Source organism: Rattus norvegicus, chromosome 4, assembly GCF_036323735.1.
Source record: "Rattus norvegicus strain BN/NHsdMcwi chromosome 4, GRCr8, whole genome shotgun sequence".
Lineage (NCBI taxonomy): Eukaryota > Metazoa > Chordata > Mammalia > Rodentia > Muridae > Rattus > Rattus norvegicus.
Window position 1 is genome coordinate 80,665,781 of NC_086022.1, and position 288,358 is coordinate 80,954,138.

At 45.3% G+C, this 288,358-nt stretch overlaps 1 protein-coding gene and 2 long non-coding RNA genes across 17 annotated transcripts; 1 reads left to right on the forward strand and 2 right to left on the reverse strand.

The window, feature by feature from the left end:
* Window positions 1–11,602: 11,602 nt before the first annotated feature.
* On the reverse strand, window positions 11,603–188,389 carry Osbpl3 (oxysterol binding protein-like 3). Of its 14 annotated transcripts, none has more exons than XM_017592994.3 (25): window positions 188,031–188,346; window positions 157,181–157,272; window positions 93,668–93,902; window positions 76,281–76,397; window positions 76,076–76,129; window positions 75,156–75,269; window positions 71,345–71,512; window positions 70,786–70,909; window positions 67,791–67,894; window positions 67,503–67,595; window positions 66,367–66,523; window positions 57,922–58,052; window positions 54,746–54,853; window positions 47,768–47,902; window positions 46,578–46,671; window positions 41,864–42,114; window positions 38,522–38,659; window positions 31,225–31,288; window positions 27,881–27,959; window positions 26,955–27,099; window positions 21,785–21,929; window positions 19,871–19,997; window positions 17,871–17,993; window positions 15,617–15,716; window positions 11,605–14,648 (listed from the first exon to the last, which is right to left on the reverse strand). In XM_017592994.3, the coding sequence occupies exons 3-24, from the start codon at window positions 93,758–93,760 to the stop codon at window positions 15,620–15,622; spliced, it is 2,661 nt and encodes an 886-aa protein (XP_017448483.1). In that variant the 5' UTR covers window positions 93,761–93,902; window positions 157,181–157,272; window positions 188,031–188,346; the 3' UTR covers window positions 11,605–14,648; window positions 15,617–15,619.
* Window positions 188,390–188,433: 44 nt separating this feature from the next.
* LOC120102268 (uncharacterized) lies at window positions 188,434–200,764 on the forward strand. 2 transcript variants are annotated; one of them, XR_005503558.2, is made up of 4 exons: window positions 188,434–188,549; window positions 191,792–191,894; window positions 193,267–193,386; window positions 193,987–200,764. It is a non-coding gene; the product is annotated as an uncharacterized LOC120102268 (long non-coding RNA). The 2 variants fall into 2 exon arrangements; XR_005503557.2 differs by lacking the exon at window positions 188,434–188,549 and adding an exon at window positions 188,868–189,438.
* Window positions 200,765–283,460: 82,696 nt separating this feature from the next.
* LOC134486672 (uncharacterized) lies at window positions 283,461–285,624 on the reverse strand. The gene is made up of 3 exons (XR_010066016.1): window positions 285,507–285,624; window positions 284,581–284,766; window positions 283,461–283,567 (listed from the first exon to the last, which is right to left on the reverse strand). It is a non-coding gene; the product is annotated as an uncharacterized LOC134486672 (long non-coding RNA).
* Window positions 285,625–288,358: the final 2,734 nt, after the last annotated feature.

Sequence of the window (288,358 nt, forward strand, 5' to 3'; positions counted from 1 at the left end):
ACCCATGGCTCCAGCTGCATATGTAGCAGAGGATGGCCTTGTTCAGCATCAATGGGAGGAGAAGCCCTTGGTCCTGCCAAGGCTCAATGCTCCAGTGTAGGGGAATGTCAGGCAGGGAGGTGGGTGGGCGTGGGAGCACCCTCATAGAAGCAGGGGGAGGGGGATGGGATAGGCGGTTTATGGATGGGAAATCAGGAAAGGGAATAACATTTGAAATGTAAATTTAAAAAATCCAATATAAAAAAGAACGTCAAAAAGTATGCATACTTTCCTGAGAGATCTAACATGAGGCTCCATGTCTTGTTGATGTCTAGATAGAGTTAAAACTGCACAGAAGCCGAAAGCTACTTAAAAGGTGCACAAGAGACTCCTATAACCACGTCAGGAGGTTCACATGGGGTTTGAAGCTCTCCTTTTGCCCCCACGGGCACCTGCACATACACAGACACACAAATGCACGCGCACACATGCACACACACACACACACACACACACACACACACACACACACACACAAGTCCGTGCACACACTCACAGATAGGAGATCTGTTCTCTAGAAGGAGGAGGTCTAGAGGTAAGAGCAATTGTTGCTCTTGCAGAAGACATGAGTTCAGTTCTGGGCATCCAGGGGGCACCGCTCATAACCACCTATAACTCAAGCTTCAAGGGGTCCGATGTTCTCTCTGGCTTATTGTAGGCAGAAACATAAGCATACGCATAAAAGAAAAAATAAAATATTAAATGAAAAGGAGGCCAGGAAACGACTTCATGCTGACTGGTGAAAGATCTAACTTGAGAGACGTGGATTATTCCCAAGAACAATCACCCCGCATGGAGGTGTGGTGGGGTGGTGCTGGTGACAGAGGCAGGGGCTTTGTGCTTTCGGACTCTGGCTCACTGGTGTGGCTTAGAGGGACCAGCCTCAAGGGCGCGCTCAAGGCAGAGCTCAGCGGTTTGTGTAAATCGCTCTTCTCCTCTTCATTTCTGTGAAATCTGTCTTTAGAGTCCTGCAAATGCATCTGCGGCAACACAATTTTTATATCTTTCTTAAAGAAAAGCAATCTGTTCCATTCGGGCCTTTGGGGTGGCCGTGACTTCGTGTTTAATTTTACATCGTGGGCTCGGCTGGGCTCCGCTTCCGCTTGGGATTTAGACGTCTTCGGCTCTAACTGGTGACACACCAAGTTGGATTTGATGATGGCTTACCACAAAGTGCCGTTACTGGTGTGCATTTCAGTCAAAATCATAAATCCAAATGCCCCATGACCTTCGTTTTACTGTGGCTCATGACTAATTCATTGTGATTGCATTCGTTTCTGACGCTGATGACAGCTCACGTTGTTCTTCCATTTACTACATTGTAATTTATCCCCTTTTGTGTAGGCTTCTCATAGACTCTCAGCTTCAGATATATTATGCAGTATGTAAAGAGTTTTCATGGCTAATTAACAGTCTTAATCCTGTCGAACGCCTTAGTACAGAGCCCTCTTTATCCTTTCCTTTAAATGATTTTTCTAGTCTTTTGAGACAGAGTCTCAGTGTAGCCCAGGCTAACCCCAACCTGGCTGTATAGCCAAGGCCAAGCTCAATTTCAGCTCTTGCCCCAACATTTGAGTACTAGATTAGATTCCTGGTTTGCGCTCCTGTGACCAGTTTGTTTCTTTTCTCTCTTCTTTCTGTTTTTTATATTTTGATAGGGCCGAGGACTGAACCAGAGCTTGGAGGTTGCTAGACAAGCACTGCTGTGCCATATCCCCAAGCTCCGCCCTCCCTTCTAAAATCACTGGGTGATTGGGGGAGGGGTGAGCAGACAAGAGGCTTTATGCTTAGAATTGGGCCTGGGATGCACAGGCCCCAAATCTGTGGACTTAGCCAGACAAGAACAAAGAATCCTTGGAGAAAATAGAAAGACTTTCTCCTCTCCCTGGAGCACACACTTCTTGTCATTGTCCTAAATAATACAGCATAACAACTGCCCATTCCAAATAGTAATTGTATTCTGTTAGCCATTCTTATCCATAGCTTAGGAGAGGATCTGGGCAGGCTCTAAGCAAATACTGAGCCATTTTGTATGAGAAACTCGAGCATCTGTGGATTTGGGGATCTGTGTATGCTCTGAAGTCAAGTCCCTGTGGATAGCAAGGAACAACTATGCACAACAGGGGACACATCCCTGAAAGATTTCCTCCTGGATCCATCACCCTGTCCAAGCACCCTACAGACTGAGCCATACCCCCACTTTCTGTCCTGCAGTCTTTAGGAAGAAAGGGAAAATATGTCTTTCTGAGAACCTCTTTGTGGATTAGGATGATGTCCAGTGTCTTGCCAGTCCCTCATCTTTCTTTGACAGCTGTGGAAATCTCTGGTCTTTCCAAGGTCACCAAAAGACTCAGATGCCATGACTGCATCTTTCCTGTGTCCAGCACAATGCCTGTTTGATGTTCATTTAGTGTTAAGTATCCTTTCGTCTTTAATTTCCCTGTCTTTAATGTCAGAGATGTGTGTCTGGGATGCTCAAATGTATTCAAAGTATATGAGGTCGAGGTTGAGAACGAATCGTTCTGAAGTTTTTTTTTTAATTAAAAAAAGTGTGTGTGTGTGTGTATACATGTATATGTGTACATGGAAGCTAATACCCACAGAGGCCAGAAGTTGGTGTGGAATATTCTGGAGCTCCTGTTATAGGCAACTGTGAACATCCCATGTGGGTGCTGGAAACATAACTCAGGTCCCCTTCGAGAGCAGTGCATGCCTTCAGTGACTGAGCGTCTCTCCAGCTCCTGTTCATGACTTTGAGATAGGGTCTGATATACCCAGGTTACCTTCAAACTTATTCAATAGCCAAGGATGGCCCTGAACTCCTGATTCTGCAGGCTCTGCCTCCCAAGTGCTGAAAAATGCAGTGCGGGGTGGGGGGGGATGGGGATGGGGATAAAACTCAAGGTTGTGTGTGTGCCAGGCAAGCATTCTACCCACTGAGCTACACCAGGTTCACCCTGCAGGCTTTAAGAAGAAGGGGACAATCTGTCTTTCTGGGAGACTCAAGAATTAGAAGGGACTCCCAGGTCTTTCTCATCCTTCGTCTCCCCTATAACCTCATCCTAGTTGCTCCAAAGACGTGGTTCCTCTCATAGCCATCTCTATTGCTTGCATTCATTTGCTGCTCAACACAGACTGCCATAATCAGTTGTCGCCCCTCCCCTACTTTCATCCCCCAACCCTCACAATCACTTCCTGCTTTAAAGCTGTGCATCCACCAACTCACTCGATGTTAAATGTAGGTTAGATGTAAAGTATCCCCCATAGGCTCGTGTGTTTGGACACTTGGTCACCAGCTGGGAGCGCTATTTTGTAAGACTGTAGAGCTTCTCGGAGATGGGACCTCAGTGGAGGAAGTCAGCCACTAGGTGCTGGCTCCATTCTCTGCATCCTGACTGCAAGTACAATGTCACCAGATGTCCCACAGTTCTGTCACTATGCCTTCCTTGGCGTGACGGACTATATCCTCACACTGTAAACCCAAAAGCAGCTCTTCTCCCATTCAGTTGCCAAGTATTGGGTCACTGCCATGAAAGAGTAATTGGTACATTTGCCCAGTTTCTTTGGGACAGATTCAGGGATGGAACACAGCCCCTGGTTGTCATGTGTATAAATAAAACCACAGTGTGTGTGGAAGGTGCCATTGGATAAACAAGAAACTAAAGCCAACAGCTAAGTCTTGCACATCAGGTGATCCTGGGAGTCCCATCTCTCAGGTTTTCTTTTGAGTCACATACTTAAGATGTCACAGTTCATCAATGAAGGCAGCCCACTTCTCTCTCTTGTTACAAAGTACTATGTGGTCACCATATCTAGTTCTAAGAAGGCAGATAGCTTACTTTAGATTCTCAACTTAGGAACAAGGGGAAGAGCTAAGTTTAGATAGTCCACTGTATGTTCAGTATATAGTTAGATTACTTTTTGTTGTTGTTTTGACACAAGGTCTTACCATGTAGACCAGGCTGGCCTTCAACTCACCAAGATCTGCCTGTCTCTGCATTCTGAGAGCTAGAATTAAAGGTTTGTGCCACCATGGCTTGTTAGATAGCTTCTGATATAAGCTGTTTGATTGATTTCTATATTATAAAATGAAGATGGTCATATAATAAGATTATGGTTCACTTAATTTGAAAATTGAGATACAGGGAAACAATAATTTTTATAATAATCATATTGTTTAGAATGCAAAATTGGTACATATGTATAAAATGAGTAGAATTCTATGGTACCTCAGAGATGCTATGCTAGGCACATGTTTGACATCCCAGAATGTGGGAAATGAGAAAAGAGGATAGTAAGTTCAAGGCCAGCCTGGCTAAGAGGTAAGTCATAAAACAGCCTGGGCTACATGGAACCTTTCAAAAAATTGTTTTAAGGATTGAAATGAGATATTGGGAATTCCTGACACAATATTGGCCCCTCCAACTCACTAGTCCTAGCTAGTTCTTGGAATTTGTGCTAAGAATGAATTATGCTAAGGATGAGTTTCTAGGGGCCGGCCATGGTGGATATGGTTAGGGTATTTCCGAGTCTCAGAAACAGGAAGGGTGGGGAAGGCCACAGAGACACAATCCTGTGTCATCCACCCTGTGGTGGCAGTCCTGTGTCATCCACGCCCAGACATCCAGTTCCTGCAAATGCCAACATCGTAATCCTAAATCGTACCCATTCTTATGACCAGGTCTTTAAGACTTCACCAAGATTCACCATCTCATTGCTGAACGACTGCAGTTAATGCCTTAGTGAAAACCCATGTAGTGATCATAGTTCTGAGAAGCAACTGAGCCTGGTGGTCAGGAGCCATGGGGTATCTTTCTCCCTGTACCAGTCTGATGCAAACTGTGCCCTTATCCCTCTGTGCCCTTATACACTCATTCACATGTACATGTGTGCATGTTACAGTTTGGGTGTGAATTGTTTGTCCACAGGCTCACATATTCGAATACTTGATCAAAGCTGGTGGTACTGTTTTGGAAGGTCATGGGACCTCTTGGTCCTCGGAACCAAAGCTCAGCCTTTCTCCATGTCCCCTCCATCCTAAGACTCCATAACTGAGGCTGCACCTTTACGAATGGTGTCAGGAACTCCAACCCCGTCACACGGTGCCAAGCTTGAGCTGCTCCCCACAATTCCTTTGTGCGTTTGAAATCAATACCATGTGAGAGCCTTACATACAGTGCCAAGTTTGGTCATCATCTTGTGAGGCAGCATTGGTCAGTCTGGAGTACTGTGTGTGTGTGTGTGTGTGTGTGTGTGTGTGTGTGTGTGTGTGTGTGTGTGTGTGTGTTTACGCATGCACATGCGCTCACCCTGAAGAAGTATTTCCCAGAAGACTTTACCTCAATGCTGCTGCCTCTTGTTAACCACAACTGACTTCACAGCAAACCAGCCTCACGTGTCCCAGCGAAGCAACAGATTCACTTCAGTGGCCCGGAGTCTTGTAAATGGCAGCTAATTCATCCACTCTAGCAAAACAGAAACCCCATGTTCTTAATTCAGAATATCATCTGAACAGCCCTGAGTTTTTGCTCCCCTCTGAAGCATCACAAGCCAGGCCTCTGCTGACTGTAGTTCTCTCAATTCGCTAATCCTCGAAGCTCCCACAGAATAGCCCATTAAGTCTTGAACACTCAATGGCTTTTGCAGATCAAAGTTCCAAATACTTCTGTAATCCTCCCCCAAAACCTCATGGTCAGAGCTGTCCCAGGAATAGTCCATGATCTTGGTACCCATTTCTATCCATGACCTAAAGCAATTTGGGGAAGAAAGGGTTTTGGTGTTATTTTTTTCCACTTACACTTCATCACCCATCACTGAGGGAACCCAGGTCAGGAACTGAAGCAGAGACCATGGAAGAACGCTGGCTACTCGCGGCTTGCTCTCCACAGGTTTCTCAGCTTGCTTTCTTATACAATCCAAGAACACTTGCCTGGAATGGCACCATCCACACCCCAGGCTGGGCCCTTTCATGCCAATTATCAATCAAGGAAATGGCTGGCCCACAGGCCAATCTGATGGGGGAATTCCTCGCTTGGTGTTCAGTCTTCCCAGTCGTGCAAAATAATAGTCATCCCCAGGTTGGATTTGAACTTTCAGTGCCATTCTGCCTAGCACTGGGGTAATGGGCATGTAAATTTTCTACTTATCATTTCATGTTTTGACTTTTTGAGTCAGTAGCTATGTACCAGAGGCTGGCCTGGCATTCATTACATATGTAGCTAAGGCTGGCCTCAACACAGACAGGCCTTGGGGGGACATCTAGGAGGCAAACAATAACAGAAACCATGCATCTTTATGACTCAGTAAATGAATTAGAACAACTGCCATGAACAGTGTGTAGGTTCTGGAGTTTTCCTGGTCCTTACCGAGCTGGTGTCTCTACCCAGGTTAAACTCTTAGATAAATGTGAAGCATGCTAAGTATTTTAACCAATCAACCAAAACAGCAAAAGCATGGATGCTCTGAAATTGCCACAAAGGTGGTCCTTCTTCTTGAGTGCCTGTGATTCCCCAAAGCCTAGTCTTAGAAATTATCTGGACCCCAAAACACACTGATTACGTGACAGGCTTTTAGGGACACTTCAGAGAGCAGAGACAGAAAATGTTACTTAGGAAATGATTCTTTGGAACTGTTTGAGCTCTGTCTTAGGGTTTCACTGCTGTGAAGAGACACCATGACCAAGGCAACTCTTATGAAGGACAACATTTAATTGGGGCTGGCTTACAGGTTCAGAGGCTTAGTCCATTATCATCAAGGTAGGAAACATGGCAGAGTACGGGCAGACATGGTGCTGGTTAAGGAACTGATAATTCTATGTCTTGGTCCACAGGCAACAGAAAGTGACCGGATTCTACACTGGGTAGAGCTTGAGCATAGGAGACCTCAACCCTCCCCCCACCCTACAATGACACACTTCTTCCAACAAGGTCACACCTACTCCAACAATGCCTCACCTCCCAATAATGCTACTCCCTGGGTCAAGCATTCAGACACATGAGACTATGGGGGCCATACCTAGTCAAACCACCTCAGTCCACTCCCTGGCCCCCATAGGCTTGTAGCCATAACATAATGCAAAATGCATCTAGTCCAACTTCAAAAGTCCCCAGAGTTTATCACAGTCTCAACAATGTTTAAAGATCCAAAGTTCAAAGTCTCTTCTGAGATTGATGCAATCTCTTAACTGTAATCTCCTATAAAATCAAAATAAAAAAAAAAACCAGATCACATATTTCCACCACACAATGGCACAGGATGTAAATTAACATTCCAAAATGTAGGGAAGGGAGCACAGTGAGGAAATACTGTGCCAAAGCAACGAAAAACCAGCTGGGCAAACTCCCTGCCATATATCTGGCCCCTGTGGCTTTCCTTAGATGTGGAAGGAGACCCAGTGCCTCCTTTAACACAGCGGCCTCTCTGGGCCTCCATGCAGAGACACCCCTGACACATTCCTGGCCTCAGAAACTTTCCTTATAATCAGAGGGGAATTCCATCCTTCATTCTAAAGACAGAATCGTGTGGCTGAAGCCGCCAACTCTGCATTTCTGTCTGATGTCGAAGCGCTCTCAGATCTCCAGCTCCTTTCAGCTTCGTTGGTTGCAACACACTTCTTTCTCACAGCCTAGTGCCAGCCCGGTTAGCAGCCTTCCTTGGCAGGTATCCCACGACTCTGGCATCTCCAACATCTTGGGGTCTCCCAGGTAATCTAGGCTTCAACTTCACAGCTTCACACGATGGCCTCTCTGGGCCTCCATGCAGGGACACCCCTGCTATCTATCTGGCCCCTGTGGCTTTCCTTAGATGTGGAAGGAGACCCAGTGCCTCCTTTAACACAGCGGCCTCTCTGGGCCTCCATGCAGAGACACCCCTGGCACATTCCTGGCCTCAGAAACGTTTCTTAGTATCTGAGGGAAATTCCATCCTTGATTTTAAAGACAGAATTGTGGCTGAAGCTGTTAAGTTCTGCTGCTTGCTGGGCCAGAACATGTCCCCTTGTTCAATTCTATCTTCACCGGCTTTCTGTTTTCAATGTTTTCCTCAACTGCCAAAGCTTGACTGTTCTGAAACTTGTTCTGTAGACCAGGCTGGCCTTGAACTTAGAGATCTTCATGCCTCTGTCCCCCAAGTGCTTGGATTAGGCTATAATAGTTTCCCATTGAGTTTAATCACAGGACACTCTGTAGCACTAAGAGACACCCTACAGGATCTCTTACACTCCAGACATAATCCTTCTTACCTCTTGAGCCAGGCCGCCACAGTTCAAATAACCCTCAGCTCCACTGTCTTCCATGTTCCTAGTGGTATGGCCCATTAAGCCACACTGCAAGCATTCCACTGCTTTCCTAATCCAAAGTCCCAAAATACACAATTCCTTCAAACAAAAACATGGTCAGGCCTATTACAGCAACATGCCGGTCCCTGGAACCAACTTCTGTCTTAGGGTTTTATTGCTATGAAGAGGCATCATGACCAAGGCAACTCTCATAAAGACAACATTTAATGGAGGCTGGCTTACAGTCTCAGAAGCTTAGTCCGTCATTGTCACGGTGGGAAGCATGGCAGCATACAGGCAGACATGGTGCTGGAGAAGGAGCTGAGGAGCTACATCCTGATCTGCAGAAGGGGACTGGATCCACACTGGATGGAGCTTGAACATAAGAGACCTTAAAGTCCGTCCCCACAGTGACACACTTCCTCCAACAAGACCACACTTGTTGGAGTGTCACTCCCCATGGGCCAAGCATTCAAATACATGTGTCTAGTGTTTTGCCTGAATGTATGTATGTATGTCCACTACGTGCACACCAACTCTGGTTTGTTGTTGTTTTGGGTTTTTTTTTTTTTTTTTTTTTTAGACAGCCAGTGATTTCATATAAGTGCTCTCCTGGGACAGTCAGGCTTCTGGGGAATCACTGGCTCCTCTGAGGCTAGCCTTGTTGTTCATTCACTAACCAGCAGAATCCCTCCTAGCCAGTATCTGAGTGTGGCTTCTCAGAGCCACCCTTGACACACAGCCCAGCAAACAGCTGAGCCTACGTGTATTTCAGGACTCCGATATAAGTCTCAGGAAGCTGATGGTGCTCACTTATTTTGGTTCAAATAATTTTTTGGTGGAGTGAAGCCAAAATCCATTTCTCTTAAGAACATATGAGATTTTAAGAAAGAAAAATTGCCATATCTTGGATCTTTTCCAGCTTTTCCCCTTCCGTTCTCCTCAAAAGCTTTTCGAAAAGGCTGTGTGGGGGCTAGGGAGATGGATCATGGTTTAGAGTGCTTGCTGCTCTCCCAGGGTCACAAGATCAGTTCCCAGTATCCTTGTCAGGCAGCTCACAACTGCCAAAACTCCAGCTCCAGGGGATCAGAACACGTGTGTGAGTTTGCGTGTGTATATATGCATGCATATGTCTCTGTCTCTGTCTCTGTCTCTGTCTCTGTCTCTGTCTCTCTGTGTGTGTGTGTGTGTGTGTGTGTGTGTGTGTGTGTGTGTGTGTGTGTGTGTAAATCTTTTTTTTAAAAGGCTATGGAAAGAATTAGAGATTGGTTGTATTTCAGACATGATAGGCTACAACAAGAAAAATGTGGTCAACAGACCAATGTGGACCAAAGGCAGATCATGATAATGTATAAACAAAGGAATCCCAGTGGTTTAGTGAGGATGGAAGGCTTGTTTTGTTCCATACCCCTGGCCCCAGCCTCTCTCTAGAGTTCTAGTAAAACATCTAGAGCTTATATGACAGCTCAATAGTGCAGGTTGACCAGTTATCTCAGTTTATCTAAGACTGCAGCAGCTCCTGATTAGCAGGACTCAATGTTAGAACAGAGAATGACCTAGGCCAAGCAGGATGAGTTGGTTTGATTTTAGTGTCAGGCCCCTCCTGTCTCTTCCCTGTCACTGAGATCCAGACTTCCTCTAGATGTGTCACCACTTTAGAGGAACTTCCATCACCTCTCCCTGGACAATGTGGGCAACAGAACCGTCTGACCACACTGTGATGACTGACTAACCTACCAGCTTGCCTCCAGATGGGTGGCTTCTAAGGCAGGGATATGTCTGGGTTTAGAACTGTTTTTGCTCCATAAATGTGTCCCCCAAGACTCCATCACAGCAGCAGCTGTGTCCACCTTCTGTGCAGTCCTTTTGAAAAGTTTCTGAGCAAGAGCTGGGCACAGAAGCACACACCTGTAATGTCCATCCTGGGCAACAAGCGACACACCATTGCAACCAAGTCAAAACATGTCATCTTGTCCCCACTTTCAACTTCAAAGATACTATAAAACAATATATATATATACATATATATGTGTGTGTATGTATACACACACACACACACACACACACACACACACACACACACACACATATATATATATATATATATATATATATATATATATATATAAAACCTATGAAAAGAAACTTGTTCTTATAGCAGTGTACAATTGTGTCCCACACCCATGGTGGTGCTAAAATGCTGATCAATACTGTGCCCTGGGTTGTCTAGGTTTGAAATACCTGAGGAAAATTTTGTCTGTGTGTAAATTGCTCCAAATTTAAGAGTCTTAATTAACATATCTTTCCCAGTCTGTGACTTTAAATGACAGCTAAGAAGAGTCTCCTCTCAGCTCATTAAAATCATTACATGAATGGTTGATTTGAGACCTCGGAGGGGAGAACTCTTCCAGCCATTTCAGGGTTGTCTAGCAAAGAGGCATGTACCTTCAAAGCCACACTCCTGATGGTGTTTCTTTTCTGGGAGTTCCAACTGCCACTGAGGCCGTAAGGGCTTCTTGCTGTGTTAATCTCCCATGTTTCATACTTGCTCTGGGCCCTTCATTTAATTCTCTTGAACCTGTTGGGCTGGCCCACGTTATGAAGTGTGGAGAATGTCAGCTAAGGAGATAGTCCTGGCTTGCTCATTACTGATGTCCATGACTACAACAACACTGGTATTTTATGAGTATAGTAAGAACATGATTAAAAGTGTAAACTAATGGCTTGACATATATTCTCCAAACTGTCTCTCAGTTGTCTGGACCATGATGCTTTAATTCCTATATGAACGAATAGCGGCTAATAACTGTAAATGTTCCTAGGCTGCTTTTCAAATATCTTTTAACACCACTCTATGGTAAACAATGCTGGGACACACCAACTTCAACCAAATGAAGTTCACTGAATGCTCAAGGACGCACCGTGGACAGGGAGATGGGTCAGTCACGATTGGTTTGACTACACAGGCATAATCAATTATCACTCTTCCATTTCACATTCTGACACAGAGAAAATGGTATTGCCACAGCATAGTAAGGTAGGTGGAGTAGGTGATCCTTCAACTAGAGGTGACCTCCCTCAAGTTCCTAGTGCTTATTCCAAGAGCTGAGAATGCTGGGAAATGCTGGGAAGAAGACTCCAGTCACCCAGTTCTTCCCATGTTCACTGTCTCAGTGTCCATCTCTTTAGGTGAGCAGCTGTGTTCTTCCAGACAGACTCTAGGCAACGTCTCGCTGCCCGTTCCATCAACCACAGCTACACACAACCAGGAAAAATAAAGACAAAGGCAGTTTTTGCTGTATTCTTTATTCTCAGTCAGTGAGCTACACAGGGGCAGAGAGACAGCAAATGAAAAGGAGCCTCTGGGGGAAGCAAAAGGGGTACAGGTAGTGTGGTAGGATTTAGATTTTACAAATGGCTAAATAGAAGATTTACAAGTATCATTTCCCCCAAAAGCATATCCTGTGGGGTAACAGAGGAAGATAAAAAAATTCATCACAAATGAAGCAATTGAGTCACTTCTGACAACTGCAGCCCCTGAACCCAGTTTCAAAAACAAACAAACAGAAAACCAGCTTGCACTTTAGACCATCTTGATTTGCAGAGACATTTGATATGTAGGTTTTCAACAAAGATAACCAGATTCACAGATCGATACAAGACAGAAAACAAAGCATGAGAAAATAGCTTTGATCTACTAGCAAAAATAGATTTATGCTGATGTTGGTATTAAAAATAAAGACATTCGAATAAATTCTGACCGAACACTGTAGCCTGTATTCCTAAGATGAGGAGAAAAACGTATAGCTCTGATTGGTAGCTAGAGGGTGTGAGGAGTCTCTGATGGCTACAGTCCCTCAGAGAGCTTGGGGTGTGCACAGTAGGCCTACAGTAAAAAGTAAAGTAACCCTCACCTCTACGTTTGGCTTGACTTCTGGCTTGACTTCTTTAAGGGTAGACTAAAACAATGCATCATAAATCTGGCAAATACAGAGGAATGGCAGTGCTAGAAGGCTGAGCAAATGATTTATTGGAAGTAATTAAAAAATAGGATGAGGAAAACAGAAGCCTAAATGGAGCTAACATTAAAAAACTCAGGAAGCCCCCAGAGGCACTGGAAGGCTTGGGGACTGCTGAGGCATTCTTGCTACTTAGTAGGTAATTGTATTTATGACCTAAAGTGAACCCCCACCCCCCAATCTGGTTAGTACAAGAACCCTCCTAAGGCTGCTTAGTTAGTACCGGGCTCCCCCTAGTGTCTCAAAAATCGCACTGCATCCATCTGTTTAGTTAGTACCTGACTCCCCCTGGTGTCTGGGAGATGAACTGCCTATGTTTAGTTAGTACCAGATTCTCCCTGCTGTCTGGGAAGTGAACTGCATCTCTTTTGTTAGTACCTCACTCTCCCTGGTGTCTGGGACGTGAACTGCATCTCTTTGTTAGTACCTCACTCCCCCTGGTGTCTGGGAAGTGAACTGTATCTCTTTGTTAGTACCTCGCTCCCCCTGGTGTCTGGGAGGTGAATTGCATCTCTTTTGTTAGTACCTCACTCCCCCTGGTGTCTGGGAGGTGAATTGCATCTCTTTTGTTAGTACCTCAATCCCCCTGGTGTCTGGGAGGTGAACTGCCTATGTTTAGTAAATACCAGGAGCATCCTAGCAACAAGATGTGAACTGCACGAAGAAGCTGCACTGAGGCTTTCATCAGAAGGCCTGTGGGGGAGAGTGCGCCCCTCATTTGCTACAGCGAAGATACTCATTCTTTAATGATGCCTTGCAGATCAGGGTTCTGAGTGCTGAGAAGGAAAATATATGAGGTGCAGCGTGTGGTTAGCACAAGGTCCCACTACTAGGAGAACATCTGTAACTCACCATAAACTTGAAACAGGATAATTGGAATGAGAGGGGCTAAAACATGCACATCAAAGAGGGCAGCGGTTGGCATTGTGTATTGGAGAAAGTCAGTTCAGAAAGATTAAAACTATCTTAATTCTTCCCAAAATAATACCCACAATTCTATTTTCCTTATGAAAATACCCAAGTCCTAGACATACAAACTTGGAGGAAGGGTGTGTTAGACAGGACAGGAGGAATGTAGCAGCCTCCTCCCTCCAGCAGGGAGTTTTAAGATTCAAGTAACAGCGTGCACCTCCTGACCATCTGCATCTCCGGAAGCTTGTAATCCAGACACTGGTGGTGACTTAGAGAGCTTTCACATGGTTCTGGAACATACTCTGTTCATTCCTGTCCCTGATTCAAATAAGGTGACTACAGCAGAGACATTTGGATCAGCTGTTTGTGTGGTTCCAAATTACAGCTCAAGGCCAACAGAAATTATATCAGGAGATACTTTAAGAATTTTCAAGTAACTGGCTGTACTGACTCTGGGGGTACATTCTTAATTTTGTGGTTTTTGTCATTTTTCCTTCTCCTTTGGGGCAGCCTCTCAAGCAGGCCTATTTCACAGCCAGTATTACTAAAATCCCACATTTGTCCTCGAGGTTTCGTTTCCCTGCTGAGATCCTTCCTTACATCTCCAGCCTGTGGTCAAAATGTGGATAACGGAAAAAAAAAAACACTTGAAAAGGAGAAAAAAACAAAACAGGGACAAAAGAACCGGTGGCACCATCCAGCTACTTAGAAATGGAAATGAGATTCCCGCTGGTTCATCTCAGTGTATCCATAACAAGGAATAAATGAACCAATATTTAATGAGGTGCTTAAAATGACAGTCACTTGTAGACGACAAAGACTGCTGATTCACCTTCAACGCCCCACTGTGAAAACTTCGCGCTGTCCCGTCGGTTATCTGGTGTGAAACGGGTCAACTCTGCGCAGCTGGCTCTCTCCTTCTACCTTTGAAGTGGGTCCTGGAGACTTTCCTCAGTGCTGGGTAAGTGCTGTACTGCTGAGCCCATCTCGCTGGCCCTCAAATGCATCTCTTTACCCTGTCATTACACGCAGTGTTTCATAGAACTGCTATAGACATTCGCATCAAAGGCTTAGCAATCAGTCTTTGGTTTAATGTGCTCTGGGCAGAAGTCAAAGTTGTTCTGGTAACACAATTCAGCTACTGGGTACATTCATTCTAATATCATGATTTGAAGTAAGACACTTACAAGAACAACAGTTTCCCTTTGGTAGCTCCTATCTGAGACAGATGTAGAACTCAGAGTATCACAAATAAGAAGAGAGTCAAGGAGAGAGGTAAACCCTTGCAGCTTTCTCAGAGGACGACACAGAAGAACAGCAGTGTTTGTCTATAAGGCAGATGGTCAAACTCTCTATACAAGGTCAAAAGTACGGTGCTCGGTAAGAGGTAGAGAATACCAAAGCTGTGTGGAGAAACAACATGCCAGGTTATTTAAAGCCACCGGTGACTTCGCTGAAGTTTTAGAAGGTCACACTGCCGTGGGCTGTTACAGTTTGTCTATACTAAATGAGAGACATTTCGTCCTCAACTGGGGCCAAAAGGAGGGCTTGCAAGCTGTGGGTGGGGCAGGAAGCCAAAAGTAGTTTCTTAAGTTTTTAAAGGATTCAGCTCTTACTGGGGAAAAACAAAATGCCTGCTGCCTCCCTAGGACGCCATCGGGACACTGAATTAATGGAGTCTTCTCTGATGAAGGCAACTTCTCTAAGCAAGCTGGGTGCAGTTTTATACATAAGGCAACAGAACTCGAGGGAGAGAAGACTTCTTCCGGTTGGGTGATACCCGCCTTACATAAAAAATAGGCATCCCACTAACTTTGTACAGATTCCTGAACCACGAAGACGAGATGACAGTATTCTTGGCACTTCAGCACCAGCAGAATTGTTCTGTATGAGCAATCGAAGAGCTGCCTGAGGCAGAAAGATATCCCAGCTCCCAATTAAACCCAGATAGCTATGCATGGGCGAGTGGCCCTGGGTGTTATTATTTCTTAGCACACCTGGGAAATTTTGTTTTTCCAGTGTGATTTTATAAGGCATAAATCTGAATTTTCCCCCTTACCTTTGGAAAATTAGTGTTAAATGGTTTTTTTTTTTTTTTGTAACCCACACATTAACATTCAACCTTTCATTTTTATTAAATAGTTTATATATAAAAAGAAATACCGAGGCGTTCTACATTCATATAAACGATCGTGATAACACTTGAAACTGTAAAGAGACTTACTGAAGAAAAGTATATACTTCAGTGCTTACGATGCTACGCTAAGCACAAGGGATCGTTCTGGCTGCTATCGTTTAAACGTACAGACAGGTGTGTGTTGCTTCCGGAAGCAACTGTGGGCAAAGTGCAGGGATTCTCTCTCTCCCTTACATTTCACCACAAGACGGGATGGTCCAGCTTGGAAAAGCCAAGGTCTTTCCTCAGTTCCAGATAGGTCCCGTTGCTCACCCAAGCATCGTCACTGGATTTCCTGTGAGAGACGAGACAGATAGCTTCTTGTAGAGTCGGCTGTTACCTCCTCTCCATCCCTCCTTCTGTGCTTGCCCACCTCACTCCAGAAAATTCACTGTTCTTGTGTTGGTATTCGAGTGTTGTCTGAAGGTTGGCAGCCATTTTTTACTTCTCATATATATATTTCTTAAGCCTGGAAGCTGGGAAGGTAGTGCTTCTAAAAGACATCTGTGTGTGTGCGTGCGCGCGCGCATGTGCCCATGTCCATCCATCCTCTCTCTGTGTGCTGAACATCAAACAGGGGTGGGCGAATAGCCACCACACTGGGAACGACTAAATACTCCCCAATCAACAGGACTGATTACAGCCAGTCTAAGTTAGCACAAAGCAGAATAGAGCGGACAGAGAGGAACTGGGCCCTAACGGTCTGGAGAGAGAACTTTGGTTTGCAGCTCTAGGGAAGAAGTGGTTGGAAATTCAAAGGGCACACGAGGACCCAGAGCTAGCGTTTTCTAGTCAGCCCCACCTCCCACCTCACGTCTGCTCCCGGGTGGGAGTGTCAGCTTCACTCAGCACCCACGGGTGCTGCACACAGTGCCCTGCTCCCTTCCACAGTACTGGGCAGTGCTCTAGCCCTTGGGCGGTTGACACCACAGTCTACACTGGGGCTCATCCACACAGTAACGTGGGTGATATCTGTCTTCGTTGTTCCTCAGGGGCCCAATTCAGCCTCCAGCTTGTGTGTGTTTTGTGACCAAGTCCAGGGCCTCATGAATGCTATCCAAGAATTCTACCAATGAGCCACATGCCAAGCCCTTATAATCTTTGAAATATTGTTTTATTAGAGCCCAGCCCTACCCTCTTCTTTAAATATCATCCATGGTTGCTTTCATGTTGAACAACTGGAGTAATGGCTGAGGCCTTATGGCCTGCCAAGCCAGCAGCAGCTACCATCTGCTGCCTGTGGGAAAGCTTGCTGGCCTCAGAGGTGGGGGCTCCCATTCCTTTCTAAACAGCTGGGGGTTTTCTATATCAGTTGTGGATATAGATGATAGGTCAACTTAAGCAGTTGTCCTACTGATGGGCAGTTAGGCTGCCATTAACTCCACGAGGAATAACGCCTACGTTCTCAGTGCTACTTTAATTCTTCTTCAGAGGCAGGGTTTTGATTTCATTGTCATTACTAACTTGCCTAGGCTGGACTCGAACTTGCAATCCTGTTCTCTCTGTCTCCTGAGTGTTAGGATTACAGGTCTGACACTGGGACTGGCTCTCTCAGTATTTTGGAATATAGACTTTTGTCCTGGTGCTGAGATGAGTCTGCACAGCCTTCCAAAAGCTACTGCCCTTGTCTATACCAATAACCCAACCCAGGGGCCACACCGAACAATAAGGCACTGGAGGTTGGACAGGAGTGAACCCTACAGGCTGCATCTGCTACTCAGGCTGCGACAAAACCTCTAAATCACACAGACGCCTGCCAAGATTATTAGGAGAGGCAAAGGCCTCATCTGGAAGTTTCCCCTGGTCACTCTTCAACCTCCCTCTATTCTCTGGGCCTCTGTTTCTTCTCAGTTACAATAGGGAAGAGAGAGGATAAGCAGCTACCATTGCTCACAGCCCTTTTACAATTCTACGTATATTTTAAACAAGACCTTCTCAACTATTTATTGATTGGTTGATTGATTTTATTGATTGACACAGTTTCACAGTATAGCCCAGGTTAGACTCAAACTCTTTCTAATCTTCTTGCCCCAGCATCCCTCTTGCTGGGATTATTAGTATGACTGCAAGTCACTCATTCCTAGCTCCAGGAAGTTATGTTAAGAGTGAAGACCAATGTGGCCTTCCAAACTCAAAACACAAGTGTGTTGGAACTGCTGATGTGAGGCCCAGGTACTTCAAATCCTACAGCAGGGCTGTCATCAACTAGCCGGCCATTCTGTGATCTACCCATGCCAGCAAGCAGCCTCGGCTGCGAATGTTAACAAGGTGGCCCAGCCCTGGGGCCCCGCTCTGAAAGTGCCCCTCTCTGCTGCTCCAGGGAGGCACTGCTGAGTCACTGGGGAGGAGCCGGGGAGACACCCTTTCAAGACAGCCATGGTCGTGAGAAGCTGGCATTTGTCCCAAAAGACTAGCCACATTCCTCTTCCCACCTCCTCTAGGCACGAACCTGAAAAACCGGGGCTGGTGCTCCACACCGTTTTCCTCCAGGACCCTCCGCCTCTCCCTCTGCAGCTTCTCAATCCTCTGCTTCTGCACCTCAGCCTCCTCTATGTTTCCTTCTTCTAGAAGCCTTGGGAAAGAGGAAAGGAATATCACTGAAAAAATAATAACCAGCCACTTCTGTGAACAAACAAGACTGGATGTTCAAAACCCCCTACGCCCAGTCTTCTTCCCACCATGATGTCACGTTCTGAATCAGGAAGAGGATGACACCCTGTGAGCAGGTGATAGTTACAGGGTTCAAACTCTGTATCCAGAGAAACCCGCGAAATCCGTGTGTGCGTGCCTGTGCGTGTGTGCGTGCGTGTGCGTGCGTGTGTGCGTGCGTGTGTGCGTGTGTGCGTGCGTGTGTACGCGAGTGCGCGCGCGCGCGCGCGTGTGTGTGTGTGTGTATTCTTCTTCCCCTACTCTCCCACCACAGGAGCTCCACACTGTTCATTTCTTAAGTACATATTTTTCAAATATAAATACACATTCTTATTCATTCCTCCATTCTAAGTGCGCAAGTAGTGGCAAAACAGCATTGTTTTACTTTGCTTTTTACTCAACGACGCATCTTAGAGATCTGTGCACAGTAAGGCTGGACATCTTTTTTTAAAAGCTGTATTCAGTTTTGTGGACATACCTTAACTATATGCTCTAAATATAGACATTAGGTTGGTCCTACTATTTTTAGTGTAATTCTTAGTGTTGCTGTGAAACACTTTGGACAACCACCATTCACACACTGGGAAGTGTATCTGTACAAGAAACTTCCAGACTTAGGATGGTTGGACAAAAGAGCGAGTCTTTAATCGATATATTATAAAACTATACTTTATAGGGAGTTGAAGCAATTTATATACCCCCTTTTACATTATAATATAGTTCACATTATATATTAATTTATACTGTAGCATGCTGTTACCAGCCATATTTTTCCCCCAATCTAAGAAATGGTATTTTCGCCTGGTTTTTGCCCCATGTTTAAGAAATATTTGAGTTTCTTGTCTGTGAACTGTTGATTCTCCCACATCCACTCTCTCCCTATCGAGTGATATCTTCCTGATTTCTAGACCAAATCCGCACTGTAAGGTTATACAGACTTGTGTGCATCAGTATCTTGGAACTTGGCTATGCACTTGGTTTTGTTTTGTTTTGTTTTTTTTTTTAAGATTCATTTTTTTAAAAATTCATTTATTTATTTATTATATATAAGTGCACTGTAGCTGTCTTCAGGCATATCAGAAAAGGGCATCAATCTCATTACAGATGGTTGTGAGCCACCATGTGGTTGCTGGGATTTGAACTCAGGACCTCTGGAAGAGCAGTCAGTGCTCTTAACCACTGAGCCATCTGTCCAGCCCAGCTATGCACCTGTTTCAATCACGTCATCAAGGCTTTTGTAAAAAGACTAGATTGTACACAGTCATCTTTCCTTTCATGTGGCCTTTAGATTTTTGAGTTTCGATTACAGAAGGTTCAGGGGGAGATTAATCTGTTTTACAGAGTGGGAAACTGAGGCTGGGGAAGATGGGAAGCCTTGTCATAGACCACACGACTCATGAATAGCAAGCCCAGAATCAGAAGTGAGATCCCAATGCACTGAAAAGAATTGGAATGGATGGGTCAGGAGAGCTGGGTGCCTTCATTATTACGAATAAACAGTAAATTCCTTATTACTACACACAGTGAAAGTCTTTAAAATAGCCCCCACCCCTTGCTTCCTCTTTCCCGGTATTTCAATAGAAATGGGTCCCTACAGATGTGTGAAGGCCGAACCACACAGAGGTGGAAGCACAGACTCCAGCCCCTCCGAGAGAGTGCTTCAAGCCCTCATTTTATCCTTGTGTTTCTGATGGACAGTAAGAGCCTCAGACTCCAGGGGGCCAGGCAGTTGTGAATGCCACTGTTTGTAGATTGTTTTAAATGTCTCTGGAGAGAAAGAGCTTTGAAAAACATCCTTACCTTTGATCTGGTCTAAAACGAGTGTCGGTGGGTGGTAATAAAGACCTTGACAAAGGATCCATTTCATTTAACTCTAATGCAAACTGTGTGAAGCCATAATACTGCTCATAGCCTTTCGGCATGGGATCTGAAAGAGAAATAAACCACCCAGGTCTCATTTGCAATTCGTTTATGTTAGCTTAATTCCTTCATCTTTTTCATCTCAGGACAGCTAGGTTTTCTCTCTAACTCTAAGCTGTTCCGTTTCGATTAAAATATTCTGACTAACAAGCAGCTACTGAGTATTTCTCTGTAGGCTTTCCTGTCTGAGTTTTCTATCTCGGGCTCTCAGTCTCTTTGCCTTGGTCCTGTAGTGAATTTATTCAGTGCTGTGAAGCATCTGTACTGTATGAACTATCAGAGAATTTGTTATTCAAATATACACACCAGGGGCCCACTGAGATGCCACTCAAGACTGATGTATGGAGCTCAGAATCTACACGGTAGAAAGAACTGACTTCTGCACAAAGTTGTCCTGACTTCTACATTTCACTCATATCTCACACGTACACGCACAGGCACAGGCACACACAAACAGGTACACACGCATGCATGCGTACTTATGTACACACATACACACATGCAACGGCGTCTTAAAGATCAAATAAATAAACCCAGTAGACCTTTTCTTAACCAGCTAGACTCCCATTGCATCAGACCCAAGTTCATAGAGCCAAACTCCTAGAACTTCCTAGCAGTTGCGACCATGCTGAGCAAAGGGCGGTCAATACGAGTATTCTTTTCTTTCCTCCTTGCCTTTTTCTTCACCACATCTCAGCCCCGGAAATCTCACATCCCAGGGTTAGAACTTTAGGTTCTAGTTTGCCCTAACTTTGATCTTAGCTAAGAATCAGGGTCAGGTATATACAAGGGAGATCCAATACAGAAATTCCCTTATAGTCTTAACACTTGCTGGTTACACATCCACATATAAATGTCTTCCATAAACTCTGCCACAGACACACCTTTGGAAGCTTTTTCAAGGCCCTCTGGCAGCTAATCCCAGTGTGTGTTCCTCATCCTAAGCCTGGGCATGGGAACACAGCTCCATGGGGTTTCCAGCTGAGACCCTCACCCACCAGAGTAAAGACGGTTTCCTTCAACACAGGCCAGAGGAGCTGGAGGTCCACATGGAGACAAAGTCAAGGAAGAATGGTAAAGATCTGACAGTGATCCGTGAGAGCTTTCAGCAAATGAGAGACTGTCCATGCAGATTTGTGGGTGCCACACACACACACACACACACACACACACACACACACACACACACACACACAACTGGGACACGATTCCAGCTCCACGGTAACCTTTAAGATAGAGGAAGATGTGGCTGCAGCCCACTGAAAGGGACACCACTGGCCCTACAGCCACATCTTCTGTACACATCTAACAGAACACCAGACCAAGTTCAGGTGAACCGAGCCTTCCCTCATGCCCACAACTAGCATGGGGATGGTTTGGGACCCATTTCAGGCTGATGTGCTGCAAAGGCACACTCGCTGGAAATCCTGCGAAGTTTTTATTTTTGAGAAAAGGGAGATGAAGGGTCAGAAGCTCTTTTGTCCTCCTCTTCCTCCCTGCTCGACATGTGGGACAATAGTTTAAGAAAACAACCTCAACTTGGAAATAGGCTCTTTTCAGATACAAAGACAAAAGGGTTGCTGGTATAGCCTGGGCTTCCACAGCTTTATTGACACAGCTGCTCCAGGGGGAGTGTCCTGGGATTACAAGGGAGACAGGGAGGTTTTTGGGGTTAGAGCAGTCAGGGGACCCTGCATGCTTTGGGAAGCCTAGGCCGCTCCTTTCCTAGTGATGCCCCCCTGCCCTGAGGAAGCCACTCGTCTGTTCTATGCTTGGGATCTGGTGGACACTCACTTGCTCTCCAGACACACGTGGAGGAGGAGGCACCGCCACAGTAGATGCTCTCATGCCATTTTCCAAACAGCCGGTGCACAGCCTTCCCACTGCGGTCGAATACCGTGCCTTCGATCTCATGGGCATTAGTGCTCCAGTATTTTGCCTAGGATGCAGATGAGAACAGTCTGGGTAGGACTCCAGTATTCACTAATTACAGACTAAATGACACAATGTCTCAAGGGAAAGAAAAAAAGCTGTAAGAGTGTTTCTATATGGCCAGTTACGGGTTATTTATTTTGTAAACAAACACAAATTTTATGTTTTTATCTATGTACTCACTATGGAATGGCTAACTCAAGCTAATTAACACGTTTTACCTCACATTTATTTAGGTGAGAACACTTAAAAAAGTGGCTGGCATTTTTCAAGTCTATAGGTACACTGTTAATGGTTCTCTTGACTTTGCAGAAGATTGCATCTTTTGATCAGTAATTTCCTTAGGCCTCACCCCTGCCTCTGGTAACTAATACCCTACTTCCTGTTTCTAGGAGTCAGTATTTTTAGTTCCACTTACAGATGAGATCATGTGGTATTTTATGGGCTCGGCTTATTTCACTTTGCACAGTGTCTACTGCATTCACCTATGTACGGATTGCAAATGATGGGGCTGCACCCCTTCCATGGCCCCGCAGCACGCATCTGAGTCTGCACCTCATCCATGTGCTGAGAGCCCTTAGGCTGAAGATCCCTTTGCCCTGGTGATCAGCCTTTCGATGAACACGGGAGTGCGATAGCTCTGAGTCTTCGTGTCCTTTGGCCGTCTACTCAGGAGTGGGACTGCAGGGCCCAGAGAAGCTCAGTGTTTTGAGGACCTCCATTCTCCTCAGAGGCCACACTAACTCACATCCCATCAGCAGTGTGCGAGGTCTCCCGACTCTTCAGTTGTGTCATCTTTTTGGTGATAGCTATTCCAAGCAGCAATGAGGTGACGTCTCCCAGTGGTTTTAATTTGTATTTCCTGAACGATTAGTGTGATTAGTGATACTGAACATCCACTCATCTAGCTGTTGGCTGTCTGCACGGCTGGCTTTTAGGGATGTCTTTTTAGGTACTTTTGGTTCCCCCTTTTCTGGGAGGCAGGCCCACTGCCACTGAGCTGTGCTTGTAACTCCATTGGTCTTTGTTGAAAACACACACACACACACTCTCTCTCTCTCTCTCTCTCTCTCTCTCTCTCTCTCTGTGTGTGTGTGTGTGTGTGTGTGTGTGTGTGTGTGTGTGTGTGTTACAGCACACCCATGGAGGTCATAAGGTAACTTTCAGGAGTCAGTTCTCTCCTACCACATGGGTTCTGGATGCCAAATTCTGTCCCTCAGACTTGCAACAGAAGCCTCTAACCTCAAGCCCATCTCACTGCACTTTTTCTAGCATCTACTTTGAGATGGGATCTGCCCATAAAGCTCTTGCAGTGTCTTCCTGCTTTACTTTACTCTCCTGAGTCCCAAAGGTTGGTCTGACTGGGGTGCACCCCCACACACAGCTCTCCATTTTTCCACTGTTTCTTGCAACTGAGTTTCACTCTGTGATTTATACTGTATCACTGTATCATCAACACTGTATCAGATTACAAATACTTCCCTTTTGCATGTGGAAATCCCGTAGTCCCAACAGCATTCTTGAAGAAACTGCCCTTTCTCACCATGTGTTACTGGGATCCTTTTTGAAATTAATTAAGTATGAGCGTGTAGATTTATTTCTGGACTTCTTAGCCTGTGCCACAGACTATCTAGGTTTTGGATTTAAACGAAACAAAATCAATCAACCAAACCAAACCAGAACAAAACTCCTGCTATCTAATGAAAATTGCAGGTAACTTCCCGTCTGTATTCTGTAACCGGATGACGAATGTTTGGGCAGGCTCTGTACCTTTCTACGTTCATGCGACAGGGACACAAAACTCGGTTCTTAGACGCTGCCACGCAGCGAGTGCATTTGCTAGTGCTAACTGGCCAGTGCATTAGCAGCTGCCCCAGGCACGTCACTGTGACTGAGGCCTGGGAACTTTCACTCCTGCAATTTAAAATTAACTCATAATTCTTTTTACTTGAAGAAAATAGTCATTTCATGCAGTTGGTACTATTTCCCCCATTCTCGGCCTGTCCCAGCGGCAGGGCCCTTGTACAAGCCTCAGCACGTATCCATGGTGGTCTGTGAGGCAGCCTTGCCTGCTGTGGCTTACTTTGCTTTAGTCCTGGCTCATTCCTTCTCCCAGGACCATAGCACGACCCAGCCTTGCTTACGCAGTACCACAGACAGCCAGCAGAGGGAGCGCCAACTCCCTAGAGTCGATGCTCTGGAAATCTCCAACTACCTGGCCACCCTTAAAAACCTTCCTGAACAGAAGGCATTCTTCCATAATCAAAAACCCCAGCGCTATTTCCAGTGGAAACAGAAGCCATCTTTGTGAAGCGAGAAGGCTGAGTGACATTTCCAGGTCTTTTTCTGCCGGCTCAGTTTCTCCCCTTCCAAGCTTTGGTAAAATGCAGAGAAGTGGGCACATCCGTGGCAGAGCCAAGGAAGGGAAATTAGAGTGAGTGCTCCAGCCTTGTAAAAGTGGTGGGGAAGAAAGGAGCCCAGACCGTTATTGGGTAGTAGGGGCCGGATATTTCCATTTACAACATTTATCAACAAATCCAATGTTGATGACTGGATGGAAAGTCACAGAGGAGACGGCCACGCCCCCAAAGGTGCCTGGCATCTGCAGCCGAATTCTTTCAACATCCAATGCTTGTCTCCAAAACCTACAAGCATATTTCCTGTAAAGTGGGGCATAGCAGTGTATACCAGGGCTCTCAGTACTCTGAGGGCTGATGCGGGAGGACTGCTTTGAGTTTGAGGCAAGCCTGGACGCAAACACATTAACTCCTTCTTCCTCTGGTCCCAGATAAGGAAGTGAGCACCCTCCTTTGAGGAGATGTGGACGGCCATTCTTCCTGGATTAGAGGAACACATTGCTGCCTTTGGCTTCTTTCTGAAAAACACTTAGGCAAAGCTTTCCAGTATTTTTGTACTTTGAAACTTTCTACAAAGTAATTTTGTCCCCAAAATAGTCATTGCCAGTTTTATGCTTGTCTGCAACCTCATTTGACTTCTAACTTATCATAAAAACCCCAATCAGCCTCACAAATGCCTTGTGAATTATACGTGGTGCAGAGGATTGGATGAAGTCACCCTCAGGATTTTGATCTCAGTTAGGTACAAACATCTTTGACAAGGGTTTTGCTCTCAAGCAACTTTATGTACAAGAGAGAGTTTTAAAAGCAAGAAGAGTCTAGGGGGAAAAGGGGTGGGGAAAAAAATCAAGGAGGTTGGAGAGAGACCCTACATCTATTCTTGAATTTGTGGCCCTTTCATTTCTCTGTAAAGGTTCTAAGCCTCTGTGCTTCGAATCAAGTTGTAGCCAGGGCTGGAGGATGACTAGGACCAACCAGACTTTTACTGCTGTGAAACTGGGGGTGGCAAGGAGGGTATGGAGAACAACAGACAGACAGGTAAAGAAATAATGAGTAAACTAACTCCTGTGCTAACAAAAACCTTGAAGAAAATTTGATCATGAAAGTTGGAGAGAGAGCGAGGTGGTGACATCAGCACCTGGGGAGAGGAGGCGGGGTGGGGGAGGAGTGAAACAAGAGTGGAGTGTGGTCAGTGGCTGAGGAGGCAGACAGTGGTGAGAGGGCAGCAGGGGCGGGGGCTGGGAAGGAATGAGGGTGTGCATACCTAAGGGTGTGCATGAGCATGTACCTGTGTCATACATGTGAATGCACTGTGTATGCGCGTGCATTCCAGGGTTGAGAGTGGGCAGTGCTGACGGTGCAGAGCCTTGTGGGTCATTGAAAGGAGGCAGACTTCTACTTGAGAAGAGGGAAGTAAGAGATGGTGGGGATTGGTTTTAATGTTTTGAATTAGTCGGGAATCTGCCTGTTCAAACACAAAAGGTCTTTGTTCCCAAATGGTTTTTGATCCATCAATAAAGAGCTAACGGCCAATGGTTGGGTGGAGAGGAGGGAAACTGGAAGAGGGGGGAGGAGAATCACCAGGTTTGGTAAGGAGACAGATCAGATTCAGAGCTACAAAGAGAAAATCATCAGAAATGTAGGTGAGAAGGAAAGAATGTGCCCCTGGGAGGGCTGCCTAGAAGCGTCTTGGGCAGCAAAGACTAGGGGGTCGCCCAGAAGGAATAGGGCAGCAAAGAGAGATCACAGGTTTAGAGGGTGCCGAGTCAGGATCACTGGAGGGAAATCTATGACAGCCAGGCAGAGGATTACAACTGCCCAGCCTTTGAGCTAGCCAAGGCATTTCAAAAATAAGCTTGTGTGTGTGTGTGTGTGTGTGTGTGTGTGTGTGTGCGTGTGTGTGTGTGTGTGTGTGTGTTTCATTCACAGATCCAAAGGGTTCCTGGGCGGGTGGCTGGAAGTGCTGCCGCCACTGGGAGCACCAAGCGCCATTTTCCCTTCACAGAGGGAAACGCTCCATTAAAGCACCAGCTGGCCACGCCTCTTCTCGCGCCAAAGCAGACAAGCACAACTGTCCCCTACCTCACTCTTTTTTCCATAACACAGTCTCATACAGCGCAGACTGTTCTCTGACTCACAAGTCTCCAGCCTCAGCCTCTTAAATGCTGGGATTATATGTACACCCCACCCAGTCCGCTTCATTTTAACTTCTTAGAGTTACTGCTCAACGACAGGGAGGAAGTACTCTACAGTGTTGTACAACTGTCACTGCTATCTATTTCTAGAGCATTTCCACCTTCCCAAACAGAAACTCCAAACCGAAGCCAGACACACAGACTCCCTATCCTCCCCTCCACTCGGACCCTGATTACCCCCACCCCGTTCTCTTTCTCTATGAACTTGGCTCTTCTGGGTTTCACGTCATCTGATTCATAGAGAATATACCCTTTCACGTCTAGGTTATCCACTTAGCACAACATCTTCATGTCTCTGTGTCATGGTCAGAGGACAACTCATGAAAGAGTGTCCCAGGCTCTGCCCTGCCCTGAGGGCAGATGGTAGGAGAGGCAGGCAGGGTCAACGTCTCAGTCAGGTGAGAGTGGAAGGCAGCCCGTGCCCTGGGTACCTGGCACTGCCTCAGCCCTCCAGCATCAGTGCGTGCTCACTCAAGGTACCTTTATGAAGTTCACTTTGCAGTGGCAGGAGTCGTCTCTCAGGTTCTTGATGACAATTTCACCATAGTGCTCGATCCAGCGCTGTCCGCTTAAGATGTTGTGGATGCAGGAGGTCACTTTGTTCCACTCGAAGTGATCTCCAAACCTGAAAGAGAACAATGAGTCAAAGATGGGTCCCAGTAGGGCTAGCCACGGCTGTTGCAGCCACCTTACTTTATACAATGAGGCAGGAAATGCATCCCTCAGCTGAGGACCCCACGTCAGATACGTCTCGGAGTGACATGTGAGCTGAGGTTCCTGAACCAGAAACCCCCACAGCTGTCACCCTTCTGGACCACCAGCCGCTCCCTTCCACAGAGGAAGCATGGAGAGTTCCCTATGAAGGGGAAGCCACTAGAAGGAAGCCTTACTAATTACACATTATATCTTTTTCATAAAAAAGAACTCAGGCACTGCTTACAGAGTTAAGTAGCAACTGTGAGGAAATAGTAGGCGATATTCTAAGTGCTTTATACATGACATCTAATTTTCCCACGCGTCCTATGAGGCAGGTGAGGGCCATTAGTGACAAGAAAGGTGTGGCAGCCTGACCAACAGTCTCAGGTAAAAGGTCATGGCAGCACGTGATTCCCAACAGCCTGGCCTACGGGCCTGGGGACTCTGATGGAATTCTGATAGGGAGACAGGACCACAATTATAAAGAAAATGATCACCTCAGTTTAGAGAGCGGCTGTCAGAAGTGGGTATTTCCATCCTGTTAAAGAAATCACTAGACTTTGAGCCTGCCAGGGGAAGCTACCTGAACTCACTGCCAGGTGAAGAAAAGAGAAAAAGCTTAGTCTCCAAGCCAGGGGAATGGTGGGCATCCTGCCCCGAACGTAGATTTCTGGTCTGAGAGCTAGCATTCCAAACACAGAGAAACTTACGCAGGCAGAGTCACATGGGTAGTACCAATCGGGACAATTTCCATGGATTTACCCCAGAATTTGTTTTTCCATCTCACGTCTGAAATGAAATATCAAATATCACATATTGAACAAGACAGCTAGACAGAGTCTGGTCACTCTGTAACGGTCACAGTCAAATTAGTTCTAGTGGAGGTAATCGCTCATGTGCTAGCAATGCCAACTGGGCACCCAAAACCAGAGCCAGGGAAGCAAGGCTGTAAGACAAAGTCCTCTTGAAAGAGTCAACAGCATGAACATGGAGCAGAAACAAGTCGGGCTCACATCTGCAGCCACAGGCTATCCCACTGGGCTGTAGCATGAGATGGAGCAGGGGGCAGAAGGGAAGGCTGTTATGTCTATGGAAGGCCTTGAACGAGGCTTGTCAGAAGGAGCCACATAAATAGGGTTTTGTAGAATCCAAATGAGTTTGTGGATATAGAGAAATCAGTGTTGGGAAAATAGTATTTAAAGGGTCAGAGGTATAAGAGTCCACTGTGGCTGTGTCCTATAGGTCTGAGATTATCTAAGGGTTTGGGTAGAGAGAGTCAGATTGAAGAAATGGTTCTGCAAGCCTGGCTAATAAGTCTTTTTTTAAGTTGAAAACATTCAGGGAACAAGACAAACACTTGCAGAAAAGTCAGAGCCATACAGAGAACGGACATGAGCAGGAGGGGTTAAAAGTAAGGTGGAAAGAGAAGCTGCGGTTGTGGCTGCTCAGGGAGCAGCACGAGTGAGTCAAGCCCACAGCTGTGGGGCAGCGCGTTCATACGGGGAGAAGCGAAAATGGAGCGGCAAACAGTCACAGGCTGAGAAAAGAAGGGAATGTTTATAAGTGATGTCAGCTGTCCTAATTTGTGGATGCTGACACTGAGAGAGAAGGGAGAATAAGAATGGGAAGCAGGACCTGATCATTCACTGCACTGAGACAAGAACTATAGGGAGAGGCAGAGGCAGGGCGGCTAGGAGAAGTGTGGCTGAAGTCCAGGAGAGACATGTGGGAGGACTCCTCCAATGGAATACTGCAAATGGTGAAGTTAAAGGAAACTGGGAGAGCATATTTGCCAAAGAAGCTGGTTTTGGACTGATTAAACTATTTTAAAATTAATTGTGCTAATTTTAAAACACCACAAAGTTAGACACTTTAAGTGGGTAAACAATATAGTGTATGAATATATTTTTCAATAAAATTGGTATGAAAACTGGAAACTGGAGAATTGGATTTGAGAAGAGATAATAACAACACATTGCTACACTTGTAACACGCACAATCTTCCAAACGTCAGGTTTGCTTTGCTGTTTCGCCAGTTGATGGCAGATTGCAGTACCTTAAAGATACATAATATGAATCTTGAAGTAACAACTAAGGCATAAAACAGAGAGCTACAGATATAATCCAGTAAAATGGACAGACAGACAGTGTTCAACTAATAGAAAAGAAGGCATAAAAAGAGGAGAGGGGGATATAAGGGACAGATTTGACAAATAAAAAACAAGGCACACTTAAATCACTACATCTATAAACACAACAAATGTAAGTGATCTAAACAACTTAGTTAAAGGGCAGAGAAATTTGAGATGAGATGAGGAAGATAAGGATCCTACACCTAGGAAACAGGTGGGATCACCCAGGGAAGGATTTTGAGAAGGCTCTCTTGTTAAAAATAAAAATGCAGGCTTTATGAAATCAAAGAAGCAGCACTTACAGGGCCAATGAGATTTATCAGGCAGAAGTTTAGGAGCCTTATGACAAACATTTCCAGAGGGTTTTCTCAAAAAGCAAACAAATCTCAGGTGAAGCATCGATAGAAAAGATTAAAGAAAAGAAACACTTGGGCTAGAGAGATGGCTCAGTGGTTAAGCACACTGACTGCTCTTCCAGAGGTCCCGAGTTCAATTCCCCAGCAACCACATGGTGGCTCACAACCATCTGGAACAAGATCCAATGCCCTCTTCTGGTGTGTCTGAAGACAGCTGCAGTGTACTCAGATAAATAAAAGTAAATAAGTCTTTTAAAAAGAGAGAGAAACACTTAACTTTTACTTTTCAACTAATAATATTAACAACCTCCAGACAGAGTAAGTGGGTAACAGAGCAGGATGGGTGGGAAGTATTAAACAGTATGCTCTTGCAGTTTTAAATATCATATATGTGCACACAGAAGTGTGTATAAAGACGGCATGGGAACCAAATGGCAATGTTAATAAAGAAAAATGTTTTAAAACTTGATTAGGAACTGAGGATGTACGTCAGTTTGGTAACTGCATAGTGCACGAGACCCAAGTGTAGTCCTTAGTACTGCATAAACCAGGTATGGGAGTGGTAAAGCCAGAGGATAAGAAGTCCCAAGCCATCCTAGTCTATAAAGAGAATTCGAGGCTAGCCTGGACTACGGGAGCTCTCTCTCCAACAAACAAAACCCGAGATGCTCAGCTTCTCCTGTACCCCAACCCTGTGAACAAATGAAAATTTAACAGAACTAACTCATTTTGGAAAAATCCGAAGCATTGTTTTTAGAGCAACTTTCCATCTCACCCATCTCCAAATATAAGTTTTAGAAACTTCAATACCAAAAATCACCCCCCAACCTCCCACCCCCAAATATAAAGATGGGCCAAGACTATACCTCAGTGGTATAAGTGCTTGCCTTTCCTAAACGTTTGGCTATGCTCTTGAGAGCACGAAAAACAAAGCCAGACAAAAGCAAAACAAAGCAAGAGAACAACAACCATGAAACACAGAAGAAAACCTCCAAACAACACTTGAAACAACAAAACCAACCAACCGACCAACCAACCAAACAAAAGACCAAGAGGACAGTGAGATGGTTCAGCAGGAAGTCACCAATCCTTACAACATGAGTTCCGTCCTTCAACACCACATGACAGCAGATGAAAGCCCAGTCCTGGGTTATCATTTGACCTATGCACGCACGCACGCACGCACGCACGCACGCACGCACGCACGCACGCACGCACGCACGCACGCACGCACGCGCATGCGCAGACACACAGACACCAAATGAATTGGGAGGGGGGAGTTAAGTAGGTAAAAGATACTCATAAAAACAAAGATGAATATAAGTCAGGTGTCAACTGTAGTTTTGGAAACAAGATTTAAATTTTAAAAAAGCAAGGAATCTATTTGCTGCCTACCCTCTGCCAAAAAGCTGGGAACACTATAAATCCTGTAATAAGTGAGATAAGTTACAGGGGAAAAGTGAGGAGAAGCTCTGAGATCAAACAATGGGGACAGAGTGATCCCCAGAGAAAACAAAACCTTTAGTGCTATGAAGGTGGAGGAGGTCAAACGGATCAGCACATTACCTTGCCAGAAAACAAAGTTCCGGGACTCGGCGTGGCAGGCGGAGATAGGCGGGTGGTGGCTGACCTGATGGAAACAAGGGACAAACACAGTTTGAGTTCATACCGCTCTGCTTGTAAAGTCAAATCCTTTCCCCTGAGCTGAGCTGTGGGCAAAGGGGTAGTGCTGCAGCCTGAACAAGTGTATCCTCAAGAGGGCGCTCTTGACACGGCCAGCTCTTCTGCTCTGGTGGGAAGAAAGCTGTGAATGGAGGCCTCCTTGAAGCCAAGCCCTCATCAAGGGATGAGGACACAGGTGAGATCTTAACAGTATAAAATAAAAGCAGGGACGCTGGAGGACTGCACCCTCCCCGGCCAGCACTGTGTTTGACATGCTTTGAAAAGACCTGCCAGTATTCCGACTAAGCGGTCAGAGTCGCTGTTCAGAGGCGTTACTATACAAGTAACAGCACCATATCTCCCTCCGGCTCAGGAAACTGAGTCATGGAAGTCCAGACTCTTAAATCACTGATGAAGTCAACCCAAGACAGTTCTTTAAAACTATTTCTTTACTCATTAACTCACTGTGCATGGGCGAGTGTGCACACACATACACACGCTTACACACCGTGGCTCATATGTGGAAGTGTGAAAGCCATTTGTGGGAGCCAGTTCTCACCTTCCACTTTGTGGGTTCCAGGGAATGAACTCAAGGTCCTAAGGCTTGTCAGCCAGCGCCCTTATCCTCTGAGCCATCTGACTCCCTGACCCCTTAGACAATTCTTAAGAATAATGTCTCTGGGGGTTGGGGATTTAGCTCAGTGGTAGAGCGCTTGCCTAGGAAGCGCAAGGCCCTGGGTTCGGTCCCCAGCTCCAAAAAAAAAAAAAAAAAAAAAAAAAAACCAAAAAAAAAAAAAAAAAAGAATAATGTCTCTGTCAAGCAGGTCTAATCACGGCCATTGAAGAAAGTTCACCAATCATGAAGGGGGAAATGTGTTGGGACTGTGGTGATGGTTCCGTAAGTAGATGCTGTGTAAGCATGGGGATCTGAACGCAGACCCAGAACCCACATAAGCAAGCTGGGTTGGCATTTGCCTTCCCAGCACTAGGCAGAGACACATGCTCTGGGCTCCACTGGTCAGCCAGCCCAGATTACTTGATGGGTACCAGACCACTGTCTCACCCTATCGCAGAACAACAGCCCAACCATGGTAGATGGCACCTGAGGAACAACTCAAGGTTTTCTTCTGGCTTCCACCCATGTACCCGCCAACACACAAACACACACACGTGAACACATACACATGTGCAAACATGCATGAACACACAACATGCTCACAAAGAAAAAATGTGTTTTTCAATACGTAAAGAAATACTGATTAAGTACATCCTAGAAGGGATGATCCTCAAAACAGAGGCTGTCACTGGGGGCCCACCAATTATCCATCCATCAATTAAGAAGCAAAAAACAAAACGGGGGCAGCTGTGTGCCCTCTCTCGTTTCTCTCAGTAGCACTCAGGGCTCTGCTGGTGACCAGATCAGTACTCCAGAACAAAACAGAAGCAGTCATACTGGCAGCACCCTGCCAGAAATTTCTCTGGTTTCAATAGCTGTTAACGGAGATATTTTCTCTTTGGAGTATCTATCTACCCAAGGTCTTTCTTAGGAGCAACACGGAGGCTGAAACCAGATGAGTCAAGCTGAAACCAGATGGGTCAAGTTTCCCAAACCGCAGTTTTTGAAGAGTCAGTAGTGTCAGCGTGTCAGTGTGTCTGTGCCTCAGTGTTAAGCTGCTGAACTGTTCTCAAAATTGTTATCAAAAAAAAAAAAAAAAAAGTGGCTTTAACGGCTCAGTCCTGAGCCCTACCTGGCACGAGCAGGTGTGTGAGGAAACAGGATGGTCGCACGCCTTGCTCTGGGCCCACCTGTGCTGAGGAACCTGCTTTGCAAACCACCCGGTACCCGGGTATATGGGGAGCTGCAGGGCTGAAGGATCCCCAGCGGCCAGCCACAGCCTTAACTGACAGACTGGGAAGCAGACAAAGACAAAAATAGCACCCACACCTTTGGATTACTCAACGAAATCCCAGCTATGGGAAGTAGGAGACGGAACCCTGCTGTCCCTGATGTGTCCTCTTAGCTGTCTGACGCCACGAGGCCCCTACTTTTCTCTGCAGGTTTGGAGAGGAATTCTCACTAGCTCAGGGACCCAACTCCTATAATTAAGGCAGCCCTCTGCTGCTCTCTGTCCTTAGTTTTAGAAGTCCAACCCCTTGGGGGATAGCTCATATCACAAAGAGCTCTATCACCCGCCTTTCTCCCATGGGACAGCTCTCAAAATAGTCTAGTCAGGTTTTAAACCCCAGGATTGCACGCAGTTAAATTAGAATAATCTAACTCCTCCAACCTCAGGTCTCTACTCAGCTGACACGTCCCACTGTGGAGTGGGGCAGGAGCCACGGAGTGTAGGAGAGAGTAAGAAAGCTGTCACGAGAAACCTGGTGCGCTTATGACGATCACCAAATACAAACTTCAAAGCAAACTGTGGTATTCAAACACCATGTCCCTGCTCTGTGATAGTTCTGCATCTTATAAAATAGGGAGAAGTATGTGGGTCCTGTGGAAGGCCTTGGATACCTCGCCATATAGGGAGAAGCAACAGCCCATAGGGACTAAAGAAGATCCTGTGATATACACATCTGATAAGAATACACACATGATCTTTTAAAACCATGATAGCAGATCAATAAAATGGGGTTTGGTCAATTGCCTTTAGATGAACTCAAAAGGGGTGTGTGTGTGTGTATGTGTGTGTGTGTTTAAATTTTTTAAACTTCTTTTGCATTTGTTTGGGTATTAAGTGTTAGCGTGTGGAGGTCAGCAGACAATTCGTAGGTCAGTGTGGCCATGTGGGTCTAAGGACTGGAACTCAGATCGTCAGGCTTGGAGGCAGGCACCTTTACACTGAGTGATTTCTTCCTGGCTCAGGAGAGACGGAGTTGTAATTGTTTCATGAAGACAGAGTAGTCTCCTGTCTTCATTAACCTTATGTTATAAACTAGGAAGCAGGGGCTTTTGGCATAGAACCTGCTGCCCACTACCTTCCCAGTTGATGTGCTATGCCTGGTCCCAGAACCCACGGTGTGCTCTCTCTGTGCACAGCAGGGACTGCATCCAAAGATGTCACTCCTGTGCCTCCTAAACCCTTCAGGTGCCTTTTCAAGACCACTTAAAGAAAAAAAAAATCTTTCTCTGCTTGCATCCACGCCTCCAGAAACCATCGACTAGTAGGAGCCCCTCAGTGGCTGGTGAGAGGCGGGGCCATCTCTCCTGAAAGGGGTGGGGCCACTAGGAATTCCACCATGCTCCAGTGAGTATGTGAACAACACGGAATAGTTGTTTTTCTCCCATCCACCCCCCTCTTTTTTTGGAGAGCAGAGGTCAAGGGGCGCAGGAGGGGGGCAGACAGGAAGAGTAGGAGGTGAATGCAATCAGGGTACATGATGTGAGAGCCCCAAATAATCTTTTTTTTTTTTTCTTTTCTTTTTTTCGGAGCTGGGGACCGAACCCAGGGCCTTGCGCTTGTTAGGCAAGCGCTCTACCACTGAGCTAAATCCCCAACCCCTGAGAGCCCCAAATAATCAATCAAAAAAGTCACAGTCTACCTGCTGAAACCTCACAATAGATACAGAATCTGACTACTTTTCCTCACCCTGACTGCTCCTACCTGACTGGATTCTTATAGAATCCTCCTAACAGATCTCCCATGACTGTCTGTCCATTCCACAGGCTTCATTTTCAAGGCAACAAATATCCTGTCACTATTTTAAAACGTTTTTTTTTTCTAATCTGACCTTTCTAACTTTCCTGTGCTGCATTTCTCTGTAGAGTGAAGTCAGAGACTGTTTTGACTTCGACACACTGATGCTAACACCTATTCTCAGTGTCTTCAGATGTGAACACTACAAGACACCAGTTTGAAAGTCTAGGGCTTGTCCATTTGAATGAACACCTTTAGAATGAGCCCATTCACAGCTGATGCTTGATCTTTGGGGCTGGAAGCCTCTCTGCACAGGAAGAGATAGCCCAAATGGCTGTGTCTTTGCTAATTTTTTAGTCTCGATTCTTTGTTTTTGAAACTTGGGATCCTCCTGCCTTAGCATCCTGAGTAGGGTAACCTCATCCATCTCTGTTTTTACTACATCTTAAGCCAGGAAAAAGAAAGAAGGGTTATAAAGGGGGTGGGGGGTGGATTGAGGGTTAAGCAGCTAAGAGTTCCTGCTGTTCTTGCAGTGGACAGGAGTTTGGTTCCTAATACCGCACTAAGTGGGCATAACTTCTCATAGTTTCAGTTCCAAGGGATCCAATTGGAATCCCCCCAAATTTCAAAAGCTTGTCACCTGCTCATACTGGACAAGTGCAGCCCCACGCTGCTTCCATTGGGCAAATGGTCTCCTGGGCCAGAAGCAGAAAAGCCACACAAGCAGGTAGGGACATAAAATGACAAGGATGCTATGTCTTAGATACATCACAGTAGAGGGCTTCGTATACAGTGTCATTGAGTGAAGACTTGCATAAGGACAGGAGGAAGGTGTGTGTGTGTGTGTGTGTGTGTATGTGTGTGTGTGTGTGAGTGTGTGTGTGTGCACACGAAGAGCTGAGGTGTGCCCAGCACCCCAGAAATAGGAGACTCTAACCTAAGCCATGATCACTTCTATGGCAGAAGACATATTTTCACATTGTATACTCTCCTGTGATTATATTCCTATTTCCCACATAACCTGCTAATGGGGAAAATCCGCCTGTCCCAGCAAATACATACAGTGGTAGCATCCCAGTCCCAGGAGGCTCAGCTTTTCCTGGGTACACTAAAAGCAGCAGCCATTTAAGCCATAAGGCTAAAATCCAGACAAAGGATATGGCTCTGTCTCTACCAGGACCAGTGGTCATTATGACAGCAAAGCCAGCATAAGGCTGCCTGAGAGCTTGTTCTTTGTCTGACCAGCAGCACTCAGACTCTTGTGCTAGCAGGGGGGTACAGCAGATCTTACCCTACCTCCTAGGCTTCCGTCACTCCCCTTAAACTATTCTTAACACTCTATTTAAAGGTGTTTAAAAGTTCTCTCTAAATATAAGAGCAATAACCATGCATTCTTTCATGTCAGTGTATTATTGTCCCAGCCTCCTTCTATGGGCCATGAATTGTTACTCCCATTGGAAGAGGGCACAGTCAAGGTTCCAAGGTCTGAGGTTGCATATGCAAGGCTGCACACTGAGCAAACGGGCCCGGCCTGTGCTGCAAACAACAGCCAGCCTCTTTTGCTTTTTGCCTCAGGACCCAGTTCATACAGACCAAGGTATCTGGCGCTCTCTGGTGATCTCTCTGAGTACATGGGCACCTGTCCTTGGACCCAGGCCGCGCCACAGCAGATGTGCTGGCAGATCCGGTGACTGGTGCCACCGCTCCTGAGCTCGAGGACTGCCACTCACCTTTCCACAGCACATGCCCCTCTCCCCTCACAGCTCTTCCTCCTGCCCTGATTGTCAGCTGTAGTTTGGGGCTATTTTGGGCCTTCATTTTTTTTTTTCCTTCACAAGAGTGCATATAACACCATGGTAACCGAATCATGTTTTCATTTATTCTTGTTCCATTTTGAGTTTGGTATTTAAATAACCCAACTGAATTTGAATCAGACCGATTACTGGATCCCTTACCTACTGATTTAGCCCCCACCTGCCCATATTAAGCAATATTTATCTTATTTTCACCTGGGAAGACACTGGTGATACACTTCTGGGCTTTTGTATATTCATTGTCCTCTGAGTTCCAGGGGACACAATGGTTTTAGGATTTGGTTTTCATGATTTTCTTTTTTTTCTGAGATAGGGCAGCCTAAGTTGCTCTAGAACCCTCTATGGAGCCGAGATTGGATTTGAACTGTCAACCCTCCTACCTGAGGCATGACTGCTCCCAGCCTATACTATATTAAGAAAAGCAGCATATTCTTCAGTTTCTTGGAGGTTGGGTGTGGTGGTTTGGACCCATAATCCCTTTACTCAAAAGGTTGAGGCAAGAAGAGAGTTGTTTGAGGCCAGACTGCATCTGCAGTGAGATCATCTCAAAGAAAAAGAGAGGCAAAGAGTGGGCGGCAGAAAAGCCAAGCTCACCACGCGTCTCTCCCAGTCCTATAATGCAAATCCATTGACAAAAATAATCAGAGCAAAGTGTTTTAGCAACCCCCACTTCCTCTTTCTCCTCAGTTTTCTAGGAGTTGGGAGAGAAATATTTCAAAGCAACGATGACTAGTCTCCTGAAAGGGGAGAGAGGTGGTTTTCATCTTTCTAAAGGTACGATGTCTATTTTAGCTGAAGGAGTGTTCCACATGGGCAAACACACGGGGTATTCATTCCCCGGGACACGACAGCCCTCGCACAGCAATGAGGACAGGCATCTCACAGAGCAGCCACACTTCATAGACCAGACCCTCCTCTATCCCCACAGATCACTGACTGTAGCTGTCACCCCCACTTCAAAGAGGAGACTGAAGCAGAAAGAGGTTCAGTAACTTGCCCTGAGTCCCGCAGCCTATAGAAACAGAACTGCACTCCTAATGTGAGCTGTGAGGCTCCTGGGCCTTCCCTGCTAACGTCCATGGAAGGATCTAGTGGACCCCAGGCCACATAAGGACAACATGCTCATCCATTACGTGAGGACAGGGTCTCTTGTCTGTCTCTATGGCCTCCCACTCCACTGTGGGGTCTGGGCATCTGCAATAGTACCAGGCACACAGTAAACATTTAAAAAAAAGACATAGCTTATTACTCTAAGGAATAAATACACACGTGAGTGATTCTTCTTGAATAAAACTCTAGGCCATTGAAATGATATGGCCATGCCCACTCTGAGAGGCAGGCAGCCGGGCTTCATTAATGGTGGAGCTAACTGTTCAAACACACTTTCAACCTCTAGGTCACACTCTGGTCAGAGGTTGTGCACCTCGGCACATCCTTTTGCTAATGATCTGAAGGAGAACAAATGTTGCTGCTGCTGCTGCTGCTGCTGCTGCTGCTGCTGCTGCTGCTGCTGCTGCTGCTGCTGCTGCATGTAACCCAGCAGGTGCTCAGAGCTACTGAGGCCTGTGTACCGTGGATGGTAGCTGGGCTTCCATGGGGAGAAAATGGATCCTTGGTTTTATGTGGCTAAGTCTGTAATTATCTCAGTCCTTTTGAAACCAGCAAAAGGGGGAAATAAATATTTCAGAAGCACATTAAATAGCAGGCAAAGCAATGCTCTCCACAAACACAAAGGGCACACATCACCTGCTCGGCAAAAAACTGGAAACCCTTGTCCTGTCGGATGCATTCGTACGTTTCTCCAAGGACCGGGTTAAATGGCTTGCTGCCTGCCCGGAAGTAGCTGGATGCATATGCAGAGATGGCGAAGGCTGCCACGTATACCTGTGAGCAGAAGGAGGGAAGGGGCCGGCTTACTTCTGTGTCACCAAGAAATAAAACCTTCTATTTCAGAAAGACAAGGATTGGCCTTTGGTTTTAAAGACAACTCAAGCAACTTAGGCTTAAACAATGCTCATTTGGACCCAGAGGCAAGTCAACCAGTTTAAATTGCCTGCTTATTTTGGTGACTGAAATCTGGAAGCCAAGATCTGATTGAGGGGACGAAATTCACCCAACAGCAGGTCAACGCTAAATGCCCTACATGGAGCCAGGCAGTTTGGGCAGACCCAATGTCAGGGTATCAGGGCAGGTGGTAAGAGTACAGGGACGTCAAAGGATCCCCTAAATTCATAAATATAATACACTCAACTAGTCATCAATTGATACAGTAGAAACCCAGAAACTTAAAAATCACACTGATCAAAGGAACTGTGAGAGGCATTGATGCGCCCTGAGAGGCAACAGACTAGGGACAATGTGAATTCTGCCTTTCTGTGAGGAAAACTGACAGGTGGAGGAGGAGGAGGAGGAGGAGGAGGAGGAGGAGGAGGAGGAGGAGGAGGAGGAGGAGGAGGAGGGAGGGAAGAGGGGTATGAGAGGAGGAGGGGGAGGAGGAGGAGGGGGGAGGAGGGGAAGAGGGGAGTGTAAACTACATGTGCACATGGGATTAGCAGAATCCTTTCCTGGCCGTCACCACGAGAATTCCAGCATGCTCTTTCGAAGCTTTTTCCTCAGAGCATCAAAGAAAACAGATTCTTCTCTTCTCTGTATCTTGTTTTCCCTTCAAAGTTATGTGACAGTAGTAAAAGAGATTTATTTTTAATGTCGAAGAGTAGCAGGCCTCAAGATTCTTCTCTGACCACCCTATGAGGTGTGCCATACCCAGTTCAGCTCACCTATAACTGGCTGTGTTTATATGTGTGTGCACATGTGCGCACGAGTGCCATGTCATGGAGGCGAAAGGTCAGAATCAGGTGTCTTCCTCAGTTGCTCCTCACCATAGTTCTTTGAGACAGGGTCTGTTACTGAACATGGAGATCACTAATTTGGCCAGCAAGCTCCAAGAAGCCACCTGTCCTGCCACTTTCCAGGGCTAAGGGTTACCACTCTGACAGTCTTTTCAGAGGTTCTAGGGATCAAAGTCAGGTCCTCCTGCTTATACCACAAACACATTACTGGCTACGCTGTCTCCATTTCCATTTCCCCTCCATCTCTTTAGCTTTTGACACACCAAACAGTAAGCTCACTGTCTATATGGAATGCCAAACACCTTGAGTCTCCTTTAAAATGTAAACCACAGGGCTGGAGAGGTGGCTTGTTGTTTAAAAGCACTGCTGCCCCTGCAGAAGCCCAGAGCATGGTTCCCAGTACCCACAACCTCATCCTCTTCTGCCCTCTGAGGGCTCCCGCACACATGTGGTGCATATAAACTCACTCGAGCACACACATGCACAAACACATGACAGCAGACTAAACAACAGTGTTAATCTTGATACCCGCAGTAAGGAGAGGTGGGCAGAACAAACTCTTCCCTTTGGTGACACAAGGAGCCTACACAGGAGAACGTGGTGACTGCACAGCAGGAAAGGAAACATCTGGGCTGTGGCTTCAGCCCCTTGGCCATGCTCAGGACATTTGGTCTTGCCTGAAACTTTTTTATTCTTTCTTTCTTTCTTCCTTCCTTCCTTCCTTTCTTTCTTTCTTTCTTTCTTTCTTTCTTTCTTTCTTTCTTTTTTGTGGCAAGATCTCATATTATAGGCCATGCTGGCTTGGAATTGCACCAATCCTCCTGCCTCAGTTTCCCCAGTGCTGAGACTACAGGTGTGATTATACTATGCTCAGCTCAAACTTTTGTCCAGGTCAAGAATAGGAATCAGTCAGCCCCAAACTTGCACCAATCCTCCTGCCTCAGCTTCAGTGTGGGATTCCAGGCTGGAAGCACTGTGCTTCCCACAAATAACTGTTCAAGGTCAAGTGCAGGGCTCAACTGTTGAACATCTTAAGGGCTCTAAACTGCCACAGGAGAGAGACACACTTTAGAATATTTTCATGTTCAAAGCGAATCATTTTCTTTGAACCAGCTGCCATAAATGCCGACTTTTACCATTTGCTTTAGAAGCTTCCTGTCTCCTGTCTTCAGCGGACATTCTCTTTGGGAAATTTAAAAAAAAGGGCAAAATCACAACTTGTGGTTTTTGAAACTTTTGATCATTAGTATGAAGAGAGAAAAATCTCTTTGATGAGAAGACCCCAGAGATCAGACCAAATGACCACAGGATGTCTCTTTTAGCAAGATCTGAGGGTCCCCTTTCATTTCCAAATCATGGCAGCTAAGAAGCTCTATGAGGGTCAGAACTGTGGGCTGTGTGGAGACTGAAGGGTCTGCATCCTCTGTCACAGGGAGTGTGGGATTGTTGTTGCCTAGTTCTGTGAAGCCACACCCCCTGGGGGAGGTTTGGTCAGTAAGCAAATAGCAAGTGAGAACTGCATGTGTGGAGGTGGTGCGGGTGCAGGTGGACACTGAAGTCCCAGCTCACTACACAGGCAAGGACCCAGCTACACCAGCTCACATATGAGGAGGCTGGAAGAACGGTTTCCTAAACTAAAATTCTCAGGAGTTTCACAATCAAAGTTGCTTATTTAAATAACTCTATGGGGAAGGAGAGAGAGAGAGAGAGAGAGAGAGAGAGAGAGAGAGAGAGAGAGAAAGGGAGGGAGAAAGGGAGGGAGAGAAGGGGGAGGAACTTTTCTGGTATAATGTCCTTCTGTGAATGATATTTTCCAAAAGTGTAGGAACAAATGGGACAATTCCAGAAATAAACAAAAACATTCTCAAGGGAAATTTACTCTGGATGAGAGAAACAACTCGAGAGATTAAATTCTGAGGGTAGTAAAAATAAACACAGCTTAAAGCCATGTTTTTTTTCCAGCCAGACCTATCAGAACCATCAGACAGAAGCTTCCAGAGAAAGAGCAAGCACAAGAAAAGCAGAAACACCCGCCCCCAGGCACCAGCTGCAGGAGCCCCTTGCTTCCCCCTAAAGCAATTTCTGATGCGGTGGCTGCTCACAGCCGGGGTAGGGGAGGACTGCCTATTTCTGAGAAATAGCCATGATCTCCTAGGAGCAATCAGAAAATGAGGACTGGCCCCTAGGCCTCTGGGCTCAGAATGGCTCAGGAGACTCAGGTGGGAGGTGGGGGCCTCACCATCCTCTCCAGGGGACTGGGCATGTGCGCAGCCTTGTCCAGAAGCTCGCTGTATTCTAGCTCCTCGCAGAGCCGCTGCAGTGTGTTCAGGGGCTCGTTCAGCTCTACCGGCATGGCCACCTTGGACAGGTCCTTCCCAATGTTGTTGCGCAGGATGCTCCACACACTCACGCTACTGGTGTTGGGTCCCGGCGCTGGCAGGCTGGTCCGCCTTTTGGACCTGGCTTCCCCACTACTTTCGAGAACAGGACCTGAAAGGAGTGAAATCGGATTGACTCCGGGAAGCTTTTGCTTTTATTTCACCACTTAAAGTCATCCAAGACTATAACCTCCCCTAGCAAGCACTATCAGAACTCAGTCACCCAGTGTATGCTGGAAAGTTAGAGACTGGCAAAAGAATTTCTGAAGAATTAAATAGCAAAGCTCAGGACTGGGGGTGCAGCTCCGTAGTGGAGCATGTGCTCTCGCACCAACCCCCAGCACTGCTAAATAAACCAAGCTATTCCTGGGGAGACCTTTAAGTTCCCACTAAAAGCTAGCTCCTCACAGCTTTCAGATTCAGAATGGGAATGGAAATAGAGTTTCTATCCCAGTAGGAGGTTGGATTGATAAAAATTCAAAAGCTTAAACACATCAAATTCTAAAAATCAACTCTGTGTGTTTACTGTTCTGTTTGAGATGTGGTCTTATTCTGTAGCCCAGGCTAGCCTTAGACTCACAATCATCTGCTTTCACCTTTCCAGTGAAATGTTTCCAGAATAGTTGTGTCCTATCTACTGGCTAAACTGTATTTATTCTAAAAAAAAATATGAGAAAAAATAGTTTCCATCTATATTCTACCAACCCAGATAGTATCCATTTACATTTGGGACTACCAGTAAGTTAGTGGATTCTCCACCTGTGTTATTCATACTGTACGGACCCTTTTAAGTTCTGCTTAGTCAGCTGTCTGAAATACATTTTAGTCATTTAAATTCTTCAATAGTATCATTTTTAGTAATTGTAAAAATATTCCATGTTATAGACATATCATAAAATGTATCAGATTACTCGTTACTGTCAGTGTCCAGCTATGATGCGAAAATAATAAATAAATAAATAAATAAATAAATAAATAAATAAATAAATAAATAAATGCGACGAAAACCCAGCAACATCCAGGAGTAGTTAGTGAACATCACAAACTGTCTGGTTTTCCAATCATTTTATCAGCACACGGCAGATGAGAAATGTCATGAAGGTTCTACATGCGTTTAGACTTTTGGTTCACGTGAGGCAACCATTATTTTAAAGGCAACTGAGTAGATGTGGAATAATCTCCCGCCCCTCTACTCATGGGTTGAAGACTCGATACCCCAGCTGATGGATGCAGTTATGGAGAGCTGGCTGGGTCGGTCAGGAAATTGACGGGTTGATGGGCTCTGCTTCGTACAGAGTGGACAAGAGGTGGGGTTGGAGAGAGCAGTCCCTTGAGGCTGCTCCTTCCTCCTGCCTCTGCTTGTGCGCTCCATGAGGTGAGCACCCCTGCTCCATTACACTGTCTCCATCATATACTCTGCCTCTCCACAGACCACAACAATGGGGCAAATGACCAAAGACCAAAACCTCTGAACTCATGAGTCAAGAGAAGCCTTCCCTCCTCCAAGCTTTCACCTCAGGAGATTATCAAAGTAACAAGCTTCCCCTGCCCCCCCAACCCCCACCACTTCCCAAGACGAGAGCAGCTGTGAACACTCATCTCCTGGACCCTCCCCAAGCTGGTCATTATTTGTATATTGCCCTCAACCATGGCACTTTCTGAAAGGGCACTTTTACATACCCCGGGCCAGACTTGAATTTGTGATTCTCCTGCCTCAGCCTGCCAAGTACTGGGATTCCAAGTGTGTGTCTCTATATACTGCATCACTGTTTTAAATGGTGTCAAACTGCTAGACACTATTATCTCCCAATTAAAGGACACCAGAGAACTTTCTGGTGAGTTCTAGAATACTTCACTCCACACTTCTTCCCTTCCTTCTAAACAAATTGTCTGTTTTTACAATTTCATCCTGACTTGGCATTTACTTCAAAACCTGGTCCATGGAGGCTCTGGTGAATGGAGTGCTTGTGTTTACGTGCATAAAACTGCCCACCCACCTCTTTGCCTCAAGGTCTGACTTGTGTCTCTTCAAATGGCATCTTCTCACTGTACTGGTGAGTGGATAGCACTTTCTGGTGTGCACTTCCTTATTGAGCATAAACACTCATTCACTCACTGCAGAGCCAGCCTTGATGAACAGAAAAGCCTGAAACTGGGGCCGTGCTGTGTAGTCACTCGGTAAGATAAGCACCAAGTTAAGTGCCACATTTACTTTAGTTGGTTAAATGGGCGAAAATCTGACACAGGTGCATGGCTGAAAACGACAGCATGTTCAGAAACAGCCTTGCAGGCAAGTCTCGGACTGTCTTTGACTTGTGCTCCTCTTCTGAGCTTCTAGGATACTTCTGGAAGTGAACAATGTTGTTATGCCCACTTTATAGGTGAGAAAAAAGGCGCAGAGGAGGGATGAGCACACACAACCCAGAGATAGGGCTGGCGCTCAGAAACACCCTTCAGTCCACATTCTCAGCGACTTTTGGGGCAATCGGCACCGGAACAGGTCCTGCCACATGACCTGCGCTATTTTGGGAAAGAAACTGATAGGAAGCATCCTGACCATGAAGTGTCCCCAGTGCACTCTGGGAAATTCTAGTGTAATAACTGAAGAGTGCCTGGTTCGGTTTTTTCATTTTCACTTTCTCCCCTGATACAGAGTCTCATTTATCAAACAGGCTGGACTTGAACTCTATATGTAATCAAGAATGCCCTGGAATTTCTGACCTTCCTGGCTCTACCTTCCTAATCCTGGGGTTCCAGGAAAACACCATCATGCCTAACTTTATGTAGTGCTGGGGCTAGAACCCAGAACCTCATACCTCCTGAGTGAGCGCTCTATCAACTGAGCTACATCCACAGGTAGAATTCTTCCCTCAGTAGGCACAGTGAGTGGTAGGACATAAGTCGAGGTTATTTCTGCAGGCATCTTTTCAAGATGTCTAGAAACCCTGTCACCACCAGAGGCTGTGTGCAGAGGACTGAGGACATCTGATTCCAGTGTTCAAGTTCAGGGTGAAGGAAGGTCTGCCCAGTACGTGCTGTGTTCGAGTCAAACAGCTATGGACTAAGCTAGAGAAGCAGCCTGACCACCTGGCTATGCTCACCTTGGCTGCTGCTAATGCACCATAGCTGCTGTCTATGTTCCTCCTTCCTTCCCAGCTTTACCTCTGGGTCCCCTTTACTCTGCCTCTGAGAGACGGGGGGGGGGGGGGGGGCTCAGCATCTGTCATCCCCCTGCACCACTTCAGTGCTCACAGCCCTCTGTGCTCACAGAGGGAGGGAGCGAGCAAGCGAAGAGGGAGGGAGCGAGCTACAGCTCTTCATTTCCTTTCTCATTCTCTGTTTTCATATCCTTGACCTTCTACTTCAAACTCACGGGGCTTCAGGTTTCCCATCACGGACGAATCTCTACAAAGCAGTCTCTCCCTTTCAACAAGTAATGCTGAAAGGAGGATTTGTAGACGGTGGGAAGCTACCCACCAGCCGCTTAGAGGCAGTGCGCTCCGGACTGTTTAAATAATCCATCCGCGTAGTTCAGAAACACTGGCTGAGCTGAGACACTAAAAGGACCTGGTGCAGTCCCTGTCCTCTGCGTAGTTATGAAAGTGGGTGGTGGATGGTGATTTCAGGACTGAACGTGGCCAACCAGAAACCGACACTGAGTGTCTGTTATTAAGGGTCCTGGGCAGAGGACTGTGTGCCCATTGCACGGAACCTACCAGCATCTCCCCAACCTGACTCTGTGCTGCTTAGGACTAGCCAGACACCCCAGGCACCCTATAGCTTGGACTGACATTATGATATACCTTTCTTTAAAAACTACATTCATTTATTTATGTAGCATTCATGTGCCACAATGTGGTATGCGCGAGCACGTGTGTACATGCACGTGTGCTCCGAGAACAACATATGGGTGTCAGTCCTCTCCTACTGTGAGGATTCCAGGGATCAAACTCAGACTGTTGGGCTTAGCGGCAAGCACCTTTGCCCACTGAACCATCTTGAGAGTCTCTGGAATGTTATTTCTTGATCATCACTTTCCTTCTTTGGATTAAGCAGTAACCGGAGAAGGGGTAGGAGTGTATTATTTTGAATAACCCAGAGCTAAATATTACTTAGACTTTTTAGTTACGTATGCCCTACTGAATTCTTAAATTACAACACCACTTCTGTATCTGAAGACAGAACAGCATATTCTATAGTGAACTGGCAGAGAAAAGGCTCAACTGTGCAAGGGAGATGTTGCTTTATGGGCATAGGCATGCATACACATATATGTCAGGCAGGGCACTTATCTCAGCTCTGGGAAGGACAGGCAGGTGGATCCCAGGGGCTCTTGGGCCAGCAAGCCTAGTCTAAGTGACAAGCCCAGTGTCAGCATGGGACCCTCTATCAAAAACTAATATACATGAATGACGCCCAAGGTTGACCTCTGGCTTACACACACAAACACACACACACACACACACACACACACACACACACACACACACGAAACCATGTACACACATGCACACGTACATGCATGCACACATACAAAGTTGCAGGCTCCGAGAGAACCTGTAATGCAACACTTACCCAAGGTCTGTCTTTCATTGTCTAAATCGTTACTGAGGTTGTCTAAGGACAGATTATCACTTATGTCACTGACGTATGAATCATCATCAGAGATCTGTGGGAAAGACGAGATAGCACACATGAAAGACAGGGCAGACAAAAGAGCAGCCTTCCTGAAAGCCCTGCTCCAAACGACCTAGCACACCCTGCCTCACATTACAAATCCATAGAAATAATTTGGGGCTCTATTTTTATAGAATCCCCCCCCAAATCTGCCTAGGTAATGCTCACAGAAAGAAAGAAAGAAAGAAAGAAAGAAAGAAAGAAAGAAAGAGAAAGAAAGAAAGAAAGAAAGAAAGAAAGAAAGAAAGAAAGAAAGAAAGAAAGCTGCTAAGGATTCAGCTGGGTGCTTGCCTAGGAGGGTAGGAGGAAGGGGACGGAAGGGACCCAAGTTCGATCCCCAACACAGTAAAAAAGGAAGAGACAGGAGTAAGGAGGGAGAAAAAGAGGGAGGGAGGAAATCCTTCGATATTCTTGGTTCTCACAAGAAAAACAAACAGACAAAAAACTCCCAAGGCTACTGCTGTTGTCATAAAAATTCTTATTTTGAGCATCTGCAGAACATGCTAATACTTGAGTAAATGGATGGACAACTAGCTTTTGAATCATTGTGAAAACAAACTCTTCCACGGGAATTAATACATAAATAAAATAATTTTATTATAAATCATATATTATATAAATATTTTATATTTCTCTATATCTAATGGGTAAACATTACCAACTGTGGGGCTTGTCTATTCCAGAAAGTGAAGTGTTTTATGCATCCATTTAAAACAATGATTATAAGTATAAAGTAATATAATAAACACATCAGACAGTAACAGAATGGAAATGTATTACATAAATTAGAAAAAACCCACACAGAATACAAACAGGCATAAGCACAGGCAGAATTCACAATGAGTAATGGGAAACTGCAAAAAGTCTAAGTGACAGAAACCAGAGGGAAGGCATATTTTCCACATTTTTCTTCTGGCGTATCGCTTTGTGTTTGGTGGTGCATTATAAGCAGACCCTCAAAGTAATGGTGCGGAGGTGCCATGGAGTCAAGCATTTTTGCTGACAAATCTTTACTAAGCAGTTTGGTGAGCAAATTCATAAAGGAGATTCGGGAGCGGGGGATACATGACTGAAAACAGTCTTCAAACCTCGTTTTCTGAAGAGCTAGGAGATAGCAGAACTTCCTGGGCATCGAAAAACTCAGAAAGGGAGTCGGTGATGGACAGCCTGCTCTCGTTGGAGAGCTGGTGTACCAGGGCTCGGCTTTCATCCCTGGAGATTTCCTAGGAAAGAGCAGAAAGAAAATGGAGTGGATTTAGAGGAGCCTCAAGAGACACGAACTACACAAATGATCTAACAGCACGAACACTGGGTCACAGGCCCATGCAAGCAGGAGACTCAGAGCTTCCGAAAAGAAGTGAGCCTTGCAGAAACAAAAGGAGAAACAAAGGTCTCTCCCAGAAGAAGACTCCACTCGAAGGGAAGAACTTTGCTCAGGTGCGTGCTGCAAATCTCAAGCACAAACCAGCTGTGTTCCACCGAGGAGTACGAGGGTTCATCCTTTTTTTCTCTACCGTCCAGCAGTCTTCCTTCCATCCTTAACTTTGCTCCCTGCACACTAACTTCAAGCAGGGCATCTACTGCACATTCAGAGGCCAATGCGCTGCTTCCAAGGGATCGTCAACAAATAAACTCTGTTTTGGTCCAGAGGTGGCCATGGTGGTCGACCATCCCTTATTCCTGGAGGAGTGGGAATAATTTCCTTTTCTCTCTTCACCCACAATGACTCTTAAAGGGAAGGAAGCCTTAGGCCCTGGTATGACTAACAGTGTAGCACGGACCCCATTCTCCACTCCACTGAGTCCAGAATCGGGCTCAGGGAAGAATCTGGATATTCAGTCAGTGTACTTTCTATTCTATTTGCAAGTAAAATTTCAATCCCCTTCAATGAATTAAGCAAATATTTGCATGCAGTCAATCACAGAGGAACATGGAAAACAGACAAGGCCTCTGACCATGGGTGTGTACACAGTAGACAAGAACCACCAACCGACATTGGGCTCCACAAGTGGAGGGAAAGGTGACCTTAACTCTGACTCGTGGGAGCTAGACCCTGATTAGGACTAATTTAGGACCAGGTAATGTCCTGGAATTGAGTCGCTAGTCAGCCTAGGTACTTTGCTGGCTGCTAGGGTGGCTCTGTTGTCATGCATCTGGCAAGGGAGTCACCGAGCGGGCTGGGAAAGCGGCCCATGCAGATGCTGTCAAACCCAAAGGTCTCATGAGTTCAGGATGCCACGCTCAACTCATCCACACACCCTGTGCCACGAGAGCCACCCAGACAGGCAGCCTCAGCGGAGCTTCCTAATCATAAACAACATCGAGCCCTTTGTGTTGAACTGACTTTGGGAACAGAGAAAATTGTGCACCTCTCGTCCTGGAGTCTCTCTACGTCAGCCCAAGGTATGGGCTTAAATACCTTAGACAGCCTCTAAAAAGTCAACTTTCCCTCTCCCCGTAAATATCTCCAAAAATGGCAGTTGCTTGACTTCTAGTTTAATTAAATACATTTCTAATTTAATTAAAATATAATTACATCATTTGCCCCCCCTTTCTCACTCTAACCTTTCCCACTCATGTTCTCACTCTTGGCTTCTGTTTTAACTGTTGATATACAGAGATGGACAGACAAATAGACCGACCGACCGACAGACAGACAGACAGACAGACAGACAGACACACACACACACACACACACACACACACTCACAGCGCCCTCTCCCTTACATTTATAAGGACAGCTTACGGAGTCTGCGTGTTACTTGTATGTATGTTTTCAGGGATGGATAAGTGGTTTCAGATAATCAATTGGGGAGGAGAGTCTTTCCTGGGAAAGTCTACTTCTACTCTTGGGACCCCTTAGCTGGCTGTAGTTCTTTTTCTTGGGCTGAGGCCCCCATGAGTTTTCCCTCTGCCCTATTATCGCGTCTTTTGGTGACCGGTTTGTTCGGGTCTTGCTTAGGCAGTCATGTTGATGAGATGTCACCCATTAATAGTAGGCAGATGCTTTCTAAAGGGAAACAGCCTGCTCTCTCTCTCCTCCAAAGACCCAGGCACAAGAAGGCTGAGCAGAAGATCCTACAGTGCTCGGCCCAGCAGGACTCCTTACATGTTCCTGCGGGCAGGCACTGATGTTCAGAGATGCTAATGATTTATTTACTTGATCTGCTCATCAATTCACCACCACACCTACCTGCTCAAGCTTCCCCTGGCTAGGCTGATGGGTCGGAACGTTTGTTTTCCTGACTTACCTACCAACACTGAAAAAGGTATGTGTTGTGATCATTAGCTAAAACGTTTAGGTACGTTTTGGATTTCACTTTTCAAATGGATTCTTGAAAATGTAATGAGGTACCTCAGGGACGGGTCAGAGTGCCAACGTACAATTAGCTATGTGTCCAGTGTACTTGTACACGTAGCCTGAGAGTAACTTTAGAGTATCTTTAGTGAATTGGTTTTAGGCTGACACCTGTCCCATGAGGTATGGAATTTTCCATGGGAGGTACCATGTGGATCGAAACGTTTGGGCTTTGAAAGTTTTCAGATTTGCGATTCTAGCCCCTACCTGTTCTTGCCATCCCACAATCTTAGCAACTGCTTATGAATTCATACTGAAAACACCAGGACGCAGCAGCCCCACCCTCCAGCTCGGCTTCTTAAAGGACACAGGGTCTCGCTCACTAAAACAGGAACATTGTTCGGAGCCCACTAAGTCTGGCTGTTGGCAGTACAGGAGACGAGGCTATGCTCGTGCCGTGTTGACAGAAGACACAACTGCCACTGGGCCACACGGTTGTGACACTCTGGACCGTACTCTGTGCACATACGGATCATTTGGCGCTGGTGAACCAGAGGCAGGCAGTCCTCCAGGAGGGCACCCACGGGAACACAGGTATTTTTACAGCTCTAGCCGAGGGCCTTGGGTACACAATCGGCTAACGTAGAACCTGGACTGTTCTACACTGTGTAAATTCACTTACCAGGAAGATCACCCGATGACACCCCTGAATATATCCTAGTAGTAAACACCTCACGACTAACTTGAAAAGGAAAAGGTGTTTAAAACCCCACAGAAACAAACCCCGATCTCTGACTGCTGCTGAGTGAGGCTAATCTGTTCCGACCTGTTTTGTGTTGGTGGCTTAAGTTACTTGGTATTATTTGATCTTCGTTCACTGAATAAAGATGCCATCTCTGATTCAGCATCGGCTAAGCCTGTCACTCTCACTGAAGGTATGTTTTAATTTTTTATGTGCCTCATTTTGTAAATATTTCACTATAAAAAAGTCAAATTTGGCTAACACTTCTTTTGAAAATTTTTTATTACTCCCTAGTTTAGGAAATCCTTATCTGAGCAGTTTGATAAATATTTGAATCAAATTTTGTCTCGACTTTCATATTTAACTCGAACTTTAGCACCCAATGGAAGAAAATGTAAGCCTCTTTTCTGGCTGCTTTCAGCTGGCCTGACTTAATTTATTGAATAATCTGCCTTTTCCATTAAATTTTGATGCCTTTCTTATCCATAGATGCCTTTGAGAAGGGGAACCATAAAGCCACGTCCCTGGCTGAGCCGCTCGATCCCCACATCTCGCACTCATTTTGGGTTGAGGCTCTTCCAGGGCTGGGTCTTCAGGTTCGGCGTGGCTGTCTTGGTTCCACAGAAGTGTGACACTGTGGTAAGCACGCTCGCTCTGGCCCGTGAGACTCGGATTCAAAGCCTGACTTGATTTTATAAGCTGTGTTTCTGGTGGAAGTTATTTAACTACTCTGGGTTTTACTTTTCCCTGTTTCTAAAATAAAACTACCATCCCCACAGAATCGAGGCTAAGGGTGTGTACAATATGTCCAGTACCTGATCCTAGAAAACAGAGCGAAGAGACACACATATACATAAAGGAATTAAGTTATCTTCTTCTGTTTTTTTTTTTTTTTTTGTAAAGTTATGGTCTTAAAGGTGCCTTCAATGGGATTTATTTATTTGTTTGGAACAGAGTCTTACTATCTTAGACAATCCTGGAACTCGGTACCTGACCTTGGGTTGCTTCACGATATTCTTTTGCCCCTGTCTTCTGGGTGCTACATCACGTCCATTCTTAACTACCACTTAGATATAGAAGTTATTACTCTCACTCAGCCTTTGATTTTTTTCAATAATTTATTTTTTTTTATTCACTTTACATCCTAATCTCAGCCCTTCTCTCTCCTCTCCTCCCAGTGCCACCCTTACAAATCCCTCCCCCAACTACTCTCTCCCCTTCTCTGAAGAGAATGGCAGCCCCCTCCTGCCTTGGATACCACCCCACCCTGGGACAAGTAGTCCCGGCAGGACTAGGCACACCTCTCCCTCTGAGGCCCAACCAGACAGTCCCAGTAGGGGAAGGGGATCCAATGGCAGACAACGGAGTCCAAGACAGCTCCTGCTCCAATTGTCAGGGGACCCACAGGAAGACCATGCTGCCCAGCTGTTATAAATGTGGAGGGGGCCTAGGTCCAGCCCCTGCATGCTCTTTGGTTGGTGGTTCAGTCTCTGTGAGACTTTGATTTCTAATCTAAACTATTAAGATTGTATTACACTGGTGATATTAGAATGTCACACTTAGGAATACATAGTAGGATCGTCTTGAGTAAGTGACCGGTGATTTCCAAGAAGAGGGGATCTTAGGGTTCAATATCCAGGCCCAACACCAACAGTAGTTCCTCTGTGCAGTCAAAGAAGGCAACAGAAAGAAGGTGAACAGTGGGAGACCAGAAAAGCAGAAGCCCTGGGGCTAAACCTATTGTTGGGCTCTGTCATTGTGCCCTGATTGAGGCTCCTGGGTGTCACCTACAAAGTGACTTGCAGTGCAGGTGAGATACTCAGCCATTAAAGGCATCTGCCTCCAAACCTTACTTCAACCCCCAGAACCCACATTGTGGAAAGTGAGAACTGACTCCTGCAAGCTGCTCTCTTATCCCACACATGTCCTGTGGTACAGGTATGCACAGGTACATGTGGTACATGCATGTGTACACACCATACACACATGTACACACACACACACACACACACACACACACACACACACACAGGATTTAGGGTATGTGTCAGCCTGGGTGGCCATTCTTATTTATTTCTGTTCTTACTTCCTGAATGTCACAATAGCTTTTCTTTGTTGGAAAAGTTAGCCTGAGTCACTCAGTAGCAGGAAAAAAAGGATAAAGCATTGGAAATAGAAACTCTCGGAAAGAGGAAATAAATGAGACAGAGGTCACCGTTTTTCAAGGCTGCCATCACCCTCCTGGTCAGTTCACAGCATTTCAGCTTTCTGGTCATTTCTTTTTGAGGTTAGTCCGCAAAACGTGCATTTTTCTAGACCTGGGATTTGGGTTTCATCTCAAAACACAAAAACCTGAATGATGTCCACTGGACATGGTTCATAAATGCACAGTGCAGGTTATCTATTCAATCATAAAACATGCAACGGAGATTCACATGATAATGATGCCTATGAAAGCTAAGAACGGCTTGGAAATCAGCATGTAGCTGGAGATGCTCAGTGACGTCAGACATGGTAAAGACTAGGCTCTGTGTTAGCTGACGTGCAAACCTGAAAGGACCCAGCTGGTGACTGAGCTCAGGCCTAAAACAGACTTCTGTCAGCAGGATACATGCTGAGACCCACCAAGGTGTGCGTGCATGGGTGCGTGCATGTGTGCATGCATGTGCGTGTATGTGTGTATGTATGAGCCTGCTTGTGTGTGTGTGTGTGTGTGTGTGTGTGTGTGTGTGTGTGTGTGTGTGAGAGAGAGAGAGGGAGAGAGGGTGGGGCAGAAACAGTAGGTGTCTTTCCTTGTGCCTCAGTCTCCACCCACCTTTTTTTTTTCTCTTTTAAAATTACGTTCCGAGGTCAGGGAACAACTTTAAGAAACTGGTTTTCTTCTTCTGGGGCCCAGGGATCCAACTCAGGTCTCCAGGCTTTGGGATAGAACTTTACCTACAGACCCACCTTTGTTGGAGAGAAGGGATAGTAGTATCACTGGTCTGAAATTCACCAAGTAGGCTAGGCTGGTTGGCTGGCCTGAGAGCCTCAGTCATCAGTTGTCTTTTATCTCCCCAGCCTGCCTGGGTTCACAAGCTTGTGCCATCACCCCCTGTATTTTTTATGTGGGTTCTGGGGGCTCACACTCAGGTCCACAGCATTTATTGACTGTGTTACCTCCCCAGCCTGCTTCCCTGTTTCTCCTGTTTAATCTACTCCATTTAATCAGTTGGTCAATGGAAAATTTTACACATCCAAGGAAGACAACTGAATACCACAGACACTTATAAACAGCCGTCACAGTAACTACCCACTTTTATTTTTCAAGGATCGCACTATAGTTTTCTGAAATTGTTCATTTTAAACACATTCAAGGGACCACTGAGGGCAAAAATCTGGAGGAAATACCTCTTTGTGAGTGTGTACGCATGTGCAAGCATGCATGGGTGCGTGCCATCTATCTATGGATTGAACTAGGGGTCCAGGAGGCAAATGCCCACCAAGCTGCTAAACTACGTCCCACCCTAGTAAAAGGCCTTTTTCACGTGTGTTGAACTTACTAATGGATTTCAACTGTAGTGCAGTATCTTTCCTCCCCTAGGAGAACAGCTGAGTTCTGAGAGGAAAAATACAGCAGGAAGAAGGAAGAGGAACCATCACGGTAAAGGCTAGCACAGCTTTTACAGAGCACGAAAAGAAGCCGGCAAGCCACTGGGCACTTTGGATCACAGAAACTCAGGTTTCTTCAGAAATGACAAGGAAAAACACTTGTCTTTCTATAGTTCCCACTAGGGGCAGGAAAAGGGAAATGAGGTTAGAGACACAAAGGAGGCTGTTGCAGAGTGTGCCAAGCAGCATCCTACCAGCCAGGCTTTGCAACACAGGAGCCCAGCAAGCCCTGTGCTGTGGCAGTAGCCAGGGGAGGCAGAGGCATGGATGTCACTCAAGGGGATGAAGCAGGGAGCCACACAGCCAGACAGAGGGCACCAGGGATGGACAGGTGGCCGTGGTAGAGAACAGTTATCAGACGAGAAACCTACCCACCTCTGCCAGGTTGTCCCCCGGTTTGGGACCAGCAGGCGGGTCGAGGAGCAGAGACTCTGCATGGATTCTGCGTAAACGTTCTTTAAGATCTGTGTTTTGTGCTAGGGCCTGGAATATGTTAAAAAAAATAGCAGGGCTTTATTAGTAAAGGGACAGCTCAGGAAAATGCAACAGGGGACTAGGCAACAGCTCTAGGAGTGACAATCCCCTGGGCGAGACACCTTAGGAGTGTCTCTGGGCTTCCCCCACTGCTCCAGAGCAAGGCTGGGAGGTAACAATCGAGCCCGTGATACTCTGTGTTAATTGAGGCGGAAAGAGGTTAGTAAGGTTGGCAGAAAGAATTCAGACAACATCAGCTTTTTTTAAGACTGGTGACTCACAGTCAGAATCTTTTCTTCCTGCCAGGCTGATCTCGGCCAGCTCCCCAACCCCACTGACCCAGTGTCTTTCACAAGATGCCAGTGGACGCGCCCCCATGTGATTTAATTATCAGTCCAGCTACCAGGGGTCTTCGAACATATGTATATGTGTGCTGGTGACTTATCCATTTGAGGGAATAAGATGATTTATTTTTCAAAAACTAAACAAGCCAAACCTTACTTAGACTCACTAAAGACTAAAGGACCATGGCGCTAGGGAAGGGTGGGCGTGAGCCACAGACATAAAAGGAACCACCAGACACACTATTCATTCCCTCACGGGGTGGTCCCACCTCCTAGCCCACCTCTCTGCTAGGACCTGGCTCACAGAAGACGCAGGATATGCACTTGCTTCACTTGGCACAGCTGTGCACTCTCTGGCCAGACTCTCCTGACCGCCTTGCTTACTTCCTGGATCTCTGCAAGGGCTTCATTTATTCCCTTTCTTATTATCACTGTTGAATGTAGGGGCTATGGTCTCACACTGGACTCTTCACACTTGCCTCGGCTTCCCAAGGACTGAGATTACAAGGTCACCATGCTTGGCTCTGGTTTCACTTTTTAGTGACCACAGAGGACATAGGCTATCCTAAGAAACCTTGAATCACTCAAAGAAACACTGAACAAGAGCGAGGGTCATGCAACCACAGATAATAACCTCTGTGAGGCAACATCTCATTGTTACAGTGGCTAGAGGCTAGAAATTGTGTGTGTGTACGCACGCGTGTGTATGTGTGTGTGTATGTGTGTATGTATATGTGTGTATGTATGTGTGTGTATGTATGTGTATGTGTGTATGTATGTGTGTGTATGTGAATGTGTGTGTATATGTGTGTGTATGTGTATGTATGTGTGTGTATGTGAATGTGTGTGTATATGTGTATGTATGTGTGTGTATGTGTGTGTGTGTGCACGCGTGCATCTCAAATTCAGAATCCATACATTCATTGTAATAGTTCTGTGATTATTCTAAAAAAAATGATTGAAGTGACAAGTCTTAGGCTAATGCAGAACTCTGGTCGACAAAGGAGGAATGATCGTTTTTATCTTCTTTCCAAACTGCTATGTGTGTGCAAGCATATTCCTTAGAAAAGGTAATGTGAGTCCGGCCTATAGATCATCGCCAAATGACTGTGGCCCAGCAGATTAGTGAGACAAGGCTGGACCTCTGGGAGAAGGGGAAGGGACAAGAGGAAGACAGGAAGGAGCTTTAGGGACCCCAAGAGGTACCTTCTAAAAGCATCAACAGCCCCTCAGACTGGAACAGTGAGAATGTATGTGCCAGTAAGAAGTAAACCTTAAAGAAAAAGGCATAGACTCACAGCACCAACCCAACGGTGCCAGCTGTTCCCAAGGTCCAAACGATGTCGCTTTCTCTCCTGCCCTTTCTCTCCGCTGTGGAGTGAGCCAGTATTGTTTATAATTGTTCCTTCAAAGATCGAATAGTTGGCATGTAACTATAATCTAAGCCCATGGGAGGTGGAGGCAGGACCACATGACTACATGAGGCTAGCCTGGGCTACTATGAGATCCTGTCTCAAAAATCAAACCAAAAATTGCACGTTTATAATAAAACCTGTTGTATCTGCAGTAAGTGCTGTATACTACCGGTCAGGGTTAGTCAGTCATGTTATACAGTATGCTAACTTACGGTCCACTGTAGCACTACCGGTCAGGGTTAGTCAGTAATGCTACAGTATACTAGCTTACGGTCCACTGTAGCACTGCTTTTCTCAATGACATGGTAAAGAGGAAACATGAATGGACTTTTCCCCTTCAGTGTCTAAGGTGGCTTCTAGTCAGATGATCCTGAAATCCCTTTCTCTTTCCTACTGGACCCAAAATACAAGTCAGCGGTACTTCAGACAGCAACTCCACAAGTGCAACCATTCTTTCTGAAGGCAGAAATTCCAAAGGACAAGTGAGGAGAAAAGAGCAAATATGTATCCTGTTCCAAGAGTTCTCTGCCTGCCGGAGAGGTGAAGGCTAAAGCACCAGGCACCTTCAGCTGCTCAGGTAGCATCGGGGCACAGCACATCCATGGAGCCCCGGGCACAGCACATCCATGGAGCCCAGCCATTCTGAGCAAGAAATTGAATCTGAGCAGGAAAATAAGTGTGAGTGGAAATGGCTGGAACCCACTGGGGGCCCCGGCAATGGTCTTCCTGTTTGAAGACGTGCGGTCACCTGAAAGAACTCATCCCTGTGTCTGTGAGAGGGAACGAGCTAAAGGGTCTGTGCTATTTAATCAAAGAGACTCGCACGCACGTATGTGGAGGAGCGCTAGGTAGGATCAGCACTTCGCAGTGGACACGGAAGACCTGTAAACTGGAAATTTCTCACTGCCCTGTGCTATCTATTAAGTCGATCTAAACTTATGATGCCTCAGAGCTACGGACTATTCTAAATGTCAGCCTCTGTTAGCATTAGCCAATGAATGTCTGCAAGGCAGCCACATAAGCATACAGTTCTATAGAAACAGAAAAAATAATCAGTTACATTGGAAGAAATCAAACTCAGAGAACCCAACAGTTAAGAAAATCCAAGCATCTATGGTCTGGGATTATTCTGACCATGTAAAGTTTGAAGAAAGGCTTGAATATAATCTGGTTAATTTGTTTGGTTTTTCTCCCCCAAGATTCAATTCAACCTTGAAAATCATCAATTTTCAATGCAACCATGGAAATGGAAAGAATTAGTCATTCACAAGCCTGGCTGCATTTGCAGACATTTATGAGGCAAACATAAGCAACTTACGGATGACAGGGCATGCTTCAGACCGACGACCTGAGCAGAAGGGGAGGAGGAGGTGTCCAGTTCCATCAGCTGCTTCAACTTCTCTCTCTCCATCGATATGCTATTGAAAGCTGACCTTAAAGCGAAGTAAACTATGAAGATATAATCATTACAAGAAGGAACAAAAGAGAGGCATAATTAAAAACTTAACGTAGAAGCTGTACTTCTTACACAAGAATTCAGCAAAGTACTCTGAGTTCAGCAAATGACATTCTACATTAATTTTTAAAAACATACTGAATGTGTGAGAGCAAACCCTCATGGAAACTTCTAGGCTCCGGTGACAACATGAAGTAACATAGGTTCATAAATGCTAGGATTTCCTAATCCTGTTCGGGAGAGCCTGAGAGGTGGGAGAGGCCTGTGTGGATGGGAAACTGTGTGGCTCAATGGAAAAATAGAATCTCTTAACATTTACACATGCTTTGATCTGCCCAGGCCTCCCACAACGTTATGACTTAAAGGGTTAAGATGACCACTATTCAGTTTTACATTCTTAAAGACTAGAAACTGAAAGGCTCCCTGGCTATCAGGGAAATATGGTATCATTGTATCAGAATAGACAGGGTGCACCTCAACCAGGTGGTCAAAATCAATGACCAGTGAGAGTCAGGTAAACCCTGGGAACCACATCTCCAATGCCTTAGAAAAACCAGACTGAACTGAAAGACAGTCCAGGATTTGAAACTTGGATCTGATCATGAGAAAACCGCAGATAACTGAACAGCCTGTTTTCTAAAAACTGGCCTGCATTCTTCAAGGGCTTGGAGGTATCAACTTTATAAAAATCTGCCCCCAATTAATCCCCTGCGGAAGAAGCAGGACAATGAAGAACTATGTTGGATCCAGATCCAGTACCCAACGGGAGAAGGATATTAAAAGACATTTTTCAGAAGCTGACATTGTGACTGGGAGACCAAAGTGTCATTTCCCAGTGACATGTCCTGAGTTAGATAACTTCACTGTGCCCAGTATATACACTAAAGCATAAAGCCTCAAAGAAGAGCTTACACAATACAGAAGTCCAATTCTCACAAATTTCAGAAAAATAAAAGCATGTGTGGAGAAAGAGCTGGGGATGTGTAACAGTGAGAACTCTGGGTAGAGAGTTTGTCGGAGTTCTTTGTTCTACTCTTGGCAGCTTTTCTGCAAGGTCAAAATGATTTCAGAATAAGGTGCCACCCTGTTTCTTGCTAGTTTCCTCACTCGGATCCCCTCCTTTGATTTTAGCATTCAGGCCCTCTGCTTGCAGGCTCTGTGAGACCTTAGAACCAGAACCCGTTAAATGCCCAAACTGGAGTTTTCAAAACTTGGGCTAGGACCTGTAGATGTGGCCCAGAGGGTAAAGTGTTTTCGTGCAAACCTGAAGACCTGTGTTAGAGTGCCAGGCCTCACGTAAAGCCAGCTGTGACACTGGGTCTGCAATTCCCGTGCTCCCCAGTGAGATGGAAAGTGGGGATGGACTCCCCAGAAGCTCCCGGGCCAGACAGATGGCTTATCCAGCAGGGAATAACAAAGAAACCCTGTTTCAAACATAGTAGAAGCGAGGACTGACACCAAAGTGACCCAGTGTTCGCTTGCGCTCTCTCTCTCTCTCTCTCTCTCTCTCTCTCTCTCTCTCTCTCTCTCACACACACACACACACACACACACACACACACACACACACACGAGCTGTAGTATGCACATGCTCAAATTCATACACACACACTTACACAGACACGCACACACGCGCGCGCGCACACACACAGAAATTAGAAAAAAGAATCAGGTATGACAAAATATCTACTAGGGTCTGATCACATAGGGTACACATTACCACCTAGGGGTAAGGGAATCACTACCTAAAGCACTGAGCATAGAGACCACATTAGAGATTATCTTTCCAATCTCTTCCATTACAGCTTGTCACAGAAGGGCAGACAAGGAGAGGGCCCTGCGACTGGCTTCTCCAGTGACCGATATTTTATTAAATTTCACAGGCTTGCATTTCCAGCAGTATCGTTATCCAAGAATGGCCTATTGGATAACAGAAACTAAACACTCACTATCAACTTGCTTCCTTTATTTGCCAGCAAGAAGGAAGGCTGTCCATTGTCTAATAGTCTATGTGCAGTTGCTGGCTGACAGGCTCGGGAACTTAGTGAAAGACCCAGAGAATTGCCACTGATATCCTATGCATGCATGCACGCATGCACGCACAAATGCATGTGAATCTATTAGCTGTGGTGCTGCTTCTATGACCAGGAGGGAAGGATCCATCACTTAATCATTCTATAAGGTTGGGAAAGTTATCTGATGTGCATGAACTCTACGTGGGGATACTGTTAGCATTTACTTTATAGCCTGTGATAAGGATCAAATAGGGCCAGGCAGGCAAAGTCTTTAACCCAGTGCACCAATGTGATACATAATGATGTTACTAACGGGTAACATCAGCATTGCAGCCTGGGCACCACAATAAACAAATGCATAATGACAAGGTTGGAAAGAGAAAAACAGAGGCATGAGCCCCTGGAGACATGATGGCGGTAAGAGGTGAGAGAAGGGGCTAATAGACATGCTGAAATTGCCCAACAGGCATGAGAGATGGTGTACAATAGCCTAGAGCTTTACGGACACAGATACAGCTGTAGGATGCCCCACCACCACCCTGGCTCTGGGCAACAATGGAAACCCAAGATGAAGAATGGGCTACTATCTGGATTGGACCTCCTTGAAGGACCAACACGGCCCTCAAAACCACTGGAGACCATGCTGTTGTCTGTGGCCCATGCTGCTGCTCCAGACCTCGTTGAAGCCCAAGATCCACGTGGACATATGCAGGCTGTGCTGCTGACTTGATGATGTCTTCAGGCTTTGGTGTCTTAGGAACCATCTTGATGTGTGTGGCATGTATGGCCAGCCCCCTGAGGACACGTTGAATCATGTGCTCCATGTGGCTTCTGAGGGCCATGGGTGGGTTCCTATTACAGCCAGGCACCATATTGATGTCTGTGGCCCGTGTTAACACCAAAGCCCACATAGATGTCCCACGTCTGCGTTTTCAGGCATATTAATGTGCATGGGCATGGGAGACCTGGCCCTGCCCCTCACTGGTCTATACAAGGTTCCCCTCAGCTGATGGCTTCTGGCATGGATGCAGGCAGAGAAGACTCATCAACCCTGGCGGGGCTGGCCACTAGGAATTTGATCATGTTCCAATGAATACACGGACAACACAAAATGGACTTGCTTCTTCCTTTTTTCTTTTGAGTGGGGAATCAAATGGGGAGGTGGACATGGGAAGACTAGGAGGTGAGCATAATCAGGGTGCATGATATGAGGTTCCCCAATAATTAAAAAGAGAGAGAGATGCACGAGAGTGACAGTGATGCCTGTGTTCTTGAAATCTGGGCAGCAGGAGTAGTGTGATACTTAGCTCTTATCAGAATGATTATTAATTAAATGCACATAGGGTAGAGAGTGTAGGAATGAGGACTGGCGTGAGCTTGCTGAGACAAGGAACAACAGCCTTGTGGGGAAAGGACAACAGGCCACACAGGAACCTCACTGCATTTTATGCCTAGTTAGACATCTCCCCTCATCCTTCCCCTATCCCTGACAGCTCACCCAGTGGGTGCCTGGGGGTTCTATCTTTCTGCGGACACATTTGTCTCCCCAGACACCACAAGGGTTCACCTGGCTGGCTCTGCTCTCCCAGCTCATCTGTTCTGCCTTTCAGATGCCAGGTGAGGCTCTCCACCAGACTAGCCCATTCTTGTTTATGCTTTTTAAAGGGACAGAATGGGCCCTGTCTGTTTCAGTGTTCAGTTAAGAGAGCTAGCAATGGAGCTCGCTGGTAGAGTGCTTGTCCAAGGTCTTCAATTGCTAGGTCCTTCGTGTTCAGGAAAAGAAGTGCATATGTAAAAATACAGTGGGCATAAACAATCCTATTTTATTGTCAGATATAAAAAACTCCTCCTAGAGGATCAAGAAAATCAGGTCCCCTAAAGGGGTGGAGGAGGATAGGGAGAAGGGGAAAGAGATATGAAACTAGGTCTCACTATATAGCCCAAGTTGGCCTCAAATGTGTGCTTCCTGACTCAGGCTTCCAAATGATGGGCTCACCACTGCGTTCAACCACAGTTGGTTAACTTTCTCAAACAGCCTTAAACACGCCAGAGGATATTAAAGCGGTCACTCTTGGCCAACTCATGACCCATAACTCCCAGAGCAATGGCTAGAGGCTGCTCCTGGAGACCATAATTACACTGTAAGTCACCTGCTTGCTAGTTCTACGTCAACTTGACACAAGCTAGAGTCATCTGAAAGGAAGGAACCAAAATTGAGAAGACACTTTCATAAGATCCAGCTCCAGGGCATTTTCTTGATTAGTGATTGGTGGGGAATGGCCACCCCTGGGTACCACCATTGGGCTGGGGGTCCTTGGCTCTCTAAGAAACCAGGCTGAGCAAGGCAGAAACTTGCACCTTCCTGGCTTCTGCATCAGCTCTTGCATGTCCTGATTGAATTCCCGTCCTGACTTCCTTTTAATAATGAACACTGTGGACGTTTAAGCTGCATAAACCCTTTCTCCCAACTTCCGTTTTGGTCACGGTGCTTCATCACAACAACAGAAACCCTAATGGAGACAGAGACATTGGATCACAAAGATTAGAGTATTTCCTGGGTTGGGAGTGTCTTCTTATTTATTTCTGATGTCATCCTAAATGCACTAGAGATAAATAAGACGCTTAAAAAAGAAGATACCTAAATGAGTGTATTGCACCCGTGGCTATGTAACCATAAACAAGGACACCCAAGAAGTCTGAGATGTACAGGGTTACAGAGAACCTCAAAGATCACCTAAATCACCCGAAGCATGGCCACCCTCTCTCCAGCCCCCACACCCCTGCCAAATGGTCGTCAGCCCCTGCCACTTAGCCCCTGCCTGTCACCTGAGGCGCACTGGGTTCTGAGACACGCTGCAGCTACGCAATGCTTGCCTTCGTCTCTCCTCGTTGTCCAACAAACATCAGAAGGCAGTCACAGAGTCTGCCTTTCAACCTCTTCACTGGTCTGTTCTCACCCTTGCTGGACTAGGATGGTGGGACATAGTTTGGGCTCTTCTGGGGAGGAGGATGGATATAGGATCTTGCCAGGTTGGCCTGGTGTCAAGCCCTCCAAGCCTTGGAATTACAGATATACTCTGCTAGCCATACCTGACACCAGAAGAAGCCTTTGATTGTCAGAAACCTTCAGCTCCAGCCATAGGATGGACACCATATGCATGGCTCAGTTGACTCTTGGCCCCTCCCTTTCTACTTGCTACAGGCTCCTACCACCTCAGGTTGGAGAGAATCTGTGGGCTTTGCACTGGGAAGTCATCTGTGGCATTCTGAGGAGCTGAAGACCACCTACTCATGCTCTCTCCTCCACAGTGTGTTAACTTCAGGGAAGACTGTAGTTATCAGTTGCAAGGGCATCGTGCCAAACAGAGGGAAGGCAATGTGCAGTATGGTGAATGTGTATTCTCCTCGGTCCCTGTTACTTAGCTATGGCTTAGATTTTGGAGGAACGATCAGTTTCCAAACCTAAATGGACTGACGATGTGGGAGATGCTGGCATCTCATGGTGCTTTAAGGAAACAGTGAAAAAGTGCATAAGAACACAGGAGTCAGAACAGCAGGGCATGCATATAGTGTGTGTGTGTGTGTGCGCGCGCGCGTGCGCAGGGGAGGGGTAAACAGGGTGCCTCAGTGGACTAACATTCCTAAACTATCTGGAGTGATTTGATGATCTGTAATCTATTTCTTTTCATTTTCAATCCTTACATGGTGCCGGCATAGCTGTAAAATACCTTTTAAACACTATTCAAATTGAATTAATTTAGATGCATTATTGAATTTTGCTAAACAATCCACTTCTTTCTGAGCATGTACGTCAATCCAATTGCCCAGCCACTAACAGTGAATTCTAACTGTGAGCAAGGCACAAGCAGCCCTTTCCTCGGGTCACACATATTTGTGGTGGCACTGTGACATATGAAGCTTTTCCTTCAAGGCTTCTGTAGCTCTAAACAGTTCAGAACGTGACCACTCCATCCCAGTTTAACACCAGAGAACACTCCGGGCACACAGGAATACAGAGTTTGCCTTTGTTCTTAGTTTGGTTTTCCTATTTGTAAATGAGCGTTTCTCTCATGAGTAGGATTGCAGGAGGTCTGCTTCTCTTCTGTGCCAGAAGGAGAGGGTCCCCTTCTGTGGCGGTTTGAATGAGAATGGCTCATATATCTGAAAGACTGGTTCCCAGTTGGCGGCCTGTTAGGGTTAGGAGGCGGGGCCTTGTTGGAGGGGGTGTGTCACTGGAGTGTGTCACAGGAACGTGAAAGCAGCACAGAGGAAGTCCCATCTCCCAATAGTAACATTTTATTAACCACAGCACAACATAATCCCAGGACAGGGAGGGTAGAGTAATGGAGTGTGCCCAGACTTCTTCAGACTTACACGCACTCGTTGGAATGTGTGTATGCCTCAGGTCAACGTGACCTTATCGCACTGGAAAACTCCTATAACCAGTGCTTTGATCAGAATACAGAACATGCCCATCACCTTTATAATTACAGTCACATCTCCCCCCTCCCCCTCACTGTTCCTAAACTCTGGCATCCACTAATTTCCTTCATCATTTCCAAAGTGAACCCACAGAGGTCGTAAACTTTAGAAGTCAGCTATTTTCATTCCACTACTGTCTTTGGGCTCTCTCTAGGTTGCTGCATATATAAATGTAAGTCCCTACTTATTGCTAAGAAGTTTTCCACTGCATGGATACATCATGGTTTATTTAACTCTTCATCTGCTGAACTGACTTGCTTCTAGTGTTTGACCAGTACCATAAATCTGCTTGTAATATTTTGGTGTTGTGGTGCTAACAATAACAATGCAGGCTCTACCTCTGAGCCCCAACCCCAGCCTGCCCTAAAAACATCTGTGCACAGCAGCTCCCCATAGCTGCATTCACTGCTCCAAATTACATGCTCAAGAGCACAGTGGTTGAATCTTGTGGTAGGTATGTGTTTAGTTTATTTACTGGTAGGCCACCCTCTGGAATGCACCACCATCTTCCATGGTCACCAGTCACTGGATGAGATATCCGGTTCCTGGGGCTCCATTCAGAGACTGCTCTTCTAAGAGTACGCAGCAAGGCCTCAGAGCAGCACCATCTGCATTTCCGGAATGGCTAACGATGTCAAACCCACATTTCCATGTTTTCAGATGAAGAATAATGCTACAGTAGGTATCTGTATATGGATGTGCTTTAAGTTAATTCCTACAAATGGATTCTTCAGAGAGGAACTGCTCAATTGGGGTTGAGAAGAGGTGAAACAAATGCCACATTAATCCACAGAGAACCATTTTATATCTTACCACCAGCATATTAACACTCCCATTGTAGCGTATGGAAGGCACTCCATGTTCTCTAACACATGCTAGAACATCTTTAGACGCTTAAGTGCCTGTAAATTTAAGATCAGTAGAGAGCTGCTGTCCTGTTTTGTTTAGAGGGTAATGATAATGGAAAAAAATCTGCGCTCAAAACAGATGCAAACTTTAAAAACACTCTCGATCTCCAGTTGATTGAACCCATGGATTCTGCCAGCCAAATCCCAAACCCTTGGTGTCTCCTCCAAGCAGCCAAAACTAAAATCGTTGCAACAACATTATCACGGACAAAGACATAAATAAAAACGAGGCTTTTGAAAGCCTTATCAGAGCAGAAAATGAGCCCACTGAGATAGATTCCCCAGACTCAAGCACGCACAGGACGTGTTAGTGAGATCTCCTGGGAAGCTACAACTGCAGGGATGGATTGACTGGTGAGAGCTGCAGAACTGTAGAGAGATTGGACTGTTGTAGGCCCAGAGACTAAGTACCGTATCTAGGACTAATTCTAGCCCTCTCGAACATTCCTTGCTTACCTTTGGTTTGGAACTAATAACTTATGACTAATAGATTTAAACACCCAACCAACAGACAAACAAATAAAAACCACCTTTGGAATTAATTAGCTTAAAAGACCACAAGTTTCCATCATCCCAAAAGCTAAGAATACCATCAGACAGCATTTGGGCCTATGGAAAATCTTCTCCGTGCTCACTGCAATCCTCTCTGGTGTATCCCCCGATAAATTTTAAGCCTGCCTTGATTTGTGACTTTCCTGATCTGTAAAACTCTAAAACCTCATTAAACTGCTTGAACTTTGGAACATGGAATTGGGGGCAAGGTAGAGCTACGTCCCTGGCCCACAGTCACTAACACTTGGCTCCAGAACAAACTATTATTCCCTTAAAGATGAGAGCCATAGTTCTGTACTGACAGACACTTCCCTCACATATGTTGTTAGGAAGCAGGAAAACTCATTCACCTTTATGGGCGACATGGCACAGGTCCTCCTGCATCTTGGAGAACTCCGACGAGGCTTCAGAACCATCCGAGTAAGACTTCTCTTCTCCAAAGTCCAGTGTTGACAAGTTAGGATTGGAGGAGTGCAGTCTCACCGGGCCAGAAAAAGGTTTAGGGACCTAACGTGACAGCACAGGGAGAGATTTCTGTTCAGACTAGAGCCTCCATGACTGGAACTGATTAAGGGGGTATCTTAGAAGTGTCTCTTCCTGCCAAGGGATTAACGCCAAAGAAAAATGAATGAAAACTGGGGAGATGCTCTCCCCGCCACTGGCATCCTATAAAACTATGAATGGGCAGGAAATCACATGCTGTCTCAGACACGGTGGAAACTTCACAGTCACGAGTTGAAAATGACAGTGAATGTTCCCATGTAACTAGGCCACCAGAGCAAATCAGTTCCCACATGACTTTCTTCACTTGCACCTGGAGCTTCTGGAAAATGAACCAGCTGCTCACGTTTGCGCACGAAATGTTCTTTACTCGGAAAGCATCCCCGTTAGCTCCCAGGGCTGACAAGAGTTTCTCTAAACGCTCCAGATTCCGTTTGGTTCTAACGTTTCCATCTAGTATGTGACCTTGACAACAGGTTAGCTGTCCCTGGGAAAGACGGCTCCTGGCACCCAGAATGGGGGCTCAGGTGGGGGGCTGGGAGTTTGAAGGAAAAGGGCGAAAGGGCCTGTGGAATAGAGGCTCAGGCCTGTAAGCGCTGAGAGAAGACAGGTCCACGAGGAGGGATTGTAACAGAGGTAACTCAGAGGATAGGGCCACAGCAGCCGTCTCGCAAGACACACTAGAGCAGGGAGCATCACAGACAAAGCTAGATGTTAAAGAAGGAAAGACCCCAAATTCTCACAAGCGTGGCAGCCCCTCCAACATCAATCCATTTCCCCTTCAGAAATTCTCCCCTGCCCAAGTATTGTCATGGCCTTATCCTTGTAACCAGAGGACCTGTTATTAGAGTCATCTGTCCACACAGGTAGAGAGATCAACTCCACGACCTTCACTTTTCTGCCCTAATTGAGCCAGAGGACCCTGCCCGTGGCGTGCAGAGAGGCGCCATGCGGAGGGCAAGCCCTGTGACGAAGCAAAGGTTACCTGCAGCATTCCTTTAGCATCTTTGCCAATAGCTCTGGACCGCCACCTCCTGTGCGAGCGCTTTTCCTTTTTGGGACTTTCAAAAGCTCCACCCTTCATTTGAAAACAGGAGAGAGAAGAGAGCACAGACAGTAAGATCCACCAAAACTACAGGGACAGACGCACAGCAAAGTGACCACAGCCATCCCCTCGAGTTGGGCTAAGGCACTGGATAGAGGACATCCCATGTTAGTCAGATGTGGGGAACAAGAGAAGACAGAGGGTGAACTGAGGAGCAGGCAGGCTGACCTGGATGGCGTTGATAGCTGGCGCCGAGTATGTCCGATGCAAGACGTCCATGCTTTCTAAGAGCTGGCTCATCTCCAGCAGATAAGTGTGGCAGTGTGCCAAGTCTGTGGGAAGAGGGGCAGATGCTCACCACTGTCCAGGAGCACCAGGCTCTGTCTGCCATATCTGACTCCCCCCTTTACATTCTTTCCCCCCACAGGAAAAGCCATAGATTCTAGTGGTTTACTATAGGAATTGGGCTGCCTCGATTGAAACCCACTTGTGAACTGGGACACAAGTTCCCTGTTCTTTGGTTTTCTCTTGTGGGGAATCCGGATAATTACACATGTAGCTACAGTGCTCAGACTTAAATCGATGTATTCAGAGTGCTCAGAGGAATGTGGCCTACTGCAGGAACTCAGAATACCCCAGCACTGGCACCCCTAATCCAGCAACAATAGGCTCTAAGTTGTACCAGGATCCAGGATGACCCTCCACAGATGGGCCTCAGATGACAGAAGGGCAGGATAGACTAGAACATGGTCACTAACGTGAGCAACAGTCCACTCCACACTGGCTGCCCTGGCTGCCCTGGCTGCAGATGGGGATTCTGCTGAGTAATGAATGGGCCACAAGCTCAGCATAGCAGCTCTCAATCTCCAGAAGCACAGCGTCACCTGTGCGCCCATGGATCTTAGGCTCTATCCCTATTTCCCGATTCATGCATCTGGGTTGGGCCTGGGAATCTACATTTTAAAATACCCAGGCCAGCCTGCTGATGCTGGTCCAGGTACAATGTTCTGAAGACCGTTTCGACAGTCAATCAGTGGAGCTAGTAAGTGACATTGTGGGAGGGGTAGAGACTAGATACCCACTGGAAACTACATCTCATGTAACACAGGGAAGGCTGCCACTTGACAACTTTCTCCAATAGTGGCCCCAATTCAAGGACATACTTTAGAAACAATTTTGTTTGTCTGTCTCTTTCTGTGTGTCTATATGTTTGTATGTGTGTCTGTCTCGGTGTGTCTTTCTGTCTGTGTATCTTTGTGTGTGTGTTTGTGTCTGTCTGTCTCTGTGTGTCTTCGTGTATGTGTGTGTCTTTCTGTCTGTGTATCTTTGTGTGTGTGTGTCTGTCTCTGTGTGTCTTTGTGTGTGTGTGTGTGTGTGTGTCTGTCTGTCTGTCTGTCTCTGTGTGTCTATTTAGCCTGTCTGTGTGTGTCTATCTGTATCTGGGTGTCTGTGTTTGTGTTTTCTGTGTCTTTCTGTCTGTGTCTGTGTGTCTTTATGTGTGTATAGGTGTGTCTGTGTGTGTGTGCGTGTGTGTGTGTCTGTCTAGCCTGTCTCTGTGTGTCTGTGTGTATCTTTCTGTCTGTCTGTCTAATGTGTGTCTGTCTGTCTGTCTCTGTGTCTGTGTGTCTTTCTGTCTGTCTGTCTAGCCTGTCTCTGTGTGTCTGTGTGTATCTTTCTGTCTGTCTGTCTAATGTGTGTCTGTCTGTCTGTCTCTGTGTCTGTGTGTCTTTCTGTCTGTCTGTCTAGCCTGTCTGTCTCTCTGTGTGTCTATCTGTCTGTCTCTGTGTGCCTGTGTGTGTCTCTTGTTTCTGTGTTTGTCTGTCTAGCCCGTCTGTATGAGTCTGTCTGTGTGTGTCTTTGTGTGTATGTTAGAACATGCACACTACTATACCCATTTTGTTTTTAAAAAAAGGTCTCTCACTGGCCAGAATCTTATCAAATAGTCTAAGTGTGCCCAGCCCCAAGGGATCACCTATTTCCAACTCCTTATGGCTTGGATTACAAGCACACATGACCACATCTGGCTTTGCCTGTGGGCTTTGGTAATCAATCCCAGACTCTCATGCTTGCACAGCAAGTGCTTTATAAACCAAGCTATCCAGCTCGCAACCTCTTTTTAACTCAAATACTCTTTTTAATTCAAAACCTTTAAGTTCCATATGCTCCAGGCCTCACCTTAGACAATTAAGCCTGACCTCTCTCTCCCACTGGAAACCTCAGTCTGGCTCTCCAGATGAGCTTAGCTAATTAGGGTTGAGAACACTGAGTTGCCTTGTGGAGGACTGATCCACCCTGCCTCCTTGTCAGACTCACTCAAGGAGTTCTGGGACCAGGGTCACCGGGGCAGCACCCCAGACTAATTTGAACAGGATGTTTGGGACAGAGGCATGGGCACAGGCACCCCCACTTTAAAGGGTCCAGATAGCTCAGCAATTAGGTTAAGGGTATATGCTACTCTTACACAGTACCCAACTTCACCCCCACTGAGCAGCTCCAGGGGATCAGATGCCCCCTTCTGGCCTCTGTGGGCACCTGCACTCACATCCATCACCCCCAAACACATACCACACATAAACATAATTTAAAACAATATAAAAATCGTGATTCTAGGTTGGGGATTTGGCTCAGTGGCAGAGCGCTTGCCTAGGAAGCACAAGGCCCTGGGTTCGGTCCCCAGCTCCGAAAAAAAGAACCAAAAAAAAAAACAAAAACAAAAACAAAAACAAAAACAAAAACAAAAATCGTGATTCTAGTGTAAAGCCAGGGTGTAGAATGCCTACACTGGGCTCTCCACCTGGCCACTTACTCCCTTAAGGACACTGATTCCTCATCTTGGGTGGGCAGCAGAGTCATTTGTTTGCATTTGGGTGCTAATAGTCCCCACCCATGGAGATATGATTTCTGTCTCCAGGAGGAACTCATGCACCCATCCCAGGACTAGACAAGGAAGTCTTTTGCATCCAGGTGAAGACACTGAGCTCTGTGGGGAGAGCATGTGGGCTAACAATGAGACCTTCATTAGCAGAGTAAGGGATGGAACGGAACGCAGAGGAGTGACAGCAAGGACACAAATGGCCATGAAGGTAATGCCAAGGGCACTCCACTGCAGCAACACGGCAAAGAGAGACACAAGAGCTCAGCTGCTATCTACGCGTGTGAAGGCAATACCAAGCACGCATCCACAGCGCCACAGAAAAAACAGACACAGGAGCCAAACTGCTACCTTTCGAGCACTTTTCCATGTCCTCTGAAGACTGTAGCCAGAATGGAACTCGTGTGTCCCCACCACAAGAAAATGACAAATTGCTTCCAGCTGGAAATGAATTCTGCTTTGATAGACTGCTGCGCTGTTCATGGATGACAAGAGCAGGTTAGAAATCTGGCCACTACCCCAGCTAAAGCACACCATGCTATATGGCCCTCCGCAGCCATCTTTATTTTCTTCTATGAAATGATGATGCCACGGTAACATTTGGGAAACAGTCCACAGTCCTGTGCGGTTGTACACAGGCTTAGCTGCATTCGACAGCCAGGTAGGAAAAACAAGGTCAGTGTGGCTAAGAGAAAGCCACAGATCAGATCAAGGATCCCAGATGGCTCCTTACCCCAGCTCCCTGCCTTAATCCGTGCTAGTTATATCCTGGATCTGTTACTGGTCAAGAGACTAACTGGATACCTCCACCCCAACCTACCCTGTTCCACCGATAAACCTTCCCTCAGACTCACTCCTGGGATGTCCCTCTCTGTTCTTTCAGGCTTGTTGCTGGCAACACAATCATTACCTTCCTACTGGAAACAGACTCGAATACTCCCGGAGCAGAGTCTGTGACAGAGGACCCTGGGAAAAAGTGGTTGACATCCCGGGGAAACATGGCGATCTCATTCTGCCGGTACATTCTGTGGTGACGAAGCTTGGACACCCACTCGTCAAAGACGTCTTCTGACTTTACCTGCAGGGCGTTAGAAAGAGAGAGGTCGAAGAGAGCCAGCCACTGGCTAAAAAGGGATCAAGGGATCAGTTATTTATCAAAACGACGTGAAAAAGAAGAAAATGCACTTGTGTCTTGGTTTCATTTATGTGGTCTCGGAGACCACCCGAGGAAGACGCACAGTCGCAGAATACACACTCGTCTCCTGTGAGATGTTCTAACCACCACACAACTTCTAAGAATGCAAACAGGGCTAGTTTTTATTAAACAACAAATGAACTAAAACTCGCATTTATCTCTTAAAATACTTCCAAGTTCTCTTGCCTGAGACTTGCCCACTCCCTGCTGAATGTATCAGTTCTGTTCATCACTTAAATGCCTGCAGCTCAGACTTTATGAACCAGTCTGAATGGAACTGACGTAGTAGGTGTTTCCTGAGGTAGTGGCCTATGCTCGTCTAGTCTGTGCAGGATACATGGCTGGAAGGAACTGCTAACACACGTGCTGGTCAACTGAAAACCATTTCGCCACTTTCAGAAAAAGGAAAAGTATCTGACAAAGCATTGCAGAGTACTGCTCTTGTTATTTTTTTAAAAAATGATTTATTTATTTTATATATATATGAGTGCTCTATCTGCATGCATACCCGTGTGCCAGAAGAGGGCATCAGATCTCATTACAGTTGGTTGTGAACCACCATGTGGCTGCTAGGAATTGGATTCTGGACCTTTGGAACCACAGTCATCTCTGCAGCCCCCAATTATTGTTATTATTATACAAATATTTATCCATCCCCTCCCCAGCAAAGGAAATATAAATATCCACTTTCTAGGAAGAATGTTTTAGTTGACAGTTTTTATTTGTTTATTTGAGGTGGTATATTGTCATGCAGCCCAGCAATATGCCTCTCACCGTGTAGCGTGTTGTACTACACTCACTGTGTCGCACAGACTGGCGTCAGACTTGCTATGTAGCCCAGGCTGGACTTGAGCTTATGAAAAGTCTTCTGTATTAACTACCTAAATGCTGGGATTATAGGCATCGCACCATGCCTGCTGTAACTAATAACTTTTCTCAGGAAAGAGTTCAAATGCTCATAAAAGTGTTAAAAGAAATGAAGCAATCACTTCTATACTACAGACATCTTTAAGCCAGTATTTTGTGTATCAAACACACTCATAATTTCAAAGTGAAAAGTGAGATGCCTATAGATTAGGATCTGGATTCATTAAGTGTAATTTAAAATAACCCCCAAATATGCCAGGTAGGCCAGTGGCCGGCCAGGCCGGTGCTGTGACCATCCTGACTACGGCTGCAGCTGGGAAGGAGCCTGCGCAGACAGAGAGAGGTAGCAGAGCTCAGAGAATCGGGACTTCATGTTGCTCAAGGTACCTGAAGGTTGAGGCTCTTCCTTAGCACAAGTCTGTAGGAAGCCACAGCACAGACACACACACACCTATCTGTCTCTTCTGCATTGTGAGCTCCTAAACTGACTGCACTTCCCAGATGTGGTTAAAAGGAATTTTGTAAGAATCTTCTGTCGTCCTTGCACTGATCTGCTTCCCAAAGCCCTGAAAAACCAGTGCCCAAGGTGCTCATTTTGACTCATTTTTTTTTATTGGATAAACAAGAAGAGAAACGAGGTACTTTATTAAATAACCAACCACAATCTGTCACAGGCCCTGCAGCAATTCCAGGACTGTGGCTGGGCGACCACTGCTCTTCTGCCCAGACTTCTTGGGTATAAAATGAGAGAAAGAATAAAGCTAGGTTTGGTGGTGCATGCCTGTAACCTCAGTACTCAAGGTTTGTGAGTTCAAGGCCAGCCTGGGCTATACATCAAGACCTTGTATTGATGGTAGGGAGGAGTGAGGTGGGAGGAAGGGGAGGGGTAAGACGGGATAGGGAGACCTCGGCGAACATCCCTTACACTCCAAGTCAGAACTGATCCTCAGGAATGAATGAGAAACCAAGCAGAGCTTACAGTGAGCTATAAGAGAATTATTGCTCTGTCTCATGATATCAAGTCCTATGTATCTTAAGACATTTTAAGTCTTTAAAAAGTAGAAATGAATGATAGCTTCATTTTTCTAAAAAGAATTACAAATGGGCAGGGAGTCATTATCTCCTGACCATGTGAAAACACAGAAGGAAGATTCATGGGACCAATACAGGTAAACAGTGCCAACTCTCCCAGCAGAGATTAACCACTGAGGGAGGAGCAGAGGGGTAAGGTGTGTACACACACACACACAACACACACACACACACACACACCAATATATAATTTATTATACTCACTATTAAATTATAAATTTTATAATGTTAATTATTAATTACTATATAAATAATTCCTGGCTTTCCCCTCCTTTCCTTTGCCAGTTATTTCACTGAGGAGATTTTCCCTGTCAATAAACACTTGGAAACACTTGAGGACAGTGCACGTTGTTAGCACATGACACACCACTGGTGTCCAGTGGGTAAAGGCTGTTAACTAACACCTGGGACATTCTCACAGCAAAGCATCTTCAGGTCACGGTGTAAGGGGAACTGCTTTACACACTGAACTAACCCAGACCCAGAGTTCAGGGTTAGGTCAGGGGACAGATGTGAGACACACATGCTAGGTGAGGACAGGGACAGGTGAGATCTTCGGTTATCCCAGCCCTCAGCCCCATTCCCTAAATGTAAAGCAAGCTGACTAAGCAAATCTCAACGTATATCCATTCAGGCACTGCCTAACCATTAAACAACAATTAAACTTATTAAATTTATTGACCCCCCAAGGAATTATGACAAACCTTAAACAGATACTCTTTCATATTTTTACATGTGGTGGGGGTAAAACAAAAACAAGACAGGGCTTTTCAAGAATTAAATGACTGGTCAAAGTTAAAGGGCCAGTAAGCAATCACATAAGAGCTGACATTGCCCTGGGCCTCGCGCTTGATGTTTCTATGATGTCACCCACCTTCAGGAGAAAGGCAGTGGGTAGGAAGCATTGAGCCTTAAGATTTCCCAACTCCCAGTTTAGAAAAAAAATGACATTTCACTACAATATGAGGATTCTAACAAAGTCTTTATAAAATTGGCTAAAGTCATAAGTCAGGGCTCCACACGGTAAACACTATCCTTCGGAGAACATATTTTAATCTAGGGTAAATGATTCTATACAAAAGACACACAGCCTGGGGGAGGGGAACATGAAGGTGCTTTTGTCACTGATTGCTGTCACTGGGGAGGAATGGTAACATTCGGGAAAGGTGACAAGGACATTGAAGGACACTAACTCTTTAAGCAGTGTGAAGAGAGGATTGGTTCTACACAGCTAAGGAAAACCTGGCCCATCCTGACATCAACAGTATCCCTTAGGGACACGTTGGTGATCAAAACTGCCCACCCATTGAATGGATGTCCCCAAATCATCACCAGCAGTATGGGGATGGCCCGTCCATCTCAGTAAAATGGCTCTGCATGGCCAAGCTGGGGGAGTAGGACCTGCAGCCCTGGAGACTCGGGACGCTGACGCTAGAGACTGCTGTAGCCTAGGAGTTTGAAGCCAGGGTGAGAAAGATAACAAGACTCTGCCTCACACAACTTCCCAACCAACCAGAGCCCTGGCAGTGGCTGGGAGGCGGGAGCCAGGCCCTGGCTGAAGCCTCACCTTCAGGTGGTAGATGTGCTCCTCGGTGTCGAGGTCTATACATTTGGATGACTTCTTCACAGACATCACGGAGAGCCCCACGTCAATACTGCCGTGCAGCTTCTCTCTCTCAATCTACAGAAGCACAGGGAGGACTGCTTGAGAGTCACAGTGGTCAACGTGGTTGTAACATCCTCCCCAGCCCCTCCCCACCTCATCTTCTACAACCGCCGACGCTAAACCTGGATGCTATGACTGATGGAGCTCTCCATGCAAGCAGGACTCAGTTAAGAGTTGCACATGGACTGCATTCCTTTTCTGAATGGGAGAAGCACTCGACTTATTTCACAGGTGAAGAGGCTGAAGGATAAACATGAGTTTCCATAGCCAGGATGCAAGGGAAGGAGCTGAAACTCCATGAGTTGGAGTCCATGAGGTGACTCTACAGCAATGCAAGAACCATTGCTGTCCCTTGGAATGGGGCCTGCTGTCTACATTAGTCCATAAGTGACTTAAAACAAAGAATGTAGACAAACTAGGGAGGACTCAAATGGCTGTGAAAGAGGAGAGAGCACCCTATGAGATAGGCCCGCTGGTCACTCAGAACCCTCTAACCAACCTCTAGGGTTAACTCAAGAGGAAGTCCACATTAGCCATGGCTTTCTCCACCAAGCCCCTCAGTCACCATGAGAGTGGGAAGGACACTTCCCACATGCTCTGTTTCCGTAATTAGCTAAAACCAGAAAGACCTATAGAACTCAGTAAAGGTGTCCTGCCCCTTCTCCTGGTGGTGAATGGAGCCCACCCAGATCTAAAGCTAAATGGCAGGGGTCAGGGTGGGTGTGGAAAAATCATTACCCATAGAGCACTGTGGCCCCGGGCTGACCTCAAGCACCCTGCACACTTCTTCAATATCATGCTGGGCTAAGAAGAAGACTTACATCAGTTTGGCTCTTGGCATATTTCAAGATTCCCTTTTCCAGGCAGAAGAATCTCTGTGGGGAAACAAACAGACCTTAGCAAGACAGACATGCTAACATCCCTCCTCTGGTCTCCAAATTCAGATAGAGTATGAGTTCTCAAAACGTAGTACTGAGACGGGTGGAGTGTGTGCCCAACAATGAGCAGCCACCACTGATGTCTTACCTTGTGCCAGCCTTTTAAGGGCCACTTCCTCTTTTTCAGCAAAAATCCTTTCTGCGCAGGCGGCTCCTGGGTGTAAGTCATCTCCCCTCTCAATCCTTCCACCACTTCCCAGCTGTCCTGCTCCGACGGAAGAACAGAGGCTAAATGTCACACCTTGAAAAGACAGTACCACGGAGCAGCAAGCTACCAGAGAAATGACCCAAGAGAGAGAGCCTGGGCACATTTGATAAGAAGACATGTAAATTTAACTTCCACCCATTCCTTAGACTTTATAGACTCAAAGCTGTAGTTTAGTGGCATCAAATTAGATTTTTTTTTTTATTCACTAATTTTTTTTCTTTTTTTTCTTTTTTTTTTTTTCCGGAGGTGGGGACCGAACCCAGGGCTTTGCGGTTGCTAGGCAAGCGCTCTACCACTGAGCTAAATCCCCAACCCCCAAATTAGATTTTTTTTAAGCTCTCTCTCTCTCTCTCTTTTTTTTTTTTTTTTTGGTCTTTGAACCTTGACAGCACAGTCAAAGGGAAAGATCTTACTATAAATTCTATTTTTGCTCACTTTGATGTCATCTCACAGTTACTGTACAGTCAGCAGAGGAGGAGGAGGAGGAGGAGCAGGAGGAGGAGGAGGGGGAAGATGAAGAGGAAGAGAAGAATTAGGTCAAATACACATGGAATGCACACACTAGATAACAACCTGAGTCTGGATGCACACACTAAATATAATATAAGATATTTGCACGTGGGTAATAGTTTTGCATACATGATTCTGGAGAAGATCTCTTATAGACACTTTGGCTTTGAGTCAAAGCTCCAATCCCTGGGCAGATGGTCCAGCCAAAGGGCAATAAGTGGACACCAGGAGTTCGACCATGAATCTGGATAGCTCCAGGGCAGAGGGCAGGGAGAGGCCCCGCTGGGCTCTTTTCCAAGTTTCCCAAAGCCCAGCACATCATTTCTAGCAACCGGATCCTTCCCTACATTAACAACTGAACTCTTTGATAATCTGCCTTTTATCTGAGCCCTTGTCACTGTGAATGGAGATAAAGACACATCCTAGTTTTTAAAAATAACCACTGTAGGTATCTCCGAATCTGGAGCTGTAAAAGGGATTTTGTCAATGGTTAAAACGGGGGATGGGGTGGTATTCAGTGTTTCATTTAGAGAAACTTTTAGGCGAGGTAGCAGCCTCAAATGGGATTTTGTTATAATAACCATCAGCAGCTGTCCAGCCACTCAGATATGCCTAGACAAAAACTGGAAAATGTCTACTTGGCGATAAGCAGCACACTGTAAAACACCAAACGATCCTGAAATCATTTACTTCGGCTTGGAAAGTCACTGCTGGAATTAACTGTGTTTTTCCTGTTTAAGTGCAGTGCCTCTCTAAGGCCCTGCAACAACACCCCTCCTTCAGAGGAAGCTATTCCTTCACCCCCTCACTCCACCACGCCAGTGTTCTGCCTTACTCATGGTAACTTGTATGAGGTTTATCCCTCATGGGCAGGAGCCCCTTGAGAGCACCTTCCCTTTCCTCCCGTCTTGTGAACAGCAGACTCCTGATAACCAACTCCAGTAAGGCTATATTGTGCACATCCAAAGTGTGCCCAGTGCCCTTGAGTCAAATGACTGTTTTCAAGTTACATACAACAGACCAGGATCTGTGTAAGACGGTTGTGGGGGTATCATCACATGAAAACCCAAGGCCCAGCCCTCTGGAAAGCACTCAGTGGCTCAGCCTTTGGAGCTGCCCTCAGACTCTCAGGCAGAAGGCACTAACTCCAGAACAGCTGCACACATCTGCTCAGTCCCTCTGGTGCTCAGTGCAAATGTCAGGAGGGGTGAGCCTTTACTCCATGCTTCCCAAAATGGCGGAAACGTAGATACGGTCTCATCTGTGGCTGAATGGGAAAGAAGAATAGAATTTCAAAAGTGGCTTTAGTGACTCAGGTTAGAAAGGAGGTGCCCCAGAATTCTGGAGATATGGTTTACTCCTCCCAACCAGCCAGCACGAAGGTCAGGGGGCTACAGTAGGATCGCTCTCCCTTCAAGTCAACAAGTAAGGGAGGGCGTGTATTTTTTTTTTCTTCCTGATAAATATCATCTGTTTTGTAGGTTCTGTCTTCTTCCTAGGTTAAGAAACTTGAAAATGTTGGCAGACAGAAAAGCTTGATTTAGCCCATGAAAGAAGGCAGGGTGGCTCTCCTTGGCTGGGAGAGAAGGCTCAAATGCCTTTCGTAGGTCCTGTATTCATTCAAATGCTTGCTTCTTCCCAAGTCACCAATGAGCTGGCAGGTGATGGCTAAGAAGCAGCCTCTATCACTAAGGCTCACAGTGGCCTGAAGCTGTTCTCTCTGAGGCTGGGGAACTGGGGCACTGTTGATTGACAGTGTTGGGACGAAGTCTTGCATCTCGGCTTTAACTGACGGGACAGTGAGACAATAGGAAACTTCCTGACTCCTCAGCCTTGCACAGTGACAAGGGTGTCCTACATCCAGAAAGATTCTGCAAGCACCATGAGACATCTTTGTAAGCAAGGATCTGCTTGATGTCAGTTGACCAGAAAGGGTTGGGGTACAGCTCAGCTGGGCTGTGAGTCTGCTCAGCCATAGTCAACCCGGCGGTAAAGAAGTCACTGTGTGTTACGAGATAATTTACCCTTAATTAACTCATAAATTTACCCTTTAATTAACTCATAAGTTGTTGATTTTTCACTTGAGCCCCAGGACATTGGTGTTTTCTTTCCAAACTACCATAGAGACCTTCTTGACCTTGTGTACAACTCCAGCAGTGTGGTACAGTACATGCAGTAGCCACTAAGAGAATTCTCCATGTGGTATCTGTTGCAGTCTCCAGTCAAGGAAGTAGATTAAACTCTTGAATCAAGTAAATGACACTAAGTAGTGGGCTTTATAAGAAGGGGTTAAGTTGTAGTCACCATCCATAACATGCCACCCGAGTCACAGAAATATTAAACACGGGGGCATTTTAAACACACAGATGAATGTTATAACAACCTCACAAAAGGACTGGAGAGCGCATTCTAGAGCCACACAACCATGGGCCTTTTCTCAGTTTACTGACCTAAATCAGTCCATAGTAGACATTAATAAACGCCCTGAAAGAGTCAGAAACTGTTACTGTGGCTGATGTCATAGCTGACACATGCTTTTTTAAATCAGGCTTAACCCTTGTATAACCCTTCAAGAGCATGTTGATTAGGGTTCTTCTTCTTCTTCTTCTTCTTCTTCTTCTTCTTCTTCTTCTTCTTCTTCTTCTTCTTCTTCTTCCTCTTCCTCTTCCTCTTCCTCTTCCTCTTCCTCTTCCTCTTCCTCTTCTTCTTCTTCTTCTTCTTCTTCTTCTTCTTCTTCTTCTTCTTCTTCTTCTTCTCCTTTTTTTTAATGTAGAAAGCGAGGAAGAGAATTAGGTAAATTTCCTGATATGGTTAAGTTGCCAAGTGCTACAGCCAGCCCATGGCACAGCCCATGAGGTTTTAATTATTCTGCTCTCATTGTAAAGTGTTATTTTCCCCATCTTCAGATGTATAAATTCCAATGATGAACAGGAAAACATCCTAAGTGGTAAGGGTATATTGGGGGTGAATCATGGAACTGGCCCCCGTCTAAAGACAAGTGGAAGAAGGGGCTGCTCAGAAGCCTTGGGTTTGCTCAGAGCTCCTAGCCCTCTGGTCACACGTGTATCAAGTGGATAAGAAATCAGTCCGTGAATTTCACTGACGCTAACCCTTTGCCCCTTTGTCCCTTCCCGCCTGAACTCCTGCCTAACCTCCTTCTCTGGTGAATTTCTTTCTCCTCAAACCTTCTCTTCCCTGAAGAAAGCCCATCTCTCCTCTGAAAAGAATTAGTAATAATGAAAACCCAGCTTAGCCTGTGCTTGTCCAGCTAGAACGTGGGTTCCTTGTCTTGTTGATTATCATTTGTGTCCTCAGTAAATATGAACTGAGCAAGTCTGAGAGCAGGAGCCTATGGAAAGGGCCCTGAGTGCCCACTAAGTGTATTATTCAAGTGAATTGCTTTTCAGAGCAGAAAAAAAAAATCAGATGCAGGCTGGGGAGAAGTTCAGTGGACGAAGGTAGTTATTAATCAAGCCTAAAAACTTGAGTTCAACCCTGGAAGAGGAGCCACGGTAGGAGAGAACAGACCCCAGAAGTTGTCCTCAGATCTCCACACATGGCCAGGGCAATGCATGTGTGCACATATGTGTGCCTAAACACACCTGTGTATACACACGGAGAAACACAGAAACTCACAAACACAAACCGATGTAATAAAAATAAATCTGAGATGCCAGCGTTCCAGGCTAAAGGGAGCGGCACGTGACACCCTTCCACTCACCATGCTGATTTGAAGATAGAGCATGCACCCTGAGTGCAGTGAATACCCGAGACACATTACAGGACAGATTGGGGCCACCACAGACATCAAGGTCCTGCAACAGCTAACTCTGCTCACGGAGCCTAACACTGAACCCAATATCCCTGGGTTAATGTCTCATCCTGCACAGATCAGACTGAAAGGTCATCAAGACTATGAGACGGAGAGAGAAAAGTGGCTGCAGTTTCTCAAGGCTTCTGCTAAAGCTCAAATGAGGCCGATCTGGCCGTCATCTGGCATTGAGTCGAGTCTATTTTACAGAACATCTAAAGAGTGCCAAAGATAGAGAGCTGCTTTGTGGTTAGAAAGGCAGCTAGGCACTGATTCATGCTCTGGAGTGGGCCAAGTTCATTTCCATAGTGCTGAGTGCACGGATTGCAAACGCTGCTCCCTTCCAGCCCAGCTGCGTGCACAGCTCCTGGGCAACTCGCACATGCCCAGTTCTCAGCTCCCCGGCCTGTGATATCAGAAATAGAAATGACTGCAACTTTCATTCTTCTGCAGCTGAGAGGTGTGGACTGAAGAGTAGGTTGTTCTAACTAGTCTGTTATCTGTGTACCTGGTTTTTAAAGCCCAGAAGGCAATGCTCAGCATCAAATCACGTGGCCGAGGACTGCACCCATCATCAGTGAGATTAAAGGCATTTTGATCTTGTAAACCTATCACGAAAGGCTAACGCTCAGTTAACATTACCTTTCACGGTTTTTCTATGAGCACATGAAAGTACCTGTCAGCAAAACAAGCTGACGTCACACCAACTGTGTGCTTAGGCTGCAATCAGAGGGCTGGAGTTGCCTTTCGCGAAGTGCCTTTCTCTCAGCTAAGGTTTTACAAGCACCAACAGGCCAAAGAGCAATAGAAAGAAAAAGAAAAACAGTCAGAGGCAGATTGGTGTGTGAGGGTCAAATGCAACAGAAATCACTGGGAGATCCTGTGAACACACACCTCAGTCTGCAGGTGGGGGAGGGACTGTTGGTCACTGTGGCTGGACCACTTCCAGAAGCCCAGGCTGTCTTTAAGAGCTCCAAAGGATGTAGACTCCAAGGAGAAAAACCAAGACTGATGAGCAGAGCCCCAAGCCCTTAGAGTCCAGCTCTGCAGGACACCATCCAATAATCAATCAACAGGGAACTAGCTGCTCCAGGAAAGAGTGCTCCTCAGTCCCGGGAGTGTTCCATCAGAGGGAGTGCTCCGTCAAAGGCTAGTGGAGCTGGCCTAGGAGGACAGAGGGATGCTAAGTTTGAGTGAGAGAGGTCAGAATAAATGAACTCTTAAGAGCTCAACTAAATCTTGTCAGAAACCCTTGCCCTGGGAAGCACAGCTTTAATGATAACACCTCAGGCACAAATCTGACTTCAGGATAGAAGATTCTAGAAGGGGATGAGCATGGGTCAGCCCACTTTGATTCCCAGGGCTGTTTGGGGATCCTCAGTCACGACATGCCAACAGGCACTGGGCTTTCTCTCCCATCATTGAGGTGCAGAGAGCTGGATGAGCAAATATCCAGAGGATCCAGGCCCCCAGATGTTCCCGGGATTATTACTTGACTCGCTACAGAACACAAACACCATACAGACTCGCTGGAAGAGTTCTAGGCTCCTGGTTCCTTCAGAAACCATAGGATCAGTGCTGAGGATGACGGCAGAGGGAGGACACCAAGAGAGCTCCGGCTGTCCCACTGCTCCTCCTGAGACCACCTTGGGTTTCCAACGAAGAGACCCATGCTTATTGTAACCATACTGACCACAATCAGTTCTATAATTAAAATTCCATTTAAAAAAAACCTTAGCACCCATGCGAAGAATGTCTCTCCAGCCAGCTGATGACTCACTTAGCATTATAGCTGTAATTACGTTAGCGCTTTTTAGGCTCCTCAGATATATTTGGAAGTTATTCGTATTCCTAAATATTCCTTTAATAGTATAAAGGCTTAACAGCTATGAAAACATCCCTTATACATTTCCTCATTTCTCACAAATGTCTTTCTGTAAACAGGCCTTGGGGGAGGGATGCTACTACTAATGATGGGGACACCCATGAGCCAACAGCAGCCTACCATATGTGTCGTGCGTGTTTACAGCTCTTATGATGGCGGTCCTGGCAGTGATAAAGGGAGAGGAGTGTCTGTGTGCTCTCATCATGCAGAGGGTGACCATCACTGAAGTCCAAAGTAGTCTGCCCAAGACTTAGTGCTAAGCAACAGGACACATTCGCGGGGTCCATTTGCAGCTCACACAGAGAGCCTGGCAGCTGGACATCACCTCTGGACAAGGATAGCCACAAGTGCAGTAGGACCCAGTGGAATCCCTTCAGAGCCACCCAACTCCACGCCCCTGCCCCACCACACACACCCGGGCAGATACTGATTTCCCCACCCAGTGACACTGAACCTATTCTGGCCTTCTTTTCTTTGCATCTTTTGTAATCAATGGCTTTCCCCCAGAGTCACGAAATGTCTGTTTTGAAATTCACATTTGAAGGAAGATATAGCGGTCACCTGTTGAGTTCTTTTGCCTAAGAATCTAAGTGAAATCAATTACCTGAGGGTCACAAAATTGAAAGGTTTTGGGGGACTAGGGCTCAAACCTTTTGCACCCTTTCTCCATCTCTTTTCGAAAAGTGACATTTCTAAGGGGGCAGCCAGCCTGCCACAGGGGAGACTAGGATAACTCACCACCCTCAGGTGGGGTGGGAACTCCCCTACAGAGCCCACGTGAACAACAGTAAGAAGGTCTGACATTTTTGTTCTTTCTACCCTGCAACATCCTTTATCTTTCTCTATTACTTTTGATTTTAAAAAAAATCTTTCGTGTCATACAGGGCCCTGTGGTATCTGAGCACTGGAAAGAAAAAAAAAATGCAGACTCTGTACTCAGAGAAAACACAGTGGTACTCCATGACGGTGCTTGGTATCTCCTGAGAGACCCCTGCCCATGCCAGACACCCGTGGTGTTCTCTAGTCTTCATCTCAGGGCGTCCAGAGAGCTAATGGAACTTTGTAAAGCAAAATAGAGGTGCCTTCTGGGAAATACTGCGTGCGTGACTTAGAGTCACAGGTATTTAAAATGGCAAACCCTCCCATACACAAATGCCTCACCCTTAGTACCCCCCATTAGAAGTGCTGAGACCACCAAGCAATGACACTCGGGAGGTTAGCACCCACAAGAAAGGCAAAGGCACTGCAGACTGAAAATCTGTAGGTGCCAGATGAGGGCTTCACACGCTGTAGCAGGGACTCAGACAGGCACTGTCCCCAAGGTGTCATGCCTTTGGACTAAAGGCTCAAACTGGGACTCTAAGCAGAGAGAATTAATCTTCTGAGGCTGTTGTGGCAAATGGCCATGAACTTAGTTGCTTAAATTTTCAACCAATAAATCTCTCTCTAGTTTTGATTTTGAAATGAGGTCTTGCTATATATAGCCCAGGCTGCCCTCCAATGTAGGCTCCTCCTCTCTCAGCCTCCTGTGTGCTAGGATTATAGGCCTAGTCTATCACCACCCAGCTCTGAAGTTTAAAATTCTTCAACAGTGTTGGAGGCCAGAAATCCCAAACCTGGTGTAGGCACAGCCAGGCTCCTTCTGGAGGTCAGAGGGGAGACTGTCTTGGGCTATCCTGGTCTCTGGAGCCACAGCTTCCCAGCTGCTGCTTAGCTTGTTACTACAGACTGCGCCTGCTTCCACCTTCACACCGTGCCCTCCCTGTGTCTCCTTGGCTTATTTCTTGCTGATTAATTTAGGGCCCTTCAGACAACTAAGGATGTCCTGCCCTTTTCAAGGTCCTTAAATTAACCACGTCCACTAAGGCTCCCTTTCCAAACAGTGCACATTCACAGGTTGTGAGAGGGTGAGTATGTGCACCTCTCTCTTAGGGGACCAGTGTCAACCAAAATACACAAGGTAAAGGAGAGAATGAGGGCAGAGTTGTGCCAGAACATTTGATTCAGCTACCCCTGTGAAAGGCACAGAGAAGAATATGCTAGACTCAGTGCCAAGGCCAGCATCCAGAGGCAGACAGGTTATTCAGCTTGTCCTCTAGAAGGCAGAAGACGCTCACTGCTCTACCACCAACACCTAGATGTCTTCTGTTTGGCCTTGTCCTACATCCTGCGCTGTCACTTCTGGGCCATTAGACATTTTTTATTTTATTTATTATCGTGTGATTGTGTGACGTGTGTGTGTGTGTGTGTGTGTGTGTGTGTGTGTGTGTGTGTGATGTGTGTATGAGTATATGCATGCCACACTGTGCATGAGGAGGTCTGAGGACAACTTTCAGAAGTAAAAGCTCTCTACCATGTTGAAGGTGGCTCTCACTTCTATTGCACTTCATACTCTGCACTCGTTAGCGTTCAAGCTTCTGGGAAATTCACCTCTGTCTCCATTTCCTGGTAGGAGCACAGGGATTATAGATGCTCACCATCATAGCCAGGTTGTTTGTTTGTTTATGTTTGTTTAGTGGGTTCCTGGGATTCAGCTCAGGCTATCATTCCTGTGTGGCAAACGCTTTTAGAGGGGGAGTCATCTTGACTGCCATTAGCCCGCCACTAAAACCCACTAAAATCTGATGACCCACCATCTTGGTGTCATCAGATTAATGAGACAGTTTTTCTCTTCCATGAGAAAGAGCCAAAGAGCGGGCTCTGCCCAAGGCTGCACTCAAGGGTCCCTGGAGTGATCCAGGTGCTGCATCCCTAGAGTGATCCAGATGTGCTCACCCTAGAACACCTGCGTTCTGCTTCTTCCTTCCTATGACCTGTACTGCCAAGAAGGCTTTTATCAAGGCAGTGATTCTAAAACAGAGAAAGCTACCTTTGCTGCTTTTTATTTCATTTTCAATCCCATGCATGAGTGTTGGCTTATACGTCTGTCTGTATCACGCGTGCTCAAAGGCAGAGAAGGCTCTGGACTCACTGGAGCTAGACTTGGTTGTAAGCTATCGTGTTGGTGCTGGGAACTAAACCCAGGTCCAATTCCCTGACCCATGGAACAGTCTGTTAGCTCCTACTTGCTGCCTTTTACTCCAGATCAGACCAGACAGGTTGGGAATTTTGGAAGCCATTAGGGTTCAGTTTCCCTGCTCTTTTGATCAGGCATGGAGTAACAGTCTGGCCTCTGTAGGCACTGAGAGGAACAACCGCCTGTCTCTGTAGACACAGGGAGGAATAGAGTCTGTCCTCTGTAGACACAGGGAAGAAAAACTGCCTTTGTTCTTGTCACTAACGCTCTCACCTCTTCCCATATCAAATGTCTGCTTCTCTGCAAGCCTCAGTGGGAAAGTATACTGTGAACTAATTCTTACTGTCACCCTTCCTACATCCATAACATAACGTCGCAACATAGCTGTGGCCAAAAGGCTGGGGGGGGGGACGACAAAGAAAGTAAAGAGCCCAGAAAATAAGCCTGGGAAATGAAGACAGAAATAGATGGCTGTGTCTTTTCCTCTGCTGAGATGACCAGGAAGAGACAGCGCTCTCGGCAAACCGGGGCCCACATGCTACTTCACCTGCTCTGCTTCACATTCCCAGAGGCCTTTCTAGACAATCATTCATACAGGAATGTGGGCCTTGAATTGACTTCTGAAGGCACATCTAGCATCTAAAGACAGTGCTTTCCAAATAGATGGCCCCTTGCTCCCCTGACTCTGGACACAGCAGTCAACATCAGAAACATTCATTTTTCCTTTCTGTGGAAGCAAACAATCTGGACTTCATCAGTCACTTTGGGAGGTCTCGCTCCATTTTCTTTCATTTCTCGCTTTTCCTTAATGAAGCTCTCACTTTGATTACAGCCACATGGTACAGCTCATGTCTTTGGCCATAAATTAGTACGGAACACTGAACTTGGAGCTACTGTCTCAAGCTAACGCCCAGCATCCAAGTCCTTGAGTCATGCAGGCCAGGACCCAGGAAGTTCCCACTGCTCTCAAAGATCTGTACCAAAGTCATTAAAAGGGGATGGCCGCCTTCCTTTCTGGAGTGACTTCTCCACTAATCACCTAAAGCAGGTTATTGGAAAGGTTGGTACAGGGACTCCTGGGGCTTCCTCGTTTCTGCTTTCTGCCGCAAGTTCAAGCAGCACGGTGTGACTCAGGCCAGGGTTCTGCTCGCTTTGGATTTCCCTGACTCTAGAGCCAAGCAAACTATTCCTTACTTATTAGAAACCATCAGTCTCAGATATCCTCTGACAGCAACAGGAAAAGAACCAAGGTGACACCAGAAGACAATATGACTGCATTCACCTCCTCTTTTTCCTCTCCCTTCTTCCTTCTCTTTGACAGAGTCTTACAGCCCAGGCTGGTATCAAACTTGCAATCCTCCTGCCACAGTCTCCCAAGTAGTGTGATTCTAGGCACACACTACCACACCTGGCTTGGATCTTAGCATGTTCAATAATTAACTGAAAATGTCATCATTTGAACAGTATAGTTTACTTCATCGTGCAAACTTGGCAAATTCTCTCCCAGTCAACCTACCTGACTCTATAGATTCTGGCACTGAGCCCAGGCTGGTTGTGGTTTCTGAATTATAGCATAGTTAAGGGCTGCATAAATTAACTCTCATTGGGTGACCCTGAGGGAGCTCAAATGCCACCAAAGATTAGCCAGGGGACAGTGGGTGACAGGAGCAAGCTGAGTCACCATGGGGAGATTCACCCTAGAATATCTCTCTCCCTTTCAAATCCCAGGCTGAGGTGGGAGCATGCTTCTGAACTGTTTCAGCAGAAACAGAGCTTACACTCTCATCTCTGATTTTCATGCCAAATGCTAACATCTCATTAAAGAATGGGAGCCGTGGCCTTGCTCCACCCAGGGGTTTTGCATCAGCTGGTTTCTTTTTTTTTTTTTCCCGGAGCTGGGGACCGAACCCAGGGCTTCGAACTTGCTAGGCAAGCGCTCTACCACTGAGCTAAATCCCCAACCCGCATCAGCTGGTTTCTTACCTGCAATGCTCTGTTTGGCTCCTCTGTCCTCCATAGTGTTACATCTTCTGCTCAAGCATGTTCAAAGAATACAAAAACCAAAACCAACCAAAAGCAAAATACACCTTGGATACTGGGCTCTTCTAATGTAGACAAGACATACCCATCCATTTGCCTAGCCCCATCTGGCTTCTAACATGCAGTACCTCGACATTTCTAGGCAAGAATAGAACGGGGCAGTGGGGAAAAGACAAAAGGAAATTATAATTACTCCTATTTTATCAGTTTAAAAATAGCAATTCTCCCTCCTACTTATATACCCCTCCAGCTACTGCATGGATCTGCAGAACAGTCTGCATAGGATCTTTCTGCCTAGCATCTGCATGCCTAGTCACTCAATAACTGGATCCTCGTGCACTGAACATCGCTCACATGCCAGCCAGGCATTTCCCCGTATATTTCACTTAGTTCTCATTTTCTCCCTCAAGAAAGCAAGTTCATTTAACACTGATACATGAACAGGGGGGTATCCACATGGGACTGCATATATACATGCTGGAGATCTACACAGAAGTGAGAGATACACACATGGGGGACCTACAAGGAAGTGCATGACTCCCTGACATTTTACACATGCATATAGAAAGGACAAGTCCAAGTCAATTCAAGAATCAAAGACAGGCAAAGTCAGTTTATCGAACAGAAAGAAAGTCCAAGGTATGGAGACTCTGATCACCAGTTGTCTGTGCTGGAAGAGAACTTAAGAGAAAAGGCTTTACAAAGGCTGAGTTCTATGACCAAGAGGGTGCTTTGTTCTTATTTTAAAATATCGTGTGTATGATGTATATGAGTGTGATATGTGTGTGATGTGTACAGTGCTGTGATCTATGCAAATATGCAGCGTGTTATAGTATGTGTAGTGTGAGGTGTCCGTGTGATCTGTGCGCACGTGTGTCTGTGCAAGATGGAGTTGTAAATTCAAGCTCTCAGTGCCCTCTTCCTGCCGCCACTGAGACCCCAAGCATAGTGAGAACCTGCAAAGCCATGCAATTCTAGGCTGTCCTGTATTCATGGAGGTAAAAAAGAATCTGACAAGAAAATGTAGTATGAGTACACATAGCACACACACTCACACGTGCCACAGTTTCTCATAGACATACATAACTTTTCTTCAGAAAGAAATATCATTCTGCCTTTTAAAAGGATGACATCTTTTCATCTGTGACAACGTGGATAAAGTTGGGGGACACTAGGCAAAGCACCGGAAAGCACACCATGCATTGTCTTCTGTAAACATGTCGTGTGAGAGGTTGAGCTCACAGGTAGGACTAAGGCACAGCGCACTTGTAGATTAGAGGACACGAGGTCATAAATCCAAAGCTCAAAGTTCCAGTTCCTCAGAGGAACCAATTCTGAAGATCTGAGGTGTGACAAGGGGTCAACGGTGAGAACACTGCACTGTCCCTGTGGCCTCTGCCGTCTGCTGAGTCAGCCAACTACACCCTAAGAATATTCAGAGAGAAATAGTGCCCAAGCACGGGCAGACGTTTCCTCTCGTCACCAGGCCCTGAACAGAGTGTAGTGCCTGCTAACACACCATTTCTACCAGGAATCTGGACCACCTGAAGAACACAGGACGGTGGTCTCACGTTTCACTCTCACACTTCACACAGGGCCTGTGCATTCCTGAACTCTATTATGAGCGGGGCTCCTGGAACCAATACCCTTGTGAATACCACGGGAAAACTATTTGTGACACTTGTGGGGACAGCAGGTCTCCATGTGTGTGCATGTTCCCATGTATGAGTGAGGCCAGAGGCCAATGTTCACATCTGTGTAGATGAGGCTAGAGAACAATGTTCACATATGTGTGGGTGAGGTCAGAGGACAACCTTGGATATACTTCAGAACTGGTCACCTTTTTTTTGAGACAGGGTCTCTCATCAGCTTGGAGTTCACCCAAGCTGGCCAGTGAACCCCAGGAATCTGTCTGTCTCTACCTTCCCAGTGCTTGTTTCACAACTGTCTGTCACCACACCCAATGTAGCTTCTGGGGGTTGAGCCCAGGTCCTTGGACACTCTACAGACTGAGCATCTCTGGGTCCAGGAGAGCAGATCTTAAATGTTCTTGCTCTCCACACACCAGCTATACCCATGTAGGATGATAGGTACGTTTGTTATCTGGACAGTGTTTGCCATTTATACCACATGCAAATATCAAAACAGCATAGTGTAGACTTTAAATATGTATAATTTCCATTTGTCAGTCACATCTCAATAAAGCTAAAGGGGGAAAAGATTATGGTTTTAAAAGCCTGGAAGTCTTTATGGATGTGAAAGAAAGTAAAGAAGTAAAACATACTGTGGGCAAAAGTGTTTGTTGGCTTACTTCTGTGAGCTAAGGGAGCTAAAACGGTCCGTCACCACCTGAGCCAGGCTCTCTGCTGTAAACTGGGATGGTGCAGTGACCACAGCACAGTGAACGGAGGTTTTGCCATCTGCTCATCCGGGGCAGTGGAAGGAGGCAGCTGAACCCGGGCCAGGTTATCTGCTGAGTCCCCAATGCCATGTGAGACTTGCCCTGGATCGGAGTCCCTGGGAGCTGAAGGCAGGCAACGGCCTATCCCAAACCAAGACAGGTGACTGTAGATCTCACAGGAGACCTGCAAGATGAGGCTCTAACCACAGCCCAGAGCACGCAAGGAAAACTAGCACCACAGATGATGGCCAGTGATGTGCACAGATCCACTCCAGAGAAAAGGAAAAGTGACCTGAATGGAGTCTCACAGTGGCACCTTCGAAACCAGGTGGCTGCACACATCGTCGACAGTTACTGTTTTACCACGTCTCCAGTGTAGCCCGTGGCTGTGGAAACATCCTGTGACGAGGCTGGAAATGGGCTTCTTGGCTTTATTTAGCAGCTGACAGATGCAGTGGAAATGGCTGAGCCCCCAAAAGGCCAGCAAAGAGAGCTTCCACGGCTCCTGAGACGGCAGCCGAGCCCCGACCAGTATGTGAGGCAGGCAAAGACTGATGATGGATGACAGAGGCATCACGGATGGGAGGGCTGTGCTAGCCTGGGGCAGAACACCTTTGTCAGAAAATGGGACAGTGGACTCAGATGCGCAGTCCCTCCAAAGTCAACAGGGATTTTAAAACTATTGAACTCCCTACTTTCTCTGCCACAGAGGAATTACAAACATCTACACTAATAAAGCACTTTAGTTTGTTTTCTTTTGCTGTGATCAGCACCAACAGCGACTTGGGAAAGAGGGGGTTTACTGGGTTTTTATATGCCCTCATTGCAGAAGGAAGTCAGGGTAGGAACCGCAGGCAGGAACCTGAAGAACACCGTTTACTGGCCTGCTCCTCATGGCTTGATCAGCTTGCTTTCTTATACCATCCAGGACCACCTGTGTAGGAGTGGCATGGCCCACAGTGGGCTGGCCCCTCCTCATCAACCAACAATCAATAAATGTCCCTCAGACATACCTACAGGTGAATCTGATAACAGCAATTCTGTACTGAATTCCTTTCTCCTGGGTGACTTGTTTGTGTTGACAGAAACCTGACCAGCACAGAAAGCAGCTGTGTGTCCCGGTTACGCAAATTGAAGTGGAAGGTCTTAAAAAGAAAAGAGGACCATTTGATAAAGGTCAAAAGAAGAAAAGTTGAAGCACTGGGTGGTGCAAGTTCCTTTTGCTACTTTACTCAGTATTTCTTGCTCGAATACTCAGAGTGAAGCTAGCCTTGAGAAAACCACTGAAGACCTTGGAAGAGTTACAGGCCTGAGGATGAGGGCTCAGCTCCCCTGGGGAGGACTTGCTGCTTCCCTGAGCACAGCCTCCCTGTGAAGCAAAGGTGGGTTGAAGAAGAGATCCTGTTTGCAGGAAGTTGCTGGGGTGGGAGGAGAAATCACACACTGTACTCAGGTCCAAACCTGAGTGCTCTCTGAAGAAATGGGAAAACCTGGTGACAGCTGCTCAAGTGGGCAGACACACTCACTCCCATGAGAGCAGATCTCTAGAGACCCATGGTGTTAGCATTTAACCAGTGACAAACTTAATCTTTAAAAGAAAAATCCCAGAGGAAGGGGAGTTAGGTCAGTGGGTAAAAGTGTGTATCACAAATTCTAGCTCGCTTTCTTTGTTGTTAGGAAGACCACAACCAAAAGCAACTTGGAAACGAAAGAGTTTATTTGGCTTTCACAACCTAATTGCAGTCCATCACTGAGGAAAGCTAAGGCAGGAATCTAAAGGCAGGAACTGAAAAAGAGACTATGGAGGAATGCTGCTTACTGACTTGCTCCCTATAGAGTGCTTGGTTTGCTTTCTTATTCAACCAAAGGATGGCCCTGCCTAGGGATAGTACCGCCCACAGTGGGCTGGTCCCTTCTACAACAAGCACTAATGAAGAAAAATCCCCCTGTAGACTTGCTTATAGAGCAATATAACCAAGGCATTTTCTCAGCTGAGGTCCCACCTTCTCAAATGACTGCGTTTGCGTCAGACCCAATAAAAGAAAACAAAACAAAACAACAAAAACCAGCCAACACACCACACAAACATGAGGACCTCAGTTCATTCTAGACAGGTCATAGCCCAAGCATCCGAAATGTCAACATTCTTACTAGATGAGAGGTAGAGATAGGAGAGTCCCTAGGTCAGCCAGCCTGGTGTTAAGCTGCAGAAAAGAACAAAGGAAGAGATTGTCTCAAGGTGGAAGATGAAAATCCAACCTCTAACATGTACATAACGGCCCAGGCACAGCCATATTCACAGGCATGGACACATACACACATACACACAGAGATAAATGCTAAGAAGGAAAAAAAGAGATCTTAAAGGGCTCCCTACACATCATGCTCACAGCAAACTTTAATTTGCCCCAAAGCATGGACTGGTGGGTGGCAAGCTCCCTGACTGAGACAAGTGTTCAGACTAAGAGCTGCTTAGCTGAGTCACTAGTGTCCAACGTTCCCGAGTGGGCCGCTGCTTAATTACTGCTTCCAAATCTGGACAAAAGCCAATCCTTTGGCCAGACTTTTCACAGGGCAGAGGCAATACCGACAGAGCCAGTAAATACTGAACAATTCAAAGTCCTCACGGGTTAGTAATCCAGCTTTCTTGCATATCTCCCATCCACACTACCTTAGTGAAGCAGGGGCAGATCTCGGTGATCAATATGCCCTTATGGTTACCAATGGACACCAGCAGATCTGCCAGCAAAGCCAAGAGAAACCAAGAAGCAATCATTGACCATGGACAGTTACTCGAGAGTTAAGGATTCTCTCCTCTGTTTTGCTGTTTTCTTTGCCACTTTCCCACAACCCATTAGGGAAAAAAAATAGCAGGCAAGATTTTAGCTACTCGTAGACAATCTGGAGCTACCGGCTTTCATCAAAATATTGGTGAATGGAAGGAAGTAGAGGTAGTAAGGTAGTTATTGGGAAAGCGATGACTGCTTCTTTGGTTAATAGGGTGTAGGAAGGGTGGGAGGGGCTGGAGAGACGGCTCCACAGTTAGTACACTTTTATCACTCTTGCATTGGACCTGGGTTTGAGTTCCCAGCATCATGGAATGGCAATTGGTATCCAGGTATAATATAGTTCCTTCCAGGGGAAGTGATGCCACCTGTCATCTTCAGAGAGCACTACATACATGTGCTACACGGACATATGTGCAGGCAAAACACCCATAAACAGTAAACAGAAATAAAAAAAAATCTTTAAAAGGAAAAAGATAGGCCTTTGAGCAAAAGAGACGGAGCTCTCATTTGGCATCAGGGCCTCACTGGGGCAAGCAATCCAGTCTGTATGATTCAGCTTCCTTGGAGGGAAAATGGGAATGTTAGTGCCTGTGTTGGTTGCAGTTGTAAAGGTTGTGCAAAAGAAGACAAAGAGCCAATTGCAGTTCTCAGCACCTGGGAAGCCCGTGAACCGATTCTCTTCATGTAACCAGGTACGAAGACAAGGACTTGCTCTTAAACCGAGAGAGACGGCATCTCCCAGTGAACACACATCTGTACCAGCAAATCCTCGTGATGCAGTTTGCACGTTAAGATCCACAGGAGTTGAACCTTACCTGCCGGCTTCCTTGCTTGGAGGAACAGCTACTTGTGCTTCTTGAGGGTGAAACCAACTTTTGGGACACACCCAGATTCTTCTCGTCACTCATTGTGAAGAGCAGGTCCCTTGGGCTCAGCGCGGTCAAAATGCCATGGGAAGACGTAGAGCTGAAAGTATGAAGTCCTCGCAGGAAGTTGCTGACTCTTATCCAGTGTGTCTGAAAACCATTTTGGAAGTCTCAGAGGAAATCTCTAAAAGCAAAAGAAAAGTAATTAGAGAAGCTTAGAGAATTAAGGGGGTAGACATCACCTCTTCTTAGCTACATGTGGCAAGGTCACGCCATCTCATCTTATGAGAAATTCCGTATATGTGCTTTTTCAGATAGCTTTGAAATGTGACGGGTTCAAGAACATTAATATGCTAATTTGAAAACAGATACTTATAAAACTAGTACGATAAAACATTCCCAAACCACAGGGAGACACTATTTTGTATTATTAGCATCACTACAATATTACTACTACTACTAGTACTAATAATAATAGGAAGAGGAGGAGGGGCAGGAGGAGGAGGAAGAGGGGTAGCAGCAGCAGCAATAGCAGTAACTGGCACTGTGAAGAAATTAGAATCTTTGTGGGTATGAACATAAAATGCACCCACAGCAGAGAGGAGTTTGTCAGTTTCTCAAAAAATATAAGCACAGAATTATCATACAATATACGGTTTTACCTCTGAAAAAATTGAAAAAAAAAAAAACAGTGTTCATAGGAAAAGTTCCAGATGATTGCTCACATTGGCAGTATTTATAACAGCCAAAGGCGGGAGCGCCCTGAATGGATGAGTGTGTAGGCTACATCTAAAATAACCCAAGAGACGATTATCCAGACGGTGACTAGAGCAAAGGACTCACACGTTACAACATGGAGGAACCTTGCAGACACCATGCTAAGTGAAGGAAGCCAAACAGAAAAGGCCACATGATAACATTCTGTGACCATGGTGTGTACAGTGTCAGCAAACCACAGTTGGGAGGTCACTCTGTGGCTGCCAGGGGTTGGGATCGGATGTGACTGCTTAAATAGTTATAGATCCCTTAGAGGGTGAGGAAAATGTTTTGGAACTCGACAGTGATGATGGTTGGACAACACTGAAAAACCGCTAAATGTCACTGAAATGGACAGTTGAAATTACTGAAAAGGTGAGGTCAATGCAATGCTAGGAATTTTTAATTCTTTGGGGGTTTTGGTTTTTGTTTTGTTTTGGTTTTTTAGAGAAAGGTGGTGTGTTTCTTATCCCAAAGGAGTTTTTGATTCCTTCTGAAGACATCTGTAATGCGAGGTAAAAAACTGGAGGGGGTGTGGGAGTGGGGACAACAGCATCTCCCACATCTGGTAGCACAATAGTAATCAAAGCCGTGATCAGTGGGCAGGGTACATGATGCTCTGCCAGGATTCCCACAAACACTATTTCACTGTCTCTTTAAAGCCTGCTGGCAGGGGGTTCTCTCTAGTTTACAGAGAAGACCAGAGAGCTTCTAGTAAGTTAGGTCTCTAGCCACATCACACAGATAGCAAAACGTGGGCACTCTCTTAGCCCTTTAAACATGAGCTGAAGTAGGTGTGCCCCCGTGGCCAGGTGCAGCAATAAAAGCTGTTATACCACCTCTGATGTACCAGACGCCATGTGCAAAGCACGTATGGTGGGGAAAAACACTGACTACGGCCTAGAGGGTCACCCACCACCACCACCACCACCACCACCACCACCACCACCACCACCACCACCACCCCTGTTTCCAAGTAGCTATCGAGGCTGCTAGCTGACAGCTCTGCAGCTATAGGGAGTCTTACACTGGGAAACAGCCCCTCACACTGCATAGAGGAGAAGTCCCAGGAAGCGCCACCTCCATCCCCAGCCCTGGGTTAAGGGCAACGGATCTACTTGGCTTGGGCTGCAGACGGCCAGGGCCTTACTAAACACACTGAGTTCAATTAAGTCTACGACCCACTCAGAGTGTTCACATAGTTTAATTTTTAAAGAAGGCTGCTCTATGATTGGCCTGAAACCAATTAGTCAGATAAGATACCAAGTGGGATGAATTATTAAATACTCAAGTTTTATAATGTCTTTCTGGCATTTTATTCTCTAAAAAAAATGATTATTTTAAAGCTGTAAGGTAAAATCAAAGCAATGCAGTGGAATATCTCTATGTCAGAAAACAAATTAAGGGACCTCTAGCCATAGAAGTCAATTCCCATGAGTGGTGGCTTGAACGAGATGCACCCCCTCCTCCAAGCCCCCAACACCTTCCATCCCCACTTGCCAGCCCGCCTGCCCAGAGGCTGCCAGCCCCCTGCCAGGTTCATGTGTGTGAATACTTGGTCTGTAATTGGTGACCTTGGTTTTGAAGGCTTAGGAGGTGTGGTCTTCCTGAAGGGAGTATGTCACTGGGTGGAGGCTTACAGAGCTTCAAGCGTCACTCTCCTTGCCGTTCTCTCCGCTTTAGCGCTTGTGGTTGAAGAAGTGAGCCCTCAGCTTCCGGTTCCTTCAGCCATGCCTAAGATCCACCATCATAGACTCATCCCTCTGGAACCATAAGCCCCTAAGAAGCTTCCCACCTTTGCCGAGGTGTTTTATCATAGCAACAGAAAAGAAACTAACGGGCTGGAGAGATGGCTCAGTGGTTAAGAGCACTGACTGCTCTTCCAGAGGTCCTGAGTTCAAATCCCAGCAACCACATGGTGGCTCACAACCATCTGTAATGAGATCTGATGCCCTCCTCTGGTGTCTGGTGTGTCTGAACAGCTACAGTGTACTTATATATAATAAATAAATAAATCTTTAAAAAAAAAAGAAAAGAAAAGAAACTAACACCCCGTGTTACTCTTGCATGCTCTCCATCTCTGGAACCATTACATGTTGGCTCTAACGATGAATAAGCCTGAAAGCAAACAACCCTAGCTCTTTATAAAGTTAGCGCTGCTTACAGGGCATGACTAAGTGTAGCTGAATTAGATGCAAATTAAACTAGCTACAAAGTGCCAAGAAAAGCTGCAAAGACACTAATAGTCTGTTTAGTTAACAGTGTTGACTGTTGTCTAAGAGAGGGGGGAAGAAAAGAAACCAATGGTATCCCCTGAGCGTGTGTGTGTATGTGTGTGTGTGTGTGTGTGTGTGTGTGTGTGTGTGTGTGTGTGTGTACAGCCATCACTATGGCGACATGCCCACAGTGGACTAGGAATACTAACAAAGGATTTCTGTCATGTGTGCCAGGTTTTGTTTTTCTAAGCCAGAGGTTCTGATAAGGGAGGGCATGGGAGGAAAGGTGTGTGTGCGAAATGTGGGGGAGGGACAGGACCGTGAGCAATAAAATGAGTCATGGGAATTATAAAACCCTTCGGAAGGAGAAGCCCAGACCCCCTAGCTCAGGCAACCGATGAAAAGGGGTCACTTTTATCTCTTGACTCACAACCTCACTTCAGAGGGAACCGATCAGTAGGCAAAGGCTTTTAGTGGGCTAAAACCATCGAATTGGCACTTAGGGTTAAGGCTGGGCCAGCAGCTGCCTTCCCCTCCTCTAACACCTCCCCCCCCCCGCCCCCATTTCCTCCCATACCCATTACTAAAGCAGCCTGGGAATCAGAGTCAGGGAAATACTGCTATTCTGTTCCCTGGGATTTGCTGCCCTCTAAAAGACAAATAAAGTCCAATCTAGAAAAAGGATGTGTTTAATTCTCAGGGCAAAGACTAAAGGATCAGTGCCTTGAGTCTACAGATCCCAGTACCACTACTGGTGGTCACTGTAGAGGGCACAGCTACCAGATCCACTCTCAGGGACTCTGCGTGGCTAAGCCAGCACTGTCAGAGGAAAGATCACTGTCATCTACTCTCCAGGACTCTGCAAGGTTGGGATGTGCCCACTGTAAGGAAGGGCTTGGCCTCAACTAAGGGACATCTTTTACTTTGAGTAAGTTCTCTTGACTGTGTTGACCTACGAAAGCCATAATGATAAATTCCCCAGGAGACATGTGGGACCAGGCGTGCGAGTTGCTGATTCAGCAATCTCTGAGATGCTGAGATGAGGACTGACCCATGAAAGGCATTCAGATGTTCCCACTTCACTTAGTGACCCTGGATGAAAAAAGCTTTACCTAACTCAAGGAACAAGCTGATCTGAACAAAATGCAATAGCTTCCCTGTCATACACAGAAAGGCCATTTATATCCACTTTTCTTTTAAAGCGTACCGATCTTAGAGCACATATAGAACTGAACTTTGGCAAATACAGAACTACCACCAGGCTTGAGGAACAGAACATTCTGCAGCTCCCAGAAGCTCTGGGATCCCCTGCAGCCGATCTTCCTGTAAAGGGGGTGCTCACAAATCTCTACAAATTCTTGTGGTGTGCTGGAGGGGCCTCACAGGTTTGGGGATGCTTTTGTGTGTGCATCTGCCTATTACAAGTGTTTGATCTATGACAGGATTCAGAGGCAGACTGGTTTTCAAGTCAGCCTTATCACCGAGTGAAGGAGGAGAGGACCCATAACTCCCCCCTTCTTCCAAATCATGGAGCCTGCACATCCAAAGTGCAAAGCCAAGTGCACTGAGCCCAATGTGGTTACTCCATCAGGCCTCAGAGCTGGACTGAGGCCTTTCTTACCACTGTCCAGCTTATTTAGAAAGCTCTAGATCAAGACGGTGAAAAGCCAGTTGTAGCTACATGTCTAGTGAGCATAATACATGCCATTTGGAGGCTTCTGAAAGGAGAATAGAGTTCTACCAAAAGCGGGGGAGGAGGGCTGGAGGATGGCTCATCAATTAAGAGCATTTGCTGCTCTTGCAGAGGACCTGGGTTTGATTTCCCAAAGGGCATCTTATAATCTCCTGTAACTCCAGTTCCAGAGGCTCCCATGCCCTCTTCTGATGTCAATATGAAGGTGAGGCCCGTACAGGATGCACAGATAGACATTCTGGCAAAATGCTCATACACATAAAGTAAATAAATCTTCTGAAAAAAATGCTTTAAATAGGTAAGAATAAAGACCACCATATCTCCAAGATGAGCCTAAGAAACAGGTTTTTAAACTTCACATAAAAAGGCAGATGTTCTCTGGGAAAGAACAGAGGGAGGCATGCACACCACTCCACGGTGTGAACACCACGGCGTGCACAGGCCTGGTAGGGAAGGGGGACCAGGCTTGGTTTGTACTGATGCTGTCCTACTTCAAACTGCACCTTAAAAGCACAGTCACCATTTTTGTTTTGGTAAAGGGTGTTTCCTATGCAAACAGGAACTAGCACTCTCAGTACTCAGTGCTCAGTACTGAGTACCTCTCAGGATGCCCTAAGATTCAGTTGAGAAAATGGGGTTAAGGTGCCTGGTTTGGATAGACTAGTCAGTGCTGAGTCCTGTTCCCTCCTCTCCTGGCTTCTGAAGCCTAAGACCTCTTTGCCTCTTTCACCTCAAAGAAACTAAAGAACTTTTCCCGACAGTTATCATTTCCCCCAAAGCACACACCACTGAGGACGGACTATTTATTTATACACTGTTAAAGCAACGAGCTTCCTCTAGAAGAAGACAGAGAAGTCACATACCTCATGGCCACTGGCTGTTCTCAAAAGAACGATAAGGGTGGAGCAGATGGCTCCGGCCACAATGTACTTGTTATGCAAGCAGAAGGACTTGAGTTCAGATCTCCAGCACCCACATAAAAGCTAGGTGAGGTGGAGCAGGCCTGTAATCCCTCCGTTAGGAGGTGGAGACAGGTGGATCCCTGTGGCTATTGGGCAGGTAGTCTACCTGAATTAGCAAGCCTCAGACTCAGTGACAGACCTTGTTTCAAAAACTAAGGTGGGGAAGCCCCCTGACCTCAACCTCTGACCTCTACATGTACGTACCAACTCACTCCCCCCTCCCCCCCCCACACACACACACCAGGTTAATAATCTCGACTAGGAGAGATGGGAAACAGTAGCCCTTAACCCAGCTACTTACTTGTTCAGCTGTCAGTGGGGCTGGGGTCTCAGGTATTTGGCCAGGTTTGGCTTGAGAAACAGGTTTTCCGTGTACAGTTGGAAATAGGTCTCATGAAGACCAGGAGACATACATTTCTAGCTAATTTACAATATCTCAGTAAAGCAGATAAATTATGCCCTGAATTGATACCAGAAAGCCATAACGATACCCATTTCTATGCTACGATAAAAGAAAGTATTTTGATACAGTTGTGGGACTTTCAGAGAACATCTCAAAACACTTCAGACGCATCAGATGATCAGAAGTAGGGATTTGGTGATGTGACTTAAAATGCCTTAGAACAGAAATTCAGGATCAGAAGTTTCTAGAAGCAGGTTTGACCTGCTTTTGATATTCAACCTGATATTGATAAACGGCCCTGAACCTTATGTGAAATGCTTGCTGATCTTTCAAGCTATCTGACCACAGGTCTGGCAGGAACATCAGTATCTGACTGTCCCTGGGCTCAAACACTGAAGCTCATGGTCAAAACAAATCTACACTCTGGTACCCAAAGGGCAGCTCTTGGTAGAACTTGTTTCACCATTCCTTAATGGGTAGCAAATATCAGTTCCACCTGTTTCTAATCCCCATTCCTACTCTAAATCATAAGGCAAGATTTTGCATGCCACTCCTTAGAAAGCCAAAACACAGATGGGCCAGGGTGGGTGTAGCCTTGTTGGAGAGGAAGTGTGTCCAAGCCCACCCCAAGGGCATACTTCCTCTCCAACAAGGCTATACCTTCTAATCCTTCTCAAATAGTGCCGCCCCTCACTGATGACTAAGCATTCAAATACAGTAGCCTATGGGGGCCATTCTTATTCAAAGCACCACACCAATCACCTCTATGGTATTGAGAAATCTTTCCTTCCTGGCTCTGAGACAGGTCTCCCTCTCCAACCCTCAGGTTTAAGTTTGAAGAAGTAAGAGCACTTCCTTGTGCTGTTCTGATGGTCCAGTGACAGAACCAGGAAAGGAATCTAGGGTGACCGTGCACATCTTAAGCAGAACCCAAACTGTCTCCTTTCCTAAGAGTGAGCTGTGGGTCTGCTGGATGACAGTCATTCAAGCATTTCGGAGTGGACGGACAGAACCCTGTGCAGAGTTAGGATTCACCCCTGGATGCTGGTCAGTGTCAGTGGGAACTTGTATCAGCTGTAACTCCAGAATGAAGCTGAGGTACACAAGTATCTTCCTGCAAATCCTGGTCTAGAGTTCAAAGTATGTAGTCAGGGTTGAGAATTAGTCTAGAGTTCTCAGATAGTCCCTTTCTCTAACAGTTAGTCTTCCCGAGGCCATCCACACCGGGGTACCTGATTCCAATCCCAATCGGTATATCCAACAATTCTCCATCCAGCCACCAGGAAGACTGAGGGAACCTGCCTTCTGCTACGTGCTGGGGTCAAACCACACTGGATCCCTTGACTCAGCTAGGTACCTGTCTCCGGCTGCCTCCCCACTCTGGGTGATGTTCCCCATGTTCAGCCTGTGCTGTCCAGCTAGCTCTTAGAAAAAAAAGATGAATGAAGAAGGACCTTGGAACAACCTGATTTGCTGGTTTTTTTTTTTTTTTGGGGGGGGGGGGTGTCTGGGCTCCAACCTTATAGAAGCCTTCAGGCTTCCCAGCTTCTCCATGAGTCCAGCTCACTGCAAACCTTAGCTCTGCAGACATGATTCCAGCATGCTTGTGCAACAACCCTGGGGATTTCCCAGGTCATGTGCTGGAGAACGTGTTTTCTGGTTCCTCTTAAACCCATATGTGTGTATAGCATCTAAGGTGCATTGTGTGTTTACTCTAATTGTGGTCAGAATACCTAATGTGAAATTGGCAGACTTGGGGTGTACCATGCCGGCTTAATCACTGCACACCAGGTCTCCAGAGCTTACCTTGCAAAACACAACCCTGAAACCAGCACAGCAATGTCCTGCTCTCTCCCTCCTCCCAGCGCTGCTTCTCTGCATGTGGTTATTTCAGACAGATTACATAAGGAAGCTTGCCCAGTGTTCCTCTTTCTGCAACCGGCCAATTACACTTAACACATGATCCATGCTTTTGTCTGCAGGATTGTTCTGTTTGTACGGTAGGCCACGTGCTGGCACTGTGTTCTTGATGCATTCACTGGTCCCTGGACCTTCGGTTGTTACTATGCCTTGAAACACCTTAACTATCCTGCACAGTGCTCATGGGAAGTGCAAGCGCTACCGCAGGACATCTATGGACGTTTTGTTCTCATGCACTCTTCCTAGACAGGTCGACTCTTGGCGATCTTACCTGCGCCCAGAGTTTCAGTAAGGCAGCTGATGACCCAGCTCTTTCCCTTCCCTGCAGTCTGCTGAGTGGCCCTGTACTGATCTCCAACATCGACGTTCCTAGTAACTCCCTAGGATTCAAGCTGATACCTGCTTCTGATTTCCCAGCCAACCACCAGTCCTCATCCAGACTCCTTCTCCTAGATCCCCAAATGCCCAAGTGTCTCTTTCCCGATGCTCATCACCTCCAACCGGCTTTATATTCTTTTATTCTCCAAACCACCGATCCCCTTTCGGCCTCCACAATGCTGTTCAATGGAGTTCAACTTTTTCTCTCAATGCTTACCCACTTATTCATCTCATAGTCCTGTGACCTATTCATTGTCTAGGCTTTCTCTCACGCTTCTTATCCCCAAGCTGCAGAGGGTAAGTAGACACTGCTAAGCCAGCATGTGAAACTTGCCACGATACCTCTGTATTGAGGTCCTCGGACTCTGGCTCTCTGCCACTTGATGCACATTACTAGAGAGGTGGGTTGTCTTCTCGCCTGAGAACGGGTGTTGATGATAGGAAAGCATCATCTGGGTCTATGACGACTGAAACACTCAGCGCAATCCCTTGGCAGATGCCAGTCAACTATATTTTAGCTGCTACTACCCAAATTCCATCTTCAAAATCTCACACTCATAAAAGCTCAGAGCACCCCAACCTCCCACAGTGACACCCCTTTATCCTCCTCACTCATCTGTCTTCATGGAACCCACCCTCAACTGTTTTGTCTCCCCCATTCTGCAGAAATGTCCTCCATCCTCCTTGAACCATTTTAGACAGTACCTTGTCCATGAAGTCTTTCCCCCACCTCTCCCTGTCTCCAAACAGCTTGGTTTCCCTTTTGGACTCCAGCTTTCCTTTTGGACTATGAAAGAATTAGTCATGTTTCCTATAGTTAGAGTCACTCTCCGCATCCTGTCGGCTAGAGGCTGAGATGCATCCCACTTACAGATGGCATTTGATCTGTCTTTGCACTCTGTAGAAAAGTCATGTCCAAAGATCGGTAGCAAGAGTTGTTAGGCCGGGACCACGTCCTCTGAGTAAGCACAGGCACAAGCCCCACTTCCTGTCCACTGAACTCATGTGGGACAAAGTCGGGGTTAGAGAACCTTGTGGACATGTCTTCCTTTCCGTGTGTCCCACCTACAGGTCTGTAGAGCTTTCAGCCTTGTCTAAGGCGTCCTTTAGTTCATCATCTCTCCCTGCCAGTTTATGTCTCTGGCCAAGGCTACTCTGACTGGAAGGAAACACAAGGAGACACCCCTGAATTGTTTTCTTGGGCTTCTTAGGATAGTAACTAAACAAGAATTAAGAGTTTATCAGGAATAAGGAGAATAAAGCCTGCAGTGGGAAATTAGCCACCAGCCCTCCTTCTAGCAAGGTGTTTGGCATCCATTCTGAAAAATGGAGATGAAGACATCTGCCTAGGGATACACAGCCCCAGTCCTGTTGAGTCTCAGGACATCCGCAGCCCCTCCTAAACTTCCTCACCCTCCTGCTCTCCATCCAATCACGTCTTAGTGTTCTTCTATTCCTTTTTACCAATCTTCCACTCATCTGGATTGATCGAGTTAGCAAGTCTCTCGGCAAACGTGCTTGCGTTGCAATCCTAGCTGCTTGTCAAACCGTGTGGACCGCAGTGACCTGCGCACCCTCCAGAGCTGCTTCTACTCCACAGTCTACTCTCCCTCGATGGTAGAAACATCACTCTGGTCCATCAGTTTCCTACCAGGACACAGAACTAGGTCTAGAAATGAGAGCCATTACTTCTGGTCATCGTCCTGGCATATTAGTAACTGTATGGGGACAGTTAATGAAAGAAAAACAGAATTCAGACCTATTAAGAAAGCCACTTCCATTTTGAGTCTCAAGGATTTAGCATAAATGGTGTCAGCCCTATAAAGATAAAAGTTGCCTTAAAACTAGGTTTCTTGCGTTACCTCTGAGCCCCTCAGTTGGAAGTGGCACCCACTTCCTCCCTGATTGGCTTCTAGGACAGAAACAGGATGTCTTGGAGATAAGAATCTTCCTGCGTGTTTGATCGAGAAGGGTTTTTAAGTTCCAGGTGGGTATCATGCTGACCTAAAATAATCTCATATTTTCTGAATAGGGCTGACAGAAGAGATCCAATCCTCAGTCAACAGGGGGGAGCCATTTCTCCAGGCAGACGTTTCCTCCAGTAAACTAGCACCCTTCCTGCTGCATGATCACCCATGTGGTCCCAAGAGCCAGAACAGATCAGGGTGACTAAAAACCCAGTTGGAGAATCGGAGTTCCTGGGTTGAATGACTGTCACCCTACTACCTGCATGGAAAGTCAAGTGTGGCCCTTCCTCCTCTTCCTCCTGCCATGTTGGTTGTTATGACTTATTCTCCATATCTCAAAGGAAACGTATGAAGTTGGGTGGGATGGCATGGCCTGTAAGCTCAGCTCTCTGGAAGGTATCTAGACGCCATTCTGGGCTTCCCAGTGAGACTATCTCAAAAAACAAAAACAAGAATTGGAGAGAGACCAAAGTAGGTAAAGCCGACCTGGCAGGAATACATTTTAGCTTGGTCCCCAGCACCCATGTTAAGAATTGGGCATAGCACCACACATCTGTAAGCCCAGCATTGGGAAGGTGGACAGAAGGATCTCTGGGTCTTGTGAACTCCAAGTTTAGTGAGAGACTTTGTCTCAAGACAGTGGTGTGGAGTGCTTTAGGAAGATACTCAACACAAGACTCCGATCCTTACGTGCTCCTGCACATACAGAGACACATAACAGACACACATAAACAAAGACACTTATGAGGCAACATGGACTAATAATGAGTGTCACAGTGAAAGACAGACAGGTAGAAAAAGAGCAACCACGCTGGGGGACGTTCCATGATTGTGCATCTGGAAAGCACCGGCTCTGTGGACGCTGCTGGTCTCAGCCCATAACAAGCTCAATCCCAGGATGGAACCGCTCTGATGAAGAAAGTGAATGAAAGAAAGCAGACTTGGGGCTGAGGGCAGGTGTGCTGGGTAGAGTCTAGAAGATGGGGCGGGGCCTAGCTAAACAGAAAAAAAAAAAAGTGCCCTGCAAAGAAGGGAGCTGGACCAAGATGGCAGCTTCTTCCTGGGACATTTCTCAATCTTGGCTTCAGAACAGGGTCACCACGGTAAGCTACAAAACCCCCACGCCTGACCCTACTTGATACTAATTCCTCCAGATCCTCCGGGGCCAAGGGCAAAAGGAGCTTGACAAGCTTCCTAGATGTTCCTGGGGTTTCCAAGGAGTTGGCTACAGGCTACTTTGTCTTCCACAAAGACAGATAGGTTTACGTAGAGCTCCCTTCTCCTCTCAGGGTGTTTAATTTCACTTGTGCACCTAACACCAGACCTATGCTGTGGCATCTAATTTATAGCACATTAAAATGCAAAGCGGGAAGTGACTTAGCAGTTGAAGGGTAAGGAGAGAGAGCACCACCCATAACCTAAAATAGCACCTAGTGGTTTGAACTCTGTCCATGGGTGGCCTTGCCATCCCTTAACTGATGAATGCTTGGGGGAAATAGGACAAAGTTTTAACAACTGGCAACTGCATGTTCCATTTTTTATTATTTAACTTAAAAGACTATCAACGGAGTCACTACATAGAATGCAAATGCATTTTTAAAAAACTTCTCCAATAGAAATGCATGTATCTTTTTTGAAAAGTTAAAAAAAAAAACCCTCAATGACTGACCCCCTATAAATACATTAACCAAGAGCTCAGGCAAGAAACTAGACACTCCAGTGAGTCGTGTATCAGATATATACACCTCAGGTTTGTCAGCCACCTAACTGAGACCTAAGCTCGAAGCAAGCTCTGTAAAACGAAGCTCCTGAGTCCCACTATGGACGCATTGTTCCGAGGTTACCTCGGCAATATTGAGCAATACCTTGTGAGGGAAACGCAACTTTTCTGAATGTAGGTGGTGGGGGGAAAAAAGCCACATAGCAAGTTTTACACTTCACAGAAGGATGGCTGTGAAGAAGGAGTTCGCTTTAAAGTATTCAAGCTGGGAAAGGAGGGGAAGAGAAGTAGAAATAGAAGGAAAAGGCAGAACAAAGCAAAAGAAAAACCTGGCGTGGATTTTGGCAGCTAAGAGCCAAAACGTTACGAAAACTCCAGAAGCACCTCTGTTTCCAGGGTAGGCTATGCCACTGTTACTCACTGTGTCCACTACAGTGAAGTATGCAGGACTTCTGCAGGACGCAGGACTCTCTTACTCCCTTTTCGCTTTGTCTCAAACGTCTATAACCACCGATGCAGGGGCTTGGTAACCGGTGAGCTGTTCGCATGGCAACCAAAACACACTGTTGGTTTGGCTTTGTTTGAGGTAACTTCATTATGTAATCCAGACCGGCCTTGACCCTACAATCCTTCTGCCTCCCACGTGATGATGTCGGGGAAATGTCACCTCCCTCATGCGAGGCCCCTGACTTCCAGGACGATGTTAGGAATGGCCACACAGCTGCCATCTCAGACCAAGCCACTCACCCTTCAACTTAGTCACTGTATTAGTTTTGTTCACTCTTTGTTATCAAGTATCTACTGTTAGAGTAGGGCGGGGGACTAAATGGGTACAACATTGATTTGGCTCCATGATGTCTGTAGATTTCAACCTATCACAGTGGGAAAGAACAGTGGCAGAAGCTACTGCCCATAACACACAGAGCCATAAGGACAGGAAGTGAATGGCTGTCACACTCAAGGCCTACTTTCCACATCCTACTTACTTCCAGACCACAACTCCTAAAGGAACTTCACCCTTCATACCACAAGCTAAGGACTGAGCAGGAAAAGCATGAGACCATGGGGCATGCTGCCAATTCCAACCACCATGTTCAGGGTAGCCAATACAAAGGCCCAGATCATGTCAGCATCACATTCAGCATACACACATGACCATGTATGAATGAACAAGTCTTCAAATGATCACAGCTCCAAGTCTACCTACAGAACAAGCTGACACGGAACAGGGCAGAACGCAGCCCTTCTCAGAGTCCTGCCACCTGTAGAACTGGGGGCTAAGTTAACTTGGTCACTCTTGTAGCTTGCCAACCTGTGGGAACTGAACACACATATCCACATAAAACAGTACTAACGGGACATGGATAAAACGAGTTACCAACAACTGTTGCAGGAACTGCCCTGCTTCCCCAACCCAACACAGAATGGGAGTATGTTTTGCTTAAAGTAGAGTCTCATTATGTACCTAACCAGGCTGGCCTTGAACCAATAATCCTTCTGCCACCCACATGTTAGGTTACAGGTCTATATATGCCACCATCCTTGGCTTTATCTGAAGACTAAGTTTTTGCTGGTCATGTTGGTGCATGCCTATAATCCCAGCATTTGGGAGGCTGAGACCAGTCTGGGCTATATAATGAAATCAGTCTTCCAAAAAGGCCCTTGTTTTCTCAGCAGTTGGTAATGAACTGTCATTATGACCTTAAAACATGCTTTATATAATGCTTGTTACCGTTAGACTGAGCTCACCAGATCCTCAGGCTTGGAAAATACATATGAGGTTCCTTTGAAACAAACTACTATACTCAGATTGATCTGTCCCTAATAAGACTCCTAGAATTCTTACTTTCCCTATTGCTGGGCTAAACACCAGAAAGAAGCAACCTAAAGAGAGAAGGGTTTATTCTGACTTACAGTTTGAGAGTACAGTCCATCAAAGCAGGGAAGGCACGAAGCTCAAGGCTGGGTCCATAGTGGTGGGAGTCTGAGACTGCTTGCCTGCTCACATCTCAAGAGACTCAGCCCAGCGAGCATCAAAGAGGAAGTCGGGATCAGCTATAACTCTCACGGCCCAAGCCCAACTGACCTACTTCAGCTAGGCCCCACCTCTTAAAAGTTCCACAACTTTACAAAGTGGTGACATTGGCTAGGGACTAACTGTAATACATAAACCTGTGCAGGACATTTCACAATCAAAGTGTAGCACCCTGTAATCTTGTCTTTGTTCCCTAGACATGCAAGAGGTCACCCTGACCTCTACATGTGTTGATGGTTGCAATTCTAAGTCTTATGGATGCCCAAGTAAAACATTTTGTTTGGAGAGTTAGCTTTGCCAAAGTTTATTACACAACACTAACTAACCCAGTTTATTATACAACACTAACTAACCCACACCCCTGGCAGGCCTCTAGGCTAGAAAGTAGACATTGTGAGAGTATGGAACCACAGAGCTCAGTTAAGTGGGCAACCACACCTACTCTCCTCACTACAGACAATCAGGCTCCTTCCACCAGGAGCATTGGATTTCTGCTTCCGGGGCAAACTCAGAAGAGAGCTCGTTGGCCATCAACCACAGGCCTCACCTTTGCCTAATACAAGTCCTTTAGGTGAGGAAGACACAGTCTAGAACATGGACCTCTTGGCTCATCAAAGTGAGCATGTGATGATGATTGATAGACCACGAGAGTGGCCTTGATTCAAGACTAGGCAGAATGAGGAGATGGATGACAAGTCCCTTAGATGTCTACCTGTTGACAAGATCTCAGCATCTCTCATGTGTTACCTGGTGATACCTTCACAACAGTTTATCCCAGGTTGTGAGCACATTCTCAACTGGCAACTGTGCCTTAAGACATCAGTGAGAGGACAGCAAAGAAGAGAACCCAATTCTGTCCTTCCCAGCAAGAACACAGTGCCACTGGGAAGCAGAGAGCTGAAGCAGAAGTTCTAAGTGATGACGCATTTAAATACCTGTGAAGAGCCAATCTACTGTGAGTTACAGTCAATATGCCCATTCCAGCCTTCAGTAAAATCATGTAAACATGTAGGCCTTAGCTGGAGGCGATCAAGTAAATCCTGCACTGCAATGAACTAGCCCCCCCCCCTCCCAGGATGCCCTGAAGGTTTTATGTGCCCTGAAATCAGAGGGTGCCAATGGGGCCACAGGGAAAGCAGTTTTATAGTGTCACCTGGATGGAACAACTGAAACCAAGGGAAAGAGGAAGTTGCTGGAGAGCCACTCATCAGAACAAAGGCAACACCAAAGGGTCAAGGAAGAGGAAGCCTTGTATATGTGCATCAGGACTACCCCAGCAGTGATGCTGACCCTGGAGCCTTGGAGACATGCTAGCCATCCACTGGGGCCCTGGATATGGGGCTTACTTATGCAATAAGCTAGCTGTATGTTTAATTTAATTTAAAATCATTCCAGACAGCGTTAGAACATAGCACTCTAAGTCACTTAGCCCCTCTCCCTGTTTTGTTAGTACAAATGAGTACAAGGACACCCCTGCACATTTACACTCATCTCCCTCTGACCCAGCCAATGGCTGAGTACCACTGAGGCAGGGCCAACTAGACACTGCCTCTTCAAGTGTTAATTCACACCCAGGCAATCGGGTCCAGCATTTACTTTACTGGGTAGTTAAAATGAAAGAAAAGGTAAAACACGATACGTGTTTTCCATGTGGCAGCAAGTGATTTGTACCAATAACCCCCAAAAAATTTACAGAAAAAGAGGCGTGGACTTAAACGAATGCTCTCTCTAAACACTGCTCACTATTAACACAATAGCTGGTGATACAAGGTGAAAGCCTGTCTTGCAGAACAATGATAACAGCAAAAGATGTCCATTGAAACGATATTACCAGCTGCCAATTTGTAGGTAGCTGAAATTATTTACTCCTTTCCTTTATCTTCTGATGGCAACAAACACTGGCTCTGGTCAGCCAAGAGTCTTCACAACAGAGAGACAGAAAGGCCAGGAGCCAGCCAAGAACCCCCAGGCAGTCACTGAGTCCTAGACATTCATAAAGCTGCCCACCAGGCATTATCATTCCATGCAGCAAACGCGTGAGAAATTCACCAAGAAAACAGCCGGTTTCCCAACATTCAGATTTATCTGTAATTGATGGCTAATTTACAATTCAATTTTAGCCACTGCTAAAATCCATATTCCACTACTGATTCTTTTTTTTTTTTTTTTTTTTTTTTTTTTTGGTTCTTTTTTTCGGAGCTGGGGACCGAACCCAGGGCCTTGCGCTTCCTAGGTAAGCGCTCTACCACTGAGCTAAATCCCCAGCCCCTCCACTACTGATTCTTATATGCCTTCCCACTCAATGGACTAGTGATGTAGCTCAGTTAGTAGAGAGCTGAGCTCCCATGCACCATGTCCTGGGTTTGGTCTACCCACTGCATACATATTCCAGCCTATACCAGGCATGGTGATGCATGTCTGCAACCCTAACACTCTGCAGGAAGTGGAAACACCAGGATCAGAAGTTCAAAGTCACCCTTGGCTACAAAGACAGATCAATATCAACCTGGAACACATGAGACGCTGTCTTTAAAAAAAATCCCCATTTAAAATAGGACCCCTATAAATAACAGTATAAACTGTCTTTAGAAGCCAATTTGACAGTAGAAAAGTTGTCTGTCCAAATATGAACAATAGGGGGCTGGAGAGATGGCTCAGCAGTTAAGAGCTTTGACTGCTCTTCCAGAGGTCTTGAGTTCAACTCCCAGCAACCACATGGTGGCTCACAACCACTTGTAATGGGATTCGATGGCCTCTTCTGGTGTGTCTGAAGATAGAGTACTTGACCTGTGGGTTCCACCCTCTACACTAAACACACAACATGAGTGACACTCCTCAAAAACAAAGAATTCACAAACAAACTCAGAGTAACACACCTCAAAATGGTTTCAAAAAATTAAATCCACCAAACATCAATTTATTAAAATAGTAAGCCCTGGTTAACAAGGCATTGATTGGGGCCACAGACATCAGAAAGACATTAAAATCCTAACAGCATTCATTAAAACAAAACAAGCCAAAAAAACAGGAGAAAAACGGCAGGGATCCCGAGGTACTAGTGGCCATCCAGCCTCCCACCAGCTAGGTGGTTTCCATACTTTCTGAACCAGGAGAAGGCAGTCCAATAATAAAAGTTACTTCACATAATATCAGTCATTCATTCCCCTTTGTTAAATAAAAAGATGACTCATTTTAGAATACAGACTTTTACTGAACCCAGTCTTACAGGGTTACGTCTCTTCATCTCTCCATACTGTAGACAAAAGATATTCACCACGAGGATCCTCTGGCTTAGATTTGGGATGATAGTTTACTTTCTCCTTTAAACTTTTTCTTCTGGTTGATCTTTCAAACTTAAGGACATACCACAGAAGTAAAACTGAAATAGAAACCGTTTTCCAGAGTTGTGTGGCCTCTTCTCCCCAAACCCTCTGCTCTCTCCCCCTTGCTTCACCCTCCACTTACCACCCTCGTGCTCTCAGCTGCACCGACAGTCTCTTGCTCACACTCTGACTGTCTCTCAGTTCTTAGAGAAGCGTTACAGACCACGTGACAAGAGGAGAAGGCTGCCTCATATCACTTCTGTAGCCGGTCATCCAACACAACAACGCAGAAACCTCAGTTGAGTACTGATAAGAAGCATAGCGGGGGCTGACTCTCAAGACTGAAAGTACGAGCCCCAACTGCCTGCCCCGGGAATCCCAACCACAAAGATGTCACATCACAGAGGTGACACACACCCGACAGGCTAGTAGATTGACTGGAAGTGAGGCAGCCAGACCACTAAGATGCCTGTCTGTTGTCATTTCCATTTCGTCCCCTCCCTCCTCCCTTCCCACCTCCTTCCTCCTCTTCTTTTCTATTGTATTAGTCAGGGCTCTCAAAAGTCACAGACCTTACGGGATGTATGTGTATAATTTACATATGTATAAATATATGTGTATATATAAATTCCATATATGTCTACGTATGGGTACTTTATTGGAATGACTTACAGGCTCCAGTCCAACTAATCCAACTTTGTCTACCTGTGAATGGAAAGTTCACAGTAGTTGCTCAGTCCCACAAGGCTGGGTATCTCAGTTGGTCTTCTGTATATGCTGGAATCCCAAAGTAGGCTCCAACACCAGGGACAGAAGAATGTGCTGGAAAGATGAGGGTAAGCAGGCAAAGAACTGAACCTTCTTCTGCTGTGGTCCTTATATAGGCTTCTAGTAAAAGGTGTGACCCAATTAAAGGTATCTTCCTAACCCAAGATCCAGATTTAATATATATCATCTAGCCTTCAGACTTGGATCAAAGGCATGCTGTCTTCCTGCCTCAAAATGTGCGTCATAAACGTGCCCTCTATTTCTGGATTGCAGTTCATCGCAGATACAATCAAGTTGACAACCAAGACTAGCCTTTGTATGTCTTAGTTACGGTTTCTACTGCTGTGGAGAGACATTATGACCACAGCAACTCTTATAAAGAGTTAATTGGGGCTTTCAGGTTCAGAGGTTCAGTCCGTTATCATCATGGTGGGAGGCAGGGCAGCATGCAGGCTGGCGTGGCGCTGGAGATGAAGCTGAGAGCTCTATATCTTGATCCTCAGGCAGCAAAAGGAGACTGTGTGCCCCTTCAGGCCTAGCTCGAGCATATGCAACCTCAAAGCCTGCCTCCACAGTGACACACTTCATCCAACAAGGCCACACCTACTCCAACAGGGCCATACCTAATAGTGCCATTTCCTATGGGCCAAGCAGTCGCACACATGAATCTATGGGGGCCACTCCTAGTCAAACCATCACATCTAGTTAAGTAAATAACTTCTATTAGAAGTTGGAAGATGGGTTGGGGATTTAGCTCAGTGGTAGAGCACTTGCCTAGCAAGCGCAAGGCCCTGGGTTCGGTCCCCAGCTCCGGAAAAAAAAAAAAAAAAAAAAAAAGAAGTTGGAAGAGTGTGGGTGTGGGTAAGGTTGGGGAAGGAAGAGAACTTCTCAAGTTTACAGAGTAGTCTGCGTGTTCCTACACTTGACCTAGACATGGTTTTCTCTTTGGTAGGACTGCAGGATACATCCGGTCATATCAAGTTTCTCTGTCACCCACACCATCACTGGTTGACCATGTTATTCTATTCCACAGAAGATGGCGTCGGTTTACTTTCCCTGCGTGCAACTCCACCCCTGGTTGCTCTGCCCCCCTGAGGTCTTCAGGAGTATCAGGCAGATGTAGCAGAAACCTAACTTTCAAATGCACCACACTGAAGTCACCAAACAGAACAGGCTTCCCAAGACCAACAGCAAATCTAGGTGTCATGGCACATGTCCATAATCCCAGCACTCAGGAGGAGGAAGCAGGAGGATTGCTGTGAGTGTATGTCCATTCTAGGCTGTATAGGGAACACCAGACTCTGGGCTACAGAGTGATACCATGTCTCAAAACACAAAAACAAAACTAAAATAAAACCAAGTATTTATAGCCCGGAAATTAGAGTGTTTTACAAATGCTGTGTACTTATACAGAGTTAGATCAGTTTGGTTACAAGTCCTAAGCTCTTAAGTGGGACAGTAGACACAACTTCAATAAAACGTATCATCACAAATAACCCAGTCTAAAAACAAGAGCCCCCAAACAAGAACCCTGACTTCTTACTCAAAAGCAAGGTTCTTACTCTGCATCATGATTATTTAAACTGCTAACTCCCAGGACTGATTAGTTTTGGGCAAGGGAGCATATCCTGCTAATTACCAGTACTGAGGGGCTTTGGGTTGAGTCAGTAAACAAGACCCCAATGGCACCCTCTGGGGCTGCTGCTTTTACCTGCCCTCTTGAAAACACTGTGGAACCCATCTTGGCACACTAAAGGCTCTCAGAAACCTACGGGAGAAACGGCAATTACAACAACAATCACAAAACCCAAACTGCCACCTAGGATGAAGTCATTCCTGAGCTATTTGATAACACAATCCACTCTTTGAGGTAGCACCCATTTCTCAACATGCCTTCAACCTGACAGCCCTGTCTAGCTTTTGAATGCAATTATCCTGAGTCCAAAAACAACTTGGTCTCTTTAGGTAGGTGGTTTGCCCGTGACAGATATAATGGCTCAGCAAGCCTAGGCACCATTCTTTGGTCATGAGTCAGGCTCACCTCAGCCAGTAATAACTCTGGGGTGACCTTTGTTCATAGTTTCATGGCTAGAGTTTGGAGGTATGGAGAATCAAGGAAAGCCATGACTATTGCATAGTCTATCGGCTATATTTGGGGATGGGGACATGCTTCCCTGTGGCCCCATCCTCCTTGAGCATCTTCTCTCTCACATCTTTGTCCCTACTCAATTTCCCTGCTCCCCCTTTCCCTTTGTAGCTTAAAGTTTATTGCTGAGAACCAATCCTTTCTAGCTGTCCCAAAAAGGACATATCTGAGTGTTATACGTATATCATTAGCTGAAAGTTATGCCACTTAACAAAGCTAAACATGTAAGTCATATGGAAAATCATCCCATCAAACCTTGTGAAAAAGATCCTTGTACTTAAATATTTGTATGAATGATAGAGGGGTTACTTAGAACACATGCAAGCATTCAGCATTATAAGAACACGTGCAAGCATGCAACATTATATTCTGAAGCAGATAGGATGGTATGATCAACTCCTGGGATTCACTTAACAAGCGTTCACTGAATGAGCACTTGTTATGGGTCAAGCTTGGTGTGATAATCAACCCTGTTGTCAGCTCAGCAGGATTTAGAGCCACTGCCACAGACAAAGCCCTGGACATGCCAACCTGGGTGTTTCCAGAGAGATTTAACTGAGCTGGGAAGACCTATCCTCATGAGTAGCCCCATTCTTTACCCCAGACTAAATAAGAGGGAAATGTGGAGTGCTAGCATGTTTCTCTATCTGCTTCCTGACTGAAAATGTGATGTGACTGGCATGGGCTGCCCTGTGTTCCTGCCATCATTCCCCCTCTGCCATGATGGACTGTTCCCTCAAACAATGAGCCAAAATAACTCCACCTTTCTTTAAGTGACCTTTGTCAGGCATTTCATGACACGAATGGGAGAAGTAACTTATGTACTCAGTTCCAGACAGGCAGTGACAAACTGAAACTACCTCGAAGGACATGTCCATGATTCCCCAAGACAGAGCCATAGAATGACCTTGGAGAAATCAGCTTCTCCACAAAAAAGATTGACACTTAAGCAAGAATTAAGAGCCATTTAACAAGGCACAAGTAAGGCTTACCTAGGAGAAGGGGAGAGAAGAGGCAGCGGTGCAGGGTTTGTGTCTGGGCACCATGCTGGGTGCCCTCATGGTATCTTTAGTTGCCAGGTTTATCCTTTGATCTGTACTTTCACTTTAAGGTTAAGGACTCAATGGTCGAACTTTTTTTTTTTTTACTGCAGAATTCTTTTTTTCTTTTCCATCTTTATTAACTTGGGTATTTCTTATTTACATTTCGATTGTTATTCCCCTTCCTGGTTTCCAGGCCAACATCCCCCAACCCCTCCCCATCCCCTTCTCTATGGGTGTTCCCCTCCCCATCCTTCCCCCATTACCGCCCTCCCCGCAACAATCACGTTCAGTGTGGGTCCAGCCTTGGCAGGACCAAGGGCTTCCCCTTCCACTGGTGCTCTTACTAGGATATTCATTGCTACCTATGAGGTCAGAGTCCAGGGTCAGTCCATGGATAGTCTTTAGGTAGTGGCTTAGTCCCTGGAAGCTCTGGTTGGTTGGCATTGTTGTTCTTATGGGGTCTCGAGTCCCTTCAAGCTCTTTCAGTCCTTACTAAGATTCTTTCAACGGGGGTCCCGTTCTCAGTTCAGTGGTTTAATGATGGCATTCGTCTATGTATTTGCTGTATTCTGGCTGTGTCTCTCAGGAGAGATCTACATCCGGTCCCTGTCGGCTTGCACTTCTTTGCTTCATCCATCTTATCTAGTTTGGTGGCTGTATATGTATGGGCCACAGGTGGGGCAGGCTCTGAATGGGTGTTCCTTCTGTCTCTGTTCTAAACTTTGCCTCCTTATTCCCTGCCAAGGGTATTCTATTCCCCTTTTAAAGAAGGAGTGAAGCATTCGCATTTTGGTCATCCGTCTTGAGTTTCATTTGTTCTAGGCATCTAGGGTAATTCGAGCATTTAGGCTAATAGCCACTTATCAATGAGTGCATACCATGTGTGTTTTTCTGTGATTGGGTTACCTCACTCAGGATGACATTTTCCAGTTCCATCCATTTGCCTATGAATTTCATAAAGTCACTGTTTTTGATAGCTGAGTAGTACTCCATTGTGTAGATGTACCACATTTTCTGTATCCATTCCTCTGTTGAAGGGCATCTGGGTTCTTTCCAGCTTCTGGCTATTATAAATAAGGCTGCTATGAACATCGTGGAGCATGTGTCTTTGTTATATGTTGGGGCATCTCAAACTCTTATAATATCTCCAACTCCATCTACATCCATACCGTTTACAAAATAATGAGGTCTGACTTGAAAGTGAATTCACGATCACTTCAAAGTAACGTTTCCAATCTGCCTCACAGGGACAGAAGTAAGCCTCAAAGCGTGTGGTACGGAAGAGCAGGCATTGACATCACATCAAAAAAGTAATCCTTCCCAACCGGAAAGGACTCACAGTTCTGATTCTGAAGTTACTACACAGCTGCAGGAGCCAGCACTGTGTGTTGACGTAAGACTGTATGGCTGGATCGGCAAGACTGACCAGCCATCGTACTTATGGTCCGACTATTTCTTTATTATGAAGAACAGAGGTTTGTTATTATGAATAGCTGTGGAAGTGCAAGGCAGAGGCTCACATCTGACAGTGGCCCTTTTGATGGCCTAGAGGAACACAGGGCAAGAGATGAGAGCGTCCACGTGCGTATGTATCCATGTTTGTTAATTTAACAAAAAATACCAAGACAATTCAACAAATGATAGCTGGATGATGTAAAATCTGCAGGCATAAGGATGAAGTCAAAAGAAGTAAAAATTTAAATAATACATAAAAAAATTAACTCAAAAATGAAGCAAAGACTTAAAACCAAGAGCTGGAAGGGTAAGAGCTTCCTGACCTTGAATGATGTCTTAGTCACTAATGCTGTGTGGAGACACTGTGGCCAAAGCAACTCTTATGAAAGAAAGCACTTAACTGGGGGCTTGCCTACAGTTCTGGAGGTTTAGTTCATTATCATCATGGTGGGGAGCATGAGGGCAGGCAGGCAGGCTCTGGAGCAGTAGCTGAGGGTTACTTTCTGATCCACAAATGGAGAGACTCTAACCTTGGCATAGGCTTTTGAAACCTCAAAGCCTACCCCCAATGACAGGCTTTCTCTGACAAGGCCACGCCTCCTAATTCTTTTAATATTTTCAAATAGTGCCACTCCCTGGTGGCTAAATACATGAGCCTATGGGGACCATTTTTAGTCAAACCACCACATACGAGGTGAAGTTTTCTTCCGTAGGACACCTAAGTACTAGCAACACCACACGGGGAGAAAATAAATTAGATTTCATCAAAATTAAAGATGTTAATTTTTCAAAAGATAACATCAAAAGATGAATCTAAACCCAAGAATGGGGGCACTGTAGCTCATGTGTTTGATAGAGCTCTGGTTTCCAGAATATATTAATGTAAACCATGTTTACAACTCAATAGTATTGGGGCAACTTTTTAAAAACAGACAATTACAGAAGATACAAAAATGGCTGCTAGACACATACATAAATGTTCAATGCTATTGCCGTAAGGAATATAATTCAAAACCCACGAAATATAGTGTCTTATATCTTATATACAGCTGCTCTGTAAAGGGGCTATAACATACATTTTAGTATTGAACAGAAGTAAGTGTTATGGAAAAATGGGAACCGTTCAAATATACTCGTAGAATTGTATTCTTTGGATAGTAGTCTGACATGACAGCCCATCAGAATATTGAAAATGGAGTTACACATGATCCTGCAGTTCTACTCCTAGACCCATCCCCAGTCACATGGAAACATGTCTACTTATGCAAGAACATTCATAGCATCATAATTCATAGCACCCCCATATAGAAAGTATATGTTGCTAACATCCCTTGGGAGCTTCCAGAAGGTTTGTTTTTTTTTAAGATTTATTTATTTATTATAAGTACACTGTAGCTATCTTCAAACATATCAGAAGAGGGCATCAGATCTCATTACAGATGGTTGTGAGCCACCATGTGGTTGCTGGGAATTGAACTCAGGACCTCTGGAAGAGCAGTCAGTGCTCTTAACCCCTGAGCCATCTCTCCAGCCCCCAAGAAAGTCTTTTTTGTTTTTTAAAAAACAAAACCAAACCTACCAACATTATTTTGAAAGAGCATGCTTAACTTAAAAAAGAATGAACTTAAAATCAGCACAGAAGCCTGTGACCTCCCATCAGTTCATACAAAGCCCAATAAATCTGTCCCATCTGGGAGTCTGTGGGAAGCAAGAGCGAAAGAGCAACAAGGTCAAACCAACCTCAACGCCCACACGATCACCAATCAGAACTGTCTTCCTGAGACCCTCCAGCCTGCTCTTGAGAAGCGGCTCGACAGTCACACAGAGAAACTTGGGGTTTCCATGATGTCAAAGACTTTCTTCTGTCTTAGGAGGGGCACCGGCTGAGGTCTCTGCAGGCCTCCTTGCACGCCTCAGGGGCCCAATTAAACCCTTACAGAATGACTAAGCCGGATTTGGAAGAGATGCTAAAATGGCCCTCCCACTCTGCAAACAACTGGCTGATCTCGGATCTGTACACTCCTTTATATTTAGCAGTGATGGGATCTAACATGGAAAAGGAGGAAAGTGGAGTTACAGCTCACATTCTCAGAAATCCCACCCAGGTTAAAACAGGCACACACGTTACACAGATCCGCACAGATCCGCACAGACCGACCCTTCCCCGGTCACAAAATACACAATGAGCTCTGGGGTTCCATCATCTTCAGTCCAAAGCCCAAGACAAATAGAGCATGCGCATGTAATTCCAACTTTCGAGAACCAATTGGGTTTTTTGTTTCTTTTTTTTTTCTTTTCTTTTTTTTTTTTCCGGGGCTGAGGACCAAACCCAGGGCCTTGTGCTTGCTAGACAAGCGCTCTACCACTGAGCTAAATCCCCAACCCCGAGAACCAATTGTTTGAAACGACTTTTTTATAGCCCAGTTTTTCACAGATGTCCGATGGCTTCCGGTCATGTGCCCAGGCCAAGGCAGACCTGAGCAGTGGTTGAAAATGTACTTCAAACAGTGAAACGGTGACACCTCTTTTAGAAGAAGGAAAAAAAAACCACCTTCAGGTTCAACTCCACAATGCTCAGAAGTGGCAGCATTCTGGCCACAGGTTCAGGAGACAGAAAGAACTCACACCCTGTCTGGACCCAGGAACTCTAGGCTGGAGGGAGAAGTGTGGGACACACTGCATGCTAGAGCCACAAGAAAACCTCCACAGGGGACCTTCACCTGCAAGGCTTTATGCTACCGCCACATAGTTCTAAGGTCAGCCTATTTCCCAATGAAAAGAAACATGAATTAGCATTATGGGATTTTTACGTTCACACAAAAGGTCAAAGGGCTAGATTTCTCAAACTTGTGATGTGGTGTTTGTTCAGTACTTTGTCAGCAGTGTCTAGACCTGAGTGTCTTAGTTACTCTCCTCATTCCTGTGACAAAATGACTAACAGGGGTTAACTCAGAGAAGGAAGATGGGCACGCAGGAGAGCGGGAGAGACCAGCAGGAGATAGGGAGACTGATCTTCCTGATAAATCCTTTTTTAATCTCCACCGCCCACAATGGGAAGGGTGGGGCTTTCTGAATCAATGAAGGCAACGGGGTGAGGTTCTACTCTGGGGTTCTACAGTGCGAGCTTATTTATCTGCCTCCTGGGGCCCTGATTTTCTCAACCAGAGATCAATTCCTTAAGCAGGAGATCACATGGCTAAGTAACCAGGATGGGCGGGAACATATTTTTAGGGGATGCTGTGAACTTTGGGGGTTTATTTCCATAAACACACAGGAATTAAAATGCATCCTCTCTGACTCCAAGTGAAGGTTGAGGAGTGCTTGGCAGCCATGACAGGCTCTCCCTCACCTCCTATTCCTTCACATGCAGTGAGCCACCAGTTCTGCCCCGACTGACCGACCGCAGTCTGGCATGCTCTCAGCCGGAGCACCTGCTTCTGACTCACAGCCTTTCTGCCAACCCCAATGTTTGTTCCTAATTCCCCAGCCTGGCTTCAGTTTCCAGGTCAAGGATTTTCTATCCACCCCTGTCCTCTATCCCACCCTTGGAGCAAAAGGAATAGACCACCCACCCCAGGAGAACCGCAGGGCTTGTGGATTCTAAAACCACACTTGAAACTAACACCAAAGGAAAAAACCATGGAGGTAACAGAGAAAAACGAATGATGGAGACCCTGAAGTGGAACCCCTTCCTCATGTGAAGCAGCATGGGAAATGGGAAAGACTAAGCAAACTGTCCTCACCTAGAAACAAGAGGCATCCCATTCATGGTGGAGGTGACTGGATGATCCAGATGCCCCTGAGCTCTCCTGGCAGGGCAGGAAGCTGCCCCAGTCCATGGTGCCCAGGACAGGCTTCTCTCCTAGGCTCCTAGCCTCTCCCCTACCTAACCTCTCCCACTCTCTCCACACCTTTACTGTCTAGGTGGCCCCAGGACACAGGCAGCCCCTGAGTTGACTAGATCTTCTTTCTCAGGTTCTGAGAGCTGGACACGGGGACCTAGTCAGGCTCTGATGATTGCCTAATGTAGATAACCGTAGGAACCTGAGGGGTAGTTATTACAACCCAAGTGTGGAGAAAGTAGGGAAGGGACAGTGGCAGAGAGGGAGGCACACTGAGAGGAACAAAGTGAAAAGAAGAGAGATGAGCCACCCAACGAACCAGTCAGAGTTGGGTGTGTGTGTGTGTGTGTGTGTGTGTGTGTGTGAGAGAGAGAGAGAGAGAGAGAGAGAGAGAGAGAGAGAAGACAGACAGACAGACAGCCAAGGGTATGTGAGTGGTTTGGTGGGAGGGGGAGTCTTTCTGCCTCCAGGTGGCCAGAGTGACACATAACACTAACACACACACACACACACACACACACACACACACACACACACACACACTCACGCTGCTTCTGAGCTGCCACTGAATAATCCCAGTCAGAATCCTCCCATAGCTGATCTCCTTCAGAAAAGCAGTTTTAAACAGCAATGCCCAGCGAAGAGAAGGATAGGAGCAGGGCAGATTGGCAGAATAACTGGGGAACCTGCTGGGCCATCAACAGCAAGAGTTTATAAACATGGTCTTACCTTTGGCTCCATGTTTGTAATAGGAGAAAGAGTGCATTCACGATTCCACGAGCAGAGGCAGCAACAAGTTAAACAAAGACCAGACTACATCAATTCATCCAGCAAATAATGAAGCCTCTAAAATAAATGTTTGTGGCTGAGAACAGGACATTAAATAAAACTGCCTCATGTCCTATTTTTCCCATTTCCCTTTCTCAGTGCTTCGACTGCGTGGACCTATGAGAAAAAAATCACATTTGCTGCTTAGTTGGTTTTTTTGGGTTTTGTTTTGTTTTGTTTGTCAACTCAACACAAACTCGAGTCTTCTGAGAAGAGAAAACATCAAATGAGAAAATGTCTCCATCAGATTAGCCTGTAGGCAAACCTATGAAGCATTTTTTTTTAATTAATGATTGATGTGCAAGCACCCAGGACATTGTGGGTGGTGCCTCACCAGGACAACTGATCCTAGGGGGTATAAAGGAGAAAGATGTGCAAGCCATGGGAAGCAAGCCATGAGGAAGGGGCCAGTGAGCGGTCCCTGCTTCAGGAGCTACCTCTGCTTCCCTGAGAGACTATCTATGATCTTCAAGAGTGAGTTGAGCAAAAATCACCCCAAGTTGTATTTGGTGATGGTGTTTATCACAGTAGCGGGAAGCAAACTGGAGCAACACACGGCAGGAAAAATGAACACAAGAAAACATCCAAAGACATGGAAAGAGGCTACACTCCATTTCTCCCCTTTCTTATTGTCTGGATTTTCAGCATGTGTAGATTTCAGTATTTCAACAACAAGCTTATTCAAGATTCTATGCCCAAATATGTAAAAATAAAATGAAGGCTGAAAAAATTTATCCCTTACGTGCTTTTTATGGGGGATAAGGGTGCTGGAGTGTGAGTCCAGGGCCTCAGGCTTGCCAAACACACATGCTACCACTGAGTGATACTTGGGTCTCATGTAGCCCAGGCTGGCCCTAGAGGCCAAGTTTATTCTCTGCCAGGTAACAGTTCATTTTCTGGGGAGCTGTTTCATTTTCAAATGTTTGTTAATGTCAATTATCTTCAAGCTGATCAGCTTTCCTGAGGCCCAAAGGAGCCGCTCGACAACCTGATTGTGGTCAGGAGGCCCGAGAGGGCCACACGCTCTAGAGCTCTGGAAACCCGGAGCTGCTCACACTCCTGTCCTGGAATGACTGTGCCCTGCTCACTTCTCTCCTCCCACTGTGAGCACCCTCTTCTGTTTCTGTGTGTGGCACACAGGCTCGCATATGCACACACGGGAGGGGTTTGGATTTTATTTTTAAATCCCATTGCATGTACAGCACTGGAGAAAGGAACCGCTACTGAGACAGAAACCCTTCTGCTATGGTCTTCACTGAGCCTCAGCCAGCTACTCCTCTCTGTGAGCCCTCTGGCACATCCCGGGAGCCCGTGAAGTGCAGGCCAGGAGGTTTTGAGCTGACATGGATGTGCATACCTGACTAGGTTACTTATTGTCCAATCTTTGGAGCATTGAGGATCATTTCTACTTGCTGTAAGGCAGACAGACTGGTGTCTTTTCTAGAACAGAAGCAACACCCCCAACTCCAGCCTAAACACCCCAATACGGAATGAAGCATCTCTATGGCCTTGCTGTCCTTCTCACTCAATGGCAAAATCCATCTTCCTTTCAATGGCCAGTGAGCAGGCCCGATAGGTTACAAGAGAGCACAAATAAGGCTAGCTGTTCTCCCAGGCTAAGCCAAGGGGAAAATCCTCCAGGAACAGTCTCAGCTTCTAGGGGCTTAAAATGCAGCTGGTGTTTCCTGCTCTGGCTGGCGCACTTCATCGCCTGTTTCTTTCTCTAGCTGTAGCAAACAGAGTCGTTGGTCTGTATTAGCAACGAGAACAGGAAGTGAGGAGGGTTTTCCAAACAGCGTGACTGAGCGGACTTTCTTCTTCATGCTTTAATGCTGGAAGAGTTAAGAGAGCCGCTAGCTTCCCTACTTCCACAGCCACTGCTTTACCCATTTCCAGACATGGAAAAGGATGACGCAAACAGATACTTTGGTTCTCATAACTTACGAGGCAAGATGGTTTACCTGAGGCTAAGAAGATAAAGCTCACTCACTGCTTCGACTCAGATGGTCCCTGAAAAACTAAACGAACCCCTTGCCTGCCTTCTGTAGAGGTGTGAGCTGTGAGCTGTGATGGAGACAGGCAAAACTGGCTAGTGGGTGGGCTCCTTGAACACTGTGTTGCAGTAACTGGAACCAATTATCTTGAATGTGTGCCCTTCTGTGTACAGGTGAATGGGACGCACATATATGGAAGCCAGAAGGGAACATCAGGAACTCTCCACTATTGATCCCTGCTTTATTCCCTTGTAATTGGGTTTTTTTCATTTTCACTGAAACTTGCCCTTGCTTTCCCTCCCCCGATACTAGGGTCACAGGCATGTGTAGGACCAGGCCTGATTTTCATGTGGACACTGGAGATTCAAAACCAGGCCTGCATGCTTATATAGCAAGTGCTCTTAGACCTAGAGCCATCTCGCAGCCCTTTAACAATTGCCTTCTTGGTATTCAGAATGGAGGCAGCCTATAGTGAGCTATTCACAGCCACAGGGCAGTGTTGATAAGACAGCTACCATTTCACACAAAGCAGTGTGGAAACAGGGCATGACCATTGCTTTTTCTTAGTTGGGCATTTAAAGGGTTTGAGTAGATATGGGCACATGGTTATTCAATTAGCTTTTCCACAACCAGTCTTGGGTTCCAAGAGGCACAGGGCAGGGGAGCACTCTTGGGGGAACAATGTCCCCCCCATTCTCTCCATCTTGGTCCCTCCTTCGGGGACTCACATACCTTCAGTTTGAATCCTAGACATCTCAGAGACAGCTCTGAAACAAAGAGCTAGCAGGGGAATTGGCAGAAGGCAGACATATATTTTATATGCACTTTAGAGGTTTCTGAATAGCATTTTTCTAAGCTCCAGGCTTACGGGATTTACATTTTATGACTCAGAACACTAACTGTGATCGCCAACGTTCTTATTTTTAGACTTTTTGGGCAGAGAATATGACAATAAATTCTACCTACTCTTTCTACAAACCCTCTCTACTTCCTCCAGGGAACAAAAAAAGCACTTGGCATTTTCCGGGTGATATTTTATTTGCATATACAGGTATGTAGTAAAAAGAATTGGTAAGTAAAGAATTAATAACTGGATCTCTAAGTGGTTCCTACAACTGCTGCATAGGTTGGCAAAATATCCACGAGGTACAGAAATAACTTATGTGCATGGGTGGGCTGTTCGATCTCCTCACAGCAAGCTGGCTCCCAGTTCTGTCTGTCTGCTCAGACAAGTAGCAAGGGACAACAACAGAAGGACCACAGTGTAACAGAAAAAGGAGACCAGAGATGAGTCAATGAGATCACAAAAGCATTTTTATGCTTTAGACCAATAACACTTTGCCTCCGGTGCCTTACCTGCTCTCTGTTCTTTTTTAAATAACTTTTATTAAGGTATAAGCCTAAAACGCACTCCCTTTTAAGTGTCAGTTTGATGAGTTTGTAACAATATATCCACCTACATACGCACCACTTCAGTCAAACAGGGAACATGTCTCTCATTCAAAACCTCCCTCACAGTCTGTGGTGAGTCTGCAGCTCCACAACCAAGTTCTCTGTACTGCTATTGGGTGACTTGTCCCAGGACTCCTTAGCCCTGGGATAGCGCAATGTCTAAAGCTTGGGTCCAGCTTCCTTATCTCGGTGTTTACAAGTGTCAGCAGATTCCCTGTGCTAGCGGTTCCTTATTTCCATCGCTCAGTGTAAGCCAGTGCAATTTATCTGATCCGGGCTGATGAACACATGAAGGCTGGATTATCAACATTAGCCTGCTATGAACATTTGCACAAAGGCCCTTTTCTGGGGCAGATGTGCAGGCGCAGAACTTAGGCCACCCGATATGTTTAACTTTCGAGACTGCAACTTGCTTTCCAAAATGGCCGCGCCTCTTTAGGCTCTCATGACCGAGGACAACGCTTGGGATGACAGGTTTCAATCAGTCATGTGGGCTGAATATGTGAGCGAACTTCCCTGAGTTTAATTTGTAAAATTTAAAAGTTTAAAGCATGAAATCCGTTTTGCTCATCCTCATGAAGAAACCTGCATCCTTGGGGAACAGGGGAATTGGGTATAATGAAAAACAATGGGTCCTAGGGGCCTGAACGTCGCAACCAGTGTTCACACTAAAGAGCTCTCGGGTGTCAGGAAAACGAACTATCTCATCTCATTTATTTTTCCTGTTAGTGATAAATAATTAAGTATAGTGCCGTCTAGATGGCTCAGTTGGGGGGAAGTGCCTGCCACCAAGCCTGATGACCTGAGTTTCTCCAAATCCACATGGTTGAACGAGGGAATTAAGTTGCCCCCCCCCCCCCGTCGCCGCCGCACACCCTGCCACAAGCATGCCCCTCTTCATCAATAAATAAATGCAAAATAAGTGAGTAAGTTGGACCAAATACTGCTGAAGTTCTTGTTATAAATCAGTTTTCCAAAGTGTCCGAGTCCTTTCATAGCCCAGCATCATTTTGCATGACTCCATGGTTTTCAGAGAGAGTGGGCATACACCCTAGTCAACAAGGAAGGACTAACTCCCCCAATACATGTCATGGACTAAGACTCCATCAAGAAAAGAAGATTCATTTGGTCTTCAAGCGGCACTGCTGATCCCTGAACATTAATGTCCTCTCTGTTGTTAATTTAATTTCAAATTTTATTGACTTCTAAAACCCTCTCAGAGTCAAAATGCATAAGCATGCACTTTTCGGCCATTCACATTTTCCCTCTGAAGCCTTAACCTGCACAGAGTGACCCGGGTCTCAACCTTGGCTGTTGTGCGTCTCTGTAGATGACGTAACCCTACCAGCTCGCAGTGTAAGAACCTAAGCAAACGCAGGAAGCTATGTCTGACTCTTAGTTCCCATAAGGAAAGGTGAGGTTAATCGAGCAGGCAGAGTTGAGGAGGAGGGCAGGAGCCATGCATTCTTTACCAAGACACATAAGGAGTTGAAGGACTGGGTCAGAGGTGGCCAGAGGTGGGAGTAGATGCACAGCAGACACCAAAGGAAATGAGGGTTCGCTTTAGTTTGTTTTGCTTGATTTTAGTTGCAAAGAAGTATGTACTGAGGAAAGAAATGCAACAAAAACATTTGGTGTTTGGGGATAGTGGAGAGGAGACCTTGACATTTTTTATCTTCGATTCCTGTCTAGACACACAAATTATACATTGCCTATCCAAGATTCAGAATTCACTTAACAAAGGCTCCCCATATCTTCTTCCAGAGATAGCTCCCAATATGCCAGTGGAAACTGAATATGCCTTTTATCACTAGCAACAAAGACAAGGGCCGGAGATCCATTTCACATAAATGAGGAAACTCACTTTGCTGGCTAAAAGATTATGCATTAAAAAGAAACATGCATATACTTCCACGGACCTTTACCCAAGGAAAAATGGAAGATAATCTACCTGCTGCTAACCCAAGCGACCATACATTTCTTGGATCACTACTTCTTGAAGATCTAATGACCAGGTACATTCCCTCCAGAAAAGTGATCATTAAGTTAGGTCGGTCCCCTAAAGGTCTGGTGAAATCTCTATAGCTTAAAGGACCCAGGTCTGTGTATTTACTCTGAAATGCCATCACTCTCTGTTGCCCAGGCTAGCCTCAAATGCACAATCCTCCTGCTTCGCTCTTGTAGCTATGGCTCGCTACAAGCCTGTCAGTGTGCCAGTCTCTGGACCCTGGTTTGAAATGAAGGACCCGTTTGTAAGATAAATTTGCCAGTGAGATTTAACTGACAATATTTCAAACAAAACCATTATCTGGAAACAAAAAAACAAACTTCCCTCCAGTCCAAATGCCAAATTCAAGTATGGTTGAATATGGAGATGACTTTTTTTTTAACTCCGAAAATAACTTAACATTCTCACAGGAAGTACATGTTCAGAGACAGAAAAAGAGCTGTGGGAAGACAGACTGCCCCCAGATGTCCATTCCCCCATCATCACCCCTTCACATCAAGGTGAGCTGGTTTGTCTGTAGTCACTGGGAATGCACTGTCAGAGCCTCATTTCCAGAACAAGCCCATTCTGAAGGGAAAGAAAGTGTCTGGCTAGAAAAACATTCAAGAATAAACTGGAAAGTGTGGCTGAATTTGAAAAAAAAAAATAAGAGTCACAATGGAAGGAGATAGGGAGAATTTGAGAGTTCTAATTGTGAAGCAAATTCCTATCTACAGACTAGTAGCACCAAATATGTCTGGGTCCGATCCCTAGACCCACAGACATCTGTCTTAAATGGCAAAAGGGACTCGGCAAGCATGGTGATGCTAAAACCATGGCGGTGGGAAGATTTTTCTAGACTATCCAGTTGGGCCCTACCTAAGCAAGAGGCCCTTTAAAGGGGAATCAGGATGAGCTTTAGCAATGTAATCACAGAAGCAGAGGGACAAAAGTTAGAGTGACATGAGACCATTAGCCAAGAACTGCAGCAGCTTCCCCAAGATGGGAGTGTGGTTGCCATCAGAACCTGGAACACACTGTCTTGGTTTTTGGTTAATGGGTTTAAGCCCATTAAAGTACCAGCAGGGAATGAATGTATTGCCTACATTGTGTTTCAAAAGGGCAGGTGAAGAAAAGTGTGAAACAACACAGAGAAAACGACTTCTGCTAAACAATAAATACTCCCATCAACCGAGTGGAGCAGCACTCACCTACAACCCCAGTGCCCGGGACAATGAGACGGGTGGATTTCCAAGGCCAGCTTGGCCTACATAGTTCAAAAAGCAGCTTGTAGAGGGCTACAAGGATTAATGATGATAACTCTGGGAATTAGAAAGTCTATGTCTGGTCGTCTTTCTTCCATATACAGTGATGCACCATTAGACAAGCATGTTGGTCTCAGTGACTAACCAGTATTCAGAGCCCATGAACTCTAATGCCTCTGGACAATGCTAGCAGTCTAACTCTAAGCCGTGGTGAGCTGGTATCATCAACCAAGTCCAGCGTGTCTTCTCTCATGCCATGATGCTGTGAGAGTGGGCACACTGTCCCCACATCCAATCTCTGAGCTTAATGAGATTTCGTCACGGCCTCCATGATGGGACTTGAAGGCAGGCCACCTTCTCGTCACTAAACCCTACACTCTCTTTCCTGGCAAGGCCATGCTGTGGGCCGTAGACCTGAGATAGGCTTGCAGGCATGAGTGAGCAAACACCCACACATGAGAGGACTATGAATATTCAAGAAAAATGCAAGGAGAAAGTGGGTGCTGGGGTCTCAACGCCTATCCCCACTAGTTTTCATCAGGTAAAATCTTATCACCAATCTGATGGCAGTGAGAGCTGGGTAAAGGACCCATTATGTTAGGAAGGCAAAGCTCTCAAGGATGAGATCAATGAATACCTGCTGGGGGTAGAGGAGCCCCAAAGTACCACCTGCCCCTTCCACAAAAGATACCCCCAAAAGGTACGACCTATGAATTAAGAAATGTTCACTCAGGAGATGCCAATCTGGGCTGTCTAGTCTCTGGAGCCATGAGAAATAAATTTCTGTTCTTTTTAAGCTACACAGATTTTGGTATTTTGTTGTAATAACCCAACCTGACAAGTTGATGGAGTCAAGCATTTGGGATGTCGCATGTAAAGAACGGCATTTCTGGGCTGGAGCGATGGCTCAATGGTTAAGAGCTCTGACTGCTCTAACAGAGGTCCTGTGTTCAATCCCAGCAACCACATGGTGGCTCATAACCATCAGTAATGGGATCCGATGCTCTCTTCTGGTGTGTCTGAAGACAGCTACACTGTACTCATATACATTGAATAAATAAACTTAAGAATGGCATTTCTGACATTCCCTTTTAAAACAAAAGAAACAGTTCAAATTCAAAGTGGTCCCTGCAGTCAGTCAGCCCACTGGTCTGAGGTGAGATACCCGTCTGTAACCAATCAAATGCCTTCCTTCACATTCCAAGTCCCCACATGACCGGCTAGTGCTGCTGCAGCAACTCCAGGCGTCACAGTTCACGGGAGGAGAATGGACAAGCTGCTGCCCAAAATAGTTTAATAAGGCCAGCAATGACTCAGAGTGACAACAGGCCAAGCCAACAGATGCCGGCACAGGGCAGCCCAGCTGAGAGGGAAGCTCATGGCACAAAGTTAAAATGGAAACTCAAGGACAGAAACGTCCAGCTAAAGACCATGAGGATCAGCGAAAACTTGGACAGAGTCAAACAAGCATTTAGGCTTCATAATTCATTAACCCCATCTTGGTGTCAAAAGCAACAGACCCATAAATGTCAAAAGCAACAACACATGTCTGCCTAGGAACATTTTTCCTCCCAATGGACTCTGAATAGGTCCCATGTTTACTCTATAATTGTATGTGTATAACATTTTCCTTTGTGTATAAATAATTATAAAGAGGAAAAGGACAAAACTCCCAGACATCAGTAAGGACAGTAACAGGCATGGGTTAGTCTAATTCCCAGAGCAGATTCCCCCACAGTGTGATGGCCTGGACCACTGATCATGTTTCCCATTCTCCTGTTCCAGAGAAAAACAAGTCATTCCCTAACATTGTAAGGTTTTATCAGAGCAAACAAAACAACAGCAACAACAACACCCAACCAAACAACAACACCCAACGAAACAACACCCAACCAACCAACAACAACCAACCAAACAACAACAACAAAATTCCTCTGCGCCAATAAGAAGGCTCAACGGGTAACGGTGTTTCCTACCAGGTCATGCAACCCGAATTTGACCCCTGAACTTCACATGGCAGAAGGAGAAAATTGAGTCCCACAAGTTGTCCTCTGACCTCCATGTGTATGTTCCATGCATGGCATCACACACACACACACACACACACACGAAACTATGTAAGACTTCATGAGTATGAGGTATAGAATAAATAGAAACCCTAAAACAATAAACTGTGGAATTGTTGGCATGACACCAGCTTTATTTTCTATAAATAGCCCATGGATAAGATGGGGAAAGCAAAGCTTGGAAAAAGAACAGAACAGAATGTGATGGGTTTTTCAGGATACACACACACAAACACACATGCACACGCTCGCACACACACAGGCATATATGCACACATACACACAGAGTTAGACCTAATGTGCTTCAAAATGTGTTTTTAAATGGAAACCTGTGAGGAGCAATTTTCTCAGCAAGAAACAAACACAGGCTCAGAAGTAACAGAACAGAAGGTCATCCCAGACTGTTGCTTTGATATGAAAGTCCAAACTTACACTGCAGGGCAGACCTCATTTGAAAGACCCCTGAATCAATCATCTTAGTAGCTTTTTTATTTTGAAAATGCCACGAACAGGGCATGCTCAACACTGATCTTACTAGCAAGGGTGAGTCTCCTTTGCTGTGTGTCTGGAAAGCAGCAATCTTTTCATTATAACCCTTTTGTGTGTCTGAGTCATAAGCTTTAATGACAATCAAACTCCTTGGATCAAGGACAGGATTTTCTTTGAATAGAAGTGAAGTGAAGTGGAGTATTGGTCAACAAAATAAAACACCTTCATCACCTGCTAGCGGAGAAGGTGCCTGCTGTGCCCAGACAGAAGACAACTCTCGTGTAACACAGCATTTACCAAAACCATCCATGCCTCTGTGCTCCCCAACACTGAGGAGGAGACGAAAGCTCAACGGTCTCGGCGGGGCCCAGACAGGTCTCAAATTTAAGTTTAAAATCATGAAGATTAATACCAGGGAGACCTGGCTAACTGTTCAAAAGGCCTCAGTCTCCAGACGGTTCCCATCTGAGTGGATGGTTCCTAGGTATTTGTCACCTCTGAAATGCAGTGGAATGCAGTGTGGTGTGAGTTGAATTAAGTCAGCTCTCGTCTGTTGTCTATTCAACACTTAAGACTTTTTAAAAACCTCTGGAATGGAAATCCATTAAAAAAACAAACACTTTTCTGACTTTATCTCTGTTGTACAGGTTCATCTCATTCCATGTAATACATGGTCTTCGAAATTGAGGACAATCACAAGGACCTTGCAATAGTCTGTTCTCTCTTATGGCCTCTTTGGAAAATACAGCCAAGGTTGCCCATGGCTTGTCGTAGTAATAAAAAGTATAGAAAAGTCGTTAAATGACTGACAGTCAATGGTGCACTTATACCATAGTCTGCATAATACCCGCTAAAATACTAAAACCGACATAAGAGATTATTTTATTTAAAATAATTACATATTCATAACAGTTAGGTCTCAAACCCAGAACAAATGCCTACGGTGCCCATTAACATACCAAAGTGGATGCTGGCTGCCTGGTTCTCCCAGCATCCCTCAGTCTCTACCTTCTTGGCTGGAGCACCCCACCCCATACCCTAAATTGTTCAGCCCAAATATTGGGCAGAACTTCCCTCCCCCAAGCTCCTCTGGCCCCTATATGATTCAACCATTTTGTTTATGCCGGTCTCTTGGCCAGGGTCACTCTTCCTGGTCAGTGACTACTTTCCTCTCTCCACATATGACCTCACATGTGTGCTCCAGACTCTCCCAGATGTCTCTGCCTCTAGCTGTACTCTCCCTTGTATCTACAACAAACTTTCTTCTCCACCATACCTAGGAGCAGTCACGCCCTTCCTTTTGATTTTTCATTTTCATTCAACAAAAAGCTATGAAAACAGTCCAGAGCAGCCCGGGGAACCTTACCCAACACATGTCAATGGTGGTGTCTTATATGTAACTATAGCTCTAAACACGAGATTAACATCATGTACTACACAGCCAGCTAGTGCAAGATGACTGTATGCTTCTGAGCTGTCCGTGTCTTCCGTGCTCTGACATCTGTCTAATGTAACTGTGCTGTGTGCAGTTCGGGACCTTCTGCAGTACATACAGACTGTGTGACTGCCAGTGCCATTAAGACAGTTTCACTGCCATGAAGAAACCACACGGGACCTTCTGAGGTGCTAAATGATCGATCTCTTGATCTGGAGGTAGCTAAGCTGTATACCTAAGGGTTAGACAATTAAGTTACCATTCTGCCTGAACGTAAAAGGAATGGCAACTATTGATTAACATAATATATAGGTTTTGTTTTGTTGGAACATTTGTTGGACCTCTTTTTTATGCAAGGCATCACTGGATTTAGGAATGCCCTCACTCCCTATAAACATTGACATTTAACTTTCCTCTGTAAATTTTATTTTCTCTGGTATTTATCTTGCAGTGAACAAAAATAGCACTAGTAAAGCAGAGGGGGAAAGACAGAAGAGAAAGAAAGGGAGGGAGGAGAGGGTGTGGTAGCCATACCTACATCCCTGCTACCGGGGAGGCAGGGAGACACCATTTTCAAAGCCTGCTTGGGCTACAGAGGATGTGAGGGCCTAGGCAGTGTAGTAAGACACCTTCTCAAAAGCTATAAACCGTAAAGAAGGGACTAGGTGATAGTTCAGTTTTGAGTGCCTGCCTGGCATGGACCCTGAACTTGGGTCAATTCACAGCACGGGGTCAGCACGTTATCAAAGCAATCCCTTTGTTTCTACTTAATTCATTCTGAGATTCCTCCTGGCAGAAGAGTCATCAATTTGATTATCTCCACTGTCCCCTAAGACACAACCAACCTCTGCCAACTTTGTGATGAAGGGGTCCAAAGCTTGTCATTTTCCTCAAAATGAGTTTGAAAAGTCCTCCTTGTGAGGCTCAGCGTCTGTAGGAAATCCTCACTCTGATCCCAGACAGAGAAAGAAAATGGTTTGTTTAGGAATGATTACTTGTCTCGCAATCTGTGAGAAATGAAGATGGTCTCGTGACGCAACCTTTAGTGGCCTCAACAGTGAACATTAATCTGGCTAAGAGCCTCGGAGCCTTAAGATGCCCCTAACAACACTGCCCTTCACAAGGTCAAGCTGCAGCACAGGGAGCCATGTTCCTGTGCCTCCAGTAAGAATGAGTTCTACACATCCATGGGAAAGTAAACACCCACGTCTGACCCAAGAACGACGCTGGCTCTGGGCTTTGAAGATTTCTCTGCAGGCTTCTGTCAGGTGAACAGAAGAAGGCAAAGTAAAGAACAGTCATTCTAGCTAAGACAGCTGCCTGCAGGCACCAGGGATGGGGGAGAAGAGGCACAGGGGAGGGGCTGGGAGTAGGGAGTTGCTACTGAAGACAGGGTGGGCATAGGCTCAGAAAGAGGACTCTGACAAACACATTGAAAGCCACTGATATCAGCCTGTACTGACCCACATGCAGTGGGAAACCAGACTGGTTCTATGGTGAAAAGCAAGTAGAAAGAATGGAAGAGAAGATACGTAGTTGAGCTCCTAAGGTCACACCCAGCGGAAGTTAGAGAGGCCTCTGGGGGAACCTGCAGTTGTAAGGTATCTGTGAACAATTTTCATTTTACCTTCATGCTACACATAATCAACATCTTACTGTTTTGTGCATTATCCTTCAGTCTCACCTGCCCATATTGCCACATGTAATTCTGGTTGTTTCCTTTTAGCTGATCTACAGAATGGTATGGGTGAAATATATATACAGCTATTGGTCTACCTTGTTCCAAGACATTTATGTGGCTTCCAGGTTTGTGTACAAACAGTGCAGCAGCAGACAGAACATATGCATGACACATCCACACACCTTTGTGAGACTCTATGTACCCAGAAGCTGACTGACTGCTAGGTTCACGGTGCGACTGGCTATGAGCGTCTCCCACCAGAAACTTACCACCACAAGTCTCTAAACTAGGGAGAAAAGGACAGTTCCAGTAAGAAAACACGAGCTTTCATTTCACATGTCGCCTCTGCTTCAGCTATGCTACTTACTGTAAACGAACCTGTGGATATTGGATAGTTTACTTGGGTATTTTTGTTGTCTTATTTTGTTTTTTATTTTTCTCTACGATCAAAAGACACTCCCAAAGTATCACCCATGAACTAGGTTTCAGACAGTGACGTTGGGGAGGAACTAAGTTCTGCTTAGGCAACAAGAGCAGAAATAACTGTGAGGAGATGTACTAGCTGAAAGGAACAGAGATACCCACCTAACCTCAAAGGGTGGACTAAACAAACAAGAGCTTAGCCCTGCCATGGCCTGAACGCCTGTGTCCTCCATTCTTACCCCAACCCCCGAGTTCACAGGATGACACCTAAACACCACTGAGATGGATTAGGTGAGACCTCTGAGCAGTTATTAGTCTACGTGCAGGATTAGTCTGATTTTAAAGGACCTGGGTATGCAATCCTGCCCTGCTGTCTGCCCTGAGACAGAGGAACACCATCTGTGAGGCACACAGCCTTCAACAAACACCAAACCTGGAACATCTTGATGGTGACTATTCAGCCTCCAAAATGATGAGTGGTAACTACTGGGTAACATTCATATCTTCTTCAAATAAAGATACTTTGACTTCTTCATTTGTGTCCCTTTTATTTCATTCAGTTGTCTTGTTGCTCTAGCTAAAACTGTATTGGATCAATATGGCTTTAAGGTTATTTAGTAGTTCAGGTTAGAGTTGTTTATAAACTACCCAGTCTGGGATGAATTGCTATAGCGTCCTGAATCACACCACCTGTCACATAAAAAGCTACAGAACGACTTTCCAAAACTGACTGCTCAGCTCTGTGGGCATAAAATATCCAGCATCCTTCCTTCTTCTCTGGATTCCAAGATTTCTACCAGGCCCAAGACAGCTTCTAGAACTCTGTCATCTTCAATTTTAAGACAAAATGACTGGGAAAAACCAGTAAGGACTGGCTCTCAGCTGGACAGCTGTCTTTTTATTAGACCTCCTGGAAGGCTGCTAAGTCAGTCTGTCTCTGTCTCTGTGACTCTCTCTCCCTCCTTCCCCGTCTCTTTTGCACATACATCATGCATATCCATGCGTCTGCACATACACATAGGCATATATGTGTGCCAGCTTTAGTCATATGACAACACCTCGCTGCAAGAGAAAATGAATGAGCTGTTTGTTGCTGAGGCATCTAGTTTTTGAGATAACATGCAGGAATGAGAGAAAAAAATGAAAAGCCCCATGATTGAGGGAGAGCATGTAACATGAGCAATATCATTAGTCATTATAAATGAACTGATTAATCAGGAAGCCAAACACAAGAATAAAGGGGGTGAGGTGGGGGTGTGGACAGGACGCAAGAGGCAGATTTCGGAATCCTGAGCCGAGGGCTATCGGATAAAATCATAGGAATCACGAGGATGGCCCAGGTCAGTGCAGAATGGGAAGAGTCAGTGAGGGCCACACAACAGGGAAGGCAAACATGAGAAAGAGAGGAACGCAATCACTTCAGGAAATGAGACACAAGAGAAGGAAAAGAATCACTGTCCAAATCAAAGAGCAAAAGGCTTCAGAGGAGGCAGGGCTGTGAAAGCCACTGCAACCAGCCTAGCAGACGCTCTCATGGGCGCCATCATTCCCACTATACACAAAGTCACTGGAAGTATATCTATACATATATGTGTATGTATATATGTATGTTCCCATTATACTGGAGAGCTACATGCTTGTAGGGAGCCCAGGCTGCAAATGGATGATTCTAAATCTCTGAAGTAAGCCCATGCCTCTTGCCATAGATGAGCTTAGGCAAGCTCACAAGATACGACCGTGGCTAATAAGCCTCTAGGCTATGTTTGAAGGAACAATGCAGGGACTAAAGACTGAGTAATACATTTGCCCCTTCAAGACAGGGAATGAGCCACTGGGGAACTGGAAGCTTCCAGATGTCTTCACGGGTTTTCTGATACTTGCATCTAAAACCATCCACACAGGAGGGAAGCCTTGGGAAACTGGAGATTGAGAATGTAGCATCCCAGTGCAAAATCACTGAGAGTTTCAAAGATGATAGCAGCTCTAAGGGCAGGGAATATGCAAAGCGTGGATGGTTTCTCCTAGTAACTCCATGTCTAGAAAAAAAGAAACAAAGACACATGCCAAGGTTGAGAAGGAGATCAGAAAGTAACTGGTGCTTTTGAAGATGATAATGCGGGTGTAGAGTGCCGCAGTGACAGCCTGGGAACCTGGAATCTGCAAAAAGGAGCACTGGCTGCTCTTCCAGAGGTCCTGAGTTCAAATCCCAGCAACCATATGGTGGTTCACAACCATCTGTAATGAGATTTGATGCCCTCTCCTGGTGTGTCTGAAGACAGCGACAGTGTACTCATATACATAAAATAAATAAACCTTCAAAAAAATCAGCTGTTTATAAAGGAGTCAAAAATCAGTTTAAGAGTGAAATCAGTTAAAGGGACGGAAGTAAATCGCCAGGCTGCATTTGAACTGGAGATACAAGAGAGAAATTCAGAGGAAGAAGACGTGGTACCCATCAAGGTATCCATGCTAGGTCATCAGAATGACTGACTCTACAATCCAACCATGTCAGAGAAGATAGCAGGTGCAGATCCAGGCAATCGATCACAGTGAGTCTGAGGAAGGACTCAATGAGGAAGGAGCTAGGCAGAGAGGAAATCCTAGGGCTATGACCGAGAGGGGCATTTCAGAGGTCACTATCATAGGAGTAATAAACTATAGCCACTGAGTGGGCTGCGAAGACGGTGGGAGGTCGCTGAACCAAGTGGATAGGGACAGGAGATGAACACGTCATGTCCCAGCAGATCACATCAGAGAACAGGCACCAGGGGATAACGGTAAGCAGGGGCAGCTGGCAGCTAGACACCTCCCACACCGATCTTCTCAACACTTCTTTAGGGAGAATAATAATGGAATAGCAGAGTCTCTGGCAACAGGCAGACAGCATGTTGTAAACCCTAGAAAACCCAGCCTATATTTCTAGGCAACGCCTCCTTCCCCGGTCCTCCTCCTCCTTCCTAGTTGAGCAGTGTCCATGAGAAATAAAAGACACACAGGAGGAAATTCATTGCATCAAAGATGCCTCTCGTATCTCGGCCACCGGCATTCGTTTGCTTTGTTCTATTCTGGCTTACTGCCTGGTTCAGGGTGCATGACTGCGTTCGCCTAGAAAACTGCAATGGCTCCAGCCTGTCTTGCCTACTCGAAGCATCTCACGTGTTACCAAATGTCCTCCCAGAACCCTGCTCTGCTCTCATCATGGCTTTCTGCTGTGATCCATGCCCAGCTCTCCCAACCCCTCAGGAGATGGGCCACCACATCCGGACACTGAACCACTTGGTGGCAAAGTGTTCTCAGAAGTCACACATGCCTTTCCTTCATTTCTCTCCTTTGCATTTTCTCGGCCTCCAGCACACACTCGCATTTGTGCACAACTGCCTCTGGCTGAAGAGATCCTAATGTAGCTTAAAATAATACATTCAGTTATTTGGCATGGAATACATCACAGCATGGAGTTCCTCACACACTTACAGGTAAATGATGTGAGTCTTGACCTAGGGGTTGCTAGGTTTCAAACCTGGGACAAATGGCTGAGGTGCCCATTAGCATATCAAATCAAACCTGCACCTCTCAGTTCCCACCCTGTCATGGGGCCCTCCTTGTTGGCACACTCATCCTCTACCCTACCTTCTCCAGCCCAGGGGTAGAGCTACCCTTCTCCCCATGCCCTTCCCTAGATAATTCAGCCATTCTGGTTACCTAGCCTTTTCACCTACTCCCTTTTGGGCCTCCTGGCTGCTGTATCTGGTTCCTCTCTCTTGCCCCTCCTTTCCCCTCCCCTTCTCTTTACATTGTTCTGGGTCCTGTCACCTCTAGACTCTCCCACACTGCCTCTGGCTACACTCGCCCAAATGTCTAAGATAAGCTTTCTCTTCCACAGTACCTATCTGCATTCCTATCGGCTCCTTTTTCTTTCTTCATTCATTCAGGGATGTTGCTAGTGGTAGAATGCATACTTAGCATAGCCCAGACCCTGGCTTGAGTCCAGCACCCTACAATTTTTTTAAAAAAGTTAAGTTAAAATAAATGTAAAAGTCAAAATATGTCATGATATCATTCAAAGCCCTACACAAATGTGACTCGACCTTTCCTTCCTCCACTTTTCTCCATTTTGAAATTCAGCAGGTTTCACAGTCAGTAACTGCCCTATCTTTCCCAGGAGATCGAAGGCTGTAACCGGTTCGCTTTTCCACACAACATGCAAGGCAGCCAGAAGAAACAGCCTGTTGTGTATCCACACTACCTACAATGAGCAGCATAAAATTGTAAGCCCAAGCCTCGCTCACCCAAACATCTTCTCCTCCCCACTAGCTCTCACAAAAAGTGTGGGAGTCTATCCATTTGTTTGTTTGTTGGACGGAGAGCACAAGAGTTTCTGGGTTTCTCTGGTGCAAACATTTTGCTTCCGGTTAGGTGCAAGGTTTCAGTCTCCTTTCTGCAACCTTAGACGCTGGAAGCACCCAGCATTGTTTTCTTTAAACTTTAAAGAGGTGGTAGGCATGCGTCTTATGTTGTATAACCCAGCACCTGGGCAGCAGCTCTCAGCCAGGCTGACTTAACATCCCCCATATGGGAGTATCCTGATGAAGTAAGATAAAGAAAGGCCTTGTGTTTGGGCATAACTTTGTCATTCAATGAGCTTAAATAAAAAGTAAATAACAACAAACTATTCCTATTCACAATTATGGTACAAAACTGTCCTGCAAACTGTGTGCGTGCCAGCACACGGAGCCCGGCAGCACGGCTGCTCTTTCTGGACTCAGCTGTGACACTGCCTGTTTGGAGGGCTGTCGTCTGCGTAGTCCCAAAGGAAGTGTCAGTCTGAATCTAGAAGAAACATGCAGAGAGCATGTAGGCTTTGAGAAAGCTGTCCCCGTTAAGTCATGCTACACCAGTACTCTCTTACTGTCCCACACGCTGTGACAGAGCCCAGGGACTTAGGATTCAACCTGTTCCACCCCTTGCATGGTTTCCCTAGCACAGCACCACACCCATGGCTCACAGACTGCGTTCAAGCTGCCCTCTCTCTGTCCCCAGTGCTCTTGGTCAGACCACAGTGGGTCCTGTGGGAGAGACAAGAGCGCTCAGGCCACAGAAGCAGCCTTCATATCTGCTTTTATCTCAGAGGTTTTAAGAAAGGAAAAGAAAAAAGAAAACCCTTTCCGACTGCCCGTTCAGTCATTTCATTCTAAAACAAAACACACACGCAGTTTCCGGCTTTTGGTCAGGTTCCCTTCCAAAGAACCAGCAGCTGTAGGAGATACCCTCTCTGACATTACGCTTTCAGATCCCCGTGTCTTTGGGAAGGTTGCACTGGGGGGGTCAGTTACCAGCAGGCTCCTGGTCAAAAGATTTGAGAAAGAAAAAGGAATCCAATAAAAATAAAGTGGCAGAAACCAGGGCATCTGCCTCCTCACAGAGGGAGCGAAGTCGGCTGAGTCCATATCTGTTGAAACACATGACTAAAGGAGCAGCCTGAAGACTGGGAAAGCAGTCATCCAGCCTCCAGGTGAGATCTGCCCCCCCATTCCTAGACGGTAACCGTAGATGTGTATTCCCACAGATGAGGCCGCTCCACCCAAAGGCATGCCTGCACCAGGTGTGGCTTGGAGGAAACGGTGTTAAAGAAAAAGAGGATCATCTAAGAAACCTTTGTAAACAAGGCTCTGTCTACACTTCTCTCGGGCCTTCAGGGTTTTACAACTAAGAATGCAGAACCCGTTTCCCCTTAGTAGTAAATAGGAAATGTCAGCCTATGCCTGCTCTCTTCAACAGTTGCATAAGCTTGTGAAAATTGTTGGCATCGGGATTTTCCCCGGGTACACTGACCCAGTCTCCTTTTGAATTACACACCTGAAATGACTCTCAAAAGTGCCACCATTTCTTCTGTCCTGCTCTCTGCACCTTCGAAGTCAGTACTGTAAATAAAGCAGTGCCCTCCTTGCCTAACATCGCAAGTCTTACCTGCAGTGACTGTAAAACTTCCCTGCACAGTGGCTGCAAGCCTTAACCCACACCATGGCTGCATCTGCTTCTGCTGTGGGGATCCTTAGTGACTTAAAAAGAAATCCACCTTTCTAAGGGTTTCACTAAACTCCTTAAGACCAGGGCTAGCACTCTGACTCAGTCTGTATTTATAAATGTCTCCGAGGAAACCTAATATTAGTGTAGTGCTAAGAAACAGATTCAATTATGAAGCAGATCACACAAGTCAAATTTAATAAACGGGACACACGAGCTCTAGGAAAGCGGTCATGTTTTCTGCTGTGATTGTATCTTCATGAGGACACGGTGAATGGGGGCGGATTGTTGATGATGACACGACCCTGAATAAACACTGCCATCAAATGTAGTCTGGGCTCATTCATTTTCATTCTGTATCGTTTTTTGTACCACCGCACTTCACCCACCCCACAATCCGTGTGTGAGGTCAACCTTCAGTTTCAAGAGTAAACACAATGGAACACATATCAGAGTCACAGGGATAACGAACTAACAATCTGTGACTCAGTCGCCATTGCCAGTATGATAAACCGTAAGCACCCAAACACTCTCCTTTTCTTAAATGACTTATTTTCACTTTATGTGCATTGGGGTTTTCATTGCATGCGTATTTGTGTGAGGGTGTTGGATCCCTTAGGACTGGAGTTAGACAGTTGTGAGCTGCCATGTGGGTGCTGGGAATTGAACCTCTTGGAAGGACAGCCAGTGTGTTCTTAACCACTAAGCCATTTCTCTAGCCCCTTAAAACAGTCTTTTAATGGATAATGAAAATCAAGAAAGAAATTTAAAACTTCCCAGTATAAAGACAAGGATAACTCACTGAAGAGAAGCCAAAGATACAAAAACTAGGGTTCTTTGTACCAGGACAGTGGTGTGCAGCTCTGGTTACAAGAGCAAGGTTATAACAACGACACTGACCAGCCAGAGCTGGTTTTCTCGTTGCATTAGATGTAGCCTCAGTCACTGAAGCTGTGATGATGCTAAGAGAAGGACGCTGCGGTGCAGACACAGAAAGACCCAACCCTTTCAATAACCTGACTCTTCCTCCTCAAGACAGGAAGTGTGCACACGTCTTCTCCTGCCACTCTCCTATCCAAAGGTTTGTACTACAAATTAGCATTTGTGTTTTCACTTGACAAGGCTCAGAACCTCACCATGAGGCGCTTTTATTTTCTCTTCAATGGTGACTAGAAATTCACTCATTTCCACTCAGGTTTACTCCTCTTTCCACTTAGTTTGTGAGGAATTTATTCCTGGGCCATAAGTTTTGTTTCGTCTGAGGCATCTTTTCTGTGCAACCAGCTCCTCTAACTTAGCAACGATTTGCTCCTCTTTGGTAAGGAACATCCCAGCGTAGCCAAGGGAACTCACATCTGCACTAAGCTCTGGGCTCCATAAGTGTCACTGGGCCCACCAGGTCGAAGGATTCTGAGAGCAGGGAACCCACATCCGCACCCAATGCTCAGCCGCACTTTCTGCACTTAGGTACTTGGGCAACAAGATTTCAACACTGTTTTGAGGTGACTGTCCTGCTTAGCCCTCCTCTGGCCTGGCCACACTGCCCTCCAGCAGCATCACGCTGGCCAATGGCTCCCAGTGGTTCTTTGAAGTTGACACCTGTCAGATACTTGGTGGCTTTTCAGATATGCATCTCCCAGCCCTGGGCCTCCTGATTTGCATGCCTTTTGGGGTTTTCTGGGTTAGGAGAGTAGCTATTTTCTTCTTAGGCCACTTCCAGGAAGAAGACGGTGACACTTTAAATGAATAGCTCAGGGCACTATTCTAGAAAAGACAAACCACAATACAAGCAGCAATAATTCTGGCCCCAAAGGGTCAACATCTAATTTCTTTCTCCTCACAAATTCCAAGGTTAGAGTTTTTGTCCCCTCTGTATTTGAGTAAGTCCAGAACCATCCGCCAGGATATTTGATAGTGAAGACTGCCGAAGGCTTGGTTACTTTTACAAAGAACAAATCGAGAGAAAAACACTTTTTTTCCAGAACCAGCCACATCTCAGGGTATCCTTCAGTGGCAGCTCTTCCTTTTCCCCAAGATGAATAAACACCACCGTCTAAACCGAAGTTGGTGCTTCACACAGGTATTCACAGAAGTTTGGGAGGCGGAGGCAGAAGGATGGCTTTGAGTCTGAGGTCAGTTTGAGTTAAGCCTGAGCTGTAGCGAAAGACCCTGTCTGAGTTAACCAGTTAATCTAAAACACAAAATAATAACAGAAGCACCTCCTTGTAACTTTAACCATTCTCCCCCAACACAGGTTCCAGATTTTTCTCTACCACAGTCAGTCTTTAAGGACAGAATTGTTTTCGAGTTGTGTTCTGGCCGCCTTGCCTCAGGATCGCCATGTTTCTTCATCCCACGAGGGCTGAGCAAACACCAAGTGTTACCTCAGAATGGAGGACACATTTGTGACAGAAACCAACCCTAGGCTGGTCTCACCCAGCACCTCGAGTAAGGTCAGACACAAAGCCTGCATTCACCAGATGCTTGCTGGGGCATTCTGCATGCACCGGAGAGCCAGAGGATGAAAACAGTGACTTCAGATGTGGTTTAACGTGTCTTAAGTGGTGCGTTCAGATACAGTGAAACAATTCCTGGCAGCTGGGGGAAAACACAACCTGAAGGCACTCAGGATGTACGGATCATGGAGAGTTTCGATGCAAGTCTCCTCATCCACATGGTAGGATGCTCTGACTGTGGGCCCTCCATCAGCCTACAGGTCCTCAGAGCAGGGAACCCTACATCTGCTCCTATGTTCAGCCACACTTTCTGCACTTTGATATGTGGGCAGCAAAACTTCAACACTGTTTTTAGGCCACTGTCCTACTTTACCCACCTTTAGCCTGGCCACACGACTGCCTCCAGCACCACAGTGGCCAATGGCTCCCAGTAGTTCTTTGAAGTGACACCTGTCAGATACTTGGTGGCTTTTCAGATATGAATCTCCCAGGCTTGAGCCTCCTGATTTGCATGCCTTTGTAGAGTTTTCTGGCTAATTTGTGGTAGAACCCTTTGGATCTCGTCTTAGTGTTTTATTGCTGTGCACAGACAGCACGACGAAGGCAACGCTTATAAGGACATTTAACTGGGACTGGCTTACAGGTTCAGAGGTTCAGCCCATTATCATCAGGGCGGGAAGCATGACAGTGTCCAGGCAAACAGGAGAAGCTGAGAGTTCTACATATTGTTCTGAAGGCAAACTGGAGAAGACCGGCTTCCAGGGAGCTAGCATTGGGGTCTTAAAGCCCACGCCCACGATGACACACTTCCTCCAACATGGCCACATCTACTCCAACAAGGCCACACCTCCTAACAGTGCCACTCCCTGGGCCAAGCACATTCAAACCATCACATATAAAATAGTGCAGGGAGAGGAGAGACTGCACCCTTCTCTTCTCGAGGAAGAAGAGGGTCCGGTTATTGGGGCTTCCAGTCTTCCTGTGTTGTTACGGTGTTTTTACATCTTTGCTTTTAGCATCCTCAGTAGCCTCGGTAATTGACCAAAAGTTCCTTCAGCAGGGGGCGGGCTTGTTGGGTTAATAAGCACTTGTCTAGCACATGAGAGACCTGGATTCTAGCCCTAGTACTGAAAAGGGAGAAAATGTTCATTGTTCATAAGGTTCAAATCTAACTATTCAGAAACAAAGCAAGGCACAGACTATGTCTCAGACTGCGACACCATTGACTTTAAATATTTTTATTTCTTAGCACATCATGTCCTCCAGTTACTAAGGAGCAAAGTACCTTAAAACATAGCTTGAAACAACCCATTTTTACTTGGCTCATAACTTGAAGCTCAAGAATTCAGAAACAGCTGGGCTGGACAATGCTGAGTCAGGGTTTCCCACGAAACTATAACCCTTCTCCAGGCGTGGCTGGAGTCTTCTGCAGACTCAGGTGGATGGCTGGCTGAGACAGCTCCCTCACCCTTCTCCTTGATGATAGGAACTGAGACCTTAGCCGGGCTATGGGCTAAAGTGGCTACAAGCGGCGTCTCCTACACGGGCATCTCTTTGAGGGAAGTTATATTTCTCCATGTCAGCCAGCCTCCCCAGAGCTAGTGTCCCAAGAGCAGTAGGCAGAATCCACAGAACCTTTTACAAACCAGTCACACACAGCTATGCCTGTCATGCTCTCTCAGAGGCAACCGGAGTATACATGGGCTGCCTCTCGTCTAGGGAGGGGACTTCCAGGATTAGAAGTTTGGTTTCTAGAGCGGAGGATTAAGCCCAGAGCTTAAACATTCTCTATCACATGTCCTTTTACTTACCCGCTTCCCTACTATGGCTACTAAAAAAATACAATAAAATACCAGAGTATGTGAAGAGGTAAATTTCTCAGTTTTTTTTTAATATGAAGAGGTGGTTGGATAAAAACTTTAGTTGTATTTTAGCTGTGAGTTCCCATGAGGGAAATGATGCGAATGCTTTCTTTTAATTAAAAAGGCTAAGCTTAACTAAGAGATCTTTCTTTAAACAAAAGAACCAGAGAACAGTTGTAAGACTTTGGACTCTCAAGCAACAGAAGGCTTCATTTGCCTGTGTGGGCTACCTGTGTCCAAGGGAGCTCTCAAGGTACACAGGGCCCTCCTCTGCTCAGCTCCTGGATGCTCTCGCCTGCTCCGGGTTCAAGCGCTGTCAGCAAGTGTGAGGGGTGAGAGGCCAGAGGGAAAGGAATAGACTAGACTCCATCTCTGGGTTCAGCTTTGGGTCAGATTCCAAAGGTCTGTCTTCTTTCTCTTTTCCCTACCAAGCAACCGTCCTCTAAAACGGGCTCTTTGGTTTGTTCTCAGGATGAGAACAACAGCTCCTCCAATCACATCATGATCCCGCCATATCTTTAAGTCACCACAGCAAAGAGGACAGTCCTACACTACAGGACATTGGACCACCGACTCCTAGCAATGCCCGGGGATCTCCAGACAAAGCTGGAGATTGTCCAACCCTGAGATGGTCAAGCCATTGGAGGAGGGGCAGCCCATCCACGGTTGTTGGACTGAAGACCCCAAGGTCCCTTCAGAAGCTCCTGTGAGTCTGTGAAATGGAATTTAGAAAGTAAAAGCAGAACTGAGGCATGCGGGGTGTGACTGCTCACTATCCTCCTTCCAAAACTGAGTCAAAGCAGAGAACATGGGATTCCGGATGGTGAGTTCCAGGATGACTCCAATGTCTACAGATTTGTGGAGCTGTACTGGAAGCTCACGGAACTGGGGTTGCCTTCCCAGCTGATGCCTTTGCCCTCTGATGCTCCTAAGGACACACACTTGGGAAGTCACACACGCTCAGTTCACAGCAGAACTTTTGCACAGTGACTCACATGATATGACTCTCAAAGTCATATTTGAGCATACTGTTTTATTTCTAATGGTTGGAACACAAACCAAGAATAGAATTGTGTGAGAATTCTGAGTGCTTGTGAGAAAAACTCCAAGAAAACAGGAAACTTGGGACCTCAGTTTCTTCAAAACACAGAACTGTTCTCGGAATGTGTTTTTGTGCTCTTCCTGGTGTAGCAGACAGGAGTGAGTTTCCTTCAGCTGCTGTTATTCATGTGTCTCTACGGAAAAGCATGTTTTTGCCATATGTGGCCTGTCCCTGTGATTGAATACCTCATTCGTGTGATTCTTCTTAACCCTCAGAGTCTAAACTGCCTGATACTCTGAATACAGTTGGCTATTACACGAGACTTCAGTCCGTCTCATTTCCAGGTGCCGCTCACTCTGAAGTGGAAACTTAAGGATTCTTTGGAAAGTCAGTTGGATGGTGTTCTTCTGGGGCAAACACATGAAGGAACGTTTAGTTTAAGTGGACATAGGTGAAAAACTAAGGGAGACTCCTGGAGGAACATTTAGCTGAAGCAGACACAGGAGAGAGGAAGTCCTGCTAAAGCAAGCACATGAAAAAACACGTGAAAAAGGATTCTTCATTAATAACACGCATGTATTAGTCCGCCTTACACTGTATACTTGAGCTCCATTTGTTGGGACACCATAGAGAGAAACACACCAAAAGCCTTCTGGTGGTATGCTGCAGTTTCTTGACACTTCCTCAGACTCTGGCTGATTGGCAGAGTGATGTCAGCTGAGACAAGATATGTGCTAAGGCAAAAACACGTGGTATTTGGTGGATATAAACGGGACAGAGTGATGGAGACAGAGCTTGGCTTGCTGGTACAGCTAGCTGTGCAACACTTATGGGTCTTGTGTCTTCACCGATCTTTGCTTCCCTGAGAGAGGCACGGCAGAGAACTTCTCCTGGTGTTCCTTTGGCCCATCCTGCTGACTCGAGCTGAGGCTGAGGCCTGGCTGTCTCTGAGAAGTAGTGCCACCACTGGTGATTCGTGTTTGCTATCCCGACTCTATCCATGAAGTGTTTGTGAGTGGATCGAGCTGCTGCTGATGACCTGTGAACTGAACTGATGATTTCCAGACAGCACAAATGGAAGTTGCTCCAAAGAACCTTTCTAAGCAGGTCCACTTCCCCTGTGTCCTTTCTTTCCCACTACCTCTGGTGGATAGTGGGCTAAAAAGGAAATTAACACATTTTTGAAAAAATTAAAGTTACACTGCTCTCCTAAATTTATGCCACCAACTAGAGCAGTAAACATCTAACCACATAACTTCCCTCTCCACCCATGGAAGAGGGAAAGTATCTAAGAGTCACTGTTTCTGAGTAGATTGTAGAACACTGCCTAAAACTTTAACATTGATATAAGCTACATGGCCACTAGAGAAATGCCTCAGTGGTTACAAGCACTTCTACTGTTATAGCAAGGACCAAGTTCAGGTCACAGCATTCATGCCAGGCAGCTCACTATCACCTGTAGTTCCACTCCAGGGGACCTGATGCCCTTTTCTGGCCTCCATGAGTACACGCGCACACACATGCACACAAGCACACATGCACAAAGGTAAAAATAAATCATTTGTAAAAATAAGCTATACACTAAACTATGGCATGAACAGAATATATAGGTATATATAGCTACTATAAATGCATGTATATGTGTGTATATACATATGTCTATACATACACTTGTGCACATGTATATGTGTATATTTGTGTATCTGTGTATAAGTATATATCTATGCCTGCCTATATGGTTATATGTATGTTAATATGTACATATACATGTACATATGCATGTGTACATGAATGTGGATATAGGAACATACGAATGTGTGTGTGTGTGTGTGTGTGTGTGTGTGTGTGTGTGTGTGTGGTTACATGTTTCTCTTATACCAGATTATGGGATGGATGCTGATGATTCCACAGTATGCATACCTTCCCTCCATCAGTGTACTTCAAGATTAGGAGATTATATCAGAAATTGAACACTAAGAATAGTTGTCATTTAAAATCCAATTCTCAGTTCTAAATATTTTACTGAAAATAAAAATAAACAACTAGCTCTGAATAGCATATAGCAACTGACAGACCCTCAGAGAAACCCTGAGCTGAAGATGACAGCAGGACGGATTACAGGTCATAGCTTTCCTGAGGTTAGGCACACATACACACACACACACACACACACACACTCTTACACCACATACACACCACACATACCACACACCACATATACACACACACGCACACACACCACATACACACACACACACACACACACTCTCTTACACCACATACACACCACATATACACACACACGCACACACACCACATACACAACACACACACACACACACACACACACACACACACACACACACACACAGAGCTTTCTCTGGGCTGGGAGCACTGACCCAAAAAGAATGTCTTACAGGATGTAGTGGCACAGGCCTTTCATCCCAGCACTTGGGAAGCAGAGGCAGGTGGATTTCTGTGAGCTTGAGAGCAGCCTGGTCTATGGAGTGAGTTCCAGGACAGCCAGGGCTACCTAGAGAGATGCTGTGTCAAAATTCAACCATCCCCACCCCATTTCCCCACAAAGGGCTTAAAAGAAGAAGGAGAAGCTGGAGTTACTGTATTCAGCTATTTGGAGTATTGATGACAGAAGATGCCAGCTTCCTCTACTTCTGCACTGAAGAAATGGAACTCATCCTACTCAGAGGCAGGGTTTAGGCTTCCAGACAGCCATGAATGCCCCAGACTTAACTCATCACTAATAGAAGGACCCTCTCAACAAGTCAAAGACCACAGCTGAGTCACCGAAGAACCTTTCACAGACAAAATGATAATGAAGTTGTGACTTATGGCAGCAAAGGCGTGGTGCACTGGTGATCCTTACGAGCCCCTCTTCTGACCCTGAGGGACTGTCTATCATCCATCCTATGGGATGGACCGCCTCCATCTTTTCTTTTTGCAAATAACATCCCAGGATCTTAATTCTACCTCTGTACTGAATACATGCCCACCTGCTTGAATGTTGAGGATAGTCCTACTAAGAACCATTACCTCAGCCCTCAAGGATGCAGGAAGATGTTAAAAGCACCGCCATTGAAGTATCAGATGAGGGACAGTCCCCGAGAAAAATACTTTCTGTGTATACTAAGTGTTTGCCTCGGTGTGGCTCATCAAAGGAAGCCGGCTCTTCTAGTGACCTGTGTGCTGCTCAGGTGCACGAAAACACAAGGACCTGGACAGCAGCCATCAGGTTTAGACCTGACCTGCCTACATTGTCAACGATTCAGTAAAAGGCTTGGTCAACCATGATTTCTCCAACCTCTACTGCTCTGCTTCTTCCTCAGCTCCATGGTACCGTGTAGAGTCTCCCCTGTGAAGACCATTAGCAAATCCATCACGCTGTGGAGAATTCATGTTAGCAATGTGGTTATGAATTCACCTAGAACATATCAACGTTTCTTCACATTGGAGTAGTCATGCTTTGCATGCTATAACTATTTCCATTATCTTTCCACGATAAGACATGCACACACACAAGCATAGTGCCCTATCACCTATCCTACGCCATGCTTCATCAGTTCTTGAACGTGCATTTCCACATTCTGATACTTCTAATATAGAATGTGTCCCACCATCATGGCCTACCTATAATGTATAAATAGACAGTGTTTGGCTATATATTTCCCTTCTTAGAGGTAGGTGAGTGATGGTCTGCTAAAACATGTAGTTGTGGCTCACTGAAATGGTTGACTGTACTGCGTGGCCATCCTGATGGGGGTTAGTGAGAATCCCAGTCACAGCCACAATGAGGGGAGCCAAGCAGAAAGGCCTCTCTCACCACAGGCTGTGCGAGTCTCTCTATTTCTTCCCTGGGACGGAGAACAAACACAGTCCAGAAGCGTGGGGACAAGTGGTCAAGAGCACAGACCGGCTGAGGACGTCGGTGTGAGTGTAAATGTTCCAGCTCCCACTATCGGGGCAGAAGCAGATGGCCAACTGTACCAACCTTCACTGCACACTTGCTACTAACTCTTCTCTGCCCCTGTCACTTCAGCCCTCCCTCCTGGGATCATCTGAAGAAGAAACAAAACAAAACAAAACAAAACACACCTACCTGCACCCAAATCCCTGCTTTGGGTTCTGATTTCATGAAACCAAACTAGGGCAAACTTGAGGGAATCAAAACAAAGCCCGGGCTTAGTCAACTATTTAACGAGCGAGCGATGCCTCATGAGTCAAAGGTATGCTTGCAAATCAAATGCCTGGGATTCCAGATCTATTTTCCAAAGAAAGTCTATTATTGTCAATTATTAGCTTTTCCCACCAGGCCTGAAAACTCATTTACTATTTTAACCGTGCGGAGCGCCAGCACAAAAGTTCCTAAGGAAATGGGTAATAACTTCGTCACACCTCGCTTCTTTACCAGGAAACAAAAAACAAACAGATACCTTGGGAGTGGGGGTGTTAAAAAGTGCTTGAATCAATACTCATTTAAGTCCTTATAAACAACTGAAATCCAAGACAGACAGGAAAAATAAACCTCACTAAAGCTCCCCAAAAGGGAAAAGCAGAAGGAAGGGGGTTCAGCAAGAAAACACATTCGATTCCTTGGCTGGCGATGATAAGGACAGCAGGACAGCCAGACAGACGGCAAGTAAGAACAGGCCTGCTCTGCCGGATTTAGCAAGGTCATGGACCCTGAACCTCAAGTCACTACAAAGCACAGCTTGAAATTAATGTGAAAGCTAACAGTCAAGTCACAAAATCACAGGCATCTGAGTTGAAAAATACTTCTGAGCTTCATATTATATAACACTCACATGTCTGTAATTGTGGGGAGTGAACCCAGGGCCTAGAATACAGTAGGTATGTGCTTGGTTCTAAGAGAACCCCAGTCCTCTTAGAGCTTTATTAATAAGCCACATGTTGCTCCCCCATGATTGCCATCTGTTCACTTAATATTCAACAATGTTTCCCTATGAAACCCAAGTGAAAAGACTTTATTATTTATTTGTGCATGTGTGCACATATGCATGTGAGTACCCACAGGGGCCTGAAGAGGACATTGGGGCTCCAAAACCAGATTAAAAAAAAAAAAAAAAAACCAAACAATTCTTTTAGCACCAATTCCCAGTGCTTGTGGCCCAGGAGGTAGAATGTGGAGAAGACAGGATGAAGACCCCTGAGAGTACGGGAAAAAGTCAAAATCTTATGTGAACCTGTTTCCAATGGCCTAGTATAAGTTCACCCTCGGGTGGGTGCCTTCTCCGGTTTCTGAGCAAACATAAAGGCAACTGCTTGCTCGAGTAAAAAGCAAGTTATGAATAAATTTATGAATGAAGAATGCTCTTCCAGAGGACCCAAGTTCAATTCCCCGCACCCACAGGGAACGTCATACCCATCTGTGACTCCAGTTGCAGAGAATCCAACATACGGGCAGGGAAAGACCCAGACACATAAAAAAAGATAATAATTTACAAAAGATTTTATATGAAATCTTTTTGCATGTATCTCTTCTGGTTAGAGAGGGTGGACAGTAAAGGTTACACGAATGTCAAGTGCGTGTAAGTCCATTACTGTGAATGCAGCATAAAACACAAACGCATTGTGAAATCTGGGTAAGAAATTTGGTATACAAAAGCCAACATTAGCATTCACTATTAAGAGTACACAGGTACCTTTCTGGGGGTGGGGGGGGTTGTTTCTTTTTTCTGTTTTTGTTGTTGTTGTTGTTTTTGTTGGTTTTTTTGTTTTGTTTTATTTTTCCTTTTTTTTTTCCCCAAAAAGTGTTGAGCTCAGAGAGAAAATATTCTTTATTTCCAGGTAAAACTTGATTTAAAAAAAAAAAAAGCCCCCCGGTGGGGGGATGCTTCTATGAATAACCTTCATGGTTTGCAAGAGAATCCTCCTATTAATTTTGGTCTAAACAAACAAAACTAGGCAGGGACAAACACTCTGAACACAGGCCTGCTGCCTTCCCTGCAATCTCCAGACAGGACACCCACGGCACGCGCCGCTCCGGTGAATGCACCCTGCCTGAGATCTCACGTGTTTTCATCTCCTGAAATGAAGAGGCCTCATTGTATTCCAACGCCAGTGAGAGTGGAGGGAGCATTGGGACCTTGGATGGCAACACTTCTTTTGGGTGCTATTATGTGGACTGTATCGCAAAACAACGAAAAAGGAAGCACACGAGAGGACATGGAGGGCCCGTCTCTGTTTTACTCCTTCAAACCCTGAACAAGGCTCTCGGACAAGACTAGTGTCTTGCAGAGTCACTTGAACCACTCAGATTTCAGAATGATACACACAGTTGTATTGAGTGAGGTTAGGAATGAGTGAGCTGAGAAGTTTAGCAGGCCCTACGTTGGTCACCTTTGGTTTGAAGCTGAATGAAGCCTATGAGGCTGAGGATTCAGTCAGGGTTACGTAACCACTAGCCACAGCGGTCTTCCCAAGTCTTGCGATAACCCACATAGTACCCTGGCAACGTCAGATAGTATGGCCTATGCTTTTATCTCCAAACTAGTTATTTTTAGTATCTTTGAAGAATAGAGATGAAATTGGATGATCGTTGTTCTTACAGAACCGTCTCAGAACATGAAATGCGCAAATTCTTCCCCCAGTGCAATGCAGTTCGAGGAACAATCCTCTCAACTCTGGGCATTACATCTACACAATGAAGGATAAGGTTAGCCCACATCAGGGTTCCCTGGCCAGGACAATATGCAGCTATTAGGTGAAAGTGTCAATAAGAACACACCACCCGTCTCCAACCTTCCCTAAATGACTCTGGCCATTCTAGACCTCACATGCCTGGAATACCTTCCCCTGGGGACTCCAGTGGCTCGGACAACCGTCTGTGACTACATTCCTGAGATACAGCCGTTGTCAGCTCGCCTGAAGAGTTGGTGCCTGTCTTTCCAAACTGAATGACTCGTCCTCAGACTTCACTACAGGAAAATAATGCCAGCAGGTTCTTATTTCCGTCTCTGCAGGAAAGGTTGCTCTGAAGTCGAGCTTAAACATCTGCTATTATTAAAGAACTGAGTGTCTGCTGAATGACGGCCAAAATGTCTATTATTCCTCTTCAATAGACACTTAGTAAGCAAGTGCTGGTTATGCCTCTCAGTATAAAAACCAAACAGATTCTCAGGAGAAAATGAAAGAGAATTAAGCACAACAGGAAACAAAGAGCTTGCATCCCCACTAAGCAGTTCAGAGCATGGAATATAATAGAAGGGTGCTAGGGACTGTCCCCAAGACCTGCGTGTGCTAACCACTTGCTCCACCCCTCTGCTCCATCACCTGGAAACTCCCTTTAAACGGAAGCTGAAGATGTACAGCTGACTGTTTCAGGCCCTATCACAGTCAGATAGATACTCAATAAATGTTATATGAGCAAACACAAAGATAGATGGAGTGGATGAACGAAAGGAAACACCAAGTCACTTTAGACCAAGCCAATGAGACTCCATTTAAAAATGCCCAGTGTCACCTGACACTGCTTTAAATGCTCTATGACATGACCTAGGTCATAGCAGGTATCCAGGCTGGAGACAAAAAAGCTCACAAAGAAAATAATCTTCACGTCAATCAACGTGAGAGCCAAGAGAGAAAAACGGTCAGGGGGAGTGGGTCTCCCTCAGACGCTGAGCATCTCAGAGAAAGAGTACAGGAACTGGAGGTCTCAGGCAGCTGCATGAAGTTCCCATCCATAAAACACCCCCTTTCACATTCACGCTATTTATTCATTCCACTCTGCTTCTTCCAAAAGAACTATGGATTTCATGGGAAACAAATTAACAATTGTTCAAATACTCAGTGACTCTGGTGGCACACATTCCCAACATGCTGCTTGGCTGGATCAACCATCTTCCCAAACACTCCCGTTTACCATTGTTATTATTATTACTCAATTTAAAGCATCTTTAGACTTGAAGTTATTACTCTCTTCATCAAAAGACAGTTATCTTTTAATCCTTACTCTATAAGGATATCAGGTCCCAAGATAAGTCATCAAATCAAAAGCTCTAAACCGTCAGCATAATGATGGGGGTTTTACAGCTACTAATATGCTAAGAACCATTCACATGCCTTGACTGCACATAAACACCCACTAGAGTAATATACTTAGCCTGAGCACATCGGCCGTAAAGAAAGTATGTAGATAAGCAAGCGCTCTCTCTGCTCCAAGTGAAGTCGGCGCTGTTGGCCAGTTGCTCATGTAGCACAAACAAACAAACCAAGGAGAGGGCGTGTTATGGTTTGAGGATGAAATGTGCCCCAATAAGGTCAGAGTTTGAGTCACTGGTCTCCAGCTTGGTGACACTATTTTAGGAAGTCAGGGATCCTCTGGTAGGATAGCTACTAAGGGGTTGGGGAAGAAGACTTGGACAGTTAGGTCTGCCTCTGACTCCCGGCTAGCACTCTCTGACTTGGTTAGACAGACATGAGCAAGCTGCCATGGTAGACTTCCACCACCATACCTCCTACTCTGTGATAAATCTCCCCCAAACCAAGAACAAACCCTTCCTCCCTTAAGTTGCGACTGCTGTGTATTTTGTCCCAGTCAAGAGAAAAGAACTCTGGTTGTTTGAAAGAGAACGGCTCCCAAAGGTTCGGGCATTTGAACACTTGGTCTCCAGCTGGAGGCACTATTGGTGCAGGGAATGTGTCGAGGAGAGTATGCACTCTCTGCTTTGTGTTTGCAGTAAAAGAGGTGCTTTCTCAGCTCCCTGCTCCTGCCCATATCTGCCCCTTGCTGCCATGCTTCCTGGCCATGGTGAGCACTCGATCTACGGAACCCTGAGCCCAAATCGACCCTTCTTTAAGTTTCCTTGGTTATGGTGTTTTATTACAGTAGCAGAAAAGTAACTGACACAGGGATAGCAACTGGTTCTCAACCTGTGGGTTTCAAGCCTTTCACACGGACCACCAAAGACCATCGGAAAACACAGATTATGAAGAATCAACAAAAATAATGTTAATGATTGAGGATTAAAACAACACGAGGAACGACTGTATTGAAGGGTCATACCATTAGGTAGGTTGAGACTCAATGCCTTCTACACAGTACAAAGAGCCAAGGGCTAAGACTCAGAAAGCGTAATGATCTAGAAATTCATGTTCCTGCTTCTTAAAAGTGGGCTACTGAAAGCTATAATAAGGGTTATTACTAATGACTGGCATAAGAAGAGAGAACAGACCTACCATGCTTACCCTGACTTGCTATGTGAAGCTCTCTGCAACGTTATGTCACGGTAAGAAGGACCTTTAAAGATGCAGGGGACCTGGATTTGACTCCCAGCATCCACATGGCTCCTCACAACAGGTGTAACTCCAGTTCCAAGGGATCTGGCACCAGGCGCATGTATGGTGTATAGACATACATGTAGGCAAAAACACACGTGCAGATAAAAAAAAGGATGAAAAAAATGTCATCCTGTGTCTCAAAACTAGAAGACTTTAGTAGGAACACAGTGACCAATGTTTCTAAAAATTACACAGGCAGAGTCGGGCATGAAATCCCGACACTTGATTCCAGCACTTGAAAGTTCAAGGCCAGCCTGGTCTACGTAGAGTTTCAAGCTTGTAAGGCAAAGCGAAACTCTGTCTCTAAGTCAATAATTAGACTGTAAATAATAAAAAGTAAGACTTATAAGGTTATAAGTTAAAAGATGCTCTGAAGGGTCTTTGGCAAGAACATAAGAAGCACCACATGAGCTCTGATATGGGCCTCTCTCAGAGTCCCTGCTAAGGCGGTAAGGGATGACTCTGAGGACAGAATGGAGGGTATAGCCAAGGAACAGGTAAGAAAATGTGACCCAAAGTTCTACAATGTGTCTTACACACAAAAAGTCTCGTGAGAACACAGGTGGTGTGGACCGCGTATACACTGCCCATTTAACAGTTCATAGGAGGCTTCCAATAAGTCATTTTAATTAGAATATTGTAAGGACAAGTTATTTTTAATCAACATATGTAAAAAAAAAACATTCTTTAAGACAGTAGCAAATTCACCAGCTGATGAGCATCCCCAATTAGGAAAAACTAGATTTTCCCACAATGAGAGTGCGTCATCCCACAAAGGAGAGTTCCTTTCCTGTGTCATCTGAGGACTCGTGTCCTGGGATGTGGTACTGGGACACAGGGTTCATTAACAAGACAGATGTAGTTTCTGTTCTGGTCATTCTTCCTGGCTTTGGGCTAGAGCACACAGCCCTCTGGAGAGTGGCCTTGGGCACTCTGCACTTTTGTTTCCTCTATAGGATAATCAGACATTTCTGAGACCTGTCACTGGTCTCTTCAGATCTCTGCTTAGTAGAGAGGCTTTTGACCATCCTAAGTAAAACTGAATGTCAACTCTTGGTCCCCTCTACACCCCCAAGTTTCTCATCTCTCCCTGACAGCCTCCATAGAATGCATTAGACCTGACACACTTAACTATCTGTTTATAATGTGAAGGTCACACGCCTGTGACATTTCTAGGACCTGCAAGGGACTGGGTACTGAATTTACCAGCACACAGTAAGGATCTGTAGAACGGATGTTCTTCTTCAAACATCCAACCACAATGAGCCACAGTCATTTAGCACATCCACTGCTGTGCAGTTTCATTCAAATTAGTTCTTGACCCTACAAAGAAAACCCTGCACGTGTAGCTACGATGCCAGGCTGTTTCCCAACTGCCTCCACCGTTTCGCCATCTGCAGACTATCAGATTGTAATTCCCACTTCACATTCTAGAAGGCTAATATGTGTTCTATCAAGATATGTGTCCGTTTCTATCAAGACCAGGAGCAGCCTCCATGAAAAGCACCTTCTGACTCCCCGAAGGGTAAGAAGAGTAAACCACAGTCAACATCTGGATATGAAATCAGGGTGAGTCCCACAGTCACCCAGGTACCTTACCTGCTTTGTAGCACCAAGCACTGGCGTCTCAAGGCTTCAGGAAAACCTCTCTGGGTGAGAGAAGCACTGTCAAGCCTGATCACTAGCCCTGCCACACTCCCAGCTAGCCAATCCTTTTCTGTTCTTTTCAGGCACGGGCGCAAGCGCGTTTGGGCCACATACAGCAGACAGACTTGTTTTGCTCACTAAGCAATCAGGCCAGTCACTAGAATACAGCTAAGTTTTAAAGTAAAACCCTCCACCGCCGTTCTTCTACATCCTGACTTTATTCCCCACCTGCTCATCTGATGTAGTCATGAAGAACTGAAGGCTAAAACCTCAGCCTTGGCTTCTTCACACCTCACAACCGCAAAGCCACAGAGGGTGCAGACACGCAAACCCTCTCTCCCCACCCTCCCGACTCCCACTCCAACTCCCACAGACAAGAGGTCAGTTTATAAGGCAAGTCTCTCCTCAGACCTAAACCGTTGAGATACTTTGCCCGTCAGTCCCTGCAATGTGAACTTTCCTTGCACTTTCTGACCTTGGCATCTGTCTTAAACTATTCACATAGTTGCCTTCCGGGAATAAATTGTATTCTTCACTGCAGATAGACTATTTTGTTTCTTTATGGGAAAAACCTAGCTTGTTTACACTTGGTTCGTGAGGCCTTCAAGTACTACTTTCTCCTCCCGGTGTTCCTACTGTTGGCTGAAATCTCTTGTTCTACTGCGTTTGCACTACCTGGTTCGAGATCTGTTCCACCAGTGAAAGTCTTAGTAAGCTCTTGAGTGCCTCACCTCTCCACGCGACATTCTGGCTGCCCATTAGCATGACTGGAATAAATTACATTCTATCTGCTTTAGCCAGAGCAGTCAAGGGCAAATACCAAATCAGTGGAACTGCCATTAAAGCATTCTAGAAAGTTCCAGTGACTGTACCTGAATAAGTTCAGTGCTTCTGAAAGAAGGCGAGCAGTATTATCAATGTTGCAGCAATCTCTTCTCTCGTTCTTTGCTGGCACAGGGCAGACCTGACAAAGAAAAGTGAAAAACAAGTTGCCATCACTAGACCACTCAGAGGTCTGGGAAAGAAACTCTTTCCCACGAGTTAAGAAGATTACAGTTCTAAACAGACTCCCTGTCCCAATCCACATGTTGCATTAAGCAAAAGCTCACTGAGCCTTCAGCCACCTCTTAATGAATTCCAAATTTGCTGCTCAGTGCTAGTAAGTGCAAAACTCAGCCCTAATGGAGGCTGATGAGCTGAGAGGGAGCTGTGGTGACCAGAAGGAGAGCAGACATCAATCCAAAGTAGTGTTAGTTAATTAGCCTCCAGCCTTACTATCATTCACTATCAGTTCATTTCACCTAAAAATGCTTGAGAGTTTTGTCCTTTGTGCTTTAATTTGTACGTGCTAGATGAAGTTATTTCTTGAACAGTCCACTTAATGTTCTCAATTATAATATCAGCCCCTGAATGATTTCATGCAAATTGTTTTTTTTTAAAGGAATCTGAGCTTCCTTCTCTGAAAAGCAGCAACAACTGGGGCTTCATCTGATTATTGTAGGACAATCAAAAGCCATTGAATGCTTTGCCTGTCACTCAAAGGCAACTGCAAGCTCCTCCGTTCTTTACAAGGAAGGGTGTGATTCAGTTATCTGTTTTAAAACTGGGCACTCGGGTCCTCCAGCCACACCTCTTCTCTTAGGAAGAAATTAAGACAACCAATGCCACCTCTGTTTTCTTTCACATTAAAAAAAAATTACAGTTTCCTCTAATTTTTAAACAAATGTACCACACAATGCACATCTTTAGGATTGAACCACAGAGGTATGCATGAGACAGGAAATGGTCTCAAGCAATTATAAGCTATATGGGAAGCCATTAAAGGAATGGACCACTGTTTCTTTACGATCCTCCCACATCCAGTTCTGGGCCATCTCTACGATCACAGCCTCTGCAGAGGTTAAGAACAGGTGGGAGGTACATTTGCCCAAGCCAACCCGCTGAATTGGAAGGATACACTTCTTCAACTTAGAAAAAGATGTCCAGATTACCTTCAGACAGGCCTGAAGCCGGTGACCACTGCCAGCCCTATGCTGGCTACGGCTCCATACATTTACCGGCTACCATAGCAGAATGAAGGCCAACTCTCAGCCAATGGGACAGAGTTGATTTCCATGTATCTTAAATCGCTTCTTCTAATGAGATTTAATAAAAAATTATTCTAGTGTTTTAATTATATAGACTGAGCAGGTTGTATTCATGTACATAACCCCAACTAATGAAAAAGAGGACGTGAATTTGAAAAAGTAAGAAAGAGTATAGGAAACAATTTGGAGGGAGGAAAGAGAGAGGAAAATTATGTAATTATGTGATAATCTCAAGAAAGTTTCAAAATTAGTTTCTCAGGGACACTAACATGGCTCGGTAAAGTGCTTGCCAAGCAAGTTCTGAGTTCAGATCCTCAGCACCGTCACAAATGCCTGCCAGACAAGCATGGTGGTCTGCTTGTAACCCCAAACAGCATGGTGGTCTGCTTGTAACCCCAGACAGGCATGGTGGCTTGTAACCCCAGACAGGCATGGTGGCTTGTAACCCCAGACAGGCATGGTGGCCTGCTTGTAACCCCAGAGGTAAAGACAGGAGCTCCGAACAACTCGATGGTCAGAACAGACAAGTCAATGAGCCCTGGGTTCCATATAAAAAGTGGGGACGATTGAGGAGGACCCTTGTGTATTCCTAGCCCCCCCCCCCACACACAGACACACATGCACGCACATACATGAACACACAATACCACACATATATATATATACATGAGAAAAGAAGTTTCTCTTTAGATATGAATAAAATCGAGGCTGGTAAAGCACTTGTCACACAAGCCTAGTGGTCTGAGGTCATCTCAGATACTTCACGTAAAGGCGGAAAGAGAACAGACTTCAGAGGTCTCTGACCTCCACACATTCACCACACATACAACAAATAAATTCACCACACAAAATGCACCACACATACAACAAATAAATTCTCCACACAAAATACACCACACATACAACAATAGCAAATAAACCTATCTTTTCAAGGAAATTCATACCACACTCTGCCACTTTCTTCCTCTAGATCCCCCTACACACAGCAGCTATACTGAGTGGATAAGACCTCTGGGAAAGCACCTTCCCTCTCCCCAGCTTCCATTTACAAAACTGCTTGACCCTTGACAGTCAGGTGCGAAGGGACATCAGCTATGCTGTTGTCTCCTCCCCTTCCTTGGGTGCCCAGGGCGAGTCTCCAGAGCTTGATGACTGCATCATCAGGATTTCCGTCTAAGCTCCCTGGAGCCCATGTCTGCTTCCTAACCTTTTGCATCCCTTTGGTAGAAAGAATGGATTCATAATCGTATACATGCTCTTTTTAAAATGTTTTATTTTTTGTGTGCATGCACTTGTGTATACATGCAACATGTGTGTGCGTATACATGACACATGTGTACATGTGTGGATAGATGAGAAAGCCAAGAGGGTGTCAGATCCCTAGAGCTGGAGTTAATAGGCATTTGTGATCTTAGCACGTGACATGGGTGCTAAGAACTGATCTCAGATCCTCTGGAAGAGCAAAAAATGCCCTGGACCACTGAGCCATCTCTCCTGCCCTCAGGAATACATGTTCTTAAGTATCCCAAACAACACTACAAATCTAGTGATGTGAAAAGTCAGATAGGGCTCTAGGGACCCATTGGCCTAGAAGTGCATGCCACAGCTTCATAAATCCTGAAAAAACTTATCTCTGAGTCCATTGTCCTCACATTGGCTGGGACTTAAATGACTAAAAGGTGCAACTGAGATAAAAATGTCTCTTAAACCACTGTACTAAGACACAAACTACTGTCCTAAGGGCCAGTAATTCTACAAAAAGATCACCAATTTCTTTACTAAAGCAAGGTCATGCAACTTAATAACAAGATACGGTTAAACAGTGACTAGACTGGCTGAAAAGAAGCCAGACAGGCAAAAGCACTCACCCATACCGAGCTGCAGAAACAGGTGCTTAGGGAGACGATATACACCAGCCCAGCCATGGCATCTATCCTGCTTAGTGGAACGTACCCGAACCTGGGACTAACAACTCTATGACTAGGTATATATTTGTATAGTCACCAAAGCAAGGTCCAGGAACACTCAGCAACATGAATCAGAAACGCTACCGTAGGGGGTTATCAGTCATAGAAGGGGTACACTGTCACATAATCACAGACAATAGAATCCTAACAGCATCCAGACAGCAAATGACAAAGGCACACGGAGATACACCGAGGCACACACAGAGACACACAAACACAAACCGAGACACACTGAGACTCAGAGTGAGTCTACAGCACATCAATCTGCACCCCTGTAGCAAGCCCAAGCAAGGCTGATGAGACAGCCTTACAGCTCTGCAGGACAGGAAGTGGAGCTTCTGAACTGTTGGTGACATTCTGCTTCTCAGTCTAGAAGCTGGTCACAGAGATGCAGCTGGCGTGTGAAAGTTCAATAAACCTGATATCAAGGTTTTCAGACTTCTCTCCACGGAGGTTCCAGGTCAGTGAAAATTTTACCTAAAGGGAAATAGGTTAACCATCTAGAAACAAGAATGTGTTCTCTTTGACATGCCTTTCATAAATAGATGTTTTTAAAATGCTGCGGTGACTGTCGCCCACCTGCAAAACTGAATTGACATACACTGGTTTGACCAAGAAACTACTACTGTCAAGAGATGTCACACACACAGTGATTATTATTTTTTTTTTTTTTTACTTTTGAAAAACAGCAGGAGTCACAAATAGCATTCAAATTTTTTTATAGAAACAAGATGACCAGCCAGGCAGTGGTGACACACCTTTAATTCTAGCACTTGAGAGGCAAGCAGTCGGATCTCTGTGAGTTTAAGGCCAGCCTGGTCTATAACACAAGTTCTGGGACAGCCAAAGTAACACAGGAAACCGTGTCATGAAAATAGAAGAAGGAGGAGGAGGAGGAGGAGGAAGAGGAGGAGGAGGAGGAGGAGGGGGAGGAGAAAAGGAGGAGGGGGGGAGAGGGGAGGGGGAGAGGAGGGGAGGGGGAGGGGAGGAGGAGGAAGAAAATAAAGGAAACAAGATGACCAAAGAAGGTGGGCTACAAAGTAACAATGGTAAAACACTCTATTTTCCAGCTCAGATGTATGCCTCCTCATCTAGCTTTCCCCCAATATTGTTTTAAAGCGCTGTGCAACAGAGAAAGCAAGAATGTGCCCACGGCAGTGATAATTATTGGCAAGCGCAGGTGTCTGAACAGAGGGAAGCTAAGGGAAATGAAACACAAATCCTTCCGCCTCATTAGGGTTCTAAAAATAGTCTCAAAATACAAGGCATGGGTGCTGCATAAATGAATGAGAAATGTAACCAAAGGGGTTTTTGTGAGTCTTGACCACAGCCCCAACACAATTATTTTGAAGATTAAAAAAGAAAAACAAAACAAAACAAAACAAAACAAAACAAGAAGACATGATGCTATGAACCAGGCCAGCAGGACTTAAAAGGGAGAGAAATTGAACAACACAAAATCAATACAATGAGAGTGAGGACAGATTTTTTTTTTTTTGAATATTGTTCATACTAAGGTAGGAAATGTAGAAATAACGGGCTCTCTGAGGCCATGAACAGATCTGAAGGCTTATCTCTTCTAACTAGGTGTTAATTCATTTTGAATTTGATTCCCACAGGACCCAGGAGGGGGGAAATGAACAAAGTTCGAGCATCCAGCAATCACCAGGAGGAGGTGACCCTGTATCTCCTGCTGTACTAGGAGATGGCAAGCCTAGGACTAGCTGGGATCTCACAGGACTCCTTCCAACTCCCACTGAACAGCGGACCAAACTGGCTATGCATGGATGTGTCGCCAAGTGGGTGATACTCTAGAAAGAAGAGGCAGCTACTGCTTTAGTCACATCCCTTTTTTGTTTTTTTGTTTTTTTTTTCTGGTTCATCACTCCGTTTATTAGAGTAACCACATCTGGAGAGGCACAAAGCACTGAAGTTTTACATGACTACCCAGCTCGCTCACCTCCACTTAAAGAACAAGCTTTCAAGACACCCGAGTCAGCTCAACATAGACCCAGGCGGCACTGTCACTAAGAGGCAGCAACATTTGCAGAAGATGAGTGACAACAAAGAAGATCAAAATATTCAAACAGTCAAGCTTTCCAGTCTCTTAAAATCCTGAACTAAGAACTCTTGGTTCCTCTAAGTTTCTAACCCAGAGATCTATACTAAGCATGTTATGGAAGGAAAAGGTGAGAGTCAAAAGTTACATTCCTTCCATCGATAGCAAGTATCTGTCACAACCGCAACCACAAATGACCTGCCAACACTTGTCCCGATACTACTGCCCCAGTCTTTCCTTAATTCTATGGGGCACACATGACCCTGGGTTGGCAAGTAACTTCCCTGATAATCCTGGTCCCAACCAGTGATTTGGATTAGATCCATGCCCCAGGCCACAAATCAACAGCCCACAGATGTCGATGGAGGCAACCATTGCTCCTGTGTAGACTACAGAGAGGGGAAAGCCTGCCTGAGACAAACCCAGATGAAAACTCAGTCTGTGGCAACAAAGGTCAGGCTCTGAAGCTAATCTCACTGTGAACTAATTAACTTCCTTCCTTCCTTCCTTCCTTCCTTCCTTCCTTCCTTCCTTCTTTTTCCAGGCATGCTTTCTCTGTATAGCCCTGGTCTTGCTGGCACTCACTCTATAGACTCAGATCTACCTGCAACTGAGAATTTTTTAGCAACATAAACCAAGACCTTCTTCTATTGTTTTGATACTAAACAAATGTCTGCCATTTGCAAACAAATGGCTCAGATGCTACTGCTTCTTCATTCCTTTGAAAACTTTTAAAGGACTAGTTCTTCAGCCAGATAGTCTACCTCTGACTATAAATAATAATGAAAATGTAAATAAAATAAGCAGAAGTCCTGTGAAATGGAACACGGTGAAAAGTCAACATCAAATAGGCCTGCCTTGTGTCAGCCTCCGAACATGAGGAGCTTCTGGACTGCTATATTATTTCCTCATTCAAAAAGAAAAATGTCGGGGGCTGGAGAGACAGTTCAGAGGTTAAGAACAGTGGCTGCTCTCCTGGAAGCTCAGGGTTCAATTCCCAGCACCCACATGGCAGTTCACAACCATCTGTAATTCCAGTTCCAAGGAATCCGTCACCTTCTCCTGGCCTCTGCCAGACACTTAAAGGCAAAACACACATACACATAAAATTTAAATTTTAAAAAAGGGGTCCTTGCGGATGATCAAAACGTGAATGCTTCACTCCTTCTCTAAAAGGGGAACAAGAATACCCTTGGCAGGGAAGAGAGAGGCAAAGATTAAAACAGAGACTGAAGGAACACCCATTCAGAGCCTGCCCCACATGTGGCCCATACATATACAGCCACCCAATTAGACAAGATGGATGGATGAAGCAAAGAAGTGCAGACCGACAGGAGCCGGATGTAGATCGCTCCTGAGAGACACAGCCAGAATACAGCAAATACAGAGGCGAATGCCAGCAGCAAACCACTGAACTGAGAATAGGACCCCTGTTGAAGGAATCAGAGAAAGAACTGGAAGAGCTTGAAGGGGCTCGAGACCCCATATGTACAACAATGCCAAGCAACCAGAGATTCCAGGGACTAAGCCACTACCTAAAGACTATACATGGACTGACCCTGGACTCTGACCTCATAGGTAGCAATGCATATCCTAGTAAGAGCACCAGTGGAAGGGGAAGCCCTGGGTCCTGCTAAGACTGAACCCCCAGTGAACTAGATTGTTGGGGGGAGGGTGGCAATGGGGGGAGGATGGGGAGGGGAACACCCATAAAGAAGGGGAGGGGGAGGGATTAGGGGGATGTTTGCCCAGAAACCGGGAAAGGGAATAACTCGAAATGTATATAAGAAATACTCAAGTTAATAAAAAAAAAAAATAGGGCTGGAGAAATAGCTCAGTGGTTAAGAGCACTGACTGCTCTTCCAGAGGTCTTGAGTTCAAATCCCAGCAACCACATGGTGGCTCACAACCATCTGTAATGAGAACTGATGCCCTCTTCTGGTGTGTCTGAAGACAGCTACAGTGTACTCGTAATAAATAAATAAATAAATCTTTAAAAATAAGTAAAAATAAATAAATTACTTGGAAAGAATTGCTACCAAATTTCTCCCTTGTTGGGAGGCATGTAATGACAGCCATTTTATGAGCTGTTTCATTAATACAAAAGCCCCCTTGCAGAAATCTATCTTTGGGCCTGATTCTTCCCTTTCAGATAATAAAAACAAAGCCAGGAATTATGCTCAAGTTTCTATAAACTCTATGCAGGAAGGCTCAGACTGAACCCCAGTGAACTAGACTGTTGGGGGGAGGGCGGCAATGGGGGGGAGGGTTGGGAGGGGAACACCCATAAGGAAGGGGAGGGGGGAGGGGGATGTTTGCCCGGAAACCAAAGAATTATTATTAAGTATTAAATAAATTTTAAAAAAAAAGGGGGGGTCCTTGGTATAAATGGTTATTTATGCACTATGCTTTGCACCTGACCTTGATCTTTGCAGGTAGTAAATGATACAAATGGATGGAATCTGTCCATGCTCATTACAACTTTAGTTATCTTCCTGGTTGGGAACTTCTGGGCTCACCCGACACTTGCTGAGGACAGATGACAACTGACTTTCAATGTTTCACCAAGGCTATCTCTGGAACCCCACTGACCTGTTATGAGACAGTAGTTCAGGATGTTGCCTTGTCCTGCCCATCTTCTGGATAAGGTTCTGTTACGTAGACATAGTTTTAACCTTAGACAATTTTGCAGATTTGGAAAGCCATTGGTGAGACAACCACGTACAGTGGTACGTCCATCTCCCTTATAGTCAGTTCTACTTTGGCTGGGTTAATTAAGAGGAAAAATGGGTTAAAGTAGCTACAGAGTTTATATCCAAAAGGTGTACCCTACGTGGGTGGGAATGGGCACTTCTGTAATGTCATTGGATAAAATCCCCAATGCCTGGGTGGGGCCATCTCCTCCTGAACTGTTGGACAGGGAAGCCCCTGACGTCCCACAGATCATAAAGGCTGTTGCTACTGCTGTCGGTTGTATGACAGACCCCATCGCTTAAGACACTCCATGCTTCGGACATTGAGAAGTTAAGCTGCGTCTGAACTGGAAAGTCGTATCCTGCCGACTGGCTTTTATAGTGCCAGAGGGGGCCATGCAGGCTGTAGGTGAACAGTCACCAACATTCCTGCTTGGCTACGAACTGTGTCTTAAAATACTGACCCACAAGATGGCGTGTGCCTGCTCGTGCAGTAGTGGCTTGGCTGTTGTGGGTAAGACGGACATTCTTCTGATTGGATCTAAGGCCGGTTCCACAAAACAGGGGTGAAGCCTGGTACTGTGAACCAGAACAAAACCTGTGACTCAGAAGGTCATGGGTTGCACCGGGGGAGCGACTTCTGTGCTTTTTCTAGATGGATGTGATATGCCTGTCAAATTGCCTGCTAAACTTGTGTTTACGCCCATAGGTGTTCCCAGTCCCTTATAACCCCTGAGAAGCTCCTGAGATCAAATGACTATTACTGTGGCATGGTAGCCTGTTTCTTAGTCATAGGTGGACATCGATAGTCACCCCCTCCAAGGCTCAGGGATCATTGAGAAGATGGGATAGAAAGAATGTTAAGAGCTGGAGGAAGGGGTGGGGTGTGGTGTAACAGTTTCCTCCCAGATCGAAACATTTCATCCTGCACTGTGTCTGCTTGTCTCTTGGCTTTCTGGCTACCACAAGGTGAACAGGCTTCCTGTGCCCCACAGATCCACTCTCCTGATATATTGTGCTGCCACTGGCTTGAAGGCACATGTGCCAAGATGCTGGAAACTTTTCTGCCTTTTCAGTTGCTTCTCTTATTTCTTCCCCTTCATGTTAATGAAAAACTGACAAACAGCAGTGTGCTGGCCAGTTCTATGTCAGCCTGACACAGGCTAGCCACATTCAGGAACAGATAACTTCAATTGAAGAGGAAATGCCCCTGTGGGGCCATTTTCCTGATTAATGATTGATTTGGGTGGGCCCAGCCCACTGAGCGGACGGCCACCTGTGGACTAATGGTCCTGGTTCTATAAGAAAGCAGGCTGAGCAAGCCATAGGAGCAAGCCAGTAAGCAGCACCCCTCTGCATCAGCTCCTGCCTCCATCCAGGTTCCTGCTGACTTCCTTGGATAATAGACTGTGATGCTGAACTGTTAGCCCAGTTAACCCCTGTCTCCCTGAATTGTTTTTGGTGATAGTGTTCTATCATGTCAGTAAGACACACGGCTACTCAGAACGAGAAGATAACTCTGAGAAAGTCGGGTATTAACTTTGTTGAATGAGTGGGGAAAATTGGCTTGAGAATAGATGAATGACTCCCCCAGGGGGTAAATGGCTGTGCTGAGCTGAGCTGTGGGGCCATATAGCCCTTCAGCCTCATGAGATGTAGAACTCAAACTTCCTCAATCAACATGCAGACCATATACAGATTTGTGTGCCTTAATCACACTCTTCACACACACACACACACACGCACACACACACAAATGCTTCTAACTTTAGAAGGGTTAGGAACAATAGAAGTTGTGGAGATAGTGCAGAAAGCCCTTATCTAACCTGACCAAGTTTTCCTTAGTAATAACAGCTTAGAGTTAATGTGTTCCATTTATCAAACCATGGTGCTGGCATAGAAATTCTGAATATCTGTTTGCTGTTCTAGGGTCCCAACCAGCTTTTCATAGTATGCTAAATTGTGCATCTCCCAGGCTCCTCTTGGCTAAGACAGTTTCTCAGATGTCTTTGTGTGTTCTGTGGTTCTATAACTGAAAACCTTAAGTTAATTAATTTTATTTTATCTGCATGGGTGTTTGCTCACATGTCTTTGCATGGTGTGGATGATGGGTGCCTTCAAAGGGCAGAAAGTGGGCATTGAATCCCATGGAGGGTTTTAAGTTTCCATGTGGGTACTGGGAATTGAACCTGGATCCTGTGGAAGATCAGTCAGTGGTTAGATGTGGTTCTAGACCAGGGATGGCTCAGTTACAAAAGTGCTTACTGTTCAAATGTGAGGACCTGTATTTGGATCCCAGATACTCATGTAAAAACTGTATGCAGTGATACATGCCTGTATTCCTGGAGCTTCGCAGATCCTGGGTTTCACTGGCTACCCAGCCTGACTGAATCCACGAGTTCCATGTTCAGTGAGATGTGCTATCTCAAAAATTACAGGCAGAGCAGGCGAAGAAGACATCTGCTATTGACCCCTGACCTCTACACACAAGCAGGCAAATGTGTATGTGGAGCACACAGAGAATTTTTAAAGAGGAGAAATTTATCCTTGTACAAGTTGGGAGGATGGGATTCCGAGGATCTGGGTACCGACATCTGCTGTGACTTCCTACCGCACCTTCACACAGTGGAAGGGCAAGCCAGACAGTCTACTCTTGCAAATCCTTTAAAGATCCATTTGGAAAGGGCTGGTTTTATGGTAGAACCACTCCCAAAGCCCACCTTCCAAACTTTGAGAGGGGCATAGGGATGTGTTTTATAGAATGGCTGCCACTGGGATTTGGTGACACTTCCTGAAGAGGAAGGGCTACTGAGCCAAGTGGCTCTCCCATGATGCCCTGTGGAGGACATGTGTTACCATGATCTGCATTTCCCATGATGCCCTGTGGAGGACATGTGTTACCATGATCTGCATTTCCCATGATGGCCTGTGGAGGGTATCTGTTACCATGATCTACATTTTCCATAATGCCCTGTGGAAGGTATGTGTTACCATGATCTACATTTTCCATGATGCCCTGTGGAAGGCATGTGTTACCATGATCTGCATTTCTGTTCCTGTTGCATCCTGAAGGAGTAAAAACCTCCAGGGGTTGGGGATTTAGCTCAGCGGGAGAGCGCTTGTCTAGCAAGCGGAAGGCCCTTTGTTCGGTCCCCAGCTCCGAAAAAAAAAAAAAAAACAAAAAAAACAAAAAACAAAAACTCCTAAAAAGGTGGAGGATCTAGCTAAGAGTCATGTCTTCTGTCTGTGTGGGAGATTTCTCTCTCCCTTTTTCATCTATTTCTCTCTCCCTTTTTCATCTATCTATCTATCTATCTATCTATCTATCTATCTATCTATCTATCCATCATTCATTCCACCACTTAATACATCAAACATCACTGTTAATCTCACTGTTAAACATCACTATAAACACACAGGTGTTTATTTTCTACTTAAGGTTCTAATCTGGGAGTACAGGGCGTACTGTTTCTCAGTTGTCCCAGTTTCAGCCATGAGGAACTTCATCAGCTGCCTTTGACATAAGTCCATCATGCAATGTTCCTTACTGGTGTATTTTCTGGTACTATAAGGTGATCCAGGTTCACCTTGTGCACTTTGTGTCTCTGCCCTAGAATCATCTAGCTGTAAAATTGGTCCTGGTTCATCAAGTTAACTTTATCACCCACCACCTGAGTTATGACCCACAGTGACAATCACTGATCAGTCTGTCCCCATCCCATGTTAAAGAGAAGAACTAGACGTCTGAAAGAAGAGACGGCTTAACTAAGACTACTCTCAGGTAGCTAGGACTTCATCCTTGACCTGCAACTGTGTTTCCACTGATGTTCCCACTGAGGACCAGGTTCTGCATAGGACAATCTCCCCTGCCTCCAGGTTCTTGTGTGAGCCGTTCAGATGTGAACTCCCCTGCATGTGCCCAGGGCAGGGTCAGCAAAGAGAGAGCTGCTGGTGTGTTCTCTGTGGAGGCGGCTGGGGCAGATGTGTGCTATCTGGCCTGAAGAGGATTTTGTAATGTGAACACATTGCAGACACACAGACTCTGACTACTGACACAGAAGCACTTGTAGCAGGCTCGCCCACATGACTGACCCGTGCCAAAAAATGCTTTAGATTCCAGTGTACTCTTTTGAACTCATCTCCTTTCCACAAAAGATGGTGAATTGAGGAGAGAAGTAAATGCAGGCAGAAAACCCTTCTGACTTTATCCAGTGAACCTCAGAGAGCCACCAATGCGGAATTGAGCAGGTGGACATTTGGTGTTCCCAAACCTGAAGCAGTAGCTATTTTAACCCATTTTTCCTCTTAATTAACCCAGCCAAAGTAGAACTGACTATAAGGGAGATGGGAGTACCACTGTACGTGGTTGTCTCACCAATGGGTTTCCAGATCTGCAAAATTGTCTAAGGTTAAAACTATGTCTACGTAACAGAACCTTTTCCAGAAGATGGGCAGGACAAGGCAACATCCTGAACTACTGTCTCATAACAGGTCAGTGGGGTTCCAGAGATAGCCTTGGTGAAACATTGAAAGTCAGTTGTCATCTGTCCTCAGCAAGTGTCGGGTGAGCCCAGAAGTTCCCAACCAGGAAGATAACTAAAGTTGTAATGAGCATGGACAGATTCCATCCATTTGTATCATGTTTTCCTCCAAAGATCAAGGTCATGTGCAAATGTTGGCTATTCCTGGTTGTCAACTTGACTGTATCTGGAATGAACTACAATCCAGAATTGGAGGGCTCATCTGTGATTCTGATCTTGAGTCTGGAAGACACAAGTTTCTAACCTGGATCTTGGCATGGAGATCTTGAGGCATAGTGGCCATGAAAAGCTTAGGTCCAGGAAAGTTAGTACAAGCCTTTAATCCCAGGAGACTGAGGCAAGGAGACCTCTGAGTTCAAGTCACCCTGGGACAAAGCAAGTCTCAGATCTAGGCATGGTGGTACACACCTTTAATTTGGGCCACACTGTCTGCTAGAGGCCTACATAAGGACATGGAAAGAAGGAAGATTCACTCTTTGACTGCTTGTACTTACTTGCCAGCACATCTGTTGGAACCTTCTTCTACAGAAGCCCAGCTGAAACAGCCAGCCTCATGGGACTGAGCAACTACTAGATTCTTGGACTTCCCATTCACAGCTGACCATTGTTGAGTTAGTTAGACTACAGACTGTAAGTCATCACAATAAATTCCCTCAATATAGAGAGACATTCTGTAAGTTCTGTGACTCTAGAGAACCCTGACTAATACACATAGATAGGAGGAGTTAACTTAATTTTTCCCCTGTAGTCCGAGGCGATTCTCTCTGAACTATTTTGTTTCCATGACCTGGAGCTTGTTCTGGGAGCCTCCCTACATTTCTCCACACCTGATCAACTCAATGGGCCTGACTTAGTCTGCTCAGACCTACTCAGGGCCAAAGGTAAATGTGGCCCTGCTTTCCCAATGTGGTCCTGCTTTCCCGCTGCACCTCTGGCTCTGGAGGTCAGAGTGGCCCTGGGTGGCACATGCCTCTAGCCTCCCATTCACCATACCTGGCTGTGGAGGAGTTCTAGCTGGGCTAACAGTCTACACCCCTAGCATGATCTTTTGCTGGAGGGAAATGTACCCTCTTTATTCTGGGGGGAATCACCCACTCCTGGGACAGGCTTGATGTTCTTCATCTGTCTTCTGTCACAGACCTCTTCTCCTTAGGCAGAAGCTCCTTAGCACACAATTTGCCTTTCTATTAGTTTTTCTTAGGAACTCCAGCTAGACACAAATCCTGTCACACACTTTATCTTTTAATGATCTCCTCTGGGTGGTTCTTTTACTTTGAGGACGTTTATCACATGCTGGCCTAAGTCACTGAGATCTGCCGAAGCCTTTTTTTTTTTTTTTTTTTTTTTTTTTTTTGGAGCTGGGGACCGAACCCAGGGCCTTGTGCTTGCTAGGCAAGCATTCTACCACCGAGCTAAATCCCCAACCCCCTTTTCTGCTTTATAAAAACCTATAAAAACCACCAAAGGACGCAGCCAGCAGCCACTAAAGCTCCATACTTTATGGATTAACCTGCTGGATTAACCTTTGTTTAACTTCTCTGTAAACAAGAGTTGTGTCTAGCCCAGTGAGCTAGGGTTCAAACACAAACAACCTTATCCCTAGTTCCCTCAACACCACCTGCCCCTCCTCTATGGCCCTCCAGTTCCTGATATTTACGGGGACTTCAGAGAGGAGGTAACCAAATGTTCCTAATGGCCTTGATAAGCCCGTCCATCGGGGAATTTCTTTTTCATACTATCTGGGGTTATATAGCCTTTGCCTTAAAGGGGGGATGGGAAGTTACATTACTCAGTTTTGCTGCCTCCACAGCAGTTAGACTGATCCCACCTGCCCCTGTGTTCCTCAGCCTCAAAAGCTGCTTGGTGAAAAGAAAAGTCTTCCCTAATTCTAGCAATTCAAGTGCTAACAATTTACTGAAACACCAGTTAATGCCCCACCTCCATACCAGATTACAGATTTTTTTCCTCACTTTTTCTACTAAAGGTTGGACTTATCTCTTACTGCTTTTATCACCTCTCCCACCTCTTGTTTATCTAATTTGGTTGCCAAATCAGGAGCTGACACAGCTGGCTACATGTCTCTTTCTTGTTGCTAACTGCTTCTTTACACAAACAAGCTCCTGCCTGGCCGCCATCTTGGCCTCATGTGCATTTCTAACTGGGCACAACACTGGCCAGGCAGCCTCCTCTGCTGCAATAAACCCCAAGATTATAACGTTTCCTTTATCTTTTTAACAGTTTTCAGGGCATCTCCATATTCACACAGTGATCTCCATTCATCTGACTGGCAGGCCACCCCATGCCACACAGACGAAGGCTGCTATTCTGGGACTGCCTCCCACAGATACTCCTAATCCTGATGGCTCAGCCCTCGTTGTATGTCTCACTACCTACAGCAAGAACCATACAACCACTCTTATAGCACAAAGGCACAAGAACACGCATCATACAGGAAATGACAACTGTATCCCTCCAGAGAAGCTCTCACCTCAGGTTTCTCAACCTCGGTAGCAGGCCTTGCTCTCCTTATCCTGGACCATGCACTCGCTCTTCCCTAACTTGTCTTTGGTTCTATCAAGTCCCTGTTCGGACACCAATTATGGTTCCTGCCCCACTAAATTTGAAAGTCAGTTTGAGGACTGTTGTTAGAAACACACACATTTACTCACCCCTGACAGGGATCCCATACAAGACCAATGTATGGATTCGACCAAAGTCCAACTTGGTGAATCAATGAATTTTATTGGGGTTGCTTATAGGAATATGGGTGAGAGGTTACTTACAGGAGCAGAAATGACTCAAAGACATCTGCATCACCAAGGCCCAGCCCAGCATGGGTGACAGCTCACATAGCTGGGGACCTATGCTATTGCACAGTCTACAGGCAGCTCAACAGATTGCAAAGTGTCCTTTCTAAGTGACTCTGGTCTAAGCCTCTTCCAGGCAGCCTGGCTGGTTTCTACTTGTTCCAGGCACCTGGTCCCGTCTCAAAGTCTTTATAGCTCTTCTCCTCCGAAAATCTTCTTCAGAGCTAGTTTCACTTCCTCTGGGCGGTACTCTCAACTTTAATTGCTTACTCTGGCAGAGAGGAGCAAGGTGGATCTGGTCAGTTTCAGGGACTTCCTGAAACTAGTTTGAGTTGTTTCTGCTTAAGGAGCTTCTCAACAGGATGAAATGTCTCAATCTCAAGGAAACTGTTACACAACGGGGCCCCACAAACAATATTTGAACCTGGGCGTTACAGTGTTGCTGGGGCATAGAAGCTTTATACCTGAGAAACTTAATCGCTGTTTCCTAGTCACATGATCCTCTCCTCAAGCTGAGTCTTTTGCCCAGCTGGCAGCCAGTAGGCTGTATCCTATGGCTCTTTCCTATCTATCAACAGTTGGCCAAGGAGGAGCAGTGCTCAATACCCTTGAGGACATAGGCAGGGCTAAGACTTGTAAACTTCAGTGCAGGCCACAGCAAGTTCCAGAACCTCACCTCCTAGAGCCTGGACAGTCTGGGACACTCTGGCAGTGAAGGAGAGTCTCAGCATCTGTTGCCACCCCACAACACATCTCACAGAAGAAATCCAAACTCTGTCCCGTGAGTGCAGCACAGTAAAGCAGAGGTGTCACCTGTGGATTAGAAAAAGCAGGTGGCTCTCTTACACAAGTGTCTACCTACATCTGATCTGCATTGTGAAAAGGAGTTGGGCAGATGCCAGAGACACAAAGAGGCTTCTGAGTCCTAACCAAGGACCAAGGCATGCAGAACTGAGAGGAACAAACCAGTCCTAATGCTCTTCCAGCCCTGGGACCAAAGACTAGAAAAACAGGAATTTCCAGTCAGGAGCAGACTACCTTCAAGAAGTCCATACATGCAGTCCTTTTTCTGAATCTTGTTTAGGCTACAATGTTTCCTTCCCTGACACTTTATTATTGTATGATCCCTTAGTAATACATGTACAAGCTTAAGATAACTCTGGATCATGGAGTCTGAGGGGTCCACAGTTTGTGCTACGTGCATATGCATACTTGTAAGATGAGAGAATCACTCATACCAATCCCCTTCTACTAAGGACAGAGGCAGCGAGTCTCCGTGAACATTCACTAGATACAATGTATAAACAATACACATAGATTTGTCAACAAATTACCATTCGCCAAACTTTGCTTATTCCCGTGAGAATGGTCTAGAGATAGGGTCTTCCTTCCACAAACTACTCTCAGAAAAATACACAAATATACTGCCACACAGGCAAATAAAGCTTCCACCAAACACCAAGAGACTGGCCTGAGTGTGGTAGCCCACACTTTTAATCCCCAGCACTCAGGAAGCAAGGGCAGGTGAATCCCAGTGATTTCTGGGCCAACCTGATCTACATAATAAATTCCAGGACAGCTCAGGCTACATAGTCTCAAACAAAACAAGGTAACACCAAGAGACCAGATGTGTAAAGGCCATCTCAGCACCCTATCTTTGATGAGCTGCTGCACTGTCTAGTTCTCTTTTATTGTGACTTTTCTGCCTCTTAGTCTCTCTTTCCCACAATGGGTACATAGAAGTCCTCCAGGAATGTACTGTTTACCCTTTGCATATGACTGCTGGTCTTATTGGTGAACACATAATCCCCTGTTCAAACCATCTGCTGGAGCTCCAGCGGGCTGAGAATTGAACAGGCATGCACACCCTGGGACTCCTATCTGTCTTAGTCAGGGTTTCTATTCCTGCACAAACATCATGACCAAGAAGCAAGTTGGGGAGGAAAGGGTTTATTCAGCTTACACTTCCACGTCGCTGGTCATCACCAAAGGAAGTCAGGACTGGAACTCAAGCAGGTCAGGAAGCAGGAGCTGATGCAGAGGCTATGGAGGGATGTTACTTACTGACTTGCTCAGCTTGCTTTCTTATAGAACCCAAGAGTACCAGCCCAGGGACAGCACCACCCTCAATGGGCTTGATCACTAGCTGAGAAAATAAATCCCTTACCGCTGGGTCTTGTGGAGGCATTTCCTCAACTGAGGCTCCTTTCTCTGGGATAACTCCAGCTTGTGTCAAGTTGACACGCAAAACCAACCAGTACACTATCCAATCCCACCTTCCAGCTACGAGAGATAACTTGCATTCATTCCACTGTGGCCCATCGCTGTCTTCACCTGAAATGTCTTTTTCCCTCTTTTTACTTCCCCATTTTCTGAAACCGCATCCTACTCTGAGGCCCTGTTCTATCGGCATGCAGTCCAGCAGATGGGTCCAGTTTCGAATTACCCTCAACTCAAGGAGTATACTGTGAGCATAATTCCATCTAAAAGGTGGTTGTCAGAACTAAATGTGGTGATGTTCTTTCAGTAAATATAGAGGACAGCGATTCCTTTTTAGTAGCTACTCCACAAAAGACATGACTATCATTATGCTCTTGTGATCCTACCTGTGTGGTTGGTTCTCCTCCTACTTGCCTTTTGGCTTACTGTCCCCAAGGGACCATCATGCATCCTGCTTTCCCTCCTGGGACCTGCTAAAGGGTGAGACTGGCTGGAGGGTGGGACCTGCCTTTAGGAGCCTCCTCAGCCATCATATTCCCAATGAACTGCTGACCCAGATAGGATCACAGGCTTTTCCTCTTTCTCAAGTTGCTACTGAACATTCCCATGCTGATAACAAAACAGCCAGGCACGTCACAACCAGAAGAACCCTTTCCCCTAAGAGCTTTCTGTCTCTGGTCTCCCAGACAGGAACACCACATCATAAATACCATACTCATGGAACTGAAAGTCTACAGTTACTCTCTGGCTACTTTAGGTACTTACTTAAAAATAAGTAACACATTTACTTGCAACAACAAAACACACACACACACACACACACACACACACACACACACACACACACCCCTCCAACCTCACCATTAATCTTCCTGCTTCTTGCTACCCCTTCCTGGGGGAATTTAGTATTAGCAACCTCTTGTGTATCCTTCAAGATATTTCATATCTGGAGATAGACAGAGTAAAAGTAAATGTTTACCAACCAGCTCCCTGGGAAAGCACCCTGACTTGCCAATGCTTGCTGATATCCACGATGTACCTTCTCCCACCATGAATGATTCATTCAGCACCACAGGTCATCAGCAAGGACCTGGGGAAAGACACACGTGCCCTGAGGCTGCCTGCAGACCGCCAGTCTTGTGGATGTGCACATGTTTAAATGTAGGTACACATATATATCCATAGATACATATGTAATGTACTATATAGGGGTGTATTTTTACACAATAGATGGTATACAATCCCTTTGTTGAAAATCTATATATACCACACATCTATGTATTCTACATGTTATATGTATTTTAACTTAAATGATAAGGCTTACACATTTATAAGTCTGATAAGATTCCTAGAATTGTACCTGCTGATTCAGGCAATTGCATATATTTGTGATTTTGATAAATCATAGACGTTAGATTAGTTTAAACTTCCATCCAGTATTTAAGCCCCTATTTCCTCAATCCCTTGCCAGTACAACCATGCCGTGGTGTGTGCCAATCTGGCATGTGAAAAGTAGCACCTTATTAAGGTTTTGTGAAGGTGATTAAAGTTTTAGCATGTTTAAGAGTCACTGCTCAGGGCTGGAGGGATGGCTCAATGGTTAAGAACACTGACTGCTCTTCCAGAACAACAGTGTACTCATATACATTAAATAATATTTTTAAAAAGTCACTGCTGTACAGTTTTATGAACTATATACTCATACTCCTTTTTAAAAAAGATTTTTATTTATTTTATGTGAATATACTGTAGCTGTCTTCAGACACACCAGAAGAGGGCATCAGACCCCATTACAGATGGTTGTAAGCCACCATGTGGCTGCTGGGATTTGAACTCAGGACTTCTGGAAGAGCAGCCAGTGCTCTTAACCACTAAGCCATCTCTCCAGCCCAAAAATATATAGTCCAGGCTGGCCTCGAACTCATGATTTTTCTGCCTCTGCTTCCTTCAGTAAATCCTACCGGCATGTGCCACCACAACAGCTACACTGATATTCTTTACCTCCAGAGTAACTAGCCTTTCTCTTATGGATGTGTCGAAGCTCGTTACATACTGATAAAAGTGCATTTGTGTAGTATGTAATGGTACTCTTTCCTAGAGGTTTTTTGTCCCTTAAAATAACTAAAAAAATTTGGTCTTGCAAAAATTTACATGCATAACAGCTTCTGGGTTTCTATCGTATCTAGGAAGGATTTCCTAGCTCCAATAACTACTAAAGTGGGATTCTCATTTTACCAGCTGTTTTAGTGTTAAATTTTTGCTCCATCTGGAACTTACTTTAGTGGAAGACAGGACATAGATTCCAGTTGCATTATCTCCTCATAGAACCATCTTTGCCTTTATCTCAACTGCCAGTACCAGCCCCTGTTCCCAGGAACTATCACACTAACTTTAAAAATTATCTATATAGTAGGGAAGCAGTGGCAGACACTTTTAATCCCAGCACTAGGGAGGCAAATGCAGGTGGATCTCTGTGAGTTTGAGGCCAGCCTGGTCTCCAGAGTGAGTTCCAGGACAGCCAGCCAAACCCCCCCTCCCCGTGTGTGTGTGTGTGTGTGTGTGTGTGTGTGTGTGTGTGTGTGTGTGTGTATGTGTGTGTATACATATATAAAACATTTCTTCACTCTTCTCCAGTTGTGGCCACCATGTATCCCTGGTCACAGTCTTTGACCTCTACCAAATGCTTTTCTCAGACACGCAGCTTACCACAGTCTCCAGCTGCCATCGTTGTCTATTCTTTGTGGCCTTCAGCACCCTAATGGCAGCATGGGTCCTTTTCTAGAGACTCCCAAGCTCCAAAGGAAGCAAAGCTGGTGTGTCCACCCATATAAGAAACCAGCTGAAAACTGTTCTGAACCTGTGAGAACAAAATCCACATGAGGGTTGTGACGCCCTCAAACACCCATGATGCTCATCGGCACTGTCAACTTAACTGGATTTGGAGTCCCCTAGGAAACACACCTCTGGCTGGATCCAGAGAAGTTTGGCTGAGGAGGAAAAGGCCTTCCCTAAATGTGGACAACGCCATCTTATGATGGGGTACGGGACTAAATGAAAAGGAGACCATGAGCTGAACACAATCACCCATCTCTCTCTGCTTCCTGACTGTGGACACAACATGGCCAGCATCCCCCCCCCCCCCCACCATGCCTTCCCACCATGATGGACTGCATCCCTTAAATCACCAACCAAATAAACCTTTCCTACTTTAGCTTGCTTCTGGTCATTTTGTCACCACAATAAGAAAAGTAATCCATGCCCCTAACTCATCTCAGACCTTGACAATTGAGCTACACTTGAGAGACAGCAACTTATTTTAAGTTCCTCCGAGGGCAATAGCAGTCAACACAAGTTGTTAGACCTTGCTCAGCTTCAGTTACAAAGGTAACAGAAACTCAACTTTGGACTCAATCCCCATTATCAAATAAACAAATCTGTGTGTAGCATCAGAGGAAGTCAAAGCCTTCTCCCCAGGTCCACATGGCCTCCTACAACCTGAAAGCTACGAAAGGGCAGGACTTGGCACATCTTCTCCTGGGAAGATCCCCAGACAGTCTCTCTTCTCTTCCTCAGTCAGATCTTTGCAACCTGAATCATGACCCACAGGAAAATAGAACTTTGCTCCCCAGGGTCCCAATTAAAATCCAGACTCTTTCCCTTTGAGCCATGTATCACCATGGTAACTAATGAATTCTCTGTTTAATGTCTGCATCCTCTTCCAGCCTATGAAGTCCTGAACTGAAGGTGGAGTTTACTGGTAATTCCCCACCGCATCCTGTTTCCAGCATGGTGCCTGAGACTGGGCATGGGATCCACAAATGCTTTTGAAATGAACGAACATAATATCTTATCTCACGCTTTAATTCTAGAGAGCCGTTTACTTCAAGTCTATTGACATTGGTGAAATTAAAATTACATCGATTATTTAGTTTTTGCTCTAAGCATTGCAGCCCATTGCCCAATACTGATGACTCAGGGAGAGAATTCTGTTTTAGAAGTCTTAAACTTTAAGTGTCTTAGGAATACTAGAATATTTGACAGCAACACAGGACACAGGATTGGACATCTTAATGCAGGGGTGGAGAAATGTTCTGTTAAGGAGAGCTTTTGGTCAACACAACATTGAAAAACTAATTTCAGAACCTTAACCAAAAAGAGAGAAAAAAAAATACAGAAACTGAGTCTGTGATCCTCTCGTGACCCTTCATTAGGAACTACAGCAACTGGACATAAAGCGCTGATTTCCCCACTCAGGGCCATTCCCACGAAGTGGATGAGTCCTTTCGGGGAATTCATCTGGCACACACCTCCTCCAAGACGTGCGCGTACGTACTAGGTCCCCTAACGTTCTCTAAGTAAACAGACATCCAGCCAGTGATAGAGCTTTCATCTAAATAAATCTGTACGTTGTCATTTAGTCTGTGCATGCTCAATAGAGGCCGTTAGAAAGCAGGTTCAGAGGAAAACCAACTCTCGAGTATAAAGAACGTAGTCAAAAACTATAAAATCATCAATTACTTTCCTATATTCTTCTACAATGAAGAAAATATTTCATCAACTTCAAAAGAATCCAATAAACAGCCAAAGAAGCAATTTTGTGCTTCTAGTCCAAGCATTGCAAAACAATTTTCGAATTTTCGCATAGGTGTGGAAGGCCGCACTTGAAGGCCAAAGCACTTTGAAAATAACCCATATTCCCCACACTTTACGAATATGAGGGACTTTTTTTTTTTTACAAAAATATTCCACTGTATGCCTTTTAAAAGGTCAGATGTCCCTAGGTCTTTTTTTAACATACTAATATGAAATGTTCAAACACAAAAAACGAGCAGCAGCCAGTCAGTGATGGCGCATACCTTTAGTCCCAGTGCTTAGGAGGCAGAGGCAGGAGGATCTCTGTGAGTTCAAGGCTAGCCTTGTCTGTAGGATGATTTCCAGAACAGCCAGAGCTACACAGAGAAATCCTGTCTCAAAAAAAAAAAAAAAAACAAACCCCAAAACCAACCAACCAAGCAATCAAACAAACGAATACCAGCACTGTCCAGCAGACTATAGTGGGATCCCTATATATAATTTTAACTTAAGTCATCAAGTAAAAGTGATCAAAGAAAATGATGAGATTATTGTCGAATCTGTACCCTCATATGCCTGGAATATTATCATGTCAACATGTAATGGATAAAAATGTTTCTGAGACATTTTTACATCCTTTCATAGTTAGTCTTCAGAATCCGGTATGCATTTTACACAAGCATTACATCTTGGTAAAGAATAGTCAAATTCAAGAGTCTAATAGCCACACGTGACCAATGGCTGCTCAGCAGACACTGCAAAGAACACCCCAGAAGCACAGCACCCACTTCAGTGGCCACCACACTTTTGCTGGCCTTGCCTTCTCTACACGGCTGCAGTATTCATCCACAGTCACGTCTCCTTGACTAGCTCTTTTTTAACTGTTGGGTTCTCTCTCTCTCTCTCTCTCTCTCTCTCTCTCTCTCTCTCTCTCTCTCTCTCTGAGTTTGTGTCTAAATAGTCAAATAGTCAAGCTGGATTTGTAAGCTCAGTGGTAGAATTTAATAGGCTTAGCATCTCAAGGGTCCTGAGATAGATCCCGCACACCACAGGAAACCAAGATGCTTTGAGGACTCCAACATGAGTGTTTCACTAAAATACTCTATCATTCAGACGCCTCCTAAGGATCCATCTCCTGTCACACAGTGTTGCATCAAGATGCAAAAGGCGTTGCCATTCAACGAAGAGTATGTGTGAGCAGAACTCGGGGAAATGTTACAAAAACCCACCAGCTCCTCCAACTGGCAAATGGGTAATAAAACATGGTATATACAATATGGTAGGGAACATCTGCTGCCTGAGTACTGAGATTAAAGGCATTACACCCAGTTTCGATATGGTATATTTATAAATAATGTAAAAAAATAATGAAGTATTGACTCCTATCTTCCCAGGGATGAACCTTGAAAACAAAACCCTAGATGAAAGGAACCTGATGCAAAAGGTCACAGAGTCAGTGCCTGCCTCTACAGAACAAGTGAGTTCACACAGACACAAAATGGGATAATGAAGTGTCCTGCAATAAACTATGGTGACAGTCATACAACTATATGCATGATACTAGGAGTTATTACATTGGGTACCTTAAAAGGATGAATTGCATGGCACGTGAATTACGGCTGTATGACACAGGATGTCTTAGGGTTTCTACTGCTGTGAAGAGACACTGTGACCACAGCAACTCTTAAAAAGGGCAACAATTAAATGGAGTCCATTATCATCATGGCAGGAAGCATGGCAGCATACAAATGATATTGGAGAAGGAGCCGAGAGCACTACATCTGGACTGGCAGACAGCAGGAAGAGAAACACTGGACCTGGCTTGAGCTTTTGAAACTCAAAGCCCACCCTCCCAATGACACACTTCTTCAAACGTGCCACTCCCATTGAGTCTATGAGGGCCATTTTCATTCAAACCACCACAAATGGATTATGGCTCCACCACTGTTGTTTTTAAAAGTGTGACCAAATATGCTACATACATATACTATGTTATCCAAAAGTAATACAAAATGACGAATACAAAATGACAAATACAAAGTAACACAAATGTAAAACAAAACCGCTTACACAACAACAATGAACTCCAGTCACCAACTCAGTCCAAGCCACTTGATCCAGACTTTAAGCAGAGAATTTTATTTTGGGAAACCTCAAAGCCCACCTAGACAGGAATATACTTCTTCCAACCAGGCCACACCTCCTAATAGTGCCACTCCCTATGGCCAACCATTCAAATGCAAGAATCTAACAGGAGACAAACCTAGTCAAACCAGTACAATGGCTGTGTATAAAATGCACAGGCACAGTGCATGATGAGAGAGTAGGCATGCACGCGCCAACTCCACCCTGGAGGAGGCAGAGGAAGTCTTTCTGAAAACTGTCTGCACGGAAGTGGTACCCGTGACTAGGCAGGAGGCAGGTGAACACAGATGAGGAGGAGTGATTGTGAAGAGTACAAAAGATTCCGTTCCTGAGTGGCCCTCAAGATGGGGTGCTGTGACTCAGTAGGTCACGTGATTACTGCTGAGCGAGAAGATCGGACTGGGGCTGGACCTGATCCAGAGAAACCTCGGAAATCGTATTAAACTTCAAAATATTCACTGATGAATAAAAATCGACACACAGGATGAATTCCAAAATGGCTGTAAAACGATGCATAGATTTTGTGTATATGTGCATGTGTGTGTGTGTGTGTGTGTGTGTGTGTGTGTGTGTGAGAGAGAGAGAGAGAGAGAGAGAGAGAGAGAGAGAGAGAACAATATGGATATGGATGTCATGTGAGAGAGAGAGAGAGAGAGAGAGAGAGAGAGAGAGAGAGAGAGAGAGAGAACAATATGGATATGGATGTCAGAAGATAACCTGGATGTCATCCCTCAGATGCTGCCCCCTCCTTTCTAGACAGGGTTTCTCACTTGGAGCTGGACAAGCAAGGCAGGCTGGCCAGCAAGTCCCAGGATCCAATTCCCTCTGCCTCTCTAGTGCTAGGATAACAATCACCAGCTACAGCACCAGGGTTCTGGGAATCAAACTAAGGTCCTCATGGTTTTAAGGCAAGCACTTTGTCAAACAAGCCATCTCACACTCCCTGTAATGGGCCTTTAATAAGAGTAGCATTTAGCACAGATAAGAAATGTTGTAATAAATATTTAATCTCAGTCAGGGGCTTCTACCCCACCTTTGATCATTCAGTTCCCAGATAAAAAAGACAAAACTTTTATATTTATAAAAAGCCTTAAATGCATTAGAGCTGGGCAGATATCTACCCTCTAAGCTATTAGTATCCACTTCCCTAACTATAAGCCCCAGTTGTAAATAGCCATGCTCCATCTGGGCCACTCTTACTCCAATTGGCCAGCTCTCCTGGCCATGTTCTCATGACTCATCTACCCCATGCGTCTTCTCTTCTCTCCACCCTCTTCTCTCACTCTCCTCATGGTCCTCTTCAGACCCCAAGGCAGAGAACCAAACCTACCTACCTCTCTTCAGCCCAGCTATAGGCTGTCAGCATCTTTACTCAACCAATAGTTTTAAATTAAGGAGCGAGGTCACCTAGCATCACTTGATGTAATGATTCTTTCCTCCCAAAAACAACCAGGGCCAGTAATTAGCATTACACTACATAGCAACAGACCAAACCTCAACAAAGAAAAAATAGTGTACACCACATATACACAGTATTTATTCTACAGTTTTGTTATATATAAGAATTTACAATTCCTTCTGCAGCTTAAAAGGACTCAGAACAAGTGCTTCCCAGTGGATTTTCAAGAGGTGTTCTGTTGCTTCAGCATAAACTTATAAAGGTATGCATTAAAGTATTACGGATAAAACAGCAGAAAACGGGGCTGGGGAGGATGGCTCGTGCCCATAATCCCAGCACTAAGCCAGAAGAGGCAGAATAGAAAGTTCACCCTGGAGCCACAAAACAAAACAAAACAAAACAAAACAAAACAAAACAAAAACCACAAACTAGAAAACAAAATGACTCATTCCAGCTGCTTTTCTTTAACACGATGTAACCAAATATGATTGTCTAATATTCTTTTTTTATTGAGTGTTTTCTATCAAAAGGTCATCAGATCCTTATGTCAAGAATCCATTCACCTTGCCTTCGAGACTTTTAAAATCTAGGAACAGGGGCTGGGGAGATGAAGACATGAGTTAGGATCCCCAGAAGCCACATCCAATACAGCACTAGGAAGGACAAGTACATCCATGGGTGTGCGCCTGAATGAGCGTAGACAAACACTCCACACATACACACGTCGCCATCAACAACCTCATGGTGTGAGTAAAAGAAAGGGGTGACACATTTAAGTATAAAGGATGGGCCAGAAAACAAGGGGATAAGGGGGCCAGGAGACAAAAACGCAAAGAGGGAGACAAAGAAGGGAATCAACAGCATCTTCAGAGATCAGAACTGGGTGTTCATTCCCACTTTAAAAATAAAGGGGGGGCGGGGCCTGGAGAGATGGCTCAGTGGTTAAGAGCTCAGACTCTTCCAGAGGTCCTGAGTTCAAATCCCAGCAACCACATGGTGGCTCACAACCATCTGTAATGAGATCTGATACCCTCTTCTGGTGTGTCTGAAGACAGCTACAGTGTACTCATATATAATAAATAAATAAATCTTTAAAAAAAATATATGTTTTGACAAGACTAGTCACAGTGCACGCTTTGATCCCAGCACTCAGCAGACAAAGGCAGGTGGAACACAGAGTTTGAAGCCAGGCTGATCTACACAGAGTTCCAGGCCAGCCAGGGATACACAGTTAGACCCTGTCTTGTTCTTGTCTCTCTTTTTTAAGTGCTCTGACGGTTTGGGTCTCAGAGACTATGCTAACGGAAGCACTTTCTGAGCTTACGTTCTTGCGGTGGTTTGACCATGCCCGGACCAGGAAGTAGCACTATTTAGGAGGTGTGGCCTTGTTGGAGGACGTGCATCACGGGGGTGGGCTTTGAGACCCTCCTCATAGCCACATGGGTGACAGTGTGCTCCTGGCTTCCTTTGGATGGGCATGTGGAACTCTCAGCTCCTCTAGCGCCATGCCTGCCTGGATGCTGCCATGCTTCCTGCCTGCTATGATGACAATGACTGAACCTCTGAATCTGTAAGCCAGCCCCCACCAAAAGCTGTCCCTTACAAGAGTTGCTTTGGCCATGGTGTCTGTTCACAGCAATGGAAACCCTGATTAAGACAGTTCTTACAGAGAGTACGGCAGTGAGAAAGCACTGAAGGCAACAGGCACGCATGAAAGACCAAGCGTTCTGGTGACGAGGTTCAGGTTACCAGCACGCAGACCACAAATGCTGGAGCGAAAGCAAGGCTGAATCTCCAAGACCCCAAATCCGAGCCGGGCTCAGGAGTCTACGCTAACTGGGCAGTGGAAGGACGTGGGGTTTGACCCTCAGCTCCAACGTTTAGTAACAGCAAACAGAACCGAGCCTTTCCTGCAGTACACCTGGTCGCTGAGGCACAACTCACAGGCTCTGATGAGGCTTGTAAAGAGCAGAGAGGTGATACCAACATCCATGACAGGGCTCTCCACCTCAAGTTCAAAGTGCTGCTAAACTAATATTGTTAGTAACTCGAAAAGCCACCCAGGAATTTTCTAGAATGCAACAATGACAGTTCTTAAACAGTCTGGCTGACTACACAAGCTAGACAAGAGAAAAGAAGGCAAATCCACCTGTACACAATGTTAGGGCAGAGTGATATCCCTTAACTAAGGCACCAAGGAGGCTACGAAAGAGGAGGCTACAAAAACACAAGCAAGATCCTGAGACAAGGGTGGAGGGAAGCAGGAATGCGGCCTGAACAGTTGTAACTGAGAAGGCAAGAGAGAAGTTTCTAGAGCAAACTGATGAATGCGTGGATGTAGGCAGAACTGGGGTTTGCAGGAAACCGGCAGAACTGGGGTTTGCAGGAAACCGTGGCTCTCAGTCATGCCTGGAAAGTGCTTTCAGCTTAACAGCTCCCACCAGGCCCTGATGTCTCACAACCCCCTCACTTCCAGAGCATTCAAATCCAGCCCTCCCCAGAGCTCATGAAAGGGAAATGTCAATTAAGAAAAGGTAGCCCTGCCAAGAAGTACATTATAAATCAAGTGATGGGTTATCCAGACCCTCATGCAGGGAGAACTGTATTACCCCAAAACTGTCTGGAAGCTGAAGGAAGAGGGGATGCCCACAGCCCTCCTCCTCCCTCCTTGCTAACTAGGCCCTTTAGCAGGCAATCATACCATCTCTTTCCAAATCTCTCCACAACCTCAGCTTCACACGCAAGGGTGGAAAGAGCTAAATGCTCTTTACGGAAAAGTCACCTCAGAGCCTTCTGGGGTGAGTGGCTTCTGCATCTGAGGCAAAGCTTTCCAGCACTTTCCAAAAGGATTGGAGATGGGCACTGGGAGCTCATTTACCACAGGGGTGGGGGGTATGGGGGAGGAATAGCCTGACTCCTTTCCAGATCCAGATGAAAGGGGATCCTTTCCTCCCTACTAAAAGCCCCTGATGGATCAGGCTCACAAACCATGTACTTAACCACAAAAACCAATGCAGTGGGACCCTGCACCACTCAGAAACAGTGTATCTGACACATGTGATGCAGGCACCACAAAGCTTACAGCCCAGTCTCCAATATCATTAGCACATCTTACCACTGGGCTCCGTCACTGGCTTAACACCGATTAAACAGTGGGACAAGAGACATCAGAGTATGAGGGAAGGTGCTAAGGGTTTAGAGTCAGAGAGATAAGGAAGAACTCAGGGAAGTGCTACTGGCCCAAGGCAAATTCCTGAACCTAGCTGTAGTTTCCTCAGGTGACAGAGCCTGTCAAGATTATGACATAATTCGTCCTGTGCAGTCTGCTATTATCTGGCCTACAACTATTAGTCATTACCGAAAATGGATCTCAGGGATTAAACGGTGACTCTTTCAGCGGAACAACATGTCCACTGCCTGTGAAAGTGGAAACCATATTTTCATCTCTTAGAAGTAACTAACCCGGGGTTGGGGATTTAGCTCAGTGGTAGAGCGCTTGCCTAGGAAGCGCAAGGCCCTGGGTTCTGTCCCCAGCTCCGAAAAAAAGAACCAAAAAAAAAAAAAAAAAAAAAAAAAGGAGTGGCTGGAAGGGGCATCATTTGGGATAGAATTAATTAATTAGTTATTTAAAAATAAGTAACTCTTCATAATAAAAAAGAGGCTAGAGTCATAGTACTGCCCAGATAACCTTAGGACAACTGGTTAACCCACAAGAGCCTTAAATGTTAAAAATGTGTAGCTTGGGTCAGAGGGACGGGTCCTTGAGTAAAAGGCAGCTGTTAGCAAGCCTGATACCTGGATCCCACGGGGGGGGGGGGGGGGGCTCCTAAAGTCCTCTAACCATCACACACCTGTATGCACACGCACGAGGTTGTGAACACACACACACACAATACATCTAAAATAGGAGACTTTTAAAAAATCTAGCTAATCAAACTACTATGATGTCAGTGATCATCTATATGCACAAAGCTCCCAGCAAACACCTTGATGGTTAGTGGGTGCTCATCAGCACGAGTTACTGCCATTTATTAATTTTCCCAATTAAAAAAAAAGAAAAAAAGATGAAAATCCAAACCAGCTGTGAAATCAATATTCTCGGATTATGAAGACGTTAACGTTTACTCATTCCATAAATGTGTAGTGTGTAGTGTGGGTAGGCTGCATTCTTAACACTGAGGATAGATAGACCGAGGAATAGGACCTGGGCTCTGTTTTCCCAGGACTTTGCATCCTAGCAGCGGAAGAAGGCTGGTAGATGGAAAAAGCAAGCAGATGACTCCAGGCAGCTTTAAGCACTGTGAAGAGCTGCAAACAGTGCAGTGTGGAGTTGATGGGGAGAATGGACATTTAGTTTGGATGCACTGCAATCTGTCTGAAGGTCTCCGGCGGCCAAAAGGAGGTCCTCACCTTCTATGATGCTTTAAGGGTTGAGTGTGCATGACCTAAAGTCAGACCTATGCTTGCCCGTCTCTGAAACCATCTTTTGCAGGTACAGCGTAAATAAAATACAGTACCTAAAGGTCCTCATCCAGTAATCAGATTCCTAGGACACTGCGACATCCGAGGGGGCTCCAATGCCCCAGCCCAGTACCCAGAGACAAGGTGAGAAACAACTTTATGTCCCTCTCAGCTCCAACAGTCTGGGAGGCACAAGGCTGGTTAAGAAGTGTCTGAAAGACACAAGACAATGCCACGGGCGACGCCAGAGGCAGCAAACGCCCGCTGAGTGCTTGAAGCCCCAAGGGAAGGGTGCTCTCGGTCCCAGTTTAGACACGGTGGAGCGCTGTGACCTGGCTGGGGAGGCGGAAGAGCGAGGTGCCTGCACCGCCGGGCTCCAAGCTCTCGGATGTGGTAAAGCCTCCCTCCTGGCCCAATTAAACAGGTTTCCTGTGCCTCCCGCCCCGGCACCGCGCCAGGCTGTGCCCGGGACAGCTCCTCTGCGCGGCATCCTCATGCACCCGCACGCAGGCTCCTAAGATCCTCTCCTTCCCGGTCCATCCCCGCTAGGCTGTAACTCCAGGATGAGCAACGCCAGAGTGCTTCATCACAGAAAACTGGCCCTTACACCCACCGCAGGCGACCTCCTAGTCTCAGGTCTGCCCCGTGGACCGGGGCTTCCAGGGATCACCACAGACACACTCTGAACCCTAGAGAATGGCTGCATCCCCGAACCTTCCCGGAGCCCCCACTACACCTCAACCCCAGCCTGGCGGACGCCCTGTTGCTCACCTGAGTGTTCACTGCTGGAGACACTGCTCGGTTCCCCTGTGCCTGCTTCAGACCGGGAAGGACACAAACCCGGTTTCTCGGGTCCCAAGCAAGTCTCAGCCGACGGCAGTTCCAGAACCAGCCGCAGGAGACTGGGGCGCCGAGCGCTGCTTGTCGACAGATGGTGGGCGGGAGCCCGCGCCCCGCACCAGTTCTCCTGGTGCTGGGGTCCCTGGTCCCGTGCCACTGGCCAGTGTGCGATCCGGCGACCAGTTCTCAATACTTTGCCTAGAACTTTAGGGCGCGCGCTGCCGGGCAATTAGCTGAAGAGCTGGGGCGAGGGGAGGGAGCTAGGAGGAGGAGCCTGAGTTCTCCACGGGGCGGAACAATATGAAAAGGGCGGGGGGCAGCAGAGTGGCTCCCACTCCCACCAATCAGGAGTCATCCGGGAAAGGCGGTGAGGCGTTGGACTTGGAAGCTGCAGGCGGATTCCGTGACGCCAGCAAGGGTTCAGGGCGTGTGCAGGGGCGGAGGGTGATGGTAGGTGTGGCTGGGCGGGGCAGCGGCTCCCAGCATCCCAGGGCTGTGTGCGCCCCTAGGCTCTTAGTAAATATTTTTTGAATGACTTAGGAGGAAGTTGAGGTTCGCGCAGAAGGAGCTGTTTTAAGGAGAAGATTCCAGGGGACTCAAGTAGTCCAACGGACAATAATCACCTGAACACTGAAAAGGGCTGAGAATAAAGGAGAAATGTGTGTGAGCCAAGGGGGTTAGGCACAAGATGTCTAAAACTGGGTTCGGACACTAGGGACCTGGCCCCCCAGAAGCAGTTTTCTAGATTGGAGAGGGGTTACAGAGGAGACAGGAGGGGAGAAAGGTGTTGTTGTTGTTGTTTTTGTTTTTGTTGTTGTTGTTGTTGTTGTTGTTGTTGTTGTTGTTACAGTCCCGGTTCATGAACTAGAAAAGAAGACACAATGTAGTTACGAAACGCAGGAGCATCTGGCTAGAGGTCCAGGCCCATCCGACTTCACTGCCCACTTGCCAGAATCCTAGCTTGGACGCCAGTCACTGATAATTTGAGGTCAATTTGCAAATCGCACATGAGTCCAGCGCCGCAGGTGGCCCGGTGGGCAGAGAATGATAAATGCCAGGAACAGATGGGACCCTGCACCTGCGGTAAAGGCACACAGGGTTTCTGCCCTCTCAGAACCTACATTTTAGAGAGGGAGCAGACGATAAACCAAAGAGAGTATACATACATACATAATCAGGAAAACGTTGGTGAACTGTTAGCACGGAGACAGTGCCATGCAGAGAGCTTTGGAAGGAATGGGTGATGGGAGTAGCCCCTGAAGGCCTCTAGGAGGACTTCCCAAAGTCCTCCCAAAAGAGGAAGAACTCGGCAGCTCTCAGGCAGTAGGAACTGCGGATGGTAAGAATTAAACCCCTTTAAGATCCATCTGGCCTTCCTCACCGAACTGGGCATGCTGACTCCTTTGGTTCAGCTGACACTCTAGATGTTCCAGAATGCCAAGTACATAAACCAGCCGCCGGCTACCAACCGCCACTGACATTGCCAGTCTGACCCTGAATTAATGTGTCTGAGGCTCTTTCCCACATCTATATAAACCACGTTTCATTCACTACATTTGGATATTCACTTTCTGGAACCTTCCACGGATACACTCTCTGGGACTGTCTGCTTTGGCTCTGGCAGGTGGCCAGGGAAGTCTGGCTAAGGCAGATTCTCTAAATGTTGTGAGCCCCTAGCACTTGGTTGGTGATCTTAGTATGAATGGTGCTGGGCTTCCTAAACTGCTGCAAACAGGAAGGAGCACCAACTGAGGAGCAGGCCTGAGGCACCTTGCCCACGCCCAGCTCAGGTGCCTGAGTCACACTCCCTTCTAGTAACTCTTTCTTAAGACATCCTCTCTTCCTCTTTTCCTCTCCCCACTTCCCGATCATCTTGTTGCATCTGGGTTAGCTTTCCTACAGGAGACGGACCTTTTATCCCAAAGAAATGTCTTTACTGCAGGGGAAGTCAACCTTTGGACTTTGTAAACTATGTTTATCATCTGCAGAGTTCATACTCCAGATTACACAATTACAGAACTACATATACATATATTTGTGTGTGTGTGTGTGTGTGTGTGTGTGTGTTGAGCCTAATTCATAGCTACCCGGAACCCAACGAGGTCAGAGCCTGCACCAAATGGCCTGGTAGCCAAAGGTTGGACAGAAAGCTATGGTTTTCTTGTTTAAACTGACATCCTTTCCTTGGATTTTTCTTCTCTTTCTCCCAAGCTGATGGTGTGTTCCTGTCAGTACTGAAGGCAGTTAATAAGTCAGGATGAGAGATTTGTTCATATTCAAACCGCCTTGCCTCCCAGGAAGAGGAATCTCAGCGAGTCTTTTCAGTTTCACTTCCTCTTCTAAATAAACTTCCAGGCGCTCTGCTCCTACCAATCAAGAGGGGAAAGATTAAAGTTGAAACCCACGCAGAGTTAATTATCTTGCAAAAGCTCGTTACCATTCCTAAAATTAGCTCCCCCCTCCCCGCAATCTTATTTTAGCGCAATGATCTGAATGTACTAGGGAAAGATCAATGGTTGCCTCGTAAGTTTCTAGAGTCTTCTTCTCTGAAGAGCTGAACAAATGGCTGTTGATCTTTCCAGAGGCTCTACCCCCTTGCAGTGTTTTTCTACATTAGCTTAATGCTTTTCTTCTTTTACATTTATCAATTGTGTGTGTGTGTGTGTGTGTGTGTATGTGTGTACATGCCACTGCATATATGTGAAGGTCAGAGAACAACTTGAAGAAGTTGGTTCTCTCCTCCCACCATGCGGGTCCTGGGGATCAAGCTCACGCTTAGTGGCAAGTGTCTTTACCCCATGAGACTCTCCCTAGTCTGACTGAATCCTTTTAGCCTCTGAAGTTCCTAGGAGTTAAGCAGGGGCTGCCTGAACTTACATGTTTTTACAGTAAAGAAAGCAGTTATAATCGAGTGTAGGCAAGAGCTACATAGGCTCCTAGAAGGGGAGGCTTCTTGTCTTCCCATGATGCCTCCTGGTTAAGCAATCCCCTTTCCTACTGGGTGAAATGGAAATAGTCATTATGCTTATTGGGCTGCATGAATTGTTTTGTCTGAAAACAATTGCTACGTAGACTAAGACAGAGGAGTCCCCACCAACCTCAGTGTGATTGACATTTTGGGCCCAATAATTCTTTGTTTACGTGCAGGGATGTCCAGTGCCTGTCTATCCTACCCAGTTGTAGCAACCAAAAAAATCTCCAGCATTGTCCAAAGACCACTGGAGGGTTCTTAACCAAAAACTACCGGCCCAGCACATAGCCAGTGTCACCAATCAGGAGACAGCAGACGTTTTTACTTAGGGCTAGGATTCTGGGCAAATTTTGAACCTAGGGCAAATTTTGCTTCCCTAAACCTATTTGCATAATGGGAATCCTAGTAATACCATTTCTTGAGGCTGTCTAAGGATTAACTATGATTGTGTAAGAGCAATTTGTGTAGTGCCTTGGTGTGTATGCACTATAGAAATAGAGTTTCTGCTCTCACAGACCTCCTGTGGAGAAAAGGCATTGGCTCACAGTCTTCCTGTAGGGAGCAACCACTGTCCTGTATGAGCTCACTGTCTTCGGTGGGGAGCGAGCATTGGCCTGCATGCTTTATTTGCTGCTATTCTCTTCCCTGACTCATGGCAGACAACAGGAGTAAGCCAAAGCTGGTTCAATTAGGACTCAAAAGTCTTAACTCTGTTTTCTAGGAAGCTATTACTGACAGAACGGTGTGAGCATAAAAGATGGTGTTGGAGGACCATCCAGGGCTGAAGAACAGTGAGGCCAACCTGGTCTACATAGTGAGTCCAGGTGAGAACTTGTCTCCAAAATGAAAGAGGAGGAGGAGCAGGGGGAGGGAGAGGCGGGAGGGGGGAGAGGAGGGGAAGGGGAATGGGGAGTGGGAAGGAGGAGGAAAGAAAGAAAAGAGAATAGGAAAAAGTATGCCTTACTCATCTCCCCCCTTCAGTTTTTTCTTTTCCTTTTTTTTCGGAGGTGGGGACCGAACCCAGGGCCTTGCGCTTGCTAGTCAAGCGCTCTACCACTGAGCTAAATCCCCAACCCCCTTTTCTTTTTTTCTTTTTTTTTTCTTTTTCTTTTTTTTTTCCCCTTCAGTTTTATCTGAAAAATGTATTAAAGTGGTTTGTGCTGCATAGGATCACCTTAGAAGCTGTCGTTCAAGAGTGTTAGTAAGCGCACGACAAAGATTGTACAAGAATTCATCTGTCCCTTGATTAAATATAGATCGTGTACCACCTTTGTATAAAGGACCATTCTTAGCAGGCACTTTATGTCACACAAAAATGGGTCAGAGGTTGTTGCTGCCTCCAGTGTTTTCACAGACTCCTCCACAGGTCGGATCAAACACTGTATAAATAACTACAGAACAAGCCGCAAGAGCTCAGGTACAGGAGCTTGGAAGCTGCCCTAAGAGAGGCACCGAGAATGTGTTCAGAAAAAAAGATGAATTATTTTGAGAAGTAGAAGCAGAGAGTAGCTTCCGGAATGGCTTTGTTGACATTTTTAACTTTTGATTCAAAATCCATGTTTATTACAGTAAAGCTCTCCTTGTAAAGGAAGCTGCCACATTGTTAGAATTTCTGGTTTAAATCCAATTCCTGCTTAATGTACAGAGATATTATCTGTGAAACTTAAGGTCAAAGTTTATTTTAATTCTGAATGAGTCATTTTTTAAATCAGATGTCTAACATTTCTGGAATGTTCCAGATTGCTCACCTTCAGAACAAGATGGCTTTCGGCTTTCTCCCAAGCAGAACCAGTTTTTTAAGCGTGATATACTTGTTTATATCGTTATATGGACAAATATAAAAACGAACATTACAGGGAGAGAGGGACATAAAGGGATAGAATTTCCTTCAGGACTGAACTATCAAATTCCCTCTAAGTACCCACTGTGGGAACACAGCACAGGATCCTGTTATCTACTGTAAATGGGAAGGACAGCTCACGTGAATTAGAGTAAGCATTTGTTTGCCAGGCACTACCAACCTGAGCTGCCAAGACTGCTGCCGCTCCTGCCACTATCAGGAGTCTGCCTGTCAAATCAGAAAGTTCTGGCAGAAATGCCAGGACATTCCTTCTGTTACAAGTCACACCAGCAGAATGTGTGCTCCAAATCCTGCTGTTCCCCTTATTATATCGTTTCTAAACCCATGTTCTACAGGAATGCACCTGATACATACATTCCAAAGCGCATCTGCAAATCTAGCTGCAAGAGAGGCCTGGAAATGCGGTTCTTATCTGTCTCACCTCTGTGCTGTCTGTACACATGATCAGAAACTGAGTGAGTTAGCTGGGAATAAAACTGTTGGAAAAGTGCTTGCCTAGCACGTGCCAGGTGCTGGGTCCAATCTTAGTACTGCAAGTTGAGTGAACCAAGCCATAGCATCTTTGATTTCATACAGGGGGGCGGGGAGGGACTGGGAGAGGGAGAGGGAGAGGGAAAGCGGGAGATGGAGACAGAGACAGAGACAGAGAGACAGAGAGAGCTACATGTGACTGAGTGCTGATGTACATGTTTCATGCATGCATTCAGAAGTTAGAAGATAACTTTCAAGAGTTGTTTCTCACCTTCCACCATGGTGAAGCAGGGTCATTCTTTATGCTGTGTAGTCTAGGCTGGCTGGTTCTTGGGTTGGTCTACTAGCCTGTCTCTGTCTCCCATCTTATTATAGGAGAACTGGGATTATTAATACAGGGCATCGTGTTTGGCTTTCCATGTAGATTTTGGGGCTGAAACTCAGGTTGTCAGGTTTATCCCCTGAGTTAATTCCTAAGCCAGGTTCCTTCTTTCCTTCCTCCCTTCCTTCCTTCCTTCTCTCTCTCTCTCTCTCTCTCTCTCTCTCTCTCTCTCTCTCTCTCTCTCTCTCTCTCTCTTTCCCAGGTACACAGCAAATACATCAGCAGAGAAAAATGTATGTGATATATCCTTTTCTGATGAGTTTAAATTTGTATTAAGTAAACCAACATGGATCCTGTTGGCTCCATCATGCTTTGTGAATCTCCTAAATTCTCATCTCTATGTCCACCATTTATTTCCTGGAAATCTGTAACTGACCAGGAGCTACCTTTATCCTCTTCGTGGTAGTGAGAGTGAGAAAGGCCCTGGACTTTCAGTCCCCAGTTGGCAGACTGTTTAGGAGGTGTGGCCTTGTTAGAGCAGGTGTGTTACTGAGGGTGAGCTCTGAAGTGTCTAAGAAAGATCTCCAAATCTCTGTGCCTCCGTGTCTCTCTATGTCTCTGTGTCTCTCTGTGTGTGTCTCTGTCTCTCTCTCTCTCTCTCTGTCTCTCTCTCTCTTTGTGTATGCGTGTGTGTGTGTGTGTGTGTGTGTCTGTCTGTCTGTCTGTCTGTCTCCCCTCCTCCCCAAAGATGTAAGTACTGTTCCAGCACTATGCCTGCCTGCCTCCTGTCACATTCCCATGTTAGTCATAGACTCCCCCTCCAAAACCGGAAGCCCCAAATAAACTCTTTCCATATTGCCTTTTTCATAGCATCTTATCACAGCAATAGAAAAGTAATCAAGACACTCCTATAAACCATTCTCTACACTAAAACACATGGTTAAAAAGGGGGAGAGGCACGTGCAAACCCTCCAATCACAGACCTCTCCCACAGCTTTCCTGTTCTCAGGATGAAGACACACCTCTGTGAGTGGTTCTCAGAATTCCACGTGGCCGGGCTCCCGCCCCCTTCACCTGCCCCTCTGTCTCTTCCATTCTCCTACACCGGTCTGCTCTGCTTTCTGTCATTTCCTGACACAGGTCCTGGCGCATGTGTTCCCTCTCTATACCCAGTATGTGCCATTCCTTCTCTTCCTTTGTGAATGGTGATTCATTCTTCAGACCTCCTTCAGTTATCCCGTCTTCAGGGAAGTCCTCCCACACAGCCTGTCATTGCTCTGGTTGAGACTGGGAGGTTTGTTTTGTTTGGGGTCTGCCTGTTTATTTTGATAGCACCGCCCACAGTTTGAGATTGTGTTCACCGTTTTCTGATCAATTTCTGTCTCCTCTCGGATGGAGTATGCATTCATCTTCCTGTGCCCGCCTCAGCAGCTAGTGGTAGGTTAATTTTCAAATATTTATCACAAGAATAAAAGGAATTGAAAAGAAGTGACCTTTAGCAGAATCTGCCCATGTCAGGCCTGGAGGGCATGACTGCTCAGGGCCGAGTCCCAGAAAGACTCTCACAGCCAACTGAAAGTAGAAAGATGCTGTCTCCTTGAAGACTGCCCAGTTGTCAAGGTTACAAGTTATGTGACTTTTATTTCATCCTTTTTCCTTTAATATATGCCCCAGTTTCTTAGAGCCCCATCAACTCCATCAGAATATAAGAAGAAGCTGAAGAGGTGGCTTCCTTTGTCTGTGTCCATCCTGCCGGTTCCATAGACCTTTCTCTGTGTACAGAGATGAAAACCAGAAACCTACAGAAGTATTTACTTCTACCTTTCCATGACGTGGGTGGCACTTTTGCAGAGGTCTCTTCATTTCTCCACAGTATTCTTGAGACACAGGATTCCATCAAAAGAAGGTGCTTCGGTCCTTGGTTCCTATAACTTGCACATGAGTCTGCTGCCGACCCCCTGTCTTAGTTACGTTCATGTGAATGGACACCATGACCAAGGCAACTCTTATAAAGACAACATTTAATTAAGGTGGGCGTTCAGGTTCAGAGGGTCAGTCCGTTATCATCTGCATCTTCATCTGAAGGCTGCTAGCAGAATACTGACTTTCAGGCAACTAGGATAAGGGTCTTAAAGTCTACACCCACAGTGATACACCTACTCCTAAAAAGCCACACATACTCAAACAGGGCCACACCTTCTAATAGTGCCACTTCCTGGGCCAAACATATTCATAGCACCACACCCCCAGGATGCCATGCTCAGATGAAATTAGTTCTTCAGAAGAAGAAACTGTGAGGCCCTTGCTCTCATAGATGCTTAAAACAATGAACTGAGGTTTTGGAAACTGCAAATAAATGTGCCTGGGAAGAGTGTACACTTAGCCTAGACCAGTGGTTCTCAACCTGTGGCTCGTGACCCCTTTGGGGTCACACATCAGACATTCTGCATATCAGATATGTATGTACATTATGATTCATAACAGTAGCAAGATTACAGTTTTGGAGTAGCAACAAAATAACTTTATGGCTGGATGTCACCACATGAGGAACTGTGTTAAAGGGTCACAGCCTCAGGAAGGTTGAGAACGGCTTGTATAAAGCATGGCAACCCCTGGAGTCCCTTTCTTCAAGAAGTGGAGTTTTCTGGACTGATTTTGAAAGTTCAGTTTCACTGATGCCTCATGCACACCAGTACTGCCATGCCAAACACCCTAGTTCAATTCCAGTACCACCACATGTGTATTTTTCTTGCTAGAAAAAAGTTATACAGCAAAATAACAGCAAAACAATAATAAAAACAAAAAACAAGTCAAATAGGATAAAATTGTCTAAAAAATGTCACTTACAAAAATTTCTTCCATTACTCAGTATTTCCTTCTAGTATTTCCCTACATAGATGTAATTTTAGGATAAACACACATAAATTCTGTTTACGTTAATATCATGCAAGTTTTCCTAATTGCTGTTCCATGATTATCAACATAATGTCAGAAGTTTGCCGAAGTGATCACTAGGAAAACTAGGAAAAACCTGAAAATGGGCGTGACATCAGCAAACTTGTGCTGCCCTAGAAATATCTGCACTTTTAATACAAAGGAGTAGATGGGAACACCGCCTCCCCCAACTAGTAGCTCTTTCTTAAGTGACTAGTGTCAAGTTTTAAACTTTGCTTCTTTATTAAAAAAAAAAAGACTATTTTAGTTTTATGCATGAGTGTTTTGCATGCATGCTTGCCTGCACATCTGAACACCACTCGCATGCCTGGCATCCAGAGAGGCCAGAAGAGAGCACTGGATGTTCTGGAACCAGAGTCACAGATGGCTGCGAACAGTCATGTGGGTGCTGGCAATCAACGCTGGGTCCTCCAAAGGAGCATGCAGTCCTCTCTAACACAGAACTATCTCTTGGCCCTTCTTCATATTCAAATGAGGTTCACAATACATTGAAATTGAAAGTAGTAATACCATCAGCTAAGGTAGATCTCAAGGAGATTTAATTAACTTCTATTTTAATCATCTTCCAACTAGTTCCTTTTAGAGAGATTCTGAGAAAGAAGTTACAGAGCTAAAATCATTTTCCTGGGACGGGACCCTGACACCCAGGTACTGAGGTGGGGGTAGGGTAGGCAGACCAGAGGCTGATGACTTCTGGCAATTGACTCCTGCTTATAGCAGCAAGGGGTTAAGAAAAGAAAGTTACATAGTGGATTTTATTGATGGATTTCCATATATTGAACCATCCCTGCATCCCTGGAATGAAGCCTACTTGATCATGATGGATGATCGTTTTGATGTGTTCTTGGATTCGGTTTATGAGAATTTTATTGAGTATTTTTGCGTCGATATTCATAAAGGAAATTGGTCTGAAGTTCTCTTTCTTTGTTGGATCTTTGTGTGGTTTAGGTATAAGCATAATTGTGGCTTCATAGAAGGAATTGGAATAGTTTAGACAGTATTTGTATTAGATCTTCTATGAAGGTCTGATAGAATTCTGCACTAAAGCCATCTTGTTCTGGGCTCTTTTTGGTTGGGAGACTTTTAATAACTGCTTCTATTTATTTAGGAGTTATGAGATTGTTTATATGGTTTATCTGATCCTGATTTAACATTGGTACCTGCTATTTGTCTAGAAAATTGACCATTTCATCCAGATTTTCCAGTTTTGTTGAATATAGGCTTTTGTAGTAAGATCTGATGATTTTTTAAATTTCCTCAGATTCTATTGTTATGTCTCCCTTTTCATTTCTGATTTTGTTAATTTGGACACACTCTTTGTGTCCTCTGGTTAGTCTGCTAAAGGTTTATCTATCTTGTTGATTTTCTCAAAGAACCAGCTCCTGGTTTTATTGATTTTTTGCATAGTCTTTTTTTGTTCCTACTTGGTTGATCTCAGCCCTGATCATTTCATTAGATGCTGAGAAAGCATTTGACAAAATTCAACACCCCTTCATGATAAAAGTCCTGGAAAGATAGGAATTCAAGGCCCATACCTAAACATAGTAAAAAGCAATATACAGCAAACCAGTAGCCAACATTAAACTAAATGGTGAGAAACTTGAAGCAATCCCACTAAAAGTAGGGACTAGACAAGGCTGCCTACTGTCTCCCTACTTATTCAATATAGTTCTTGAAGTTCTTGAAGCCAGAGCAATCAGACAGCGAAAGGAGGCCAAAGGGATACAACTTGGAAAGGAAGAAGTCAAAATATCACTATTTGCAGATGATATGATAGTATATTAAGTAACCCCAAAAGTTCCACTTAGCCTGATAAACAACTTCAGCAAAGTGACTGGGTATAAAATTAATTCAAACAAATCAGCAGCCTTTCTCTACTCAAAGGATAAATAGGCTGAGAAAGAAATTAGGGAAATGACACCCTTCACAATAGTCACAAATAACATAAAATACCTTGGTGTGAATCTAACCAAGCAAGAGAAATATCTGTATGACAAGAACTTCAAGTCTCTGAAGAAAGAAATTGAAGAAGATCTCAAAAGATGGAAAGACCTCCCATGCTCATGGATTGGCAGGATTAATAAAGTAAAAATGGCCATTTTGCCAAAAGCAATCTACAGATTCAATGCAATCCCCATCAAAATTCCAACTCAATTCTTCATAGAGTTAGAAAGAGTAATTTGCATATTCATTTGGAATAACAAAAAACCCAGGATAGCAAAAACTATCCTCAACCATAAAAGAACTTCTGGGGGAATCACCTTCCCTGACCTCAAGCTGTATTACAGAGCAATGGTGATAAAAACTGCATGGTATTGGTACAGAGACAGGCAGGTAGATCAGTGGAATAGAATTGAAGACCCAGAAATGAACCCACACACCTATGGTCACCTGATCTTTGACAAAGGAGCTAAAACCATCCAGTGGAAAAAAAGATAGCATTTTTAAAAAATGGTGCTGGTTCAACTGGAGGTCAACATGTAGAAGAATGCAGATCGATCCATGCTTATCACCCTGTACAAAGCTTAAGTCCAAGTGAATCAAGGACCTCCACATCAAACCAGATACACTCAGACTAATAGAAGAAAAAGTAAATGGGGAAGAGCCTTGAACACATGGGCACTGGGGAAAATTTCCTGAACAAAACACCAATGTCTTATGCTCTAAGATCAAGAATCGACAAATGGGACCTCATAAAACTGCAAAGCTTCTGTAAGGCAAAGGACACTGTGGTTAGGACAAAACGGCAACCAACAGATTGGGAAAAGATCTTTACCAATCCTACATCTGATAGAGGACTAATGTCCAAAATATACCAAGAACTCAAGAAATTAGACTCCAGAGAGCCAAATAATGCTATTAAAAAATGGGGTACAGGGGTTGGGGATTTAGCTCAGTGGTACAGCGCTTGCCTAGCAAGCGCAAGGCCCTGGGTTCGGTCCCCAGCTCCGAAAAAAAATGGGGTACAGAGCTAAACAAATAATTCTCAGCTAAGGAATATCAAATGGCTGAGAAGTATCTAAAGAAATGCCCAACATCGTTAGTCATCAGGGAAATTCAAATTAAAATAACTCTGAGATTCCACCTCACACCAATCAGAATGTCGAAGATAAAAAACTCAGGTGACAGCAGATGCTGGTGAGGATGTGGAGAAAGAGGAACACTCCTCCATTGTTGGTGGGATTGCAAACTGGTACAACCATTCTGGAAATTAGTCTGGAGGTTCCTCAGAAAATTGAACATTGAACTACCTGAGGACCCAGCTATACCTCTCTTGGGCATATACCCAAAAGATGCTCCAACATATAACAAAGACACATGCTCCACTATGTTCATGCAGCCTTATTTAAAATAGCCAGAAGCTGGAAAGAACCCAGATGCCCTTCAACAGAGGAATGGATACAGAAAATGTGGTACATCTACACAATAGAATATTAGTCATCTATCAAAAACAATGACTTTATGAAATTCATAGGCAAATGGATGGAACTGGAAAATATGCTGAGTGAGGTAACCCAATCATATAAAAACACACATGGTATGCACTCATTGAAGTGGATATTAGCCCAAAAACTCGAATTACCCAACATAAAATCTACAGATCACATGAAGCTCAAGAAGAAGGATGACCAAAGTGTGGATATTTCAGTCCTTCTTAAAAAGGGGAACAAAAATATTCATAGGAGGGGATATGGAGATAAAGTTTGGAGCAGAGTTTGAAGGAATGGCTATTCAGAGCCTGCCTCACTCAGGTATACAGCCCATTTATACACAGCCACCAAAACTAGATATTATTGATGAAGTCAAGAAATGTATGCTGACAGGAGCCTGATATTGCTGTCTCCTGAGAGGCTCTGCCAGAGCATGTCAAATACAGAGGCGAATGCTAGCAGCAAACCATTGAACTGAGAACAGGGTCCCTGTTGGAGGAATTAGAAAAAGGATTGAAGGAGCTGAAGGGGCTTGCAACCCCATAAGAACAACAATACCAACCAACTAGAGCTCCCAGGGACTAAACCACTACCCAAAGAGTACACATGGACAGACCCATGACTCCACCTGCATATGTAGCAGAGGATGACCTTGTTGGGCACCAATGGGAGGAGAATCCCTTGATCCTGCCAAGACTGGATCCCCTAGTGCAGGGGAATGTCAGGAATGGGGTGGTTCGGGAGGGGGAACACCCTCATAGAAGATGGGGAGGGGGATGGGATGGGGACTTATGGACAGGAAACTGGGAAAGGGAATAACATTTGAAACGTAAATAAAAAATATCCAATAAAAAATAAATAAATTAAAAAAAAGAGTGGGAGGGCACAAAGAGCAGAAAGAAAGAAAGAAAGAAAGAAAGAAAGAAAGAAAGAAAGAAAGGAAGGAAGGAAGGAAGGAAGGAAGGAAGAAAGGAAGGAAGAAAGAAAGAAAAAGAAAGAAAAAAAGTTACTTGAGCTCTTTACTCTTTTACTCAGGCCTCTGGCTGGCCATGAGGCAAGAGGCTTGGAAGTCATTAACTCTCTGTGAGCCAGAGAGAAAGAAAAAGGATAAAGAGAAAGTCACAGTCGCGTGCACGCACGCGCACGCGCGCGCACACACACACACACATACACACACACACACACACACACACACACTCGGTGGGGCTCAACCATTCATTTCATCAGTTTTACAAATGCACACCAAACTTGTATACATACACATATACCTACATATGTACATATGTACATCATAAAGACAGACATATGTATACATAAATACACATATATACATTTGGTGGATGGAGCAGAGCCCCAATGGCCACACTTTATTTTTTTCTCTCATCCTTTTTATACCTGCTAAGACTAAAGCTCTTTATAAAATTACCTCAGGGATAAAATGTCACACAGAAGGGAGTAAAGAAGGACGTCGATACTAAGTTCAGAGCAGTGTCTCACTCTATCAGCTCATAATAAGCTCACAGCAACAGTTTTAGGTGGCCTTGCTTCATCGAGGTGCACACCTGTGGCCTTATCCTTGGACCTGACCTAGAATGAATGCTTGTCTTTGATCACACATCTGTCCCAAGCCCATCTCTCTTCTTAGTGTAATTTATGAAAGGTCTCTGTACTCCTTTACTTGTGCAGCCTTTACTTACTATTCTTTGAGGAGGGGGCACATTCTGTTCTTGATCATAACTTCATTATATCTTTCTGGGAAAACAACTAACACCATCTCCCTAAACTTTCTCCCTAAAATTATTTTAATCAATTGAAGAATTATGGAGTCAATAATACATCTATACATCATTAATTCATGAAAGTTCATCTTCCTGTTGATCTGCAGGAAATTTGCCCTATAGGGCGGGCTGATGCCCAGGAATCATCGAGCTATGTGATAGGCATATCAGGAAAGGTATATTAGCATGGAGAAGTAATCCTGGGACAAAGTCTCTGGGGGTCCATGCCTCTTAGAGCACACCCATCACAAATGCAAAATGGTGGATTATCTCCAGAAAACTCACTTGCCATAGCCTTTCCTACATGGCTTGTGCCCTATCACATCCTATTGATGTGTTATAGCAGTGTGGCCTTCTGTGGTCTATCCCTGCCTCTCCTGTATCACGCAGTGACATATCAAATTACACAGTGAGCTCCTGGCTGTCAGAAAACCTGCTTGTTTACCCCGTAGCAAATCTACTTCCTTCAGGAGGAGGTAACCTATGTAGTTCCTAACTAAGAGTGAAAGGAAGTCATTAGGAGTGTCCTCAAAACCAAGAATACTGAAGGAGCTTCTCTGGACTGCCCACCTGTGTCCAACACCTTAAACAACAGCACTCCTGAATCATAAGCAGTCATTACTTTAATGAGCATGAGGCTAGAGCTTCTCCAAAACAAACCATAGTTTGTCATCGTGGGTTCTTTTTATTTTTTATTATTTTTTTTGTAGTGACAGCTCTAAGCTTAAGTGACTTTATGCCCCAATTCTGGACAATAGGGCATAAAACTGACTCTACTGAGGACTTTGAAATAACCTGTATACCAAATAACATGAGCTCAGAATAGCATTTGTATACGAAAACTCACCTAACACCATTATGTTGTAGCTTCTCATTTGACTTGACATGTTCCATATTTTATTTATTTAGGCATCAACTATATATTTCCTATGGAATTACAAATTCTGTTTGAATGTATTTCTTTTCTGTGAAAAACATCCCATAAATGGTTTATTTTAAAATGCATAAATACATTTTCCTCAAAAAAACTACTAACTAAATCCACTTGGCAGGTATTATAATTATAACCCCCATTGTCTCAAAGGATAGCTGGGTTGCCATGAGAGAAATTTAACTTAAAAGCACTTAAACAATAGGTTAAATTAAGGCACATAGTGTGAAGTCTATCACTGTAATGACTTTAATGTTGTTTTACATCAGCATGTTCAAACAGGTCAACGAGGACCCAGGTCTGTCTTCCTGCTCTGCCCACTTCACCCAGGTGATTTCCTCTTCCGTCTAGGTGTGGTGTAGACCTGGCACTTACCATAGTCATAGCCGGAAGAAACCAAACAACCTTCTGTGAATCACACCATACAAGCCAAAGACTTGTTCTGAAGCTCATGACCTTGTCATTGTCATGCTTCATCATTCATGATTAGGGCACATGCTCCTGCATACTCAAAGCAGCTATGAACAGAGACAAAATTTCCATGGCAGATGCTAGCTAGGGCTTGGGTCTGAAAGACAAATGACCACCACCACCAACAACAACAACAAAAACCATGGCACTGAAATAATAGATGTAGAAGGGAAACATGTTCGGCATAAAGCAATCAATTACACCAGCACTTAAGGAAAGGGAGGAGTGCCCTGCCACTGTGTTCCTGGATGTCGGCAAACACCAAGTGTACAAGTGGACCTTTGTAAGGGCAGAGGCCCGCCACTCCTCTCTGCACATGGTCTCTATACTTGATGTGCAGCTTGTCTACACACAAGGCCTCTTGAGTAGTTAAGTTTGTTCCTCCTTCCTCAAGAACAGGCTGAGCAGGCTCATTTTCAAGGTCTTGAAAGCCTTGGCTAACATATTCAAGGTAAGACTCTCAGGGCTTCTCTCAGGGAAATGAAGCTATGTCTTAGAAAACGTGAAACTAAAGGGAGCTGGTGTGGAGGCTGAACATACACTCAAGACATGTGTCCTGGTTTGGATGTGTGAGCCCACCCTGCATGTTGAAAGGTTAGTCCCCAGGTCAGCCCATGGAAGGTTCTTCTTGCGTCATTAGGGACATGCCCACGGAAAAGGTAGATAAGCTCTTACGGACCCTGGTTAGTCCCCAAGCACCCTTTCTAGCTCCCTATCTTGCCACATGATTGTGTCCTCTCACTTATGTTCTCGCTATGGTGCCATCTGCTATGAATCAATGAAGCCAGCCATTGTGAGTTAAATAAACCTCTTTTTTTTTTTTTTTTTTCGGAGCTGGGGTCCGAACCCAGGGCCTTGCGCTTGCTAGGCAAGCGCTCTACCACTGAGCTAAATCCCCAACCCCTAAACCTCTTTTCTTTATGAAGTACCCAGCCTCAAATATCTTGTCATAATAGGAAAGGCTGGGCAGGTATAGCAAGTTAGTGAAATACCAATGAAAAAACTATATATTTATTATATTTTTGTGTTTTAAAGTTCTTTTTTTTTTCTTTTTTCTTTTTTTTCGGAGCTGGGGACCGAACCCAGGGCCTTGCACTTGCTAGGCAAGTGCTCTACCACTGAGCTAAATCCCCAACCCTTTTAAAGTTCTATTTTTAATTTTAAAATTAATATATTTAACTCGTGGTGGGGGACACACATAGATCAAAGCACATGTGTGGAACTCCAATGTATAGTAGTCTAGACTCTCCTTCTACCAGGCAGACATCAAATGCAGATTATTAGCCTTGGTCGCAAGCATCCTTACCTGCTGAACCATCTCACTGGCTCTGTTTAAAATTTTAATAACATGCTGGTCCCAGTGGTGCATGCCTTTAATCCCAGCACTCACGGGGAGAGGCAGGCAGATCTCTATGAGTTCAAGGCCAGCCTGGCTTACATAGCTAGTTCCAGGCCAGCCAAGGATACACAGTGAAATCCTATCTCCAAAAAACAAAAACAAGCAAATATTTAAAAGACATATTTTATATAGTAAAATATATTCAAAATATTATTTTAGCATGCAACTAATTCAATATATTGATTGGTAAGAAACTTTTGTTTCTTAATGGTGAGTTTGGAAGCCAGTGTGTATTTTCCTTTCTGGGCCCCTCTGTTGAGACTGGTGATGCCCCAAGCACTGATATTTACTGTCCTATGAATCGATGCAGATCATTTATTCTGATTTTCCAAACAGCCTGGCTCTTTGGTGGTGTTCATTGCTTTGCCATGTGTCTTGTCAGTTCGCTTTCCTTGATGGAATGAAAATCAAAGTAGTTATACACTTTAAAGTACTCACTCATATATTAGTAATAGGCAGGAAATAAGCCTGCTGCTGCCTTTGCATCCAGGAGAAATACTCCATCTGTAAACAGGATCCACAGTGGGAAAACGGAGAGTCTGCATTGTCAGCAAACCCACAGAGACCTCCACAACAGCATCCCAGAGATCTTGGCCCCGTTGGCTCCGGACACGTAGTGCCTAGTTTTAACAAGATTATGGCAAAGTTTAGGGAGACCAGGAAATGGGTGGGCATTGAGTGTGGGAGTGAAAAGACCCCACAGAGACCCCAAAAGGTTAAAAAAAACCCAAAGAGAATCACCATATAGTGACAGATAAAATGGACAGAATAAACACGTAAGTCGAATCCACTTTCTGATAAGGACTTAATTTTTAAAAAGAGAGAGCTTGCTTGCATTTCTCTTTCATGTTATCTGTGTGGGGTGGGTGCTGACCACACACTCTGTACTGAGCTTCACCCATCACACCTGCCCCACCCACTGCAGCTCTGCACCTTTGTTTAAAATAAAGTATTTGGTATGTGTGACTGGCAACACAGTCATAGATGATCGGGGCTCTAGAGCCAGAAAGACTAGATTTAAAAAGTACTTCTCTGCATAAGGTCACTTTTGTCCTCCGTAGGAGGCATTTGGGGTTATAAATCCTGGGTGGGGGAAGTTATAAGGGTAGACGTTGCTAAACATCCTACCATGATTTTCCTCACAATTATTGAATTATTGAACTATACTGCCAGAGATGACAATGTTGAGAAATGTCCTTTTTAATACCAGCCACATCATTTGCCAAGGGCCAGAGAGATGGTCCAATGGGAAAGGCACTTTCTGCCAGGCCTGATGACCTGAGTTTGAACCCTGTCCTTCCACTTTGTAGAAGGGCAGAACCAATTTCCTCAAGTTTTCCTCTGACCTCCATATGTGCACCTAGGTATGCATGATCATATATACACACAGATCAGAAACACAAGATAAAACACTTTCAATGTAAGAAAAGTACTCTACTGCCCTTGACCTGATCAGCTCTGAATCTCATCTTCTTATATGAAGAGGGGAGAAAGTCAGTAAGATGTCATAGCTGGTAAAGGGTCTAGGGAGAGGCGGGGGCAGAAGGGGGGAGCCAGTGGGATGATGTCTCTGCTGGTAAGGGTAAAGGCACTTGTCACTAACTTTGCTGAAGTGAATTTAATCCCTGCAACCACTGTATGGTAAAGAGAGAACCACTCCCACCTGTTTTCTCTAACCTCCACAAGCATGCAGTGATGCGTGCACGCACGCACACACACACACACACACACACACACACACACACGCTCATGCACACACACACACACACGCTCATGCACACACACACGTTCGCATGCGCAAATACACACACAAATATGATTTTAAAGAGTAAGGGGAAATGCCTGAGCTGTGCTAATGATGCACATGACACTGAAGTGTCAGACTCAGAAAACCAAGACAAACAAGCTGGCATTCAGAGCTCGGTGCAAAGCTCACGGGTGCCCTCAGGGTAGGGTATCTAAATCCTGTTCCGCATGTGCCTCTGAGCCTCCCACTTGAGAGTGCTGGACTCCCTTGATCATCCAGTTGGATGGGCCACTTGCATATATGTGCACAGCTCCCTTCCAAAGAGCCCATCAAAATCCTGCACATTTATTGGCCCCAGTGCGCTTTCTGGATTAAGGTGAGTGTCAGAGACAGCAGTTGCTGAGAGCCAAGAGTATGATGGCTCTGATGGGCCAGCCATCTCCAGAGAGCGCGGACACAGAGGCTAATAGACTTACTGGATGTAATGAAGCATTTTAACGTCACTCTTCCTGGAACAGATAGCCTGACTATGGCCTTCCAGAAACTCAGGAATTTAAGAGCCCCACACCCGTCCCTAGACTGCTGCCAATGCACACAGCTAATGTGCCCAAAACTCCTTCCTCAAATGCTCCCTTAGCACAAGTGCCGAAGGCTCTGTCTTTTTCTGTCATAAACGTACTTCATTGTTTTCTCTTATGTCAAAAAAATTTTCACAATTAGGATGTAAAAAACAAATCAAATATGAATCTAAAGGCCAGAGGAACAACTTCATTTTCCTGGGTTCAGGACTCCATATATTATTTACAGATAATAAAAGTGTGAGTTGTAACTAAAAATAACAGGCATTTATTGCACATCTGTTCTCTCCCACATGCTGGCTGGGTACCTTGTTCCCATTTTACAGAGGAGAAAGTGAGTCCCAGAGAGGTCACAGGCTTATGCAATGCCACAGAGTAGTAATATTAGCAGGTGACAGTGCAGATTTAAACTGGGGCTCTTGGAATCTGAAGGCTGACATGGAGCTGCCCCACCACAGTGCTGGCAGGGAAAGGGGGAGTTTTAGGAGACTGATGCTATCTGTGCCTATGATTTTGTGATTTTTAGCAACATTGTCTGAGCAAAGAGTGCTTGAGCAGAGGAGTAGAGGTCATGGGATATAATTAGCTGGAATGTTATGCCTGGTGGCTCACATAGCCTCAGGCACTAAATCACTAAGTTCCTCTTCCTTGCCAGGACAACGCTTAATTTGATGAATATGTATCTACCTCCTCTCTATTTGATTAATGGATTTTTCTTCTTTCTTTTTTCTTTATTTTCTTCCTTCCCTCCTTCCCTCCTTCCCTCCTTCTTTCCTTCCTTCCTTCCTTCCATTACTCCTCTCTCATCCTTTTCTGTTATAGGGTTTTTTCATGTAGACCAGGTTTACCTCAAACCTGAGATCCTGCCCCAGTCTCCTAAATGCCAGGATTACTGACCCATTCCACTGTTGATGTTTGCTAAATTTCTTTTCTATCGAGGACCCAGTACAGAGGTTGGTACACAAAGTTCTCACTGATGATTTCACTAAAGAGCAGGTGAGTGAGCTGGACTCCGTGTTGGGCGTCTGTATCTCTCAGCTCTGTACTGGGCTGACACAGAAGGAACGTGAGCTAGAGCGCAGCTGGAGAACATAGCACGACCAAAAAACAAAAGGGAGACGGGGAAGCATCTTTTGGATTGCTCAGCTTTAATGTTTGGTAGTCGGTTTTTAGAAAAGTGTCTTGCCAACATTGTCATGAACCGCTCACTAGACGTCATCTCTCTTCAACCAACCATAAGAACCAATAGCAGGAAATACACTGCCAGGAGGGTGTTCAAATCCCATGGCTGCTAGGACAACATTGGGCACCAGAAAGGTGCTCAGGCAATAGTTACTTTAGAAGAAACTAAACTGAAGTGGAAACTTCAGGGTTCTTTGGAAAGTCGTTGGATGGTGTTTTGGAGGAACGTTTGGCTGAAGTGGACACAGGTGAAAGGATGCTCTACTAAAGCGAGTATGTGAAAGGACATGTGATAAAGGATTCTTCTCAGCCAACATGCATATATCAGTCTGCCTTACACTGCATACTTGAGCTCCATTTGTTGGGACTCCGTAGAGAGAAACTTGCCATAAAACCTTCTGGTGGTGTGCTGCAGTTTTCTTGCCGCTTCAGGCTGATTGGTAGATGTCAGCTGAGACAGACACACGTGCTGAGGCAAGACCTGTGGAGGACACATGATGTTTGTAAGGACTCAGTGCACAGTGGCAGAGGCTGAACTAGGCTTGCATATAGAGCTAGCTGTGCAAAGCTTGTTGGTCTTTGCTGATCTTCACTCCCTCAAGAGAGGGACAGTGGAGAGCTGTTCTGAATGTCTCTGCTGGTCTGAGTGTCTCCTGCCTAGCCATTCCTGCTAGGTTGTGCCACCATTACTGACTCATGTTTGCTATCCCGACTCTACCGACCTGGACTGCTGCTGTATCTGTGAAGAGTTTTCGAGCACAGAGCCATTGATTTCCAGACAACATAGTCAGGAGTTGCCTCAAAGAACATTTCTAAACAGGTCTACTTCCCCCATATCCTTTCTTTTCTACTACCTCTGGTGAGTGGTGGGCTAAAAAGGAGGTTAAAGCATTTATAAACCATTAAAAATAATGTTTGAAAAAATCAAAGTTACACTAAACTCCCCGCAACTTTGCACATTTCTCATAGACAAAGGGTGAGAGATGTTCAGGGATATAGGGTGGCTCTTCCTCAGAAACTAAAAAACCCAAATCCTTCTCTACAAAGTTGTCTTGTTTTTGCTGATTTATACTCTTAGGGAGTATCCAAGAGCTCCTGCTTCCCCAAATTCTAGAACTGGCCTGTTTTGGATAGTCTTCGGAGCACACCCTAGGGTGGGCAGAGCTGAAGCCACCTTAGAAAGGAGGCATCCTCGCCTCCCAGCCATCACAGTCCTGGGACATTGCTCTCTGCTTTCTTGCAATCCAGTGAGGTTTCAGGAAGCTTCCAAATCTTCACATCTATTCACAGAGGGGCCACTCAGTCACCCAAGAGAGCCACCATTTTCTTCTCATTCTGTCTCACATCACACCACTCAATTGTGATGCTATTTCTGGCTGCCATGCACTATTAACATTTCACGGGGGTTTTAGGTTCTTTCAACTCGTGATGCCTATTCCTGGTTGTCAACCTGACCACATCTGGAATCAACCACAATCCAAAAAAGGATACCCTGAATAGAAACTTGAGGGTTCTTTGGAAAGGCATTTGGATGGTGTTTTGCTGGGGTAAACACGTGAAGGAACATTGTCATTAAAGTGGACACTGTGAAGGGCTAAGGCAGACTCATGAAGGAACATTTTGCTGAAGCAGACACAGGTAAGAGGATGTTCTGGTGAAACAAGCATGTGAAAGGACACACGGTGAAAAATTCTTTGCTAATGACATGTATTGGTCTGCCTTACACTGCATAGTTGAGCTGCATTTGTCAGGACTCCATTCAGAGAAATGCACCAAAAACCTTCTTAGCAAGACCTGTGCTGAGGCAGGCACGTGGAGGACACGTGATGTTTGGAGGGATAAGTAGGACTGGACAGAGTGACGGAAACAGCTTGGATTTCTGGTTCAGCTATCTGTGTGCTACTTGTAGGTCTCTTCCTTGCTGATCTTGACTTCCCTGAGAGCTCCTGGTGACCCTCTGGGTCTCTCCTGATGACTCAAGCTGAGGCTGAGGCCTGGGTTTCTCTGTTGGGTTGTGTCACCACCGTGCCTAAGCTGACTCTACCAAACCGGGCTGCTGGTGCATCCCTGAAGTGTTTGCAAGTGGATCGAGCTGATGCTGCCTGCTGACCTGTGAACTGAGCTGCCAATTTCCAGACAACACAGAAGGGAGTTGATCCAAATAACCTTTCTAAACAGGTCCACTCCCCCTGTATCTTTTCTTTTCCACCACCTCTGGTGGGTGGTGGGATATAAGAAAGGTTAAAGTGTTTAAGGACCATTATTAAAAATAGGATTTGAATAAATTAAAGTTACAGCCACCTGTGCAAGATGTTTCTGCTTGGTTTGAAGTGGGGGAATCCACTTCTAGCCCAGACCTCTGAGCCAGGAAGACATGCACATTTCGTCCAGACACTGAGGTCCAGACACGAACCACCTTTTAATCCAGATCTTGTGGCCAGAAGACACACCACTAATCTGGGCTCTACCTTCTGCTGGAAGCCTATATAAGAAGGAAGGTTTTGCTCTTTGCCTGTCTTTACCTGCTTGCCCTCGTCTTTCTAGCACATCCGTTCTGTCACTGGCATTGGAATCTACTTCTTTGGGACTCCAGCTGAATACAGAAGACTGGCAGAGATATCCAGCCTTGTAGGACTGAGCAACTACTGGATTCTTGGACTTTCTGTCCACAGCTAGGCATTGTTGGATTAGCTGGACTGCAGCCTGTAAGCCATTCCAGTAAATTCCCCCTTGTCTATTGGGAAGAGAGAGAGAAATTGGTTCCATAAGTTATGTATCCTGACTGATACAGAGTAGCTTCAACCTTTTATTATGAGTCCAGGCTTACTAGTGAGACTTCCAACCCAGGAGGTCATAGAATAGAAGGCCTTTACTATGCTCTATAATCTACTCAACTATTTGCATATATTTACATTATGTTTGTGTGATATATCACTCCAATAAATTCTATTTCCCATATGGCAGCCTCTATATAAAGATGAACTCAAAGACTATATATTATAATTATATATATATATATACACACACACACCACACACACACATATATATATGTATATATATATATATTCTATCCACAAAAGGCATTATGATTCTCATACTTCCCCCTTAAAGGTGACACCCACCATTTGAAATGCTTCTTAAGCTTTTTTGAAGGTTCCACATGAGAAATGTGGTTCCACATTCTGCTTCTTCCCTTGCGGCGTCCAGCTGCTACAGCACAATAAGCCAGAAAGGAGGAATTGAAGCCCAGATCTCAGTCTGGCTGTGGGTGCTGGGAGTGAGGGGTAGGGATGTGAGGGTGTGAGGGGTGGGAGGTAAGGGAGAGTGGGGGCCCCTTTCCGAGGATTTCAGTGTAAGAAACAACTTGCACACACACACACACACACACACACACACACACACACACACACACTAAGAGGTGAATAAGGACTATTTAAACTTTGGAAAGTGGGAAGGGGTTTTTCAGGTTAGTGTACATTGGCCAGGGCTTAAGGTACTGGGAACGCTTCATTTTCACGGAGAGGAATTCCAGATGCTTTCCAGGCAGGTTCCTATTGGGAGAAAAGGAGTTGAACCTGTAACTTTGCCGAGGACTATGTGTCATTCTTCATGCAGAGGATGTGGGGGCCAGTCTACCCAGATAAAGCCAGAGGAGAAGATGAAATGACTTCCTAAATTCACAATAAAGGCATAGACCTGGGCCTGTGGAACAGTCTTGGGATTTTGTTGGGAAACCTTGGTGATAAGGTTGCAGTCTACCATGAGTGGACAGCCCCCTGAGCTTGGTGCAGAATGGAGGACTCCCTTTCCCAGTGGGAACCTATTTCTGTCTTGGTTATAACTCCATTGTTATAGAGAGACACCATGACCAGGAAACTTTTATAGAAGGAAGTATTTAATTGGGGGGCATGTGTATAGTTTTAGATCATCATGGTATGAAATAGGCATGATGCTGAAACTGTGTGTGTGTGTGTGTGTGTGTGTGTGTATGGTGTGAGTGAATGTGTGTGTGTGTGTGTGTGTATGGTGTGAGTGAATGTGTGTGTGTGTGTGTGTCTGTGTGTGTAGCTTCAAAGCCCACACCTGGTAACACGTCTCCTCCACTAAGAACACTTGCCTCCTAATCCTTCCCAAACAGTTCCACTAACTGGGAACCAAGCATTCATACATGTAAGCCTATGTGGACCATTCTCAGTCAAACATCTCAGTCAAACATCTACAAAATTGTACCAAAGTTAGCAGTATAAGTTGTATTTACTGCTGCTTGGTTATTGTGGACAGCTTTCAGATGCTGCTTCCTTGGTGACCTGGCTCCAAGTTTCATAGCCAAACTGCTGGCTGAGGTTGAGTTCTTTTCCTAAAGCTACTGGAAGTGAGGCAGGAGTCTCTTTCAAATTCCCTCATGTAGTTCTGTAAGGGGTCTCTTTCAAACTCCCTCATGTAGTTCTGAAAGAGTTCATGATTGGCCAAAGAATGATACCCAGGGCTCAAATAGTATGTAGAAGGAAAGAGTGTTTTATTCTACAGAAGTCCAACACACTGGAGCCTCCCATTACCAAGATAGACAACCAAGTGAGCTCGCAGGCCTGATTTAAAGCACATGAGGGGAGTCCGGGTTAGGTGACCTTTATCTTGCTCCATCTCTAGAGACATTCCATTACTGGGGCTAGAAAATGTTGCTGGGAAGGTCTGGAAACTGCTGCTGACCCATTGTCCTTCTGAGGGCAGCTTCTGAAGCCTGGACTTGCCCAGTTCTTGGAAACAGATTTAGGCCCCATTTCCTGAACTGCCAGTTTGAAGCCTGTCATAGAGTCAGCCCAGCCTTCTCAGTTCGTAGCTGCCTTAGTCTTTTGTCCTATGTCTTCTCTGACCACAGAGTTGTATCAGGACATGGCAACTGGCTTCCCTCAGAGGAAATGAGGGACGGGGGTGGGGACAGATGGATAAGGTGTGTGTGTGTGTGTGTGTGTGTGTGTGTGTGAGAGAGAGAGAGAGAGAGAGAGAGAGAGAGAGAGAGAGAGAGAGAGAATACAGTCTCCAAGAAGAAATCCAAAACTATTCTGTAATCGTCTTGGAAATGATAGCCTACCACTCTCATGATGTTCAGTTCTTTACAGGAGAATCAGGTCCATCCCATCCTCAAGAAGAAAGGACTACACAAGGTTGTAAATGCCAGTGAGCAAGAGCCATTGGGTATCAGGCATTGATGAAGCCTACTGTTATCACAGGACTTACTCATTTTAACACATGGGATTCCAACATGTATAGACTATGCTTTCTTTATTTTAACCAGTCATGGTTTCTAGTTTATTTTTCTCCTTACCCTTTGCATTTTATTTGGTAGGCTGTGCACTTGTCTGTAGTATTTTACAATAATGCTTAACGTCTTGTCAGAATTTTTATCTTGTTCCTGACTCACCCAGCAAATGAGATGAGGAGGTACACTTTCTTCCCCACCCACGTCTTGGTGTTCTCAAAAACATCTGGACTTTTAGCTTGATATTCTGAATGTAGTGGGTTAAATAGAGTATATTATTAAATTTAATTTTAACTGTTTCTTTTGGTCTTTTAAATGTGGCTACTAGAGAAAAATTTGAATCATAATTGGTAATTACATTTTTATGCTTACATATGGGGTTCACAGAGGTGTTTTGTCTTTTGTTCCTTTTGAATATCACAGCTGTCGGTTGCCATGGCTTGATTTTCAACATGATGTCTTCATTTTCTTAGCTCTTGAATCAAACACCCTTCCATCTAGTTTTGCCTGTGGCAACTTGAACTTTAATTGTTTGTGAAGGGCTGGGGACATACATAGCTTGGTCTGTAGACCAATGACCTAGAACCAGGCTCTGCATTCAAACTCCAGTGCTACCAAATGAGTAGTCAGCAGAGGAAAGCTTTCTAAGCCCCTGCGTGGCTGGAGGCTGCTTTATTTCTCTCCTCTTGGTTTATATTTGGCTGGGCAGACACTGTTTCATTTCCTCTGATAATCCATTGCTAGTAGTTCTGATCAACACAGATAATCTCTCTGTTTTTTCCTGACTGTAAGCTTCCAGACTTGCTCTTTTTTTTCTTGCAGTCCAGACTTCTCAGGAAGCTGCACTGAAGACTGTTTTTATTTTGGCATTAATTCTGTTTGGTACTTGGGGGCCTTCCTTATGAAGGCTTCCTGAACTAGAGACTCCCCTTTTCTACTCTGGGATTTGATTTTTGTTTTCATTCCATTGGTTGCTCTTACCTTTTCTAAATCTCTGGACAACCCACAGCCACATTGTTGGAAATGTTAAACCAGCCTCTATGACTTGTACATGATTTTCCATCACTCTGGGAAAACGCTGCCACTCAGTCTTCCCCTACACAGACCTTCAGTTGACTCGTTCTATCCCACTGTTGACTGTGTCTGTTCTGTGCTGTGTTGTCTCCTAGTTTTCATCTTTGTTGTGAAATTCTGGAGCTGAGGAAGAAATACAAGTTGAAGGAAGGAATACAATGCTTATTCTTAATTTGGGGGACACAGTGGGATTTATTGGAGGGCCTGGGCAAGGAGAAGTAAGCATAAGGGAAGTCTTCATAAGTGTGGAGCAGACTACACATCCAGGGAACAAGGAGTGGAGATGGTTTTGACCCCACAATCAGGTTGTAGCCAAATGCACGAGCATCACACTTGGCAAAGCTCCCTTCCTCTGACATGAGTATCTTCCTGCACCTGAGGAATTAGGACACGGTTCTGAGAGACACTTCAGTCACAAGCTCCTTGTGCCATAGGATGGTGCAGATAGAGCTGGGAACCCTATCAATGTTAACCCTGACCATTCTACCCCAAAGTTTCAAAAATGTAGCTCACATTCCTGTCCAAAGCCTAGACAGACAGAGCATTTCAAGAGCAGACACCTGAGTATCCATTGGACAGGGCTGTCTCCCAGGTCCTGTATAACAGAACTTAAAATTTCCAACTCTCAATCCCAAGCCAAAGTCAACTGGAGGATCAGTTTACTTTTAATTGAAACTCAAGTCAGCAATTCAAAGAATACTTTTTAAAAATCAAAAATTCTAATACAATACAATCCTAAGATGTACTCCTTTGAAAGCTACATGACTGGAATGTTGTCTATAATTGAACCACCGTGCTTCGTAAGAGCAGAAACTTTACATGGACAGTAAAAACACTATTGGTTATAATGCCACATAATGTGGGATCTGAGCTGAGGTGTGCAGGCAAGTGTGTTGTTATTGGTTGGCATGAAGGATGCTCACTGTACACATCGTATATTCAGAACCAAGACTGCACTAGAGTCAGTAGTGCCAGAAACACCTCAGATTCACTAAGCATTTAATTTTGAATTAATTTTTGGTTTCTTCACATTGAGAAACCCTTTATGGTTGCCAATTTTTTTCCAGCCCACACATTCAGTTACATGACCCCAAATGGGTTTGCAAACCACGGGTTTAAGAAGCTGTACTGCCAAAAGTCAAATGCCACATGTTCTCTCTTATGTGAATCAGAGCTTCCAAGTTTTCAGTTTGTGTATTTGACTTGAAATGTCTGTAGGGATGTGGGAGCTAGGAAGAGGTTATGGGGAAGAGGGAAGGAAGAGGCCTTAAGAGTAATGGAAAGAGTAGACCGCATGTGATGTGAGAGTTGTGGTGGTCTGACTGAGAAATGCCCGCCTTGGACTCAGGTACTGAGTACTTGGTACACAGCTGGTGGTACTATTTGGGAAGTTATGGGACCTTTAAGAGGTGGTGCCTTGCTGAAGGAAGTGCGTCACTGGAGGAGGGCTTTAAGTGTTTATAGCCCTGCCCCACTTCCTGTTCTCACTCTGCTTCCTGTGTATGGATGGAAATGTGCTCGGTCGTCTTCCAGCTTCCACCACCATGTGATGCTTCCCTCTACGATGGCCTCTCTTCTGGAACCGGAAGCCATCACAGACTTCCCTAAGTTGCCTTGGGTTTGGTGCTTTATCACAGTAACACAAAAACGAGGAATTCAAAAGAGGAGGAAGAGAAAATTGGAGAGGGCAAGGTTTAAACAGAGATGGGAAAGGGAGGAGGATTAACTAAACTTAAGGGTGTATGGAGAAAACATGGGAATTTAATTTTAAAACCAACTTAAAATATAATGGAAAAAAGAGAGAGAGTTTGAAGAGAGATGCACTGTGTGGGTAGACAGTGCTGATCCCAGAAGCCATGGGGTCAGTTTCCTATAGTATCTATATACATTACTACCGCCGCTGCTGCCGCCACCACCACCACCACTACCACCACTACTATTACTACTACTACTACTACTACTACTACTACTACTACTACTACTACTACTACCACTAGCTCCTTTTCTGCTGCTGTGATAAAACACCATGACCAAAAATGGCTTATAGAAAGAATATTTGATTTTAGTTTATGATTCCAGGGAGGAGCATGCATAATGTCAGGGGAGGTGTGGCAGCTGTGGGTCAGCAGGAGATAGCATCCTCAAACACAATGGCAAAGGAGAGAGAGAGGTGAGACTATAAACTCTCAAAGCCTGAGCCCAGTGATGTGTTTCCTTCAGCAAGAGCACACAACTCATAAGGACCCATAACATCACCCAAACAGCACAGCAACTAGACAGCAAGTGGCTTAAATACCCCAGCCTACGGAGAATATTTTTTTATCCAAATCACCATAATTATCTTACATAATTATTGCAAACAGAAGAAAAATTCGCTTTTTCTGCAAAAGGAGAATGTTAATTAAAATAACTACTTTATAAAATTGAATTTATCTATCTACCAATTATGACTTACAAACACAATGAACAGGCTCTAAGATCATAAACACAGTAGAGCTAATAATTTAGACAGTTATGCTGTAGACTATACATTTTAACACTGAAATGGAAACCTTTGCCTACATACCCAAATCATATAGTTGATATGTATTTAGCCATAATGGATTCTAAATGGAAGGGTCTGTGTTTAGGACAATTATTTTTTAAACAAAAGAAAAGACTTTTTCAAGGTTATGTCTTTCACTATTAGATTATAAATTCTCAAAGAAATAAAGATCTCCATAGCCACAGGGAGTGTCCCTACAGTACATTGAAAGGTTAGAGACCACATCAGACTCCAGGAGACACTAGTGAGGAACATGACCAAGGCACAAAACCGAAAAGCTGAAACCGACTTCTCTTTGAAAAAGCTTCCCAAACCAGGGGTAAGTCCGGATTCAGCCGGGGTTCTGGTGAACAGGTGATAGAATCTAAGAGAGGCAGCTTGTAGAAGTCAGAGTGGTTAGGAGAAATCACAAAGCATTCTGGGACCCAGATATTTGGTCAAGCGTTATTCTGGGTATGTCTGTGAAAATGTTGGGGTTGGTTTGTTTGGTTTCTATTGTTAGTTTTTTTGTTTTTTGTTTTTTGGGTTTTTTTTTTTTTTTTTTTTTTTGGTCAGTTGACTGTATGTGACTTTCTTGTTTGGTTTGACTTGATTTTATACACAAGGATTGGCCTGGGGTGGCCTTGTATTTGCAAGCCATAAGCTCCTGAGTACAGCTGTTCAACACGTGAACCGTAGGAGATGCTTTCTCTTAGAATATTATTTTTCCTTACCAGATGAGCAGTGAGTATTTATCAGGATATAGGATAGCAGAAGAGTACCCTATTCTGAGAAACCTAGTCAAATCCTTTGCCAACTGCCTATGTGAAGAGATACAAGTTGTCGGCGTACAATTCTTCAGCCGAAATAACTGACAGAAACGATGTGAGTCAGGAAACATGAAAATCCTGTTCGCTTCTATCCAGTCAACCCTAACAATGCAAGACAATCGCAGCTCCATGTTTTTCTTTGTTTTGCTTTTCTTTAGAGGGGGTCTAGCTAGCACACCCATGTTGCTTAGATATATATCTGCCAAATTTGCTATTGTTGTTTGTACATGAGTTAATAATCATTTAAAACTACTTTATCTAAGCTTTATTATCCTGTGTGACAAACACATTTAACCTTCATCAATAGAAGTTCGTTGGAATCCTCAATAATTTTTAGAATGTAAGGAAGTCTTGTGACCAAACATTTAAGGATACACAGCTAAACTGAGATGTATGTGGCTCTGCATTATAGTAAGTAGAAGGAACTTTAGCGGTCATTGGGACTTTTTGTTTGATTGCGTGACACTAAATCCAGTTAAGGTAGCCTTGGAACATCAGTTGTGATCATGGATTTCATGTACCAGGTTGAGTGGGCCACAGTTCCCAGATATCTGGTCAAGTATTATTTTAGACACAGCTATGAGAATATTGGGGAGCATTATTTGTTTTTCATTTTGGTTGGTCAATAGGGTGTTCGGTTGGTTTGCTCTTCTGAGACAGGGCCTGACCATGTAACTTTGACTTCAGAGGTTGCAACCTGCAGCTTCCCTAGTACTGAGATCGCAATATGTACACCACATTGAACTTAGGAAAGTCTCGTAGATGAGGTTAACATATAAATTGGTAGACTTTGAATGAAGCGCATCACAATCTATTATGTTAACAAACTTCCTGCAAACAGCTGAAGGCCCCCCTATTAAAGACTGAACCCCAAACAAAAAGGAGCTTAGAGGCCTTTGAACAGGAAATTAGCTCTTCCTGGTCTCAGCTTCAGCCCACCCTACAGATTGACATATTCTCAACTTCTACAATTCTGTGAGTGAATTCTTTAAAATCAAGCCCTCTCTCTCTCTCTCTCTCATATATATATATATATATATATCAAATATAGTTCTTCTGTTCCTTTAAAGAGCTGCCTAACATTAGTCTTATCAGTAAAGCATAAATACATATATATGCACACACATATGTGTTACATATATACATCTTTGTACAACAATAATTAAGAAGTCATGAATTTGAGATGGAGTCTGGAGATGCTGAGGGAGTTGTAGGTGGAGAGGGGAGGGTAGAAATGATATAAGTGGGATACTTATGTGTATAATTCTCAAAAATGATTTAGTTTAATTAAAAATATATAAGGAATTCATAATAGCAGCCAATAAATTCTTGATGGGCTAGAGATTAGAATCAAGGGAAGACAAATTGTTTTACATTCTATTTATAATGCTAACTAATTATAGAAAATATCTTGATGTATACCAGTGACCATAGAAATGGTTATGTGTAATAGTTCTTTACCTAATGCTCACACTTACACCACCTGGGAAAGCACAAAATAGTTTCTCTTCTAAAGCACTTCCTTGGCACTCCCTCCCATCCAGGACTTCACCCCCAAGGCCTGAGCTTTTACTTTCTCAGTCTCTTTAATTTGAGACCTATCTCTAAGTAAGGTGTTAATGACTTCACAGTTCCCCAAACAAATTAAATGTTAAATGACAACCTAGAGGAGAGCAGGTGTTTGGACCCAAAGTAATATCTCTCTAGCAGTGTTGGAGAGGTCCACAGCATCTGGGTAGGGGTTAGGGAAGCTAAGATAGCATCATTTCCTGAAGCCTTCCAAATAGGCTCAAAGAGTTGACTACCTTCCTACACTGTCTTCACAAAGTGTGCTCTTCCTGAAGTTTCACGGGCGTAGTCACCCTAGCATGGTTTCTGACAGGAAACAGTGCCTGGGCAGTGGTTATGTGAGACATAGTGAAAAGCAGAGCTGGACCTGTTATGCAGAAGAACTAGTGGTTTCCATCTTCCATCAGCCCATGGAGCAAGACATCGCACAGATACTATCATGAACTGCACATGTGGCTAAGTAACCTTAACGTTTTGCATTTTATTGTACATATAGGTGTTTTGCCTGCATGCGTGCCTCTGTGAAGGCTAGAAAAGGGTATCTGACAGATATCCAGGGAATTGAACTTGGATCCTCTGGAAGAGCATCTGATACTCTTAACTGTGGAGCCATCTCTCTAGCCCCATGTCCAAGTAATTTTTCTTGATGGAGAAACTTAAAATCACTCATGACAGGAACAAAGGTGAATAACGTTTGTTTCTTTTCAATTCCAAATACAGGGTCCATTGTATTTATGTATTTAACATTCGGAGAACTGGAAGCCATGCAGTGTAGTTATCAAAAGTCAACTCTACTTAGCCATGCATGGTAGCTCACACCTGTAACCTGCATTTAAAAGGCTGAGGTAGGAGGGTTCTGAGTTGGAAGCTAGCTTGGGCTACATAGCACAGCACTGTAGGAAAAATTAATAAATTAAAAATCATGTGTTTCACTGCCAAATATTTGAATATGGTGCACTAACACAGTAAGAAGGATTTAAAATTTTCAACTGTTTACAAATGTGGTTTGAATTACTATAAGAGTAATAAAGAGATGATGAGACTATGGCATTTTATTTTTTATTTCCCCTGCTTGCCCAATTAAATTTGGTCCCAACCCTGACTTAGGTTGCAGTGCTCACTGGACCTTGGATATTGATGGTGACAGCTGTGGGTCCAGCCGGATGATGAATGTGAGGGGTGTGTGTGTGTGTGTGTGTCCCGAGTACAGAGGGACATTCCCGAGCATCCTTCACTGGTTGTCATTGATTTCACTGATTGAGCCCAGAGTCTAGACTGAAAACAGCCTCACTGCCTTCCCCTACCTGACAAGGATTTGCTGCTGGAACTTCATTTTTGCAAACATTCGGCAAGGGAATGGAACAATAGCCAAATAGCAATAGCACAATACACACTAGCTACACTGTTGCTGCATTTTTTATGTTTTGTGTGTACGTGTGGTGGATGGGACTCTCTTATGTCTGTATGGAAGCTTCACCTGTCACACAAGGCTGATTGGCCTATACCTGAGGCAGGAAATAGAAGCTGAGAACTCTGGTAGGAAAAAAGGATGCTGGGATAGAGAGAATCTTGGGAGACTTACTTTGATGGAGACAGACACAGGAGAGCTGAGCAGAGTAACCAGCACAGGGCAGAACTGAGATTAGAATAAACAGGATATTAAGTTATGAGGCAGTCGGGAAGTCTGCAAAGCTTTGGCCTGGGCATTTGTAAATATATTTAAGTCTCAGGGCTGTTATTTCAGGAAATATGAAGACTGGGTAGAAAACACCCTTTACCATGTATGTACTTGTGTTTGGTGAGCTTTCACATGCATGGGGTGTGTGTAGAAGCCAGAGGTTGGCATTGGGTGTCTCCCACTGCAACTCTCCACCTTGTCTCTCTCACTGAATGTTAAGTTTCCTCAGTCACTTAGAGGAGCCAGCCAGCAGTTCCAGGGATCCTCATGTCTCAGCCTCCCTAGTTTTGGGGTTACAGGCACACAGTGCCGTGTGCCTAAAACCAGATCATGTTTACTTGCACAGCAAATACTTCACTATTTTTATTGTGTATATAAAATTTCATGTGTATAAACACGAAAGCAAATGCAAATGAGAACTTTAAATAATGGAGAGTTGGAAAAAACAAACAAAATTCCAGCATGAAAGACAATACATTAAAGGAAAGAGAAAAATCATTCCCCACAAGTGTATTCAGATTCGTATTATTCTAACCTAAAACATTTTTTGGGAATATAAAACAAGCAAAAAACTTCTAAAATTGTTCCAATGGTGAGATATAGTCAAAATAAAAGTTGAAAAGAGATAGGAACACATGCCTAACATAAAGAAAACTAAACAAAAATAAAACTCTGAACAAAAAGGTTGCATTAAAACAAAACAAACTTAACCTTACCCTGGGCAAGCACTCAGGGACTGCACTCTCCTAGAGACACCTGCATACCCTAGCCAGGAAAAGGGATCACCCTGATGCTCACCAACTGATGAATGGATGATGAGTGTAAGGTGTGTATGTGTCTGTGTGTGTATGTCTGTGATGTGTGCTGTGTGGTGTGTATGTGTCTGTGTCTGTGTGTGTGTGTGTGTGTGGTGTGTGTGTGTGTGTATGTCTGTGATGTGTGCTGTGTGGGGGGTGTGTGTGTGTAGTGTGTGTGTGTGTGTGTGTGGTGTGTGTGTGTGTGTGATGTGTGTGTGTGGTGTGTGTGTGTGTGTGGTATGTATGTGGTGTGTGTGTGTTTTATGTGTGTGTGTGTGTAGTTATGAAATTTGCGGGCAAATGAATGGAACTGGAAAAAGTCATAGTCTGGAGAGACAAACAGCACATGTTTTCTCTAATATTCCGATCTTAGCCCTAGCTCTTGAGTTGTACATGGAGTGGCAGGAAGCTAGGACAGGGAGCTAGGGAGGATCATCTTAAAGGAGGAAGAGAGCAGCACATGGTAAAATGTGGGAAAGAGTGCATATTCAGAGTAGAAAGATTCAAAAAAATAGAGAAAGATGATGATATGGGAGGAGCAAGGGAAGGAGTAGGAGAGTTAATGGAGATGAGGGGGTGTGTATAAAGAATTCAGAAACCTGCTATGCTATTAAAAAATAAAGGTCGAAAGAAGATACTGTACAGTAGGTCATGGTGTCAGTCTTAGAAACAATGGGTCACTAAACCAGAGCCCCAATGCCAGGTGTGGGGCACCTCGATGTTGTTGGTCATGGGGTTCACAGGGTCCACTTCTGGTGTCAGTGTGGGTGACAGAGTGACTGCCAACTGTGTAGTCACCAGCTGTGGAGCTAGGCAGGGTTTAGTGGAGACCAGGTGTGTGGTTTGGCTCCTTTGGACACTGAGTTAGTCACATTGAGGACCATGAGTGTTCTGACTGCTCATCATGCAGCTTCCCTCTTCATGTGCCCCGCCCTCTGACACTTACCTATGGGCCCAGTGTCTCTAGCCTTGCATGTAGGCATCTTGGGTGGAGGCAGGTGTGTGGGCAGAGGGAGGTGGTATCATCCCCAACTGGAGCTAAACACTGTACAAGGGCTTTGGAAGAACTGGGCCCTGCTCTTGGTCCATGACAGTGCTGGGGAACCAAGAGTCTGAAACTCAGTCTTTCTCAGTACCTGCTGGCCTGGGCTGGGCCGAGCAGCAGGCCCCATTCCTGGACATGGTGAAAAGCTGCCTCCCATACACCTGTAGGAAGATGTAACAGAACAAAAACCTCTAACTATTCGAAAGGTATTTGTAAGGAACCAGACTATCTCTGGTGGGAGAAGTAAGAGAGGGTCAGGGAGAGTAACTGATGGGCATTATATGCAAAAAAGAATCACCACAGAACAGAATTTATTAATAAAAAACCCACCTGCAATCTCTCTCATAGCAAAATAGTGAAAACACAAGTCAGAAAACAGCAAATGTAGCCATGAAACAAATTATAATATAGTATTATATACTTTCAGTCTATAAATCAATTAGAAAGAACATTGCTAATCAATAAGACAGGAAATTGGTCTAGGCAGTAGGAGGATTCAAGGGTTCAGATTCCTACCTTACGATATCAGCCAAACAAGTCTGACTGAAATGAAAGAGCTAAGCATTAAACAAACAAACAAAAATAAAAGCTAGGTGTGTAGGGGTTCTGTAATCCTAGCTACTAAGGAAGCTAAGACAGGAGGACTGGTGGCAGAGTGAGTTCAAGGCTAGTCCATGCCACTTAGTGTTAGCCTATTTTTAAATGAAAACATTTCTTTGTGTTACGAGTGCAAGGCCTTGGGTTCAACTCCCTGACAATTAAGAAAAAAAAGTTACATTTTTTTCTAACAAATAGATAAGGCTTTTTTTCTTTTCTCTTTCTTTCCTTTTACTTTTTTCTTTTTTTTTCTAGGCAGGTTATTTTAGCCTTGACTGTTCTGGTGTTCACTCTATAGAGCAGGCTGGCCTCAAACTCAGAGATTCGCCTGCCTCTGCCTCCCTAGTATTGGAATTAAAGGCGTGCACCCCTGCTCTGCCTCCTGCAAGGCCTTTTAAACTTACAAGAAATGAGAAAGTAAACACAAAAGATGTATAATTTAACTGTGTAGCTGTACGTTACAATAACCACAAAGCCAACAAGTTACAAAACTACCTAGGACCCAATAGACACTTTTATTCTTAATTTATATCCTAGCTTGCTTTTCTACTGCTATTTTAAACATAACCACAGCCAGTTTGGGGAGGAAAGTATTTAGTTCATCTTCCATTTCCAGGTCAAACTCCATTACTGAGAGAAGCCAGGGTAGGAACATACAGGCAGGGATTGAACCAGTGACTTCAGATGAATAAATACACTTACTGCCTTCTTGTTCCTTTCATGGGCCCAGCTACTCTTCTTCTGTGGCTCAGGCCCACCTGCCTAGAGATGGCGCCTCCCACAGTGGACTGGGCCCTCCTGCACCCATTGACACTACCCCACTACACACCTGCAGGCAAGTCTGTGGGAAGGAATTTCTCAGCTGAGTTTTCTCTCTCAATGTATCCCTAGTTTGTGTCACAACTTTGTAACAAAAGCCAACCAGTACAGCATTAAAAAAAAAACCAGGAAAAAAATCCACAAATGTGTTTATAAAATAATGCCTATAGATCAGGACTAAATAATGAAATTATAAATAAACAAAAAACTTTTCTTTTGTTTTTAACTTTTTTTACATTTATGTAGTTTGTGTCTGTATACACTTACATATATATGTGGGTACGTATGTGTATGTGTACACTTATATATGTTCATGGGCATGTATGTGTGTATACTAACATGTACACAAGCATGTATATGTATATGTGTACACTTACATATGTACATGGGCATGTATGTGTACATTTATATATGCATATATGCTCATGGGATGTATGTGTGTGTATGTGCAGACTTACATATGTACATGGGCATGTATGTGTATACTTATATATGTTCATGGGATGAATGTGTGTGTATGTGCAGACTTACATATGTACACTTATATATGTTCATGAGATGTATGTGTGTGTGTGCAGACTTACATATGTACATGGGCATGTATGTGTGTGTACACTTATATATGTTCATGGGATGTATGTGTGTGTATGTGCAGACTTACATATGTACATGGGCATGTATGTGGAGGTCAGAGCACAACTGGGAGTTGGCTTTCACCTTCCATTTTGTGAATTCCAGAGACCAAATTCAAAGTTCAGGGTTGGCAACAAGCATCTTTACCTGCTGAACCATCTCATCGGCTCCCCAAAGGACTTTTTTCTATTTATTTTTATTTTATGCACATTGTATTTTGCCTGCATGTACATTTGTGTGAGGTCTCAGCTCTCCTGGAATTGGAGTATTCAGTTATGAGCTGCCATGTGGGTGCTGGGAATTGAAACCGGGTCTCTAAGAAAGCAGTGCTCTTAACCACAGAGCCAACTTCCCAACCCCTACCCCCCAAAGTATTTTTAAAAGAAGATAATTCAGGAGAAGAATCTATCAACACAGACTTCGATAGGACATACTACAATGACATCCAATACGTTGTACGCTAACTTTAGAAAACAGGATAAAAGAAGGAAAGAAGGAAAATCTAATTTCATTGGATAGCAAAGAATGCAAATTTAAGAAGAGGAGAATATCCAGGCTCTTGGAGTAGACAGAGATTCTGATGAAAAGGACACACCAAGCATTGATGATAAGGGAACACAGATACACTAAAGTCTATTAAAATGTATTCCTTTTGTTCACCCAAAGACACTGCTAAGAAGGTGCTTGTCTTAGTTTGTCTTCTGCTGCCATGATTAACACTGTGGTCAAAAACAACCTGGGGACAGAGGGTTCATTTTAGCTTACAGTTCATAGTCCATCTCATTAGGAAGTCAGGGCAGAAACCTGGAGGCAGGAACTGAAACAGAAGCCACAGAAGAACTGTTCACATGTTTGTCCTGCATGCCTTACTCAGACCATCTGCCCACGGGTGGCACCACTTTCCCCACACCACCTATGGGGCTGGGCTGAACCATTAATCTGGAAAATGCACCATAGATTTGTCTACAAGCAATGTGATAGGAGCGTTTTCTCAGTCAAGTTCCTCTTCCTAGATAGGCCTAGTTTGTGCCAAGTGGGCAAAAACAAAACAAAAAACAAACAAACAAATAAAACAGGGCAGTTGGGCCCTTTGTCAACTTGACCCATCAACAGATCACTATTAAACCTTAACTTTTCCTTTATTGTTTATTCCCAAGATCTCATAATAATGTCAATGCCATAAAATAAAATGAACAATTTTTAAAGTCTCATAGTCATAAAAATTTCACTTTAAAGTTCAGTTTCTTTAAAACATCCACAGTCTCTTTCAAAGTTTAAAGCCTCTTTAAAATAGGTAAAACCTCTCTAAAACATGCATAAAAAGAATCCACTCCAATTTTTTTTGTTTTTGTTTGTTTTTTGAGACAGGGTTTCTCTATATACCATTGGCTATCTTGGAACTCATGTCATAGCCTGGGTTGGCCTCAAGCTCACAGAAATCTGCCTACCTCTGCCTCTGAGTACTGGGATTAAAGGTCCCGGCTGACCACTATCAGTTGCCCCAGCAAAGCAAATGTTTCAGTTTGGCACTCTGGCCTCTTGTTAGTCACAGAGGACTCTTCCGCTCCAGCTCTGACAGAGCTTCTCTCTGTAACGTCACAAGTGAGGCCTCTACCATCTGTATCACTCTCAATGTTTGTCTCCCACAGAACAACCCACTGAGCTCTGAGCACTCAACAGCTTTTCTGACCCAAAGTTAAATGTCAGCACAGTCCTCCCCAACACAGTCAGGTGTGTCATAGTGGTAACCACCTGGTTCCAATTTCTTAGTTTGCCTTTTATTGCTGTGATAGACACCATAACTAAGTGATAAAGATCCATTTAGCTTACTGTTCATAGTACATCTAAAAGACAAGTCAGGTCAGTGATTCAAGGCAGGAACCTGGAGGCGGGAATTGAAGCAGAGACCATGGCGGGCTTGCTACTCATAGCTTCCTCAGCCTGCTTTCTTATAGCTCACAGGCCCACATGCCTAGGGGTGGCACTGCCTACACCTGTGGGCTGGGGCTTGCACATCAATCATTAATCAAGAATATTCACCACAGGCTTGCCTACAGGCAATTTGATGGAATTCTCAACTGAGGTTTCACTTCCCAGACAACTCTAGCTTGTGTCTAGTTTGGAAAAAAATAAAAAAAGAAGGGAGGAAGGGAGGGGAGGAGGAAAGGAGACAGAGAGAAAGAGAGAGAGAGAGAGACAGAGAGAGACACAGAGAGAGACAGAGACAGACAGAGACAGTAACCAAATATCTAGTAAATAACTCAAAATACAATATTAAACTTGCTTATATAATTTAATAATAGATGGCCAGCCCAATGGAAAACTCTCCTTTTACAAGAGAGAACTGTCTTCCAGTTAACAGTGAATATATGAAAAGTAGATCGTCAATCACTAAGATGAAAATTAAAGAGACAGTACAGCTGGCTGAAGTGAAAATACAGGGCTACAGAAGGCAGCCGGCACTCTATGAACCTCATCCTTACTCTCTCCGGGGTTGTCTAAGTTGAGAGAACCATTCCAGAGATGAGTTCATCAGTGTCTGCCGCAGCCAAATGCAGGCACATCCTGCTGCTCAGCCAGTCCACTTGTAGATCTATGCCCAGAGAAAGAGTAGCCACCAACTGGCTTACATAGAAAAGCTCATGAGCCACCACTGAAAGCCCTCCAAATGTCCAGCAGCAACAAAATGGAAACTGTATATAGTGTGCCAGATTCCTAAAATAGTGTTTCATTCGACAAATGAAAACAGAGCTGTCTGTCGCTGGAAGAAATGGGGAGAACCGTTATCCGCGAGGAAGCTGAGAACAGGGGCTGGTGGGCATTGCTACAGATGGAAAATTGCTGACTGTCTTGCTTTTGCTAATTTTGGAAGCGTTTGCTTTGTGAAAAGCCAGACACTTTCCTGAATGTATCCTTATACTTCAAGATCTTGTACACAATCAGATGGCGTTTGCATGGCTTCTAAATCGTCAATCCTCAACATTGGCAATGGCACAGTACAAGTATTTTTATATACTGTTGGCAGAAATATGCATTTTGTCAACATTCTTGGAAAACTAAATAGCAATGTGGACAAACAGTATTCTAAAGTTTATGGTCTTTGACTTAGTAATTCCATGTATATGTATTTATCTTAAGGCAATTACCCACTTGATAAAATGGCAAGGGAAAAATTATGACAGTGGTGCGTGTAGCTTTTGGCTCCTCCTACCTGCCCTAACTTTAGTCAGTCAGTTGATCTAGCCCCTACTAAACATCTCTGGCCACCCACCTATAGGGATGGCCACAGCCCACCAGTCCTCTGGAGACCTCACTCGGTTGCCTGGTTCTTCTCTCTTCAAAGCATGGCAAACCCTCCTTCCTTGTCTCCCCTTTCCTCTCAGAACCTGGAAGTCCCACCTGTACCTTCTGCCAAGCAATTGGCCCATGGCTTTCTTTACTGACAGATCAAAAACCAATAGGGAAACAGGGCCTTAGCATCAGAACCACCCTTACACGACAGGATACTAAACTAGTCATATTCTATACACTCAAAACTATTTAATTACATTTAGGAATGAGAGGTTGGAAAATCATGAATGCTGTGTCTCTAACCGCAGTAAAGCTGTAATCCCAGTGTGATGATGTTGGGGTGTATCTGTGACCTTTGAGAGCTAACTAGGTTTACAAAGGTCACCAGTGGGTCCTCCTGGTAGAATTAGGAACTATCTCCAACAGGAGACAGATGAGGTCTCCTTCTCTCTACGGTCAGAGGCTGCATTGGTAAAGTTGTTGCTTTTTTTAATCTGAAAGAGAGATGTCAGCCAAGCCAAGCCTTGCTAGGATGCCGACCTTGTAATTTCTGGTCTTGGGAACTATGGGAAGCAAACGTTTATTTTTTTTTTTCTGCAAGTATATGTCATCTTGTTATAGTAGTCAAGCATGATGATCTAAAGTTTTGTCTGAACATATGGATTATTTCTCTCTTTTCATTTCACTGTGTTTGGAGTTCACCATCAAACAGATTACATTTAAATTTAAATTTTTATATATTTACTGGGGGTGGGAGCATTAGTCAAGGTTTCTATGGCTGTGATGAAACACCATGACCAAAACACAAGTTGGGGAAGAAAAGGTTTATTTGGCTTATACTTCCGTGTCACTGTTCATCATCAGAGGATGTCAGGACAGGAACCTGGAGGCAGGACAGGAACAGAGGCCATGGAAGGATGCTTCTTATGGGTTTGCTCCTCATGGCTTGCTCAGTTTGCTTTTTATGTCTTCCGAAGTCCACCTACACAGGGCTAGCATCACCTGCAGCGGATGGGCCCTCCCACATCAATCACTAATTATGATAATGCTCTGCAGGCTTCCCTACAGCTCAATCTTATGGAGGCATTTCTTTTTTCAGCCTGGGTTTCCATTCTCTCAGATGACTCCGTTCTGTGTCAGGTTGATATAAAATTAGCCAGCACACAGGGTATGAGGTGGGGGAGTCCTCGCTTTCCACCATGTGAGACCTGGGGATCCAACGCAGGTCATCTATCTCATCAGCCCTGTTTTAATTTTCAGAAATGTAATTGCTCATCCATTGTGAGTAAATCCTCCGAGGCAACAGGCAAAAAGTACAGAAATGCTGAGTGAAGGCTGAATGTTTCTCATTCTCACAAGCATGAGTGTCTGCTTATAAATCTATCTATCTATCTATCTATCTATCTATCTATCTATCTATCTATCTATCTAATATATAATATATATTACTTAGCATATAAATACAAAACATACACACACAGGTAAAGGAATATGCATTACAACATTTGGTGGTTTGTTTGTTTTTTCTTTTATTAGTGCTTAAATAAAAAATTAAAAACACAGGGAGCTGGATGTTCCCGTTTTATTGTCTGCCCCACGCCCTGATTTAAGCGTCACACAGCGACATAAGCAGTGCTTTCCTGAAACATAAACTGCTTAGTGCTGGTGGCCGCATGCCAGGTCCCACCTGCTTAATACCTGCTTAGCCTAAGACGGCTCCTGTGTCGCCGCACTGAATCCCTCTAACATACTGTAAAATGCTCTAATGACACACACCAGATAATTAGTAAGTTTGCGCGGTAATCTCTCTAGATCTAGACCAGCCTTTATTATGTAGTATTCAGTACTACCCACTATTTTTATAATCAGAAATTTGAGAAGTACATCTGATTCTAAAGGAATCTAGATGAAATTGTAACCGGATTCAGATTTCCTGAGTATGTCCCTGTTTGTTTGTTTGTTAGGGTTAACGTAGGAAGTCAAGTGTTTGAATTTTTCATCAACGATGGTTTCTGAGAGGCGCCTTGCTGACCTGGGCTGCATTGTTACACTGTGCACTACATCAATACAGACTGCTGTTTGCACACTAGAAAAGCCAAAGTATTTAGAAATACCCAGAGGACGCTTGCTTTCCACTTGGAGTGCTTTATTTGCCCAAATACCAAAGGGATCCAAGAGTAGTCTCCTGCCCTGCACACAGCAGGTGAAGCTGTTGTGAATCGTGCTTCCCCGACACCTGAGATGTGGCTCACACTGTCCCCGGTTTCCGTCCTCTTGTCCCTTCCTAGTCTGAGTCTTTAAACCTGGCAGCTGGTAGTTTTCTGGAGATTTCTCTATCTGTACACACACTCTATGTGCATGAATTAAAACCTTGGTACCCACCTGGCTCCGTCTCAGCAGGGCTTTTGCACATCAGTTCCAGCAGGCAAGAGTAATTAGGAGTAATTCCAACCCCAGCAGCATCTCCACAGCGTCATTAAAGGTTCACTGCATAGTCCATGACAACAGCTCTTCAAAGTCTCCAGTCCTCTTTGCAGCAATCTGCCATGAAGCCTCCATCCTGGATCACGCTAGCCTCTCCCTTCTCAAAGTCAGTTCACCCTGGCTTCTCTGTGGTGCCCAGTGCCTCTAATCTGTAGTTCAGGACCCTGGAAGAGGACAGAGGGGGAGGGAGAGGAGGTAGAAGAATGATAATAATAAATAGACCACCTGTGTGATCTAGAAGTGGGTGTATTGACATTAGGATTAGTTTGGAAAATCAAAGGAGGGGTTTTGTTTGTTTTGTTATTTGTTGGTTTTGCTTAAGAAAGAAAATAACATTTACGGAGTGTGGAATGCTGTGCAATGTCCCATTATGCTTTGCACTTAGCACATCACAGGTCAGAGGGATTTGCTGTGGCCTCTGTGTTAGACCTGAGGACTACGCATGCTCCTGTTTAGTGCCAGGTATAGTGGTGCACACGTTTAATCCCAGGACTTGGGAGGCAGAGGAAGGTGGATCTCTGAGATTGATACCAGCTTGGACAGTCAGAGCTCAGAGCTGTATAGATAGATAGATAGATAGATAGATAGATAGATAGATAGATAGATAGATACTCCTGTGTTGTGTTCAACTCAGCAGCAACATATTCTCTGAGAAATTGTTCTTCCAAAGTCATAGACTGGAGCTGGTTGGACCAGAGGTGTTCATGTGACATTAGCTGAGGCAATCATACATTCATGGAGCTTGCCAGGTTGGCAATGTTAGCCAGGGTACCCTGTCAGAGTCTGAGACTAGAACACAATTGCCTGCTGATTCTCATAGTAGTGCAGTGATGTTGAATGTTCACACCAGCTGGAGAAGCTGGGAGGAAGCATACACTCTCACATATGACAAGGCTGAGGCCCCGGGAAGGCTGGCAGGTAAGGAGCAAAGCAGGAGCAAAGCAGGTGATTTGTTTGGGGAAGGAGCTTGATCAAGAGTGCTGCAGGGAGGATTTGGGGTCAGGCAGCATTTGAAGAACTTACTTGGGAGCATGCAGGGTACCTCCTGGCACTGTTTGTCCTGTGAATGCATGCTCATTCTTAGTCATCCTCCCATAATCCCTGAAGCTATATTTCCAGCATGGGAAACAGAGCCTCGATAGCAGGCAGTACTTCTGTTCTCTTGGTAACACATGGTAAGCCACACATGGCGGCTCCTGTGTTCTGGGCCTAAGGTTATTTGGGGGTCTGTTCCAAAGGGTTCGTCACTATTATTGGGCTCACTGTCCCCAGTCAGCCTGAGTTGGATTCTGGATTGCTGTCCCCACAATAGTGGGACACTGTTGGGGATGCTTTTAATTAACTCAGCCCCCAATATCAGGAATCTGCATGTCCAAACACTGAAGATCCTTGTTTCCAATTGGGAGGAGGAGATCACAATGAAGGGGAAGAAGAAAGACCAGACCTAAAGGCCCGCCGACATGTGAGAATCAGGGAAAGTGGCCACATGGGCCACTTCCTCAATTGTGTTTGGGGTAGCAGAGATAAAAAATAGATTTTAAAAGATGTTACCTCAGGAATACTGAAGGGAAATGTTTGCTAGCAGCGGGAGATTAGAACTGCCGCTAGTCAAGGCATATTAAAATTAACTGGTGTGTGTGTGTGTGTGTGTGTGTGTGTGTGTGTGTGTGTGTGTGTGTGATCTGTAAATCCAGAGAACTCCTGGGAGGGCGCAGAGAGCCTGAGGCCTGTCGGGAGCACAGAGCAGGTTAGCTAAACTCCACTCTACAGGACATCTAAGTAGGGATGCTTTCAGAGGGTCAGGCAGGATGAAACAAAGGAAGGGCAAAGGAAGAAGACGCCCTCCCACTGGAGTACTAGGTATTTCTTTGGCATCCTTTGCAACCAGGTCTGTCAAACCTACTGTTCAGTGATGTCTTTCAGACTCTGCCTTCCATGTAGCCATGGATTCAAACATCTGGTTACCAGGAGTGGTGGCACATGCCTGCAATCCCAGCACCTAGAAGGTGCAGGCAAGTAGATCAGGAGTTCAAGGTCATCCTGACTAGTCTGGACTACAGGAGCCTGTTTGATAAAGGCACACACAAAACAAACAAAAAATGAAATCAAGAAAGAAAACAGAAAGAAAACCAATGGGCCCAGCCTGGGTTCATCTCAAAGCTACAGCACTATTGGAAATTTTAATTAAAATGAAATAATATTGAAAAGCACTTTCACAGCACCCTCCACGTTAAACTCCTCACTCTCAAGGCACTTGATTTTGACCACTGAGAAACTCTTCTATGATTAAGTGGCTGAGCCTGGTCATTAATCTAGGGATTGGCAAGCCAGAACTCAAAGTCCACTCCCTGTCCATTTGCGGCTCTCCCCACTACTCTGCCTCCCTACTTCTACATCTGAGAAATGCCTTGAGTGTATAAATTACTTTTTATAACTATGTTCCATGACTAAATAAGCAATGTCTTTAGGGGCCATGGAGCCAGAGAAAGCTAAAGATAAATCAGTCCCCCCAAAACAAAGAGCTAATTTTTCTTTTCTGTTGTTGTTTTGATAAATCACAACACAAAGCCAGACATTTGCTCAAGGTCGATGATGGTCTGGTTTCTCTTTTGCTGGGCCCTGTCTGATGGGAAGGAAGGGCAAAGAGAGATTTATTGACAGCCATCTCTTGGCCTGGGGAGGCCATGCCGAGAGTCTGTCCAGTCAGCAGGTGCGGTCCACGTCACTAAGTGTGTCAACTTCATGAATGCCAAAGTCACTTGGTTCTCTGACTTGGTCCTGCCAAATTCGAAACCCAGTTCAAGGGCTGTGCTGGCTGACTAGATGCACCCTCCAGCCCCCCCCTGCCTGGAGGCTGCGGTACCCCTGGCTGATGCCCACCATTTGGAAGCATGTTCCCAATTCCAGTCCTTCCTTCCTCTCCTCAATCCTGACACATGAGAGGAGACAGTGTTTGTGTGAACCTCCCCGGTGACTGCTCTTTGCACTAGCATGGGCACCTTCTGAAAGGAAGGGGTGACTCTCCCTACTTACCTCTGTGCTTTGCTTACCATGATGTGACCAGAGGGAGGGATGACCCAATGTGCAGAGAGATCTGGAACCAGATTGAATGGCCAAAGAAGAAGACGTGGCTCTCCCCAGAGCTGGAGGCAGAAGAACGGGCTGAGGGAGGGAAGGCAGCAGGAGACCTTTCTTTAACTCTCACTTTAAAGTCCTGTGTAATATAAAGATTCTACCATTGAAAATTCATCTTTCTATCCCTTAGGGTCTAACCTCGAAACAGAAAAGCCTTCAGAATATTCCTAACAGAGCTCAAAGCAAACAGGTGGTCTCTGACAGAAGGAACACACTGATCCCTGTGAAGAAGCCCTAAGCCCTGGCTCAGAGGATTTCTGTGACAGGTAGTGTTATCAGTCCAGGGACAGGGTCACCTGACAGAAGCTGGAACCTTGTTGCGCCAATCTAGTAGGGATAAGACCACTGAGGAGAGATTAGTGTTACAGATAGACGTCCCTTCCTCTTCTCCTGGTGTCTCCCATTTCTCTTCATTTTGGACAAGTGAGGTTTAGAACTGAGAACATAGAGGTTTGAGAAACTTCACCTGGGATTTCCTAGTCAGTCTTTAGAAATGGAGCAAAACTAGAGGAGGGCAAGTCATGTAGCTCAGGGAAGCAGCCAAAGTAAAATAATGCATGTTTCAGTTAAGATGTGCAAGCCATATCTTAAGTCAGTAGATTCTTATGCCTGATCATAAGATTGGGTTTGAATTCAAGATGTGTGTAGCCACTAGAGGTCATCCATGCTGGTAAACCATGCAGGAGGACCGTTGTAATAAAGCTGCTGATATCCAGTGTATTAATTAGTAAGTTATCATGCACTGTTTAAGCTCAGTGAGACTCAGGCTCTGGAGTTGGGCTTGGCACTTCAGACCAGTATTTGTCTTAGAATGTCCTCCAAGACCAGGAATGGGCTACCCAGTACCCACCCTGTGGAAAGGGGAAAGGAAAAGAGCCCAAGAGTAAGCACCATGCCCTTAACAACAGAAGGAAAACACATTGGGTAAAAACATTGTGGGGTTGGGGATTTAGCTCAGCGGTAGAGCACTTGCCTAGCAAGCGCAAGGCCCTGGGTTCGGTCCCCAGCTCCGAAAAAAAGAAGAAAGAAAAAAAAAATTGTGTTCTCGAACACAGCTGGTGGGTGGAGCAGGGGTGGAGCAATGCCAGCACCTTCCCAAAGCTAAAGACTAAACTACTGTCTACCCCATGGTATTACTGTCTTCTATCTATGATAAAAGGGGTACTTGGAAGTCTCACCCAGGAACAGATGCTCTTCCTGGAACCCTCTATCTGGAACAGAGGCTCCAGATGACTGTTTTGGTTCCTGAATTTATCTGCTGGACACTGTATGTATCTACTCTGATGCTCTACTATACTTGTGGTACTCACCATTTTTATTAATCACTGCTCAATTGCTGTGAAGAGACACCATGACCAAGACAACTCTCATGAAGGGGGCTTGCTTGCAGTTTCAAAGGTTTAATCTGTTATTATCAAGGCAGGGAGCATGGGGCATACGTGGCACCAGAGCAATAGCTGAGAACTTCATTGTGACCCATTGGTAGAGACACTCTGGGGTTGGCATGGCTTTTGAAACCTTAAAGCTCACTCTCACCCCCACCCCACACCCCGCCCCGAGACAAACTTCCTCCAACAAGGCCACACCTCTCAATTTTTCTAATCTTTTAAAATAGTGCCACTCCCTGGTGTCTAAGCATTCAAATAGATGAGCCTATGGTGGCCATTTTTATTCAAACCACCACATTCCACTTCTTGATCCCAAAAGGCTTATAGTCATTTCATAATGCAAAAATGCACCCCTTCAAACTTCAAAATTCCCATAGTTATCACAGTCTCAACACTGTGTAAAAGTTCAATGTAGCTTTAATTGTAAATCTCTGAAAATTCAAAATAAAAAGGCAAGTCACATGCTTCCAATGTACAGTGGCAAAAGATATATGTATTACCATTCCAAAGGGGAAGAAATACCAGACCAAAGCAGACCCAAAACCAGCAGGGTAAACTCCAAACTCTGCATCTCCATGTCTGATGTCAAAGGGCTCTTCAGCTCCCCAACTTCTGTCAGGTTTTTTTTTTTTTTTTTTTTTTTGGTTTTTTTTTTTTTTTTTTTTTTCCCGGAGCTGGGGACCGAACCCAGGGCCTTGCGCTTCCTAGGCAAGCGCTCTACCACTGAGCTAAATCCCCAACCCAACTTCTGTCAGTTTTGATGACTGCAGCACACTTCTGTCTCTTGAGCTGGTTCCACAATTAGTCTGCAGATCTCATTGGCAGCCATACCCCAGGGCTCTGGCATCTCCAACATCTTGGAGTTTCCAACACAAACCAGGCTTCACCTAATGGGTCCTCTTGGCCTCCTCTATGCAGAGACACCCCTGACACACGCCTGACCTCAGCAACTTTCCTCAGCTGCAGAAGAAGATTCCACAACCCCATCTTATATCTTTGAGTCTAAAGCCTGAACCATGTGGCCGAAGCTGAGAATTTCTGATGCTTGATGAGGCTGAAGTTTGCCCCTCCACGGGTACACACATGCCTTCAATTACATATGCTTCAGCGTGCGCTGTTGATGAGTTCCTTTACTGCTTACGCTTTTCTTTAATTCCCTTTCATAAGTTGGAAGCTTAGCTGGCCCTGAGGTCACCACTCTCCTTAGTCTGTTTCATATCAGTCTCTTCTTTAAACTTTCATATCCTTAAGCACTGGACTGAGCTCTCCTGGTGTTCCTTCTCTCCTTGAACTGTACATTTTGCATCTCTCCTTGCCGCACTTGTTCTTTTGCATTATAGATCTGCAAAGATATGATCACTAATAACCACATGACACACACAATCAATACTAGGCTCTCTTGAAATTTCTGCCAATGTCATTAATCCAAAACTCTTCAATTTAGCTTCAGGAAGACTTTTTTGGACAAGAGCAGAAAATGGCCACAATTTTCTCCAAAATATCAGAAGAATAGTTTTTAGGCCACCCTTCTTCTAGGCCATATTTTTCTGAACTTGAGCTGGGCCCACACAGTTCAAATGACCTTCACCACCACTATCTCCCATTCTCCTACTAGTATGGCCCATTAAACCCTGCTTAAAGTGTCCAATTGCTTTCCCGGTCTAAAGTCACAAAGTCATCTGTATTCTTCCAACAAACAGCATGGTTAGGCCTGTCACAGTAATACGCCAGTCCTCAGTACAAACTTGTCCCCATTCCTGGTACCAACTTCTGCCTTAGTCTCTATTATTGTACAAAGACACCATGACCAAGGCACATCTTCTGAATGATAATGTTCAATTGGAGGCTCGTTCACAGTTTCAATTGCATTGTCATCGTGATGGGAAATGCAGGCAAGTGCTGGGGCAGTAACTGAGACCTACGTTCTGATCCATAGGTGGGGTAGGTGGGTGATACATGAACCTGGAATGGGGTTTGAGACCTCAAACTCCACCTCCCCCCACCCCAGTGACATACGTCCTCCAACAGGGTCATACATTTTAATCCTTCTAATCCTTTCAAATAGTGCCACTCCCTGGTGGCTAAGTATCCAAATATGTGAGATGATGGGAGTAATTCTTATTCAAATCACTGAATCATTTTATTCTTGCTTGCTGAGTATTGTATGATATAAACTCAGCCCTTCAAAACTGAAAGCATAATTATGAGGAAGTCTTCCCCCCATGGAGCAAAAGCTATAATAGAATGAGTAAGAAGTAATTCTAGTTGACCCTGGAGTTCATATCCTCCTAGATAGTTGGAAGTAAAGGATGAAATTGGTGAGGCAATAGAGAAGAAGTTATGTAGGACTTCCCTGCAGGGAAGATCAAATAAGATTAAAAAATCAAGAGACTTCAAGAGATCAACAAATGACCATTTAATTTTCATTTTGGCAAGAAAAGCCTAAATATATAAAGTCTATGAATTACAAATATCATAAATCTTAAATAGAGGACAAAGCCCTAAGTGGGACATCTACAGTCCCTCTGAAGCTTAGGAAAATGGGGGGGGGGTGAGAAGGGAAGAACGGGGAGTGCTGTGAACTCTCATTTTCTGGGCATCACCTGGCTATTGTGCTCATGAACTCACAACACCTGAATAAGAAGACGGGGGTGGGGGCGTCAACATTCCATCCTGAATGTGGGAGAGCCTCATGAGGCTTCAGGAGCTGATGGTAGTAAATGGTTGTTGGGGAAGGAGGAGTCATTTTCTTCAGTGATGTAGTTACTGGTAAGTTGCACATGCTCTGATTAGTAAAAACCCCACACCTATGCTCATACAAGCAACCCTAAGTGATGTCAGATGGGCACCGCAAAACAAAACAGCAATGACCAAAAAGACGTGAAAGTGGGAAGAAATGGTTCAGTGGGAGTGGAGGTAGATGAGAGAGGATCAGGGGGTTGAAAATGACCAAAGTACCTTATATGCATTGTAGAGTCATGGGGAAAAAAAAACAGTAGAGATTCAAAAGAAGAAATAGAGGGCCAGGGGTTTTAGAATAAGTCCAAATCTTAAATTGAGTTATTTAGATAAAATAAAATTCATTCCATATTCTTGCTGTTCTCCTTGGACATCATAATGGTATTTTATGACTATTGAGTTTTATGATCCTGAATTTCTTCTTATGCTCAGGGTTCTGGGTTCCCAGCCTGTTCTGTTAGAGCACTTTCCTGTTTTTCAGTCATGAGCTGATGACATGGGCATGACTAGGGTTAAGAGCATTACTTAACCCTAGCTAATTAATTACTAATTAACTACTAATTAATACATGTTTATTTAACATTAATTACTATCCATCCAGGCAATTGAATTTCCATCAATCATCAGTGAACTCTTTTGGTAGGAGGAAAGTCAATCTTACTTGCCGAGAAAGAGGAAGCACATTAGCTCTGTCCTTGGCCCCAGCAGCCTCTTCCTCAGCTTCAAACCAGATAAACTCAACTCATACCACATGACGTCTTTGAGCCCCACTGAATTCATGATCTACAAGCCATGCATCTCGAAAATGATCAGAAGTAAATGGGGCTAGACATGGCTTGATGCAAGGTGCATTGTCAAAAAACACCCAGCAGACTTATTTTACTATGAGGTACCTGTGGGAGAACTGGGCTCCTCATTAATACTAATAGTGGTACTGCTGCACTGCAGGCTTCTGGCACCAAAGACTGAGCATGAACATGCCCTCGGAAGCCTGCTGAATGGGCCCTGAAAGCTTAGTCTTGAGTCTGTTTTTCCTTTCTAAGTGGTTCTTCTAGCCATTTAATATTCGTAACAAATTCTTCCTGCTTAAACTGGCTTGAAGATGTCTCAACTTCAGCTGTGAACTGGACACAGTTTACAGTCCTCTGAGGGAGTCTCAGTTGAAGGATTGTCCAGGTCCTATGGTCAAGAGCCTATGGTCTATGTCTGTGAGAGACTGTATGGACTGATGATTGATGTGGGAAGGCACCATCCCTAGGTAGCTGAACATGAGCCATATAAGAAATCTGGCTGGGCATGAACCCTCTCCCCAGCCCCTGATCTTGGAATTTCCACCTCTAAAACAGTGAGCTAAATAAACCACTGTATGGTAAATATTATTTGAGGGTTTCTACATCACTAGATCATTTAGTTCCCAAATAAATGACACAAAAATCTTTAGAATTATAAGCTTAAAAACACTAGAGCTAGGCAGATATCAACCGTCTGTGCTATTTTTCTCTACTTCCCTGTCAATAATCCCAGGATACCACTTGCCATCTTCCATCTAGGCTGTCCTACTCCAACAGGCCAGCCCTCATGACCTGTGTTTACAATCCACCTACCCCATGGGGACTTCTTCCTTCTTCCTCCTCTCCCTGCTCTCATGGTCCTTGCCTGAGACCCCCAAGCCCTGGACCTCCCCTCCTACCTCTCTGTAGGCATCTTTACTACTCAATCCTGGATAAGCTGGGGAGGGGGGACAAGTTTAACACAACAAAAACTGGTATGCATGAGGATCTTATCATCTTGGAGCAACCAAATTTTGGGATATGGTATTTAGCAGGACCAGGACACCCCATTACAAACCACCTTTCTCCATAAGTGCTCAGTCTCTGGGATTTTGTTACAACATAGAGCAGAAGAATGTGGTATGTCTGCGGCACATCCCAGTTACCTCATTCCTTCACTTACTTCCATTATCTACTCACGTCAGACATCCAGTGTAAGTCACTGTGTTGACATCCTAGGAAACAAAGCTTTACTTTAGCCATAAGCCATCCAGACAAAGGGAGACCATGGGCAGATTTTCCAAGCCTACTTTTGGGGGAATGTCTTAGTCACCACTCTACTGCTGCAACAGAATACAATGGCAAATGCCTTTTATTTTTTTTTTTTGTTTTGTTTTTTTTTTTAAACATTTGTTTATTATGAATACGTCTTACAGCTTTCTGCCTGCATGTACGCCTGCAGGCCAGAAGAGGGCACCAGACTTCATCTCCGATGGTTGTGAGCCACCATGTGGTTGCTGGGAATTGAACTCAGGACCTCTGGGAGAGCAGTCAGTGCTCTTAACCTCTGAGCCATCTCTCCAGCCCCGGCAAATGCCTTTTAAAGGAAAGCATTTAATTGGGTGATGCATACAGAGTTAGCTGGCACCAGCAAGGTGCGGAGGGTGGTGACCGATAGGCAGGCAGGGACAGCACTAGAATTGTACCTGAGAGCTTACATTCCAATCTGCAGACAGAAGGCAAAGAGAGAGGCTGGGCATGGTAAGGACTTTTAAAACCTTAAAGCCTCCTCCAATAAGACACGCCTCCTAATCCTTCCCAAACAGTTCAACTAACTGTGAAGCAAGCATTTGAACATCTGAGCCTATGGGAGCCATTCTCATTCAAGCCACCACGAGGGGTGGGGAGGGGAGAAACAGAAATGACCTTCAGCAATAGTGCTTCCTGCTCCATTCTCCATATCCAATATTAATTTTTCTTTGCCATCCGTCTGCTTCTCTTCCTTCTTCCATTACTCTGCCGGGCTTCTCCACATCCATTTACTCCTGTATGTATCAAATATTTATCTAAAGCTTCCTGTGTGCCAGCAAGGATCTAAACGCTTCATACACATATTGCCTCAGCTGACCTGGAACTCAGGACAGCCCTAACAATCTGAGTGTTATTTTTAACCATGTTTTGCTGGCGAGAGAGAAGTTGGGTAACTCGTCTGTGGCAACACCTTACGACCACCCATCCCTGCCCTTGGAGGGATGCTCCATCCCTTGAGCACTTGGTTTGTTGCTTCTATTTCCTAAAAACTCCTTCTCCCTCCCCTCTCCTTCCTTCCCCCTCCCCCCTTTCCCCTCCCCCTTCCCTCTCCCTCACAATTCTGTTCACTCCATTCTGCTTGGAGCAGGGCCTCTCCCTGGCCACAGCCACTCCTGGTTTGGAAAGCCTTCCAGCCAGTCATACCCATTTCAACCCCTCTTTGCTGTTCTTCCATGGCTCACAGCTGTTTCCCAGGCCCAGAAGGGGCGATCTCTACAGCAGCATTGAGGACTGTCTAGCATGCCTGGCCTCAGGCTACTACAAGGCAATAAAGACCCTCAGCCACTGTGAAAAGCAGAAATGCCTGAGATGTTTTCAATGTCTTGGTTGAGACATCTGTTAGAAACGCGTATACGCATATGCTATCTCTCTTAAACATCCTTAAAACCCTTCAGCGAGTTTATTTACTGATCCCTTCTCATAGCAGGAACTGGGCAAAGCAGCAGAGAGTAGGGCAGGGCAGCTCCTGTCCTCCTGAACTGAGAGCTCTAGAGTGAATGGGAGAAGCTGAACTACCGTTCTTAGCCGTTTTCAAGGCTGCTCATAGAAAGGATGGACAAGATGGCGCATAGGCCCTAGGACTTCATGTGCTCTCTGAACGATGAGCAGCAGTGGGTGGGAGGACGCAGGTCCTGGTGGGAAAGAGCAAGTGAGCACAGTTCTAAAGAGGAGGGAGGGCTAAGTCCTGCAGATGCAAGAAAGAGTGAGGCTGGGCACCTTGGTGAGGAAGAGGCTCAGAGGCTGAGGTGGCCAGAGGCCATGCGTGGTCTGAGGGGTCTGCCAACCATAGTGATTGCCATCCCAAGACAGTGAAAGGGTGCTGACTTTAAGATGGGAATTCCCATGGAATAGTTGAAATGCTTTTAAGTACCGCTTTCCCGGTTAAGAGAGCAGCCACCACCACAGTCTAGACACAGCAGCCTACTACTGCTCAGAAAGTTCCCGCCCGCTCCTCTGCAGAGCATCTCTGGTCCTCTGCAACTGAGCTCTGCTTTCTCTCTCGGTGCAGAGCAGACACACCTGCCAGTGGTTCCCAAGGGTTCAGAGCGGAGAACCGATTGAAGGGAACAAGAGCAGATGGGAGAGATCCGTTTACAGGCTTTTGTAACATGCCAGGCTCTGCATTGTGATGGCTGCAGGGATGAGAGGAAGGATAGCTGAGGAACCCAGCTTCTCCGCATGGTCCCCACGGCCCTACCCATCAGCCAAGCCCACTGCTAGCCATACATCCCCACTGCAGAGAACTGCTCCTACTCATAGGCTCACCAAGGCTCTCCATGGAAACAGCTTTGCTCTGTGCTGCCACTGTCCTTAAAGGTGTCCTTTTAGGGGTTGGGGATTTAGCTCAGTGGTAGAGCGCTTGCCTAGGAAGCGCAAGGCCCTGGGTTCGGTCCCCAGCTCCGAAAAAAAAAAAAAAAAAAAAAGAACCAAAAAAAAAAAAAAAAAGGTGTCCTTTTCCCCTCACCAGGACAAGTGAAGTTTTTCATGACCCACTCACCATAATAGGCTTTTCTCCTGGGGAATGCATCCTCACTCTGCCTGGTACCTGGTAGCTCATTCCTTTCTCTATCATGTTTGTATTGAAATTTGTAGGTAAGGCTATGCGACTTTCCATCCCACATTCCCTTGCACCCTTCCTTTCCAACTTGGGCCCAGCAGAATGGCTCCAGCAAAGAAGGGTGGCAAGAAGAAGGACTGTTCTCCCATCAACGAGGTGGTGACCCGAGAATACACCATCAATAGTCACTAAAGAAGCGTGCTCCTTGGGCACTCAAAGAAATTCGGAATTTTGTCGTGAAGGAAATGGGGACTCCGGATGTGCGCATGGACACCAGGCTCAATAAAGCCGTCTGGGCTGAGGGAATCAGGAATGTTCCATACCGCATCCGCATCCGAGTACGTTTGTCCAGAAAGCGTAATGAGGATTCGCCAAACAAGCTCTACACACTGTTAATTACATGCCTGCTGAATGTCAAATAAAGTTGCAGAACTGAAAGGAGGAAGAGGAGGAGGAGGAGGAGGAGGAGGAGGAGGAGGGAGGGAGAGAGAGAGAGAGAGAGAGAGAGAGAGAGAGAGAGAGAGAGAGAGAAATTTTTTTTCACTCCCCAATATAGGTTGGAAGTCTCTTAATGATAAGGACCACATCAACATCAGGCTTAGGTGGTCTGTCACATAATAGGTGCTCAATAAATATTTGCTAAGCATATCCTTACCTCTCTTTCTCTTCTCTCCACCCTCCTTCTCCCTCCTCTTCCTTCCCCTGTCCCTCTTTCCCTCCATCTTCTAGCTGTTCTGAAGTTTTGGAAATAAATGGTTAGTGGTAAGCATAAAGTTGCAGGTGAATTGATGGTTATTCTCCTCCTCTGGTAGTTTGTATAGCACCTTCCAGCACTAGTCAATAGGGATGAAGTTTCTAGTTGAGGACCACCTCAATTTTCCCGTGTTTAATGACACAAGCATGGGGTATCTTCAGCTATGAATCCCAAAGCTACAATAGCAGCCTGTTTGCAAGACATACACCCACTGGTGTAATAGTGACACGAATGTTATAGAAGTAACCTAAGACCTTTTCATTGGATTTAGGGCCTGCTCTATTAGATGGAACCCATACCTGCTGTTAATGAATTTAAGAACATAAGACTACATAGGTTGTGGGTCCTAAGGGAAAACTTACAACAATTCTTCTGCTAAGTGAACAGAGCAATAAAGACCCCTAAGAACTATACCCACGGATCAGCCCCTAAGAACATATCGCTATACCCACAGATCACAGCGTGACTGAACCCACATCAGAGAAGCGTCTTCTTACAGTAAATGGTAATTAGCATGAGGCCCACAGTGGAACAATATGCAGACAACGAGAGACCTTGGAGTACTCAGCCCTAAAGAGGAAATCCATGCCACCCCCCTCCTCTGAAGGTTCAGGGAGCCATGCAGGAAAGAAGTGTAAGAGTCAGGAGTGGAAGGCTCCAGGAAATGGCATCTACCAGCCGCCAGAGGACTGACGGCACTATGAACTCATAGACTGTGATAGCATGCATGAGCCCTGCACAGGTTCAGGCCAGACAGAATCCCAGCATGGAAAGGGGGAAGTGGACATGAAGTCCCACCTCTAACCAAAAGAGAAGCCACTGCAATTGATTTCTGCTGGAAGAGGGAAAATCTGTCTTGTCAAGGGAGTGAAACTGGATGTGTCAATCATACCCCCCGGCAGGCCGAATGCTCAGTAGTAGTTGGCCAACATGAAATGGAACCCATGTTTTTGTTATTTGTTCGAGGGTGGTTCTTTTTCTGGTGCTTTTTTTTTTTTTTTTTTTTTTTTTTTTTTTTTTTTTGAGAGAGAGAGAGAGAGAGAGAGAGAGAGAGAGAGAGGAGAAAATATGAAGTTACGTGAGGAGGGGAGATCTGGGAGGAGTTGGGGGAAGAGAAAAAACAACTGAAATGTATGGGAATTTTAGAAAATAAGTTTTTTTTTCTTTTTTCTTTTCTTTTTTTTTTTTTTTTCTGAGCTGGGGACCGAACCCAGGGCCTTGCGCTTGCTAAGCAAGCGCTCTACCACTGAGCTAAATCCCCAACCCCGTTTTTTTTTTTTTTTTTTTTTAAAAGAAAGCAGATAGAAACTTATCCCCATGAGTATGATTTAAGCTATCATGCTCACCCATGCTAACATGCTCAACCTTCACCGGTAACGGGACTCTTCCTCCATGCTTTGATGCTGGCTGCATACACAGCAGACTCCAGGAGCACACATGTGGGAAGTGGTTTGAAATGCTCTCAGTCAACAGGAATCCCTCTCAGTTCTGATCCGCCTCACTTTGGACTGGATAGAACTTGATCCTCACGGCCTCTCAGGCATTATACACACATGAACATAAGCTTCTTTCCCTGCCCTGTGTCTGCCTTTCATGTCTCACCACAGAGAAAGACCTGTCTGTCCACCCTGTGGAACACAGCTGGAGACAGCACACAGCTGTGCAGATCACTCCAGACTCATAACTGTGACCGGGCCCAGGGTCTCAGGTCCTCTGCAGGCAGACAAACCCATGAGGAGCTCGCCTGAGAGCAATCACTTCCTGGAAGTTTGCTGATCTCTTTTTCCACTGAGGCCTCCTTTTTTACCCGAATTCCAGTCCACACCCTTGTTTTCTCAGAATGGCCAGGCTGAGTAAGGAACGGGGAGAGATGGGGAAGTGGACGTTGGCACATGCATGTCTCAGCAAGCAGGGGTTAGTCACTTCTTTCGTTCAGTTATTAAAGTGTTCTTTAAACCACAAACGTGCCAGAGGCTGATTTATCTCTAGTGTGAAGAAATCTTCAGATATCTTATACATCAGATCTTTTGGTCCTGGTGGGGTTATTTGCACAAAATCGTGTACCCCTCCCCTCAAAAAAGTAAAACTTCCTGCACCCACACCTTTGAGGTCACTGCCTCATGTTTTCTGCTTCAATTTTCTTTAAGACAGTCTTTCTGGATAGTCCAGACAAGCCTTGGACACTCCTTCCTCCCCATCTTGAGTGGAAGGATCACGAGCGTACACCACTACCCCAGCTGTTGAATTGCTTTTTCAAATTGTCAGATATGCACCCTTGACACATTATTTACCAAAAAGTAATAATAATAAAAGGTCAAAGACTAAAGAAACTAGTGGCTATGGAAACTGATCCTTGCTATTCTAAGACCTTTAAAAACCTGTGCCTTTTGTGTACCAAATGTTTTCCCTACTGCTGGGAAGAGATGGATAAGATATTATTAGCATGCCGCAACCGAATGATGAGGCAGAAAGTGTGTGTAGGGAACTGGGTAGCAACGAAGGTGGATAACAGTCTCGGGAGAGGATCCTGCGGGAGACTTAGTTACTGCTAGACTCCGTCATCAGGACGTAAGTGGATGGAATGTTTTCCGAAGGAGAAAGCAGCAGCAGCCTGCTGCACAGAGCTTAGTGTGTACCAAGGCACTCGGGTTTGCAAGCCTGTGCACACCCCGTTAGTGGCTGAACACCTGGGTTCAGTCTGAGCCTTCCTGCATAGAGTTTATAGAAACTTGAGCATAATTCCTGGCTTTGTTTTTATTATCTGAAAGGGAAGAATCAGGCCCAAAGATAGATTTCTGCAAGGGGGCTTTTGTATTAATGAAACAGCTCATAAAATGGCTGTCATTACATGCCTCCCAACAAGGGAGAAATTTGGTAGCAATTCTTTCCAAGTAATTTATTTATTTTTACTTATTTTTAAAGATTTATTTATTTATTTATTACGAGTACACTGTAGCTGTCTTCAGACACACCAGAAGAGGGCATCAGTTCTCATTACAGATGGTCGTGAGCCACCATGTGGTTGCTGGGATTTGAACTCAAGACCTCTGGAAGAGCAGTCAGTGCTCTTAACCACTGAGCTATCTCTCCAGCCCTATTTTTATTTTATGTGCATCGGTGTTTTGCCTGCCTGTATGTCTGTCTGAGGCTGTTGTATCACATACAACAGATAGGTACAGAGAGTTCAGAGTTGCCATGTGGGTCTAGGAATTGAACCCAGGTCCTCTGGAAGAACAGCTCTTAATTTCTGAGCCATCTCCTTACCAGACATGAGGATGTGAAGCCAGCGAGGGCCAAGAAAAGCTGTGCAAGCCTACTAGGAACCCCCAAATGTTTCAGTCATATCTATGAAGGCAGATCTACACCAGGAAGATGGGTGTGACCAGAGCAGGGAAGGGAGAGGATTACACTTTAAATATTTCACAAAAAAATGAAGAAGACTGAGGCCAGGCAGGAACGGGGGCAGAGAAGGTGATGGATTAAACCTGGAAGGTATGCAATATTAATGTAATATATAATATTAATCATAAAATAGATTTTCAGATCGGATGTGAGAGGCAATGAAGGGGTCAGCTTCATGGGGCTTGGTGACTAATTAGAGGCATGAGGGATAGGCAAGCGCCCGAGACCATACCCAGGGCCTGACTTGGTGCAGTAGCTGCAAACCCAGATCTTGTCCTAGAGGTTGGGTGGGGAGCGTTGTTTGTTTGTGAATGGAGAGATAAGCAAAGGGCTCATTGCTGGACTCAGTAGCTTTCAGGCACCAAAGCCACTGAGGAGGGAAGGAGCTGAATTAAGGAGTGGGCACACATGGACAAAAGCCCGGGAGGAAGTTTTCATCTGTTCGTTTATTTACTACATTTACTTATTGTTTTGCAGAGGGAAATATGGCTTTTACTATTTCCAGCCATCTGTCTTTTGCTGGGAGTGGGAGGCACAATCAGCTTCAGCTGGGTTTGAGGACTAAGGGAGGGAGACTCAGAAACCTGAGCAGATTGGAGTGGGAGAGGAGGAGCGAGAGAGAGGAAGAGGTTAAAATTTCATCCATTGAGAAAAATAAAATTATGAAATCTGCAGGGAAATGGATGGAACTGGACAATGCTCCATTAAGTGTGGCGACCAAGGACTGTGAAAACAAATCCTGCATGTTCTTTCTCACATGTAGATAGCTTTACATATGTGTTTATTTATGTACCAGTAAGGGTGGGTAGAGGTTGGAAACCAGGAAGGAATGCTGAGAGAGAAATAAGGAGGCTTTGCATAACTGAGCGGGTGTCATGGGACACATGTACTGTGCAAACGGGAAGGAGAATACTGGGAGTGGCCACTCACCCAGGGTGGGGCAAGCAGGGACGGGGCAGAGAGATGAGAGGGAGTAGTGATCCATCGAAACTAAGCAGGAGGAAGCCTGTAACTTTGTATTAATTCAAATAAAATTAGGGCCAGCAAGATGGCTTCATAGGTAAAGGTATTTGTAGCCAAGCCTGATGACTCCAGAATTAGATTCATAGGACCCACATGAAAGAAAGAGAAAACTGCCTCCCAGAAGTCGTCATCTGACCTACACACACACACACACACACACACACACACACACACACACACACACACAATGTAAACACAGTAATTTTATAAAATTAAAACTTAAAAAGAAGTTACAGATGCCAGAGTAAAGAATAAAGGTATGGTTGGGAGGTGGAGGTCAGAGTGACAGTGCCTCTGACAAGTCTTGGTAGAAAAGTGAATCCTGCCACGTGTACAATCCCCCGCGGTTATGAAAGGGGCATGGCAGTTGGTTCTCCAAGAAGCCAACGAGTTGAGCTGTTCTGTGAAAATCCCGTTGACCTCACACCACTAAGCTGAGCCGTGGTCATCCCTCGCATCTCCTTTCCCGTAGGATAACTGTTAGGCTTGCAATCGATGCTTCTCAACAGCGAATGCACAAGCAGCCCGCGCAGGGGTGGAGGTTGGGAGCCAGCAAACCAAAGTCTCCCACCCCTACCCCTTGCTCTTGCTCTGGCATCCACTGTCTGGCAACGCACTCTTACATCAAGGATGGGTGAGCTGGGCTCTTCTCTGCAAACCCAGCAACAGTTCTGCAGCTGTTGGGTTATGTATTTCTTATGCGTGATAATGCCACTGATTTCCATATGTGAGACACCAGGCTATTTTTAAACAGATAGACAGTTTCTCACTGTCTCACAGGTGCTTGATAATTTACCCATTGTCTTAGAGCTCCACTTGCTGTGATGAAACACCAGGGTTAAAAGCAACTTAAGGGGGAAAGGGTTTATTTCAGCTCACAAGTTGTAGTCTGTCCAAGTTGTAGTCTGTCGTCAGGGAAGCTAGGGGGAGAACTCAAGCAGGACAGGGACCTGGAGGCCCGAGCTGGCACAGAGATCATGGACGGGTACTGCTTAACTGGCTTGTTCTCCAATACTTACTCAGTTTGCTTATAGAACTCAGGGATGGGCCCCTCTCAATCATTAATTAAGAAAATATACCACAGATTTGCCTATAGATCAATCATGTGTCAGCATTTTCTCAGGTGAGGTTCTTCCCTCTTCCCTCTTCCCAAATGACTCTAGTGTGTGTCAAGTTGACACACACACACACACACACACACACACACACACACACGACAGCATACCTATTTATACACTATATAAATATAAGTCAATATACTATATTGACTTCCTTGTTCATGTTAATTATCCTCATAATTCTGAAAAAAAATTCAAGAGTAGAAACTAATACCAAGCACTCAGTCATAGTAGGTGGGACATTATTTATTATCCCGTGAATAAATGGTTTACAGGGGAAAGGAGACCACCAGTCCATATAAATTGGCTGTAATAGTGTTCCAACAAGCATGCATTTTAGCAAACCGTCAGAAGAGCTCTTGTGGATAATTCATTAAAAACTCAATGTGGTATTGATTTTTCCCCCAGTGAAATTGTGTTCATCAAGTTTTTTTTTTTTTTCCTCTAGGACAGTGCCTGTTGGTATAGGGTTCTAATTCAAGATACAGTGAGGACGGAGACAGGAGGATCCAAAGTCCAGGGCCTAGCTGGGGGACAGAGTAAATGTAAGACGTGGGTCACTTAGTGAGACCCTGTCTCAAGATATAATGTAAAAGGCAGGTGGGGGCATATCTAGTCTGTAGGCCGACCATGGGTTCACTGCCCAGCACCACTTCAAACAAGGAGCAGTCGTTGGGTAAGAAGGCTATGTATGGTTGGTTCTGTCTGAGTAAAGTTCAAAAAAGACAAAGCAGTCTGGTAACAGAGACCAGAGCAGCGCCACCTCTGGTGGGGACTGTTATCAACGCTGTTGAGACAAGTCTAGTCCTCTAAAAGTCATTAAAAATTTATACCCCCAAATATTAACATCTTATAAAATTATAATTCCATTGTAAAGCTCAACACACTTACAAAGTCTCAATGCTTGTTAACTAAATTATGCATTGTATTTGAATTCCACATGTTAATCAACGTCTTCCTTTCCATCCCGGGATCAAGTCACAGGATCTCAGGCTGCATTTAGATGTCTTGTACCCTTAATCTTTTTCTATCTGTGGCAGCTTTCTTATCTTTTGTGACTCTAATCGTGCGTGCGTGCGTGTGTGTGTGTGTGTGTGTGTGTGTGTGTGTATGCGCACATGCATGTGCACAAGCACAAACCATTGCATACATGTAGAAGACAACTAGTGGGAGTCTTTACCATGTGGGTCTGAGGATTGAACTCATGTGTCAGGCTGGGCACTGACTCCCTAAGTACCTTCACTCCCTGAGCCATGTCACCGTCCTTTATGACCTTGACAGCTTGAACCACTAGTGGACAGGGCTTTGGTGGACTGTCCTTAGTCTCATCTTATGTGACTAGGTTGGGGTTGTACATTTTGGGGATACATAGCGTGGGGCAGTGTTGCCCTTCTTTGTATATCCTATCAGGGATCATACAAAAGGCACTGTTAAACTCAGTTCCTGGGGAAGGCATCTGCTGGAGTTCATCATCAATCTAATCTCCAAAGGATGGTGTTTTGATGCTATGCTTGTAGACTGACTATTTTCAAACGTTTACCGATCTTGGCTCTGGTTGGTATGGTCTATCTGTAACATCTATCACTGTAGTATTTGCTTACAGTTTTTCCCTGTCTTTTTCTTTCTTTAAGCAGTTTTTAAAAAAGGATTACTGCAAGGAAAATGACAGAAATCATCTGTTCAGTAGTCACTTTCATACTGGCTACGTGTTAAACTCACAGTATCTTGCATATTCAGCTACATTAATCCTGGCAGTTGGGAGGCAGAGGCAGGCAGATCTCTGAGTCTGACCAGCCTGGTCTACAGAGTAAGTTCCTGGACAGCCAGGTCTACCCAGAGAAACCCTGTCCAAAAGAACTGCAGAACTGACTGTGATAGAAAGTGAAACATTCTGTGATAGAATGCTTGGCACAAACAACTCCAGAATGATTTGAAATCAGAAAGCAAAGTTTTTGACAGAGGTTCCAGTCCACCACAGCTAGAAGGGTGTAAAAAGGCAGAACAGCTCAGATCAAGACAGTCAGGATGGATACAAGGAGGAAGGGGGGAGAGAGAGAGAGAGAGAGAGAGAGAGAGAGAGAGAGAGAGAGAATGCTGAATGCCTGTGAGCTCAGGCTTTCTGCTTCCTGTTTTAGTCTGTCTGGAATCTCGTTCAGAGAGGCTCTTCTCCCTTAGTTAATTTCTTTAAAAATTGTGTTCTTCAAAGACCATATTAGTTATCTTTCTAAATGCTATAACTAAATACCTAACATGTATCACTTAAAGAAGGAAAGAAGGAAGGAAGGAGGGAAGGAGGAAAGAGGAGGGAAGGAAAGAAGGAAGGACAAATGAACCCAGCCTAACTCACAGTTTGAGGTACGGTGCATCAAGGCAGGGACGGCAGGGCGGTAGAAGTGTGGGATGGGTTGTCACGTGTGTCTGCAGACAGGAAGTAGAAAGCAATGGCAGCCAGCACTATAGTCACTTTTTTTTTTTGTTTTTTTTTTTATCCAGTCCAGGACCCTAGCACAGCAGAGTGGTTCTGCTTACACTCATGGTAGATCTTCCTATCTCAGTTGAATATTTTTAGAAATAGCCTCATGGACACACTGGGAGGTCTCTCTCCTAGGTGATACCAAATTCCATCAAGTTCATAAATTTAACTACCACATGGCCATCCCTTGCCAACCTGACACCCAAACATATATTTTGCAAGTTATAACATTCCACTCCCGGGCCCTCAAGGGTGCTCGGCCACTTCACAATGCAAATGCATTTTGTCCATTCATAAGAGCCTCCAGAATTGTAGTTATTTTCAAAGACTCCTGAACATATCATCGGGAATAGTTAAAGAGAGCCCTTCTGGGCACCGTTTTTTTCCCATGGTAGCCAGTTTTTCATTGCTGTGACAGACATCTTTAAAAAGTGGGGATTATAATAATTTTTGCTCATGGACTCAGAGGTTTCAGTCTCTTTCGTGGGTAAGAGATGATGGTTCCAGTCATGCCATGATGGCCACAAAGCGGGCAACATGCCTACAGTCTTTTCTCTCTATTTGAAAATTAACTTTTAAAGCCTGCACACAAAGTAAGAGGTCTCACCACGGCATCTTCACACAGACGTGCCATTAGCCCTCCTTGTCCATCCTCGCCATCCTTCATTCTCCCTCACGTTTTGATAAGAACAAACTGCTTTTCCTTTTAAAGGTAACTGCATGGGGCTGGGGATTTAGCTCAGTGGTAGAGCGCTTACCTAGGAAGCGCAAGGCCCTGGGTTCGGTCCCCAGCTCCGAAAAAAAAGAACCAAAAAAAAAAAAGGTAACTGCATATAAACTTAAAATTTACCTAAGGAGGCAGAGTGACTAGTTCTACAGCTTTGCACCCCATTTCTTAAACTTGACCCCAGGAGCCTCTTCTCTTGGGTTTTGCCCTTTTGAGAAGCCCCATCCTTCTGAAAGCACCATTTAATTCTTTGTCATCATAAAATGTTCCAAGCTCTTTCTTAGATTTTCCTGCCAAGCCCTAGAATCAATTAGTACTCCAAGGAGCTTTTCGTTTAATATTGAAAAATGCTCATTAAGAAAGCAAGAACTGGGGCTGGAGAGATGGCTCAGCGGTTAAGAGCAATGACTGCTCTTCCATAGGTCCAGAGTTCAAATCCCAGCAACCACATGGTGGCTCACAACCATCTGTAATGGAATCCGATGCTCTCTTCTAGTGTGTCTGAAGACAGTGACAATGTACCCACATACACAAAATAAATAAACAAATCTTGAAAAGAAAGAAAGAAAGAACTAGATGCTAAGTTTTGACGGGGCTTAGTTGCGTGTCTACTGCTGTGATGAGACACCACCACGAAAAGCATCTTGTGGTTGGGGAAAGTTTATTTCTACTCACAATTCCACATCACAGTTCATCACCAAAGGAAGTCAAGGCAAGAACCTGGATGCAGGAATCCATGCAGAGGTCATGGAAGACTGCTACTTAGTGGCTTACTCCTGTAAGACAAGCGTAGTAGTAGTAGTAGTAGTAGTGGTGGTGGTGGTGGTGGTGGTGGTGGTGGCGGCGGCGGTGGCGGCGGCGGTGGCGGTGGCGGTGGCGGTGGCGGTGGCGGTGGCGGTGGCGGTGGTAGTAATAATTTAAATATTTTCTTATCCCCAATGGGAAGAATCAGAGCACAGTCTCAGTCAAATCCAGGTAAAACCAAGGTTCAGTGGCGTAAAAAGTTGATGTTAGCATCTGGGATGCATTCATTATCCTTGGGCTCCAGAGGGCTGTGACAGCATGACCTGTCCAGCTCAGCCATCCGCAGCGCACGCAGCTTGTCCTCTAAGCTCACTCCACAATGGCTGCTGTCCTTGGCTATTGTTCCATGGCTCTGGTCTCTCTAAAATTCGGGTCTTCCACTGCAGCAGGGCTGCACCTTCATCAATAACCTTTCCGTGGGCTCTCTTCAGAGACACTGAAGCCGTCACACAGTGCCAAGCCTCTGCCTCTCGCCATGACCCCTTTAATCCTGGGGTTCCCAATGCAGCTAAGACTGGACCTTTACCCATGGCTTCTCCCTGCCTCTCTTGCAGACCCCATCCCTGCCACACAGAGCAAAACTCAGCTGCCCCTCTCTGACCCCTTTGTGCCTTCAAAATCAGTACTACTTTGGAAACTATTACGTCTTATCAAGTTCAGTTTCCAGCACAAAGTACAGCCTTAGAACCCTCTGGTCCGCAGCCTCTGTGTGCTGACCCCAAAGAAATACTACCCAGAGATTTGTCCTCAATGATGCTGGTGTCTCCATAATCAGAACTGATTCTTCAGCCCCAACTGACCAGAAACACATAGTTTTCATATCTCACAAATGCCACAGTTATGAGACCTTGAGTGTTATAAAGAAACCTTAGATAGATACTATCATGGAGTGTATGTGCGTCACTTTTCTTTTCTTCTATCTGTCTGTCTATCTATCTATCTATCTATCTATCTATCTATCTATCTATCTATGTATCTATCTATGTATCTATCTATGTATCTATCTATCTATGTATCTATCTATCTATGTATCTATCTATCTATGTATCATATATATACAGAGAGAGGGGGGGTCTTGCTATGTAGCCCTAATTGTCCTGGAACTCACTATGTAGACCAGGATGTTCTCAAACTCATAAGAGCGTCTGACTTCTGTGTAAGTGCTGGAATTATAGCCCTGCGCTGCCTTGCCCAGCTTTATTTACCTTTGTAGTGCCTTAATATATGACTAAGGCCACTTATGAAAGAGCTCATTTGTGGCTTCCAGTTTAGAGATCATGGCCATGATCACGGGGGAGCATAGCATCAGGCAGGCCTGGTGTTGGAGCTCTAGTTGAGAGTTCACATCTCATCCTCATCCACAAGAATGAGGAAAAGAGAGCTACGGGGAATGATGTGACCTTTTGAAACCTCAAATCCCAGCCCCAGTGACACACCCCTCTAACAGGGCCACACCTCCAATCAGTTCCATCAACTGGGGATCAAGTATTTAAATATATGAACCTATGGGCCATTCTTATTCAAACCACTAGCATGTGTCTGGGGGTGGCGGCAAACCATAAAATATACTCCCTTAACCATTTTTAAGTGTGTAGTTAGTAATATCAAGGGCATCTACATTGCTGTGAAACAGATTATAAGAGCTTTCCCCCTTTTACTTTCCCTCCCCTCCTCTCTTTCCTCTCAACTACTTTCTCTCAATTCCTTTTCCTTTTCAAAGTCAGGATTTCACTATGTAGCCCAGGTTGGCTTTGAGTTTGCAGTAATTCTCTTGTCTCTGCTTTCATCAAGAGCGATTCAAAAAGGTTGTGGGGCAGAGGCTGGAGAGTTCAGAGGTTAGGAGTGCATGCTGCGTGCTCCCCAGTACCCACGTGGTGTCTCACAACCATCTGTAACTCAAGTTCCCAGAAATCCAGTGCCCTCCTCTGACCTTGGGTATCTGGTACGCACATTGTGCACAGACATACATACCAGCAAAATGTTCACACACGTAAAATACGTAAATATTTAAAAGAGTTTTTAAACTTATTTGAAAATGTATTTTGCTTTTAATTATTCATTTGTGTGGCTAGATGTGCGTGGGAGTACAGGTATTCACTGAGGCCAGAAGAAGGTGTTGGAGTTATAGTTATGGCCCCTGACGTGAGTGCTGGGAACCACTCCTCCAGAGTAGTGTGTGCTCTTAAAGGCTGGGCCAGGGGTTGGGGATTTAGCTCAGTGGTAGAGCGCTTGCCTAGGAAGCGCAAGGCCCTGGGTTCGGTCCCCAGCTCCGAAAAAAAGAACTAAAAAAAAAAAAAAAAGAAAAGAAAAAAGGCTGGGCCGATTCTCTAGGACCAACTCCACTCCCTTTCTTACATATTATTTTTGATTTCTACTAATCTTCAAAAGGATGGTGTGTGTGTGTGTGTGTGTGTGTGTGTGTGTGTGTGTGTGTGTGTGCACTTGCAGGCGCCTGTAGAAACCAAAAGAGGCCATCAGGTACCCTGGATGTGGAATTACAGGTGGTTGTGAACAGCCTCATGTGAATGCAAAGTAACTGGACCTGGGTCCCTGTCAAGAGCGAGCCATCTCTCCAGCCCCCATCAGGAGGTTTTGATCTTCACATCTGAAACTCACAGCGCCCTCCACCCTGTAGCCCTGGCAATGACTGCTTTACCTTCTGTAAATTGGAGAACATTTAGTACGTTGAATAAATGCAGTCCCACGGCTTTAGTTCTCCTTTCCCCTTCCACCACAGACAGATACAGTGGTGAGGCCCTTCGCAGACAGCAGACTTCCCAGAATCCAAAGCAATAAGCCATGAACTTCTCTGTTCATCACAAAATCTTAAAAACTAAATCACCCATGACTTACCTTTTTGCTTCTGGCTTATTTCAGCTAACGTATGCAGTGCCCTTCAGGTCTACCCTGCTGCATTGTGTATCATAGCGCCCTCAAATTTAAAGGCAGAACAGCAGTCTAGAATTTAACACTATTTATGCATTCATCCTCTAGTCAATAGGCATCTATCCGGGTTGCTTCCCTGCCTGCTGTGACTAGCGCTGCTGTGAACATGCTCGCTTGTGTATTTTGAGACCCTGGTTTCAATAGATGCCCAGAGGTAGGGTTGCAGAGCATGCAGTAGCTGTACCTTGGACTTGCTGGGGGATACCCCTTGTTTTCCATAACCGGTGACTGCTCATTGTCCCTTGTTTTCCAGAGTTTTCTAGCAACCAAGTCCTGGGAGCTTTGTCCCTTTCAATCTGTGCCTCTGTGGCAGGGTGACCCCCATGGCTTTCCAACCCAGCTTTCCCTGTGCAAAAGTAGCCTGCTTGTTATAGTTGTGGGTTTCATCCAGGGCCCTTCATCTTTTTAACCTAGCCTCGGATGTGTGCAAGCCCATCATTGCCTGCATGCTTTTTCTTGACCCAGCCTAGCCAGGATGCCTCTGAGAGCCTGCTCCCACACCCCCAACTAGAACTCAGCTGCCACCCCCTGCCTCTGTACAGTCATTTCTATGCTGGAGCAACCAGCACAGCCCGTTCTAGCAGCTGCTTAATGGTGTATTGAAAATGGACGAAATGGTCACCTTAGATTGGGTCCGGACTCCATTAGGGAGAATTCCATTAAGTCCTTTTTTTTTTTTTTCTTTTTTCTTTTTTTCGGAGCTGGGGACCGAACCCAGGGCCTTGCGCTCGCTAGGCAAGCGCTCTACCGCTGAGCTAAATCCCCAACCCCCCATTAAGTCCTTTTTTTATGAGCCTTTTTTCATACTCTAAAGGTAGGTTGAGAACACAACATTGGAGGCAATGGGAGTGTATATATACGTGTAAATTTCCAGTGGACTGTGTGTTCTCTGACTTCAGGGACTATGTCTTTTCACCCTTGGTACCCAGTGGGTATATGGTAGGATTTCAGTGCCATTGGGAGAGAACTTACCCTCAGTGAACTAACACAGCTCTGACATTCTGGCCTGATATAATGGTGGATGTCAGTCAGTGACATCAAAGAGAAATGTCGTTGTCATCATCACCACCATCATCGCAGCAGCAGCAGCAGCAAACCTTAAAGAAACCTCTAAGAACTATCTGGAAACTAACTCCATGTTATCTTAGCGATGGAACCTTACTTGATAGGGAAATCTATCAGCCCTGCTGTGGAAACACGGCAGGTCTGAGTCAGTGAGTGGTAGAGGGAGCAGCCCGTGGTTTTTGCAGTGTCCTCTGCGCAGGTGCAGGGCTGACTGGGGTGGAAGGCTTCCAAGGCTTTGTGAACCAGCTACTGGTAGCGTTTTCAGATTGGAAAAGTATTACTTAGAGGAAGAAAAGATTAGAAGTTGACTGTTTTCTTTCTTTCCTGTATCAGTCCGTTATCTGTCCTATCTATCTATCTATCTATCTATCTATCTATCTATCTATCTATCTATCTTCTACTTATCAGTCTATTACCCATCTGTCTAATCCACTTACCGTTTATCTAAACTTAGCTGGATGTGCCTGGTCAGTCTAAGGAGGTGATTAGTGAATTATATGTGTCTGGGGCACATACAGAAAATGTCACATAAGTTGTATAACTATGTGCCTACAAAGTTGACAAGCTTTGAGATCCAAGTTGGCTGTTTGACGTTATACATCATCCTGTCACCGGAACACAGCCTAATACATCAGGAAAGGCCCCAGGAGGCATGTGTGAGGTTCCATCATTCCCAGTGCCTCATAGTATCCTTACGAGTATTTATCATTGCGTGCTATGGCTTGAACACCACCCCCTTCCCTGGGCACATTTGGAATGTAATCACTGGTGCCAGAGGGTAATGGAGCTAATGAGAGTGGGGAGGTCAGGCCTGAGGACTTGGCTTTCATGAGTGAATTACTTTAGCGGTTACAGCAGTGACCTAGTCTTCCTGAGTAGATTTATTATGGGAGAGAGTTTGAGACCCTCTTGCTTTTATGCCCTTCTTCTGCCCTGCCCTTCCAACCATGGCTAGAAGCCCTCAGTAGATACTATACCCTCAGACCCAGACTTCCCAGCCTCTAGAACTACAAGACAACACATTCCCATTCATTATAGACTGTCCATCTCTGCCATTGTTTCAGAAATTGAAAAGGACTAAGGCAGCATCCAATCCCGTGAGTCTGATCTGTCGATGAGCCTTATTTCACTTTAGCATCAAAAGCTTGGAGGAAATCTGCATTTTAATTTCCCATAGGCCTGAGAATGCAGTGTTGAGAGAGTATCTGTGAGCTTCCCTTGTGCTTGATGGATAACAAAAAAGCATGTGGTTGTGGCTAGTTAGCATATCCATCTCACCCCTAGAACCCTGAGCTGGCCTCTGCCACACAGCAGAGTGTAAAAAGGAAAAAAAAATGGTGGCCGCCATGTGGCAGTGGCATTAAGTGGAGCAGAATTAAGATTCTCAAGAGTGTCAAAGTTCAAGGTGAAGGGGCCTTAGAACACTTACCTTCCTGCCCCCATGGGGACATTCCCAGCAGGAAACCATTCTCTGCTTTTTCCAGAACTAACCACAAAGCTCCAGAGGACAATGCTAACATGTCCCATAGGCCATTGGTTTACTCATCTTAATTGCCATTCCTCAAAGGTTGCCCTGGATAAGACCATTATCCTGTTAGGGAGCCAAGAAAGGACTTAAGTTTTAGAGACAGACCCACACTAGCAAAACTCACTGTGGTGATTTGAATATGCTCTGCCCAGAGAGTGGCACTATTTGGAAGTGTAGCCTTGTTGAAGTAAGTGTAGCCTTGTTGAAGTAAGTGTAGCCTTGTTGAAGTAAGTGTAGCCTTGTTGGAGGAAGTGTGTCACTGTGGGGGTTGACTTGGAGACCCTCCTCCTAGCTACCTGAGAGAGATTCAGTTTTCTGTTTGTCTTTGGAACAAGAGGCAGAACGCTCAGCTCCTCCAGCACTGTGTCTGTCTACAAGCTGCCATGTTTCCACCTTAATGATAATGGACTGAACCTCTGAACCTGTAAGCCAGCCCCAGTGACATGTGTTCTATAAGAGCTGCCTTGGCCGTGGTGTCTCTCTTCACAGCAAGGTAAACCCTAACTAAGATACCCACAGACAATGACATAAGCAAACTCAAGCATCTGTGTGTTTATCCACGAGGCACTGAGCTGTCAAAAGTCAGGGCAGCGCTCTGCATCACTGGGCGATTCTCTATATAAATGTATACATTTATATATTTGTATATTTTTACATGTAGATTAGGTTGTTTGAACTGAAAGACTTTATAATGAATTACATATGTGCTGCACACACACACAAACACACACACACAAGAGGGTATTACCGTAGCCCAGATGGGAGCTGGCTTAGAGTAAGAGAAGCAGAGAGGACAGATCGCTACAATTCACAAAAGCACTTAGAGTACTGTTGATATGGTATCCCGATAAGACATAGAAGAAAAAAAGGCACAGCTTGCTTCCTGGTTTTGGTCATCAGTTAAGAGATACCAGTGCTGCATGGTGTGAGGGGCCTAGACATGTGGTTTTGGGGTTGTTTCTTTATTCCTTCAGATTTGTAAACCATCCTGATGCCCACATCGGTCAGCCTCCAGAGATGTCCACATCCGTCAGCCTCCAGAGATGTCCACATCCGTCAGCCTCCAGAGATGCCCACATCCGTCAGCCTCCAGAGATGCTTATATAAAAGCTCTGGAGAAACCAGAACTCTCTAAGTTTCTGAGGCAATGTCAAAGCAGGGCTGCTTTGAAAATCTCATCAGCAGTTTCTTGTAAAAGTGAACACAAATCTACTGTACCCAAGAGAAATGAAATATAACTACATGAAGAAACCCACATTAAAATGGTCCTACTAGCCCTATTCTTAAAAACTAAATTGGAAATGATCCAAATGTCTGTCAACGGGTAAACTTTCCATGATTTATCCAGTGGAATTCCACTCAGCAATAAAAACAAATGAGTTCTGAAAAGAGATGAATGGCTGAGAGATACAAGCCAGTGAGCCTCCAAGACAAGAAAGAAGATGGAGCAGGAGACCTCTGGGCCCCAGAGAAACGGGTGGGCACATTGCTGCTGCCTTGTGAGCCTCTCTCTGTGCACCCACTGGGTTCTTCCATCCACATTTTTAAAGCGCGTGCACATGTCTATTGAAGTTTTAGGTCCTGGCAATAGAGCTGTGGGGAAACAGCACGGTGGCCTTTGCCGTCTTCTGGGATCCGTTTTCCCAGACACTCTGTGGTACCTACTCCATCTGCACCAGGCTTGGGTGATTGCTTCCAGTCTAGCCTGGTAAACCAAAGGTTAGTCACCTTGCACACAGGATATTAGCCAAGAGACCACAGGGAACCACTGAATTCAATGTCGCCTCCGTTTTTTGCCAAAGACACAAGCCTCCAGTTATCTCCTGCACTCTAACCACCATGGCCACTTGTTTTCTGCTCAATGATTAGTACTGGCTTTTCCTTGTCTGTAAACTCATCCTCTCCCAGACAACTGCTCTTCTGCTTTCCCAAACCTTAGTAAGAACAACTCACTTTATATATGCACCACTGTTTATAAGATACACACTCTTTATGCATGAGTGCATTTGTGTGTGTGTGTGTGTGTAGTGTGGTGTGTGTGTGTGTGTGTGTGTGTGTGTGTGTAGTGTGGTGTGGTGTGTGTGTGTGTGTATCCAGATCTCACTTCTTCTCTAAACACCCCTGGAAAAACAGACAGTACAGAATGTGTTTGTCCCATTGTGTGAATGGCTTGTCAGAGGTCACAGGCAGCATCCCTCCCACCCCCCATGCTGAGACCTCCTGAGTATGCAAGTGCCTTCAATAGGAACACGTGCAACCTGCACTAGTGTCCCTCTAATCTGTGTTCCTAAAAACAGTCAGACAAAGAACTAAGCTTCCCATAAGAAAATGTATCCTTTGAGAATACTGTTACCCCCTGGGGACCAGGGTAGATTGAATTAGATAAGAATTGATGAGTGTTGGAAAAGCAACACTGTATCAACTAGAAACTTCTGGAGTTATTTGATTCACCGCTTCGGATGGCAGCTAATGGAATTTTACAGTAAGAAGGGATCTCTGAGATCATCTAATTCCGTTCATTGGTTTTGCCCAGGGAGGTGAAGTGATGTTGTTATGTCCGCCGGGTAGGGACTGAGGGCAGAGGGAAGCCCCTGGTGTCCTGCCTGCTTCTCTCTCCCACTCCACTCATTGTGTGAAGGCCCCAATTTGGTACACACGGTTCAAAGAACCCCAGTGGGGCTTTTCTTCCTCTGATTTCAACTCCTTCTCCTCTTTTCAAAGCTGAGGAAATAAATTACACAAAGGGATTCAAGCAAAAAGTATTTGATGCGCTTCCATAAGTGTATCTACCTATGGACTGATCACTTGAATCAAGGTAAAGAGCGTTTGCACTACTCTAGAAAGTTCTCTATGACTCCCGTCCAGTCACTGCCCCTCCCTCAGTCTGCTCCTCTGTCTGAGGAGTTCTGTGAGAATTCACAGAAACAGAACCTTGCAGTATGCAGGCTGTTGAGCTCTTCTTTCCCGAGATATAATGATTTCAAGAACAACCGATCATGTCGTGTCTCTTAGCTGTTCATCTGTCTCAGAAATTTGTTGGATTTTATTGCCGAGAGGTGTTCTGTTGCATGAACAAGTTTACCCATAGACAGACATTTGGACCATTTTAAATTTAGTTTTTAAGAATAAAGCTGGTAGCTAATGGCCAACCAAGACCTCCTTTTCTCTTATCAACTCACCAGTCCAAGCAGAGGTGATCTGAAGTATGCCATTAGGGATTTTTCTAAAGTCGTTGTGGCAGTTAAGCATTTGATGATTTGAGGAAGGATATTAGTTTAAAATTTTAAAGATATTTACATAAATATCTATATATTTATGTGAATATTCACATGAATAGTTTAAAGTGGGAGAAATATGGGTTTTTGAGTCATGGAGTTAGGTTTAAATTCTGGCTTACAAGTAGCTTACAGAGTTTTAGTTTCTTGTTGATAAAAAGGAAGACAGTGGTAACTGTATTCATCCCTTGTTGATATTCCAACAAATTACCACATATGGCGACTTAGAATGAATAAGCATTGTTTTAGAGTTCTGGAAGCCAGTGGGCTAAACTAAATATGTTGCATTTCTTTGCATTTCCTTGTGTTCTCCAACTTGGAGAGGCTGTGTACATCCCTTGGCTAGAGCCCTCCTTTTACCACCAGAGGCTTCTTTCTCACATCTTGTCTTGCTAACTGCTCTCTCCTGCATGCCCTTCTCTGACTGTGACTACTCTGTCTCCTGCTTTTACTTCCAAGATCCTGTAATGGCATTGGGCCCAGCTGTGAAATCCAGAAAATTCTCCCACAGTCCTTAACTTAGTCATTCCCCACAGACTGAGTTTTCCCATTTAAGGTAATACATTCATGGATCCTGTAGACTGGGATGCAGACACCTTTGGGGGACCATGCCTATTATTCTGTGAAGCACTGCTGGTTCATAAGGCTGTTGCAAGGACAGACAGAACAGATACATACACTGTGTTCCTTGTGGAGAATGTGCCAGCGTTATGGGTGGGTGCTGTCAAGTACACAAGGCCCAGGGCTCAAAGCACTTCAAGCCCAGCAATGGCTGCCCCTTCCTTTCTTCCCTTAGGAGAGTTGGGGACAGTAGTGTCTTGGATCTTATTGTTAGTTACTTTGTGCAGTTTAATGTATTGATTGCTGGTGATTAGTGAATCTGTGCACCAGGATAAGTTGCTGCACTTGACTGTTTACATCACTAAAGATGTCTGCCCAGAGGAAAGAGGACCAGATGGACAGCTCAGAAGTGTTCTGGAGGGCATGGGGAGAAGAAGTCATGCTGCTTTCCTTGTCATTGGTAAGGGGCATTAAATGTACTTGTGACTTAACAAGTCCAGCTCTTGGGTATACAATTGGCCACAGTGACAGAAACCAAACACATTCTTCTGGCAGAAGCTCCAGCCTACAGAAGTATAAAACCCCTTACTCTGTCCTTAATCCTACAAGAGCCTCCAGGTTCCAACAATAAACTGGGGTGACTATAGTCCTGCCTATAGTCTCCACATTTCTAGCTGCTTCCAAGAAGGGGAACCCCATATGATTGGTTCATCCAAAGGACCTTTCCTCCTCCTTCATTACTGTGAGGTCAGTAGGCACACGCACAGCCATCAGCCTCAAAGAAACCTGTGTCATCTATGCCTAGTCCTCTGCTGTCACACAGGACGAGGCTTAACTTATTCCAGGTCACCATTTCTATTTCCCACCCTGGGTCCCAGATGATACTTTTATTGCCACTGTCCACATGCTAGATTGCAAGACTGCATATAGCTCTACGTCTGTCATAATGTCCCCTCCTTCACCTCTCCCAGCCACACTACACAGTTCTTAAGGCTACCATTCATATTGCAGTTCCTGTAACCCAGCAAGTTTATTGTAACATTCCAACCAGAGGAGTCAAGACCCTTGAGGATGGGACAGCTTTTCTAATGGACAAAAAGATACCAAACTGTCCTACAGTGGCACCACAATGCAGACCAACTCCATTGCTACACATGGGCTCTCCATTCCAGATCCCATGTCCAAACAGAGAGTTCTCAGATAAGACCCTCACAGCTGAGCTCCCAGGAACCTGGGATAAAAGAGTGAAGCACCCTGCTGTATGGCCAGGTTCCATATCACTGTCCCCTCATTTTTATCCTTTGAACCATCCTTATAGAGGAAGGTTTCTCTCAGGAAGACCATGTAAAGCCCCTGAGTCACTCTGCAGTGACCAGTCCTTGGAGGAACTATCACACAGATGCATCTAGACCCAAGGGTGGATTTTCACTGTGAGAACAAGCTCTCCCTCCCCTGCTCTCTGATATGCCCTCCAGGCACAGCAGCTTGCAAAGGTCCTCAGGTGATCTTGAAGAAGTGCAGAGAGAAACGAAGAGGTCTGAAGAGGCTCGGCCTGTCTGCTCTTACAGAATGAGTCAGCAGTGTCCGCAGACTATCAACGGGTATAGTCAGAGCATTGAGGGCGACAGCTTAGGTTTAAGTGCCTGGGGAAGCAGGGGCTGTTGTACCAGTGTAGCAATAGGCCACAGACCACAATACTTCAGGTGTACAGCTAGAGCGTCCCCACGGATAGATCAAGGTGGCGACTAACGATTACATCCATGAGGGGAGCTGTGACAACACTAGAGAGAAGGTTCTGTGAAGAGCCTGTCTATGGGGAATGTGTTGGTTAATGATTGTCAAGGAAATAAATGACGAAAGTGCCAACAAGCCAGGTGTTAGCAACTAAGCAAACTCGGCAGAGATTCCTCCAGTGGTGAGGTCTGCCTGACCTGTTTCCTCTTCTGTCAAAGACTATGTTGAAGGCAGTGGGAGCACACACAGCTCAGTGTGAGTGAGGGCAGCGGATGCACACACAGTATAGCCGTTCTTTGGCTACTTTGTGGGTTCTTCTTTCTCCCACCCTTCTCTACCCCCTTTTCATTCATTCAACCCCCCAATACTAGATGAGAGAGAGAGAGAGAGAGAGAGAGAGAGAGAGAGAGAGAGAGAGAAGGAAAGGAAAGGGATCCCTGAATAAAGTCAGAGAGAGATTGGAAAGGGGGTAATGCTATTGTTAGACAACTTCATGTTGATTGGGGGTATCGAGTTCCTTGGGGCAAGTTTGATCTTCATCATCAAGATATTTAATTTCTTCTTGTTGTTGTTTCTTCTTTGCACACAACTACTTAACAAACCATGACCAACGGCAACCAACAACAGCCAACCAACAACCAATCGACCAACCAACCAGCCAACAACCCCCAACCAACAGCAGGACTCTAACATTCTGAAAAGTCCCCAGAATCCCAAATGTCATAGAATTGCTGAAGCTATCTGCAACTGGCAAAATCACGCTCCTGCTAGAGCACGAGGCAAATCAGTCAACTGCTGTGGACACTCAGAAGCAACCCCATCCCCCATAACTGGGATTAAAATGAAAACATACTCTTACAACATTTCTGTGTTTTGTAAAGAATCCAAAACTCCAAAATTGTCACCACACAAGACTTCATGGCAATGTGGATTCCAGGAGCCTCTTTAATCTCCTTATACCCTAGACATCATAGTCAGAGGGTAGCTTTAGGAAAACGTTTTCCCCAGGTTTTCCTCTGAAAAGTCTTAGTTAAGGACTATCCTAGCCATTGTTCCCAGAAGACCAGCAGCTGTAAGTGTGTCCTCAAAAGAAAAGGGAGATTGCAACATAATGCTGTCACGCGATGTCGCATACTTGAAAATCTTCCCCCCAAAGATTTTAAGCCCATCCCACCTGAAGTTATAGTGGCAGAGCACTGGGAAGAAAAACAAGAAGTAATGGCAGAGTACCTCATAACTAAATACAAGTGGTTTAAACTGGTAGTGTGCTAAAGGAAATGGCCGTTGGTGGTTTTAAGAGCTTGCACCATAAATAAGCCACCATCAAATCTGTTAACATCAGTCCCTCCACCCTTGAAAGTGTTATGTGGCACCTCACCAAGAAAGGTACAGGGAGGTGTCTTCACAACCTGTGGGCAGGAAGGGCTCCACGCAGGCTCTGAAGGCAGGGCAAACCTCAGCCTTCAACCTTTAATCACCCCAACTCCTTCACAAGGTCATCTGCAGCTTTGTCTTGACCTCTCCACAGAGTCATGTTCTTTCTAGGAAGAGCCTCACAAATCATCCTGCCTCCCAGTATGTAACTGTTCTCATGAGAGTTTTAGCCTGCATTCATTTAACAAGTATGGATATCAGCACATAATCCAAGAGGCCAAAGACCACCCTCACTGTGAGTCACTCATTTTCCAAAGAAACAAGTAAGACCCAGTTGTTACTTTACGAAGTTTGTTGACTAGGTGTGAATTAGTGTGCATTAGTGCACCTCACAGTGAATTAGTGTGCATTAGTGCCCGTCACAGTGCATTATTGAACATTAGTGCACTTCACGGTGCATTAGTATGCATTAATACACTTCACAGGGAATCAGTGTACATGAGTGTACCTCACAATGAACTAGTGAATTAGTGCACCTCACAGTGAATTAGTGTGCGTTAGTGCACGTCACAGTGAACTAGGGAATTAGTGCACCTCACAGTGAATTACTGAATACTAGTGCACTTCATAGTATGCATTAATACACTTCACAGGGAATCACTGTACATTAATTAGTGTACCTCACAGTGAGCTAGTGTGCATTAGTGCATTTCCCAGTGCATGTTTGTGGCTGATGATCTCTTTAAGAGGCAAGTTTGTCCATTTGTCATCATGTTTTCACATACTTGATGTGACCTGAAAACCTGATGATCACATAAGAAAGCCCTTCTCTCCCAAAGACCATGACACAGTTTCGTTGGAAATGAGGGTTGCTCTTGAGACTGAGAAGGATGTTAAGGATCTCCCCCTCTTTGACCCAACAGTGGGCAGTTTACATGGATTTATACCTAAACAGCTATGTCACAGAAAGGCAGAAACATCTATACCTAAGTAGAGGGACACACACCCCTTTCTCAAAGTGACCCAGTGATGGGCCTGGGATTGTGACCTGAGTAGTGGTCTGTGATCAACAAAGCCTTTTCTGTGGCAGGCAGAGATATTACCATCCAACGTCCTAAATCACCACAGACTGTGTGTCAAGGAAACACAGAGGCTACCAGGTGACTTATTTTCCAATGTGGCTGCATGAAGCCTTTGGTGGGTTGGAGAGAATCTCTTATTGGGATCAATTTGCTCCCAGAAAACATCTTGGAAACTCATTGACATGGTAGTCACAGTTCCTCAGTAAGTCTGGCAATACTAAGAATGCTGCTACAAAATCCTAAGAAAGTAAATTTTAAAAAACTGAAAATTGAGATGCAATAAATTTAAATGAATTTTTGGTCCCACCCTTGCTGTTGATTTGCTGTTGACACTGTCAGCCATGAGAAGATTAGAAGCTGTGCCAATCAGCTTTCTGTTGCTGTGACAAAATGCCTGAGGGAATAGAATAAATTGAGGAGAAAGAGGAGGAGGAGGAGGAGGAGGAGGAAGTGGAGGAAGAGGTGGAGGAGGTGGAGGTGGAGGAGGAGGAAGAGGAGGAGGAGGAGGAGGAGGAGGAGGAGGAGGAGGAGGAGGAGGAGGAGGAGGAGGAGGAGAGGGGCTTGTGGATCCACAGTCAACAGCCCATGAGCACTCAGACCTATTATTTCGGGGCCTATGGTAGCACAGCACAAGATGGTGACAATTTGTGGAAAAGCAAAGCTCTGGGTGTCACAGTGGCCAAGAAGCTGATGGGGGGAGACACAGGGGAAAGGGGCACAGTTCTAATAATCCCTTTGGGGACAATCTCCCAATAATCCATCAGGCCCCACCTTCTAAGGGTTCTACCACCTCCCAGTAGTGTTACAGACTGAGAACCAAGTCATCAGCCTATGGGCAGTCTGGGGAACATTTAAGAGCCAAGTCACACATGAAAATGTGTATCTTGGTGCTAAGGGAGTACGCAGAAAATACATGAAAATGACTGGCTGGGTAGCTATGGATATCAAAGAGGAGCATAAAATAACATAGGTCAATCTGCTCAACCTACGTGGGCAGCTTGTGTCAATATCAATTGAGTGTTGAGTTCTTCATGTGGGCATTCTGTGTGAGAATTTACTGTTATAAATCTGACTGATAAATTAAAAAAAAGAAAGAAAATGACTGGCTGTAGAGACCCAAGAACGATGTTGGTCAAGACCAGGTGATACTGTTTAACACTCTGAAATACCAACACAGATCAAAATGTTCTGACAAAGTTTTGGATTCAGTTCCAGTGATCTGTCCCCTGTCTTCAAAAAAGACACACACCCCCTTTCTTTACCTACTTCACACCTTTCTCTCACTCATTCACTAAACATATGGTGCCCATCCACTATGTCCCAGCTGTTGTCTGAGTGCGAGGGGACTGTTCTCATTGAAGTCCTGTCCTCTCTGAACCAAATTACAAATATACTGATAACCTGGTGTCAGGAGGTGGTGGGTCACAAACCCAAATAGAGCAAAACCATCTGTGTGCCAGCCCCAGGACTGGGAAGGATTCCAGACCAAGGGAGCGGCCACTGAAAGAAGTGAGGTGGAGTGAGAGGGTTACAGTGCTGAAGAGGTTACAGTAGAAGAGGTCTCAGAGAACTAGGTCCCTGAGGCTGGGCAGGCCTTAAAGAGCCATTTGAAGATCACCTTCAGGATGCAGAAGTCAGCAGAGTGTTTGGAGCAGGGGGAGTGACTTGATTTGACTTATTTTGATACTTTGGTAAACAACTTTGTCTAGCATGTGAAGAATGGATTGCAAAGGGTGGTCCAGGGTCAAAGCAGCAAGCCCGCCTCAGTGGTTAAGACCTTGCCAACCTGTGCCATGTAGGCAGGCTGTGGTTTGGATGTGACTTGATTCCCCACAGTTCTTGTGTCAGGACTGGATCCCTGAGGTGGAGGTTTGGGGAGGTAGGGCCTAGTGGGAGGTGCCTAGGTCAGCTGGGGCAGGAACTTAGATGGGATTAGATGTCTCTTCTTCTCAGTTCTAGGCTCTGTCTGATTTCTCTACCTTCCTGCAAACACTGATCTGATAGACTCTCCACTTGTTGGCCTCCATTTTCTTCCCAGTCTTGTTGCCCTCCTGCTCTCTGCAAACACTGATCGCCAGGCCCAGTGCTCTGAGTAGTGCCTGGAAGAGGCTTGTTCAATGGCCTCCTGGACCCTCCCAGTCTCTCTGGCTTCTTGTTCCAAAGGTGAGCTCTTCTTCCCTCCGGCAATCCTGCAGCTGCTGTAGACCACGCACGATGCTGCCTGGGAACCGAGTCCAGGGAGCGCAGTGCTGCGCTGAGCTGTTTGGATTTTAGCTAAAGAAATCTCTTTTTCTTCATAAGTAGCCTGCTTTTGATGTTTCATTACAGCAATGAAACCTATATTATTGCAAGGTGTGATCACGGTGATAGAGAGTCATGTTCTGTTAATGATACACTTGGACGGGATCCCAGCACTCAGGAGGCTGAGCAGTCGACAATGAACTGGGTTCTCAGATGGATTTTGAGAACAAAGAATCTGTGATGATCCATTAGGGTCTGGCCTGAGCCAATGAGTGAATTAAAAACACCAGTCTGAAATGGGTAAGGGTGGAGTAGAGTGTGAAAAGAAAATGAAGAAGCGGGGTTCTGATTCGTGAAGGTTGAGACATTTTTAGCGAGCAAGTGGGGGTGTCAAAGATGAGCTGGATACGGTTCCTAGACTGTAGGAAAGAGACCAGTGGTAAAACTCTGAATCTGGGAGTCGGTGTGTGCAGATAGTGCAGGAAGTCGTAGGGCCCACGTGATATTACCTTGAGGGTTGTTCTAGTTTAATTTCTGTTGCTGCTGACAAAAAGCAACTTAGAGGAGGAAGGAATTTATTTCAGCTCATGATTCCAGGTTACAATGCATCACTGCACTGACGTCTCAGTGACTTGAGCTTGAGACAGTGGGTCACATCGTACCCACATCAAACGCAGAGGGAGATGAATGCATACCCGCTAATTTGCTTGCCTGCTTGCGCTCAGCTTCTTTCCTCATAATATGGTTCAGGACCCGCTCCATAGGGAATGCTGACACTCTCAGAGGGCATTCCATTAACCTAATTTCAAATCCCCACAGACACGCCTATGGGCCAAGCCAATGTGGACGATCCCTCATTGAGACTCTCTTCTCAAGTGATTACTAGATGATACAATTGTCAAATTGTATCAATTTGACAGTTAAAGTTAACCACAACAGGAGCCGGACATGCCTAGAGAGGGTGCTACCTCTCTGGAAGGCCAGAGGTTAAAATCAGAAGAGTGAAACTGGAAGATGAGTGTGCGCCCTGTGGGAAGATGTTACAAACCAGGTGGGCAACAGGACTGTGAAGAAATGGGAGGCAAGCAAGTGGAGACTGCGAGTCTATGGGATCGGCGTTTGCAGGCGGTAGAGAAATCAGACAGCATCTAGACATGAGACCGGGTGAGGGGGCTTCTCTGCAACGGGGCGACAGGACAGCGTGGCTGCTGCTATGAATGATTCTCTAAAACCGAAAGAAGCAGTTGTATAAGAGAATGCACATCTCAAAACAAACATCCCAGTGTGTCAAAGCTCTTGGGATTTAGGACACGCGTCCCGGCCCATGTGCTTGCTCCAGAGCACCTGGAGTGTGGTCCCTGCTGGTACAGTCCACATAGAGCACAACCGGATGGCAGCAACTCGATGCTTAAGGTTCTCCGTGAACTATGACCTATTATATCGTGACATTTGGCAACAGAATTTTAGATTTATTTTTTTGTTCTTCAATCCATCCTTTAAAAAATAAAATCTAAAACAAGTGCTAAGGAGAATGGATTCAACAGCGACACCTTGTGGTAGTGATGAGAATAGCACTAGCTAATAAGTTAACTTCTGACTGCACATTCTCCCAGCTTCTACACCACAGAACCCTGGGGCTGACCTCCTTCGAATAAATACTTACCCTTAAACGTTCTCCAGGCCCCAGTGTGTGTGTGTGTGTGTGTGTGTGTGTGTGTGTGTGTGTGTGTGTGTGTGTGTGTGTGTGTGTGTGTGTGTGTGTGGTGTGTGTGTGTCTGTCTGTCTTCATATCTCATATCGTCAAAGCTGACATTTTCCAATGGTGAAAAGTGGGCCCTCATAGTCACATTTCAATATGAGTTTAAACGACAACTGCCTTATTCACCTGTGGAGTTTAATTGTTCTTCTGTGTATTCGGAAGCCTGAGTTCACCCCTGAATTTCTGAACTTGGGCTGTCACAATTCCTTTGCTATGTAGTCAGACAAGGTTTGGAAGGGACTGTGGCCAAAGTTTTGCCTGGATTCAAAGACTAGGAAAACACTTGGTCCCAGGAATTCGTGTTGTCTTGTAGTTTACAACCTCAAGATCCGTAAAGAGAGCTGTGGTTAAATTTCATTTTCTCTTTTCTCCCTATGGCTTAATACTACAGAGGGTCTCAAAGTCCTGGAGAGATTCCAGGATGCAGTAACTCACACAGTTTAATCGATCAGGGACACGAGTTCTCAATATTTAAAAAAAAGAAAACAAAAAGCCCTGAAAATAATTAGTTGTGTAACCAGATGAAAATATTCAAAAATAATAAAAGGGGAAATCTGTGTCGCTGAAAAACAATGTTTCTGCCCTGAAGTTATAATCAGAATATCAGAAAAGGTCATTGCTCCTATGAGACTATTATGGGACTGGGAGATCCGTGGGTTGGACTTGCAAATCAGCCTCCCAGTTGGATTCTGAGACAAATTAAACCTGAGTCAGAGTCAGGGCGTGAACTTCCAAGATTCTTGTGGAAGGAGAATGCTTCTCATCCTATTCCAAGCCAGTATGGGTTTTTATGTTTGTTTCCTCTGGCCCAGCTTCAGATACAGAGAAAAAACATTTTGTTGGAAACTGTATTATCTAGACCCCCAAGACAGCCCCTCTAGGGGCTTCCCCTTCAGGGTCTGTGGAGACCATTTTCTGACTGAAAGAAATTAATTACTGATAGAAAACCAGTTTCCCCCAGGTTGTTCAAGGTCCACCACCTCCAGAGTCCCTCCATCTTCAGGGTCCCGCCACCTCCAGGGTCCCGCCACTCCAGGGTTCCCCCCCACTCTACCCTTTCCCTTTCGCAGAGGCTGCTATGCTTCTAGCCCAGTACTCGCTTTAGTATTCCTCAGCTATCACTATGCGTTTGAGTCTCTTCACTATGCTGATTGAAGGACCCTTACTAGTTTCCTTATTAATAACACACTGAATATATTTTCATTTTTATATCTGCTTTTATCTCATGATTAAACCCTATTTTGAAAATTAGCTTTAAAAATAATTTTTGAAGTTTAAAAATCATGCTTTAAAAATTCTCCTTTTGAAAATTATCATTGCTTTGAACTTAAAAAAAAAATCTGAGAGAAAAAAAAGAGACGGGGGTGGTGGGGAGCAGGGTAGGCACGCTCCACCATCAGAGGACAACCTTCAGGAGTTGCTCCTTTTCTTGCTGTTCGTTTTGAGGTGAGGCCTTGCCTGCCTGCAAGATGAGCTTGCATTTCCGAGCCACTTCCTTGTCTCCATCTCCCACCTCAAGTTGAAGTTCTGGGAATTCATGTGCTTCTTATGTCACTTGGCTTCCGGGGTCTCCTAACTCTCGTCCTTGGCTTGGAAGACAAGTTCTTCACTCACCAGTCATTTCCCTGGCCCCGCTCCGTGGTTTTAAAGGCTCTTACCGACCATTCTTGTTTTACATTGTCTCTGTTTTTCTTTTTCTTTTTCTTTTTTTTTTTTTTTTTTTTTTTTTTGGAGCTGGGGACCGAACCCAGGGCCTTGCGCTTCCTAGGCAAGCGCTCTACCGCTGAGCTAAATCCCCAACCCCGTCTCTGTTTTTCTTTAGCCTGTATGTCGTCTTAAATCTAAAGTATGACTGAGAAATGGGAGATGAGAGCTTGATAATCAGTACACTAGGTGGCCTCAAGTCTCCTTCTGACACCGATATGCTGGAATATTTTATGCAAAACAGTTTTAAAACAAGAGCTCCAGAAGAGAATCTGATTGGCCCAGGAAAGGGCAGTGTTTTAGCCATATCCCAGCCAGAACCAACCGACCTGAGTCTGCCTTTGGGGGTATCCACCAGTCTGTTTTTTCACAATTTAGAACAAAGCAGATTTGGAGACTGCTCTATTTGGTTACAGACATAGACTGCTACCGCCTCCCATGCCCGCCCCTCCACGCCCCTCCACCTCCATTCCTACTGTCAAGGTTGGAAACTAAAAATCCTTCATTTACATAAAAACTTTAAAAAAAGAAAGCCAGTAATGCAATTTCTTGTAATTTTCATGCTGCCTGTTACTAAAAATAGACAAGGAGAAAAGCAGAGACTACAACATTTAACTCTGCTCCTCAGCTTGGCTGGATTTAGAGTCCATCAGGAGCACGAGGCTCTCCTCTCCACCTCTCGCCCGTTATAGGAGTCTCCTGGAGTCGATGGACTCAGGGAGAGAGTGACCTTGCGGTGGGTGGACCTGGCTGTGGCTGCAGCTGCACCCTGCCCCGGAAGAGAAGAATATCAGCTCAGTACAGTATAGTCATCTCCCTTCCCTGGTCTGCCCAGATGTGAATTCACCATCATAGACTAAATCCCCTGCAACTATGAACTGAATTAATGTCCCCATTCATGCTCTGAAACAGCATCTCCTTCTCCTCCCAGCATGTTGAACACTTCATGCCAACGGGGAGTTCACCCCTGCCAGGCAGCCTTCCTGGATTGCTCTTCTCTCACTACTTTTCCTGTCTACTAGTTTGGAAGTGAAAATCTGGCCCTGACATTTTCTACTGAAGGACCCTAGGGCCTTTCACCAGCCTTACACACTCACCACCTCAGGTCAAGATTAGGCTAAGTACCAGCACCCTGCCTTGGGACAAGGCTAGGCCAAGTTCCATTCTCCACCCACAGGGACATTCTTGAAAAACCAAAGAATATACTGACTGATAGTCACCTGCCCTCTGATCCCAGATAGAGTTCGAATGCATGTCATATGCTTGCTAGCCAATAGATTCAAAGGTCAGTATGATTAGCCAATAATTTTAAACTGTAACCTTGCTGATGTAACCTCTATCCCTAAAAAGAATAAAAACTGCTTGTTATAGCCATTTGGGGTCTCCTTCTAGTCACTCACCTTGAGGGGCTGATTGAGGGTCGATCCTAACGTGCTGGAAAATAAACCTCTTGCGTTTGCATCAAACTTGTGTCTCACTTGGCAGGTCTTCTGGTAATTAAGATTCACTTTGAGCCTTAATACCAAGAAAAGAGTCCACGGCTAGAAGTGAGGTGGGCGGCTTCTTTGATTTCTGTTTGCTTGTGAATCTCAGGCAAGCAAATGGCCCCTGGAGAATAATTGAAGAGGTAAGGGTGGAATTGCTCTGATGTGGAATTGAACGTCTATGAACCAGATCTTGGAGTGCTTTTGAGGCTTCTTGCTCTTACACTGGGAAGGAATGGTTGATGAACCAGGTGAACCTAAGTCTTCATTTCCTAATTTCTGGGTTCCTAAGACACAATGTGCTGATTCAAAGAAAGAAATAGTTAAGAAAGGGTAGCAGTATGAGGTGAGTTAAACATGTATAGCCAAGAGTTAGGGCAAGAGACAAGGGAGAAATGGGAAACCAGGTTAAAGACCTGAACTGGGGGGCGGGGTGGTCAAGGAGATGGAGAAGAAAGAAAGGATATGTGGGCATTTCAAGAATATAGTCAACATGAATGGAGATGTATTGCAAGGGCTTTTTAACGTCCTGAGTTAGGATGGGCAAGAGAAAGCAATCAGTTAATAGATTTAGATGCTGTTCATTGTCTAAGCCTGTTTCCTGTGGCTGATAACGTAATGCCACAGACTGGGTGTATTATAAAGGAAAGAGAGCTATTTGGGCCCAAAGTCAGGAGACTATATCTGGTGATCGTCTCCTTGCTGGCCGAGTTCCAAACCAGGACAGGACATTTCTTGGGAGAGACAGAATCCATGTCAATGTTTGGGGATCTTTCACTCTTACACAGTCATCAGTATTTAACCATGGATGCTCTTCCCTGGAGATTTTAGTCTTGTAAATACATCAAATTAAGGATCTATGTTGCTTTGACTTTTTAAATCTTACTTTTAATGAGGGTTCTCAAATGCTTTACCCTCCCTTCTAGCCCACCACCCACAAGAGGTAGTGGAAAGGAAAGGTTATTGGGATACCGGGAAAGTGGACTTGTTTGGAAATTGTTCTTTGGAGCAAATCCTATCTACGTTGTCAGGAAATCAGCAGTTCGGTTCACAGGAATCAGCAGCGGCAGCTTGATCCACTTGCAAACACTTCCTGAATATACCAGAAGTCCAGTTCACTAGTGTCAGAATAGCAAACATGAATTAGCAGCAGTGGCATGACCCAGCAGAAACAGCCAGGCCTCTGCCAAATTGACAGGAGTCAGCAGGAGTGAAGACCCACAGGGATGCCAAGAGCAGCTCTTTGCCGTGCCTCTCTCAATGAAGTGAAGATCAGCGAAGATGACGATGTGAGGCCATTGAAATGTTGCTATGTAAGCCTCCCATCACTGTTCGTTGAGTTCTATTTATACTCTCTCCAAACATCCCGTGTACTCCCATGGGTCTTGCCTCATGTGAATCTGTCTTATCAAAATTCAACGTGAGTCTGTATTAGCTGACATCATTCTGCCCATCGGTCCAAGTCCTCGGAAGTTGCAAAAAGCCACAGGAACCTCATGAGTTCTTTGGGGAGTTTCTGTCTGTGGAGTTTCTTCTTAAAAGTGGAGCTCAGCAATTCGATTTAAGAGGAACCAATACATGCCGTTAGCAAAGAATCCTTCACCATGAGTCCTTTCATGTGCTTGCTTTAACAAAACATCCTTTCACCTGTGTCTGCTCCAGAGAAACACTCCTACTTGTGTCTGCTCTAGCAAAACACCATTCCAACACAACTGACTTTCCAAAGAAATCATAAGTTTCCACATCCATTCAACCTCCTCAATGCTTCCCAGTGCAGACGACATTTCATTATGAATTTCACCTGGCATTTAAATCCCATCACTTATCCATTCAACTCAAATTCATTCATGTGAAGCATTGGTATTTAACCATGGATGTTCTGCCCTGGAGATTTTAGTCCTATTCATCTTGTAAATACATCAAATTAAGGTCTGTGTTACTGTCCTGACACTACAGGCAGATGGAAATGTGTTTTACCACTGTGCACAGACACCATGACCAAGGCAACTCTTTTTTTTTTTTTTTTTTTTTTTTTTGGTTCTTTTTTTCGGAGCTGGGGACCGAACCCAGGGCCTTGCGCTTCCTAGGCAAGCACTCTACCACTGAGCTAAATCCCCAACCCACCAAGGCAGCTCTTATGAGGACAACATTTAATTGGGGCTGGCTTACAGGTTCAGAGGTTCAGTCTATAGCGTCAAGGCAGGAACATGGTGCAGGAGACGCTGAGTTCTACATCTTCATCTGAAGGCTTCTAGGAGAAGACTGATCTGTCAGGCAGCTAGGAGGAGGGTCTCAAAGTCCATCCCCACAGTGACACACGCCTGCCAACAAGGCCACATCCACTCCCACAAGGCCACACCCACTCCCACAAGGCCACACCCACTCCCACAAGGCCACACCCACTCCCACAAGGCCACACCCACTCCCACAAGGCCACACCCACTCCAATAAGGTCACACCTCTTTTTTTTTGTAGGTAAATATTTATTTATTTATTTTATGTATAAGTACACTATAGCTGTCTTCAGACACACCAGAAGAAGGTATCAGAGCTCATTACAGATGGTTGTGAGCCACCATGTGGTTGCTGGGATTTGAACTCAGGACCTCAGGAAGAGCAGTCAGTGCTCTTAACCGCTGAGCCATCTCTCCAGCCCAAGGTCACACCTCTTAATAAAGCCACTCCCTAGGTCAAACGTATTCAAACCACCACAAAAAGGATTAGGGCAATGGAGAGAAGGCATCTTAAGGATTGGGATAAGAAAAAGGGCTCAGTTGCTGGGCAGTGGTGGTACACGCCTTTAATCCTAGCCCTCTGAAAGCAGAGACCAGGCAGATCTCTGAGTTTGAGACCCGCATGGCCTACACAGTGAGTTTCAGGACAGTCAAGGCTACACAGAGAAACCCTGTGTCAAAAAACAAAGCTACAAAAGGAACACAAAAAGAAAGGTAAAAAGGGGTTGGGGTCAGTGAAGCCCCCTTGGGAGTGCTAATGAGCAGGGAACAGAGAGAAAGCTAAGGGAGGCTCATAGAAAAAATGGCCAAAGCTAAACCATGGAGACTTCCAAAGTCGAGAGAAAGGTGATTTGAGGGGCTCATTCTAGAAGCTGCCGTTCTAAAGGAAGCCCTGCGCTCCCTCTGCTAAACCTTTCCTGGTATTTTCTGTGGAGTACAATGTTTCTAAACTTGGAACATTTCTCACAGGACTTTAAGGTGGTGTGGTTTATGTTCACTGCATTGTAGACGTTTAGATCAAGGAGCGCTGTAGGGTAACCTCCAGAGAAGACTGCTCTGATGCTCTGACGTGGGTTTAAACCAGGAGAAAGTCTTTGTTAGTTGGCCTGCAACTACACTGGATGTTCAGGATCCCAGCATAGCCCACAGCCTTTTGGTGAACTTCTAAGCACAAAACCCATGTTCTGGGTTTATATACTTCAGTTAAGAAGAACAGTTAGCCAGAGCAGAGCTATAAAAGCCAAAGAGCAAGGTTAGCTCATTTAGATGCTTTCCCAGTATCCAGAACTGTGGACTTGCACACACTAGGTCTTTGTTTTCATTTTGACAAGTGGTGCTGTCTACGCACTGGGTTTTACAGCCTGAGTGGCACCTTCCATCATGGAGTCAGTTGTGCTAAGGTGAGGGGCCCTGCTAAATCTGGAGCCTGTTACAAGAGGAGAAACTCATGGCTCAAGAGCATGAATGACCTTCCGACAAAGCTTCCTTAAAAAGCTGGTACCAGAGGTTCATCTCAACTAAAAAAAATTACTGCTGAAAGGAGATCTTACTTCCCGAGGGTCAGTTATACAAACATTCTGCCATTATTTTGAATCATCTTTTCTTAATTCATCGTTAGCTTTACTCGTCTTAACTGAGTAGGAGACAGAAGCCTCCATGTGACCCTGGGCTCTACGCTGTGATCTATCAGAGCTGGAATGGCTGAGTCTCTCCAGGACAGCGCTTTGATTTCCCTCACTCACGCCCACTGATGCCCTCACTGTCACCATTATTTATGAAAGCAGACAAAAGGGATCGGAACACCAAAAAGTCGAGCCTAAGGGCCAGCCGGCAAGGATGCGTATGCCTCTGACTCAGGCATGCAGCTTCTGCCGACGTGAGCAAGTGGCTGGGGCGAAGAGTGGGAAATACTTTGATCCTTTCTATTTGAGGCAGAAAATATAAACGTAAGTTGTAAACTAAAACAGCCCTTTGAGACAACGACAGTAGGATTTTCATCTTCAGTAGAAATACTGAAAATTAGGCAGCGTTATATTTTCGCGGGGAACGTCTTACAGGGACACTGCATTATCACAGTGCTGTTCTATCCTTGGAAGAAACTCAGACGAAGACCTGCTGGAATGTTCCCGAGTGTGTCTGCGGAGGTGCGATTCTGGAAGAGCATTGGAGTTGGGAGGATGTGCAGACATCACTCTGGCCAATCGGATCCTATTCAATCCATCAAGACACTACATAAAACAAAAACATAGAAGAGGGGTGAATTTTCTCTCTGTTTGATGGATGGGGAGTGCAATCAGGTGGCAGGGTGCTTGTTTATCATGTGTCAAGCCTTAGGCTTGATCCACAGCACTGTTAAAAAGTCCCCCAGGGGCTTCCTTTTGAGCTGGACATTCATATTTCCCTGGAGTAGTGGCTACTCACCACTTCAGTGACTAGATGGATACTACCCAGGAAGTCAGTAAAGAACCCCTGTGGCCACATCTGTGAAGGTTTTTCCAAAGCTCTCCCGTGCCCCAATCTAATTAACGGTTCAGTGGACTATTGGGAGGCAGTGGAGCAAGAAGGTGACGGGTGGTGAGTCTTCTAAGGCAGCCTCTCCCTCTGCCCCTTCCTGTAACGGCTGTCTGCTTCCTAGCTGCTCAGAGTTGAATAGCTGTGCTCCACCATGGCTTTCGGTATCATGCACTACTTCACCACAGGCTCAGAAGCAGGGGAGCCAGCTACCAACACCTCCAAATTGCGAGCCAGATGGACCCTCCTCCCTTAAGTTGTTATATAGATAGTTTAATTGATGTAGACAGAGAGAGGATAGATAGACCTATTGTTCTGTCTCTCTGATAACTCTGACTGATAAGACTACCAAAATAGTCAAGGTCAAATATACATACCATTAGAATCCAAGACTAAGAGGTAAAAAAAAATAAGAAGAGGGCTGGAGGGATGGCTGAGAGGTTAAGAGCACTGACTGCTCTTCCAGAGGTCCCGAGTTCAAATCCCAGCAACCACATGGTGGCTCACAACCATCTATAATGAAATCTGATACCCTCTTCTGGTGTGACTGAAGACAGCTACAGTGTACTTAAAATAAATAAAAAACAAACCAACAATTTAAAAAAAATAAGAAGAAAGAATATTTGAAGAAATAATGGGTAAAAGTTTGCAAATTTAAAAGAACAAACAAACAAACAAACAAAAAAACAAAAAAAAACCCCTAAAAGTATACATTAACAGACTCAGCTATTCCCAAGGAAAATAAAATTTAAAGTTCCTAGGCACATCATAACTTAATATATGAAACAAATAAAAAAATCTTGAGGGCAACTAGTAAAAAAAAAATAATACAGTCTATATGGAGACGCCATCCTAGATTTCTCATCAAAAACCAGAGTCAAAAAGACATGGGAACAATAGCATCCTTTCAAGAACGGAGGTGAAATGGAGTCGCAGGAGAAGGAAAGTTCAGGAATTTGCCTCCAGCAGATCTTGTCTGCACTATCTGAGGCTGCCAAGCTTTACAGGGGAACTAACCCCAGGGGAGGTTTGTTCTCAGACAGTGTGGAAAGACACTAGAAACACTTAGCTGCCTGTTGCCATAAATGGGTGCAGATGCAGAAAGGAACCTTTTCTTTGTAAGTTGTTAACAACTATGTAACCATTGAAAGCAACCTGTGTCCATGTAACAGAATGCCAGGTATGGGGAGTTGCAGAAGGCAATGGGGCACGTGCAATTGCAAGGCTTCTACATTTTACATGGACTGCTACAGAGTTAGCTCTAAGCTGCAGAGGGTTTTTGTTTTTGTTTTTGTTTTTGTTTCTAAATGCATATATAATCCCTTGAACCGCCATTAAAGAAAAACCTGTACAAGAGATATATATAGCCCCATATCCAAAACACAAAAGTTAAAATAGAGTTTTAAACAATTCCAATAAAAGGTCTAACAAAGAGAAATTTGAAAAACAAAACAAAACCAATCAGAGGTCAAAAGCAAACCGCCAAAGACAAAGCTACAGACCAGAATCCAGCCCCCTCAACAGTTAACTATGTTTTCCAAACATGCTAAGCAAATGGCAGCTATTGTCAGACTAAGTAAAAATAAGGCTGTGTGCTGGCTAGTTTTATGTCAACTGGATATAGGCTCTAGTTGTCTGAGAGGGAGCCTCAGTTGAGAAAATGCCTCCATAAGATGCAGCTGTAGACAAGCCTGCAGAGCATTTTATTAATTAGTGACGGATGGGGGGGGGAGGGACCAGCCCATTGTGGGTGGGGCCGTGCCTGGGCTGACAATCCTGGATTTTATAAAAGAGGCTGAGCAAGCAGTGAGGATCGAGCCAGTAAGAGTGCCCCTCCATGGCCTCTGCATCAGCTCCTGCCTCCAGGTTCCTGCCCTGCTTGAGTTCCTGCCCTCACTGCTTTTTGATAATGAGCACACGCAGCTGGGAATGAAGTAAGCCCTTTCTCCTCGCCTTGCTTTTGGTCACGCCTTGCTTTTGGTCACGCCTTGCTTTTGGTCACGCCTTGCTTTTGGTCATAGGGTTTCATCACAGAAACAGCAACCCTAAGTAAGACAGACTCTGTTAAATGGTTTGGACAAATCCATGTAAAGCTTGAATGCTTGGATAATTAATACAGCACCATACAACCAACCAAAAGGAAACACACTTGGCAGAGAGTTGACTCGGGAGTTAGAAGCACTGGCTACTCTTCTGGAGGTGCTAGGTTCAATTTCCTCCACTCATATGGTAGCTCACACTGTCTGCAACTCCAGTTCTAGGAGATCTCATGCTCTTTTCTGGACTCTTAAGCATCAGGTATGGATGTGGTTCACAAACATACGTACAGGCAAAACACTCGTGCACATAAAATAAATGCAATAGAATAAAAGAATTCTAAAAGCATACTTATATTAACAGCAAAGCAGATTTTAGAACAAGTGCCATCAGCAGGGAAGAGAGTACTACACAAAATGATAAAGATACAATTCTCCAAGGCCACAGAACAGCCATCATTGTGAGATGCACTGAGTGCCTGAAACAAAACCAGGCAGGACTGCAAAGAGAGAGGAATTTAAATTATAACTGACTTCAATACTTCTTCTCAGGAACTCTTAGTGTGAACAGTCAGACTGGGCAAAAACCAGACCAAAACAAACCAGAAGATGTGTATAACACTAACCCATGGTATCTAGCCACCATTTGTGGAACTCTCCACCGAGTGCAAGCAGACTACACAGTCTTGGAGTGTATGACGGCAATTGAGCACCAAGAGGAAGCCGGAAAAGAATCTAAGGTTTTGTGTATAAGAACAGACATGGGAGTAGATGGAGCTACAAGAAAGCTCACCAGGTAGTGTGCTTGCTGCCAATCCTGATAGCATGAGCTCAGCCCCAGGAGCTCAAAGAGAATCCTCTAAGTTGTCCTCTGACCCCCATGGGCATGTAGAACCCATACAATTATGGACACCCATATCAACCAACCAACCAACCAACCAACCAACCAACCAACCAATCAATCAATAATCTAACAACATATAAAAGAAGAATAGAAATCTTACAAAGGATGTTCTGACTGTAGGAGAATTTAACTAGAAATCAATTACAGGTAGTGGTGAACGCCTTTAATCCCAACGCTTAGGAGGCACAGCCAGGCATATCTTTTGTGAGTCTTAGGCTTGCCTGGTCTACATAGAGAGACCCTGTCTTGAAAAACCAAATATATGTGTGTGGTGTGCATGTGTAGTGTGGTCTGTGTGGTATGTGAGTATGTGTGTGTGTCTGACTGTCCATCTGTCTGTCTCTTTGTTTTATGTATGTGTGGTGTGTGTAGACTCCAGGTATTTATGAGTTAATATTTAATTAATATTCCTGGAACACATCCATGAATATAAAGGTGTCCAGTCCCTGCAGAGACCTTTCTTCAAGGATGACTTGTGGTACAACTAGGGTACACTGATGCTCTATTAGAAGGTGGGCATTGTGGGTATAGTGTGGGGTAGAGGATAAGTGGCTGAGTAACTGCAGGTTTTGCTCCCCTTGCAGCACGCTGCCACTGAAGCCTCTGGACTGACTTCCTGGTTTCCAGTCCCCATGGCATCACTTACCAGTATATGATCTCAGTCACGTTAGTGAACCTCCTGTGTCTTGGTTTCACTTCCTGTATCAGAGAGTCATAGCCCAGGTCACCATACATTCTGCTTCACTGACTGGAGCCATCCTGGATTAAACTGTTTTCCCACTGTAACTAACAGGGCCCTAGCTTGGGTGATACATGAATACTCAGTCTGACAGCAGAATACTCAGTCTGACTGTGTGTTACAGTTGGTTGAGAGGTTTACTGTGACCGGCAACCAGGCTCAATGCAAATTGGAGTGCCCACCGCAGACCAAACGACCCTACGCAGAGGGCAGGGTGGGAAACAGTCAGTCGCTACACACAGCTGCTGGGAAATGACCCAGCGGTGACCGCGTGGCTTCTGACACCAGGGCCCTCAGTGGGGAGCCTGCTCTCCCGTGACCTAGCAGGGACTTTACTTTCTGTATAATAAGGGCTGTGTGAAGATGAAGCTCTTCACTATTCACAAAGCACGAGTCCCTCGTCTGGTGCATTCAAGGGTTGCACAAATGCTTTCTGTTAAACAAAATAAACAGAGCTTATCCCAGGTTACACGATCGACTGCAGTGGTATATGAGATGTTATTTGTACTCACACTGTAGACTTTCCTGTTTGAAGAAAGTTTATTCCCTGATAGATGTATTCAAATGTCTTAGGTACACTTCCATTGTATATTCTGACATTTGGTTCTATCGACTTTGGTTCACAGGAATAGTATTGCTAGGCTGGTTTTAGTGTTCACACAATCGTATCTATAATCCAGATGTGTGGAACTCAGGTGTGGCCCAGGCTGGCTTTTACTTCCCGTGGATCCTGCTGCCTCTGTTCCTCCTTAGGTGCACTGTGATGCCGTGAGCATTTGTGTTTTAGTCAGGGTCTCATAGATCCCAAAGGGCCGCCCTGTAACCAGAGATGACCTCGAGCAGCATCCTCACCTTCCTATGTCTAATTCCCCAATGCAGAAACTTCAGTTCTGAGCCACTCTGCCCTGCCAAGTATCAAAAGTTCAAGCCCAGTGTAGGGAAGAGTAGGTTCCCTGCTGAGTGGAATCCTGTCTGGAAAAGGACACACACAGTCTAAATATACTGAACTATCAGATCTGGTCTCTGTGGCTGGGGAGATGGGTGTTGGGCAAAGTGTCATTGTCTAACAAAAGGACCCTGTAAAATAAGACAAGGCAGCATCCTTGGGTCCTCTTAGGCCTGGGAGCCAGGAGAGCAGGTATAGGAGCTTGCTGGCCTGAGATCACTGACAGACCCTTAGGGAAGGAAGGGAGGGAGGGAGGGAGGAAGTAACCCTACTCTTAGGGTTTTATTGCTGTGAAGAGACACCATGACCAGGCAACTCTTATAAGAACAACATTTAATTGGGGCTGGCTTACAGGTTCAGAGGTTCAGTCCATTATCATCAAGGCAGGAGCAGGGCAGCATCCAGGCAGGCATGGTGCAGGAGGAGCTGAGAGTTCTACATCTTGTTCTGAAGACAAATAGTTGAAGACTAGCTTCCGGGCAACTAGGATGAGGGTCTTAAAGCCCACGCCCACAGTGACACACCTACTCCAACAGGGCCACACCTCTTAATAGTGCCACTCCCTGGGCCAAGTATATACAAACCATCACACCCTGTCTCAATTAAGATTGAAAAACCATTTGATGACTACTCCTGCCCCCTCCCCCACCATACACAAGCCTACCTCTGTGGTCATGTACGTATCATGCATAAATTTAGTCCTTACAGCAGTGTCTGGACTTTTCCAACTCACACTACCCTTTTGTTCTAACTACTGACTGTCTGAACTTTGTCCTTTCTTTTCTTTGCCAGTGAACATGGATTTAATTCCCACGGTGACATAACTACCAGGTCTTTCTATGGAGGGAATTCTTTCTTATTTTTCTTTCCTCTTGTTTTGACTCCAATTTTCTGCACGCAGTCCAGGCAATCCAGGACCGGAGATCCTCCTGCCCTCTGCCAACTGATGTAGGGAGACAGCTGTGCACTTAGCCTAAATGGTTTTCTTTTTAAATCTATGCAGTTGTGGATGGCCTTGAGTTTTGAATTCTCTGTCTCCCTCTACCAACTGTAGGGATTACAGGATTTACCTACCAAGCCTGGTTTACTAGGTTCTGGGGAAGAAACCCAGGGCTTCCTGCATGCTGGGCAGCAGTTGTTCAAACCTGTAGGTCGGGCTAGCCTGGAACTCACTCTGTAGCTGAGGGCGTCCTTGAATTCTTGATCCTCCTGCCCCCACCATCCTTTTATGGACTTAAAGGTCTGCATGACTGACTGCGTTTACTTCCTCCCTCCCTCCCTCCTTCTCTCCCTCCCTCCTTCTTTCTGTCGGTCCCTTCCTTCCTTCCTTCCTTCCTTCCTTCCTTCCTTCCTTCCTTCCTTCCTTCCTTCCTTCCTTTTTCCCTTCCTCTCTAGCTGACTTATTTTTCCTACTGAGAATATGTCCAAGTACTGCAGACAGGAGCTGTAGCAGGACTAACCCCTTCCGAAGTGGTGAGCTGGGAGCTGGTGGAGGGAGGGAAAGGAGGCCCTCCCAGTCCCACGCCATCTCAGGGAGACTCAGGTCAGCACGCAGCTGTTTTCAAGACTGTCCTCTGTGTAGCCAGGAAGCTTTGCAGGTGTGTTCTGACTGCAGCCCTCAGCTGACCTCATCCACCTTCTCCATGCTGCACCATGGACAGAAGAGAAGACAGAAGCCACAACAAGCCTGAGCCCAAACAGGCAGCTGACAAAATAGGAAGATGGAGCCCCATGCCCACTGTTGGAAGATTCAGTGCCCTCACCCCTTGGGCCATCTCACTCATCTCACATTTAGCCAGTTCTAGGGAGTGTGTGGACTTTTTCTTATGACTGGATGCCAGAGCTAGGATGAAGGTGTATGTCTGTGATCTCGGGACTCTGGAGGCTTAGATAGGAGACTAAATTCAAGGCCAGCCTGGACTACATAGGGAGCAGTAGACTAGATTTGGTGGCAGTGTGAGACTTTAAAACCAACAACAACAGGACTTGTGCTATAGCTCACTGTGCCTGGCAGGCAGGAGTCCCTGGCCAGCATCAAATCAAATCAGGTGGTTCATGGCTGGAATCGCAGGGTTCGGGGTGTGGGGTGGGCGGAGACAAGAGGACCAGACAGTCAAGGTCACCTTCCAGCACAGTCTGAGGCCAGTGTAGAATTCACGACATGCTCTTTAAAAACAAACACCATCCCACCCTCCACCCCCAAATCTTAGTGCCCAAATCCGAGAGAAGTGACATGGCAGCTCATGACAGCCACATATTCCCAGTGAACCAGAAATCCTCTCAGAAAACTGGGTGTCCACACGCACAGTAATTACTTCCTGTGCCTGGAGTTGAGCCTGAGCGTGGAGTTCCTCCCCTGTGCACAGCAGTGAGGAGTTCTGATTACCTCCCTGCTGGCCCTTTTGGGGACACTGGGAAGCTGTGTAGCCAGCGCTCCCCATAGTCCCTTGTGAGGAAATAGGGAGGAAGGTTTGGGGAGTCTGGAGACCCCAACCTTTGCCAATCCGGAAGCAGGAAAGCTGCTGGTCCTGCAGTCAGTCGGAAACTGGTGTTGTACTGCCCTCTTGTGGTAGTTCTGTAGCAGCACCATGTCAGTGCATCTAGTTTGCTGGGGTCCCTGCTTCAACTCATACTAAGAAGGGGTGGAGGGAGCTTCCACTGGTACCTTGTCCTTCCTTTTTCTCATGCATAGCATATAAAGGAACAAAACACCTTCATACCTGGTTTGGTTGGGAAATGTCCCTGGAAGAAGTTGCATAGAAGCCCTGCTGTTCCTGGCCCTCCTGTCCTTAATGAGAGTTGGCCCAGTTGCAAGTCAAGAGTGTGACATTTACAGCCTAGGTGGGATTCAGAAGCACAAGGAGCCTGAGACAATGACCGTCTGGCCATTCAGTGCCTGCTTCTCATGTGAGCTCTGATTTTATTCCCCAGAATGCAAGGAGAAGAGCCAGCATGCTGATTGAAGCTTGTCACCTAGCACTTTGAGATGGAGACAGATACACTTCCTTTGGGGTGGGGAGGTTGAGTCAGGGTTTCTCTATTGAGCCCTGATTATCCTAGAACTACTCTGTAGACCAGGCTGGCCCAGAACTCACCGAGATTGCCCTCTCTTCTTACTCCTGATTGAAGGCATGTGCCACCACTACCCAGCTAGACAGGTGCATTTCAACCTCGATGGCCTTGGGAAAGCCTGTGTCCAGAAGCCAAGGTGTTCTGCACCTGTGAAATGACGTTTGAGACTCAAGTACTTGTGTAGACATGCACCACACACACCTAAAGTTGAGTATACACATGCATGTACACAAGGACACATGTGGACAAGTACACAAGTTAAACATATCATGTATGAGTGTATCTGCACACACACTGAAAATGGTGATACAGAAGTCCACAGTCAACTTAAGTACCAGGCAGCCCTTTGGAAGGCCTCCTTTCTGCAGGAGCATCCTGGTGGGTAAGACTCAGAAGAATCAGACGGAGTGATGATGCTGAGAACACCAGAGTGTTCGTCAGTGGATGCTGGATGACGGAGAGAGCCCAGCAGGCCCAGCTTTGGGGAATCTCATGGCTACTGATTCCAGTGGTGGGCTTCGTTAGCACCACGAGTCACCTGGATACCTCACTTCCATGCAGCATGGGACCAGGTACTTCTCAGAAGCCAAGGCAGATGGCCCTGCACAGGGGAGAAATGGGGCCCTCCTGGATCGGTTCTAAGAGTAACCTCCCCCACCCTTTAATCATTGCAATGCCTTCTATATTGGAAATAAAATCACATTGTTGAATGGGCTTTCTGTTGGTGTTTTTTTTTTATATTTAAAAAGTTTTATTGGTTCTCTATAAACTTCATATCATGCAACCCCCCAATCCCACTCATCCTCCCGTCCCCGCCCCATACCTGCCCTCCACCCTTACAACCTTTTCCTGCAACAGTGAAATCTCATGGAAGCTGTAGCGTGTCCGTGCGCCCACGACACTCCCTTTTATCTACTCCTTTGTTTGGAACGCTCATTGCAATAACTCCTTGCTCTGGTCTGAGGCCTCTGGCTTCTGCTACACCATCAGTACTGGAACCTCACTGGGACTCCTCTCAGATATCCTGCTGTTGCCTGGTGTCATGGAGATCCTGTAGTTTTAAATCAGCACCTCCATGCACTCCAGCAGTTCACTGATGGAGTAGATATTGGTGGACCAACTGAAAACTCTGATCTGGGCCTGAGAGACATCAGAGTACGGTCACCCTGCCGGCGCTCATGCTCTCATGCCCTTGGAGCCAACTCATCCTCAACCCCCACATCCAGGGCCAGCTCTACGCTGCGGCCCAGGTGAGGTGCAGGGCCTGTTCTCCTAACTGCTGCAGCAGGTGGAAGGCAGGGCCAGCTCCCCCATGCTCACATCTTCAGGGCTGGCTCACCCACATCCCTGCCACCGTGGTCATTTCTACTGTGCTGCCCAGGTGAGGTGCAGGGCTTGCTCTTCCAAGTGCTGCAGCTGGTGAAGGACAGGGTCACCTCTCCCCCCACCCCCACGCCCTGCTCTCATGACCCCAGGGCCAGGTCTCCTGCCTTCTGCAGGTGGTAAGGGACAAGGTGGGAAAAAAGTACCTCTCTCTCATCCACACCACCACAGGGAGACTAGTGGTAGGGCCAGCTCTACCATGTGCTAGCATTCTTAGAGCCGGCTAACCCTCAACTCCTTCAAGCTCTCATGCTCTTAGGGCCAGCTCTCCCACAATGCCCAGGTTAAAGGTGGAGCTAGTTCTGCTCAGCCTTCCAACATCGACATGTCCCCCTTTGGTTGTGACAGATCCTTCCTATTGCAGGGCCTCAGACCCAGATGTGGCCCCCAGTGTCAGCACAGGACCCCACCATGGTCCCAGGTAGCATCACTGGCTACTCCCATCAGGCTGTTTCTCGCTACCTTCGAGTCTCCAGCTCTGCCTCCCTCCATTGTGCCCACATACCTCTGTCTCTTTCTCTCCCATTTCTCACATGTACTTGCTCCACTTAGTGGCACCTAGGGTCTCTCAGTGTCTGGGGTCGTTTTAGGTGATCTCAAGGGTGCTATGTTCTGCTCAGGCATTTTAGTGCCTGGCAAGGGTCATCTCCAGCATGGTCTACCTCCCCCAGGGGTGGGGTGGGGCGCAAGACTGATGTTCATCTCAGGCTAGCTCCCTGTCAGGCCCACCCATGTCAGTCTGATGGTCATCTCAGGCTCACTCCTCCACCGTCCCACCCAAAT

Bases quoted from the DNA above. Each gene is read 5' to 3' on its own strand.
- Osbpl3 (XM_017592994.3), bottom strand. From the start codon at position 93,760: ATGAGTGACGAGAAGAATCTGGGTGTGTCCCAAAAGTTGGTTTCACCC. The intron at 27,100-27,880 runs GTAAGTTTCTCT...GTTCTCTTTCAG, and splicing joins ACCCATGTGACTCTGCCTGC to GTTTGGAGATCACTTCGAGT. The intron at 15,717-17,870 runs GTTCGTGCCTAG...CGTCTCTCACAG, and splicing joins CACCAGCCCCGGTTTTTCAG to GAAATCCAGTGACGATGCTT.